This window comes from Rissa tridactyla, chromosome Z (assembly GCF_028500815.1).
Source record: "Rissa tridactyla isolate bRisTri1 chromosome Z, bRisTri1.patW.cur.20221130, whole genome shotgun sequence".
In the NCBI taxonomy this organism is placed as follows: domain Eukaryota; kingdom Metazoa; phylum Chordata; class Aves; order Charadriiformes; family Laridae; genus Rissa; species Rissa tridactyla.
Window position 1 is genome coordinate 60,486,088 of NC_071497.1, and position 288,358 is coordinate 60,774,445.

A 288,358-nucleotide genomic window follows, 5' to 3' on the forward strand; every position below is an offset into this window, starting at 1 on the left:
TGCACCTTCAAGATTTCTTTCTTGAAGAATGTCCAGTCTCCCTAGACTCCTTTGCCCTTCAGGACTGCCTCCCAAGGGACTCTGTCAACCAGGTTACTAAACATGCCAAAGTCTGCCCTCTGGAAGTCCAAGGCATCAGTTCTCTGACCCCACTCCTTACTTCTCCAAGATTTGAAAACTCTGTCATTTTGTGATTGCTATGGACAAGACGGCCTACAACCATCACATCACCTACAAGTCCTTCTCTATTCACAAACAACAGGTCCAGTGGGTTGCCTTCCCTAGTTGGCTCCCTCACCAGCTGTGTTACGAAGTTATCTTCCATACAGTCCAGGAACCTCCTGGACTGTTTCTTCTCAGCTGTATTGTATTTCCAGCAGACATTGGATAAGTTGAAGTCTGCCAGGAGAACAAGGGCTAGTGATCATGAGACTTCTCCCAGCTGGTTATAGAATATTTTGCCTACCTCTTCATCCTGGTTGGGTGGTCGATAACAGACTCCCACAATGATATCTGCCTTGTTGGCCTTACCCATGATTCTCACCCATAAACACTCAACCTTATCCTCACCATCATTAAGCTTTAGACAATTAAAACGCTCCCTAACATACAGGGCTGCCCCACAATCTCTCCTTCCTTGCCTATCGCTTTTGAAGAGTTTATACCCACCCATTGCAGCACTCCAGTTGTATGTGTCATGCCACCATGTTTCCGTGATGGCAACTACATCATATTTTTCCTGTTGCACAGTGGCTTCCTGGTCTCTAGTTTGTTGCCCATCCTGTGTGTATCGGTGTAGATGCACTTCATCCAGGCTATTGATCCCACCACTTTTTTTGGGAGATAAGCCCTAATTCCTTCATGACAATTCTCAGGTGCTTCCATGGTTTCTAACTCACTAATAACCCTTGTGTCTTTGACGCTGCATGGATCTCCATCCCCTACCTCCACTAAGATGGCAGACCAAAGGACCTCATTAGCAAACTGTCCCACAAACAGTAGTGTTTCACCCACAGGCTTATCTCTAGCGAATGTGACTTTTTCCTTAAAGCTCTTTCAATGAGCCCAGCCAACTCTGGTGCAAAGATTCTTTACCCCTTTGACACAGGTGTATCCCACCTGTTGCTAGCAAGCCTGGTGTCATGTAAACTGACCCATTATCAAAAAACCCAAAATTTTGTCATTGACACCAGGCTTGGAGCGAGGTATTGGTCTGTTGGCTCCTCCTGTTTCTTCGCTGTAACTGGATGGATGGGAGAACACTACTTGTGCTCCTGATCCCTTAACGAGTTGTCCCAAGGATCTGAAGTCTCTCTTGATTGCCCTTGGACTTCTTGTTGCCACTTCTTCACTGCCTACCTTAAAAATCAATAATGGGTAATAATCTGAGGGCCATACCAGGATAGGAAGCTTTTGCTTCACATCTTTAACATGGGCCCCAGGGAGGCAGCAGACATGCCTAAGAGGTGGGTCCAATCTGCATATTGGGCCTTCTGTTCCCTTCAGAAGGGTGTCTCCTATGACAATGACCTGACTTTTTCTTTATGGAAGCAGTTTTGACACGGGGTGTAGGCCAAATTAACCTCGGTGACACCTCCAAGCGAGAAGATCCGTCATCCTCATCGTGGTTTGGTTCCACTTGCAGAGCCTCGTACCTATTATGCGAGGGGACCTGGGAAGGTTGGGTAGTCTCAGAGGAGACATGCCTGCCTCACCGGGCACAGACTGCAGCCTGGCACCCAGGCGGCAGTGTATTCCCACTGGAGCTCCGTCTGGGAAGCTGCCTCAGTTGTGCTGTGTGCAGAGCTTAGGGAGGTCATGGCTTTTTGCTGCGTGGATACCATTGCTGCCTGGTTGAGCCAGCAGAGCTTCAGCGCTTTTCCTGCATGCCCTGCTGCTCCTGGCCGCTCTCTTGGCTCCTCTGAGGTTCCCCTGGTTTGGAAAACCCCTCTCTGTGCCACAGTAGGGTGCTCTGCTGTGGATCGTGCTGTCACCAGAGCTGCTTACCTCAGAGACCGTTTATATACTGTTTATATAACAGTATACACACACACACACCACACACACATATAAACACTCTGTGTTTATATATGTTATATAAACATGTATATGTTAATATGTGTTATATAAGCACCTGTTTATATAGCAGGTACTGCCAATTTCAAAAAGCAAATAGAATGCAAAATGTTGATTTTTAGTTATATCTAGAAATGTATTCTCTAATAAAAAAGATAAAGTTGGAGAAAAAAGATGTTTTATTACAAGGAATTATTCAAACCATTTCAGTATTCATAGTTAGACATAGGGTCTATGCAGTATATACTCTAAACTGTTGGCAGTAAGACAATTTGGAATTAATTCCTTTTGCATTTTTACAGCACTTGAATAGCTTGTGAAATAGCACTGAGAAGATTAAATGTTTTCACCAAGTAAACTCTATCTATTTACATTTATCATTGCTTTTTTCATTACTGAGCATCTATATAAAGAAGCAACCGAGTAAAGGCATAATGGAGTTAATTTCAACCTTGCTTTGTGCATGCCCTTTCTGAAAACCACACTGAAAAATTCAATTTAGATATTTTATTATACTTTTTCCTAAAAAATCCAGTGGTAGGGCAACATTAGTAAAGTATAAGGTATCCTTCATTGCGCTTTTATAGTTTTTTTCCAACTCTGCTGTTTTGATATTATCAATAGCACATCCAAAGCCATGGCGAAGAGGTAAATCATAATGATGTACTTCAGTATGTAATTGGGATGGCCTTTGGTGCAATTCCCAACTTCCAGGTCTACACCCAGCTGCCTTCTGGTAGAATGCTGGGATGGGACCTGGGTGGGAAGTGCTCCGTGCGTGCATGATGCTTTACACAGAAAGCCACAGACAAAGAAGTATTCTATGCCCTGACAGTATCTTCATGGTCTACTTGGGGACCAATAATGCTAAACATAGTCGCCTTTAAATTTACACTCAACTTTAGTGCTCTAGTGTTTCATTAACAATAACCAATGCAGCAGACAGGTGGACACCTTTGCTATCATCATTATTACTAAATACTTATATTGCCTGGCAACTTTAGTCAAGGATTGAGCATATATTAGTAATTATTTTGAGTATCTTTCTTAGACGTGGGGGATGTGGAGGTTGATATGTAAAGTGTGGACTTGTTTTGTTTGGAAGTCCAGACTAATCTGATAAAGAAAAAAAGCTAAATAGGTGAACATCTTAAATAAATGAATAAATACAAATAGAGGTTACGGTGAAAAATGGAGGAAGGGGTGTGTGTCATTTTTTTCAGCAGCATGAGAAGTTTCAAAGAGAATATTATGGTGCAGGGAAATTTTGTGTAAAGACAGGTATGATGACATTATGAGCAAGGAAAGATTTAAAATATGAGTGAGAAAGTAATGCTGTTTCCGGGTGTCAGAATATGGGTGACAGTCCTGCTGCATAGACCCCAAAACATGACACACACCAGTGCTGCTTTATATGGCCACCACAAGACTGAGTCCCTTTTTTTTTTTCCAAAAGCATTTGGACAGATTTAGGAAAGAAACATCCACCCAAGTAACCATCCACAAAGTGGCAACTCTTAACTCCAAAGATTCGCAAGCTTGGAGTAAGAAAAATGTATTGAAAGAAAAATGTACATTTGCCTGTTGTATCCTTCTGCACACAATCACAGAATGGTTGAGGTCGGAAGGGATCTCTGGGGGTCATCTACTCCAACCACCCTGCTCAAGCAGGGTCACATAGAGCCCAGGACTGTGTCCAGACAGCTTTTGAATATGTCCCAGGATGGAGACTCCACAACATCTCTGGGCAACCTCTGCCAGTGCTTAGTTACTCTCAGCATTTTTGCTTAAAAAAGTTAACTTCAAAAAAACCATTTTAAATTCCCTAAGCATCCACTTCTGAGCACTGCCCAAATTAGTGGGCTAGATGGACCTTCGGTCTGACAACAATGCAGTGTGTATGTTTTATTGCAGAGGTATTCTTTGCAGGGTAAGGAAAAGGCAAGTTGTTAACCAACAAAAGAGATCTCCTCTACAGAATCTTTCAATCGAAGTACTCCAGAACTCTAGAATTCATCCTCCATTTCTCATCCATTAAGCTGCCCCATAACCTTGAACATCTCTGTGATTTACAATGTCAACCTTTTCTCTCTTGCATCTGATTTGCAGATCAAATACAGAGCTGTTTATCTTTAGCTTTTATTTTTTTCAAGCTCACTATTAGCTTATCAGGAATCACATTTTAGAGCAGCCTTTTGGAACAATACCAAACTGTGTTTAATACTGCAATAATCAGATACTGAGGGAAAAAATGGTCTAGACTAACAAGCTGAAGCTTCCATACATAAATTGTACATACAGCTATACATACATGGAATATTGAGTTACTGTATCTTTGATAATTATGTAATATAATTTCACCAATTACAACTCATAAAAGAGACTAAAATTTCCACTAGCCTCCTAGAATCTGTTTTTTTTTTCCCCATAAATTATTGTCACTGCAAACAAACCCCTCAAATGTATGAATATAAATTCAGTATAATACTTCAGTAAGTTACGGTTCTAATAGTCTTTCAGTAACACAAATGATAATTTTTCAGTCAGCATGTAGCGAGTTTGGCAGATCTCTTAAATTACCGACAGTTTAGAGTTCAGAAATGAACTTTTCCTCCTCGTGTGTTCTGCCCCAACCCTCCCCATTTTGACAGTAAAAGATTGTTAGCAAACCACAACTTTAAAGCATTTGTCTTTGTAGAAGCCCACCAAAATTCTGTTTTTCATTACTCTAATCACTACTTAAGGTTTAATAGCAACCAGATGCAGCACTCTGTGATAGATAGCAGCCCCATTTAATCATTGCTCTTGTAATACTTTGGGTTAATGCATTGTGATTGTACTGCTGTTGCCTAACACTTGAAAGTATGAAATCCAATTGAAGGGTGACTATATAGAGTTGGCAGCTTCTTAGCTCATTTAATCTGCCTTTTCTGTATATTCTGGGTTACAACTTTTGGCTTTATATACTAGGATGTGTTTCTTTCCCCTTTTTTTTTTTTAACTCATTGAAAATAATATAAATAGCGTTGTGTTATGCATGGATTTAGGTCTATACAGAGTGTGAATGGAGGGCGGAAGGAGAGCAACTATTTTATGTGGCCTTGAATATTTCTGCTGCTGACAGTACTGGTGGGAAGACTACAGTCTCCTTCAGCTTTTCAATTTTTCTATAGTTGACTTTGCTTATATATTATCATAGGTCTTGCTTGATTCAAAGACTCTTTCTTAAGGGTTATTAGAGGGGCACAAGGATGACCCATTTGATTCTTGAATTTTGCACTGCTTTTGAAGGCCTGGCAGATTTTGAATAGACTGGGATATTATTGCAGTTTAAACATAGAGCCCAGCAACGCTGTTTGTACTCTAATTCAGAAGTCCGGTGTCAGTGGCATCTAGTGATCTCCCTGGAGTGTTTCACAGTACATCAGATTTCGTTATATGGAAGTTTAAAAAGACCAGGTTAAGCTTTCTTTTCTAAATTCTATCTCATTGACATAATTATCAAGCAGCTGCTTATACATTACAATACACTATTTTTATTTTACTTTAGGATTATTTGTTCTTCCAATATTGCAGTCTGGTATGGTGTTGGAGGTGAGTAAATTTTCACAATCTCATAAAATACTTCTAAAGCTGAATTAAGTGCTGCTAAGTTAAAACTCTTTTTGTATTTGCTTCTGCAAGTGTTAGAGCAAGTAAGCTTGCTGTCTGAAATGTTCATGAAAGCAGCAAATATTAAGTAAATATTAGAGATTACTGGCAAAAAGTAAATTCTGATTGTATGAATTCAAATAACCTTCACAGAAACGTGAGCCTGAGCACCTCCAGTCAGTAAGGAAACAGAGAGTGGCTGTAATGTAATGCTTCCTTCATGCACTTTGACTTGCATTTTAAATAGCAGCAGTGGAAAAATATATGTGAAAAATCTCAAGCTATAGAAAACACATACAACATCAACAAATTATATACAATTAAAACTGACGTAGTTACATTAAAAGATGTGATTCTGTAGCTGTCACCTCATTTGTTCTCAGTTTTCCTTTAAATTATATTCACCTTATCTTCTTTTTTTCTTCTTTGTGGCATGATTTACGGTTTAATGGTAGGATAGCAAAGCCCTCCAGTAGTTTGTGTGGAGGACATGGAGTCTCAGTCACTGTTGGTGTTAGGTTTATATGCATATTTCACTAATGAGATAGATATAACTGATCCTGAAGAAAATAAAGAACTAAATAAAGTGTGATGAAAATTTATTCTTTTAATGTTCCTTAGTGTACAGTAACTGTGTATCAAAGAAAGTACCAGTGAATCTGGGATATGGGAGAACATGATGTTTACTTCACTCTCAGTCTGCTCTAGCAGTTCTATCTATTAACCAAATGAAAAGAGTGTGACCTTGCTTGTCTCTGTGTTTAAGCTCCCGGAATACTTCCCATGACTCTGCCCATTGTGAAATTAAAAAAAGGTGACGTTTTATTTTTAGATTCATATTAAGTAATGATATTACGTTGGTGTCTTTCCGCTGTTCAGTGCTTGCCTTGAAATAAGCATACTTACCAAAGTTCCTACTAAAGTAACTTCTGTTTCCAAGCATATAGGTCAAGGTCCTTTGAAATGTTTAATGATTTGGCGTGGTCAATATTTTAGCATTCAGCACTTTCTGAACACTGGCCCTCTTCGTGGTATTTCATTTCACCAATATTTATATGCAATACATGGTGATTATTTTTTGAATGCTGTTTTGATTGATAAAGATGTTTTGTGACTGGACAGAAAGTCTGTGGTTATATATAGTTGTGTAAACATAAGCAGATTACATTTAGTGAGGACTGGGAAACACACCTGCCATATGTGTGCTTGGTGCTTAAAAAGGCTAATTTTCATAGGCTGAGGAGGACTATATTAATGATTTTGGAAAGTTGAGAAAGAAATATGCTGGTTTGCTGCTACGACAATTTGAAAATATGATCTGTATTTTCAATTTTCATAGCATTATTTTTATCCAGATAGTCTGCAAATTATATATTGGCATTTAAAATGTATGGCATTATTTTTAATTGCATTATGCTGTTTATAAATTTATGCTATTCAAAACTCTTTAGAAGAAGCTCAAGTCGGTCAAGGTTAGTTAAGTCATTTTTGATTTTCAAGAGTATAAAGTCTCACTGCTTACTCTACAGACATCCTTTGGATGTTGTCTTGCTACATTTTAGCCCACTCTTTTTTTCCAGGAGCATGAATGCTTCTAATATTTTGGGACCCAAATTCTTCACCTCAACATGGCACATGAGACTAGCAGAGTTTCTATAGGGCATGAAGTTTAGAAATTAGTGAAGTGTGACAGTGCTTTGATATGAAAAATACTGTGCAAAAGATAGGTATTGGTCATGGAAGGAATACCATTATGTTAAAGTGGAGTATATTATTGTATATTAATTTATTCTCAGTGTTGTCTCAGATATCTTTCAGTTTCTTAGACTGACCTGCGTAATAAGTTGTTCATGTCTTTAGGGAAAAAAGAGCCTTTGGGACAAGCTTAATAAATTATGAACAGCTATTATGCTTGTAATTAGAGTCATGTTACCCAAGACCTGACCGGTCCCTAATGAACACAGCTGTTTTGACCTAATTAGCTAGTGACACAACATTTTAACTACAGTTAGACAAAATGGAGACACCATAACCTTGAATATCCAATGATGCTTAGGCTGCGTAAGTAATCTCACAACAAATATTTTAAAATACCATCTGCCTGGTCATAGATAAACTTGATGGTTTATGGTAGAATTAAATTCACTTTCTATCCTGTTTTTTGAATGGAATCACAAATAGTCTGTTATCCAAACTTAAATATATTTGACACATAGTATCTTCCATTTGTATAGGTATTTGTCTGCCCATTCTTCCTTAGAACATTTATTTCATATCCAGAAACTGTAGCTTTGCTTTAAGGATTTTACTAAATTGCTCTTATTGCAATGGATTTTTTCTACAACTGTGTAAACGTCTTTGTAATCCCATTCAGCAACTCACCCTGTACTGCAGCGTTAACGTTTGTTCAAAGAGTACCTGTGGATGATATGTGGCAACTATTGAAACTGGGTAGAATTTGAAAAAACTGTATATTATGCCAGCAAAAGTGTAAATTGGAAGCTGAGTTCATTACTCTGCTGTGGACTGTACATGATCTTAAACAAAAAGAGGAAAAGTAAGAATGATCTATGATCTACATTTAACTTTAATTTTTTCCCAAGTTCTTTGTGATATTGTTTGTTGATAAATGCAACACATATGAGAAAGGCAGTCTTCAGAATTACATAACAACAAATACCAAAGCTGTCAATGCTATAAAAAGTAAGACTGAATTTTCATTGGATATGTGCATAGTATGTTGTCTCTAAATATTCTGAAGTGAGAACAGTGGCCTTTCATAATCCATCAAACCTTACCATGGTGCTATATCATTAGTAATCTCTGACGAAGGAATGTTGTACTTATGTCCAAGGCTAGTAGAGCTTGCATAAACTCTGCAAAACAATCAGAATTTGACCTCAAATCTTCTCTTGTATACATCCCATTCTTTATGGTATATGGATGTCTCAGTCAGTACTGTACCTATGATTCCTTAACCTGCTCAAGGGAAGTACTATAGTCTCCATTTTTGCGATACAAAGCAGATGATGAAGCAGATTGAGATTATTACTTGTCAGGCGCCACAGAGAAATTTGTGGGCAGGCTAATTTGTAACATGGTACTGTAAACTGGATGATAGATGTCAGTTTTGTAATGAAGTCTCCTGCAGCCTACCCTGTCCAGGTAACATCAGCTCCTCCTTTCCCTCGTGCAGAAATACTGCTTAAAGAGACATTGCACCACGCTTGGTGTTTGGGATTCTCAGGGGTTTGAGTGTATCCTTTCCAGTAATCTGCAATGCTCAGTTTAAGGACTGCAAATGTTAAAATCAGAGCTAGTGGAAAGAAGTCTCCTTTGGCTGTCATAACCATTGCCTCTTTCACAAGCAATAGGCAGCAGAGAGACAGCTGCCACCAAGGCTGGGGAAACACAATATAAAAAGGCATCCAAAAACACGAGAGATTAATGTAGTTTACACACATGAGACCCCAGTGACAGCTGTCCATGAAACTGGATGTGTTAGAAATTGGTGTTCTGAGTGGAAGTCCAGTTGGCTGTGTTTTTTTCTAAATTCTTCAAGACATACTTTAAAAAAATATTTTAGTCCAGAAAACATGCCTCATGCTTTTCATTATGAAAAAGATATTTCATGGCTGTTTCCAAGTCTTCCCCTTTGGCTCTTTTTCCTTCAATTCAACTTTACTCCAAAAAGTGCAGAAGAAGTGCAACCAAAATTAGATTTTTAATAATAGATTTAATTAGATTCATTTTAATGACACATATTTCTGTCTGTTATGCTTTTGAATTCTATAGTATTTTGAAAGCCATTAGTGATCCTTTTTTCTGTTTTTGTTTCTCCTCTCCAGTTTCTAAATAGGGTATGTTTAGCAAAAAAAGATCACTTTCACAAAACAAACAGTTGGGTTATTTTCGTCATTATTGAGCTAATGTTGTACTTACCATTTTATCATTCCCACTACTTTACAATGCCTTACTAATTACACTTAAAGCATAGCTTTTCCCTTTTGTGTTAGTATATTGATTGTTTCTACACAACTCCGTAGTTTTCTGCCAGTACTGCCAGCTGCTCCTTTACACTTTTACTATGCAAAGAACTCATATTTTCTGTGAAATGTCGAGAAATGCAATTAACCTTGCTTTGACCTTTTCTCTTCCTTAAGTGTACTGCTTTGGATTCCGTGTATAACAAAAGGTTGTCTTTCATGCTGTGCAAATAAACTGAAATACTGAGAATAATTGTCAACACAGATAGGATATATGTCAGGTTATCTATTGGCACATGTGTGTGTGTGTATGTGTGTGTACGTTCGTGTAATATATATAAATATATATGTGTATGTATACGTATGAATGTGTAGGTAATATAATCAACAAAAGGTGATGTGTATCACATCCATAAAAGCTGCAAATATATTAATAGTGTACCTGTTATTAGAGGGAAGCATGATTTGGAAATTTGTCCCCAAATGCTCCATGTCTATTACTGTGCAAATCTTTTTTTCACTCAAACATGTATCCTAAACAAACAAAGTAGATCATAAGTAAGCGATACATTACAAAAGACAAGGGTACGCATAGTGTGCGGTAGGTCAGCAGAAACCCCACTATCCTGCTAGGGAGGGATGGGAATTAGGTACCAAGGACCCGAATGCATCCTCCCCCCTGGTGGAGCTGGCTGCTTGGGCTCAGGGCCAGCCTTGGTGGTGTAGGTGCCCAGTCTTGCACCACGGAAACCGCTGTGTGAGAAAAACCTGTGAGAAGTGAAAGCCTGTCCCCCTTTGCTTGGGAACTGCTTATAAGCTCAGGCCCTTGCCCTCAGTTTCCACTGTAGCTATCCTGCCCGTGCTCCGCCGTGTCCCTCCCTGCCTCCAGCCCTGACCTGCTGACCTGCCTTCATCCCAGACCTGCCTTATCTCTGTGGACTTGTCTGGCTGTCACTGGACTGCGGCTGGTCTTGTTTACTGTCTCCAGACCTGATCCTGTCACTGACTTGCTGACTCAACTTCCTGCCTTGACCTTGGACCTGCCCCATGGCTGTGGATTTGTCTGAGGATTGGGATTCTTAGCTGAACCTTGCTACTGTCACTGGACCTGTCCTGCTTGCCTTGTTAGGGTGCTGTGAGCCTGTGCTCCTTGTCACTGTCCCTGCCTGCCTTACTGTCATATTTAGCTCCCAGTTTCCCTTGCCGAGCTGCCTGCTTCTGCTACTCCTTGACATTAGGCATATAATATTTTTTTTTTAAATCCAGACCCAATCACAGACATAATTTACATTCATTTGGATTTGTGGGTGCTCAACTTGATCATCAGATTCCTAGAAGCATTTCAAGTTGAGCATCCAAACATGGGAAATCACATTTAGACTAAGCTAACACATCTGAAGCTCCTTATGTACCTAAACTTTACTAATAAATTCATGGCAGGGCATAAATCAGGTAGCTAGAGGCAGAATTTATCAGATTTACACCGATTTTGCAAGTACAAAACATATAGGTGAAGATTGTTTTACCTATCAGTGATTTCATCTCCAGAAGGTTCAGTGATCCCCATTTTCTTACAGTGTTGTCTCTACATACTCAGGCAACGAGCTCGTGAATGTGTACTCATTCATCACCTGTCTGCCAACATACTCAATGTTGGTCAAAAGCTCCTTCACCTTAGAATCAGAGGATTTCAAATAGAAGCATAGAGGTGCTATTTTTAGTGCCCTGGAAAACCACATTTGGCATTAACTAAACTCCGGTATTTTCTTCCCTCTCTCTTCTGTGACATCACCCCATTTCAGATACACTACAGGAACAAAACGACCATTTTCATTATTTTCTCTGTGGGCTTTCTGTAAGAAATGGTTGACTTGGGAGATTATGAGAATGAAATTAGTAGTGAGTACATTACGTGTAGATAATACATGTGATGATAAGGAGATGGAGCTGTAGTAACTGAGGCAGCTGGGAGAATACTTTTTATGGTGTTGCTCCTAGCAACAAAAGTCTTAGTTTGGACATTGTGGTCATTATGTGTATTCAGAAAAATATCATTAGACAAAGAAAACGGAATCCTCTCTTCCTGTTGTCTCCCTCCTTGTGTAGTACCATATCTTATGTATGTGATCTAAGGCAAAAGTGAAATTACCTCAATAATTTATAGCTTGATAAGTAGTAGATAAAACCAACTGCAGCTGTAGATCTCTGTAATAACAATGATTGCTTTAAATAAAATCCGTGACTTGTTTATGAAACAGCAAAAGTCAAAAATCTTTCAGGAGAATATTTCCTATACAGTGCTTTTTGTCCAAATTTTTACTATTTTGCATTAGCATTTTGATGTTCTTTAAAAAGTAGAGACCTCTGTAAAATTCTAATGCTCCATGGCAACTTCATCAGTTTTGGTTCTAAAAGCCATGCTGCTGTAAAGGTAAAAAAATTTTACTTCAGGTGGGTTTTTTTGTACAAGGTTTTCCCATTCTGTGAACTAAGCATTCTTAATATTAAAAATAATATCAAAGAAAGAAAACGAATTGAAGAGCTGCAATGGACAATTGGAAAAATTATTCAAAGCAAACGTTAAATAAATGATATTGCCCAGAAATAGAATAATCTTAATAAAATTATTGTGAACATTATGATAAAGTTAATTATCTGACATTGGAAAACGCTTACTCAGCATTTTAAGATTTGTTTTGCAAATTATTTGACTGGACATAGTTTTATAATTTAGATATGACAGGACATCATTAGGGCAGGAGGAGTGAAAAAATAAATCTCCTTCAGAAACCCCAGTGAGAAGTATCTAGTGAGGTGTTAGTCATGTGAATATTTACTTAGACCCCTCCCTCATGTGAATAACTATAACTATAAATAAGGTATTTCAAGTCTGTCTTTCAAAGATTACACGATAATTGTGGGCTTGTGAGTATTTATAAATCACCTCTTTGTGTTTAGGTGTTTGATATAGCCGATTCATATCATTTTAGAATGGAGGGGGAAAAAGTCAGAGTACAGACTTACAATTTCTCCAGCTCTGACAACATTTGCTTCATACCAGAGCATATCTGAACGTTTTGGATTTATGTTGGTGACTCAGCTAGAATATTAGATAAACCATTAGAAGCCTCCTCATTCTTTGAATCAGAAGCAGCTTAATGGATGGACTCTACAGGCACTCATAACTTCACTCTAGTTTTGAAATGTTTAATAAGATTATATTTGAAATGACACAGTCTCTTGGAATATGTTATTTGCACACAGCTCCGTGTACTCTTCAGCAGATTTGCAGCTCAATTCTAGTCCTGCCAAAACGCAAAATCTCTGCTAGTTTAAGTGACATCAAGTTTTGGCTCCCGATCCTTAAGTATAGAGAAGCTCAAGGGCTGCTCTCCATTACACCACTCAGAGCCTGCTCATAACTCACTGCAAACTGAGGTGCCCATCTCCTGGCATGCTGTAAAGTAGTTGGATCCAGGAATCATGACTGCACTTCGGATACTTGCAACCTGGATGGAGCTTACAAAGCAAGGAGGACAGCGTGAAATCTCCCATTAGGAAGGATGAAAATAGGATGTGATGACCCTTATTCACAGTTTCACTGTAATTTCAGCTTTTGCTTATATGCATGAACACTCAATGCTAATTTGACTGATAGAATTTATGTATAAATTACACTACAATGTACATTATTTACCATATTTTCCAGCAGCATGTGGAAACCAGTCACCTCAGAACATCATTGTCTGGATGTTGTACAAGAATATAAAAACCCAGGAAATCTAACACAGGGATTTTGTATCTTGCCACAGAATTTAGTAATGATTTTATCCCATTTGCTCCAGGTCTGTGTTTTTACTTCCCTTTGTACTAAGAAAAGAAGAATGATGAGTTAGTTGCAACACAGGGTTAAAGGCCTGTTTCAAGGATTCACTTTACTCTTATTGATGGAAATCCCAAACCAAATATTATCTTCTTTTCTGTATCTTTTGACTACCACAGTTTGTCAGAGTGCTTCCCTTCAAAGTGAACAGCCATAAGGTCTTTGCTTTTATGCTGGAGAAATTGCCTCCAATGCCAGGGGATGAGTAATCTAAAGAGAGCGAGATTTGACCCATATGTTTATCCCTTTGAACAGAATTGCCTCTTATGAAAGTAGCATTCAACAAATTTGTATACTACAGCAGATACACTGATCCTAGTTGTCCTTTTGTGCACCAGTGCGAGACAGCTATTCCACTGGTGTTAATGGAGATACTCCAGTTAAAAGCAATAGCAAGAGGGAATCTGGCCTTCACTTTTAGGAGCAAATTAAGTTACGTGCTCCATAGGGCGGCTAGATAGCACAATCACAACATGCTTACTCACTAACTTCATGAACTCTTTTGCTTCTTTGTTTCACAGAGCATTTTATATTTTCAGTGGTGATGTTTTTAAGCTTATTAACAAGTAGAATGTGTTCTCTTTCTAAATACAGTTTCTGACATTTAAAATCACTGCAATCCAATATATTATTTCTTAGTGATTCAGAACTGTTAGTGTTTGGTAAGAAGGAGAGGAGAGGAGAGGAGAGGAGAGGAGAGGAGAGGAGAGGAGAGGAACTGATGAGGTCCTGAAATAACCATCAAATAATTTGCCTTCTGATACAGGATAGGCTGCCCAAATGAAAATAGTTCCAGAAATGCAATCCCCAAAGAGACTTTTAGATATAGATTTATAAAAGGTTCAAAATCTGTCTAGATGGTTCAGAAGATATGATAGAAAAGAAGCTGGTCCAGGTTCAAAACCTGGACCTTTATGCTCAGAGTGTTAAAAAATTACGGAAAGACTCCTAGAGTGGCTGAGCTGATAAGAACAATTCCAGGAAAATCAGATTATTTCCATTAACTTAATCAAGAAAGAGCAATGCCTGTGCAAAGCACACTTGATGTGTTTAATGATATTTGTTTTCTTCCACTTCTTACAAAATAATTCATTGTAGTCCACAGTAAATCATCCGTTGCACTGCTGCGTATTTTCTATAGACCTACTTCTTAACTACCGTTTTATCTTCAGAATTTCTTATGGCTTGATTCTGGTCTCTGATCGGATTATACATGCCTTCAAAGAATGGAGCATTACATGTAATGAAAAGATCCCCAAAGTCTTCTGTGGAATTTCTACCAATCTCAGAATTAATTTGTTTTCTCTTAGAAATTCAATAGGACAGATATGCTTGTTTCACTTGCTTATTTGGAAAAAATTCAGAAAGGAAAAAATGAATAAATAACACTGTTCAAATGTAGCTCATTAAACTTGACATTTTTCCACATTCTTTGTGAAACTAGCATATCAACTCACATTTCAGCTGTGTGACAGGTTCCAGCTTCATACTATACACAGTTGCTTGCAGGTCTCTTCAGATGCTCATAGAGGCTATAGGGAAGCTTCAGTCAAGTTGCGATTTACATAGCTTTTCATTACTCCATAAATATATATGCAAGATTCAAAACTCTGGGGCATCATATGCATGATTGAGATACCTGCAGGAAGACTGTGAATTCATGACTGAATGATCAGATTATTTACCTGGTTTGTTTACAGAGTTTCAATTATAATTGATGCTCTTGAGGATATTCTTCATTTAAAAGGTAATCCTGGCATAATTTCATTATATCTTCATGCCATTTTTCTAGTCCAGAGAATATACCTTAGAGAATGCAGGTGCAAATACGTAGCTATGAAAATATGGGTTCATTGCACCGTGTCCAGAAAATTCAACAATGGCTATCAGGAACATGAAAAGGCAAGTTATCATTTTTATTTAGATGGAAACATGGCATAATCTATAGATGAAAAAGCTTTAAAACGGACTTGCACCAGTCAGTCATGCCACGATGGAAATAGCTGTTTATTTGTTTGTTTTTAAAAAGCAGGTAGTTTTTAGGAAACAAATCTGAAGATATTCAGTATCACATACTTAATGTAACATACTAACAAGCATGTTAGATTTTAGCAGATTCTGCTATTCTGGATCATATCACTGTGCACATAGAAGACATTGGTTTTGCAATGCAAATTTAATTGTATTTATCAATTTTAAATTAATCTGCTGTTTTATCAGTCAATAACTGAAGGTCATGAGATATTTTGTATTTGTTGCAGCCCTCTCACTTTTATGGATTTGAATAACTCGCCCTTCTCTGGGTTAAGTTCATGTTTGAATTCTTTGGTCAGTGACTTTTCTTCCTTGTATGTGCATGCCGTCCCCAGTACTGGGGACGCTACATACCAGTACAGACTGTGCTCTAGTATGATACATGCTCTAGTACTGTCAAACCTAAAGCAATAAGCCTCTCCAAATGATACAGGACAGTATCAGAAACCACTTTAACAAGAGTGATCAAACACAGAAGCAAAATGATGTTTGAAAGAAAAGCAAATTTCAAATTGCATACTTAATATGATTCAGAACTAATCTCAAGTTCAGTGTACTAGTATATGTACATTAATATATACATAAAAAAAATCTAAACAGTTAGTAAAAAATTGTTTCAGTTAAACTTTCATTGCCATGAAGAAAAAACCAGGATTTATCTTGTTGCAAATTTAGGCCTCAGTACAGCAAAGGTTTACAGCACTGAGTAGGACTGCTCTGTACAAGTATTCCCGAGGAGTTCAACTGAAAATAGTACTTAGTTAAGATCATGCAGTGGCCATTGCAGAAATAAGGCCTACGTCTTTTATTATACTTAGAGACAGTGGTGTATGAATTGCAAATGAATTATAATACTAATTATGACAACAGTTCTACATACAGTGCAACTGTATGATTCCTCATGTTGAAGGTTACAACACCTTAAATAAACAAGACCAGCAAAGAACAAGAAAGGAAGCAGTGGCTTGAGATGGTCTGTCTGAGGTCCGTGCAGCAGGTCCGCAGAAGACCCTAAACCAGGATTTAGGAGATACGTGTTTAATGTTTCTTCTTTTCCAGGCAGCCGCTCATTCCTGCCAATCAGATTCTGAAATTTAGACAGCAGTGAGACAGAAGCAAAAAATGCTATGTCAAGAAGGAGAAAGATCTGTTTTTTCCTATCTATCTGTATCATGACCAAAAGGACTCAGGTATTGATAGTCCTGTTGGTAGAGTACTTAGTAAGCGGATAGTGTTGCTCCTGGTTACATTATGTGAAGATTTATTTAGTGATCCTTCACCTTTAATTTTAGAAGAGGCAGAGGATCTTTTGATCAATGGCAGCCTTTACCTGTCATGGTTTTCTGTTTGTTTGTTTTATGAGGCCATAGGAAAACATAGTCTGATGTATATTATGTGTATGAATCAGTACCATATAGGCTGATTTAAACAGTGATTTTCATTTGACAGCAAAGAAATATCAGATTTTCCCCTTTCACTGTAGTACTCTTTATATGTGTCTAATATTTCCAGTTAGGTGTGGCTAAACAGGATACACCATCTTTAGGGTCAAATTCAGACAAGTATCTCATGTATAATAAAGAAAACTTAATTCTTCTTTTTCTTTAAGACAAACTGTAGAAATTTTTTTCAGTCTCTGACACCTGAAGCCATAATGAATTCCTTCTGTACATTTAAGTGGCCTTTTCCTGCTGTTACTTATTTAAAATGAAAAGGTGCCCAAATGTCTCCTTCAGGACTGGATCCTGTTCTATTGGGTCACTGTGCACAGACGTAGTCTGGAATGTTTCTACATTGCATGCAATAAAACACTGAAATGCTTCAGTCTCCGAGGTAGGCTGTTTACTGCAGCAGCTCAGAGGATCCCTGTGGATCACTGACCCCTTGCTGAGGATTAACCCTAAATGTTTCTGTGTATTTTACATCTATATTCTATTCATTTCCCATTGCCTCATTTAAATGAAGGAAAGTACTTGCAGGATTGAATCTGTGATAAAGGTGGAGCTTGTACAAAAGCAACATATAGTATGGTCTAAGACTCTGGTTCTATGAAGCATTTAACTTTGGTTTCAAGGGAAATGCTATAAATCTTTGCTGGTTGCTATTTTCAGTCATGGTTCTGTAGACTGATATTACCGCATTTACATCCTGAAAAGGAAATAGTCGAGAAACAAGCTGATGACTCACAGACAAATATTTAAGGTGCAAGTTAAAATTAATAACAACAGTAACAAAACCAACACAGATGCAATCCTCCAGTATTTAATCACAGACATTTATTTGCCATGTACTTTTAAAACCAGTATGGGATGAATAATTGGGAAGGATCACAGGGTCTGCATTTTTCAATTCCTTTACAAAAATAATGATACTATGGTTTTGTTGGTTTTCCACCTACATATAAACAATGTCTTTGGTTTTTTCCTGTTGGTAGAGGAATGCAGTGTGTACATGGTCATATTCCAGGATCATTCACTAGCAAAAAAACCTTGTGTTATTTGGTCTGTGATAGCTGTAAATGAATACGTCCAGATGTGTCACATAGTCTCTACAGAAAACTGACAGAGCAGCAGATGTCATGAGCTTAATTGAATGCATACAAAGATTAAATTTTATGTCTGATACAAAAGAGTACCCCTGAGGGCAAATTTCGGGAATGTCTAACCCATCAGATTCAGGAGCAGGGAAAACAGAGGTAGTCTGTGTAAAATTCTCAAACTTGAGAGGAATTATTTCCATCAGAGTTGTCTGTGTGCAGGCAATCCACCTCAGGATGTGTTTCTTGGTGGTAGGAATGAGACCTGCTCCCTGCCCACCTGCAGTGGGGACGTTTTGGGGAAAGGAATTTTCTCCTATCGTACAAATACTCCTCATGGATGGAAAATAAAGCAAGGAAACACTATGCAGTTTTACTTAAATGATGCTTCACAATCCCACAACAACTTTTCTGAGCTGGCCCAATCGCTCCTATATGCATGCTACAGCGTCAGAGTTGGCTTAACTCAGCCTAACTGAGACAAGTGAGTCAGTCACTGGTATGACTGAAAACCCACCAAGCTCTGGCATACTTTCCTTTGGCTTCCAGGCTTTATCTGCAGTCAGATCTACTCACCAACTCATTTTACCCTGAAACCACGCAAACAATAAAGCTAATGCTAAGATAAGCGGCAGGGTGTGCAGACAAGTGCAAGAACCATTCTCTGCAGTAGCAACCCAGTGTTACTTCAGCTTAACCTGTCCATGAAACTGCACACTTTTTACTTCTGTGGATAAAATTCTTGGGTTTATCCTTCAGTCTATCTGCCTGTTATCTACAAAATGTCTAGAAACCTATCCTGTGAACCTCCCTCTCTCTAATGCTGTAGGTGAGGAGGAAGGTGGCTGCTGTACTCGGCCCTTTCTCTGTGGATTCTTAAGGTAAGGTTAAAAAAAGGCTTGAGTCTGTCCATTGTGCTTTTATCACACTGATTTATTTTAATTAGCATTTTAGTCCTATATATTCAAAACCTAAATGTGGTGGTGGTTTTCCTTTCAGAGTAAGCTGCTATATTTGCCCAAGAACTCACAAGGAGCATGTCTTCTGTCCTAATCAATTTATTTCATTAAAATACAGTGGGGTTAAGTTGCATTTCATATACAGAAATATTCCTATTGGATAGTCAACGGTAAATGGATGCAAACAACATTTTACCATCGTTCTTATTTGTGTAGCACAAACAGCCTTTTCTTTTGTTGCCATAGGAAAATTTTGGAATCTTTGTTTATCTTGTATATTGTACGTGGCAAGTTTAGTGTATTAGCAAGGAGGTGCTGTTTTCTAACACCAGGTGCAATTTTCAAATGCCAGGATTAATGAAAGGGACTGAAAAGTAGTAGGTATTTCTTTTCTGTCTCTCTGCTTGTGCTTCACACTTGACAGCACTCCACGCATAGTTCATTCAGCTTTTCCCCTGGGTAGCCAATCAATAAGCCGGTTTCCTTTGCTGTTTGAGTCTTTTGCTCAACAACAGAGGAAAAGAAAAGCATTTCAGAGCATAGGAAAACATGCATATAAACTCACAAATATTGACAGGAAGACTCAAAGGCAGATGAGCTATCAGAAATTACCAGTCTGTAGAAGCCACACACGAGGCATGTGCAGACCACAAAGCAGGGGTGAGTGGTGGTATCTATGCATTACCCTGCCTGCTACAGGTATAATTCATGGTTTAACACATTTTTGGGAAGTGAATCCAAGTCCCACATTTGTTAATAAAACTGGTGGCCTATTTGCTGATTTTTCAAAGTAGTTTGAATATGGAGTCCTACCTGCTCTCTTCACTTTCTCTTATGTCTTCACTTTGGCAATACCACTGAGTTCATCACATGACACACTTTGCCAGTGCAATTGCAGGCAAATGTGTATAATCATAAAGAAGGAACTGTCTTCATGTTCTTTGTTCTACAGTGGCTATTAACACCTAGTGTAACAAAGTTATGAAATCATTTTCAGTCCTTTATGCCACTGCATTAAAAATACCGTTGATACTACTGTTCATAGAACCTGAGTCCAAAAGACCTTACAAGATAATCTAGTTTCCCCATTTGTCCCAAGACAACTCAATCATCTTTAAATATATGTTTTTCTGATGTTTTCTTAAAAGCCATGGATGATGGGGATTCCACCATCGCTCAAGGCAATCCGTTCTAACGCTTCAGTCTTCTAGTCAGGAACTTCTCCACTCAGGAAAGCAAAATCTCTCTTTTGGGGTTTCCCACACCGACTTCACTTCTTGTCACCCTGATCTTCACTTGCAGTTCTTTGCCCGTGAAGTGCAGGCAGCTTTGCCCTGTTGCTGCAGGCAGGACCGTAAGGAGGAGGAAGGATGCGGTGGTCTTTGGGTGGTCACAGGGCCTGTTGCAACCCGTTCCGAAACAAGCCATTTCATGCGCTCTCCCCTGTCGCTACCTCTCTTAAAACACTCTTTTCTGAAATAAAGTGCGCGCGTGGGTGTCACTATTTTTATTTTCCCTTTCTACCGGGAAAAAAGGGTCTTGTTTTCGCAGAGGCTTCCCAGCCGTGCCCGCAGGGGTTGGGGGTGTGTGTGTGTTGGGGGGAAGGCGGTTCTGTGCCTCCCCCTAGCCGTCTCCGGCCGCTGCCTGCGGCGGGGATCGCCCTCCCCGCACTCCCACGCCTCCAGTTATTGATGGTGGCGGCCGCCGCCCGCGCCGTGCCCCCCTCCGCGCCGCGCCGCGCCGCGCCTCCGCGCCTCGCCCGCTCCCCCTCTCTCTCCCCGGCACTGCAGCAGAGGCTCCACCGCAACGCGAAGCCCACACAAGCCACTCCGGTCCGCCCCTCCTCTGGTCTGTCACGCTCGGCGGCTCCTCCGGGAGCTTCCTCGCTCCCTCCCGCAGCCCCACGCCGGGAGCAGGCGGCAGCGGCAGCGCAGGGAGCCGGGAACGCCCCGCAGCCCGGCCGCGCCGGTAAGTGATGCTCCGGGCAGACAGGCGGCCGCTGCTGCTCCCGGGCAACTTTTCTCTTTTTTTTATATATATTTTTTTTAAAATTATCATTATTATTTTTGCATGCTTGCGGCGGAGAAGAACTTCAACTTTTCCATGGGACTTATAGGGGGTTTGCTTGCCGGGGAGGCTGGGGGGGAGAGGTCTCTTCGGGGCAGGTGGAGCGTTAGAGGGAGCGCGGGGTTCCCGCGCATCTCGGCGGTGAGCGGGAGCAGTCTTTGCTCGGCTGCTTCTCACTCCAGCTCTACCCAGAGCTCGCTCGCTGTCTTGCACACAGAGAGCAGGTTGCACAGATCCCAGGCGGTGTGAGCGTCTGGTCTCTGCTTTTGAAGCTGACTGGCATGTTAAAGCTGGCAGAACTTTTTCACGCTAGGGGAGCAAAAAACAGGGGTGTTGAGGTTCGCAGACTCCAGATGTTTGAAGAAAACAAGCCTGCAGATGTACTAGAAGTAAGGATGGTGAGGAAAATCAAAGATGAGGGAAGGGTGCTGAGATCCCAGCTCCTTAGGGAACTGACACTTTCTAAGATGTGTTTAGAAGAGAGCAGGCAGGGTTTCAGACCCGGCAACAAAAAAGAAAAAAGAAAAAAGAAAAAAAAAGAAAGAAAAACAATTTCAGTGGTTTTGAAAACTATGTTGCTTTTCTCATTGTAGGTTGACTTCAAGGATTGTAACTCACGTTGACTACGTTGAGGGAATAGTTTAGTATTCATAGCCCATAAAGGGGAGGAAGGAGTCCCTTCCTTGCAGCTTCTGGAAAGGACTTTTCCAAAACACATTAAGTTACTGCCTTCCTGGTGCTTTGGGGATTTAGGTCCCAAGATGCTTCTGGCAGTATGTCAGGAGGGGAGCCTGGAGAAGTCATAGTAGGGAAAAATTATAGTCCAAGTCCTGGGGTTAGGAAGAGCCATGGGATAGTGAGGTTTTTTTGAGGAGACCCCCATGTAATTTAAAGAGGATTGCAGGGCAGAAGAGTCTGAGGGATGCAGAGAGCCAGAGGAGATGGTCTGGCAGTCGTGAGTGGAGGGAGGACACCCCAGGGACCTGAGGGCTGGGTGACACGAGGGTAATTGAGCTTGGAGGTCACTGATGAGCTCTTGTGAGCCTAAGCCTGCAAAGCACTGTGGGTGCAGTGCGAGTCAGGGGCGAGGGTGGGAGCTGAGTCATGCTGGCTGGGGCGGCCACGGCACATCTGTACAGAAAGAGGGGGCCGAGGAGAGGAGGAAGACATGAGGAAGAAGCATATAAAGATAGGCGGGGAGGAGGGAGATCGCCTCATCGAAAGATGCTGAGATCATCCAGAGGCTCCTCCATGATTGATGGTATCCTGCTCTCCTTCCCGTAAAGGGTTAGGAGGCTGATGAGTGTATCTCTGATGGAGGGGGGGGGGCGGGACGCAGATTGCAGAGGTTAGTACAACACAAGGGAAACCTACTCAGACAAACACAATTGGTACTGCTGGTACTTGGGCTGCATTGCGCTGCAGTGCAGGGAGCTCGCAGCAACTTCTGCCTTAGGAGAGAGAGAGGGAGATGCTGAATTGATCTGTAGAGGTGGCACAAACTATGCCAAAAATTACTGTTTTGTGAGGGAATTGCAGAAAGAACTGGAAGTAGACCCGTAAGGGATTTTTGGAAGGAACTTCCCGATGAATTTATAATTAACCACACGGGATTTTAGGAAAAGGAATAAACACCCAAACCAAATAAACTTCTTGGATTAGAATAACAGTAAATGATATACTTCTGTTGGGTGTTGTTTTCTTCTGAGTTCTCTGTGGGAAAGAGCCCTGTTTTAACTATGACATGTGTCCTCCTGAATTATTGAAGTTTTACAATGGACCTTCTTTTCATGGATTGAAGTCCCTGCGGGAATGAAAACTACCATTGCACTGTTTTGTGCAATATTTGTAGCTTTCCCTAGCATTTTCATAGAGAATAAGGCACTGTGGCAAACTGGAGACCGTATTCCTTCCCTCTCACCTAGCCATTTTCTGTAATTTTACTGAATGATAGCATGCATTAAATCTTACTATTTGTGTGCTTTTTTTTTTAAATCCGTTTCCATAAAGTGAGAGTGAGAAACGCTGCTTTTCTGTATTCCAAAGAAACACAGAATTCACTAAAATATAGTCACAGTAAGTTCCAAGTGGACTTTTATTTATATTTGGAGGAAAGATTTGCATAGGCCGAATATTGACAAAAAGACAATCTGTCAATTGAAATTATTGACACACATTGAGCCTCCAAACATCTTCAAATGATACACGATGAAAAAGAAGAAACAATCTTTTAATGTCTATATTTCTGAAGCCATATTCCTACTGCTTATTCAGTAAAGATGACCCTGAATATCAGTGGTACAGACTAGACATAGGCTTCCTCTGATGGCAACTTGATGTAACATTGCATGTTATTGCATTCTGGAAAAAGAGATTTGTATGTGGCCAAATGAGATCAAAGCAAGTGTTTTCTGATTCTATATTTGAGATATCTAATTAATTTTAATAATAGTTAAGCAAAGGTGATATGTTTTTTCTCGGTTCTGAGCAACATGCAAGAAAGATGTTTGCAACAAAAGAAAATCACATGAAGCATTCAGTTGTGTTTGGAAAACATGATGCTACCTCAGGTAACACTGTGAAACCTATAATCGAGTTTATATGTGCCTGAGTGTATACGTTGCTCTCAGTAATGGTGGATTTCAAATTAATTTTTTAAATTACGTGTTCCAAAGCACGGAGGACAAACGTTTATCCACAGTGGTCTCAATTGTCCTGTTAAAATCAGTGTGAATTGTATTCTAGATTTCAGTGGGAAACAGAATTAATCTAGCTATATAATTATCCAGGGTTTTTTGCATGAAAATAGTATTAATGGAGGTATTTCACATTCTTAGTCATATAAAAGTTGTTTCACCGTCACAGGCAGATCACTTGGGCTGTATGTTGCTGTGAATCTTTGCAACCCAGGTGCATCACAGGATGCATATCAATGCTTGTTTAAACAAAAGCTCATCAATTAGATTAAATGTGTTTGCAAACCTGTGATAGGGAACCCACAGCTGCTGCCACCGCCTTCGTATTACGCAGTGCATAACATTTTCCTATTAAAACAGAATGGACTCCTTTTTAAAACGATTCAGAGCACTGGATTTAGAGCTTGTTTTCTTTTAAGTGTTTGTCAAGCAGTAAAATAGAAAAAATAATTGAAAGTGTGCTCAAAGTATTGACATCGGAAAGAAAAAGGTAGTTAAATTTTTCTTTTAAATTAGCAAACTGTTTCAGTTTTAAATTATATTCTATGAATTATAAATGATATATTCTCTAATAACTATGTTACAAAATGTGGTAGGCCTTTTTTTTTCTTGATAAAACACTGGTTGATAGCTTCATAGGCTTTTAATTTGCCTTTGATTTTGTGCATTGCTACATATTTCTTCTAGAGACATTCTAAATACGCAGAGTACCTATTCTGTAAATATATATGTTGTCGGTCTGTGACATGTCAGTCAGGTTTGGTTTCAAATTACCATTTTTATGTCAGTGAGCGTGCATTAAATGTAATGAAATTCAAATTTCTTTAGCGTGATTATTATTGAAGCTGTTGTCCTCTTATTAAAAAATCAGAGGGAGTAAAGCAACACCCAGCATGTCCTTTCATTCTCTGTGGCTCAAACTCTCAGTCACTTTCCCACCCAGAGAAGCTAATAAAACTTTAAATGCTGCAGGCACAACAATGAAATTGCTTCTTAAGGTGTAATACAGTGTTAATACAATTAAGGTATTGCAACATCCCTTCATTTATAAGACTGAGTTCTTAGCTCCATTTGTCTACATTTCCGCTGACCGGTTGCTGAGAGTAAAGACTCGCCATGCATCATCAAAACATCAGACTTTCATGGTTAGGTGGGCATTCCATCCAAATATTTCTAATTCAACTAAAAATGCACCATAATGAAAATATGAATGACACCTACCATATAATGTAGGTGTTTCATCACACAAGGCATATAGCTGTATATTGATCTGAGACTCACGAAAAATATTCATGTTTTCTTGCCAGCAGCAAGATTATTTTTTTTTTTAAGATAAAGCAGCATCCGCGTAGCTGGCCCTCTTCTTCTCAGCAGATTATTTTTGTGGTCGTGGTTGTGTGGGTCTAGTTAAGTGCTTTGTTCTAGGATGGTAGTTTGTGTCTCACAAGCACGTCTAGATTTTTGACTGAAAATCTACATTACAATGAATGCAGTCAGTAGCAGCATTAAAGGATCCTGTGGGATTTTTTTCCCTTTAATGATTATATGAGTTTTTATATTGGGAAAAACGTCGTGAAATACATCATGGAAACTAATTATTTAGAAATACAGGTAACTGTGGAACTGAGAGGTGACTTTGCTCATAACATCTCGTCAGGCCTCTGGGTCTTTAAGTGGCACCATTTTCATGCCATATAAAGCTGGAGGATAAACTTCCCATTCTGTAAGAGTAACAATGCTAATCCCAAGAAGCTGGTTTAGCCAAATGGATACCACCCTTTCCCCCACCTCCCCTGCCCTGATCATGACAGGTTTTGCTATTATCCAGGAATCCCAGCCATTGCTGCAACCTTACAAATGAAGTGGCCCTCTAAATGGCTCCTAAGGCTGAGAAATGAGTGATTCCTTGCAGCAGAACTTCCAGCTGGAAGTTATTCTCTAACAAGTAGCTTTTTGTTGTTTCACTTTTACTCGTGTGGATTCTTGAAATCCTGCCTCTTGGACAGCTGATGGTCCACCTCACAATCTTGCTGTCCATAAAAATGGAACAAAATGCTTGTTTATTTTGGTTAAAAAGGAATGCACTTGAAAATTCCATCACAAAATATATCCAGGCGCCAAACAATAAAGATAAGATCAACAGTGTATTTTTCCATTTCCTGATCATGTTGAAAGCTCTCTACAGCGCACTTGTGATAACTTTCTTGTACAGATATGAAATCACCAGTTACTGTTTGGCATTTTCCTTTTTAACTCTCAAGCCAACAAAGTAAATTGCTTAGTACAGATTATAGAAGATCCTATAGTGGTGGCTTGTTAGCACTTTTTGAGGGGATTTATGGATCTGTGAAGGACTGGGGCGCTTCTTCATATGTCATACAAGGCTGGTTCTGAAAGGAAAGGTGAGACCAAGTGCTACCATGGTCTTCTATGAGTCTACAAAATGCATATTGATTTTACAGAGCAAAATTCTCCTCAGTTTTTACTGAGCTGCATTTGAGCTGGTTTTAATCAACAAGTTAAGAGAAGATAATTCTAAATGCAGTAGGTGAAGGTACCAAATATTAACGCTTCATGTGTCTTGGCCTCCTACTTTTCATATCAGCAGGTAGCTGTGCAGTTGATGATGCCTCTTGCTTTTGGACAGTATTCTTCTTGGTATCTAGACGTCACCTCTCATGAGCAGCACTCACTGCCTCTCTTCATGTGTAGCTGGTGCACAGACGGCCACTAACGCCAGATTCACTTATGCTTTTAATATTCTTGCTCAGCATGTGAGCAGCACCTTTTTTTTTCAAATAACTGTTATTTCCTCTCAGCTTTGTTAAACAAATCAAGTTCTGGAAATACGGTGAGTATGAGAGAAAAATGCACTTAATGATGTACGATGTATAACTAACAAACTCATTATTGTGCCTGGAAATCTTGTAAGGGTTATCTGTTCAGAAAAAAAGAAAAAAAAAAAAAGGAGTATTGAGGCTTGTGGGAGTCTCTGCGATGCAGATGGAGTCTGTCTTTCCCTCAGTATGCCATCTCATTGCTGTCTGCAGTATACTGTAGACATAATGAAGATGTTTAAAATAGCTAGTTTCTGTTGCAGTCTGGTATACCAGTATGATGCTCTGAACAAACCGCAGATATGCTTGAGGTTATCCTACAGTGCAGACCGTGGTGCAGATAGATTGCCCTCCATTCAAACCTAACTAGTTTAAAACTTGCAAGAAGGTTTCTGCACAACACTGCTGCAATGCAATAGAATAATGGAATAATGTACATTTGAAGGGACTCCTTGAAGTAATTTCATCCAACCCCCTTGTAAAAGCAGGGCCAACTTTTATAGTTAGATTGGGTTGCTCAGGGCCTCGCCCAGTCAAAGTTTGAATATCTCAAGAAATGGAGACCTCACAGCTTCTCTGTGCAGCCATTCCTGTGCTTCACCAGCTTCATCATGAAGAATTTGTTTCTTATAACTAGGTGTTAGTAAGGGGGGGAAAATTGGACCTAGTAATTTAGGTGCAGCTTCATAAGCAGAGCAGAATAATTACTGCAGGTAAAACTTTTGCTAATGCAACCCAGGATGCGGTTATCCTTTATTACCACAGGGTACACTGTGGTGTATAGCAGCATAAGTTAAAATGGTGTCCCTTTTCCATAATACTGGCATTGGTACAGAGGCCTTGATTTTTCTTGTAGAAGACATTTCCCATTATCTCTTAGAAAGATGTAACTGTGCATGGTTTTTGAAGTGTCATAATCCATGAAAAATATTTTGAGACATGACTGCCTATAAACAGCATGAAGATAAGTGTGCCACTGAGCTATCAGGTATTATGCAGGGGCTCCAGTGTCAGTTAACAAAGATGTCCTCCACAGGTTGCTTCACCTCAGTTGTGAGAGGAGGGACACCACAGATTATCACAGATCCACATACATACATATATTGACCGGTATAGCCCTCTGCAATTCAAACGAAGTGAATGCAATTGCATTCAGTGGGAATTTGGCTCAGAACCTGTTGGTCCAGAGGTTTTGTTGGAGAAAAAGGGCTACATAGGTCATTGATCTTTTTTCTCAGATAACTATTTTCTCTTTGATTTTAAATAGTCTCAACTACATTGATAAATAAATAAGCAGAGACCAGAAAATATATATCCTTCTAAGATCCCACATATACAGAGATATCTAAAACTTGTATTTAAATAGCATCTACATGGTTAGCCTTGGCAGATATTGTCACGTTAATTAGCATGGGAAAATTCAGATGGATGTGTTGTCAGTACCTTAAATAAAAAAAAAATCATGTCTTCTTTGTGGGTGTATACCTACCTTATAAAACCTTATTAAGGTTATAAAGGCAAATCTTCAGCTTTAAAGAGAAAAACCTATCTTTTCTGTACATACCTCTTAATCCTTTTGTAGTCATTTATTACACCTAAAAGGACTAAAGTTGAAAATGAGCAGAAGAAAAAAAGACTTTTAAGGAATTCGCATCCTGGGCTGCATCAAAAGAACCATGGCCAGCAGATCAAGAGAGGTGACTCTCCCCCTCTACTCTGCTCTCATGAGACCCCACCTGGAGTACTGTGTCCAACTCTGGAACCCTCAGCACAAGAAGGACATGGACCTGTTGGAGCAAGTCCAGAGGAGGGCCATGAAGACGACCAAAGGGCTGGAGCACCTCTCCTATGAAGGCTGAGAGACTTGGGGTTGTCCAGCCTGGAGAAGAGAACGCTCCAGGGAGACCTTATAGTGACCTTCCAGTACCTGAAGGGGGCCTACAGGAAAGCTGGGGAGGGGTTGTTTGCAAGGGCAGGTAGCGATAGGATGGGGGGCAATGGTTTTAAACTAGAGCAGGGTAGGTTTAGATCAGACATTAGGAAGAAGTTCTTTACAATGAGGGTGGTGAGACACTGGAACAGGTTGCCCAGAGAGGTGGTGGAGGCCCCATCCCCGGAGACATTCAAGGCCAGGCTTGATGAGGCTCTGAGCAACCTGATCTAAAGATGTCCCTGCTTACTGCAGGGGGGTTGAACTAGATGACCTTTAAAGATCCCTTCCAACCCAACACATTCTATGATTCTATGATTCTATGAATTAAAAGCCTTTTCCAATATATTTTATGCATTGCACAGTATTTCCTACATACCTGCTCTCACAGATTTCCCTCACATGTTGTGTAACTTAGAAGGGTTGTGCACTCGCATAGATCTGAAGTAAAAACTGGAGAGAGGAGAGTATGAAAAAACAAAGCTACATATATTGTGGTAGTTATGTCATAAAAACTGGTAGGAAAATCAGTGGTATATCTGCAATCACTTTCAAATACTTTTTAAAACAAGGCGCTGTTCTACTTGATGGTATCCCTTTAGTTCCATTTATCACCATGGTCACTTCTAGACTCATTAGGATTTATGAAGTGTTACTCCTATCAGTTGCATAATTTGACTATTTACTTGTGAAATTTGGAACAAAGCTTTCCTTAATCTCTATATGGAGTGAGTAGTCAGAAGAACAAAAGGTTTTGTAGTATTCCAGTTTTTAAATGTTAGTATACACAATGTAAGTGTGGAATATTATTTGATTTTGTAAATGTATATATGAACTTATTATGTAAAGAACAGAAAAATATCAAACCAAATCACAGTCCGACTGAAAAAATATACATCTCCTGTAAGTGTACAATGTTCAGATTTCTAAATTAATTTAGGTCACTACATTTGCCTATTGAGGGTATAGTCCCTACGGGTAACAGCAAGTGTACACTTAAAGTGCATTCTTTGGTGTTCTAAACTATCAAACAGATTCCTAAGTTTAATATGTTTCATAGGGCTTTCCAAGCTGTGTAGGCCAAGACTGATGCAGCAAAAATTCAGCCCACTTACTGTGAAAAATGGAAAAGCCTTATATGTTAGTCTGGTAATTTCTTTGGTCCGTTTAGCTGGACACCTTTCCAGTCGTCTTCTTGCCTTCCAATGAAGTCCTGAAAAGAAAATAAGAAATACCATATAGGAACATCTAGCATTTGTCTGCTGAAATGAATTCAATTTTTTTAAATTTTTATTTCTTCAAATAGAATTCCATGTTCTGTTCAGATCTGAACTTGGGAAAGTCCAAGCACATTACTCTAAAGCTCTTAAAAGTTTTGTTCAGTACATGCTGCTAAGGATCTGAGCCATCTTCTATTCCATAGATGCACTCCTTAAACTTTTAATGTCTAACCACAAATATTTAGGTCTGTATTGATAATTATAAATATGATGACCTGACTTTCAGAGACTCTGGCAATTCTCTCACAAGAATATATATTCCAGTTGAATGCAGTAGATATCTGTACTAAAAGATAATTAAGATATCACTCCTTGTACACCTTGAATAACCAAACAATAGGAAACTCCCAGAGATTAAAAGATAATGCCAAAGATAATACCATCAGGGTCGTTCTGTGTATTTGCTCAAAAAACTACAAGGCAGGGGAAAAAAAAAAAACAACCTGCTAAACAATTGTCCAAATGCATTTTAGCAAATAGATGCTTAGAAAATGGGTGTTAATTGACTAAAACAAGTTCTTGTCAAAGACCACTATTTATTAGGTCCTATATGGAACAGAGCAAAACTTGCTCCTACCTTAAGACCCTTAACAGCTAAAATCAAAATGAACATATTGTTTGGAATTACGGCTTGGTTCTCCATTGTCTGTCAATGACCATGTCTGTCCATGGAGAAAGTAGCCATCGAAGATGTGGCACTACTCATCAGCAGCCTAGAAGAAACCCTAATCCTTTAATACTGGATGCTTTACCTCCTCAAGGCAGTTTTGTCTGGAGTGGTGCTTGTTTTGGACTAGCTTCCTTGATAGAAATAGGCTCCTGGAAATTCTCTTTTGGTTCATGTTTATTCAATGGTTAAAACAGTGAGCTTTTTTTTTCTGTTGTAAAACAAACATTACAGTTTTAATTACAAAACTGGAACAGTCAGTAAAAGTGAAGCATTAAAAAGAAATATACTGAGAATTTCTCTGAGACATCTTTTGACTGAAGTGACCAAGGATCAACTCAAGAGTAACCCATTCAAGGTGCTTGCCTTTATTGTTTCAAAGCCATTCTTTGGCTTATCAATCACTTTAGAAAATATTAGTGTACGTCGATTTATGACAATTTGGGAAATGTTTCTCAAATACTTGTCTGTGATTGAAATTCATAAAACCTTTGAGTAATGTTTATTTCTCATATCTGGCTCACCCTCTTGCCTAGGAAGATGAGTGAATTGCCTCCTGTGTGATGTTTGCTCTCCCACATAGCATAAGAAACTTTCTATGACTTAATAATAACCTAAAAATGTTAAGTACCATCCTCCTTCCCAATGTTAAAATTTGTTTCATTGCAGCTACAGTTTTATGTGAGAAAACTATGAAAAATCACAGAATTAATTTCAGGGTGGTTTTTTTTTTCCCAATATTTAGTCAATGTTTATCATTCATGTGGTCTTGGAGCACAATATAGAATATTCCTTGCTGTGACCAGCGGTACAAAATGATTAAGTAGAAAGGCACTCTGTTGCCATTCTACTTAATCATTTAGTAGATGGGAATTTTTTTTTTCCTGAGAAAATAGGTATCTCTGAGAAGAATAAATTTTTACTACAGAAATTGCTTGCTAATTTCTGTATTATAGTAGCAAATGAGTATGGTGACTATCTGCTCTGTAGTCCAAAGGAAGAAAATCTGTCTCCCACTATTTGAGAAACTATTGCAAACCACCCCATGCAACGCCACAGGCTTGGGGAAGAGTGGCTGGAAAACTGTCCAGAGGAAAAGGACCTGGGAATTTTGGTCAACAGCCAGCTGAATATGAGCCGGCATTGTGCCCAGGTGGCCAAGAAGGCCAACAGCATCCTGGCTTGTATCAGAAATAGCGTGGCCAGCAGGACTAGGGAAAAGATCATCCCCCTGTACTCGGCACTGGTGAGGCCGCACCTCGATTACTGCGTTCAGTTTTGGGCCCCTCACTACAAGAAAGACATTGAGGTTCTGAAGCAAGTCCAGAGAAGAGCAACGAAGCTGGTGAAGGGTCTAGAGCACAAGTTTTATGAGGAGCGGTTGAGGGAGCTGCGGTTGTTTAGCCTGGAGAAAAGGAGGCTGAGGGGAGACCTGAAAGGAGGGTGTAGCAAGGTGGGGGTCAGTCTCTTCTCCCAAGGCAGAAGCGATAGGATGAGAGGAAACAGCCTCAAGTTGTGCCAGGGAAGGTTTAGACTGGGTATTGGGAAAAGTGTCTTCACCAAAAGGGTTATCAAGCATTGGAACAGGCTGCCCGGGGAAATGCTCGAGTCACCATCCCTGGAGGCATTTAAAAGCCGTGTAGATGTGGCACTTAGGGCCATGGTTTAGTGGTGGACTTGGCAGTGCTAGGTTAACGTTTGGACTTGCTCTTGAAGGTCTTTTCCAACCTAAACAATTCTATGAGTCTATGACACTACTGAAAGTTAATAAATCATCTAATTCAGTCTCCCTCTTCTGTGAGCCCTTTTACTCACGTCAGAACAGTATCTGGTCAAGATCAGGGCCTCTTTTTACAGTTGCTTACAAATTCAGAAGGTGTACACCTAGGAGTGATGAATTTACAATTTGAGAGGGAATAGATTACTAACAGCAAAATTCTCAATCCTGTTAAACTGTATTCTGTAAAATCTCTCTTTTTTGGCTATAAATTCTTGTACTGGCACAGACTGAGAGGCAAAATCAAGATAATTGCTTTAATCAAAAAATTGGTTTAGCTGTTAAATGAGGTTATTTTTTCTAATATTAAAGGGCCAAACTGTAGAACAGCTGAATCATTTCATTCTCTGTTTATTTGCAGAGATGCAGTAGCTCATAGTGTCAGCTCATAGTTGGCCATGATTTGACTTTCCAGCCACTTTTCTCTTCCTAGGGAACTGTACATTGGAGTACATAGAGAGGACTTGAGTAAAAGTTACTGCATTTTATGGTTAAATGTAGTTAGATGGGGCTGAAATAATAAAATATGCTGAATAAATCTCCTCGCATGGGATCAAAAAACATGGAGACTGTAGGGCTTTTTTTATCAGTCTAAGCTGCTTTGTGCTAGTGCTTGCTCATGAGATACAAAGTTTACCTGCCATATCCAAGTTCACATCTGACAGGCATGGTTAAGTCTTTCCTTTTCTTGGAAATGCATAAGGGTTTTTGCACACTGGACTGCTGAGTTTTTCCTGACTTGTAGGGGCACAAGAGCTTTGGCGTATTTTCCTTGAGATTTTCTTCATATGATTTATCTTAAAAATAATGTAATCGGATGCATGATTTCATTTTCACCAGTATTCCCTTTTACTAGCTCTATGGCCAATCTTGTACAAAAGCAGATTGTGAGAATTCAAAATAGAGAAATGTCATTCCTAAAAAACATCTTGTGGAGGCTGATCCCTGCCCAGTGCCCTCTCCTGAGGCTGGGTGATTTACAGGAGTGCTTTCTTGTGGTTGTGTACTTAGCTCCTATCCCAGAGGAGGATAGAGGAATACACTGCTCTTCTTCCAAATATTTTTATAAGTATATAATCTAATTTACCGCAATAGGTTTGTTTATATGAATTATTTTACTCAAGGGCATAAGTTCATGCAGAATAAGACCAGTTGGTTGATAAAGTCAAAATCTGTTGGCAGTAAGTGTTGACAGTGTAAGTCGCTGCCAGGAGACAGGTAGGAAATGGAACTGAATTACCAATTAAAACTTTTTCAGTCAAATGTTGATGATTCTTTATTAAATATGTAATGTGCTTTTTGACTCTATTTTATTTCTGGTTATTGCTTAAGAATGCATTTTTTTCCTAGTTGGGAGAAACTGTTTTACATTGTACCTCTTATACATTAAATAAATGGAAGCCGTTGTGTATTTCAATATCTAGGGACAGGAGTGAACTACAGGTTCCAATAAATTGCCTTTCCCCACTGGGGGAAGCTTGTGTTAGCTGAAGTCTGTGCCACCAATTTTCTTTAAACTATGGCTTTTGTGAAAATATTAAATTCAATTTTACTTAATATTCTAAAACAGCGGAAGTAATAGTTCTGTGATGCCATTGGTCTTCAATATTCCAGTAATGTGCATTCTTAATTAGGAAGTAGTTTTAATTCAATAAAACTTTCTGAGAAAGTGTATGACACTGGAATAGGCTTGATTCAAAGGGAACTGTTGGTGTACTTCATAAGGCAAACATGTAAAGGCTTTCAAAAAGAACCAAGTGTTAAAAATACAATTAAGAAAACCTGTTGCCTTCTGTTTTAACAGTGCTGTAACAGCATAGAATGCAAGAGTTATATACTGTGTGTGTCACCTGTACCACTGAAAGCTGTGGAGGCGTCAGGAGAGGAAAAGCACACGCAGTGGACAGAAAAGATATACTGATTCAAATTCCTGTGACATTTTGGATTAAATTAAAAACTGCCTTTCCTTAATAGGAGTGTCCCTTGCTCTAGGGGTGCAAGCACTGAACATTACATCAGCTATATAACCTGCAAGAGTATTTTCAATAAAAGCTGATGCACGTACATTCAAGGAACTAAGCACTTAATCAATATGATGTATATCCTGAGGCCAGTACAATGTGATGCTTTTAAAAAGCTAATTGGAAACTATAATCGAGAACTAATTGGCTGATGAAGCAAGGATTTCTTTTCTAAAATTGCTCTGCTTATTAAATTTAAACATTTATGACATCTGATTTTTTTTCTCTCTTTTTTCTCTTTTTTTTTTTTTTTTTTTGCTAGGAAAGGAAATTTACTTTTAGAGCTTGGCTGCTGTGTTTTACTGGGACTTAATTTGTTGTTCATTTTGTCTGCCTTTGACCTATGCCTCTACACACACGAGTGAGTTGTTTCTTCTTACACTCACTTCAGACTCCCCCAGCCACAGAGTACGCAAGAGAGATGCTTGGAATGTAATGCAGATTTCCTTCATTAGTCATCTGGCACTGGTGGCCTACAGGTAATTTTCTGTCCTTGAACAAAAAATTATCTGATATGAGTCATCCAGGGCCCGCCTTCTGGGTGGGTAAGAGGAGTCTTAATGTTTCTTTTGAATAAGAAAAGTGATACTGATAGGCCAAGTCTGAGGAGAAAAAAATGGAAATGCTGATAAACACCCGTTAGTGATGTGGAACATTTAAATAGTTTGCCGCCCAAGCATGAGGGTAAATGAGAACACACTGGAGGACCCTGCCAAGTGTGAATAGTGGTCCTTCACTGTGCTTTGTGAATGTGTGTAATTGAGGTGCCGATAAGGGGTTGGCCCACCTTATCTGTGGTGTTCAGGGGACATTATTGGTGTGGCATTGCTCCCTTGATTCACTAATACTAACAGTATCTTCAGTTACACAAAAAGCACATGTGAACAGGGTACCACTATGCAGGCTTTTGTACTCAGTCACCTGCAGAAGAGCCATGATTGGTTTTGTTCAAGGGCAATATCAGTAAGGAGACAGGGTGCAAAACAGGGATAACGATTAATCAGGTTGAAGATGGAAATTCAAGGGGAATTACTTCAGGCCACAGCCAGGCCAGCATGGCACGTTACTGACCTTTGCAGTGTCAGAGAGCAAGAACATTGTTGCTATAAATCCAGCAAAGATATAACTAAGCTGGTGAAAAACTTAAGTAATTATTACCTCTTGGGGAATGTATGGTTATTAGGGATTGAGCCAGCCTGAGGTTAGACTTCAGGAAATTACCAGATACTTAGATACTTTTGTAACATGTATTCTTGACATGTTTTTTCTTTCCTCACTGTCACATTAAGTGTTCTAAATATCACTGATATTCTATCTTTTAAAACATGCAGGTAACATGAAAAATTAAATAAGGCTGCTGTGTATTCTCTCTCTTAATGGTTTGATTTATCAAATTGCATTGAACCTTGGGGGTTAGAAGAAAACCAGCTGTGTAGCTCCTACGTGCTATACTCCACGTTGCTATAATAAACAATCGCTTCTTTTAGCAATTTAAGCAATTATTACTCATTTTTCAATCTGTAAAGAATAATTTTGACTTCTTTTGCATGTTTTTACTCCAGTCCTTTTCAGGAAGACCCTTTTAAGGTGAATTAAGAAAGGAGATGAATTCATACATTCAATCTCAGCAATTGGCAGTGGTAGTATGTTGTCCCCCCTTCAGAACTGTGAGGTTAACAGTTTTTCTCAGTATGCTCCAAACCTAAGACTCAACCAACTTAAGACTTTTGACACTGCCCCCTCCAGAAAATATCTAATTACTCCTACTTCTGTCTTTATATATGATAGAATAGATCCTGCTTTGATAATATTTCTGATATACTATTTGTGTGGCAGCACGGGAAATCAAGCCCATGGCCCCTGAGCACTGCAGTGCCACAAAGATCCTGTTCTTTCAGCCTTACAAGGATTTCTTTCTATGACGTTTTTCTCCTTGCATATTCACTCACGATGTAATAAATGATGAATTTCTACAAACTCATAATCCCTGAAAATGTTAAAAGTTGTGCAGAATTTTGGGTTGTTTTTTGTGTGTTTTTAGCATGCAGTCCTAGTCAACTGCTGAAGATAACCCTTCCATAAAAGGTAGCATGTGTTTATTCCAAATCCCACTGGCTTCAGTGTGAGCATTTTAATTAATTCTAATCCAGTCCCAAATGATCATCCTTAATGTTCCTTGCAAACAGCCTCTTCAGACTTGAAGAGTGTGTTGCTGCTTCATGTGGCAGAACAGAAAAATGAGATCACAGACAGATAACAGAGGCTTGATGCCAAAACTGGCAGTTCAGCAGCTGAAGTGCAGTTTATGTTCCCCAGGTCTTGCCAGAAAAGAGAACTAAGCCAACGTCTGTTTGTAGACTAGACTTGCTACATATGCCAAAAGTGAGCTTTCTACTAACTGTTCCAAAAACAGCTACAATGAGTGATTGGTAATGAAAAATACTGCTAATGAAAAATATTGCCACATTTCCCAGTGTGTGTCATTCTCTGGCTGCTACCGGTGCTCTTCCAGATCATCGTTTCGGTCACAACAGGCTTCATAGTTTTGGTTATACTGTTCTGTATGCATAAAGCAGTTTTCAACCTTCTGGAGTTTAGAAATACCTTCAGGTTTTCCAGCGTAGAGAATTTCAGCCGGCTGGCAGCAGTCTCACTGTCTGTTTTGAGTGAGCTTTTGCAGTCCTAAGGGTAGTCTGCAAGTCAGGCACATACCGTCAGCCTCTGTGAGAATGCTGAGTGCCCTAAAAGACCTTTCTTGCCCTGATGAGCGTCTCCTGGACCTCTCACTCAACGACCTTCTGCCTGCTGGTCCAGGAGCTCTATTTCAGCTCAGGCTTCAGCCCTTGCCAGAGCTGTCAGGAAGCGGCAACCCTGAGACTGCTACAGGGGGGAAAAGAAGTCAGGAGCTGAGGGGGACCACAGTGGAGGCAGGGCAGTGCATCTCCCATAGAGATGGGGAGAGCAACAGCTTTCCATCAACAGTCTGGTGCTCATCAGAAAAGGTAGGGAAGTGTTATGTGCAAGATCAGTCAGGGAAATACACTCTGAGATTCACAAACAGCAGGGGACAGGAGGCAGGTACCCCGTGGCCCTATGGTGTAGCTCAGGCAGAGCTGCAGTGCCCAGGTCTGAGCTTAAAGGGAACTCAAGTCCATGGCCAAGGATGCCTGGGGTCCCAGGTGAGGCTGGTCAGGGTGATTAAGGCCTACTGAGGCATTTGGGGGCCTGACAGTCAACTAAAACTCTCCAAGAGAAGAAGAAGAAACAATTTCAAAGCAGACAACTGCAGGAAGATGGTCAACTTCAGTTGGATGTCAAGCATTTTAAAAACCAGACTAAGAATTTGGCTAAGAATAAGCAGGAAGACTGAGGATCTCAGTGAATTGGAGAGTTGTGCATTTCCGTAAAGTACACACTGAGAAAAAAGGCTGTCGTGTGTCATTCTGCTTTAAAAAAAAATAGAAATGGTTTCATATGGCAGAATTTATTTCTGAGATGTTTCAGCTCACTGCACCTTGTTGCTGTGCAGAGTCAAACATGGGGAACAGAACATTTTTTTCAAGCTGCCAAGTAGGTTGTTTTCAAAATATGCTGCAGGAAGCTTTCTGAAAAAAAAACGTTCAGCAGATCTTCTGTCTTCATTTTGGCTCCTGTTCTGTGCTTTCGATGTCAGAGCATTGTGTTTGTCCAGTTGTGCTATCCACCTTTATATACTCTAACCAAGGGAATAAAGCCACACTGAGGTAGTGCTCAGGTTGCATAACGCACTCTGAGATGTGGATAAATCCCATTTTGTCAGAGGCCTAAGTGGCAGAATCTGAAAAGCTAGGGACTGCTGCATTTTCAGTACAGATTCTGTTCATCAGTCCATTATTTTAGTCTCTTTCTGGGCTCCCTTCTCAACTATGTTATCAAATCTACAAAATAAAGGCTCATGAAGTTTAGTGAACCAGTAGAGATATAAAATATAAGCTGCTAAAATATTAAATTTGTGATTTAATGGAAGGCATGCACCTGCAGCCACTTGGATTTATTTACTTTAGGGCTGAAGCTTTCTTACACTTGCTGAAAAACTGCATGTGCTAATGCACATGTGCGCTGTGCAACTTGCAATAATAATGCGATTCAGGTCAACAAACTGAAGAGACCTAATTGTACACGTTGTCAGCAAATGACACAGTTTGAATATGGCTAAAACCTAAGTTTATGGGAATCTTTAAGAAGTCTTTTTTTTTCCAGTGTGGAATAAAATTATGTAAAGAATTTGTACAATTGTAATTCACTGCAGCCTTTAAAAAATGTGATTGGATTTTTGGCAGCAGCATTTATATTTGGGGAGGTTAGAGTACTCATTAATTCCTTTCTTACCCATTTGAGGCCTGGAAGACAATGAGTCAGCCTTAATTGTGAAAAAAGTAATTTCTACCTGAAACTGTTAAATTTTCCCCCAGGGAGAGTTAAGACTTTATGAGTGTGCAGAATAACTTTTTTTAATGAGCTCTATTTGGATATCATGTTCCATAATCTTTAATAGCCAAGGTACGTCTGAAGCAGAGGGATACGTTACTGCTTCCAGTAAAAACACTGTATCTGGCATGGTGCAGAAAACAGTCCTAGGAAAACCCTAAAGGAACAGGATGAAATAGAAATGATTGGTGTACATTATCTGGAATATACACAGTACAGATTTTTCAGCCAAATAACTTAGAAAGTACCTCATTCTTTAAGAATGACAGAGGAAAACTCAGGTGGATGTAAAATCAAATCACTTTGCAAGAAGGAACCTAGCAGTCTTGCTTGTACTCATACAAAAATGTCTGAGAAGAAATTAGGTTTGCAGGCTACTTTTAAAATACAGTAATCTGTTCATTAACCTCTTTCCTCTTTTACATGAGATGCCAAGATGTTTTAAGACAGATCATCAACTTTCAATTATTTCAGAATTAAAAATAAAGTAAAACTATATAAATCTTTTAAATTTAATTCCTACTTAAATATGGAAGAATTTTTTTTTGTTATTTATAAATCTATTTTGAAAGCACTGAAAATACATTTTGCCAAGGTCCCTGTTATCTGCATATTATCAGACTGTTTTTATTACATCTCTCTATCAATGTTCTTCTTGTCATTCTTTATTATAGCTGAGTTCCCATATTGATGAATTTCCATGTCACAGACTCTGAAAGTCATTGTTACTTATGTGCAAGTACACTTCTTATCAACAATTTTATTGCCTTATTCTGCACAATGATCTGTACCTGTGGTGTATAGCTTTTACTTCTGTAGTCAGGCAGATTTCCATTTTGAGTTTGGGGTTTTTTTAGTTGTTTTCTCTCAGAGGTAGCAAGTTTATGGAAAGCATAAGGAAGATGTTTTCTTCCACATAAGGAAGAAGTAATCTATAATTCAAAGAGCTATGTGTTGAAATTAGCAAATATTAATTTTAAGACCTATTTTGATACATACCTATGTCAAGTTGGGCAAATGACCTAAATTTTCTTTGCTTCAATTGCCACTAGTTTGAAGCAGGAAAAAGAAAATTATTAAATACCCAGCCTGTGCAGTTTTTCTAAGGTACTTGTCTAAAAGAAAATTCTTGTGCTTTTTAGCATTTATAATCTAAAGCATTTGTTATATATTTCCTGTATATGCTAATTCATTTGCAATAAGAAACATAAAGGCTATATGCCATCTACTTTTGCTTTTCAAAACAGAGTAAAAATAGCAGGCACATTCACCACAGTGACACTTTTTTGTGTTTCAAAATCACTGGAGATCAGACCTTTTGAACAAGAGCAAAATCATGAAAATGTTGGCATTTTTATGGCACGTGACAGGGACTTCACAAATACCTGATCCATATTTAATTCCTGTTCGGATCTGACATCTTTGCCAAATGCTCCTCCAAGATCAAATTTGTAGAAAACAGAAGACTATTTTCCTTTTCTTACATGGGCAACGGTTGTTTAACCAGATTTAGCTAACCATTTAGGCTTTGTGACCTTTGGTATGTGCCACCTGTCCTCCAGAGTCCACTGAGGTGTCCCTTACTGTCTCTCTAGTTTTCCAGACTGGATTCTGAAGCTTTTCTGTTATTCTGTGAGAGATTTTTACACTGCCATATTCAGCACTTGACAATTTTCATTTATAAAAATGAGGTCTTCATTTAATACTGGACAATTAAATTTTTTTTTTAAAATATGTATTAGGATGATAGAATAATTTAGGTGGGGGAGGACCTCTGCAGGGCATCTAGTCTCAAACCTGGACTTAGGGTCTTGTCCAGTTGAGTTTTGAATAGCTCCAAGGCTGAGGACCCCAGAGCTCCTCTGTGCAGCCATTCCAGCCTCACTGTGAAGAATTTCTTCTGTATAACGGGCTGGAATTTCCCTTGCTGCAGCTTGCAGCTGTTTCTTCTTTTCTTTTTATTCTTTACCTCTGAGAAGAGCCTGACCCCATTGTCTTTATAATCACAGAATCACAGAATCACAGTATGGTAGGGGTTGGAAGAGACCTTCGGAGATCATCTAGTCCAACCCCACCAGGACTTCCAGGTCCCTCTCTGCAGAGCTGCTCTCCAGCAGGTCAGCCCCTAACCTATACTGGTTCATGGGGTTATTCCTCCCTAGGTGCAGGACCCCACACTTGCCCTTGTTGAACTTCATAAGGTTCCTCTCTGCACAACTCTCCAGCCTGTCCAGGTCTTGCTGAATGGCGGCACAGCCATCTGGCCATATTAGTTGGTGGAAGGTAGTGATTATATTCTTCCTTAAGCCTTCTCCTTTGGAGGCTGAGCGAACACAGCTCCTTCTTGTTGTTGCAATTGTTGTTGCAATGCTGTCATGCATTGCAGACCTCTAACCACTCTGGTGATCCTTTCCCTCTCCAGTTTGTCATTGGGTTTTTTATGATTGTGGTGTTGGTGACAAAGTTGAAATAGGACATGGTAGTCTAGGTATGGCTACACAGGTAGAAGGCAAAAACTCCCTCAGCCAGCAGGCAACACACCTGCTAATGCAACCTAGGATGTGACCCATCTGTCATGGCAGAAAGGGATCTCCGCATGTTCATGTTCAGCCTGTTATTTACCTAGACCCTCAGGTCCATTTGCAGCCTTGATGCATGGGCTTAAATCTAACCTATGTAAATGTTGATTTAACCCAGGGGATACATTCCCCACCTTAAATTTGCATTTTGGTGTATCCAGTTCAATGAGATATAGCAATGATACACCTCTCTATTAAAATACTTATCAGAGAATGCTTTGTTTGTTCATTTCCTTCATTGCTTTCTAACATTAGTGGGATAACAAACTCCGAAAAAACCCGTCTATGCCACTGTGGTGGGTTGACCATGTCTGTACGCCAGGTGCCCACCAAAGCCACTCTATCACTCCCCCTCCTCAGCTGGACAGGGAGAGAAAATATAGTAAAAGGATTGTGGGTTGAGATAGAGAGATCACTCAGCAATTACCATCATGGGCAAACCAGACACAACTTGGGTAAAATTAATGTAATTTATTATGGATTAAATCACAGTAAGGTAATGAGAAATAAAAACTAAATCTTAAAATGCCTTCCTCTCATCCCTCCCTTCTTCTTAGGCTCAACTTCACTCCCAATTTTCTCTACCTCCTCCCAGTGGCTCAGGGGATGGAGAATGGGCATTGTGGTCAGTTCATAACACATTATCTCTGCTGCTCCTTCCTCCTCACATTCTTCCCCTGCTCCAGTGTGGGGTCCCTCCCACGGGAGACAGTCCTCCATGAACTTTTCCAACATGAGTTCTTCCTACAGGATGCAGTTCTTCACAAACTTCTCCAGTGTGGGTTCTTTCCACAGGGTGCAGTCCGTCAGGAACAGACTGCTCCGGCGTGGCTACCCATGAGGTCACAAGTCCTGCCAGCAAACCTGCTCCTGCATGGGCTCCTCTCTCCACGGGTTCACAGGTCTTCCTAGGAGCCTGCTCCAGCATGGGCTTCCCATGGCGTCACAGCCTCCTTGGGGCACATCCATCTGCTCTGGCATGCGGTCCTCCGTGGACTGCAGGTGGCTATCTGCGCCACCATGGACGTCCACGGACTACAGGGGGACAACCTGCCTCACCATGGTCTTCACCATGGGCTGCAGGGCAATTTCTGCTCTGGCATCTGGAGCACCTCCTCCCCCTCCTTCTTCAATGACCTTGGTGTCTACAATGTTGTTTCACCCACATATTCTCATTCTTCTCTTCTGACTGCTGTTCCACAGAAGTGGTTTTTTTCCCCTTCTTAAATATGTTATCCCAAAGGTGTTGCCACCATTGCTGATGGGCTCAGCTTTGGCCAGTGGCGGGTCCATCTCGGAGTTGGCTGGCATTGTCTCTGTTGGACATGGGGGAAGCTTCTGGCATCTTCTCACAGAAGCCACCCTTGTAGACCCTCTGGTAGCAAAAACTTGCCACACAAACCCAATACAGCCACCAAGCACAAATGTTTCTTTTTTGAGTGAACTTGTGAATTCTTCCCATCCAAAGTTATTTGTTACTAATGATTTGTTTATGGTGAAGCATTTCATTGTATATATGCATATGTATACACAATATATTAATATATAGTAATTATATGCATATATTAATAGATACACAAATCTACACATATACACATAAATTATTAATTTTTAGCTAGACTCACTGACGTATTTCCTGTTCTCCACCCAGACCCTTTTCATTTTACTATACACCTGGAATTATTCCTTTTTTCCCACTTGCTATTTAGGTCAAATAGATGAATGCACAGTTTCTCAGACTCCCACAGCTGAAGCAGTCCCTCGCTAGAAAAGCTCGGTATGTCATTCTTGTTTTTATTATTTATCTATTTTCATAAAATAGTTAAGCAAGGGTGCTGGCTGAATGCCAATGAGGAAACAGGCTGTCAGTCACAGAAAGCACTACATATAGTTTGTTACTTTTTTGGCTTGGGAGAGACAATGCAAACATCTTTCACTGAATGAGGAACAGCTTAAGAGGAGTGCTTGGGATTCTCAGAGCTAGCATCATTCTGATGTTGAGCTTGTGAAACAGAGAAATAAAATTGAAGTAGCGAGTTCAGCTGTTAACCATGCTGAAAATGTAGCAAAATAAAATATTTAGGAAATGAGAACTATGGAATTGTAAAAAAGGATTTTGTTTTCCAACTTTTCATTTCCTGTTACAAACAATAAAAAGTACTAGGTGTTAAAGATAAAAAAGAATGAATATGTGCTTTGAGTGAATAGCAAAATGCCTGGAAGGCAGTGTGGGTTAAAAAACAGGGTGTTAAAGTGTCTTTTAACATCACACCAAGAAACCACTACTCACTTACCAAGGTTTATTGGCTGCAACAGCTGATTCCCCACGAGGAGGCGGATATAAACCAGCAGCAGAAAAGGAGGGAGCTGGCAGGCCGTATTAGCTCAGAACTGAGAAGAGTCTTGGGACTCTAATTCTGCAGGCGCAGGGATGACATGCCCGGCAGAAAGCCAGCAGCACGTAAAGCTGATTCTTTTCAGAAAGTTTTTCCCGGTGGATGCTGACCCCGTATTTCCTCCTGAAACGTAAAGAAAGCTTGCCTGTTTTATTCTGGGAAGAAAGGAAAGGCGCTTAATTCCAGCTTGTAATACAGCTTGCCCTACAAGATGCCCTTCAACCTTCCCATGTTTTCCCTAAGCTTCAGTGCTGTTCTCTGTCATCTGTCAGTCTGGTGTTTGTACAGTTGCTGTTTTGTAGTACCTGTGCATCACAGATTTGTGCAGAGTAATCGGTATTGTGGCACTGTCCTTCAGGATATTATTTGAAAGATATTTAAAGCATAGAAGTAATGCAGGGAGGAGTAATACAATGCAAGTATAAAGTGAAGAATGGCCCACCTCCTAACTTTGCACCTATTATTTTCTACTCTGGCTACCTTGCTTAAAGGAGAATTGATTTTTACAATGTTATTGAATTTTTATCACAGATGATTCAGTTAAGATTTCCTGATTTTCACTGGTTGGTTTTTTATTTTTGGTGGCAAATACACATGTATTTGCTCTGATTTCATTGTACCATTAGCTTTTTGGGTTTGTACTGCTTTAAGCAGAGCTTTTGCAGATCCTGTTTCTGTGCTTACATACCCAGATGTAAGTGAGGAAGAATTAGCCCTGTGATCAAAAGCACTGCAAGATAAGAATTAGTAGAGTTATTTGGTTTTGGTGATACTTTAAAGTCCTAAGAGGCAGTTAAAGATAGTATTTGTTGTTCTGTTACACAGAAGAAATGAACACAGTTTCAGGCAAAAATTTTCTTTTTTTTTTTTTTTTTACAAAGATTATCAAATTTGAAGAAAAAACAACTTAAAAGTGATTCGTCTGGTTTTATTCTAATTAGGTAAATTAGCTAAATAGTTTAAAGGAACCTGGGCAGGTAGATCATACAGCGCAGAGAGAGAAACAGTTATCTCTGCTGGTTTAATGAGGAAGGAAAGGAATAAAACAGGAAGGGAGAGACTGCAGTGTACCATGAAACCCTTGCCCCTGCTGGCCTCAGGATCTGTGATGTGTACTAGATTAATGAATTCCCAGGCTCATCTTGTGTACATGCTTTGTGGCTGCACTGAGGATGAATAGTGAAAAGTGCTGGTAGAGGACAAGTGGTGAGAATGCCATCCCAACTGGGAGAGGTCTGGGGATCGCCACTGTTGGTGGCACTGCAGCCTTGCAGCGATTTTCATGTTTTTGGCAACTGCAGCCTGAGAAAGAAGAGTTGCGTCCTTTGTGTTTGACTCCTAACATGAGAGAAAGAAAATTTACCTAGCTTATCTTTTAACCTGCTAAAATTACCCGAAAAGAGTCACACTCACCAGCTTTGGTGCCAGGTCTTATTTATTATAAATAAATAACTACCTCTATAAATAAATATGTATAGTACTTCTATAAATAAATACCTTTTATTGAGTTACCTAGTCTTTATTGGGGCATACTGAAGCAAGTACTACCTTGGAACAATAAAAGAACAGCTCTTCTAGAACAGTTTTGTGCCTAAAGAGATGGGGAGGAAGTTTGCAGGTTTCCCAGCAAATTCAATGATGTATCTCTGCATATGGCTCAGGTCTGTAGGATTGCATCCTTTGTGTTTTTTGAACTGTACCATGTAAAAATTGTTGTAGAACTTTAGTAAAAACTGAATACCATTGTTCTTGGTCATGGCACAGCAATGGGCAATATTTTTCTATTTTTTTCTTACCTTTTTTTTTTTTATAACTGAGAGCATATTCAAGAAAAAAACATCTTCTGTTTGTGAGTTTATATAGTTCAGGTGCCTGGAAATAAAGCCATTTGACACATCAGAGTAGTATAATTGTAAGTAGTTATGATCTAACAGAAGATTATACCTTCAGATGAAGACTAACTTGGAACAACAGGTAAACTCAGAAGAAATAAAACACTTGTATCCATGCAAAGGTCGTTGATAAAAAATGAAGGTAGTAAAACAGAAATCAAACCAGAATCAAAATATTGGGTAAAATGTGCACTTAAAAAGGCATTAACTCGAATAAGAAATGTTTTTTAGTATTTTCTTTTTCTTTGAAAAGGAACTACAGATTGAAAAAAAAAGCAGGAAAGATGCTATACTAGGTCCCCAAGTGTATCTGAAATGCTATAGCTCCATTTGGTTGTGACTTCTAGGTCTATTCTGAAAAATTTATTATCTGAAGATATGCATATAGTTAATATCAAGTGTTATTAGTCTTCAGTGTGTCTTCTCATGGCTTATGTTAAGCATAGATATAAGTCTTCGGGGAGTGGGTTTTCTGACATCTCATAGATTTGCATCTTCATGGGACCTCACTGATTTATTTTGCAATGTCTGACCTTTCTTTGAGATATGTACAAAGTGGTAACTATACTGAATTTTGTGAATATAATAAAATGGAAAAGAATAAAGATTAGAGCAAACAAATAATTTGGGTTTTTTTGGTGCATGAAACTTTGAATGGTTTGGAAAAAAATTTTTGTAGATACTTCTTGAAATAGTATTTCAGGTGAAATCACCATTTTCCTGGGATTTTTTTTTTTTTTAATTGAAGGAATTGAATAGGAATATGGTGTTAAATTTAGTGAAAGTGAGCAGGCTTGATGGGTAAGACAGTAAGACAGTTGAGTATATGGCTAGACTCTCATCTGTGCTTTTGCTGCTTTATGCTACTCAGGTAGTCAGCAATCCTCACTCTTTCAGACTTTCCAGTTACTTACTTGTAGTCAATCAGTCCAACATAATTAAAAGGGTGGGGAGCTATCATGCATGGGCTGTAAATAATTCCTCTTTGTACTTACCACCCTTAAGGCAGGGATTTCAGTTCATTGAGAAAGCAAAGCTGTTTAAAAGAACAGTGTACAAATTAGGTGTGCTGCTTGGAAACTTTGGCAAGATAAAGAGAAATTTCTCATTTTGTACTCAGCACATCTTTCTGTCTGCCCAGGCAGAAATTGGACTTAGTCTAAGTGCAGATTTTTTCTGGCAGAATTATGCTGTTAGTGAGTTTGAACAGGTGTAATTCCTTATTGACATACCTGGTGTATCATAACCTACAGGGTAAGCTCAGTTGCTTTTGCAAATTTGTGTTTTTAGAGTCAGCTGAACTCATGAGGTAGGTGTGCTATAGGAATGCAAAGCACGGTTTTGACAGTGTTGGCAAACCGTTTAAACTTTATGTTCATCCAGTATTCCTAAACTGCTGCTGTCTTCCCTCCATAAACAGACCCTACAGTAAAATGGAATCAGACAACTAAAAATCCTTAAAAGGCAACTGTACTCACTGGGAAAAAAAAAAACAAACAACCAAACAGTAATCTAAGAATTAGAGGAATTCAGAGTCTAAATCGGGTGCATACACACTCTAAAATAATCTAAAACATTCAGAGTCCAGGAACACTTTGTAATCAGTTACCCTAGAAGAGTACCTGTTAGGAGTCCATGAAATACTTGAAAGTGTTTGTTGAAGGCTACAGCAGACCCTGTGAATGTTTTTATGCATTGCGTGTTCAATAACAGCTAGCAGATACTGTAGTCACACACAGGTAACAGTAAGGACCAGACGTCTAACTCAGTAGACAAAGAGTAACTTCTAAGGAGTGCCTTGAAAACTGAAAAGCTGTAATTAGGGAAACTGCCTTAGCATAAAAGATTCACCAGGATGACCTACTTAGAAGGATCATCGTGTACCTAAAATCAGGCTAGAGTTTTCAGTCATAAATATTACATTCTGGGTTTTTTTAAGGCTGCATTTCTCTTCCAGTAAATGCTTCCGTTTGCATTAAATAGTTGAATAGTGCCATCACATCTGATTTCTTTGAGAAACATCCAGAGTGTATGAAATCACTCTAGAGGAAGGGACTAAAAATAAAGACATTTTCCACTATAGCTGAATTTCTATAGTCATTATAAGGTAAGCCAGGGAAATACCTTTTAGCTTCTTAAGTTGCAGTACCTGCATGTCTGTGTGATTTTAGGGTTGGTTTTCTTTTATCAGAAGTACACCATGACCTTAGTTTATCTAATGCAGTCTGTAATTCTTCCTGTCCCTCAGCACAGTATCAGTCTTAATGTCTGGAATATACTTCTGGGGCCAGTGTTTGCATTGAATGAGTAAAGGGCAGCTTCTCAAAGCACTACACTGGTCTTCTCCCCGCCTTCTTTTGGGGGGTTAGTTCGCACCACTTTAGCCAGGGGAATAGGATTTTCTTCAGAAATTTCCAGCCATTGATTCTTACTTCTGCATTACATCTCACTGCCTCCTTAGTTGTCCTACTGCAGCTTTTTCTGTGGTTATGCTGGAAAATAGATCATTAAAGCGATCATAGTTAAAAATAACCGTTTCCCCTAGCTGGAAGCAGGTAGTGTTTTCTTGGATGCACTACTATATAAAATCTATCCTGCATTCTCCTGGAGGTGAGGCTTCTGCAATCCTTTTGCAGTGCCCAGATTCACCTCCCCTTAACTTCAGACACATGAGTAATGGTGCAGTTTTGTAATTGATTTCAGCTGTTCTAACTATGGACTGTTGCCAAAGAAGGATCCTGCATTTCTTCCCTCCCTCTGCTTGCACGCTGCTGCCATTTCTTTCTACTACCCCTAGTGACTGTGTAGATGTGTGATGAGCAAATTGCCTTGCTGATATGCCTGAAAACTGCCCAGAATAGAAGGGAATGGTTAGTCTTTGGTCAAATAAGCAAGCTGCTCTCGACACATTGTGCTGCATTTGTGATCCTGGGGCTGCACAAAAAAAGAGATGTAAAGGTACAGCAGGGGAACAGGGAGAGGGACAGGGACAAAATGCTTTCATGCGGTTAGATTGGGGTGAGCTCATGCCAGACTAACACGCTCTGGGATGAATTAGCTGATGATATACAGTTGCTCCAGGCTGCCTCTACTGTCACTTATGGACAGCAGAGAGAGGGATGTGTCTGTCCATGATTTAGGTATTGGAAATCTCCAAAGCCCAAAAGTCACACCACTTCCATACGCTCAGCTCCCTGTGCTGATTTTCTAGGGTGGGACTACGTATTGCTAAGGCTTAGTGTGAATGCACTGTGAATGCATTGGCCAAGTTCAGTCAGCTTTGAGATACTGCAAGATTTGTGCAAGTGGGAGGCGGGGCAGAGAACAGGTATTTCATGTTAACTCACTGAGAGAAAAGCTAATATTTGTAGCCTTTTATCACATAGTAGGGAGTCCAAATGAGGAAGGACACTGCAGACAGAGTCGATATGATGTATGGTCCATGGAATTGCTTGTTTTCTTTCAGAATAAAACCTGATATCCATTGAAAGATTGGAGTGTAATAAATTTCATTCTGAAAAGCAGTAGAGATATTAGATTTCTCTTCAGAGTATTTTGCTTGTTATCTGGGATATTTCCATCTCTGAAGAAAATCCAGGTTTGTATATTTGAAGCCCAGAACTGTGGTGTCCAGTGCTTAAATAAAGGATTGGTATGGTACCGTTTCAGTGTGAAGAGGCAACTAAGAAGGAGCAAAGTATAAACTTTTTTCTCTGATATTTTGCAGGTTGAATATCAGGGTGTCACGTCTACTTGGACTTTTTCGACTGATGTCCAACACGCAATAGATATTCTAAACGGTATTCAGCAGGTCCATCTGCAGCATAACAACAACCCTTCTTTGATAGAAGATGGAGGAAACATACAAAGATAGGACTTCATTAGTGAAAGGGGCAAAAGATATTGCCAAAGAAGTGAAGAGGCAAGCAGTGAAAAAAGTCAATAAAGCTGTTGACAAAGCTCAGGATGGCTACACACAGAGGTCCTACAACCGGTTCCAAGATGAGGAAGATGATGATGATTACTACGTCCAAGGAGGAAATTATGGTGTAGAAGCTAATGATGATGAAGGCTCAAGTGAAGCAACCGAAGGGCATGATGAAGATGATGAAATTTATGAAGGGGAGTATCAGGGAATCCCCAACATGGGGCAGGGCAAGGATGGCATGGTGGCCTTAGGTCAGCCTATGCGTGACGAATATAAGGATCGTCATGAACTGGAAACAGAGAGGAAGGCTGATGAAGAAGAGCTAGCACAGCAGTACGAACTGATAATACAAGAATGTGGCCATGGTCGTTTCCAGTGGGCCCTCTTCTTTGTGTTGGGAATGGCCCTAATGGCTGATGGGGTTGAAGTTTTTGTAGTTGGATTTGTTTTGCCCAGTGCTGAAACAGATATGTGTATACCCAATTCTGGATCAGGATGGCTTGGTGAGTAAAGTCTTTGCTCTGTCTTGATGCTATTACAGGGGTTGCTTAGAGTATGCCTAAATATGTATTTGTCAACACCAATGCTTATGTAAGAATATGTTTGTATTGAATATAAATAAGCAATCCACAAAGTGCATTAACAGCTAATATGGATTTAATGAGGATTATAAGGGGTTTTTTTAGATAATAGTTTTCATTTTCAGTAAGTATAAATAAATCAATAAGTGGAAGACTACATGGTAGCAATTAAGAGGAGAGGGATACATTTTGTTCTCATATACAAGAGTATATATCCAGATGAACTAATGAAAAAAAAAATTACACAGGATTTATACAGGCATAATAAAGAGTAGATGATACAACTGTCCAGCAACATTGTCATCTTATGTGGGAGGCTTCCCAAGGGCAACATGGAATGCAATCAGGGAAACGCAGGAAATCCAGGGAAAAAGCTGTCTAGCCTTTTCCCTCCTTTTGTTTTTTACTCCTCTTATCCCAATGACACTTCTCTAGCCATCCAAAAAGTACAATGTTTATTTTGAGTCGTGGTGGAGGGGACACACAGAAGTCAGCAGGACAAATGGCTGAAGATGAGCCTGGGGTTATGCTTTTTTGTGTCTGTTCAGGTGATGGGGATGGGCTGTGTCTCACCCTGTTGCCTCTCACCTCCTGTGGTGTGGTGTGGCGTGGCATGGCAACCAGGCAGGCTGAGCCAGCCCTGTGTGACTCGGTGAGAGCAGCAGCCCTGCGAGCAGGTCCATGCTTGCCCACCCTGGTCATGCCCGGGCTCAGCAGATAAAGCAAGGCTCTCATGGGGCAGAGCTGTGGAGAGAGGGTGTAGAAATGCTTCCCTGAGGAAGAGGGGAGACAGGAGTATGGGGGCTTGGGACGTAGCAGCAAATTGAATACATGTATGTAGATAAGCAGCTTGGGCCTGAAGGACCCAGGCTATTACAGAAAAGGAAGCCTTCTTATAAAATATTTAGGAACCGTTGTCTTCTAGCAGATGTACTGTTTGTTCCCTGCTTCTTTACAGCGCACGGTTGTGTTGCAACAGTCTCATTTTAACTTAGCTCATTTTCCTGATTTTATTCCTTTGCTCACCATCAATTAGAAGGACTCTAAGATACCAACTGCATCAAAATTAGATTCAGAATTTTAAATAGCACAAGGCTATTTGTGCTATTTGAATAACACAGATGCTTTCTTGGTAGACCATTAAGCCTATGACAGGTTGGATTCCTGACATATCAATACTAGCAGTTTGGCTCTATAGGTTTCAATAAAGTGGACTGTAGTCACCCTTGTTTATATCTCCTTCCGTGTCAGCGGATCATGAGTGTAAACGAGAGCTGAGTTCTCAGATGGCTGAGTCCTTTGAGGCATTCCTTGCCATTTGATCATTTGTTGTTAGAAATAAACTACGCTGCCTATTTGTACAGTGCAGTGATTAAACTTTTAATAAAAGAAATTAAATTATCTAAGTTTTTATGGTTAAAGAGGCTGCATACAAATAAACTATTTGGTACTGCTTGTTTACACAATTTTACAAACATCGCATTTGTCATGCTTGGACATGTGAGTGTTCAGATCTACTTCTTAGAGAAAGAAAGTGGATAAACATGTCTATTTATAGCCACTTTGGAGCACTGTAAGTAATTCAAAGAGTAGAGAGAAAGAAGAGGAACGAAAACAACCCAAAAAGTTATCTCCAGGTAAATGTTACTGTGTTAATGCAGGCAACAACACAGAATACATTTTATAAAAGCAGTGTACCCCCAACTTGCTTTTAATGTGATTTTGTTACCCATTATGTAGCAGTTGAGGACTTAGTTTAAACTCTACTAATTGATTTTTATCAGTCCTCTCTATTGCAGGAAAAAAAATGACTGATCTCAACCCCATTTTTAATTACTGATAACACTGTTTTACCACAGGCACCATCCCAACAAACCAGATGATCAAAGTTGCCTGTTCTCCAGGATTATGACAATGTAAGGGTAGCCACCAAATCTCTCTGCAATTAGTTCATATGGGGTTAAGGAAAAGAACAAGGTTATGCAACATAATAGAGGGAGCTTCATGATGCTTACACATTCATGAGCTAGCTGATCCACAAATGCAGTTCATTCCACTCACACTAAATGTTAAACTGGGAAGTGGATCCTTTCATAATTAAGACATTCTGAACACTTTAGTACTCCTGGCTTCTCTGATTGTCAAGTTATGAGTGTGGAGAACATGGCCATAATGCTTTTTCTTTGTTACGCCTTCTACATAGAATTGAAATTTTGGGGAAAATACATTATATTTTCTAAAAATAGCATTTCATTTAAACAGTCGCAGTAAGCATTATGGAGGTGTGTGGAATTGTGCGTGGGAAGTACTGTCCCCACAGTAGCAAATTCACAGCCACCTGTTAAAGTCTGACCCATATCAAGACGAGGGTTGAGGAATTCCCTGTTACTAGACTTCTTATCGTGCTGTCTTGAGATAAATTGAAATGACTTTGTCAATACTTAACTAAAATTCAGTATAGAAGCTATTAAATACCTCATAGGTAGAGTATATATATGTGTGTGTGTGTAAACGATGCTTGCTGACAAAATTAAGGAAACAATTCTGGAAGGCTTAGGTGTGCCCTAAGTACGCCCCTTCTTTCTTTCCCGCCCCCCCTACCCCCTCCCCTACCTCCCATGACCGCCGCACAAACTTCCAACTTCCATGTGGTTTATTACATTAAACTATATCCCCCATTATACATACCAATCCATGTTCAATAGTCATTAACATCCAAGCGGGCATACCCCTTCCCCAGCCCATCCTCTCCCCCAGAGGGCCTCCCACCCAATGGATACTGAAATCCATTACAATATCAGTACTAAAACAGAATCACAGAATCACAGAATCACAGAATCACAGAATCTTAGTGGTTGGAAGGGACCTCCGAGATCATCGAGTCCAACCACAAAAAAAAAAAAAAAAAAAGCACCCACCTACTAAACTCCACACCCACAACCCCACACACAACACCCCACCACAAACCAATAATCTTGGGCACTAGAGCATGCCCTGAAGAGCCATATCTACACGTTTCTTAAATACCTCCAGGGATGGTGACTCCACCACCTCCCTGGGCAGGCTGTTCCACTGCCTGACCACTCTTTCAGTAAAGTAATTCTTCCTAATATCTAATCTAAGTCTCCCTTGCCGCAGCTTCATACCATTTCCTCTGGTCCTGTCATTATTCCCTTGGGAGAAGAGGCCAACCCCTGCCTCTCTACAGCCTCCTTTCAGGTAGTTGTAGAGGGCAATGAGGTCTCCCCTCAGCCTCCTCTTCTCCAAACTAAACATGCCCAGCTCCCTCAGCCTCTCCTCACAGGACTTGTTCTCCAGACCCCTCACCAGCTTGGTGGCTCTCCTCTGGACATGCTCCAGCACTTCAATGTCTTTCCTGTAGTGAGGGGCCCAAAACTGAACACAGTACTCAAGGTGAGGCCTCACCAGTGCCGAGTACAGAGGCACGATCACTTCCCTGCTCCTGCTGGCCACGCTATTCCTGAGACAAGCCAGAATGCTGTTGTCCCTCTTGGCCACCTGGGCACACTGCTGGCTCATGTTAAGCCGGCTGTCCACTAACACTCCCAGGTCCTTTTCTGCTGGGCAGCTTTCGAGCCACTCTTCCCCAAGCCTGTAGCGTTGCCAGGAGTTGTTGTGACCAAAATGCAGGACCCGGCACTTGGCCTTATTAAACCTCATCCCATTGGCCTTGGCCCATTGATCCAACCTGTCTAGATCCCTCTGTAAAGCCTTCCGACCCTCAAGCAGATCAACACTCCCACCTAGTTTGGTGTCATCCGCAAACTTACTGAGGGTGCATTCAATCCCCTTGTCTAGATCATCAATAAAGATATTGAACAAGACTGGCCCCAAAACTGAGCCCTGAGGGACACCACTGATGACCGGCCGCCAACCAGATTTTGCTCCATTAATCACAACTCGCTGGGCATGGCCATCCAGCCAGTTTTTTATCCAGCGGAGGGTACACTTGTCTATGCCATGATTCTCCAGTTTCTCCAGGAGAATGCCGTGGGGGACGGTGTGGAAGGCCTTACCAAAGTCCAGGTAGACAACATCCACAGCCTTCCCCTCATCGAGAAAGCGGGTCACATGGTCATAGAAAGAGATCAAGTTGGTCAGGCAGGACCTGCCCTTCATAAACCCATGCTGGCTGTCCCTGATCCCTTGGCTGCCCTGCACTTGCCTTGAGAGCTCACTCAGGATGATCCTCTCCATGATCTTTCCCGGTACAGAGGTCAGGCTGACAGGCCTGTAGTTTCCAGGATCCTCCTTCCGGCCCTTCTTGTAGATGGGCGTCACATTAGCCACCCTCCAGTCATCCGGCACCTTTCCTGTTGACCAGGATTGTTGATAGATAATGGAGAGAGGCTTGGTGAGCTCTCCTGCCAGCTCCCTGAGAACTTTTGGGTGAATCCCGTCCGGCCCCATAGACTTATGCGTGTCCAGGTGCATAAGCAAATCATTAACTACTTCCTCCTGGATTACAGGGGAGTTGTCCTGTTCTCCATTCTTATCTTCCAGCCCAAGAAGCTGAACACCCTGGGGGTAGCTGGTCTGACTATTAAAGACAGAGGCAAAGAAGGCATTAAGTATCTCAGCCTTCTCCTCGTCCTTGGTTGCAAGGTTTCCCCCCGCATCCAGTAAGGGATGGACATTCTCTGTCACTCTCTTTTTGTTGATGTATTTATAGAAACTTTTTTTGTTGTCCCTTATGTTAATTGCCAGGTTGAGTTCCAGCCGGGCTTTTGCCTTCCTGATTTTTTCTCTGTATGACCTAACACGATCTCTGTACTCCTCCTGAGTTGCCTGTCCCCTCTTCCAAAGGTGGTAAACCTTCCTTTTTTCCTTAAGTCCCATCAAGAGCTCTTTGTTCATCCAGGCCGGCCATTTTCCCCGCCCTTTAATTTTGCGCCTCATGGGGACAGCCTGCTCCTGGGCCTTTAGGATTTCCCTCTTGAAGATCGTCCAGCCTTCCTGGGCTCCTTTGTCTCTCAGGACTACCTCCCACGGGACTCTCCCAACCAGGGTTCTGAACAGGCTAAAGTCTGCCCACCGGAAGTCCAAGATGGAGGTTTTGTTAACCCCCTTCCTTACCTCACTATGGATGGAAAACTTAACCATTTCATGGTCACTAAGCCCAAGATGGCCTCCGACCTCCACGTCCCCCACTAGCCCTTCTTTGTTTGTGAACAGTAGGTCTAGCAAGGCACCTCCCCTGGTAGGCTCACCTACCATTTGTGTCAGGAAGCTATCCTCCATACACTCGAGGAACCTCCTAGCCTGCCTGCTCTCTGCTGTGTTATATTTCCAGCAGATGTCTGGTAAGTTGAAGTCCCCAACTAGAACAAGGGCTGGCGTTTGCGAGACTGCAGCCAGCCGCTTATAGAATACCTCATCAACCTGCTCATCCTGGTTGGGTGGTCTATAGCAGACTCCCAGCACAAAATCACCTTTGTTAGCCTTCCCTTTCACCCTTACCCATAAACACTCAACTTCTTCATCACTGGAGTCTATCTCTATAGAGTCAAACAACTCCCTAATGTACAGAGCCACACCCCCCCCCTCCTTCCTTGCCTATTCCTTCTGAAGAGCTTATAGCCACTCATTGCAGCATTCCAGTCATGACCATCATCCCACCACGTTTCCGTGATGGCGATTATGTTGTAGTTGTCCTGCCGCAACAAAAACCATCTACTCGTTAGGTTATACATACCAACCCCCCTGCATACGGCAGTGCTCGCCTGCCCCTTTGAATGAAATTCAAGGCATGGCCATCCAAAATCTCTCGGAATGCACAAAGCTTCGTACCAGGTGATTTATTAGTCGGGCTCCTCATGTGAAATCAGCAACCCGGTGTAGGAAAGATCCTACGCTACTAGCTTCAGGACCATTCTTTCCCCCTACACGCCCAGCCCATCTTGCTCTTTTGCGCCTCTGGTCCCTATGTCAGGGCCATGTCTGGGTTAGTCCTCTCAACTTGTACTTCACCGATACATCTGGTTGGCTATTCATCAACATCTCACCCATGATCGCGACATCCGACCATTTTGGCACTTTTGGTTCCCTTTTTTTTCTGGTCATCTTCAGGCAGCCCCTCCAGTGCACCAAGGTAAATACAACCTAAGCCCTGGCCTTTCCATGGTATCCGCATGGAACTTGGCCCTCAGGAATACCTCAATGATACAGTTGAAGGGTATGGGGAATCATCTTTACACTGATGCACTTTGTCTTGCAACTGGTTATGGTGTGTCCACAGACTATTATCCATGTTGTTATTTAGTGAATGCTTGTTGGACATGATTTTTTACTTTTCATTTCCTCTAATTTTCTAAACAACACTAGGAGGTTCTAACTGAAAAATTTAACCTTGTTTTTATCACGTATTTTATCATCATCTTATCATCATCTTTTTCACATGTCAACGACAGTGAAATTCCATAAAAAAAGAACATATACAATTCTACGTTCGTATACTTGAACAACACACCACACATTATAAAAGAAACCCCCCTGAAAACAACAAACAACAAACCACAAACCACAAACCACAAACAACAAACAACAAACAACAAACGAAACGCCCCCGTCTTCGTAGCTTATTAACCAAAGCATGGCACTGAAGATGCCAAGATGGCTGCCACATGCGCCTGAAGACAAAAGACTTAGTCCTAACCTTACCGTTAATTCTTGCTAGACATATACATGCAAGTATCCGCGCCCCAGTGTAAATGCCCTCGAGCCCCTTGCTAAGGGAAGAGGGGCAGGTATCAGGCACACTCACAGCAAGCAATGTATTCTCATGGCTCAAATATAGAAATTGTAATGTATATCCCCATATCTTCCTTTTGTAATAATGTAACACTAGCCTCTGTGTTGTGGTATTAACAAATAAATAATTCTATGCTAAAAGATTAACATACAGAAGCAGGAAAGAACAGAGATAAGCAGTTTTTTTCCAAGTGTGTATTGAAGGCATTGCAACATGTAGTGGTTATACCAATTATTTCATAAAAATGATATTACTTGCCCATTGCTAATAGAAATATATTGTAGGCTGCAGTACACTGGTGTACGTATTGCTTATAACCAGTATAGATGTACAGTCTTTGCAGACAGCATAGTCTTAATTCCAGTGATACAAAATACTCATCATGGCAGTGAATGCTTAGTGAAAGCATTTTTATATGATCATAACTAGGCTCTTGCAGCCATGCATTTCAATTATTTTGCTGTTGTGATTTCACATCATAATTACATCCTAGCTGGGGTCTTCCAGACAGGCATAATTTTTTTTCATTATTATAATTCCGTAATCCAGAGGGCTTTAATGTTGTTAGAATACTAAAGTCATGGGACCAGTGCTAGGAGTTATAAAGTAGAATTGGTACACGTACACTATTTATTTTCCAGGCAATTTTCTAGACTGTTAAGAAACACACTAAGAACATGTTAATTTGCCACTGGAAAAGGAATCATTGATTCAGTTATAAAAACTGATTTCTCATACATTATGCCATGATAGTTTGCTAGGGAACATGAGCTAATTAAAAGCATGTGATGATATTCATAGGGCCTCCGTGTTGCATTTTTTTTTATATACTTGCACCAGGGCAATTCCCCAAATTCCCTCACTATTAACCCTTGTGTGAGCTTGAGGTCACTGTTGATTGATCACCAGCAGCATTTCAGAGCCCATAAAGTGCTGATCAGGATCATGAACTGGTTTCTCAATGCCTTTTGAGTTAAATAATAAAAATTATGTTTTTTCATCTCCAAGCATTGTTTTATTAAAAATAGGGAAGTTGACTTTCTTAAACTCTTCTAAGATTATAATGACATGTCACTAAGTGTGAGGGAAAAGATTCCTTTCCCTGCTTTATAACCTGGCTGTACTTGTCATCTCCTGCATGTATGTGAATCCACGTTGACCTCTTGGGTTCTGGCAGTGATGAGTCAGGACTGTACCTTCATGAGACAGGTTGTATGCTCAGGTCTAAAGATGTTGTTTTAACTCTTTTCCTGCTTGCGTCTTATCCCTTTGGTTTTACATGCAGCTCAGAGCTGGACTGCTTTTAGATTAATTCTCTGGGCTCTGATTTGTGTGTACTTTTCTATGTAACTTTGTTTCTATGTATTCACATGCAGATTGTTCTTAAGTTTTATAGATTTTTTTTCTATAAAATTTAAATTATGAAGTAATGAAACATTCTTTTCTCTAAGCTAGGCAAAGCTAGCCTTTCCCAGCTATATCTGTTCAGGATACCATGCTACTGCTGACAGTCTTCTTTCTGGTACTCCCATGGGACCTGTAAGTTCTCACCTTCCCGTGCAAGACTCTTGACAGCTGCCCTGCTGTCGCCATTGCTAGCAGTAGATACAGGTTGACTCCTGCTTGACTGGCCCACAATGCCCGTCTTCGTGGCATCAGCTGGCACATTTTTCAGACAGGTACCTCCATCCCTTTTTTGTACTTTATCACCTCAACACTAGAAAAAAAAAATCATACGAAAGTCCCAAGATAAGGTGATTCTTTATTTTTTATTCTTTTTTTTTGCATTCATGACAACAAAACCTGAGAACTGGTTAGCCACTGGTATGCTCTCACTGCCATCCTCAATGGTTCCTCATTGCTTCCTGATAGTCTCCCAGGTCTGTTTTGAATCGATATATCATCCTCTCTATGAAGTTTAGACTGAATGATCTCCTGAGCATGAACAGTCTTTTTTTGTTCTCATTTGTGTTAAGCAATGTGTTATCCAAGTCCTTGGTAATGCCTCATAAATAGTACAGTAACAAAACCAGAAATAATCTTTATATGTAAAATATATTCTTAGTTGATGAACTATACAGACAGTTTCTTCCATCTAAAAAAATCAAGTATTGTGGTAAATCACTGGGCTGATAATGCAGGTATTGTGAATATGAACAGCAACAAACAGCTTACTTTGGAAACCAAAGAATTTTCTGAAACCCCATATTTAGTGTCAAATAAAGCCTTGATGTAGGAGTTTTCTGTGATATGATCAGAATTTAATAATCACATTTTGTATAATATTTGTAGTAAGAAGAGTATCAGAGGCATTAACTAGGTCTTTTGGGCTGAGTATTTTGCAGTCTGGGACAACAGACACGTGCCTATCACTTCTGCATTCATTGCTGATTTGCATATTAGCTGGTTTAATGCAATGCTTCTTATGTCTACTCTGTCTTAAAACCTCCTAAACATAACCTGGTTTAATTCTAATCCAGACAGTCCTTCCTTTTACGTGTGAGAAAGCTCTCCAGAGGCTTAGTAGTTGATCAGAAGTGCTTATAAACTCTGGTAAGAACACCAGATGGTTACTGATGGCAACTCTCCCTCACCCCAGTTTAAAAAACTACTGGCTTGCCAGATCTTTGCTACTTAATTTCATTCTGGTTTTGCACTGATTTTTTGCAACAACTTTATATTGAACAAATACCTTCCGTGAAATTTATCAATGACAAATATAAGTCCTTCACCTGGGACAAAACAACGCAAAAAAGGCATTCTGGGCTGCATTGGCAAGAGAGGCCAGTAAGTAGAAGGAAGTGATGAGTTTCCTTTCTCAACACAATAAGGCCATACGTGGGATTCTCTGTTTTGTTGTGCAGCAACCTGAAAGAAGAGATTAACAAATTAGGGCAAATCCAGTAAAGGACCAGTAAGGTGGTAAGAGGCTAGAATATATTTTTTACTTTGGAGAAAAAAGTTCTAAGAGGGGATGTATCTGTACTGTTTGGTGACGTAATTGAGGAGGGCTATAGAGAAGGGGGAGTCAAATTTTCCTTAGAGGAGCACAGGAGGTCTGAAGTTGCTACCAGGAAACTTCTGCTGTAATGAAGAAAGTTCACAGTAAGGTGGTCAACCACTGAGAGACATTGCACAGAGAAGCTGTGGGGTAGACTGAAGAAGGCCTGTAGCTTTTAGCAAGAGTTCAGACTAGAGCTCTCCAAAGGTCCCTCCCAACCTAAGTTTTTATGATTTCATAAATTTCATAAATTAAGAAATAACTGCCTGTAAATGTACAACACTTGCAGCTTCCTGTAACTAAAAGACATATTGCAGTTGCTACACTTGACTAAACTTTTAAAGGAAAGAGTGTTCTGAACTCGTGGTTTGTACACAGGCTTGCTGGTAACACAGACTAGGGTCTAAATTAGTTTGGGCAAGATCATATAGCTTGAGTTACTTGTTCTTCTCCTGAGCCTATACAGATTGTCTCTGGATCTGACATCTGACAGCATGGAAAAAAATGTCAATGAATAAAGGACTGAAGGATGTGTGTCTGACTGGACCATTTTCTACATATTTAGGCATCTACATGCCCAGTGGAATTCTCCAACGTGTCTAGGCACGTCACTACATCACTAGACACCTTGCACACATCCTTGGAGACATAAATATATAGACAAATCTGGAATCAAATTGTCATTCTCAGACTCTTATTTCTCTTTTGCATGCTTGGATAGGTTTCCTTAACTTGTTGCTGATGCGACAAACTTCCCTTTTAGAGAGATTTCTCTTGTTGTGGATGTTCAAACTAAAATTATCTTAAGCAAAATTTTATGTTGAGTTTTCTTTGATGTTCAGTGCTTGTGATATTCCTTTGTTTTCCCATCTACTAAGTAGCTACAAATTCTCTGTGTAGGCCAGATACTTTGAGACATCGGAGGGGAGGAGGAGCTTTCTTGGGGTTGCTAAACTTTTTTGAGGACTATGATTTAATATGAAAGCTAAAGATTTTGTCTTTGCTAATTGACAGTTAAGCAAACATTTTATCACAAGCTTTTTCTTTTTGCCAATTGTAAATTAATGTACTTCTAAAGCTTGAAAACAGGCCATGAAAACTAAATGTATTGATCTTAATGATCAATTAAGATTACTTCTGGTTTTGAACTCATTAAAACTGTTTTAAACCAGCCTCATTTATGCTAGGTTATGTTACACTTGTGGCTTAACTGAAATTCTATCTTCAGGTCAAAGTCCAGAATCCAAAGACTGAAAACTGGGGAAGTATAATACCCAGCAGCACATTTTCTGTTTTGCATTTCTTCTTAAAATCCAGACATTTAATAATTTATCCAAAACAAAATCTACTTCAGGCGTTACGGTTTTCACTTACCTAGTCAATTCCAGTGATACTTAGTTTTGACAGCATGGCTCCTCCATATACTCTCATGCAGAAGAAGCGAACAGTTAACCATATATTTGACACTTCTTTACTTATTAAAAGGTCTGAATTTTAATGGATTGTCACAAAACTGTCCTTACACACAGTAAGTAAAATTCCTTCTGCTGATGTAAGTAGGCATCTGTGTATAGCACTGTTCTCTTTTATTGTTAAATATTACTACAAGTCATCAGATACAGCTGAGGTTTATTGCGTCTTCCAGTATAGAATAGGATAGGAGAAAGCGAGTGTCTTCTGCCTATGTGCTAGATCTAAGCAGGGTACCAGATCTGTGATGGCATAATAGACCACATGTGTGTAAACTAAAGGAAAACCAGGCTCTGCTACTCTGTATTTTACTGTTGTGTGCAGCTAGTAGGTGTGGTCCTACAGAGTTGAAACTTCCAGGGGAAGATCTGTATTTTTATTATGGAAAGCATGTCGAAGTTCTTTTTTTAAAATTATTTTAGACTTTGGGAATAGGGGGAGACATTCAGAATTAATTTTTTAAATGTGTACTATTGGTCATGGTATAAATTTTATTGAAGAGAGCACAGATGTCAAAATGTTAGGTACTTATATACAGGTCTGAGAATTACTGTATTCACAAGAAATGCATCTAGGTTAAGAATGCTTACTGAAACCATAGCAGACCTTTGAGTGTGAGGAATCTCATTGAAATAACAGTAAGAGTCCACTGCACTTACAGTTAATAGTAGTAATAAATCTTCAGTAGCGATAGAAGGATTTAGAAATAGAACTGCAGTCATTGAAATGTGTGCTAAATATTCCGGAGCAAGGTGAAACCTGGTCTGTAGGATTAATATCTTATTTCTTAAGAAGGAGATGCCAGAAATACAAATGCTATCATGCATGCTGTTCACCTTTGGTACACTTCAGTTCCCTTGCAATGACACTATTAAGGTACTCCTGCTGCAGTGCTTTTTCTGCTTGCCTTCCAGACACAATTATTTGAGGGAAAAAAATTAAGAGACAGATCCTTATCTGTTCTAATTGGCTACATTATGTGGAGATGGTGGTTATGTTTATTTTCCTTTTCTGAGGGGAAAAATGGGACAGTGGAGAGAGTATGCAATGCAATTTTTGTTTGTTATTAACAGGACTAAACCCGTGTCACACAGAATATCATGGGCTTGTCAGAAAACAGGAACTGGGAGCACAGATTTGAACCACTAATGAAAGGCATTGTAGTAAGTCCTCTGTGCTGTTGCATGCTCCCATTATAAGCCAGTATTTAAGGTGGGTCACAGCTGCCCTCCTTTTCTGAGGACGATGTTCCCAAACCACCTTATTGAAGCCAGTGCTAACAGGGAGAACAGTACCACCACGTCAAATGTTTTTCCTCTTTCACAGTGTTCCTGCATACAGCCTTACTGAGGAATACAAGCTACCAGACACCGTTAACTTACACATTCACTCTTGGCTTTTAAGAGTTTAACCATTTAGCCTGGGGTAAAATGTAGTATTTCCCTGACTGAATACCCAGTTTCAGTCATGCAGCGTTAACCTGAGTAACACACTCAAAACAAGAAAGCATGAAACGACTGCATTGCGGTTCATAGCCGAGAGCCTTGGTGTTTGTACATGTCTTCAGCGCAGCCAAACGCTGTTTTAACCAACTCACCTTTTAAGAGCTCTATAAGTAATGTGATACTTACTTATCACTAGTTAGGTCCAGTTAAATGGACGTAACTACACTTGTGTACTTGGAATAATGTCAGAGATCAATCAGTGTCCATTCAGCTAGTAAAGTAGTGTCCTGGTTTCAGCTAGGAAAGAGTTAATTTTCTTTCTAGTGGTTGCTGTGAAAGGAATGTCAATAGTACCTATTGTTTTTAGTTGTTCCTAAGTGATGTTTACACTATTCAACTACTTTTTTCAGCTTGCCATAGAAGCATAGACAGAATGATGGAATGGCTAATGAAATATTCTGTATGATAGATGCCACGCTTAGTATATAAAAGGGGGTTAGCCAGGGGGTGGGAATCCATGATCACTGGTTGGGACAGGCCAATTTACTAGGTGGTGAGAGTGACCTGTGTCATTGTTATTATTGTTGCTATTTTTCCTTTTCTGTTACTGTTTCTATTAAACTTTCTTTATCTCAACTCACAAGGATTTTTTATCCCTTCCCCTCCTTTTTTTCCCTCTTCTTTTCACCCTTCTTGGGGGAGAAAAGGCAGGGAGGGTGAGCAAGCGACTGTGTGGTTCTAGTTGCCGGCTCTGGTTAAACCACAAGTAGTAGGTCACTTTTTGAGCAAGACATTTGTTGCCAGAATATAACATTTCTTCAAGCTATGCCTGCTTCAGCAATGAGTATAGTGGATATTGGAAAACTTGCTTTTATTTAAATGATGAAAAAATACAGCCTGCAATTGGGATAACGTGTGTACTTGCAAAGATTGTATGAGTAGCCGGTAAGATACTTGTACATTTAAACACTTATAAACACCCATTACCACCATGTACAAATATGCCTGTACCGTTTATTTGCACACACACAAAAAGCTAAATAATTATGCTTTCCCAGTTATCTCCAAATCTCTGCCTTGGAGATTTATTGTGTCTAAAACAGTTAAAAATCACTGGGTTGCTTTTTTTATGTGCTGCAGGTTATTTTCTGGCTCTGCCTAGCCCATCACAGATCAGTGATTTTACCATTTATATCACACAAATTTATAACCTTACAAAAGTGGCCTAAAGAAGGAAATGCCTCCCAAAGGAAAAGCCTGAGGGCCATTGTGCTTTCACACATTTAATCTGTCTGTCGCCTCCACTTTTTCTTCCCTCTCAACTGCTATGGGATCTCTGGATAATGACACATCACTTCTTAAATCAATGTGTCAAATTGAGTTTTTTAACCAAACTGAACATTTTAAATATGATGGTGCGCTCTCTTCAAAGTCCCTGTTTGGTTAATTCTGCAACATACTTGAGTTATGATCTGCAAGCTTTCATTTATAGAAATGTTGATCTTCATTATTTGTGTATTTGTAGATCTGAATTTTGCATTTTGCATCAAATGTTGAGCTATGAAATGAAAGAGAGGACGTATGAGCTCCTCAGCAAGAAGAAGAAATATTTTCACAGAGGAAGTGTTAATGACTTTCATTAAGACACGGAACAAACGTAATTTAATGGCTCTTTGTTACAGCTGAGTAAATTTTTTCTTCCTGAGCTTTTTATCCATGGATTTAATCAATCAAGGATTTTAGAACCTTTCAAACTTTGACTTTTCTTTTTATCTTATACTATCAGTATTTCAAAGAGCTGGAAGCAAATTGTATATTGTGATAGACACGGTTAGAAGTAGCTACTTATGGCCAATCCATAATCCAGACCTTTGGATTGTTTAAGGGAATGTTCAGTGCTGAAAAGTGTGGAACACAATTAATTCTTTAATCTACTCTCACTGCCTTTTACTGCAGGTGTAATTCTTTCCTTGCGATGGGTACATCTATTCTCACTGTACACACCTACTTCCCTTTTTTGAAATACCAGTTTGGTATTGTTTAAAATGTATGGAATACCAGTACTTTCATAGCTGATGCAGAATCAAACTCACTATACTATACAAATGTAAATACTTAAATGAAGGAATAATACTGAGTTACTGCTCAAGTAGATACATGAATATAACATATGTTAATTTTTTAAAACCAGTCAAGGAAAAATTTGTTTAACAACAGCTGTAGTGATAGTAAACAGTTTTTCCAGGACACTATTGTTTACTGACATTTATAAAAAAGTTTATTTTTTCATTTTACCCATTTTTTCAACACTTTGTCAGCCCTATACAGAATGGGAAGGCTTGACAGGAGGGAATGATATAAATGTAAGGTTTTGCAGTTTCACATACTACAACAATCTAAAAGGCTACGGGAGTTCAGGAGGAATTACTCACAGATTTATTGTGTGACTGGAACTGTGGGTGACTTCAGGAAGTTCTGTACTTTTTTATTTTTGTTTTCATTGTAGAATCTCAGATTTTACACCCAGGCCAACTCTGCTTACTACTCAGACTTCCAGATTGGCACTTCCCTGCCACCAACTGTAAAATGTTGTTCCCTGGCTCTCTTAAACCAATGATCCTTTTACCCAACATCTAGCAGTCTTAGTTTCAGCTAGTGGAAACAAAAGCAAGAGTTTTTGATGACACATTACATATGTCAAGTTATTCTAGCTTTTCTTAACAAGTAAGCTTTTCTCAGGGCAAATATGTGATAAACAAAATATCTTCAAAGCCTCACAGAAACTTGTTTATCACGCAGACAGATGTTTTTATCTGACTTTTGGAGGGGACTGCAGAAATTTGAGAGAGTAATGTAAAGTAGGAAAATTAACAAAATGGTGTAAACTGACACTGGCTTTACATCCATAGTATCAAAAAAGATCTGCGTTCTCAAGGATAGGCAAAGATAGCCCATTTGCAAATTTCTTCATGTCGTGTTAGCCGGACTGAAATTATTTGCTGTATACTGGTTAGCAGTGGAGGGCCTCATGTGAAGTTGAGGGAGTATGCAATGTGTGAATATTGTGCTGTGTATTGCTTTCGTCTGGCTTTTTGTCTGCTTTTGTCAGACCTGCTCATTTTCACAGACCGCAAGTATTTTCCTAATCCACTAGAATTCAGGGCGATTTTCAAGGTTGGTTCTGAAGTTGCCACTAGCAAGTCTTGTTAAACGGAGATCATGAACTGATAGATACAGTCATCTAAACAATTTTCCATTTAGACATTATAACAGTGCCTCCTGGCACTATTGTAAGTACGTAATTAAAAAGCCTGTTTAGCATCACCAGCACCTGCAGGTGTATTGGCACCATACAGAGGATTGTTCTGATCTGTTATTCTTCATTCTGACATTGGATTAGCTAATCTATTTCATTGACTCTAAATGGGAAAGAAGCAAGAAGATGTGGGACCATTAGCAATGGAAGTTCCATTTTTCACTCGCAAGGTGTTGTGTGCTAGGTGAGGTAGACCAGGTCTCCTGTTAGGCATTTTGGGAGATGTGTGAGTTTCAGACCTTTATTAATTTTGATAGCCTGTTCCTGATGAGGTTAGGCCTAATTCGGTGTCTTTTGCTGAAATCAGAGGAAGATCTTTGTTTCAGGTTTTAATTATTTTTTTTAATTTAATATAATTTCTCTTACCTTTTCACTTCATCGCAACAAAGGTGGTAACAGCTACTGTATAGATGTAGCAAAATAAAAAAAAAAGTAATTTCCTTCCATTTACTAGGAAAGAAGTATACACAGTACTGGAATATAGTTACAGTAAGGAAGGTTAATGACTGATTAAACATTGAAAAAATAATTAACAGTTAGCTTTAATATTGTACAGATACCTTCACTAGGAACATAGTTTTATTAATTAGTTCTTAGCATTATGTGGTTTAACTTGCTGACTTGGATGTGTCTTTTATTAATGTAGGTGTATGTACTTTGGGCTTTTTTTTTTAATTCATCACTAATTAAAAGTTAGTGATATTCATGGACTCCGCTCTGTTTTGAGTCAGAAGTAGGACTAGGCAAATAACAAATTAATATTCAGGCAATAAAACATGTAGCCAAAATGAACAGTTTTGATATGAAATGAGATGATTAATGTAGATCACTGCGTGGGCAATTTAGAGCTTTAGTGAAATATATTTTTTTGCTTTGAAATTTAATTAATCCTAGCACATTGCACAGTGCTATGCACTGTTCAATCATATGCAGCATTTATAATCATTCTGATTCTCAAGATTGCCATGGAAGTGCATTTCAAATTGCAAAGTCACAGCAATTTCTAGCATGACAGGGTCAATTCAGAGATGGGCAAAGAGTGCATTGAATTTAGCATCTAATCCTGAGAGCAGAAAAATCCAGAGGAACCTCCGCAGTTGCAGTGGAAGAAAACAGGAATTAGGGGTATTAGGACAGCTTAACTAGGTGTGGTTTATCTGCGGCTTGTCTGTTAGGATTTTCTCGCTAATGCCAGAGGGAACTGTTGGATCAAAGCAGAAGATATTGTGAAAATAGGATGTTCGGTGATAGCACCTAGGGAATCTGTCAACAGCTTCATGTCATCACCTGGGTTTACCTGAGTTTTTCATAAATTCTGTGCTCTATATATTGTATATTGGCCACTACCACCTTGTAAAAATATTGTTTATATAGGAAGAAAAATACCACATATTGACTAGCTCTTACAGCCCCGTGTCGCTAAATTTGAATACTGATTGATTATTTCTGTTGTATCAAGGAGGCAGTGCTTTGTTCTTTTTTCTCTGTAATGCATTGTTGACTTAGCTAGCCAAGCAACAGCAGCGTGAAATAGCAGTGGGCTGCTGTTTGCTGCCGTAATCACTACCAGTATTCAGTTTGTAAATGATTCTAATGAAGAAAATGGAATAACTCTGATAAATTTTTTTATTCCAAGATGTCTTTTGTAAAATAAAGAAAAATGATGCTAGCATCTGGTAGTAGATGTCACTTTTTTCAAAGGCTTAGTTATTGACATGTGTGGAATAAATACTAAAATTGGCTAAAAAATACAAAAGTACAGCATTGTTCACACATTAAGGAAAAGTATAAAATCAAGAGGCTTCTGAGGTAGAAAATAGCCGCAGCTGGCATGAAGGACACAACATCTGTGGTTCCCTGATAAGCTACATGAGGTACGGGACGGGATGCAATTATTCCGTGGCTTTACCTTATGATGTATAGCGGATACAGGAATGGGATGATACCATGAAACAGATAAGCTGCCAATTAGCTGCCCGCTAGATGCTCAGAGCCAACATTTTGTCAAATTTTGATGAAATGCTGTCCTTTGTGCGAACTTTGCTCATTATAATGTCATTATAATACCAAAACACACCTCCATCCCGAAGGCTACCCGCCTCCAAGGTGCGACCACTCCTTCTTGAGTCTGCGCCCTGAATTTCTCGTAAACTATACCTTTAATTGTGAAGCGAGAGAAATTTACACCAATCATGATAAAAGTATGTATGACTAAAGTCACTCAAACTCCACCTTGAAGATAACAAATAGTATAAAAATAGCCCAAGAGAGGGGGGATACCCAGGGAAGACACCATCATAAAGAATTACATCACTGACTTCTGGGATCAGTCGACGGGCTAAGCCTCTCTTCCCCCCCATAGGGACGCCTTTGGGTAAGACTTAGATTATACCGAGTGCTTCCTCGGGAAACTTAGAAATTTCTCTAGAGACTCTCTTTTTCTACATTTAAAGCCAGGCTGTATCGTTTATAACTTTGTCGCGCGTTTTGTATATGTAACAATACTTTCATTTGCACGTGCTTTGCAGACAGTGTATTTATCACCGGCAATCCTAAGAACCTATATATCTGTTGTTTAAATAAACTGCACTTTTTTAAGTAGCTAGTCGTTTCGCTTTCTCACTGAACGCGACCAAAAACTCAAGAGTGGCCGTGCTAGTTCAGGAGCACGACTAGACTGAAGGTGCAGTCCACTATTAGTGTATCCAAATCGTAATAGTTTAATATATATTAAACGCGATTGGACTGATAGTGCTGAATTGGGCATCACTCAGAATTTAAACCTAGCCGCACCTAGCCTCCCACCTCGGTGAGGAGTGTTAGAACGCAAGGGGGTTTATCTTCTGCTAAAACCGCTTTGCCCCTTTTCACGCAACAACATGATAATATTCTTAAAGCAGAAATGATGATGAAAATGTACTGCAAAGGTACTGGTTTACCATATTGTCTATTTTGCTGCCTTATCAGAAAATACAGCTGTGAAGAAAATTCCCCATCCTAGCACGTAATCTACTACCTGTCACAATCCCTGCAGTTGCTGACCTTCTTCTATGCATTTATTAATTTATCTAATTTGGATCTGAGGAAAAGCAGGAGCAGTTATTCCTTTTGTTATTACAGTGTTTCAATTAAACTAATATCTGAGTACACAACAAAGTCATCTGTTAAGACAGAGTATTATTTCATTAGTAAAAACGCATGTATCAGCACACCTGCTTGTGTAAATTTTAGATATAAGGTGAACGTCCCTAGAATTGTGAGGCGAGTCAATAGCATACAGACTCTTAAAGCAAGAAAATATTATGGTTTTCAAAATTAACAAATAATATAGAGATCCAGAGCTAAATCACCTTGTGCTGAACTTAGTACATAAACCATAATTAGTCTTATTAGCCCAATGGGAGGAAACATGGAGGCAAAATGCCAACTTTTTTCCTGTTGGAATTAAATTAAGCCTTACACTATAAACACTTCAGGTTGTAAATCCCACACCTAACATACAAGAAAAAAATCAAAAGTAGACATATTAAGCACGTAAATTTAATACAATCATGTCAGAGGAAACAAAAAAATTAACTCATACCTGAATGAAATTTGTGCAAATAATTGTTGTGGGACCCTTTGACTTTCATGTGGATGGTATTTCTGTTATAACACTGGAAAAGCTTTGATCGAACCTTTCCAGATAGCTATTAGTTTTCATCTCTGGAATTTCCCTCAGGTTGGACACACACTGGAGTAGATTAATGATTTGGAAATATATGCAAATTCTTCTGGAAAAAACTGTGGGTCAGGGGTTTTTTTTTTTATTTGTGGAGAGGACAGAACTGTTCCCACTTCTCCTTTCCTCCCAAGAAAAAAAAACTTGTCTTCCTGGCTCGTCTTTGACCTTTGTAAGAGCACAGCTGGGTGGTGCGTGTGGGGAGCCATGTTCTGAGACCATTTGCACTTCAGTCTCAAGGTTAAATCAAGGCAAATATATTGTAGGTTTTTGTTGATCTAAAATTTGGTTGACCTAAAATTTTGTATTGTCAAATTTTGCCTTGCATTAGGTGCTTTCTGCTTTCTGAGTATGCTGTAAGTCCCATTTACTTAGTTTCACTGTCTTCCAACTACCTTGGAGGTTCCATAGTAGGCTTCTACATCTACTTCCCTTTTTGAGTTCAGTTCTCTGGAAAATTTGGACTTGATCCTTTTGAAAGGGAAAAAAATATGGAAAAAATGTGGTATTTGGGTTTGTTTATCGTTATTTTGTTTGCTTGTTTGTTTGTTTTTTTAATTTCCATTTAATATTTTGTACTTTTTTCTAGGCTCTGTCTTCATTTTGTATTTATGAGGCTTCTCTTTCAAAGTACAGTGCTTAGTTACCTCACAACAGTTTTCCTTAGATAAATCAATCATCATATTATGCCTGTCATACTGTTGCAAAACTGTGTGGAGTTACTTGTGTTGCTGATGATATTTTTTCCCCTATTACCTTAAACAGGTTTGCACATAGAACTGTTGAGTTACTTGCTCTTTCATTTTCCTATCTATCTAATACGCTGGTCAAGTGAGTATGATCTTGCTTTTGCTCAGCTCTGCTTTCAGTTTGGTTTTCCTGACTTTCATGGTTGAGTTCCTCTACTGCAGTTCACCGGGATTGTCTGAGAACAGGATTATTTTGTCTGAGAACCAGATACAGTTCAGTTGATTTCTATTTATGTTAAATTTCTGGATTGGTATTAGATTGAACGTCATCAGATGGTTTCTAGGTATGTTTGAAAGTGGTAAAGGGAGGTGCATGTCTTCTTTCTTCTGTTGATGGAGCAGAGGGACTATTTATTGCATTGGTTTAATTTGATTGATTTGAGCTATGAATTTTATGCTATGTATTTGTGGTAGCCTTTACATCAGAGCATTTCCCTGAGTTGTTTTCTGATGTAAATACTAGAGAAACAGACATTTAGAAATTAATAAACATTTTTTAAAACTTATTTTGTATTGAAACAATATTTTTTAGTTTTCTTCCCTTCATGAAAACATTGATATTTCTGTATTGCTCATCATGTTTCAGAAGAGGAGACAAGATTGTCTGGTTTTTTCACTGATCCCACTAGGATTCAGTATCTTCTTTCATCTCAATTAGTGTGAATTTATACCTTTCTTTAGTTATTATAGAGATAAAGTTGCCTTTTTTTACTGACCGTGAAGGATGTCTTGTGCACTAAGCAGCTAAAAAAATATGCAAAAGCTTAGTGGTCTGTCACGCAAAGACTTGTCACTTTGGAATTACTACTATTAGAAAGCTAACCGTACAGGTTACTTAGCTGCAAGTCACACTCGAAGGTCTAAGAATCCCTGCAGTGTGATAGACACTGTACGAACTTTTATATTGAGACTGAAGAGCTTCAGCATTCATTTTAAAATAGCTTTATACTTTTCATGCATTTAAAGAGATAAACCCTATCGCTGTGATTGCTAAAAATAATTCTAACAATGTAATAGTAAGTAAAACTTGGCTGTTTGTAAATATATACTAAGCAGAAGAGCAAAAAGCTTCAAAACAAATGTGAAATTAAGCATCTGCACTAGAGAGTATCAAATTGCAGACTGAAGCCTGTCTGCAGCTGTCCTGAAAGGGAAAGCAGGAGGAGTAGATTAGTCTGAAGAGTAGCATTAGAAAAAGAGCCTGATACGCTGTGGCATTTGGGGATTTGCATTTATTGCATATTATTAGGTAAGAGCAATCATTTAACATCTGAAGTTAAGACAGAAAATGACTGTTGGGGGAAACAGCTAGCATTTAGATAAAGGAAATCCATGGCTTGAGAAGTCTTGAACTTGCAAAGACTCATGCAAAATTTTAATTTTAGTTAATATGATGGCTGGCTAACACATTTGGTGGAATACAGTACCCATCAATTTTTTTCAGATGGCTGAACAATTGATGTTTTACTCCTTTAACCACTTAGATCTACACCTTAAAAATTTACCATTCCATAAATATAGAGCTTGTTGTTCCACCACTCCAAGCACTGGTTAGAGAAAAGAAGAAATAGTTGTTAGGGAGGAATACTAGTTTGTGGCAGTTCTTTATGTTGGAGTGTTAGCACCTCTGAGGAGGTGAATGGCATAATATAACAAGTAAGAAGTGAAGAACCAATATTCTGACTACATAGACGGTTTTAGACATCCAAAGACAGTGGCTTTAGAAAATGGAGTTGTTGTGTCAATTCTTGAGTTATTACAGTTTTCTTATATTTGTTGTCTTAATGTAAAAGTGTTTGCTTTACTTCCTGTTCTGAACAGTTAATTAGATGTTATGTTGACTGAAGTTAGTGGCTGCATGGGTTGCGATTCTTCTCAAAGTATTTTCTCATCAAAGAAACTAATAACAGATTATAATTAAGTATAGTTCTGAAAGATTATCGTCTTTAAACTCTGAATATGCTGTTCATCAGGGTTAAACAAAGAGAAATCTGCATATTTTTACCCATTATGTTACTTATAGGCATTGGAGTTATTAATTATGAATTGTAGTATTCTAAACAATAGCATATTGCGAGATCCCAGTACAAGTATATAAAGCACTGATAAAGTACAGTATAATTCTTATGAAAGGAGTTTTTTTCCTCTTGGACGTGTTTTAGGACTACATTTATCTCATTTTCCAAAATATAAATAATATTTTAATCTTATTTTTAGAGTCTTTTTTTAATATGAGAGGGCTTTTCCCAGTTGCATGAAATGCATTCCTCACTCAGACAAATGACCTAAACAAAACAATGGGAAAAAAGCAACTTCAGGCTAGTTTTATATCTACTTTATAATAGCGTGTTAAAGCAAAAGACCATCGGTGAGTCCCGTAACCTGGGTCTCTCTGATGCAAGGAAGTCTAACTTTATTTTCATTGCGTTATTTTCTCCCAGTGAAGTGTATACTTACGAACTGATTTCTCAGAAGGGTTTGGCTGTCATTTAAATACCAGACTACAAATGGCAACAGACAGTGCAAGCAATGAAGTTATGGCAGCACAAGGAGTAAAATACTGTTTAACTGAACCTCAGTGACTGATCATGCATGTATTCTTATCCCACTGCTTAAATTGCCCATAACTGACATTTGGATCCTTGGTGATAACTGTGGTCCTTGCCCATAACTAGCATTTGAGTCCTTGGTCTTCTGCTATGAAAGGTTAAGCTGCTGCTAGCAACCTGAAAGATGCTGTGTGCACACCCGTTCAAAAAATATCTGTGTACCTGATAGTCAAAGTGCGTACATGGTGTAGACCAATTCCAGACTCAGGTTCCATTATACGAACAGGATTCAAGCGTGTATTTTGTACATTTGTACAATGGGGAAAATCATTGAAGTATGTAGAATTTCTACTGTGGAAAGAAAATACAAGTTGTTAAAACTTGGTAAAAGAGCAATATGAGATAATAGTAATTTTAGCATGGTGTGAGTTTCTTTTCAGCTGCCACTTGCCTTTTCTCAGTGCCTTTCCACCAAATAAGAGAGTTTGAGATTACATGTTACTTTGTGGGGAAAATCAAAGACTCGCGTTACAGGCTTTGTGTTTTAAAATAAACTTTGATTTTTGGAAATATGTTTCTAGGATCATGCTGGATGTCAAATCAGTGTGTGCCTTGTGCTCAGTAAGCTAACTTCTTTAGAGGCACAAGTGTGCTGTACCAGAAAGAAAAAGGAAAGCAGTCAGTTTTGTGATGAGTAGTAGCTGCTCAAAAAGGGATTACCACCCTCAGGATGACATGCTAGATTAAAATCTATGTACATATGTGTACACCAATACAATTATTGTTTTGATGACCAGTGTTTAGAGGTAATGGGAAAAGGGAGCAATGTCTGACCAACAACAGAATATTTAATTTTTACATATATAAATTTATGCAAAATGTAATACGTGATTTATGAAAGGTGTACAAAAAAATTATGGTATTTTCCTCATGAGATTTATATTCTGACCAGTGGCATGACATAATAAACAAGAGCCACAAAGGTTGGAAAGAAAGGGATGATGAAGGGTAAAATGATAATCTGATGTCATTCATTACTTGCATTCGTTCAGCTATTTTAATTATTTATAGTTAGGGTTCTCCTTTGCCATTTGTCACTTGTATGGCTTATTATGAATATTACTGCAGAGGGGGAAAGCTCTTTAGGAATGATTTGAAAGTTGAGATGAAGGGGACTTCCTTTATGGGCTGCAGGCAGGGTTATGTTCTGTATAAAGAGAGACAGAAAATATGAAAAAGAAAGACAGGAAAATATACTGAAATGGGTATCATTGGTAGCTGCAGGCGGTTCAGGATGGGAGGGATACAGATCTTCTAGTGGGGGATTGTGGAGGGTCTGCAAAGCAATTAGGAAAAAATTCAAAGCGAATATAGTGGGAAAGAATAAGCTAACGGTGCAGCTCAGAAAGCAGTTTATTAATAGGAGGAGAATATTATTTTTAGCAGCATCTTCCGAATGCTCTTCAGGAGAATTACACGGGTATAAGAGAGGCCAAACCACGGTACAATGACCAAAGGACTTGTTATCAAAAAGAAAGGTTATGTTTTTAAACTCTGAAGACTTGGAAACTTTTTTCTTTCATTATTGATAGTATTTTGAAATTTCTGTGCATCAGAAGGAAAGTAGTTACTTACTTGGTAAAATTAAGATTATTTGCAAAAATATTTCAAAGTTATTTTCAAAGAAATACAAAACTATTTGATTTGCCTTCTCTGAGTATTTCTAATATTAGAGTGTTGACTGGGAAAGCCCAACAATGTATATGTATGAAAGAATGTAAGGAATTTCATTTTAAAAGTAAAAATTGCCATTTTATTTGCCTTTTTGAAATCGGTCTGCTGGCAATGCAACTATTGAACTATTTTTGCTAAGTTCTTCCAACTAATATTGACAAGCAAGCACCAGCTCTGCTGGATGAAGTTTCCAAGCTGCGTGTGAGTACTAGCCTACCTGCAGCGTGGTACAGTAACCTTGCCCACAGGAAACATCTTAAAGCAGTTGAGTAAATATGCTAAGTAAGTCACTCGCCAAGCTTTTTCTCTTTAGGACCAGAAAATGTATGAGTGGTGTGTGCATTCTCAGGAAAATCTCAATTATTGGAATAAAAATTTCTGATCAGAATGAAGGAGCTAGCTGAAAAAGGCCTGTTGTTAAACACCTCTAAATCAAAAAGAATATTGTGGTGTCTATGTCCTTTCTGAGCTAAGAGGAAAGAGAACAAAGATAATTTAGTAATTTTGCAAATTATGCATTTACCTACCTTCTCATCAATATCCTTTGATGAAAGACTAAGGCCCCAGTAATAACTAGAAAATGCCCATTGACGAAAGTTGTTTTGAGAAGACATTTAACTGTTTTTCTTAAGGAGCCTTTTGGTCTTGCTTAGGTAAAGAGATAGTTAATGCTTCTGTCATGAGCAGCAATGGATCTGTCATCCTGTTCTGAGAGACTCATGGAGAAGACAGTCAGTCTAGAAATATCCTGTTATTATATTATGTTCCCTAAAAAGGCAGATGCAGAAAAGACTGATTTGCTAGTGTTGGTCACAATCAATGGCAAAGGGCATTGATAAAAACAGCATACTCATCTAAGGAAAATATAACTCTATCTTGCTAATATACATTTAGCACAATGTGTGTTCTATCAAATGTTTTAAAATTGTGTCTCCTAAGCAAGCAGCAGTGGAAACTACTTGTACAAAACGTGAGAGTAAAGAGGGACAGGTGCATGAGACCCTGCAGATGTCAGGACTTCAGATGTTAGCATCTGGAATTCTAAGCATGGAAATACTGATGAGTGACCTCTACGTTAATACGCAGTTAACTAAGCTCAGGTGTTCAAGTGTTTTCAGCTTTCTTTCCCTTCCAGCTACCTTCTGCAGGGCAGAGGTAATTCTCTTGGAGGAGAGAATTTTACACAACAGGAGAGTTTTTGGGGAATTTGTCCATTCCTGTGGCTAATCGAAAAGAGATAATATTTTAGCTTCTTCCAGCTACTTTATGTTTAATTCCGGCTCCTACAGTAGACAGATGGTAGCAACTGCTAGGAGGATAAAACCCAATTTGTGAAGTTCAGTAAGAACGTAGGTGGAAAAAGAATTACAACTATCAAATAAAATACAAATCTGGCTGGTTCTGTCCAAAGCTTGGGAACTACTTTTCTTTGGACAGTCTGCTCAATGTGTTGTGCATCTTTGCCAAACATCCCACAGGAGGTTTGTCCCCAGAAAGGAAATAATGTACAATACACTAAGACGTGAATGTTCAAAGTGTTAAATATTTAAACTTATCTTTCTGTGGGAAAGTACTTCATATTGAAAACATCATTAACACTTAAAAAAATCACCCCAAAATAATTTTTCACTATCTCATTTAATGTATGTAGCTAAATTGCAGTGTATCTTTTAAAATTCTTTGGGGAGAAAAAAAAACAACCCTGAAACATTCCAGTGCTTTTCTGTATACAGGGCAGTGCCTTTTTAAATAAAGCAGTACACTGAAATAGGATGGAGGAAAAAAACCACCAGTCAAGCTGGACATCTTTGGTTCTGTAGAGTGTCTGTTTCATAATCATCTTCCTTTACGCTGAGCACATCTTACTTCCAGTGATTAATCCCCTACAGGACTGCTTATATTCTAGAAATGTTCAGACTATTTGTTTCTGTAGGGGAATTTAAAATTTTTGCAGTATTTAACATGAATGTAGTTTATTACTGAAGAAATTGTGGCATTCTTTCTCCCATTCAGTCTTACTTGCCTGTATTTCAATTGTTTTAGCTAGAGGCACCTTGTTTAATAATTCTATTAAGCTTCAGTGTACCTGGTAACAGACAACAAAGACACAGTAGGAAATCCGTTCTCCCTAGAAACATTTGCAAAGCTATGCATACAATTTCTGTTCACTGAGAAAGGAGAAATTAATCTATATACTGTTTGCTTTGTAAATATAGAAGATCAACTAATTTTGATGTGGTCAATTGTGGTCAGTTATGTAGCTCACAAAACAACATTATTTTTTTTTTGTGTATTGCAGGTAGCATAGTGTACCTTGGGATGATGGTGGGGGCATTCTTCTGGGGAGGCTTGGCAGACAAGGTGGGAAGGAGACAGTCACTCCTGATATGCATGTCTGTCAATGGATTCTTTGCCTTCCTTTCATCATTTGTCCAGGGCTATGGCTTCTTCCTCTTCTGTCGCTTGTTTTCTGGATTTGGGTAAGCTCCTCTGGTTTTGTTCCTTTCCACAATTCTGTGTGTTAATAAAACTTTCCTGTTTGCAAAAGTGTATAATTTTATATAGAAATATAGTCTGTGTCAGGGGCGAGAGAAGTACCTTAAACAAGGGGAAAAATAAGGGGTTTAGGGGAAAGACAAAGACTGCAAATCATGAGATTGTGTTCTTTTCTTATTTTGCAACAGACTTGCTTTGTGTACTTGATCAACTTATTTTTTTATGCCTCAACTTCTCTATGTATTGCTTGTTCAGTCAGCAAGATAACACCCGCCTCACAGGTGTACTATAAGATTTCAGTAATATATGTAAAGTTTGTAAAATATTTGTAGAGTAATCTCTTTGTGTGCATAATATTGTTTACAATACCACTGCAGTCAAGACTGTCAAATTTAAAATGAGGCCCTACAGTGTGCCAAATGTTATTGCTCTCTCCAGAAGAATGGTGTTTATGGCCGTGCGTTTGCTTTACTTTTAATTTAAATAACTTCTCAGTTGTTGGAAAAGTTTAAGCTATTGGTAATGGTCAATTCAGTGTATAATTTTAAACTTACATGAGCAGAGATCGAGATACATGAGTAAATTTCTATGAGAAAGCCTCTGCCTTTACTGCACCCTTGAATAATGAAGAGTTTTGTTCTGCAGAGCAGTTAGTTTAGCGCTTCTGGTAATTGCTTGATTCAGATCAAAACTCTCAATTACAATTCTGTTACAGGCCACTATCAATCTTTAGGTTGCTGAACAGGCAGGAGCTGGTGAGAGCACAGTATGCTGTGTGGTGAAGCTATGCAGATGAAGTCCATGCTTGTATGGTTTGTTGGCTGCAGTTTATGTAGCTGTAGTGCCCTAATACTCTTGTGTGTTGTTTGCGGTTTTAGAAACCCCTTGAACCGATCTGAAACAAGGTAGGGTTGGACACCCATACCAAAGAGAAATTACCATAACACAAAGTACCATTAAACTGATCTAGGAAGGGGGATGGAAGGCCAAGGAGAGGGAGGAAGAAGATAGGAGTCCTCTTTCTAGAAGAATCTCCTTAGTCTGCCACCAGATTGTCAGATATGACTTAAAGAGATCAAGAGGAAATGGCAACTGTTCTAATTCTTAAAAAAACTTAGAAAAACAAAACAAAAAAATCCCATCGAGTTTCTTTACGTGGTTTTCATATCAGAGGTCACTGGTTCCAGGTGCTGTGTTTTGTTTCTCCATAGAGAAACATTGGTCATGTTGCATGACACTTTCACTCCTCCATGATCCTGTAAAAGTCCAGAAGCTTGTATTCCTGCTTAGCCTACCCAATTCATGAGGGCTGTAACGGACCCTCGTGCCACAAAGGTTTGTCTTTTGGCAGACAGGTTTGTGACACTGTTGGTGTTCACCCAGATTGCCCCTTTTGGGATATATGGCAAAATATGTATTTGTCATGCCTCATGCCAAACTTGCCTGCAGGGTGCCCTCCTCACATGTAGCAGTAGCTTTTCCAGTAACATACACTGCCTGGAGCTTTACTTGTGATAGATGTATGTCCTGGATTGGAAAGCATGTTCTTTGTGGACCCAGTTTATGATGAATGGTCTTTGAAGGAGCAGGCCCTTCAAAGCTGTATCTTATACATCTGTGTGGGTCCCCACCATGTCCGAAGTCCTCCTACCTCATCTTTGAGAGCTGCAAGAACAGATCATAGATAATTTGCCACCATGTACTACATTTTAAATGACACACAAATACACACAGAGAAAAAAAATCACCCAAGCAAACAACACAACAACAAAAACCCAGGACAGCATGAGCTGCAGAGTCATTCCTCATAGCAATTACTGCAGACAAAGATTAATGGCTGGCTCGCATTTGCTATTTTCTTCAAAGACTGGATTTCTCTCCAGAATAACCTCCTTCAGCTGCTATCACAATTGCAATGTAAAAGCCACAAGATTTCTAGAACTGAATGTGTGCTTCATACCCTCAAGATGAGGGAAAGCTCGTCCTTTTTCTGTTCTCACTGTTTGCCTGTGATGATGCAGTTTTTTCACCAGGCTTTGCATGTTAGGAGCCCTTCTTTTTCATCTTCTCACTCGCTCTCAGAGGTGGTTTACTTTTCACTTAAGAGCCGTATTCAGGATGGTATTTGTGTCACATCTGCCTTTCCTCTGTTTTTTGATCCTGTTTTGGATATGATGTTATGTTGAGAGCAGCTGTAACAGCAACAGACACAACATAACGCCAAGCACCAAGAAAGAAGGGAGCGGCTGGAACGTTCCAGCTGTAGAGGTAGCACAAATAGACTAACTGTTAGAGCATGCATCTTACAGGCCTCTGTTTCCAGATACTTGGCGTCAGGTGCTGTGCAAGAAGGAATACTTTTTGGTATCACTCAGTGAAGAACTCCCAGATGTTTGTGCCAGCTTTGAAGACATATCTTTTTGCAGTTCGACAGGAAATTTGCTTAGAGGGTTTGAGTTAAATCTTGAACATGTATTGCATTCTTTTCTACATCCCACATCTTGCTTTAATGAAAGAGAAGCTGTGTCAGTTGAATGGGAATCGAAATTCAACTTAATTTCTCTTTATAACCTCTCCTCATTTTAGAGGTCCTGTCTTGGGACAGTAGATGTCAGTTCCCCTTTCTTAGCGAAAGACACTGAATATATATCTATGTTGCCAAGGGAGAAGGCTTTGTTCCAGTAATTTTGCGAGAATCACAGAGCCCAAATATGAAATAGGAATAATTTTAAGCAAAGAATTGCGTTATATATTTTAAAGGCAAAATAGTATTGTTACTCATTTTGGAGAAGAGCTTTTTGAAGGGGCAGAGAGTTATCTGGACAACTTCATATAATTAAAAGTCAATAACATTTTAAGAAGTATTCAAAAGATATACAATAATTTATTTGCATAGAGTTTAAACTGGTCTGTTATCTTCTACATAATACAAAAATAGATTAAGAAGCATGAAAAATAAAACTAGTATCTGATAGAAGTTTTTATTTATAAAAAATACTATAAAATAGATTCATCTCAGATTCTCTTGCAGTCGAAATGTGTTTATAGAGGTAAACTGCTCAGGGAAAAAACCCCTTCAAATATTTTTTCTTGCATCTGAAAAACCCAAAATTAGTAAAAATTATGCATGCAAAAAATTGATTTGGAATACAAAACAGTACAAATAATATTAAGATATTGCTGAGTAAAGGGCAGTGAGAGATATGAAAGTCTGAAAAGTGAACTTAAGCTATTGAAAAGAATAAAGAAATGTTGGACAGTCTGCAAAATAATTTCCTTTTATGGAAAATAATATCGTAACTGTTATTCTTCTATTGATTAATTCAAAATCAAAACTCAAAAGGAAATTGAATCCAAAAGCCTGATAAAGGCCTAGGCGCACTTTAGACATGGTTTCCCGCAAAGTAAAAAGACCTAGACAAGTAACTGTGAGCTGCATTCATCATTAGCCACTGGGGGAATGTGCACAGATTTATCATCAAAAAGCACCTTGTTAGATCTGTCTTTAAAATTGTCAAAGGAGAGTTTCTTTAGTACCAGAGTATGACTCATAACATCGCTGATAACTTTAACGGAACTGGAGCTGTTGCCTATTCAGCACCACCACGGTGAAGTATTATTCTCAGCCTAGAGAATTTTATCTAACCTCTGTTACAAAAAAATTGTAGGTGTGTAATCTAAGCTATTAGTTTACTATTTTTTGATACTTTTAGATAATTTTAGATGCAGTTTTTTCTAAGTACAACAATGCAATTCAGAATAAAGTGCTTAGAAGTGCACTATGAGTTTGTATTATCCCAGCAAACTTCATTTTGGTTGCTTTGAAATAACCAAAGATGATATAATTTGAGAAAGTGTATCATGCTTATCCAGACCAAATGTTACTTCTAAAAGTAACCAAAGTTTTCATGCAGTAAAAAGCTAGCTGAAATAAATATTCTGAGATAAACTACAGTTTAGAAATTCTTCAAACAAGCTCATATGTTTGCTCCTGGGTGAAACTGACTCTTTCATGAGCAAAGTAAAAAACACTACATAATTTTACAAACTAGGAATTACAGCCACCCTACAGAGATTTCTTTTAATTTGCCAAAATTGTGAGTTTGGCTAAATTTCTTTTCCAAACACATAGAAATATTCGGAAATACAGCTTAGATGTGGTTAACTTACATAACTAAAAGCTATTAAGAAGCATTTTCTCTGTCCATTGCTCCTTGTGAATAAAAGACTCTCCCAAAATGTACTATCATGTAGTGTTTGTTTTCCAGAAGACTTTAGACTATATTTCATTAAATCTGAGACTGACCTTCAAACAGCTTTCTTAACCCTTCCTCAGAAAATATCTGTAAAGCTACATGCAGTACTCCATCCACATTACTGGGATCTACCAAAGAGTGCTGGTGCCAACGTAGTAGCACTAAACTCATCTTTATATCTTTCCTTAAATTCTTCATGCTCTTGTAAGGAATCAAAAGTCAGCAAAAATCCAAAACTGTGGATTAAGTTTTTTATAACTGTCAGTTTTGAAGTGATTGCCTGTGCAAATCCACCCATGCAGACTCTTAACACCACTATTGTATATTATGTGTAGTGGCAAGAAACTCTTAGTGTTGTATACGTCCGTTCTCTTAACAGCCAAGACAGGAAGGACGTGCATGCAGTCCATGTGCAGAACAACTGTAAAAATGTTCCAGCAGAGATATGGACTATATGTGGACACAGCACAAGATGATTGACCTACATAAGCAGTTGCCTTCAGGAACTTCAGATCTAGACCAAGAGGCTGCTTTTATAATTGTGTGTCATCAGTATTTAGTATCACGTTGTATTTATCTTTTACTTCTTCACACCCCCTTGCTCCGCTTCCTTCTCATGAAAAAACTTGTGTCTTCCCACTCTCAAAGGGCTGTAAATCTGCCGCTTCTAATTCCTTTCTAGCTCCCAGCTGTCTCCCATCCATGGCTATCTGTGTTTTTACACTGTGAGCTAATGAATAGCTCTGCAGGTGACTGGCTTCAAAGGTGAGAGAGTATGCCAAAAGCATAGATATGCTTCTCAGTCAAGCCAAGGAAGCAGCTGGCAAGGTCTGAGCTTTCCAAATAGCTGTGATCCAGCCCTTGCAGCTTCAGCTGTGGGTACCAGTTGAGTAATGTAAACATGGGATAGCTTGGAGAGAAGAGGTCTTTCCTAAGGCTGTTAGGAGAAGAGGACACTATTCTTACAAAGACAGACAGACTATACAAAAGGGAGAGAAAGACTAGAGAAGGGAAATACGCAAAGAAGGGAGAGAGCCTACATGATAGAAAACAATCAAAAGAAAAATTATACAGTCATAGAATCATGTAGCTTAGAAAAGACCTTTAAGATCGTCAAGTCCAACCGTTAACCTAACACTGCCAAGTCCACTGCTAAACCATGGCCCTAAGCACAGGGATGTGTCTAGATGTCTTTTAACTAACTCCAGGGATGGTGACTGAGCCACTTCCCTGTGCAGCCTGTTCCAATGCTTAATAACCCTTTTGTTGGACATTTTTCCTAATACCCAGTCTAAACCTTCGCTGGCACAACTTGAGACAGTTTCCTCTCATCCTATGACTTGTGACTTGTGAGAAGAGACCGACCCCGACCTCGCTACAACCTCCTTTCAGGTAACTGTAGAGAGGATAAGGTCTCCCCTCAGCCTCCTGAGGCTAAACAACCCCCGTTCCCTCAGCTGCTCCCATAAAATGTGTGCTCTGGACCCTTTACCAGCTTTATTGCCCTTCTTTGGACCAGCACCTCAACATCTTTCTTGTAGTGAGGGTCCCAAAACTGAACAAAGTATTTGAGGTGGGGCCTCACCAGTCCTGAGTATAGAGGGACAATCACTTCCATAGTCCTGCTACCCACACTGTTTCTGATACAAGCCATGATGCTGTTGGCCTTCTTGGCCACCTGGGCATACTGCTGGATCATATTCCGCTGGCTTTCGGCCAACTCTCCCAGGTCCTTTTCCTCTGGACAGCTTTCCAGCCACTTTTCCCCAAGCCTATAGCACTGCATGGGGTTGTTGTGTCCCAAGTGCAGGACCCGGCACTTGTCTTTTTGAATCTCATACAGTTGGCCTTGGCCCATGGATCCTAGCCTGTCCAGGTCTCTCTGTAGAGCCTTCCTACCATCAAGCAGATCAACGCTCCCACCCAACCTGGTGTCATCTGCAAACTTACTGAAGGTGCACTCGATCTCCTCATCCAGATCACTGATAAAGATATTAAACAGAACTGGCCCCAATACAAAGCCCTGAGGAGCACCAGTTGTGACTGGCTGCCAACTGTACTTAAATCCATTCACCACAATTCTTTGGGTCTGGCCATCCAACCATTTTTTTTACACAGCGAAGCATACGCCCATCAGAGTCATGAGCAGCTGGTTTCTCCAGGAGAATGCTGTGGGAAACGGTATCAAAGACTTTCCAAAAGTCTAGGTAGACAACATCCACAGCCTTTGCTTCATCCTTCATCCACTAAGTGGGTCGCCTTGTCATAGAAGGAGATCAGGTTAGTCAAGCAGGACCTGCCTTTCATAAACCCATGCTGACTGGGCTTGATCACCTGGTTGTCCTGTACATCCACATGGTGGCACTCAAGATGATCTGCTCCATAACCTTCCCCAGCACCGAGGTCAGACTGACAGGCCTGTAGTTCCCTGGATCCCGCTTCTGGCCCTTCTTGTAGATGGGCAGCATGTTTTCTAACCTCCAGTCAACCGGGACCTTCCCAGTTAGCCAGGACTGCTGATAAATTACTGAAGGCAGCTTGGTGAGCACTTTGGCAGCTCCCTCAGTACCCTTGGGTGGATCCCATCTGGCCCCACAAACTTGTGTGTGTCTACGTGGTGTAGCAGGTCACTAACTGTTTCCCCTTGGATTATGGGGGCTTCATTCTGCTCCCCATCCCTGTCTTCCAGCTCAGTGGCCTGGGTGCCTGGAGAACAGCTGGTCGTACTATCAAGGAGTGAGGCAAAGAAGGCAGAAGTACCTCAGCCTTTTCCTTAGCCTTCATCACTATGTTTCAACCCACATCCAATAAAGGATGGAGACTCTCCTTAGCCCTCCTTTTGTTATTAATGTATTTATAGAAACATTTTTATTGCCTTTTACTGCAGGAGCCAGATTAAGTTCTAGTTGGGTTTTGGCCCTTCTAATTTTCTCCCTGCATAACTTCGTGACATCTTTGTAGTCCTCCTGAGTTGCCTGCCCCTTCTTCCAATGGTCATAAACTCCCCTTTTTTTGCCTGAGTTTAGTGCTCTGTTCAGCCAGGCCAGTCTACTTCCCTGCCAGCTCATCTTCAGCACATGGGGACGGGCTGCTCCTGCACCTTCAAGATTTCTTTCTTGAAGAATGTCCAGTCTTCCTAGACTCCTTTGCCCTTCAGGATTGCCTCCCAACACGCCAAAGTCTGCCCTCTGGAAGTCCAAGGCATCAGTTCTCTGACCCCACTCCTTACTTCTCCAAGATTTGAAAACTCTGTCATTTTGTGATTGCTATGCACAAGACGGCCTACAACCATCACATCACCTACAAGTCCTTCTCTATTCACAAACAACAGGTCCAGTGGGTTGCCTTCCCTAGTTGGCTCCCTCACCAGCTGTGTTACGAAGTTATCTTCCATACAATCCAGGAACCTCCTGGACTGTTTCTTCTCTGCTGTATTGTATTTCCAGCAGACATTGGATAAGTTGAAGTCTGCCAGGAGAACAAGGGCTAGTGATCATGAGACTTCTCCCAGCTGGTTATAGAATATTTTGCCTACCTCTTCATCCTGGTTGAGTGGTTGATAACAGACTTCCATCATGGTATCTGCCTTTCAAGTGAAAACTTGAAAGAACAATGAAAAACTTGAAAGAGCAATGAAAGGGAAGAAGAAGAAGAAGAAGAAGAAGAAGAAGAGGAAGAAGAAGAAGAAGAAGAAGAAGAAGAAGAAGAAGAAGAAGAAGAAGAAGAAGAAAATCTGCAAAAGAAAGCGTTCATAAACAATGATTTTGTGATTACCAATGCTAACAGATCTGAAAACAACTTATCTGACATACGTAGCTGAACCAGTACTGCAGGCAAATTCATTGCAATTATATACTTGAATTTGACATCAAATTTGACTTGATCTTTTAAAATAGTGTTGGGTAAATTTGGGGAATGAATTATTTACTCATGAGTTCAGCTTCCATCAGAACTGACAGTACTGTAGAGTTCAGTAAATAATCACGTGAATCTTTATCAGAAGGATTCTTTTGCTGTTAATAGCATATAGGCCACGTGTGTACCTGAAAGACAACTTCTCTAGTATATGTAGTCCAAAGAGGCACTTGTATTTAAACATGGGTAGAATGATCATCAAAGCTTAGTCTACACCATGCTGAAATTTTGTAGGGCTTTATCCAGCAGTCCTGAAGCAGAACCGGTCAATCTGACTGCTCGCTCTTAGATACTTTGTCAGTGTAATGGCAGTTCTGAAAGGCAAACAACAGAGATGTTTTTTAATGAGACTTGTGGTACTGGGGGTTAGAGAACTGTTAATAAGAAGAGGGAAGGTGCAATTGGACAGAAAGGCAAAGCGTGATTGATTATTTTCAAATCTCAGGAGTGTAACAGTAAATCTGTGTTTTGAGCTCTATCACTTTTTAACATATTGCAAATAACAAGGCGACAACTTGCAAATGCCATCTCACACAGACACTATCTTTGTTTTCCGTCTGGATGTTGTCCAAGTTTGAAAGAGAAGAAGACAAGGTATTTCAGAAGAACACCATCCTACATTGTGCATTTAGTATTCTGTAAGGTTTTTTTTTTCCTGATTATCTCTACTCTTTGTATGCTTTTGCATTTCAAGTCCCTTTGGCTAGTGAATCTGCAAATAAACGAAGGCTTCTATCTGAAGCCAGAGGTTTCTAAATGCCTAGCGGAAGTGTTTTCATCCCAGCTGTCACACTGTGCATCTGCCAAAATCTGTTGTGACAAATCATAGCTCTGAAGGTAGATTAGCAGACATTTATCATCTTTGTTTGTTGACAAAGAAAACGCAAATGTACCTTAGCTTGTTGTTTATTTCACTGAATCCTACTCTCCTGGGGTGCATCACTTAAATCTACTTTTGGTTTCCCCTTCCCCTTAATTTCACAGAACAAACATGAATGGGGAGTGTAGAGAAATAACATTGTAAAAGCATAGCTTTCAGTTTGGATGATTTTGTGAGGTTGGAAATTGAACCTGAAAAGTTTCTCTTCTTTTTAGTCTCCCTGAATAACTGTTGTTGTTTTTGAATCTAAAACAAATAATAATAAAATAATAATAATTTAAAATTGCATCAAAATATACCTTTCTTTATGAATAAATAGAAGAAACAATACGACTTTTTTTTTGAAGTAGCAAATTGAGCAAATGTGTTGTGCCACCCAAATCACGTGCCATATGCGTGCTGAGTGAAAGCTGAACTATGTAGGGGACGTCTTTCACTAGAGACTAAATGCAGCTGCAGGACATAGGTACCAGACAGTGGAGGACTCTGTGTGTATGAGTCTTTATATAAGCAAAAGCAGAGAGAAAGAAGTAGCCAAAACCTAAAAATGAAAACTTAGAAAGATATTAAGAACATAACCCTGAAAAAAGCAGGGTGAGAAGTAAGAGTAAAATAAGAATTTTAGGGCAGAATATATACATTCTCTATAAGCAGGATGGTATCAAATACCATGTTCAGTCATTAATTTTTTATCCAAACAGCACTAACCCATAACGTTCCCAAACTGGCTCATCAAAAAGGGTAAGAATATGCTGATTAGTTGTTATTTCCTTCCAATTGAATTACACGTTTCTGAGAAAATAACCAAAAATTCTGCATTCTGCTCTTGCTTTGCCTACTTCAGACGGGCTTTATTACAGAAGATGATAAATAACTGAAAAAGGTAATGACTGATATTTGCCATTCTTTTGACTGATATTTATGCCATTCTCTCCACATATGGAGCAATAAGTGCAGTAGAAAAAGGCTCCTGCTGTTTATTAAATGCTGTTCTTGCATATATTCCTACATACTTATTAGAAAAGACAAAGCTGAAGGAATGCATCCTGATGTTTTAGGTGCAGAGACTGATCGTTATAGAGTGAGAGAGTTTATTTATTGTCTTGAGCCACGCTCAACAAAGTTTTGTCTCCTGCTGGTATTAGACTGATCCTCATTACTGAATTTTTTATTCTGGAGGCAGTTATCACTCATGATCGTCAACCCAGAGGTTTAGACCAGTGGGGTTTTAGTCTTCCAAAAAAATGTTCAGACTCTACACAGTTTTCCAGCAGAGGTGTAAAACCACTGTATAGTTAATTTGTACATACAACATATTTGCACCTCATAGATACTTTTTTTGACCCCTTGGGAAGTAATGCACAGACTCCTTTCCATGATCTGTGCATAACAAGTTTATGTCCACTGCTTTGGCTATGATGACTGAAGAAATAACATACGTGAATAACAGATACAATGTAAAAACTTCAGTTTGCTTGAATCATTTGTATTTAAGAAAGTAAAAATCCTTCCCGTCTTTTAGAATAAACATTCTTCTCAAGTCAGCACAGTTTTCATAGGCTTTTCATCTGCACGTGCAGACATGTGAAGAAAAAAAATGTAGTTTCATGTATCAAATTCTTCTACAAATGAGGATAAGCCCTATAATTTATAAACACAATAAGAGCAAACAGCCCACTGTATCAAACCAATTAATTGCCAGAAATAGACTTAACACTGTATCCTGTGGGAAAATAGTGTTGGCATTTTCTGTACAACAGAAGATGAAATCTTCCTACTTTAAAATGAGTGGCAACTCTGCCTTTGATTTTATTTGGAATTCCCTCCTGTGCATTCCACAGTCCATTCCACACAATGCTGGTGGGATAACAAAAAGGCAGTCTGCTTTCAAACTCGTAACACAAAAATGTTGAGGACCAAACTCTGTTCCTTCCATGTAAATATAGAAGGGCTCAACTGGAGCCACTGAACTATTAAGAGCTTATATGAGTGTAAGACAAGGTGGGATCTATCATAGGCTTTTTTTGACTATAGAAAGTGCATTATTCCTTGCAGCTGTTGGGTGATATGGTGGGGTTTTTTAATATGAACATTTGATTAATTAATTTATAATGTGCAATAGCTGCTGAATTATATGAAAGAACCTCACAAGAGAGTGATGGAAGAAGTCAGAGTTGTTCTCATCTTCTCTTTCCCAAGTCTTTGAGAGGTAGTTTATGCTTCTGCTAGCAATGTTCAGTATACCAGATACCACATTTGTTCTGTAAGAGTAAATGGCTGTGGTACCAAGCACACGTTAAAAACTTCTCCAAGAGTCAGGCAGAAATGCCTTTGCTCCTTAAAAATATTTTCTCGGTCCACACAGTTTTTAAGGATTTTCCTTGTTGCTGTTTGGTGTGATAACAGCCCTAGCTCTTCCTGCTCTGCCTTTCTGCTGTCGCTTGCTTTCCATTTGGGACCAAATTTTAGGGAGGGGAGGCATGGCTGCTGCCACCCTGAGATTGTCCAGCATAAGAGCAAAAGAACAGTTTTCTGCAGCAGGATGCATCCTCTCCGTTTCCCTCCTCTCCTCCAATTCAGCTGTTAATCAGCCTCTGTAAGATTTTCATAACACCCTTCTAATTATTGTGATAGGTTTGTGACATAGGAAGAGCTTTTTAGGTACCAATATCCTAAAAGCTTCTAGTAGTATCAGTCTGCACTTAGATGAGGCCAGAAGGAAGAATCTAACCAGCTAAGTAAGTTTTCCATTCACACATTTAAGGTGCAAAGAGGTGCACTATGCACTTTACTACACAGTTGCTATGAAACAGAGACCTACAACTGTAAATAACAGCTGTTGTCTGTATGACGAAAATACATCCTTTATTTCTCCTTCAGACAGCAGACAAGTTATTTTCACCATTTAATCAATATGAACATAGTATTTGGACTTTTAAGCTTTTCTTAGCCTGTTGGTGTTCTCACTGGAAATGTCAACTGAATCAGATCAGATGAAAAAGAAAAACTGGTGTTTTTTCAAAGCTGGTTAACTTTTTTGCTGTTTATTTGCGTATCCTAAACAAACCTTTTTAGTTTGCTGGCTCCAAAATTCCTATTACATGTCTAAAAGGTCTCTTTGTTAGAAAAGTTGCCCTATTACATTTGTCAGTACAGACAATGCCACTTCTGTAGCCTTGGAGGACCTTTAGGGCATAGCGTATGAGTCAACCCCCCTGAATCAACCCCAATGCAAAAGCAGCATCAACCTCCCATCTTCCATGGTACAGTTGGTTCATGCTGACAGGTAGGAGATGCCTTTTTTCTGCCTTTGGTCTGGATCTCTGTACATTTTATGACATTAAGATAGGGTATTTCCCTATCTCAAGTTCCTTCCACTTGAAGCATCCACCCATTTCCTAAACCACCATCCCACAAACGTTTGTATGACCTATGGATGCATGACTTAGTCCACCCATTGGAAACCCTGCACAAGCCCTGCTTCATCAGAATTCCAGCCTTGGAGATTTAAGGGAGATTTCAAGAAGATTATATGTTGTCTTGAATTTCATAAGCATAAGAACTGTATTTGCCGGAAATGAAGCCTCCATAGAGAACGTTTTCAAGCACTTTGCAAGGGGAAAACTATTAAAGTGTTAAATGTGATTTATTATTAATTGTGCTATATAGCACAGATGGTTTCAGGCTATATTTACTGCCGTAGTAACTGCATTATAAAATAAAGAGAAGATTCTGTACTTCATGAAAAAACATATAAAATGAAGAAAATAGTAAATTTGGAAGAACAGATTGGATAATAGAACAGGAAAATTACCAAATATATATTTACTTAATGCTCTCTATGCTTTTCTTAATGAGCAGAAGCAATCAGAGAAAAAAGCACTGACTTACCAAAAATTATTCTCTTTAGGCATGGTGTTATTGCATGAATGATACTGTCCTACATGCCATGAGCAGTCTATTAATTTAGATCTTCTGGAAAGTGGGCACCGGTAATTCCTCATCAGCACTTTCAAGCTTAGGCAGGAAAGAAGACCTTGTTTCTAGTTCTGCTAATTTTCAACATTAGAAAAAGAACTCTAATTAGATCCATGAGTACTGTATTTGGGCAGTATTGAGGGAGTGCAGTTCAAAGCTGTGCTTGAGCATTGTGGGGTAAGAAGTCATAGCTGTAGTCCGCTTATACTTTGAGAACTGTAGAGCCCCGAGTCCATAGCACCATTGCGATAGCAGGGCTTCCCCAACACAATAAAATGAGCTGTGATTCCACCCTTGGTCATGCATCTTCCACCGTTCCTCACCCTAGGCTTCCAGGAGAACCTTTGAGGACAACGTCTCCTGTGACACGGCAGTTTGATAGCGAAGGCTTTTAGTGTTTTCATCTATGAGAAGAAATGAGATACAGCCCTTGTTAGCTGTATTTCTAACAAGAATTCGTGGAGGTATACAACTTTGCAGAAAGTATGTATACATACAACTGCAGAGAGTATGAGAGCTTAGCAGGCGCAACTGTGGGAAACGTTCATTGTGAAGCTGAGAGTCGACCAGCAACACTTCATGAAGAGCTATCCAGAAGGAACTGACAAAACAGCAGACCCCTGAACAAGTATAACAGCTCAATCCAGTATTTCATCGCTGTACCTGAAAATGTCTTAAAATAACCTGTATTGCCATGGCACTGGCTTTTCTTAGGAGTGAAATACCATTTCTGTATTCATGTTTTCCTTTTTAATGTTTGTTTTAATTGCTTTTAAGGTTCCTTCTTTTTGCTCCTAGTTTGGCAGCTCCCAGATGATAGTATAAATAGACATTTATCTTTAAAATTCAGTTAAAAATTAAAATCATGCAAGATACTGCTTTAATATATGTAGTCTGGTATGTAAGAATATCTCTCAAAGCTTCACAGTTATTTTCTTCATCAGTAAAAGTAAAATCCACAAGGCTTGTCCTGTTGTGGAATATTTGACAGCTTGCATTGGTAGTGAAGAGGTAAAGAAGGTAAAAGATGAACCAGAAGCTGGTACTGAAAATGACAGATAATTTGAGTTATTTTAAGTTGTGCAAAACCAAGTTGAACTTTTTTTTTGTCCAACTAACTTTCAGACAGTGTTTATTTTTACCATGTGAAAAAATAAATATCATATGAATGCATAGGCTTTTCATAAAAAACTTCAGTAAAAAAACAGCATGGGCTTAGCGAATCATGTAGTGCAACAGAATGGAACATCTTTTTAAATATGCATGAAATGAAATGTATTAGTAACATAGTTGGCATTTAGTCATTTCTTGATTACTTAAAGTGCGGAGGTAAGACTTAGAGAAATATCTATTATTCTTTGGAAAATGACTAATATTTTCAGTTAAAACCAATGTATTTTGACACTCATCAGTAGACTGTCATGATGTCAGGATTTTTGTAATGGTGAAAGTCAACGCTTTGTGCTGATTTCTGTTCCAGCAGCTGGCACATTGACAATCCCCATGAAACACTGAATGCAACTAATTGCTTACAGAATTTTCAAGGAAATATTTCACAAAAATTGTGTCCAAACTGGTGAAAGTTTCCTCAAGAGCTCCCCAATACGTGGTGCAATTTCAGAAAAAAGACTCTTGCCAGAAAAACTGATTGTAGTTTGGGTTTTCAATGACTGCAGCTATGGGCTTGTTCAAACGTCAGCTAGCTGTTACTCCCTCTCTTAATCCATATCTTTATCTCCTTTTAGCATCGGTGGAGCTGTGCCGACAGTCTTCTCCTATTTTTCGGAAGTGCTTGCTCGGGAGAAACGAGGCGAACACCTGAGTTGGCTCTGTATGTTTTGGATGATTGGCGGCATCTACGCTTCTGCAATGGCTTGGGCAATAATTCCTCATTATGGTAAGAAAAACATGTCCCTTGTGATTTGTAGCTCTTCTAGTATGAAAGTAAAGCTCTTGCAGTATAGTCTAAAGATGGGACTTCATGTCTGTTCTCAAAATACGGACCCTGCTGTTAAGAAAAAAATTGATTCCTTTTGGTGGAAATATTGAGACTAGGTTGTACCCTAAATAACAAACAATATATTAAAAGGCGCAAAAATTAGCCAATACCCATGTTTAGTCAGATTCTTTAAATTACCGAAAACCTGAACACATGAAAATATAACTGGCGTTATTGTTGAATCTGGAGAAAACAGGTGCTGTGGAGAGTTACATGAGAGAAAATAAATTTTAAATTTCTGGATGTCAAATTTGTGCTCACTTTGTTTGATACAGAGAAATGTCAGTTATACATTCTTGAGAAAGAAGAGTAAGGACTATATTAATGTTTGCAGTGCTCTTTCTGAATATAAAGCTGTGCTGAATGTTTCATTCTTAGTAGATATTTTTGGTGGCATAGAAATAACTGAATGGTGTAGAAAAAACTGAACGGAGTGCACTTAAATGATGTAGGGGTGAAAGGGGGCAAATAAGACAGAAGACTTGCAATGGCTGAAGTTATACACACATGCAATATCAGCCACTTTGTGAAAGAGCTCTTTACTACCCTGACATATTTAAACATTTTGTGGAGGTACAGATTCAATTCTTAGTCTCTTGGGCTTGCCCTTTTGAAGACTTAAGTGCTCACGGGTCTCCAGGGTTGCTGACACTGCTCAGGCGTTCTTAAAAATCAGCCTCTGCAAGCACTTCTCCCTGGCACTGCTCAGGATAAGTGAAGCAGCGCTGTGAGTTAGCTGGCATCCAAAGCAGCTTTCTTTAGCCAAGCAATGAGGTATATGGCAGTGGGCTGTGAAAGAGAAGACAACTTCATAAGGTTTGCCCAAAGTGATTGGAACATTTAGCAAGCAGTAATGTCCAGAAATAAATTATAATCATGCAGACTAATCAAATATCTAGACTGTTGCAACAAAATTAATTTTAGAGTCCAGTACACGCAACCTGAATCTACATCTCCAACCTTGCCTTTTGGCTTTGAATTGCTGGAATCAAAGAGAGGAATTTTTGCTGACAAGGCACAATGTGGGTAATTTATCTTTATTCCAATTAGTAAATTGTTCTGGATGCCAAGTAATTTTTGCTTTCCTATGGATTTTTATTTTCTTCATCTTTCAGTGGAAAATGTGAACATTATGACAGACTGATTTACATAGGTTTTCTAATTTCATTGTAGATTTTATAAATAACTCAATAACCTTTACCGAGGTGCTTTTAAAACATCACATGGCAGTATATCTCAATGAATAATAATGCACTTACTTATACCAAAGTAGTGTCACTAGAGGGAAAAATTTTCTTCTTTCTTTAGCAGCGGAGGAATATCAGCAACAAAAAGCCATGCCTCACTGATTTGTGTGTGTGTGTGTGCCTTTCTGCAAAAATATTTATGAAATTACTTAAGACAAAAGAATGTAAAAACCAGTCGTAAAAGACAGTATTCTTTGGTGTTACTCATATCACTCTCCTCAGTATCACTCAGTATCACTGAGTATCACTCAATCACTCTCCTTGAAGTATATTAAGGAAAGTTCTTATAGCCAAAAGCTATAAATGACGGAAACAATCCTTTCTCACAAGAAAAGAAGTAGGTTTACACACCATTTTGGCAAAATAAAACAGCATACATTTATGGGGTTTGATGGGGTCTTAAAATTGTCTTCACTTTAAGTCAGTCTTTTTCTCTACGTTGTGAAGTTTAAAACCTTGTCTTAGTTCCTACTTCAGAGGTGGAATCCCACCCTAGCTCAGGATCAGGGAGAAACTGCTTTGTTGCCACAATGCTGTGCCGAGCTCTCAGGCATTGCCAGGGGCTGCCAGGGCAAACCCTGTTCCGGCACTCAGGAGACCGCGGTCACGCATTGCCGTACCCTCCTGGGAACACACCAGGTCAGGCGAATACCAGTGCAGATGTCTGCACCGTTTGTATCACCTGCATGCTTGAGGAGGCTCTTGTGGTGGTATTTTGTCTTTTACAATTTCTCCATGGTTTCCATGGAATTATTTTGCCAGAATTAAGCAAAGATACAGATTTTTCTCCAAATCACTTCCAGTCCTTCTCATCATTCACATCTCCACTGACCAGCAAGCAAAATGTAAGTATAAACAAAGCAACCCACCCACTTCGAAGCCGCATTTCTATACTGTGTAGGAATATCTGAGCTTTCTGCTTCTCACGTGAGGAGTAAACAGAGGGATTTTTCCCGTCTGAACTCAGAAATTACTCAACAGCAGTGAATGAAGTTGCATCAGTTGAAAAGCAATAAGCAGCCATTGAGCATCATAGACTTATTCTTAATTGAATAGAAAAATACTAGGCCAACAGGAGTAGAATGATTTTGTAGATTTTTTTTTTTCTTCTACAAATGTATTTCCTTAATTTGTACTGCCTCTTACATAAGCCACTTTAAAAAGTCCTAGATTCCTGCTGGTATACATTATCTAGCCCAAGGCAGCCAGTGAAGCTATTTATACAAGTTGAACATTTAGCTTTATTTTCTGTGAGAAAACAAAGATTACATTCTCTATATGTAACAGTTTATCTCTGTTTCTGTTCAAGCAACACAGGAGTGTCTGAAACCTGAGTAACGCTCTGAAACACAAAATAAAGGGAAGCTAACAGTTGCCTTGGCATCAGCATGTTGTTAAGAGAGGAATCAGAGTGATGCAGTACTGCAGTGACCACATACGGAAAAGCTAATGTTATCTGGAAGGCAAGCGTCTCTGTCTCAGGGCTTCTTGAATTCTATAGCTGTTGGCTTTTTAAAAAAACCTGAAAATAGATGCAGACTTGTCCAGGGTCTCTGAAACAGGAGTTCAGGTCATGGGCAAGCTCTTAGAAGAAACATCTGCAAAGGAATGCTCCTAATTGCTGCCAATTAACAAACCCAGATTAGGCTGCTACAAAGATTGCTTTACGAGCTACTTAGATCGGGCTAGATGGGAAGGATAATTACTGTTTTATAAATCATTTTGCAAGTGCAACTTTAAATTTGGTACCATGTTTCAAGGTAGATTAGTTAAAAAACTGTCAAACGCATCAAATGTGTATTACAATATTCTTTAAAAGCTTCATTTTTCAAATAACAAAGAATCTTAAGAGAGAGAAATTACATTTATAAATCATTTTGCAAGTGCAACTTTAAATTTGGTACCATGTTTCAAGGTAGATTAGTTAAAAAACTGTCAAATGCATCAAATGTGTATCACAATATTCTTTAAAAGGTTCATTTTTTCAAATAATGAAGAATCTTAAGAGAGAGAAATTACATATCAGTTTAAAATCCAGATAGTGATATATTACCTTTTGTTAACACCAAGATTTTCTGTTAGTCTGACAACAGGAATCAAAAAGAATTGGGCAACATGCTCTAGCTATTTTATCCCTTTAATACAAAATTAAAGAAAAAAAAAAGTAAGTTATAAAATTATCAGTTCTATGAAAAATTTAAGTTGCCTGCCATACACATGTATTATTTTAAAAACCAGTCTCTATTTTTATTATACCATATCTCCAAACTAAATATCAGGGGAAGCTGGACAAGTATTTCAGTGTATTAAACCTCTCAGTTTTGGTATTTCGTTTTATATTAGTTTTTATTAGGTATTAGTTTTATTATTTAATATTATTTAATTATTATATTAATTATTAATTATATTATTAATTATATTATATATATAATTATATTATAATTATTAATTATATTATTTAATTATTATTAGGTATTAGTTTTATATTTTGCATATGTGAAGTATGCAAGCCTTTTCTGGCTTCATAAACTGCAAGAAAAAACCCCCAACTTTTCAAATTTGAAACATTCCCTATAGTATTTTGCTTGGTGACAAACAAATATTGGCTTCCTTGATTTGTAAATCTTACTCCTGAACAAGAAGGGGAATACAAGGCTGAAAAGAAATTGCATTGCAAGGTAGAGAACAGTTTGGTGCAGGTGTCCAGGCTGCTACAGCATAAGCTGCACTTGAAATCTCAAGCTTTCCCCACACTCTAACACCCCACTTCTGGCACTTACCAGGGGAGAGAGGAGACAACCGAGTCAAACGGCTTTAGTGAACGAATCTTCTTGGTATGACCAGAGGCAGAGACATTACTTCCATGTATATCAATCAAATTCCAATTAAATTAGGCTAGATTATTCACTAAAAGCCTGCAAAATTAATAACACAGAATCAAGGAAATAGGAAACATACCGCTTTCTAACACAAGGCAAAAAGCAGACTGAAGTCTTTAGTCTTAACATTTTATTTAGACCACTGTAATCAGTTGCATAACAGATCTTCATCTAAACTATTCATTTTTCATCAGTAGTCTTTTTTCCACTTAATTGAGGACCAGCTACTTGTGTTCATAAGAGAGGTATTTAGCATCATTCAGAGAACACAAATTCGGAGGACAAAGAAGTGGAATAAGAAAATTAAGAAAAAAGCATTCAATTTCAGGATTGAAGATTTCTTGCCTAGCTGTAATGTGTCTCTCTCTATGTGTTAAGTAGTAAAGTATTAACTTGTTTGCTATTTAATCAGATTTTTCCATTGCATCTGCAAACAACTAGTATTTGTCCTATGACTGAAAAAGGACACGTTACAAATGTTATTTCTACTCCCGTGATTAGAATTTACTGAATTAAAGAAAGTCATTTTTTTGTGAATAATTTTTATTTAAAAAGAATATTTTATAGTAACACAGAACTTAAAAATGCAGACATACAAGTGTCCAAACAATGGACTCACACTTAACTTGCAAAACATTGTATTTAAGAGATTAATGGTAACTTCTATTTTTAAAATGTTTAAATATGTCTCCTACTGGAAATTTTGTATTCTTTTCCTGGTTTGTTAGATACATTTGTTCCTACTTTTCTCTGAAGATCTTTTCCTTTTACTTTTTTCTTGCCAATATCCTTAAATGAGTTTATATGGCAGAAACCGGGATTTAGTTTAGATAGGGAAGAAGTTAAGTTTTAAATACAGATGTAATAAAGTACTAACATAAACTGTCAAAAACAGTTAGAAAATCTCCATCCCTGGAGGTTTTTAAGGGCACATCAAACCACAGCCTGTCCTCAATAGCTTAGGACCACACTAAATTCCCCGAACCTACTACTGGAGACCCGTTGCCTGTTCTTAATTCTGCTTTCCATAAGTAGATAAGTCTTTTCACAGGCACAGGAGTCCCTAAATCGCTTCTCTTTCTAATGGATTGTAATTGTGATTGGAGTGTACCGATCTGTTTTAATTTTAAGTGGCTTGCAAAGTCGCCTGAAAAGCATTTCTCAGTTTGTAGCAGAAGATTGTTGAGGTGAAGCAGATCAAATTACCAAAGGAAATTTACTTTACTGGCAATCAAAAAGATCTTTTTATCACCTTTTTGCTAGGTGGCTCAAGAGTAGTTTCTGTAGTATTATTTATTGTCATGTTTGCTTTGTTCTTGTGCCATCCAGATGGAGATAAAAAAGGTAAACATATCTTCAAAACTGCAACAAAATCCCCTGCTATATTAAACCATTATGAACTATGCTGTAATAAAATAGGCAAGAAGGTAAGCAGAGCTGCATGCAGCTGCTATGCAGATGAGGAGAGGGAGAGCTACTGGCTCACTGTGCAATGCAGAGCATGTACAGCACCAGGCAGCATTAACGGAGGAGTTAATATCTCAGCCTGCAGCAGACTAAACTGAGAACATGGTGGACTAAAACTGTCCCGTGTCAATGAAACCAGAAAACCTTTTAACTCCCTTATTCTGGCTTTTTTCATTGGGCTAAAGGGCTTCTCAGTGGCACCAGGCAGCAGCAGTATTGGGATAAAAAATGCCATGCCAATGCTAGGTATTATCAGCGGGGTTATAGGGCATGGCGAGTACTTGATTAGCAATAAAAGCAGAAGGATCTTAGGAGCCATCCATCTTTCAGCACTTCTGATGAGCAGAACTGGATCATTCTGAGTGGTGGGAGCTGCAAATGTGGACCTCCAGAGATTTCAGCCTAGCTTGCTGTTCTCCTCCCATTGCAAGGGGACAAGAGTTTGTTACATTAGCAAAGTGGAGCCAAAAGTTTGCACTCTTCTGTGGTGATGATTATTCCAAGATGAATGTTGTGAAACACTTGTTCCACAGTGAATAAATGTTACATGGTATATGTTTTAGATAACTTAAGGAAAAAGTGGAGCTTTTTCTGTTTGTCAGCATTCATTTTTGTAGAAATTAAAAGGCTGATGAATGGCTTTGTTGCTAAGATGAAGCACTAGAAGCCATATTTTTTACTAGCTGCTTGTATAGGCTACATTTTCTTTCAACAGTAACCTGTAAATTTGGGTATCTCAAGGTCCAGGTCAGGATTGTACCTGGATGAGTACAGAAAGTTCTTGACTATTTTGAAAAATTAGGGACTTAACCTCATTAGCATTTGTCTATAAAACCCCCCACTATTATTACTTAGTTGACATTGCACAGATTAGTATCTGTAAAGCATCTTTAGACACAATTTGTCTGCTCAAATCTATAAGCTTTGAAGTGTCAAAGTTGACAGTGATGCTTTAAAAAGTGGCTGTTACTTTTACAGATATTGCTGCATTTCAGATATTTCTTGTAGCGCTTCTAAATTCTGAAATGTGTCTTAGAGGTGCGTCTGAGCGTCAGAGGAACAGCTTGATTTCACTCATGGCTGTTTCATCAGCTGCTCCCAGCATTTCCTCAGCAGCAAGGTGCCCAGCAGCTTATAAATGTGTTATAAATCGTGGTTTCATCTTAGGGAAAATCCTTCTTCCACCCTTCCTTTGCTGTAGTCCCCAAAGGGGAATTTGACTATCTCTGATGCAGTGCACCCATCCAATCAAAAGACTGGGATGCGCTTACATGATTTATAATAAAAAGAGCCACACTTGACTGATTTCATACCGCTGCATCACTGCAGTGACTGTGCCCAAAACAACTGGGGAAAGAAACTATACCCAGTAGTCATATCTACAAAGACGATTTACTGCAGTTCCTTGCACATCAACACCTGATTAATGTGAGTTGGAAATAGGAAAAACAGTTATGTGACGGCTGCTTGGTTTCCTTGTTCAAAGTTGGAACATGCAGAAATACGATGCCATCAATGATTTAGACAAGCAAGAGATGCATCAGTGATGTCTTCTTTAATCTTGCAGAAGGCAAATAGGAGAAAAGCACGATTAGCTGCAAAAGGAAAAGAAATAAACCGCTTACTGATGATAAGACAAAAAGTAATGAGCTGAAATTTCTGTCAAAAGGAGGTAGCCCAGATAATGAGAAAGACTTTCTAATGGTGTGTTAGTTATGCATCTGAATAAAACTGCTATGGAAGAAGTGAAATCTCAGTCGCTGCGGTTCTTTAAGAACATATTTTCAGAATATTGTAGGGGCCATTGTTGATTCTGAATTGAACTGAACGCCCTCTAAAGGTCCCATCCACCCCTGTTCTCAGGGAACTATTAGATACTGTTGCATGCTGGGGTGGGCCAGAAAATGAAGGAAACAAAGACAAAAGGAGGAGAGAACTTCAGAAATCAGAAGAAAACAACAAAAGAAAAGGGAGCAGCATTGGGCATTCCCAGCTTGTGTAGGAAAATGCCTGCCTATCAGACTATTCTAGCTGTTAGGTCCAAAAGGAAGACAGAAGGGTTCTCTGCTGAATAACCGTGCACTGGTAGAAAGAGAAATGAAAAAGTCAGTCCTCCTCTAATCTTGAAAATTCTGGACTCTTAATTTAAAAACCTTTATTTTTCTTATTTTTCTCAAACCTTCCCCTAATAGTCTGCCTTTTCGTGATGGTTTAGAACAAATCCAAGCCATGGCAGCAGCTGTTTTGGAAAAAGCTGAGCCCAAGGCTCCATTTTCTATTACACAGTAGCTTCTGTTCTCTGCAGAAGATCTCTGAATTTTATTAGTCATCCAGAACAAAGAGAGATGCCAAACAAGATGGCCTGGGGAAGAGCTGCATGTCTTTTCTCAGTTGTAAAAAGCCCACTAATAAATCTGCAGAATTTTAAATCAATATAGTCTTTCTTTTTTCAAAAAAACCTGGAGGAAACATTTGATCCAAACTTTAAAACCAAGAGCAGCTTTTCAATTTTGCCTTCTCCATACAATTGCCTTTCTGATACATCTTCTGTCTTCAGAATCCCTGAATCTATGGATACCTTAACCAAGGAAAACTATTGTTTGAGATGTAGAAGACAAAGCTAGAGCTTTGTTAAGGCTGAATCTGCATTTGCTATGAGATTGTGTCAGGCTGAACAAATGGAATAGATCAGACATAAAGGCATCTACTACATAATGCAACATCTGTTGGTTTGTTTTGCATTCCACTAAGAGGCAAAATGGTCCCCAATGTGCTATGGTTCCCCCCATACTTAGTACACTTCCATTAATCTGGTATTCTGCAGGCTGAAGCTATATCTATACTTTTTAAATCCGAGTTAATTAAAGTGGGTATGAAGGAGTTTTAATGTTGACTTGAGTTATCAACTCCTACTTGTGAATTGCTCTTCATTTGAAATAATCCTATGAAATTAGATTATACTGAATGTGTATATACTTTAAAAAAATCTTCGTCTTCAGGAACAAGAAGAATGACAGAACACAGCAGAATTTAGAACAGCTGCTTATGCAAATCCAGCTGGGAAAGCAAAACAAATCACTTTGTTTATCAGTTTGCTATTTTCTGTGCCCTAATGCAGAGTTTGATATGGTCATTTAAATGTTTATATTTGCAAGCTTTAGAAGCTTAAGTAGCTTTTAGCACATCTACTTAATGAGCACTAAAGATGCTCATTAGTGTGCTTCAAATATAACCTTCTTCTGGGCTCTTTAGGTTGACTGTGAAAGAGAAAGTTTGTTTATTGAGTGATTCAGTAAAAAAACTAGCAAATTGTTTTGTGAGCAGAGAAGTTATGAGGCCCAGATTCCTAGGGGTTTCTGTCAACATCCATGTCATCCTGGCTAACCCCTTTCTCTCCTCTCTTCCCCTATATCCCTTACAAGGCACCACAGCAGCACTTTAAGTTCCTCCTTGCTTTTTCCAGATCCCTTTCTGCTATGGTCTCTACAGTTGCCCTTTCTCGTCCCCAGCACTGTGCAATAAGAACCACTCAGCCTCCCACACCCCCACCATGCTCCCTGCTGTGTTACAGCCCTGCTCCGGTGTAGCTGCTGACAGGGAGGAGGCAACACATCTCGGCTTGGGTCAGCTGGGTGCCAGAGCCAGTTGATGGCACAGCCATGGTGTGGTCCCAGACCCAGGCTGGCTGCAGCATCTCTGAAGAATCACTGACTTCTCCTGCCTTTTTCTCTTCCCTCTGATGGGGTATCTCCCCTCTGCCTGGGCAGTGCATTTCACAACACTTTGGGGAATGTGATTATCTTTGAGACTCTTTTTTCCTGTCAGATTTGATTGAAGTAGGTCAATAGCTTTAAATGATGCTGGTGGAGGAACTGACAGACAGGTGAACAGGCTGTTGCCATAAACATCACTGTCTAATGCCAGAAATATAATTTTCCACAAAAACCATAGCAAAAGTCAGTCATTCTCACGACAATAAAACAACAGCGATTTGTCAGCCTTAGTTTTGAAGAAAACTCAGTTTCACACAATGAATTGGCCTTGAGTATAAATTAAGAAAAATTACATCCAAGTTAATGAAGCTTCCTTAGGAATCTGGCCAACAGAAATGTCTGCATTTTCAGGCAAAACCCTTACTTTTCACTTCCAGAAACAAATAAGATGCTAATCTGATGAGATTTCTTCTTTGTTTAAATGTTAGAAAGACAAAAAATCTTTCAGTTTTGTGGTCGGTCTATAACAGATGAAAAATTCAGGTCATTTGTACAGAAGAAAGAAGAAGAAGAAGCAGAGGCCACTGTTCTTACTCTGTGATTATTCAGATACATAAATACATTAATTTTCTCTGGAACACAGTATGACCGTACAAATTTGTCAACCATACTTCCATATTTTCTGTCTGGTTTATAAAACTGTCTGCTCTGAAGCAGTTAGTGATTGTCCTTTTAGTAACAGTTTCTTTTCACTTGAATAATATAGTCTGTTTAGGGACTGGATATACAACTGGAATATCATTTTTCAATTTGCAGTGCAGTTGCCTTTAAAATAAAATTAGCATAAACTTATATATCAGTCATGGAGATGTGGTGGGGTGGTTCCTATGACTGGAGTGCTGGAATGGAATACAGGATCTTCAGGAAGGGCAGGCAGGGGAGACGAGGAGGAGGTGTCGCCCTCTATGTCAGTGACCAGATGGAGTGCTTGGAGCTCTGCCTGGGAATGGATGAGGACCTGACCTAGATTTTATGGGTCAGGATTAAAGGGAGGGCAGGGACAGGTGACTTTACAGTGGGAGTCTGCTACAGGCCACCCAACCAGGAAGACTGAGCAGATGAGGCCCTCCATAAACAGATAGAAGCTGTGTCCCGTTCACAAGCCCTGGTCCTCATGGGGTACTTCAACCACCCTGATGTCTGTTGGAGGCACAATACAGCAGAGAATAAGCCACCCAAGAGGTTCCTGGAAAGCATCAATGGCAACATCCTTCTCCAAGTGGTAGAGGAGCCAATGAGGAGAGGTGCCATGCTGGACCTTGTTCTCACCAACAAGGAGGGACTGGTGGGGAATGTGAAGCTCAAGGGCAGCCTTGGCTGCAGTGACCATGAGATGGTGGAGTTCAAGATTGTTAGGGAGGTGAGGAGGGTCACTACTATGGACTTCAGGAGAGCAGACTTTGGCCTCTTCGGGGATCTGCTTGCTATAGCAGTCTTTCAGTACCTAGAGGGAACCTACAGGAAAGATGGAGAGGGACACTTTATAAGGGTCCCTAGCAGTAGGACGAGAGGTAACGATTTTAAACAGAAACAGAGTGGATTTAGGTTAGATATTAGGAAGAAATTATTTACTATAAGGGTGGTGAGACACTGGAAGAGGTTTCCCAGTGAAGATGCGGATGCCCCATCCCTGGAAGTGTTCATGGCCAGGCTGGACGGGGCTTTTAGCAACCTGGGCAGAAAGCATCTCTGCCCATGACAGGGAGGTTGGAACTAGATGATCTTTAATGTCCCTTCCAACTCTAAGCATTCTATGATTCTATGAATTGCAGAATGGCATTGGATTTCTTTTTCAGGAATTTTGTTTTAAATTCAGGAAAAATTTCAGGAAATTTGTTTTAAATTAAATGTTAATGTTTAAATTAAATGTATTGAATGTTACTTTTGAAAATCATACATAATTCAGTGAAAATAATTGAAAGTTTTGGCCCCTCTCCTAGTTGTTTCCTGAAGGTGGCATTGTCATATAATAAAATAGTGAGGAATCACAGCTAAAGAGATCAAGGTAATGCTTTTAGATTGTCTTATTTTTCCCACAGGAATCTTATGTATTTCAATCTGATATAAGCTTCTGATTCCTTCATAATATCTGGATATTCTAGACTCTGTAAGGAAGAAGTCATGAAGCTTTATAAAAGGAAAAATATAATATAACACTGTTTGTTTAATACACTTTATTTTCTTTGTTCCCTTTGATAATTACGTTTCAAACACTGTGAATGCCTGTCTGTAGGCAAAATCCACACACACCCCCTGCCACCCCTTGGATAGCTATGATACATTGTAACTGAGGATCATTAGTATATGATTTGTGAGTGCAACTAATATTTGAGTTGGGAGTGTTTGACTAAAGTTTGAATTCAAGACTTCGGACCCACGGTTCACAGTATGTACAGAAAAGCTCCACGTATTTAACCAGGTTTGTTTAATTCACTGCTGTTAGATTAGAAGATAATTCTTAGAGTGGTCTCATTATAAGATCACATGAACTGCCCGTTCAATCTATCTTTCTCTTTCTTAGTGATAGAATATTGCTCCTTTTTGTTCAAAATAATAAAAAAAAGAATAAGAGGTAAATGAAATAGCAAAAAAGAAAATGAGACAAATCACAGCACTGAAATGTTCATAAAAAAAGATTTTTCTTGCAACAACTTTCAAACAAATAAAATACAGTAGATTTTGAAAGGGTTTATTTAATTGCATAGATGTTCTGCTGTTACGCTGCAGCAGCATGTAAAAGGTAAAATGCGTATCACTGGTAAAAGACACGTCCTCTCTGCATTCTTCAGAAAATGTTCCAGCATTTCAGTGATTGTTTTGTTTGTAAGTTAGGCTAGATAAGAAGGCCCCATTTTCTTTTCATAAACTGCAGTGTTTTATTGTGCCTTTTTCTGATTGTCTTTTTTGATTAATTGCTTCTCTTTTCTTCTTCGCCATGAACCCATCATTTAAATATCCTTAGTCCAGATGTACATAAATCACTTGCAAGTCCTGGACCAGGACAGGAACACTTAAATTTTCAATTAGCTTCCACATTTAATAGCTGCTGTTAGTAGTGTCTACAACAACTTGTCACGCCAAATATAATGCAATTTGTGAGCTCAGAGCTATGGGTAGGCAGTGGAGGGCACCACACAAAAATATGTAGATATTGTCGTGTCTGTGTTTTGCACATTGCTAGAACATCAATATGATCAGATTTTGTTGCAGACAAGTGTTTTCTTTCAGAGTTGGTTCATAATGACGTCTGCACAGGGCATTTGGCAATTTTACATTGTCTACTTATAAAAGCAGGTTTTGTCTGGTGTTGATGATTTTACTCTTTAGCATTGTCCAAACAGGTGTTTTGAACTTTTTACACAAACCATTTTTCAGTTCTTAATTAGGCGTAATAAAATAAAAGTAGTGGAAACCATTAAGTACTTGTAGGAGACCAGAGGTAGCAATCTTAAAAAGAAAACAAAAAAAAGATCATACAAACAAAATTTGAAGCATGTTTTAGTGATGTTTGATTGCAGTCTCAATGTCGACACTGACCATGATATTTTTAAGCTCTGACAGCAGCATGTTTTAACATGTGTTCTCCCCCACTTTTTTTGACATTAGTTGCATGTGCTTGATCCGTCATCTCTGGAAAGAATGATAGGGCCTTTTCTTCTTTAACGAGTCTGTAAGTTATGATGTTGTCAGAGTCATGGCCGGCAGAGCTTACCACTTTGTTTTGCAGATTGTGAAGTGTCTTCACTGAACAGCTGCACAGAGCCAGACCCAAGTGAGGACTTTACAGAACTGCATGAATACATAGATCTCTGAGGCCACTGACTCAATCAGCCAAACAGTCAGATCAATTATGTGCCACAGTGCTTGTAATGAGATTTTCAATGGTATCAGCTAAATATTAACCCTTGGTGGCCTATTCTGGGTTGTGGGTTTTTTATATGTGAGTAATTAGAACATCATCTTCAGTCTCCAATCCGCTTCGGACTATAATGTAAACTCAGTGTAATTAGTGAATAGATCTGGCTTGTATTGAAAAAATACATTCTATTTTTTATGCTCATCTTTTATCTGGTTGTTAAGCTAAGAAAATTTTTAGCCCATTCTATGCTTCAGTTTTCTTTCCAGATGCTGCCAGCTACTGCTATGGTTTTCAATGCTTCTAGGCTATATGCCTATAAAAATAATTAAGACAAATAAATCTTTCATCCATAGGCCTTAGTTAGCCATGTAGGACTCAACACATCCATTTGAAAAATGCCTAGTGGTCATTAAATTCAGGAAGGTTGCAAAACACTGACCTATTGCATCCCAGTGTTGCTTTTCATTTTTTTTTCTTACTCCATAGTATTACAAGGGCATTGGGAAGATTGCAAATGTATGTATAACACATACATCCAGGCACTTAGAGCAAGCATTGGTTTCCACAGGAGTGAGGAGGGTGTCATATGAGCCCTAACATCTCTGCTTACATGTAGAAGTGGATATCTATCAGATATAACTGAAAGGAGAAAATTTACCAAATCCAATTTAGATGCAGAAATATGACAACAGCAGTCAATTTATAGGGAAATAAAACATTTGAAGCTTTTGATTACAAATCACAGGTCTTTTCAAGTTTTGTATCTAAATCCTGGAGAAAATTTGACTTGTGTCCATCTACACTGATTTCTAGTAGTCTTGGACAGTTTTCTCTGAATAAGGGTCATGAGTGCATATAAGGAACGAGCAGAACATGCAACATGGTGTTTCTCATTTTAAATTTCAGAAATACACAATTAACGTAAGTTTTAAGAGAGTTTTTGCATTGATTTGGATTTTACAAAGTATGAGGTAAACAGGGAGAAAGCTATTTTGAGGATGCACAAGTACAATGTTTTAGAAACACTGATTTAAGATCTAAGCAAAAAATTAGAGGTTTGCCCTGGAAAATTTTCAAAATCTATGCTCGTTATCCAGGGACACTAATAAGTGAGGATTTACCCACTTCCCAATGAGTATAATAATATTTGCATTAAGAATGAAGCCACAAAGAAGTTATTCCAGTTTGATTCCTGGTAATAGGTGTCTGAAGTGGACATTGGCTGTCCATTGTGGACATTGGCATGTCCCCAGTCCATTGGCTGTGGACATTGTCTACCTAGACTTTTCGAAAAGCATTTGACACTGTCCCCCATAGAATTCTCATGGAAAAACTGGTGGCTCATGGCCTGGATGAGCATACGATCTGCTGGATCAAGCACTGGCTGGCTGGACGGTCCCAGAGAGTGGTGGTCAATGGAGTTAAATCCAGCTGGCGGCCGGTCACAAGTGGTGTCCCTCAGGGCTCAGTGTTGGGACCATTTCTGTTTAACATCTTTATTGATGACCTTGATAAGGACATAGAGTATATCATCAGCAAGTTTGCAGATGACACAAAGCTAAGTGGGAGTGTTGATCTACATGAGGATAGGGAGGGTCTACAGAGAGACTTGGATAGATTGGACCGATAGGCCAATGCAAACGGTATGAGCTTCAACAAGGCCAAGTGCCGGGTCCTGCACTTGGGCCACACAACCCCATGCATCGCTACAGGCTTGGGGAAGTGTGGCTGGAGAGCTGCCTGGCAGAAAAGAACCCGGGGGTTCTAATTGACAAGTGGCTGACCATGAGCCAGCAGTGTGCCCAGGTGGCCAAGAGGGCCAATGCCATCCTGGCTTGTATTAGAAATAGTGTGACCAGCAGAAGGAGGGAGGTGATTGTCCCCCTGTACTCAGCACTGGTGAGGCCACACCTTGAGTATTGTGTCCAGTTCTGGGCACCTCAATATGAGAGAGAGATCGAGGTGCTGGAGCAAGTGCAGAGCATGGCAATGAAGCTGGTGAAGGGCCTGCAGAATAAATCTTATGAGGCGCGATTGAAGGAGCTGGGACTGTTTAGTTTAAGGAAGAGGAGGCTGAGGGGAGACCTCATCGCTCTCTACAACTACTTGAAAGGCCATTGTAGAGAGGTTGGTGCTGGTCTCTTCTCACACGTAATTAGCGATAGAACAAGAGGGAATGGGTTCAAGATGCAGCAGGGTAGGTTTAGGCTGGACATTAGGAAAAAATTCTTCATAGGAAGAGTGGTTAGACACTGGAATAGGCTTCCCAACGAGGTGGTGGAGTCACCATCCCTGGATGTGTTTAAGACTTGTTTAGATGTGGTGTTAAGGGATATGGTGTAAGGGAGAACTTTGTAGAGTGGAGATGATGGTTGGACTCGATGATCCCAAGGGTCTTTTCCAACCTAAATGATTCTATGATTCTAAGTCTGGCACAGTGACTCAGGATGGAGACAAAACTCTTAATGGTTACCAAAGTCAAGACATTGCAATTGTGCGTTGAAGTGCTTTGAGATTTGGTAGGTTGACAGCCCAATAGGGTAGTTGCATTGCCTTTGTATTCAGAATTGCTAAGGTGCAAAATTGCATCTTGTGTGGTGGTGGCCAGGTGGAGACATCTACATCAGCATGATATCTTAGCAAAATGCATTTCTATTATTTCTCCCTAGTTTGAGAAAGGAAAATTCTAAGTGGCCAAAGTTAAACAAACAGAAGTAGAGTACTGCAGGGTTGTCTCCACTCCTTAGAAGTGACATTCTTTGTTCCTTTCCTTTAGCTGGAACACTTTGCTCTTAGCCCTTATTTTCATGCAGTATCATATTGATGGGTGAAATGAATAGTTTAAGTCAGGGGGTCATAGAATCATAGAATCACAGAATGGTTCAAGTTGGAAGGGACCTTAAAGATCACCTAGTTCCAACTCCCCTGCCGTGGGCAGGGACACCTCCCACTAGACCAGGGTGTTCAAAGCCTCATCCAGCCTGGCCTTGAACAGTTCCAGGGACAGGGCATCCACAACCTCCCTGGGCAACCTGTTCCAGTGCCTCACCACCCTTACCGTAAAGAATTTCTTCCTGGTATCCAATCTAAATCTACCTTTTTCCAGTTTGAAGCCATTACCATGTGTACTATCATTACACTCCCTGATCAAGAGTCCCTCCCCATCTCTCCTGTAGGCCCCCTTCAGGTACTGTAAGGCTGCTATAAGGTCTCCCCAGAGCCTTCTCTTCTCCAGGCTGAACAGCCCCAGCTCTCTCAGTCTGTTCTTATAGCAGAGGTGCTCCAGCCCTCTGATCATCTTCGTGGCCCTCCTCCCGAACCATTCCAACAGGTTCTAGACCAATCTAGGAAAGACTCGTAAAGCTCTGTGCGATGATCCCAAATCAGATAAACATCTCTCCAGGGCCAAGCAAGTATTGGAGAACAACCTTAATTCTCTCAGGAATCAGATGCAGGTATGTCAAGAAACCATGTAGAGCGTTTTGTAAAAATTTGATATTTATCTTTTCCCTCTCCCCTCATGGGGTGGTGGCTCTGCATTTCATGTCAATGTCTTTCTTTATGGATTTGGACAGTCTTCTCCCAAGCTCTGCTTATTTTGGCTCTGATTTCTCTCTTATTTTTGTGCCTCTTCAGTGCTGCTGAGATCTTCCAGCACTAAGTTAAAATTTAACCTGTGTAAGTGTTACTGTTCCTGCTTTACAGGTAGGAAGGCAGCATATAAATACATAGAAAAGCACAATAAAACACTGCAGATTGCCAATAACTCACCATGTAATTGGATGATGTTAGGGAGAGTGGCAGCTTGGAGACTAACTTAAGTGAATAAACAAACATGCATACCTCTGTGTAGGCTAGAAAATTTAAGAGGGAGAGAGCCGTAGATGTCATCTACCTTGACCTTAGCAAGGCTTTTGACACTGTCTCCCATAACATCCTCATTAGGAAGCTGAGGAAGTATGGGCTAGACGAGGTGACAGTGAGGTGGATCGAGAGCTGGCTGAGTGACAGAACCCAGAGGGTTGTGATCAGCGGCACAGAGTCCAGTTGGAGGCCTGTAACGAGTGGTGTCCCTCAGGGGTCAATACTTGGACCAATTTTGTTCAATACTTGGACCAATTTTGTTCAATATATTCATTAATGACCTAGATGAGGGGACAGAGTGTATCCTCAGCAAGTTTGCTGATGATACCAAGCTGGGAGGGGCGGCCGACACTCCAGAGGGCTGTGCTGCCATCCAGCGTGACCTGGACAGGCTGGAGAGCTGGGCAGAGAAGAACCTAATGAGGTTCAACAAAAGCAAGTGTAGGGTCCTGCACCTGGGAAGGAAGAATGCCAAACACCAGTATAGGTTAGGGGCGGACATGCTGGGAAGCAGCTCTGAGGAGAAGGACCTGGGGGTCCTGGTAGACAGCAAATTATCCATGAGCCAGCAGTGTGCCCTTGTCGCCAAGAAGGCCAATGGCATCCTGGGCTGCATAGGGAAGACTGTGGCCAGTAGGTCGAGGGAGGTCATTCTTCCCCTCTACTCTGCACTGGTGAGGCCACAACTGGAGTACTGTGTCCAGTTCTGGGCTCCCCAGTTCAAGAGGGACAGGGAACTACTGGAGCGAGTCCAGCGTAGGGCAACCAAGATGATTGTGGGACTGGAGCACCTCCCTTATGAGGAAAGGCTGAAAGAGCTGGGACTCTTTAGCCTGGAGAAGAGAAGAGAAGGTTGAGGGGGGACCTGATTAATGTTTACAAGTACCTAAAGGGTGGGTTGAAGGAGGACGGAGCCAGGCTCTTTTCAATGGTTCCCAGCGACAGGACAAGGGGCAATGGGCACAAGCTAGAACATAGGAAGTTCCGATCAAATACACGGAAAAACTTCTTTACAGTGAGGGTGACAGAGCACTGGAACAGGCTGCCCAGGGAGGTTGTGGAGTCCCCTTCTCTGGAGATTTTCAAGACCCGCGTGGATGCAGCCCTGAGGGATGTGCTTTAGGCAACCCTGCTCTAGCAGGGGAGTTGGACTAGATGATCTCTAGAGGTCCCTTCCAACTCTGAAGATTCCGTGATTCCGTGATTCTGTGATTCCGAGAGGTATCTTTATCTTCTGTCAGCTGGTTTGCTGTCAGATGACTCTTACAGCTGCCATTCAAACCAGAATGTTTCTTGCAAAGTGCACTTACCCAATACCTTTTTTCTTTCTTTCTTTTTAACATGCTTTCTGTATATATGGGTCATCATTAAAATTTATTTGTTTCAGCACTGCTTTACATGAGTAAAAAGGTAATTTGTCCAGCTCTTTGAAGTGTACAGGGATCCTCTTGTTATCATACCTTTCTCAGTCATATAGTAAATGCAAAAGAGGCCAAACCAATTCTGAAAATGCCATAAGCTGCCTTCTGTGAAAGCTCTTCCACTCTTTTGCCACAGTTTATTATAACTAGTGCATCTTTGGAATAGTTCACTGAAGGAGGCAATATGGGGTGAATACGTAGAAAATTTATGATGGTCAATTTAGTTTGCAAGTCCTTTCTCTCTGGTTCTGTATAGCTTCTCTTCTGCCCTGTAAGACTTCATAAAATGTGAACTGCTAATGGGTGATTTTGCCTTATTCCTGTCTGTGCTTTACTTAGTTGGCCCAGTATCCTTCCCACTAAAGAAAATTGAAGTGCAAGAATAGCTTCCTGTTGAAGTCAAGATACAGACATGCCATTCCTATTAAGCTCCGTACCGACAGCAGCTTACGTCACGTTCCTACACGTATTCATGTTTACCTTGCTAGGAAGGCAAGTGAGATCCGGACTTCCTAATCATAAATAGACCACTAATAAAACATCCTTTGCCATCTCTAGCATCTGCCAAGATTAAACAGATGACATGAGCAAGATGTTGGGTACCTGCAGTTCTCTTATTAGGAATTGCTGCTGTAATTCTCTTATATGATTACCTCTATTCATCTCTTCTGCCATTTTAAAGATTACCTTCTTGCCTGTATTGGCTACTATGAGTCACAGCATCTTAATACAGCCATAGTTTAGGGCCAAATGAAAGTCAAATTTGAGACAGACCTTTGCAATCTACACACACAATGACTTACAAGCTTCCCTTGTCTTTTTTTCCCCCCAGCATTGCTAGGTATTCTAATTCTAAGCTACTTTTATGGTTTTTCTATGAGACCTGTCACAGATACATTAGCATTTCCATAGCAAGGAAATGTTAATAGCTCTATATTCTGAGCAGTGTATATATAAGGTTAAGTGAAAGGCTGACATATCGTTACTAAACCTTGCATTTTGGGCACGTATCATACCTTATCATTGTCTGAAGCATGAGGGTATACAAACTTCCTCCTCAATGAAGAGTAAAACGGGGTAGTACTACAGCAGGTACTAGAAACATTTAAAAAGTGGATTATTGATGTCACTGTTCGGAGATACTACGGCTGGAGATGTCACCCGGACTGCAGTGCAGTGCCATGCACTGGATAGAGGAGTCGTGTCTGATGGTATTTGAGAGCAAATTATTTTCTATACGAGGTCCGCCCTGCTTGCAGCTGTCCCAGGGCTTGTCTGAATGGCAGATAATGCTACTGGAGTGATCAGAGACCTGATAATCTCAGGTCTTCAGATGAAGATCAATGCCAGCACAGGGAAGCGATGAGTGTCAGTGGTTCACACCCCCCCTCCCCTGCGGGAGAGGAAATGTGTCTTTAGAAAATGCCTTGTTCCTTTTAATCACAATTATAAGTGTCAGCAGACCAAGTCCGAGTTTAATGTATTTGTAAAATGTATCTGTTTAACAGTATTACTTCTTTCATTGAACTGTTGATCCTTGTGGCTCCCAGGGACTAATAGCATCAGCTAGAGAGCCAGGCAGATGCAGATGACAGTCAGAGAGTCTTCTACAGGCACCTTTGTTAAGGTCCCTCCATCATGGCCTGCCACACTTCAGCTATTTTATTTCCAATTCCTTCTGCAGAAATTACCAGCAGCTGACTTGCTGAGCTAGTGGGTTTGTAGAGTGTCTAACTATCTATATAGGCTAAAAATGTCAGTGCCTTTTCCATGTAATATTAATAATCTAATCACAGGAAAGACAAGCTTTCGACTTTCTGTTGCTGCAATTTCACATTAATACAATTAAATAATTCTGAAAACATTATTTCTGCATTTGTTAGAAACCATGTATTTCACTCAGTCTTGTAAAAATGTCTAACTGAGCTTCCTCAGCTACATAACTTACCTGAACTATTTTTTTTTCAGTTTCAGAGATGTTTTAACATTATTCTAATCAGTACCAGTAAAATATATGGGCTCAAGCACTAGACGTCACTCACATTTAAACTTCGTAGTGCCAGGACAGACTAAATATAAATGCAATGATAATGCATTTCAGTGCTGCCAGCTGCCAAATACTTCCAGTCTTCCTTATAATTTTTATTTAGCTTAGATTTGGGATACACTCAACAAAACAGCAACATTTAGTAGTAAAAGGCTCTCTGCAGAACTTTTAAATTTATTTGTATGATGTGCAGCAACAGTGCCCCCACGTGGCAATTTGAAGCAATCACACATCTCAGTTACTGCTCATTTTTCAAATTTGAAGCATTAAAGATTGAGACTAGAAAGTTCTCATGAAAGATTGTGTGGTGAAACAGAAATAAGAAAAGTTGTAAAATCATAGAAAGGATTCTGCAGAAGAATCTATCTAGTCTATGAATTCCTATAAATGCCTTGGCTGTCTTTCTCCTCCGCCCCTAATTTTAGGAATATTCTTGCGTCTGCTCCCTCCTTTGATCTACCAAAAGACACAAGTTTATGCAAACTTGGCTTTTGACAATTCCTGACACTGCCATGAATCCAGTTCCTTTGATTCCTACTGACTGACTAACAAAAATTGTGATCAAGAATGGTCAGTCTTTAGCTAACCATACCATAAAATCCCTATATTTGCTTACGCTATTTTGCCCACATGAGTCTCTTAGAAAGGTATTTCACAGCTTTATTCCTCTATTTAGAAACCTGCCCCTTGCCAGACAATATTTATACAGAGCCTGTAGGCACCCAGTATTTTTCATTGCCCACACTGCATTTTAGTGTAACACTGGAGAGCTATCACATTGCCTTTCAACCCTCATTTTGGAACGATAAGCAGATCACCCCCATTAGACTGCTCTGTAGTAACCTAGACAGTATAAAAGATGATTCTTGTACTTCAAGATACCTGCTGTTTATGAGGTAATACACATTTGTACAATTCAGCATGATATGGACAGGTTTTCCTCTATGTTTATTCAAAAAGACTATGACAGAAATGCTCTTTTCGCTCCTTTAGAGCAAGAACTTGTTTATATCTTTTTAATTTATTAATGTCATGGAGCAGATAAAATGCTGTGTTGGCAGGGAAGATTTTGTTGACATTGAATGCAACATATAAATTGGTGATTAGATATAGATTAGCATCTTCTATATTTTGGGTTTGCTCTGCTGTGTGCTGCTGTTTCTGTAATCAGTAGTTGTGATGTCTGTGATTCACTTGGCCTTTCCCAGCAGTCAGTAAGTTGGGAGGGTGGTATTCAGCACAAAGGTTGCTGCAGCAGCTTCAGATTCAGTCATTGCAGGTTTTACATTGCTCTACAGCACACCATTGCCAGGATGCATTTTGGGGCAAGTGTTTTTCAATTCATAAAACACAGGGACTTGCCACCATTTTCAAGATTAATGGCTCTGGAATACAGCATAGCCGGGGAGCAGTGGTGGAGTTTAGCTCTAGGTTGCTGTGCAGTGCTCTGAACACAACTGTGTAGAGCTGCTCTGTCTCTGCTATTGTGTCATAAATCAGGGAAAGGAGAAGTAAACTGAGTTATAGCCAAGAACACACTTGATTTGGTTTCAAGACTCACATACAATAGAAATGAAAGCCACTTTGTGAGCCAAATTCAGAGCTACTGTAATGGCTCCATTTTCCAGATTAGCTCATGACCTAGGAAAATGGGATCTGTTAAACATAAGAATAAATCTAAACTTGCTCTGCATTTAAAATACATGTTTGTTTTGCTGATGTAGTGCTAGTGCAGGAATAGACAGAAAAGAAGCCCCAAGATAGATGGGTTGCAGCTGGCTTTTTTTCTACCAATTACTTCTTATACTCCTGACATTCACTATTATCATTAATTCAGCAGATATGTTAAATCACAAGATAAATTGCAGCAATTAATACACTGCATAGAGACAAAGATGGAATAAAAGCAATAAAAACCAAAATGAACATTTCACTTGATGTAGACCTCAGATATTTTGAGAAGTAAAAAAGATGTTTTGTAGGTTGTCAGGATGACAGCAGGATGGAGGGTGCACTCATTGCTTTTAATTTACAGTAGTATGGTTCACTTACATTAATAAATGGCACCTTAGAATAAATTATCGCTAGTGTTTTCCAGGACTGGCTACAAAGCAGAAGATGTTGCTGTTGTTTTACAACAGGTATAAAGCCAAGTTGATTTCATTTACCACAGAAGTGCCCTTTGTGCAGCTCAATCTCATAAAACACAAACCACAGCAGTGAAAAGCAGATTGTCTAAATATACCAGTGGTTCTGTGTATTTCTGGGACAGTTTCTAGTGATAACAAGAGACAGCACCTTGACTGCGCTGTCCTGAAAGATGAAAACCCCGTCCTGTGCCGCTTTCCCCATGGCACTGGCAGTTGCACGGCTGCCCAGAGAGTCAGATCAGTCGTCGCTCTGACCGAAAACTAACTTAATCAAAAGGAAATAATTTTGTGACTTCTATATCAGATGATTTAATACTGTATTTTAAAATATTTAACAAAGAATACGATTCTACTGATTACAATGGGATGTGTACACAATACCCAAAACACAGGTATGATTTCTGATTGCCTCATTAACTCACTGTAAAGCTTTATTTCCTTCCCTTCCCAACTGAGATGTAAAATATGCCCCTATTGTTTAAGATTTGAAATTCCATAAGATCAAAAGTTGACATTTTCCAAGAATCAGTAAAAAGTAAATTTTAATACACTTTTACATCCTTTTCTGTTTGCATTCTTTAATCTTAAATTTTCATTCCCAGTTCTATTTTGGAATAAAATTTAGCATTAAATTTTGGACAGCTTCTTTTTGTTGGAGGGAACTTTGCAGGGGGAAGATATGTTTATCTGTAGCCTTACTTAAAAAAAGTAAAAGGGCATTCCAAGATCATTGACAACTCTGTCACTGATTTCACCTCTGTCTTCCAGGGGTAAAGATAGCAGGGCTAAATGAGGCTGTGGGGCAAGCCGATATAATTTCAGAAACACAGAAATTTTGTAGGAGACCAGAAAAATCAGGTTCCCAAGTCTGCAGGTCAAAATGATTCACTGAGCTGTTGATAAAGGGTAAATGTAAGTCATGGGTTGACTGTATTTTTCATCTGGTACCGCGTAAGTACTTTAATATGAAAAGGGATTCTTTTTCCAAGAATGTATTTATGATCCACAGCAGGAAATCTTTAGATTCCAAAATCCACTATACATTTAACAGGTAAATACCACCTTTGAAGAGCTATTTAATAGGCCATTTGGTACCGTGCTGTACCAGTTGTTTACCGACATCCAGACAGATTTAATTAACAATGTCTTTTGTCTGGAAAAATCAGTTAGCAAAGAAATATATCAGATTAATCCAGCGTCAGCTTTTTCATTAGCCAGGATACCATTTTCTTCCAGTAACCTCTTTTGTCGTTTATCATTATTCTTATCTTCCATTCATCTTTTAATAAGCTATCGTTGAAAATTTTACTTGAAAATTTCTGCTGTATTGAAGCCAGACTAAAAGGCCAGGTAGTTGCCCAAATAATATTTTTGTCTGTCTTAAGAGAAATTCTTAGGTTTCTTACAATTCTATCATTTCAATAGTCTGGTCATAACATACCAAACAATCAGGTGTTTTATTAAAAAACTGAACTGGTTTTACCGGTTTTCCAGTATTTCCTTTTGTTTTCTTCTCAGTGTATTTTAACAATGTTATTACCATGTCAGCACTCAGATGTACTCAAGATCATTTTCTCAGATGACGAATGTTTTTTCCTGTTGTTCTTTTTTCTTAGTCTCTTTCTATAATCATAAATTCTCTCTCTACTTCAGTGCTAAGGTTACTCACCTCAGACAGAAGTTTAAATACTGAGTATTTTTTCCCGTACATCTAGTTATGAGGCAAGGAAGATGAGTGTCAGTTTACATTTAACAGAAGTTAAGGATTGGTATAGTGCTCTGGAACAAGATGAAATTAGAAGCTGGGTACTGTAAAGGCTTTATGTATTGCACTGTATTATATTAGGAGACTTTTATTAAGAGTATTGAAATTAACTTGTAGAAAAAGTTAGTAATAATAAGGAAGGCTATAAAATTCCTTAAAATACATATTCTGAGTGTAGATTTTTAATTCTACCTTCCTAGAGTATTCATAGAAAACTATTTCTTTGTATATCTAATCTTCTGTATGGTGATGGTGTCCCTGTTTGGTTCACATAACTACCTTCATGAAGTTTTTGCAAAGATACTTGAAATAGGCTTCTTCATCCCTATGTAAGAAAGTCTTACACCCTGCAAATATGGCCATTTTCCAGCATAACTAGTCACATGCAAGAGGCTGGAATTCATAGTGTAAGATTATTTATGAAATCATTTATGTTTGTGAAAATATAAGACATCAATCAGGCTTAATTTAAATACGGGTATCATTTTGCATCTCCGAGAAGCTGCAGACTCCCACGTACAATACTTCTTATTTCTCTACATTTTATGACTTTTTCTTTCATAGGATGGAGTTTCAGCATGGGCTCTGCCTACCAGTTCCACAGCTGGCGAGTATTTGTGATCGTCTGTGCATTGCCCTGTGTGTCTTCTGTGGTAGCCCTCACTTTTATGCCAGAAAGCCCGCGGTTCCTGCTGGAGGTAAAACTTTCCAAACGGTTTTTAGATTCCGGTCAAAATTATTGCTGTGTTAACCTCTATATAACAGGCATTAAGATTGGTCAGTAACTATCGTGAGTATCTTAATCTGTACCTATGTTTTGTTTAAATGTTTTGATCAAATGTTTAGGTTGGAAAACATGATGAAGCTTGGATGATACTCAAGCAAATTCATGACACAAACATGCGAGCTCGTGGTCAGCCTGAGAAAGTCTTCACAGTAAGTATTGGTTTTAAAGCTAATCGCGTAGCGCATCAGCAAGCTTGCTGACTGGCAAGGTCTGGAGGGCTTAAGCAATCAATATTAATACTCCGCATGACAAAGCCAATCATTTGCACTCTAAATACCTAAATATAAGAACATAATTCCTACTGCAATTGTTATATATAAAGCAGATGTTAAGATATCAGCCTTTGGCCAGCATATTCTTGAGCGTATGAACGCACAGTGTGATCATTTTCTCTGGTGTACCAAGATACTTGATAGTCTCAATCTGTATTTTATTTATTAAGTTTACTTCACCCTTAATAATAACAGTAGGCACATAGAAGTCCAAATTAGTTGGCTAATGTGTCTTTAAAGCTTTTGAATTTTTTTTTTTCATTTTTATCAGTTAAAAAAATTTTTTTTTGAAACTCATTTTCACTCCTGTGAAATAGTAATTTCAGGCATTTAATTTTCTCAAAATATCTTAGAAGCTCAACTGTATCTTGTTGACTTGCAGATCTAACGATAAGGCTATATTCAAAGTGTTGATGTGTTGTTTCTATTTGAAGGAGAAATTGGCAATTCAGATGTGGGAATTTTCTATGGCATCTTCCTTATTTATGAAGAATACACACAACAATTTTGGCTTCCTGGATACAGTAGGACCAAACAGCAGAAGGCATTGTCTTACTTTGAAATCCAGTCTGCCTTTACAGCTTGTGCTGTGCCATGGGACTGCTGGCACTCTGCTCCCTCTCAGAGACATGTGTGGGATGATTTTCCTCTTCCAGAGGCTTTCTTCTTGCTTTAATGCACATAACTCAATTACAAAATCCTCTTAAAGGTTCTGCATTTGCAGGCAGTCTTGAGGAATGACCATCTGACCATATAACTTTATTCCACTGAGACTTGCAGTTTATTGCCTTGGATGTAGTTTCCGTTGCCTCCATTTATGTTTTTTCCACAAAGAAGCTCAAGAGCTTCTATATTTAGCCTGAAAGAAGGCTGGTTAGCACATGTATCCTGTTAAATCCACATTTATTGATACACTGGTGACCCGTCCCTAATCCTGTCTAACTTAATATTTTATTTTCTGATTTCATTTACAAGTTAAGGGATTTGCCTCACACCATACAGCTAGGGTGTAATTTCACAACTGGTTCTTGCTGATCTGAGCTGCTTTCAGACAGAGTATGCCTGCCTCTGGTCACTTTTTGTTTTACTTCTGCCAGTGTTGATATTCATTGGCCAATTGTACAGTCAGCCATAGCACAGACCCTGTCTATGCCATAGCACAACCCTTACAGTGTTGGTTTAGGCACAAGGAAGAAGACAGAAATGTGCTGGGTTAAAAGGTGGGAGGAAGGATCGGCCACAGCCTCACATCATTTTGACGTAATCATAATCACATCCTAAAGCAACCATGGAGAAGAGAACAAAGCACATGCTTGTTGTTTCCGGTTCTTGTGATCTAACAAGTCTTTCTCTCTACGGTGATTAAAATGTGACACTGAACTGTGTTGAACTCAGCACTTTATTTACAGCTAATTTTGTTAATTGGTCAGCCATGAATAGGCCATGAATAATGAAAAAACACCACTTTCTTGGGATTTTTGGCAGTTTCTGCCATGAACATTGGGAAAACTCAACTCCAGATATTGAGGAGTTGAAGGATTAGAAATTCTGTACTGTATGCCAAGGTTACACATGTAAGTCCCTATTTTGAGCTTGCATTAATGTGATTAGAAAATACACCAATGTCTCCTCATTGGCCAATATCAGCACTTCATTATATAAAACCCAGAAAGCAAAGAACTTAGGCATAATTTGTTTGGAACATGCTTTTAGTCTCTCTTTTTTATATATAAGTTAAGTTAGTCCTGGATATTGGGACATTTTGTCTGAGTAATTTATTCACATAACTCTCCTAAACCCTGTTGCTTCATTCATTCTATCACTTAGTTACTATTTTCCTCCACTTCATGTCACTAGTTACATCAGATACACTCTGATAGCATGTTTTCTAACACTACAGCTGATGTAACATTTTCTCCATTACTGCTGTAGTTTTAGTGTGCTTTCCTTTTATATGTTTTCCTAATTATATTGATGTCATCTTTTCCTAGAAGCTTTTTCCACAAGTCGTGTTTATTTTTGTTACTCATATTACTGAAGATTTGGTCTTCAAACCTTTAGAAGACAGAACGCATCAGATGAGGAACAGTTTGTTTTAGAGTTAGGAAGTCCAAAAAAGGGTTGTATTCTAGTTATTGACTGCAGACGTGATGGCTCTTAATACTTTTGAAAACCTTTCCTGAAAGCAGTGACACTAACAGAGATGGTAGTAAGTCAATAGTATTTTCTGTTACGTGACTACCGAAGTTAAATATTTAGGTACATTCTTAATTACCTTCCTAGGTCCTTAAAATATACATTCATTAGATCTGTTGGTTTAAATGTTTAAGTAAAAAAAAAGAACCTTTGTATCGTTAAAACCAAAATTCTCTCCACTCTTTCATTGCCATGTATTAAATAATCTTTTTTTCTGCAAACGTTTTTCCTTTGCAGCGTGTCTTGATTTTGTAAAATTTAAAGCATTGCATATTTCTAGCCATTGCTTTTAAACAGAAGTTCTATTTTCATTAAAATAGGTATTCTTTATTGTTTTTTCTTTCATTCTTCATATACTGACAGCTGAATTTGCATGGTCCAGATGGACCATTGTGCTGATTCAATAGGACTTTTCTTATGTTAAAGAACCATCAAGGCCAGGGGCTTTTTGTCCCCAGTCACATGCAGTGGTCCTAGGATATATACATGTTTCCCCTAACCTCCACTGCTCCAAACCAGTCAGGTGGCCAGGACAGTGAAAAGGCTGCTCCTGAGCCTACAAGAGAGCCTCCTGAGCCTCCTGGTTTCTACAGCATGATTCAAAAAGCATGCCCTTTCTGCCCGGAGGTGTGGCATGTGAAGATGCCTGTATGTATGAGGTTTTGCATAATCTTGGAGGACTCAACTCAGTCTTTTGTATAACATGTTTCATAAAAGGAGCTTAAGTAAAGCTTAAAATCAATGGAATGATGCAGACAGGATTATTGCTATTGGGAAGGCTAAGACGCGAAGGGTACAGGGTTTTGATATAGTCATGATTTGGCAAGACAGTGAGCTGCAAAATGAGTGTTGTTACAGGTAAAACTGTCTATAACAAAAATGGACTTTTTGTTCTTGTTTGCGGGATGAGGCTACTGGTGCATCTTAAACAGCATACATCTGTAAAAGCAGTGGGCCAAAAACTAGAGCTTTACTATCAATACTGCTATTCCCTGGTGCCCTGTAATCCACTATGATACATCAGTGGGTGGTGGTGTCCTCATTCTGTTAAGAAGTAACACAAGCTATTGCTAGCTTCAGAAACTGTGGCTAAACACTGAACACACATTCTCTTGCTCTCTCTCTCCTTGTGTGTCTCTCCCTTTCCCCATTTTATTTATTTTCTTTCCATTCTCTATTTGTCTTCTTTTTAAATAAACTGTGGATGAATACACTGCCTTTTGTGATACTCCTGTAAATGTGGGACCAGAGTGGAAGCCAAAACCAAAACCATACAATGGTACAAGTTTGTCAGGTCTTGTGTCTGGAAAGACCATATAACACATTCTTGTTCTGCTACACAGGAGAGTGCAAGTGAAAATGATCGTTGTAGGCAACATCACATTCTCTGTCACTGGTAATTCTGTATTTTTGCCAATGTCTGTTTGTCTCATTTCACTTTAGATGAAGTAGATGATTGCTCCTAACAGCAATAACATGCGTGGTTCCAGATCATTTCACCTAACTTTTTCTCTGTTCATTAAAAAGGATAGTTACAGTCAACATCCAAAAGACAAAGAGAGTTCCCTGTCTAACACTACAGGAAATAAGAACAAAGAAAAATGTTATCCAACTATTAATTCTTGACATTTCAAGTATACTTCTGTTTTCATTACTGTATCTTTAATCAATAGAATTTCAACAATGTTGTGATAGCAAGTCAGAAACAACTTGATAGCAAACTCTGGGCATGGTTAACTGAAGGTTTAAATTATGTTTTATCCTTGTGGCATTAGCGGTATGTACAGCAACACTCTAGCAGAACCTGACAGTAACAGCTTGTTTCAGTCAGAGCAGATGGATTTCCTGCATGCTTTGAAAGTAGAGCTTTTCCAATGCAGTTCCATCCATAATGAACTTTGGCATTATAGTGTGCTACTATTCCTTTATATTTCTAAAGCATTTCTAGTGTAGACACAGGTTTAATATCTGCTCATTTTTAGTTTATAGGATTTATGAAAACCTTCCAATAGTCCTTGACAGGCATTTAATGATTCAAGAAAATGCCAATGTTTGCTGTTCTGTTTTTATTTCCAGGTTAACAGAATCAAAACTCCAAAGCAGATAGATGAGCTCATAGAAATAGAGAGCGATACAGGAACTTGGTACAGGAGGTGTTTTGTTAGAATTCGCACAGAGCTATATGGTGTAAGTAACAGCATCCCTGTTCATTCTGTAATTACCTTTCTTCTTTTTAATTAGCCTGCAAAAATGGGATGGATTGATTGAGCTCATGCTGGTAATAGCTGCAGTGCTACATTTTCCATGCAACTGGGAGATTCAGGAACCAGTGTAAGGTTCTGGTTTCCTGACCCAGAAGAGGTGCAGGTGAACCACAGAGGTTCGTCCCAGCATCTGAGGAGGAAAATGCTGCATTGGTCTCCACACAAGTGATGGCTAATAGTTCCATAGCCATATTCCCAAGCACCACAGTATACTATGTACTGGGGATGCGTATCAATATATATACCTGTGGGAAGAGGTGACATATGATGAGATGAAAAATTATCATCAGGAACTTGAGGAGGCCTCATTACTTACAAATGGTGAAGTTGTGAATAAATTGTATAAATGAATGTCAATAAAACCTTTATAAAGCCTTGTATCTGCATGTAGTTTTAGGCATGTCAAGTATTTTACCAGAAAACTACATTAGCGCTGTTTCAGAGAGTTTTATACAAGCTCACTGGGCCGTTGCTCTGTATCTTTTTTCCTTTTTTGCAAAACCAAAATCATGCAGTGTCTTTGAACCTTGTAAAGAAAATTGAGAAAAGTTTCATTAATTAAAAAATTTTTTTAAAAAGTCAAAAATAGCTTTTCACAGCTGTTAAAATTCTGGCATCTTAAAGCTCTCCACAGCTATAATGAAGTATTGAAAACCAAGGTTTGTCACAAAATTGCTTTGCTTGGAAAAATGGCATTTTCCCTATGAAAAAAAAAATAATCGAGAAAGTGTCTACTTTTTAAGTGATTTGTCCAAAATTGGTGTAGTTGAAGACTGAAATGTTATGATTTGGCCTTGTTACTAAACCAGCTTTAAAGAAGTTTGGTTCTCTTATATTCTTGTTATCTCACTGGACTAGCCCCTGGCTCAGAGCGCCTTCCTTGTTGTGTGATGTGTGCTGAAACCTCCTAGGACAGACTGCCTCTTCTCTTCAAAAGCAGGAGATCATCTTGAGATAAAAGAGAAAGGAGAACATTATTCTCAGTCAGCTCTGCTGTAGCATGTCTGACCTGAGGGTAGTCTCAGCTTTTCCTGATATAGTATAGTACTTTACTAATGCCTAGCTGTGGTAGATTATGGTAGATCAAACTCTGAGTGAGTCCCTCTTGTATTATGGAATATACTCTGTCTAAACTTAAGCAGTGTAGTACTGGGAAGTGAGAAGAAAACATTTCTGACAAGATCTCTGATTTATTTGAGATAGTGAAATGAAGCTGCCTAGAGATTAGAAAAGTTTGAGGTGATCAGAGCAAGGATGAATTAACAGACACAGTCCACACCAGTGTATAAAAAATTTCATATGAACTGGCAATGTGTGCTTGCAGCCCAGATAGCCAATCATATCCTGGTCTGCATTAAAAGAAGTGTGGCCAGCGGATCAAGGGAGGTGATTCTGCCCCTCTACTCTACTCTGGTGAGACCCCATCTGGAGTACTGTGTCCAGCTCTGGAGCCCTCAGCACAGGAAAGACATGGACCTGTTGGAGTGGGTCCGGAGGACGGTCACAAAAATGATCAGAGGGCTGGAGCACTTATGCTATGATGACGGGCTGAGAGAGTTGGGGTTGTTCAGCCTGGAGAAGAGAAGGCTTCAGGGAGACTTTATTGTGGCCTTTAAATACTTACAGGAGGCTTATAAGAAAGCTGGAGAGAGACTTTTTACCAAGGCCTGTATTGACAGAAGAAGGGGTAAAAGTTTTAAACTGAAAGAGGGTAGATTTAGATTAGATATCAGGAAGAAATTCTTTACTGTGAGGGTGGTGAGACACTGGAACAGGTTGCCCAGGGAAGCTGTGGTTGCCCCATCCCTGGAAGTGTTCAAGACCAGGCTGGATGAGGCTTTGAGTGACCTGGTCTAGAGGAAGATGTACCTGCTCATCACAGAGGGATTTTACTAGGTGATCTTTAAAGGTCCTTTCCAATCCAAATCATTCTATGATTCTATGAAAAGAAGACGAAAAGTCACAGAACACACACAACCTGGCAATAGCTGGAGATTAACATACTTATATGAGAAGTACAGCAATGATCAGTATCAAACAGTTGATCTGCTCTCTCTGATGCCCTGAAGAAGCAAGCTAATCAGAATCAAAAATTTTCTATAATTTAACAAAATTATTCAAAACACAATTTAAAATAAATGTTTTTCCTAATGATTTACAGATTTGGCTGACATTTATGAGATGCTTCAACTACCCGGTGAAGGATAACACTATCAAACTTACAGCTGTATGGTTCACCCTGTCTTTTGGGTAAGAATGGTTGAGATCTTAAAACGATTTTTGCTAGGCTTGACAGACAGAAGAATCACCTGCATGAAAATTTCTGTCACTATAATTATCCTTTTTATTTGGAAAGGTTTTATTCAATATCTTTCCACAAAACGTTACATTTATCAGTTAGTCTGTTCTTGGTTGCAAGCCTGAATCATCAAGAATATCTGCTTCTGAAAACTGGCATCTTCTGGTGTCAGCATCTTTCAATATTTTTATTTTATGGAGGATTTTGTTATGACGGAGCAACTGCTCCATCACATAACCAGCCGAGGGAGCTGCTCATCCTCACCTTGCACAGATTTCCGAACAAGTGAGATTGGCAACTGAGCTGTTTCTGTTTTTCACAGCTACTACGGCTTATCTGTCTGGTTTCCCGATGTCATTAAACATCTGCAGTCAGACGAGTATGCATCCCGAGTGAAACATTTCCGCAATGAGGAGGTTTCCCATTTCGTCTTCAACTTCACACTGGAAAATCAGATTCACAGCAATGGAGAATACATCAATGACAGGTTTAGAGATTTCCTAGTATCCCAACTCTGCTGAAATAAACAAATACGTGTTTTAAAGCATGTCCTAATAATCTAATGTTTTTCTCCATTGGCTAATGATAAATGCATTTGTTTCTTTTTAATGGGAATTTATTTCTGTTCCTCAGTTCTTATAACTCGTGTAGCATGAGGAGAAGTGGACCTGTACATACCCTGGTGGTTCCTTAGTGAGGATCCCTCATGCAAACCCAGCTTCCTTGTCATCCTGAAAATCAGACCAAAAAGCCTAAGTTAACGATACTTCCTTTCACAGTGGGATTCAAAGGTTTTCAGACCCAACATATGCCACATACTGTAGGGGGCTGGGGAAGGACATACTTTCATCTCCGTTGCCGTTTTTATTCCTGTCGATGAAAGACGCTCCTGTGAAAATGCTGAACACTGAGAGTTTAGGATCTTATCACAGAAAAATAAAAGCTAAACGTTACTCTAAGTCAATAAAAAGTATGAACAGCTCTGAAATGTGAAACAACACGTTGGCAATGCCTTTTGTGTTTTTTAACTGAATCCAAATATATTAAGGCTCTATCTGGACTTTACAGATAACTAGATAACTTAGTGGAAAATTAAACACAGCTGGTTTAGGTATCTGCTTTCTCTTAAGAAATATATAGAACAACCATGTGAATGGTCTCCTGGAAGTCATGGTACTAAGTAATTAATATTTCCATAGGAAAATCTGTATCTAAGTGAATAAAAGTAATGATTTTTGTAATATGGGGCTTTTAAAATTATTTTTATAAGAACTTGAGTTTTGACACAGTTAAATGTTTATGCATTGCAGACAAAAATAGCAGTTATCTCATTTTTAAACTAGCCATAGCTAGTTTAAAGAACTATTTACTGTCAGTAACTGACAGCACTCTGTCAATCAAGATCTTACCAATTTGAACTGAAAATTCTTGTAAAACACAAAATCTAACATTAATCTACACTAAAACACTAATTTACTCTTTCAGATGTGCAAATTTAATAGGCCTCTGGCAGTTACTTGAGATTCACAAAACATTTTCTCCGGAAGTATGAACTCGTTTGATATTCTTCCTTCACAAATGTTTCAATGCTCCGCTTACCCTCAATCTCAGTGTTTCCTTCATATTCTGTTTTAACTAGAAGATCCATAAATGCTTGACCTTTTACATAATTACATTTCTGTTGGGTTTTAATTCAAATCATTGCAACACCAATTTTAATATAGTCACAACATGTTTCCTGTCCAAAGATAAAAAGTGCATCAGAAGAATGTATGACATGTAGTCTGTCATTTCTGTTCCAACTGACTAATCTAATTGCTAAATTTTCTTTGTTCTCCTCTGGAATTAGGCTACATTTTAAAATGGAAAGTGCTATATGAAAAATGATAATGAGTTGACACTGAATGCCAGCCTGATTTTAATCAGAGTCTGTCACAAATGAGAAATGATATAGTAAATAAAACTAATGGGCTGAAAACACCATTCTTCTGACCAATACACAAACAGAATTAATTAGCTAGTAAGTCTTCTCCTGTGATAAAAACAATTACCTTTTGCTTTCCTTTCTCATAAAGATCTGATTCCAACAACTTTATTGGCATGAGAGTTTAATTTCTACAATTTCGTAGGCAGAGTATTTTGTGTGTTCCTATTCCTGCTATCAGGCTTGTAATAAGAGAAATACTTCGCTAGTCACACCAGGTTTAATTAGAGCAGAGCCAGATCTGTGTTCAGAAGGCTTTGCCATTTTAACAGTTCTTACTGCCATATAATAATTAAAGCACTGCTTTCAAACTGTTACCAGTTCGGGTGAAGTCTGCCAACAAAACTGCCCTTTTTTAGTTGTAGCTTTTTACTCGTGTTCATGGGAAATAAAAGACATCGTAAAAATAATGATATATTCGTACATCTGTCATTTTTTTGTTAGCATAATGAAGTTGTTTGGTAGAATTATACTAAAAAAAGTTTACAACATTGTTTTAGTCTGGTAACATTGAGGTAGAAGGTTAGTGCTAGTAATACACTTTGTTATTGACTTTGTCTGTGAATGGCTTGATTGACAGTCATGATCAAAGACCTGGCAGTTAAAAAAGAGAGTCAGTACAAAGAAGAATGTTCAGAAATAAGAAAAGCTACTGGCAAGTTGTTTATACCTGTTTTATGTGTGCAGTAGTTGCAATTACATCCACAGACACAGGAGTAACAAACATATACTTCCAGTTAGATATCTAGCTGTATAACTAGCAGTGTAATTGTTGTGTTCATGTTAAACCACTTTGCAAAACTATTTTTAACACTTGGACCAGTATGCTTTGCATTTGAGCCCGACATGGTGCCCAGTGTGTTCCTCTAGAGAAATGAAGGTTCTTAAAAAACTATTTCTTTCCAGCTTGTTGTTACTAGCAGGTGTTTTTTTGTTTTAAGAGACTGAGTTTATGGAGCATAATGTCCCATTTTCCAACAATATTGTCAAATTAGAAGTAATAGTGATTTTACAAGACTATTGAAACTCTATTACAAGTTGTGGCTGGTAGCTATGTGAAGCTTTGTCTTATTAATCCTTTTTCTGAATGATAGTATTCTAGAATTAACTAATCATTATTTACATCTCCAGAATGCCTTCAAGGAATCATTATTACTGGAGTTGAGATTTTTTTAGACCTGTATAGCTGCATCAGCTTGACCTGTTGCTCTTTCTAGCCTATGAAGGCAGACTGACAAAAATTATTTATATCGTGCAGGTTTATTATGATGAAGTTTAAATCAGTAACCTTCGAAGATTCACTTTTTAAGAACTGTGTGTTTGAAGACATTACTTCACTGAACACATACTTCAGGAACTGTACTTTCGTGAATACCACCTTCTACAACACAGGTATTGCAAGAAAAAGCCCTGAACATCCATTATTCAGATGCGTGTTCTCATCTTCTATTTATAATTTCTGGATTTCTAATAAGACATACAAGAAGTCCTCTTGTCGGGAATAAGAAGCTATAAAAAGCAACAGGCCTCCATAATGTTATAATATAAAAGTCAAAGGATCACACCCACACTAGAGATATAACAGGCCTAATATTGTCTCAGATAATAATCTATTTTATTTTAATAATCTCTAAAGAGATTGGGTCTGGAGAGGAGACAATATATTTACTGTTTTACTGGTAGCTTTAGTGTATTTTTATTTAGTCTAAATGGCACTGGTGAAATACGTTGTCCATTGTGCTTGCTGTGGCATGGAAATCTGAGTTCAGGATTCAAACTACCTAATCTATAATCATTCCCACTCTCCTACGTATTGTAACAAAAATAGGAATGCATATTTTCATATGTTTAAAAAGAGGTCTCTTTTTTTTTTCCAGTTTAATAAAACATAACTGAAAGTAGAACATGACCAACTAAGCTTGTCGGAAAGATGGGGCACTTCCTACCACTTTCCTGTAACTCCAGCAGTCATAATACTAACAGAGTTAGGTTTCAGAGCAAGCAACGCCCAGCTTGCTTTGTGTGGAAGGAAGGTACTCTTGATTCAGGGTTATAAGGCTGACAGGAGGAACAGAAAGAAAGAGTAAGTATAGGGAGAGATCTCTTTAATGGTATTGGAAGAAGAATGCCCTGAACAGGTTGCGTGTAGCAACTTATCCACGTTCAAGCTGAAGATCACAAGACCTTGTCAGAAATGAAAATTAGTTTAATATGAATTCTGTAGGAATTTTTCACTCTAAAGGAAGTCAAACCAAACTAGAGCATGATTGCCAGTCTCATCTGAAAATCTGTCTGGTATGCAAATAGAACATCTGATACCAAGCAAGACCTAGTGATAGAAACTTGCAGATACCCAGTGCTTTTTATGCAAGGCCAGATGGTGCTGAAAGGCCTTAACCAAATACAGCCCAATCAGAGCTGATATACAGTAATATAACTTGCCTAATTCCAGGCCTTAGTCGCTCTTTTTCATGAGCTTTGCATATTTTTCTATTAAGATAAAAAGGTATCAAAATTAACAGCAATAACTAGTCCCATTTTACAAAGCAGTGAAAGCTCCAAGTTATTAAAGTTGCCTAAACTTGGAATGTTTTTAATCAAAAGCTGCACATGGAATCGGCTGTTAGCTGAAATGTTTCTTTTTCTTCTTTCCACAGATCTCGAGCAATATAAATTTGTTGACAGTGAATTGATAAATTGCACATTTTTCCACATCAGGACAGGATGCCAGATTTCTTTCGATGATGACTACAGTGCCTACTGGATTTACTTTGTTAATTTCCTGGGAACTTTGGCAGTGTTGCCAGGGAATATTGTGTCTGCTCTTCTGATGGATAGAATTGGACGGTTAACAATGCTAGGTAGGGTCTTCACTTTGAAAGTGGACCAATACAAAAACCTAAAGCTCTGCTGATAAAGTGGCATGTTCACTTTTTAAAGAATTTGGTTCAGAGAGATCAAAACATGCCTTCTGCAGATACTTCTTTTATGCGGCATCATAACTGTTGTTTTAAAAAGCCCCCAATTTAGAAACTCTAAGAACAAAGGGTTCTGTAACCAGTTCGTCATTGCTCTTCCATTCTGATATTACAAGACGCTTATTTAGGCATTTGGGATGAGATTTTGGAGGGTGCTGACCATTGGCTTGTCTTTGCTTCAGCCGAAAGGAAAGCGAGATGTCCTCAGCTAGTGGAGCAGCTCCTCAGAAGAGTCAGCAGTCCTTTGCCTGTTACCTGTTTTGCAAAGTAGCATAGTTGAAAGAGATCTCCTGTGGCTTACCTGCAATGACAAATCTGTTTTCAGTTTACTTATATAACTGTGTGGTGGTTCATTGTACTAATTTTCTAGGAGAATATATCTGTATAAATGTAATTCCCACTTGGTGTTTTTATTGCAACAATATATGAATGAGTGTCATGTAGGTGCAGAAGAAGATGAACAAGGAAGAATGTGATTGGTTTTCCCCAGGCAGCTTGCTTTGGGAGTTCAGAGGGGGTTCCAGCTTAATACTTTATGATATATCCTAATATTTGAGGAGTTATGGGGTTTTTTTCTATGAGACCCTTAAAATGTTTGTTTGCCTGATTGCTCTTACCGGCAGAGGAGGTCTCTTTAGTTTTTAATGCAAATATATGGGTCGATTATTTAGTTACACTGTGTGTATAGAAACATTAGACAGAACAAAGAAAGGTCATTCTTTAAATACAGCTCCACTTCATGTTCATTTCACCCATCTCGTACTTAGGTGGTTCCATGGTTCTCTCTGGTATCAGCTGTTTTTTCCTGTGGTTTGGGACCAGCGAATCTATGATGATAGGTATGCTGTGCCTCTACAACGGCCTCACCATCTCGGCATGGAACTCTCTAGACGTTATTACTGTGGAGCTGTACCCTACAGACAGAAGGTATGTGCAGAGACACCTCCCCTAACCTCACTGACACTATCTCTGTGTACCAGCAGAAATGGTAAATAGAAAAGGTTACGTATGAGCTTCACAGAGGTAGGGATGTTTTGAGTGGGCTGAATGAATAGTTAGTCTTATGAATAGTGAGGGGACAAAAGAGATTTTTTTGAGCTATTTGGTATGCATTTTGCATCAAATATCACCTAGTCAGGACAATACCATAAATGTGGTTTCATATGAAAAAAGAAGGTCTGACTGCTACTCTCATTTAAAACACAGCTAATGAGTAATATTTTTGAAAACGGTAATGGACTATTTCAGGTTTCCCCTAGTGCAACTCGCTATGAAGGCCGTAGTTGGTCCAAAACAGCAATATAGCTGCATTTGTCTTTTGGCTGTGAAATGGTGGGGACGATATTAAAAATCACTGTCTGGAGCTGAACATCATCTTCTGGGAGAGATTGTGGGCTTGAACCATGCTGAGCTCTTAATCAGTCTGCTACAAATTTGTATGCGGGGTCACTAGGAGTGTACATGCTCAACATTCAGTGAATACAAAAATGGCTCGGGCACTGCATCTGACTCTTCAGGGCTCTTGCAAGAAAGCTCAGGACAATTCTTCATGTCCTGCAAGCATTTCTGCTAGATGACACAGGGTGGGTTTTTTTTCCTATACCAGGTACTTTTTAATGCTGATTTTATGTCACTTAATGCACAGAAAGAACAGTTGAGTCATATGCTGTTGTATGTTGAGTGTAAAAATGTAAAAGCCCCATTTTCTTGAATAGATTGGGATATTTCTTCCCCCTCTCCTCCTTAAACAAATTTTATCTAAAATTGCCCAGATTCCTGCCAAGGGACAGTGTGTCCTTTCTTCTGTCACAGTGCTTTTCCTTATGTCATTCACTAGAAGCTTCAAATATGCTGAAACACATTTCCAGTTTATAAATGTATGATGCCTTGCTGGCAAGTTGAAGTTTTTGGGCAGAGGTGCAATTGGCTTTAGTATTGTCCATCAGGAGAGGAAGACTGTAGGCTGGCTTCTCTGTTTTCTTTTCATTGGCATTTTAAAATTATATGCTTCTTCACACAAGAAATTGATGTCCGTTGCTGTGGTTGTATTGAATAACCATACTAGCCCACTTATGAATCCAAAGCACTAAGCTTTAATATTAAGCACTACTGTTTTTATTACACCTCAGGAAATTGCTCTTCTGGCAAGAATTATTCCATCATCCAAAATATCCTTTAGAAATAGCTATGTTTTTGACATTCCTGAATGTAGCAGCCACAAATATTTTCTTAAAATGAAGTAAAGAAAAACAATTGGAAAAGCCATTGATGTTAATGGAAGCAAAAATAATCATCATTATTAGGAATGATAGAAAGAATGTAACTGATACCTATTCTAGGGCATCTGTAGTTGTAGCTAATAGTTGTTTTTTAATAGTTTCTGATAACTTTGGGATTCTAGCAAATTCTTCCCCATTTTTCTTTTCTAAAAATCTTATGTGTGCAATAATAGCTGTCTGGAACTCCACCTCAGAAATTTACTTGCAGCTGAGTTGCTGGGGATCTTTGCAACAACTCACACAGAAAACTTGTCACTTTGTATTATTGATATTAAAAGCCTACCAGGAACGACACCGCTGATATATACTGTAGATGACTTTTTTTTTTAAAAGTTTCAAAAGTGGTGGAACCATCACTGCCAGTTTTTGCCATCTGGGTTATAAGGAAACAAGAAATTCTAGAAGTTACTTCCTATGCATGTTTTTTTTAGACTGGAGCAAAGCTTCTTCGTGTTTCACAGAACTATTTGAAAATTAATACCATTGGGGACTCAAATAACTTGATTCCCAGAATTTTTCTCTGATTTTTTTTTTTTTGAAATCCAGACCAGCTACAGTTCAACAGCCACCATTGCCCACCACCGCTGGTCCTGTCTTTCCTTCTAAGACTCCTCCGTTATCCATAGCCAGGCATGACTTGCCTGGAATTTCCAGCTTCTGCAAGTAGCTGTATGGCTGAACAGCCTTTCCAAGCATACATGGTACACGAAGCTGCCTGATCTGTTGTTGCATATGAGGTCCTTCATACTTGAGATGATGCCCTCTTTCACTTCAAAGCTGCATCCAGAGTGAATCTGGTCCTCAAACTGGCTTCCAGTTTCCCCTCAAAAGGCAATCCAGGCACAACAACTTTGCTCACTCTGTCACTGTTTTACTGTTCCAGCACGTACTGTTTTCTTTCTCCCGATCAGTGAAATGACCACAAACCAGCAGCAAAGCACAGCTCCGGGTTGGGCTGAAAGAAAAGCGTGTGGAAGGAGGCCAGTTCACACTACCATGCACAAGAGACCAGGATGGGCAGCCCCTCCTTTTCCTCCTCCACAACTCTTCTTGGAGACCAGCCAGTTGCCAAACTGCTGGGGCTTTGCCGGTGTCGTACAGTGTAATACAAAAGGTGTTTCATAAATCGTACTCCAGGTTATGTAGGGATCATACTGGCTTTTTGCCAGAGAGGGGCGTGGTGACTAATTTGGAAATGTGTGATGTGTATGATACACAGCACACATTTCAGTTTCCTTATCATCAGCTGCCCACAGGGCAGAGTTTAGGTTGCTTCAAAATCTTAACAGATTTGGCTTCTGTATGCATTCACATTCATCTACCTATTTACATTTTAATTTACTAATGCCTGAATTTGAGGTAATTAAGTAGTTTGCCCTATATTTTTGATGAGTACTTTCAAATTTTATGACATTTTAGCATAGATTTTGCTTGAATGTTCTTTATAAAATCTCAGTTGATTTGCACAACTGCTAAAATAAGAGATATTGGAGACTGTATAGGTTTCAAATGGTTCTCTGTTGGAGGGCAAAGTTGTGTTAAAGGGTGAAGATGTGTTACTAATTCTAGTCAAAGGTTTCTGTCTTCCAGATGATACACATGGTGGTAATGAATAATCATTTGATAATATTTTTTTTTAACTTTTCAGTACACAAATTTTAAAGGACAGTCATGATCACTAGCTATAAACTAGATGATTTCCAATAAGCAAGTAAATTAACCCAGCTCCACAATGTAAAGAACTTGTATTAACTCATATTTTGTGTCACCTTTTCTTTTGTCTTTTGCCTTATCTTTTTAATGGCCTGTGCTGTTCTGTACTAGTCAGCAGGTTCTGAAAGGTCTTTGGTTGGTCGTGACTCTCTTAAAGGCCAAACCAAACTATTCCATAGCCCTGGAAGCTCTGCTCCAAAGGAGAGTTATTAAATGTCTTGCAAACATTTTTGGGTGCACCTAGAATGTTTTCCTACTCTTTCATGAACTTTCCATATTTTCCAAGCACTACTTTGAAAGGAGGTGATGTAGAAATTGAGGCACAGAGGAAAAAGAAATTGTTAAAAATTACTTTAGGTTCTCAATTTGACATGTGTGGTACCAACAGTCCCAGTCACTGCACGTTTTAGAAGAGGGAATGGGCTGAGTGTAACTTCCACTGCAGCTGTAAGTACTCAGCACTTCAGCAATACAATCCTGAAGGTGCTGAGCTGAGCACCCAGAAAATGTGAAGACCATACTTAATGACTATTTAGTTAGCTTTAAGAGACTTGCTTGCATCGTATACAAAATCTGCAGCAGGGCAGGGATTGTATGCTTTCTCCTGACAGCACTCCTGATACCTTAACCACAAGACTGCTTTCTCATCTTGCAGTCACCAGCCTTATTCACAGTGCACCTTCCAACTTCTGCAGAAGATGGGGGAAACCAAGTTTTCTTCACTACCTTTATGTTTTAACCTCAAGCTCTCTTTGTTCTGTGCATTGGCAGAGTGATGCGGAAAAAAAATATTCTGTGATGAGGTAATTATGGCCTGCATTGTAATGTGTGTGCCCAAGGGTCTTGGAATAACATTGCACAGTTTCCTAGCTCTGCCTGTAATATAAATGTGAATGGAAGAGAATTAAAATTCTCTGAAGAAGTAACATTTAGGATATTTTTATGACTTGAAAATGCATTCTTTACTTGCACATAAATGATACATATCTTCTTATGAACTAACTTGGAAGCATCAGATTTATAAGCCAAGAGTCTTGTCAAGCAGTGGGTACAACAAATAACCCAAACCTAAACAGAAAGTGGAACAGAAATAGGTCATCTCCCACAGAGTAAATCAAGGTCAGATTGCATCAGATAACCAACAATTCATCAGTTTTACTACAGCTGCCAGGCATTTGGGTTTGAATCTTGGCCAGGAATATTTAGAATTCAAGGTGTGCTATAAAATGAAGTCATCCTGTTTTGCCTTTTTTTATTACCTCTGAAATAAGTTCTTAAGGGTTTGGTCATAATTAAGAAGTAAGTCGCCTATCTTCAGTTCATTATATTTATCTTATTTTCTTTTTCTTTAGCCCTGAGAAGCTATCCCCAGAGTAATAAACATTATTCACAGGTTATCTTAAGTCCAACTTCATATTGTTGTGGCTGTCGGAAGAGTTGTTTTCTATTCTTTTGAGTCATAACAGCAGTCATCATCTTAGGGTAGACTTCCTGACAGCTATTTTCTACTGCCATCCTGTGGATGCGGTTCAACTGCATTTTGCTGAAATTTCATGTTAATGTTTTTAAGGCATGACAGGCTGAACCTATGCAATGCCTTGGGCAGTAGTCCAAGGCAGAAAGGCAAATTCCACGGTTTTACTTTCACACTGAATGCTGTAATTGGCCAGGATATGATATGTATCTTGGTACAAATTTTTAAAAAGATCTTGAAATGTTTGGACATTAGAAAATTGTCCATAGCACATTCAGAAACTTGGTTTTAATAGCCTTTGCATATTATCAACACCCACAAAAGTGATATTCAGAGTTTTTTGTAGCTTGCTGGATAGACTCAGCACTAGCTCTGGCAAGAAAGTTATCAAATATCTGTGCTACACATTCAGTAGCACTTCAGTGCAGGAAAATTAAGTTTTTAGGTGCTATCCACTGACTATCAGCAGTGGAAAAGTGGGCCTGAAGTATTTTATGTAGGAATATAGGCACCTGGTCTAAGAAGGAGCATATGTAGCAACCAGGAAACAAGATCTTTTAATCTGAAGGCTTGGATAATCTCTCTATTTTTAACTGTTTGGACTCATGCCATTTTTATGTGGGGCTTGGGTGAAAGGAAGCTAAGCATTTTTCTTTGTCACAGCTTTCCTAGCAACAGAAATAAAATACATTGGGGAAAATTCCTTTTGCCTAATATCCAGCTTTATTTCAGACCTGACACTTTTATAGTCAGTACTAAAATCTGTACCTTTTTTTTTTAAGGCAGTCCCAAATTGATTCACCAGCATTATCTTACTGATGTGCCTGAAGGATTTAATGACATTCTCTACCTGGACAGGGGATTCTTGCTACTGAACTCCCTTGACCAGTAATAAGAATTGCTCATGGAGTCAAAAAAAAAACATTTTTGTGGCAGCACTTTGCCCAGTAACTGATCAACATAATGGAAATTGGTGTATATAGTAATGACCCTATGCCTTTGGATTTTTTCACTTAGTTCATTCATGATGCTGAGATGACACATCACATATCTTTGATCATTTGCAGACTTTCTGTACACTCTAGAACTTTCCTGAAACACTGCAGCAGAGATTATACTAGTGCTGCAAGACAAGATTATGTTTTTGTATGTATGTTAATTGCAGAATATTTATTGCCTGGCTATTTTTACTCCCCTGGATTCAGTAGAGTTAATTATGAAGGCATGAATTAATATAGATTTTAGATTATTTGAATCACAAACACTGTTCTAAGAAAGATGTTTAAAAACCAACAAGCCTGAATTTGCTCTCTCTAGAGCTCAACAGTTTGCTTAATGACTTTGTTCTGACTATTAGTAAAGAACAAATTCACATTCAAGCACAATAGTAAAATTGAAGGACATGAAGGCAGAAGTTTGAACAGTGACAATGCTTTTCAGGTATAGGATGCAACAACATTTTACTTAAGCCTGTAAAAATCTTATTGTTCCTGCCAATGATGTGCGTATTTTAGGCAAAAGGACATGCCTGAAAACTGCTTAAGGGTCAAAAGATTGAACTTCTGCTGCGTTGTTCATTTTGTATCATCAGGACAGCCAAGGGCAATAAAAATGAGCTGACTTTGTCTTACTCTTTTTTGTTTATAATTTGATAACATTAATGGGATTAGACTAATAATAACCCTTACAATTGGAAAAATTGAATAAGTCCATTTAGAAAGCAGAACTGTTTTTTCAGTGCCAACAAATTACATTAATTTTGCTCAGATATAAGAGATATTGTATTACAAAATTACTTTAAGCCTTAATAACGTAATCTTGGGTATATAATTCATAAGAGATCTAAATCACAGTGGCAGCCATGAATGTACTATCTGTAGAGCCCAGCATATGAAAAAAAAATGGTCCAAATTGCTCAGAAAATTATATTCAGAACCCTGTTATAACTAGTGGATATAAGCAAATTGCATCTGTGAAACAGCTTACCTTTATAAAACCGCATAAAACGACACTGAATATAAGTAAAGCATCCCCATATGTTTTGTGCTGTTGTCTTTCCAAAGATTTCCTGCCTGTATCTGTCCAAATTTGTGTTAGCTGGATCTATGTATTCTTTGGGGAGTTCTGGTATCTCTCTGAATACACTGAAGCTGTTGATGACTAAATGTCTACTTTTCCTATGTGAACAGGTTTTTTCCTGTTGCTGTTCTTTGAGGGCAAGTTTGGTTTTACATCAGTACCTGGCAGCTGAAGAAATTGTATTTACATGTGCAGATACTGATCACAACCAGTCACCACATAATTTTAGAAATGCCTTCTGTCCATAAATGAGGCCAAAATTAGAACAGTTCTAACTCCTTTCCTCTCCTTCTTCCCCTGACTTCTTCAAAATAGCTGCGGCCTGTTATTATCCTATCACATAAGCTCTGTTTTCCAGGTTGGCTGTGCTGTCTCTAACGTCTTCCTACCTGCTTGTGATAAAGTCTCTTTTACCACAGCCTTTCCTCTTCATGCTCCTCCTTACTATCCGCACTCTCATTCACCCTAGAAGATGCATCAGTCTGGAGCTCCTTCCCTCAGGATCTTCTCCCCATTCTGGTCAGCTTCCTCCAGATATTCTTCTGATGCTCCCCTTTATCTGCCCTTGTAGTACACATGTTTCTGTGGTAGAGATTTGATCTTCTTCTCATAGACTTTGAAAGATGCAGGGTGGCTGTTTGCTGCTTCCTTCAGTACACCACCCACTCCTTCTTTGGACTCATTCCTCCAAAAGCCTTCCTTAAAAGGGGCAAGTTTTAACTTTCTCATTTCTCTTCTGAGGAAGGCATTTTCAAGGAGCTGCTGCAAACATTTCTCTCTCAGAAAACTTCACAAGCAACACTTGCAAAATTTCCTTATCTGCTCTCAGCATTGTGCTCTCAGGCAACCCTAATTCGTCTGCACTGTCGGACAGCAGAGCCCATCACTTTGTAGATGATTATTTCCAGGGTGTGCATGTTTAGCTTTTCTTGCCAATAAGTATTATGTAAAAGTACTGCAGGTTTAATCAAGTTTACAAAAAAAAACAAAAAAACCCCACCCCAAGTAAGGACTTTGAACATAGAGAAGGCATATCTGAGTCTTCTACTTTTTTTTTTCGCAGTGTTTCTAGTAAGTTTTTGCTCTGCCATCAGAATGACCTGTCCCTCCTTCCTTAGGTATTGCTGATACTTATTGTCATGCAATAGCTGGATGGGTGCCACGTTTTGCACAAAGAGGAACTGTGGTTACTTCAGGCAAAATAATTACTTTGCTAAATCCCAGGTATTTTAAAGAGTCTGAAACACTGCTGTCAATTGCAGGAGACATATAGCCAAATAAAAAATTTATTATGATTATAAACACCCACCAAAAGAGACTAAGTTGTGTCTTCTGGGGTCAGAAAAGGCATGTGTTACACAGAGCTAACACTGGAAAAGGAAGTTCCAGTGTTCCAACTCTTCTGATTTTACTTCCATAATGTTTTAGGCAAAGAGGTTTGACTTTGGTCTGCAACCACAGACAAACAAATATTTAACAGAAAAAAAAAATCTTTTTGAAAGTATATTAACTAGTCTGTTCCATGTCTTAATTCTGTTCTGCAAACATCCTTTTAACTGATTTTAGAATTTGACAGCCAAAGTACCATTACTTCAAGTTAGCACATTTCTGAATCTTGTTCGGATTCTGGAGTTGACTCTGTGGGTTAACTAGAGTTCTGCTTCTTAGAGCAAACTAGACTGATTTAGAAATATACTGGAAGAATCTAGACCTACCTTCAGCACTCTGCTGGTGCAGGTCCTCAAATATACCAGGACTAGTATAATTCTGAAGTGCAGCATGTCAGATAGTCAGGGCATGGAAAGTAATGAAACCCCCTATGTCCTGGCCAACTGTACTAGACAGGAGCTTTTACATCTCCCCCAGTATAAGACTTGGATGTAGGAAACCAAAGGGCTGGGCAGATCAACACTATTGAGATCCAGCGGCCAGATTTGCAGAAGAGCAGGAGATGAACTAGTGACACTCCGGGCTGTGGCCATGTCCATCATTGCTTGAGGGAGAGGATCTCTTCTCCCTTGATACCATGATTTGCTGTTATCAAAATAAAAAAATAGTTCTGTGAAGAACATTGAGAATTTATATCCTTGCTCTCAGTGGGGATCAAATCTGTTTACTTTAAGTTGGTTCGCTGGGCTGCTCTTTAGGAGCTCCAGTGGAAGTTTCTCAAAATCACTTCCCTAGGAATTCAGGCTGTATCTGAGCACAAGTCTTCTTCCTTTCCTTCACATACAGCTCTGTACAATAACTAGGGCTCTTATTAGTCACTCAGACCATTAGAATTTCTGTTAATCCCTGCTGTTTAGACTGGAGGCTTTTTCCTTCCAATGGCAGTATTTCACATTAACAAGAAAGAAACATTTTGTTCTGAAAAGAAGTTTCTATCCTCCTGATTCTTCTTATTTTATTCCAGTGAGCACAGCGTGAGCTGAGAACAGTCCTTCTCTCTTTCACTTCTAAGAGATCTGAGAAATGTTAGAAATTCTACCGTTTTACAGATATTTTTGTTAAGACACTTTTGGAAGGACAAGGTTATCCCTGCAACTATGAATCATACAGTCATGTCAAAACACAATTTATTAAAATGGTCACAGTTTGCATAGTACATCTATACATGGGTTACCGGGCATCTAAAATATTTAATCTAGACTACTAAAATGACAGCACTGCAATGCAAAAGACCCTCTGAGGTGCCCGAGTCATACTTTCTATTGGCAATTATTTCCTTTCCCTTTTTTCCAAAGTTTCTCAGATATCTTTTCTGCACCAAGCAGGGATTTTTTAATGCCCTATTCTCTTTAGCTCTAAGAGACGAACATTCATTATTATTGGAGGTCTCATTTGCCTTTTGAGAAAGCACTGATTGAACAGGTATACCACCTGCAAGAAATCCATTTCTATTCAGTACCCCAAGATGATTATCCTTTGATTCTGGTGACTTCTTTCTCAAATTACCAAGTAGCTCTCAAAAGTTTTCCCACCTCCCACCTCCCAGTCCAGCATTTTAAGTGTTACTGAATTTCCACTTGCAATTCCTTTATTTCACTACAGAGGTGTAAAGTTACGTATTTAGCCATTCATTTCACATTTTGGTCCCTGAGGCAGCAGAATGAATTCGCCTCAATAAAGTGGTGTAGCAGCTGACTTTGATTTTGTAGCACAGAATCCTTGTTGGCATAAACTCTGCTTAAGATATTGGGGTTATTCTGATTTATTCCCACCGAGGATTTGTCTTAAAGACTTTACTCTTTCACCCGTTTTTTAACTTACTTCTGTTTTCTCTTCTAGGGCAACAGGCTTCGGCTTTTTGAATGCACTATGCAAAGCAGCAGCTGTACTTGGAAACTTAATATTCGGTTCCCTTGTTGGTATCACCAAAGCAATCCCTATCCTCCTTGCTTCTACTGTTCTAGTATGTGGAGGTCTGGTAGGACTTCGGCTTCCTGACACAAGAACCCAGGTGTTGATGTAACTGGAAAAAGCCATTTACTATGTATTTCCTTTTTCGTACAAATGTCAACTCTCCTGACTGATGGTGCAAAGGCTTCAGATTCTCAACGCTTTATTAGAGTGTTCAGATGTCAGACATCAAACTCAAAAGATGCTTTGGAGTGGCAGAGATTTAGAAATCTCTGTAGGAAAGTTCTAAATTTCCCTTTTGTTTGCTTGCATACATTGCTATTCGAAACCACTTAACTTCAAACTGCAAAGCTACCTCTTAAAACACTTTCAGTGACATGTCCAGGAAGGTAAAAACCATACTGATAATTAGATATTTAAAATGCAAGAAGTCATATTATTTAAAAATATTGTGAGCTTTTGTAATAGTACAGACATGCAAGTCAATTACTTAGTAGTATTGTTTCAGAGAATGTTAGTATTACATATATCAATGCATGCAGCATTAATCATGAAACCCTACAGACCGCATCAGTATTGAGAATACTGACCTTCTGCGGCTATGCTTAGGTGGAAAAATCTTGTGGCAATGCCTCTTTCTTGGGAAACCTTTTTTGCGTAGATTCAATATCTAAAGTAAAGATTACCAACTACACCCCATATTTGCTGAGGAGAAGGCAACGGCTACCACAAGGAGATGAAAAGCCCTTGTGGATAAGTGGCAAAGAGAATAACAAGCACTTGCACTCTTTGCTGCTGATCCTCCAGAAAAAAAATTGTTTTCTTCTCATTTGTGACATCTGGTATATTTTGCCATTTTAAAACAGTGAATTTGTCACTCTTCCAGGAGTGAATCAATGCAAATATTTATGTTGTTGTAAGTATGAATAAAGGAAGATTCAGGCCAGTGAACTATGTGAAAAGTAAGATGCTTTCAAAAAAGTTTCTTTGGTATTTACATTTCTAACACATTTTTCTTTGTCACAGAATAGTTATAAAAATTCGTGGCTGTAGAAGGCCACCTAGTAATTTAGTCTGGTCATAACTTCAATACAAAGTGTAATGTAATTAAAACATCTCAAATGATTTTTTAAAAAAATAATACCAAAACAAAGAAAAGCAATAAAAACAACCTTCATTATTTTCACGGTTTATACACTTCTTTATATAAGCTTTTTCTCAGCTGATATTTAGTAGTTCTAGAGATATCTCACCATTTAACACTTTCAAATGTCTCTCTGAAAGGCCGTTAAGAAAGAAGCAATGCCAAGGCTGCAGGGAGTGGTAATGTCTTTATTAGACGAAGTGCAAGGATAGAGAGTAAATGGTAGTAAATATATTCCTTCTAAGCCATATTCTGTGGACTGTTGTGGATTACAGTAAAGAGTTCCTCACCAGTCCTACTGCTATGAAAAAGGCTATGGGAAGTCTTTAAAATGTTAGCATTAAAAATTAAATAGAAATGTATCCATATAATTAGCAGACAGAAGGGGCAGATCCTTTGTTGAGAGAAACTGGCATTGCTTTCAGTGGAACTAAGACAATTTGTATCAGCTGATGAACTATCTGCAGTTTCAAGTTTCAAAGAACAAATTTGCTGTAAAATGTAAGGGAAAATGTATCGGTATTTTTTCTAATTATGTCTGACAACATTTATTAGGTGGTTGAATCATTGCCAAAGAAATTAGCCTTTCAGATAAAGTCATCGTGTCATGTAGTAGGATAGATTACCTTAGATGACCATCTTAGTCATATTGAGACAGTCAGTAAAAGCCCAAATAAGATCATTCATTACATTTAAAATTCACTGTTTAATTGACTGATTCTAGAAGCTGCATTTTTCAGTTATTAACAAATGCCGGTGCTACACATTGTACCACCAAAATGTTAGCACAAGATGTGGTTTTCTGCTATTAAGAAATGAGAAAAGTGGCTGAATTAAATAAAGCATGAGTATGGAAAACCAGTGGGCATTTTTTTGATGTTGATAATTTAAATGTGATATGGTAAGAAACAAAGTTTATGAATCATGTTTATTTTACAATGTAAACAGTCAAGATATTTGAGATCAAATATTTTACATTTAATTTAAGACTTTTAATTTATATTTAAGACTTAAACATGTCTTTTAAATTTATAAACTCTGTTAAAAAAAAGGAGGAAGAATTTTTTTTCACCAAATTCCAGGTTAAGAACAAAATGCTAGCCTTAGTTTTGCATCTGTGGCTTTTGTCCACTAGTCATAGTCTTAATATTATTTCAAGGCTGGTTTTTCCAATGAGAATTATATTTGAGCCCTGTTTCTCTGTGCCATTTATTAATAGCATGTGTCCAACTCCTTGTACTTACTGCAAAAATTTTGAAATCTGAAGCCTCTGTACAGGTTTGGAGTAAACATCAACAGCAATGTTAAAATATTACATTGTCTTGCTATGCACTGTCCACTAAAAACTAGTACATTCTGTCTGTATGTAATTTCGAAAACATCCAGATCCAACGCTTCATGCCACCCGACCAGTGTGGAGGAAATGAGCCACAACAAATAAGGTTCAACTTTTGAGGGCTACGGTTCAAGGCTAACACACTAAAATCTCATTACATGTAAACTTATGCTGGTTTCAATGCTGATTCTTATCCTAAATCCTGACTACATCATAAGCATATATTAAGTTTGGATGAAATGGAATAGAGCAACAACAGGAATTAGTAAACATGAACAAAATTCCCAACTACACAGACCTTGTGTGGTCTGGGGTTAGAGTGAAAGTTCTAAGGTAGGGAAAGGAAAAAAGAATAGTGGGTAGGAAAGGGGAGAAAAAGCAAATGGAAGAGATAAACAATGAAAAAAATCTACAAAAACATTTCCAACATATTAACCAAAACATAAAGCTAGAATCTCCCTAGCTGGTGAGCCAGTTGGCTCAACAGTTTTGAACTAGTGCACAAGCCAGCATCAAAGCTGTTTGAACAATAAATTGTTTGGCTTGAGTGCACTAAAGATTTATCTCATAAAGACGAAATAAGTGAATGCAATTTCAAGCTATAAATACTTCGTTAGATAGATGCAATCCACAGGCTGGAACAGATACGCTTAACCTATGGGGATCTGGACACAAATGTTACTTAGGTTATAAGCAAAAGTGATTCAGCTGGTCTTTAGCGAATCTGTCTTTTTTTGCACCTTCTAAAGCAATCTCAGGTAATGAATACTGGAAAGTAGGAATTGCACTTCCTTTCTCTGTCTGTTCACTTATATCTCACACAAAGAGTCATTTTGTGGCCTGTTTAGATCCCTGATACACCACAGAGAACCAAACTTGATAACAATTGTGTATCAGAGCTATCAAACACATGTAATCAAAACTGCTTATTTGTCTGTTTTGGTCACTGAACTGACTGACTGCTAATTGGAAACTCCTTTCAGTCTGAATTGAAGTAGGATATAAGGTCTAGTGCTCTTCTCCTGTGGAGCTGAAAGGCTCATCCCAACGAGAGCACTGACAAAAAGTACAATGACCCTCTGAAGACAGAGAAGACTGACAGCATTTAGAATAGTATTAACCATGACGGTCAACTACTTGAAAATTTGAAAATTGTCTGCAGAAGAGACCATGTGTTTTCATTTTTGGCAAAGAAATTTTATTTTATTAGTTTTGTCCCTTACAGGTTGTCTGATAGTAGAGCTTCACTTAGCGGACTCTAACTTCTTGAAAGCATCTTATTCATTGTGTTTGTACATTTTAACCAGACTGGCTATATTCTTGTTAGCACCGGGTTGGGTGGAAGCATGCAGTACTGCATTTGGTATGCATTGCATTGATTGCTGAGTACAGACTCCTAGCAAGGGAACCAGGACTAGGTGTTCATGGTTTCTGGAGTGCTGACGGGGATTGCTAATTAATGATAAATTGGGAAGCCTTCTTCCTCTCTGCTCGATTTTAGCCAGTGCCCTTCCAGAGGTGTATACTACAAAACTTTTGACAGAGGTGAAAAAGTGTTAGCCCTCCTTCCTGATGGCTCCAGTAATCTACGCTTTGTTCGTCATCTTAGAAAAGTGCGGCGAAGTAAGACTGCTAATTCAAGCTCTGCTCTCTTTCTCTTCATGCCATTCCATTCATTCCATGCCATATTGCTTTTCTTACCAGAGGGCCAATCTTAAAGAAAGTCAAAACTCACTGCTCCTGCCCTCACTTTCTTATGACTTCATAGCAACATTCAGTTAGAAAGTTTACCACATATCTTTTGCACTTTGGCCATCCCTTTTTAAAGCAAGATGGAAAGCAAACTCAAAAATCCTTCAGACAATCTTACCTTCTGAAGGCAGCCAGACTCCGCATTTCCCTGTACATCCAGAAGGGACTAATACAAGGAGGGGTCTCCTTTCAGAATGGCCCATGTTGGTCTCCTTCAGCTGTGGGTGCAGATATGGAGGAATCTTCTCATCTGTGCACTTAGCTCATCTCCATTTGGAGGAAATGTTATTCTCTGTTGTTTTCTTTTTCTACCACTATAGAGCCTTATCTTCATGTAATTGCTCCTAAAGCACAACTGCTGATTTCAGTTCTTAGCAATAGAACGTTGTCCTCAGTCCCTCATATGGACAGCTTCTGTGTGCTGGGCTTTAGCTCTCTTCCCCATTGTGAGTTTTAAAACTATCTTAATTAGTCAGAGAAAGATGTTTACATCCAGTCACACCTCTTTACCTAAACAAGATGATATCATGCTAATCCAACCTACAAGCCATGTTTCCTGTTTAATAACCTGGAAATGCAATTGAAATTTCAATCACAATGTTAAAAAATGAATCCTTGCACTCGGGGGGTCAAAGACACAAGAAGTGAAAACAGAAATGCTCCACTTCCTCTGGAGTCTTGAAAGAAAACATATGTTCGGTAATCATATTCCAGAAGAAAACATGTCTGAGAGACTGCTTTTCCTCTGCATTTCCTGCCTTCTTGTTCATTAAACTCACTGTAAAATATTAGGTATTTGCCTGAATTAGTACTTTCCAATGCTGCTAGTTCAGGAAACGCAGCATGAAAAGACAGACTTTTACTTGCGGTTTGGAGGTGAGACAGGGATCAGACAGTAATGTGGAATTAGCAGAGACATGTTAGCCAGAAAATCTGAAACTCAGTTCAGAACCTGAATTAAATACAAAGCACCAATTTATAATGCTACTTACAGATCTCCCTAATCTTCAGTTACCCTCACCCACTCTACAACCAGTCCCTATGCTGAAATCAGTCTCATTTGCTTTCTTCTAATGTTGATAACTTCAACCAAGTGATGCAAAGTATTTTTTGATCCATTATGGTTATCTGCATTCTTTATTTTTTTTTCAGTGGTGAATACCCCACTTCTTTCTGCAAAGGGAGGATCCTTCAATATTTAGTCCTACTCTAGATGTATAAGATTATTATATGGAACCTCATTCACATTCGTGGCCTTTCTTTGATAAAGTGACTTAGCATGTCAGAAACAGGAAAAAGACAAAATGGGCTTGATTGATTTAGTCTTCTTATTTGATAGTAGGTTGAATTATCTTCAAAGATGCTGGCCTGTAATATGTAGCCACGCTTTCTAGCCCTTGGAGTACACCCTGTCTAACTGAAAATTAATAAAGTGGCCATTATTGGCGGTCTCCTCCCACAACATACACACAAGCTACGCTTACTAGGACCAAAATACTTTGGAAAAAAATGGGGATAAATACAGGAGTAATTGCTTTCTGGGGTAAACAATTCTCCCTGCTTGACAAAGATCTAGAACATGTTGCTCGCTTCTGACTACACAGTCCAATAACCAAAGACTGAAGATTACTTAAAAACAAAGGTATTTGAATGAGGATGACTTGACACAAAAGTATTGTCCTTTCCACCCAGGGTATTCATGAACATACATTTTAATGCCACATAACCAAGAAGATTTGTAGAGATCTTGCCCCTACTCTGGCCATCAACACTTCTGAGCTGTAGCCAGACACATCAGTCTGCAAGTGAGAGAGAGAAATTGCTGGCAGGCTGGCTTTCATCACTCTCTCCACAGCTAGCTACCTAAGCTCATTTTGCCTGGATCCTAAGGATCTGCTTTTTTGCTCAGCCTCCTGCTTTCTAATTTTGGACATCTACCACCTGCCACTCAGTTTTCACCAGTAGTTCTGACCAAGCAAGTTGAAGCTACTTGCTGCTAATGGACAGCACTCATAACTCATCGCAAGCACAGTCTTCTGCGAGTGTCCAATGTCTTATGTGTTCCAGTTTCATCTGTTGACTAGAGTTGTCACATAGCATTTATCTCTGATAATAATGCATGTGTTCTAACCTAAAATACATGTCTTCTATCCTCTTAATGTCTGCCTTGTAAATGTATGCCTGTCCCCCACTGGCTATGTGATCAAAGTCATTTGTGAGTCTCACGTAGGCCTATCTTACCCAGTTAAAAGTTGATCCTTCAAAAGAAGAGCATCAGGAAAAAATAATTAAATGGAATAAAATTAAATGCAAACCAGGAAGAGTAAGATCTCAAGGCCTAGGTTTCAATTACTTTTATTTTTGTCAGCTGTTTTCCTTAAATCCTAGCCTGCAGCTATATAATACTGTATATTGTAAAGAAGTATAACACAGTTAGAGGTGAATGTATATACAGACACATGTGTGGGTGAGTATACACACATATATACACACAAACCTCCCTATAACACAGGCAGACATAAGACTTACAAACCATATTCTCATCTCATTCTCAATGATGCTACTTTCTGCATTGTGCATTATGCTTTGAACACATATAACATTCCGCTCCGTTCTTTGTGCAGAGACCTTTACTTGTTCACGTGCAAAATTGTTGGGGTGCCAAGATTCATCTTAGCTGGCCATTAGCTTTTGATCATTGGAAGGGAACTCCTGAGATGGTCTGAAAAATGAGCTCTGACTTAGCTGTAGCCTTTCCCCACGCCACACTGTGCCAAACAGCAAAACAGCACATCCTGCAAAGGCACTGGTCATGTTACAGTGAGTAGGAGACACAGCACTCTCAGATACATAAAATCCTAAAAGCTATGAATTTTGTTGTATTCAACTAGCAGTCCTTCAAAATGTTCCAGGTGGATTTCAACATGTTATCTTCTGTGTAACGTGTGAGAAAACGTCTGTGTCTTCCTGTGTTGTATGTTTTCCATTGTTTCTGCATACATAGCTGCTGTTGTCCTTGTAATGTGGCTAAACAATTGTTTGCTACTGTTGTTATCAGCAATCTTTGACCAGCCTGAAACAGAACCATTGCCAGGGTGTCTTTAAATTAATGATTAACATCCACAAAGATCTTCTACTGTAATTAGTGCTGTATAAAGAAATTGCGGCTATAATTTGAGCAAATCCAGGGTGAAAACAGCAGCACATGCATACTGAGCGGTGAGGGTGGAGAGAGCTCTTTCAAAAGAAACTCTGGCATCTGCTACATTTTACCTTCCCTCTTTGCAGGACGTCCACTCTTTCCAGTGTGCCTCCTCTGGCAGGGGACATACACGCATGCTACAGAACTAAGAAGTCAGCAGAAGAAAGGGGCGCATTCCTTCCACAGAACTTAACAATGTACATTTGCTATAGGAAAGCCAACTCTATACTGGCATTAAAAGAAACAAACAAACGAACAAACAAGCAAACAAACCCACGCAGCCTGCAATTCCTTTTTTTCCCCATGTGTTCTACGAGTTGATAAACTGAATACCAGTCTGTATGAAACCTCTGGGAGGACACTATAAAAGGGTAGCAATGCCCATGCAATAGTACTTTTGGAAAGCAGTGGGTCTTTCCAAAAGGGAAACATACTCACTGAGTGAGACTGTAGCATATAGTTTCTAATTCTGATCATGAATAGACGATTTAAAGGAGAAAATTTCAGTTCAGCTTCAAAGTAGCAGTAGATAATTCTATCTTCTATTTGGAAGTTTTTAAACAGAGATTAAAATCAATAGTTTAGAAGGAAAAAGAGAATATTAAAATTTGGAGAGTGATCTTACAAAACACAACCTCCCATCATCTTGATGGACAAACCTTACAGTTCTTTCCTGTTTCTTCTTGCAACAGATCCCTTCTGATATGGTGACTTCGTTAGTGCTTCAATAGTGAAATGAAAGTTTTTACTGACGTTTGCAACAAAAATGAGAGCAGGCATGAAATTAGCGCTGAGGGAAAGCTAGCTCATTTATAAAGAGTTAAAAAAATGCCCCAAGATGCTAGTGACTTCATTTATTGTCTTCCCAGTGGTTTAGGATCGTACAAAGTGCTACACGAAACTAGTATTGTGTGTGTAAACTGATGCCTATTTAAATCAATGAACCAATTCGCAGGATCAGAATCTTAGCTTTCTCTTTCAAAAATATTAAATACATGGTTGTGTATACTGTCATGCTGGAATTGCTATTGTGAGAGAAATGTGTTCATTTAACCCTTATTTTTAACATTAACGATTTTAGCTTGGCTTTTTGCTATGAATGTAATGTTTCCCAAGCAGTAAAAGGATTTTTAATAGCATCTCATGCTGCAAGCCTAATGAATCAACTGACAGCTTATTTTAGCCATTTGCTAAATGTATTAAAATTGTATTAAAAGTTCCGATTAAAACTTTAAAAAAAAATTCTGTATTACCCTCAGCTGCATAACATTGTGCCAACTAAATTGTATCTCATACTTGGCCTCAAATATGCGTGACAATGAACGATACATAATTAGGTGGGGTTTTTTTAAGTGGGCAGTTTCCTTTGCAGTGTAACGACATATCTGCAGAAGTCAGGCAGCAAGGATGAGGTACTGAAAGTAGAGCTCTTTGCCTTCACTGTAATTTATTGGCATTGTCAGGTTACTGATTTTCTTAAAAACTTGTTAGCATTTCCTAATGCTGAGCAACAAATGGAAAACATGTATTCTTTGATAGTTTTTTGTGAGCTATTTTCTGCTCCTGGTTTCTCCTACTAAGCTTCCACTCAAATTGCCAATTTCTCTAAGCCAACTAGGAGTACAATTTTTCAAACTGTCTTTAGTGTACAAAAGCACAGGTGTGCTAGCATGCGTATGTTGTCAAGAAAATCATAACCATTTCTGACAGTCTCCATTTCTTAATGTGAGGAAACATGTACATATTGTATATACAGTAATGAGCTACTTTGAAGTCAAATTCCCATTTATACATGTTTACTTCCAGATCTGCTGATCTGCAACAAGATCTTGGCAATGGTCCTGACCTCTCTGTTTCTTTCTTTGTTTCTTTACTGCTGTGTTGATCTTCTGTAAAGCAGGTTACAGTCATCACTATTGTATATATGTTTGCATGTGTGTGCCTTGATGAATTCTCTCTTTTGGAGTTCTGAATTTTTCATTTCAAGTCCAGCTGGTACAATTGTGAACTCATCTTTACAGTATGCTCCTCTGTGTCAGATTGCCAACTTCCAAAATGTTTGACCAAGTGTTTTGATTAAGTACCCTGAGGAAAGCTGTCTGTATACTTGTGAAAGGGCATGCTCTGTGTAGGATGACTGTGTACAGTATAAATCTATAAAATGTGGAAGTGTTTATAAATTTATCTGCCAAATATTTATCATTCCATGTAACAAATGCAAAGTTATTTAGTGTACATCAAATTAACGAAGGGGGATATTTTGCTTCACTATATTCAAATAAAGATTTGTTCTCTGCAATGAATATGTATCAAGTGTGATGATAGCCAGAACATCATTCTTCACTACCCACAAAATACTGAAAACCATTGTTTTACCTTAATTTGTTCTTTTACAAAGGCTCTCTATGTATCTCATCTTTAGTGCCTGTAATAGAGGTTGAGCACGTATTAAAAGAAAACATGGAACAAGTTAGTAAAGTTAAACAAATGCAAATGACCACAAAAAAAGACAGTGGTAGTTCCTATAGTTGCAAGAGACAAAGTTCTTTAGTTAACCATTTAGTTAACCATTTGGGATTCATATTTTTGTGGTACATAATAGCACAAAATAGACATCTGGCCTTTCACTACACAACTGCACTGCAGGGGTATGTTATCACCCAAAGGGCCTAATCTAACTCTGTGTGAAAAGCATACTGCTGCAACGTATGATGATCCATGCATCTGAAAGGCCAATGGTAATTTATATAATAAACTATGGTTCCATGGTATTCACCAAAAAAACCCAAACCAACGCAATAACCAAACATAAAAAGCTGAAGCACCACTGCAACAACTTTAATTCTTCATTGCATTTGTGCACTAAGGGCCTCTGAAAAGCTTCAACAGATCAAATGTGGTAGCTTTAAAATAACAGAACACTGCTGCGTTATTTATATTCTGCCATCTCCGTGGTTGGATCGGAAATACATTTCCAAATATAGGTTATTCCAAACAGATGATGAACTAAACAAAACACATGAGCCTCTTCAGCTGTGTCACCAACAGGGAAAAGTTAAGCTACATATGAGTTGAAGAGTATCTCAGCTCGCGCAAAAGCTCTGTCTGAAAAACCCAACAACCAAGGACTTGTATGATTTTGTGACTGTCCTTTGGCAACTGGAGTTTTTTTGTGGTCCAGTACAGAAAAAACTTTGTCCATTTATTAAGTACAATCAATAGAAGAACTAATCCATATTTTAAGTCTCCTATGTGTACACTCTCATCTACCTGCATTTGAAGGGGATTGGTAGTAAACTACACTGCTCTCATCCTCTGGTGGAGATTAAGCTTTTATGCTTGTGTCTCCTAGTCTCATTCTGGGAAGAAATCAACCTCTTTTGTTCAGATAAGGTAACAATCCAAAAGGGAGTGTGGGAGAAGATTTGCACATATTCTTCTTAGCTACCTTTCAGAAATTTCACCTAATCTCTAGAAAACGTTCATCAGGAGGGAATCTTGTGTTGGAGCACATCACCCTGCAAAAAGGACACTATGGCTTGTGGGACTGCATTTTGCCAAAGAATTGTGCAAGCATACATGCATATGCTCCCGGCTGACACACTTCTACTAGCAAAAAGGTGATGCGTAATTCAGAGCAGCGTGTGTGTGTGTGTGTGTGTGTGTCTATGTATTGTGTGAGACAAGACAAGTACATAGAGACTGTGGATGCAAATGTAAGAGGAGGAGGCATTTTGTGATGTCTGGCACAGTGCATACCTGAGACCATATGTTAAAATAGATCCTGGGCATCCTCCATATGTTCTGCTTTCCACCAGTATGCCAATTAGGCTATGATTATTATTTAATCCATTGCAATTGTAAAGTTACATGTGTGATACAATAGGCTGATGTGAGATCAGTATCTAACCTGAATGGCTCCCCGTCCCGTTCAGTCATTTCTGGAACTTTTTTTATAGTACTTTATGTTGACAGCAGAGAAAAGAAACATTGGCTTAAAGTTCCTTATAGACTTTCCTAAAAATATTAAGCTGAACTGAAAATCGTGCCATTCGATATGTTTTCTGGTGGCACTATATGGAACCTTTCACAGAATAGAGGTGAATTCACTCTTTCTGCAGAGACCATACAGATGCATTTCACATCATGTTACTTCTGGCTCTCAGAGAGGACCTAACTGGTCTGATTAAGACTGCAATAATGGTTTTGTGTTATATAGCAGGCTAAAATTGAATGTGCAAAATAGCTTGAGAAGATATCAAAAGCCATATTATGGAGAGACTTCCCAGGAGAGGAGAATAGATCAGATCTTGAAGTAAGGGCCTGACCACATCAGTTGCTGAATTATGCAAATGCAAAAGTCTGTCAGCTGTGATCTGTGAACCACTATTGACTGCACTAGGGTACACTGCCATCTTCAAAGTGCTTTATACCTGACAAATTTGGTGGCCTTCTATGACAGGGTTACAACATTGGTAGACAAGGGGAAAGCAACAGACATCATTTACCTAGAATTGTGCAGTGTTTGACGCTGTCCCGCATGACATTCTGGTCTCTAAATTAGAGATGTGGATTTGATGGACAGACCACTCAGTGGATAAGGAATTGGCTGGATGGCCACGCTCAAAGGGTTGTGGTCAACAGCTCCATGTCCAAGTGGAAACCAGTGATGAGTGTTGCTGCTCAGGGGTCGGTGCTGGGACCAGTGCTGTTTAACATCTTTATCAGCGACCTGGGCAGTGGGACTGAATGAACCCTCAGCAAGTTTGCTGATGACACCAAGCTATGCGTTGTGTTTGGCACACTGGAGGGAAGGGATACCATCCAAAGGGACCTGGACAGGCTTGAGAGGTGGACCCATGAAAACCTCATGAAGTTCAACCAGGCCAAGTGCAAGATCCTGCACCTGGTTCACAGCAATCCCAAGCACAAATACAGGTTGGGTGGAGAATGGATTGAGAGCAGCCCATTGAGAGGAGGAGGACTTGGGGGTGTTGGTTAATGAGAAGCTCAACATGAGCTGGCGATGTGCACTTGGAGCCCAGAAATCCAAATGCGTCCTGGGGTGCAACAAAAGAAGTGTGACCAGCAGGTCAAGGGATGTGATTATCCCCCTCTGCTCTTGTGAGATCCCACTTGGAGTCCTGTGTCCAGTTCTGGAGTCCTCAGTACAGGAAAGACATGAACCTGTTGGAGTGGGTCCAGAGGACAGCCACAAAGATGATCAGAGAGCCGGAGCACCTCTGCTATGAGGACAGGCTGAGAGAGTTGGGGTTGTTCCGCCTGGAGAAGAGAAGGCTCCGGGGAGACCTTGTAATGGCCTTCCAGTACCTGAAGGGGGCCTACAGGAAAGATGGGGAGGGACTCTTTATCAGACACTGTAGAAAGAGGACAAGGGGTAATGGTTTTAAACTGAAAGGGGATAGATTTAGATGAGATATTGGGAAGAAATTCTGTACTGTGAGAGTGGTGAGACACAGGAAGAGGTTTGCCCAGGGAAGTTGTGGATGCCCCTTCACTGGAGGTGTTTAAGACCAGACTGGATGGGGCTTTGAGCGACCTGACCTAGTGAAAGGTGTCCCTGCCCATGACAGGAGGGTTGATCCCTTTGAACTCCAGCCATTCTATGATTCTATGACTTCTGCTCAGAAAGCCAAATGTTGTCCCGATGTTTAGGCCTAGAAGCTGCCATCAGTGGTAGTACCTGCACAAACTAGTTCTGGAAATGCGTACACTGATCAATCCAGCTTTGAAAATGAGAAGACCAACCAGTGTCAGCCTTATCAGTCCTTCAGTAACTTCTATTATCCTTCAGAAAAGCCAGACTGTGTCACTTAGAGCTGCAGAATGGGAAATTGTCACAGTATTCCTCAAACACACTGTCCAATGGTGAAAAAAAAATTGGTACTTAAGAACTGTTAGTTACAAGAATGAAGTGTGAAATGCCTGCGGTGACCGACTTAAGATGTTGGTTGGATATCCAGATAGTTTGGCTGAATTCAGATCAGACACAGCCTAGGCTACAGATCTAATCTCCAGTCTCCTACAGACAAATGGCACTTTAATTAAAAAAGTTTCATAATGATGCACCGAGTTGGATTACTGCAGAACAACAGTGGTTTTGTCAATGACTACAATAGCTCTGAATTGTGCACTTTACAATAGGTTGTGTCATAACATTTAATTGTGTTGTGTGCCTATACGGACTGCAAACTGCTTAATCCCCAGACTCTCAGGGGGTTCCTGATTTAAAATAAAAACATCCTTTACTTCGCAGTTAACTGGACTTTACAGAGACTAGGAATGAGAAACCCAATAAAACTAAGAGTAATCCACTTTCTTCAGCACCCTGGAGGTGAAGCCATTAATGAACTCTTGTATTTGCTGCATCATTTAGCTTTGAGCTTTGAGTCCTTGCACACAGTCCCCTAAGGACTACCTTGCAAACTCCAGATTATGCCTACAAACAGCATTGCAACGTTGGTGGTAGAGCTAGACTATACGAAAGGCAATCCTCCTGATATATAGGATTACATAGCAGTTGGGACCTTTTTTTTCGCAGGTTTATTTCCCATCCAGCAGATCTATGGCCTAGGTAAACTGCTGTCTATGAATATGTTCCCCACTCGCTCCCATTCTGTCCATAAGGAGTTACAGAAATGATTGTTTTGTTACTGTCCAGTAAAATTATACGGAAAATAAGGTCAAGCTCCTTGAGAACAATTACTCAGCAGCCAAATTCTCAATAAGCAGAAAGAGTTTGACTTCATCCTTTCAGTCTGTAACTAAAATCAGAGCTTTTAAAATTTGAATAAAATGGTGAATCTGTTCAGAAAAATAGAGATCACTAGCTTTTAATAAAATGTTGGAGTAGGACCAAGGAACAGCGAGATATTGCTGTACTTTTGAGTTACAGCAATATCAGTATTACACTGCTAGTGTGAACTCTAGTTCACACTGGTCTTTGGTAAGGCTGTCATACTGCGGTTTGTGAGCTAAAATGCACATAAAATACGTAATAGCGAAAGACCAGAATACATAGGCATAAGGAACCCAGTTCCCAGGGAAAAACTCTGGACTTTGCCTGGCAAAAGCATATCAGAACTATTGACAGATCATAAACTGAAAGGGAAAAAAAAGGTGGATAAGAGCACACATCTGTTAAAGAAGTCATATGTAATTAAATGTTACTTTGCATTGTTATCATTACAAGAATGTTGAAAATAAGGAAAAATTAACTGTTCACTATGACACATGACCCTCCCTATGTGGAAACATTAACGCTGGCCATGTCAGGGGAGCGTCTTTTATTGCCAGTAACCTTGTTGTAGAAAATAAACAGGTCTACGTCGAAACAGTGCAATTACCAACCTGACCTACAGGTGGAGTCGGAAAAATAGCTAATGGAAAGAATCAGGCAAGACCTCATTAATATAAAGCCCTCATAGAGTTTCAGCTATCGTTGCCCGGCAGCAGGCTGAGAGCCTTCGCGTGCGGGTAAACCCACTGCCTGGGTACCACACACCTCGTGAGACGGGTGAGCAGTGTCCTGAACTGGGGACTGGGTCACCTCTGCCGTGTGTTTTGGGGGGACAAGCCTCGAATGGAGGGCGGCTCCGGGCCTCTCCGCAAGCGGCGCTGCTATAAGCCAATGAACCGGTGTCAGGATCCCAGCGCTCCCCAACCTACACAGGCTTCTGGTTCATTTCTACATGGAATTTCACATGCTGATTTTAATGCTACAGCCGCAACAGATTTGGGATTTGGTTATCTGAGGAATACCCTTTTTCCCTTAGAAATACCACAGAGTCACTTCCAGAAACGTAATCAAACTGAAGCCATTTTGATTTAAACAAGAGGAGGCTGCTGACACTGTGTTCCCTATGAAGGATCCTGGGTGCTGGAATTAGCTCTCCTTGCCAAGCCTCCCAGAGCCTGAATTTGTCAGTCTTTTAGACACGTTCTTCATTTTTTTACACTAATGTGAATAATGAGGAGCTTTTCAAAAGGCTGGAGCTGTGCCAGAGGAAAAGTAGTGGAAATAAGAAGACCAGAATTAGTCTAGTGGAAATCCATGGGAGTTCAGTCTGTGCTTTATCTGTGGGGCAACCCTTGGCAGGCAAGAAATAGTTGCAGGGTTGCCTTAGCTGTCACTCAATATGCTCTAAATGTAAAGCTCCTAGCGCTCTGCCTCGAGAGTAATAAATAAATAATACATTAATGAGTGAATAATGCATAGACTTTTAGTGGAGTGGAAACATTGCTAAGCTCATGCAGTCACAAGGAAGCACATAGATGCCATATTACAAAACAAAACAAAACAAAATCCACCCCAAAATGCCCCAAAATCCTTCCAAGAAAGAAACACGGCCACAAAGCAGACCACTTATAGTTTGTGGATAGCATGTGAGGAAACAATCTAGATTTTACTTTTGCTACATCCAACCCAATGCTTTTTTGCTGAATCTGTGAGCTGCATCCAGGCACAGCTGTTCCCTGCTTGCAAACAGTTCTGAATTCATTTTTATGGTCATTCATTATGTCTAGACAAGGAGGGTCTCTCCACTCCGAAGTACTCTCTCAAATGAATAAATATTTATTCCAACAGACAAATGGAAAAAGCTCTTTTCTGGCAGAGCTCTTGCAGAAAGACTTCCACCTCTGTCTCACTAAACTCTTGCCACTTTTGCAGGAACCAGGGCATTTTTCCAAACATTTTGAACAAATACTTCTTTTTTTTTTTTTTTTTTTTAAAACCTGTTCAAGCAGAGAAACTGGTTTCTTAGGTACCTTGGCAGGCAGGATTTAACTAAGTCTTGCCAGGATGGTAAAAGCAGAGGGACCCCTCACCCGATAGGAAAGGACATATAAAAGTATGCCTTAGAAATGCAACTTAGGTAAGGATAGGATGCATAACATGAAGCAATTAGAGGTAGGTGCAGAAAGGTATAGTATAACTTGGTATTCACACCCCACCACTGCTTCTCACTTTCTGCACAGCACACATCATTCCCCCTCTTTTATACTTAAGCAGCTCTTTGGGAGCTGAGCTGGCTTCTGAAAAAAAAATCACAGCTTTTGGGCAGGGAAGAGGAACATTAAGTCAGATCAGTCCCATGACTGAGATATTGGTGTGACCCTATAGATAGCCCCACGAGAACAACAGCTTTTCTCTCAAAACACAAGGTCTAGAAAGGCTGTTTTCCTCTGAACAACTTAAGTGCAGGTGCTTAAGCACCTTCTTATGTTGGTAGCTGCAACTTTAAGGCAAAAACCATGAGATTTGCAAGTGGTGGAAAGATGACAGGTTTCTGACACTGAAGTAATTTCTCTAATCCTGTTCTTTTTCAGGTGTCAGTGCTATAATACAAAAACTCTTTTGCGCACATTTTAATACACGTCTTCTGATTTCTTTCTCTAAAAGTTTGGCTCGAAGTTACCCACATGTATGTTTTCCCTCCATCCCACGAACTATTTCTTTTGCTTTTAAAAACTGGGGTTTCAGTTTCAAGATAAATAACAAAATAATTGTTACTTTTTATTTAAATTGATGCCCAGCAGAGTTCATTTAGGCGTATTTCCAATTACATTGGTGTATTCTAGCAGCTGTTATAAAATCTGAGTAACGTGTTCCTCTATACGTTGAGTTTTGGTATTCAGTGTTGCCTTGACTGTACCCCAGGACAGTTCAGAAGTTAAAATCACTTCCTCAATGGGAAGGAACCGTTGCTTCTGAGAGATAAAAGCACCTCAGCAGTTCTGTTCCGGGTCTCCATCTTACCCGTCCCTTCAGTTTCCCACAGTATTTTGAAAATGTGAAACCTCACATTTCTTTAGGGTGTTTTGACTGACATACCTCCACTTTAGCTTGAGCCTAATATACTTTTTTAATTATGGTTTCTGCTGTGACAACAGGCCCTCCCTCATTGGAAGGGAAGAGCTGAGAGGGGAATTGGGGAAGGGGAGTGCTGGGTTGCACCATCACCTCTCCCCTCTGGGAGCACAAGGCAGGGAGCAGAGGCAAGTGATGTCCCTCGCTTGCTTTTCCTGAGCAGGGGAGTTACAGCCTCCCCACTGAAGCTAGCCGTGCTTTTTCAGGGACCCCTGTGGCCAATTACATGATGACATATTTGTTTACTTACCTCACAACAATAAATAATGCATAACAGGAATACCGTGCTGAGGGGGAGCCTGTAACCCAGCCCTGTTCCCAGTGCTTATCCCCACAGCTGATCCCCTTCCCCACGGAGGCAGCTGCTTGCGAGACCCACAGCGGACCATAAAGGCAGCTGCACTGGGGCAGGAGTGGGGAGGGGCACTTCCCGATTTTGTGGTCCCTGACATTGTTTTGAGCACCTCTTGACCTTTGGGGTGGATTCATAAACACAGCAGTCATGAGCTTTTTCACTGGAATGTATGCAAAATTATTAATCTGCGTTCAACTGGCATTCCTCCTGAAATCTTCGTCATCGTCCCAGGGGACCAGCTCTGCCACCGCTGCCCCCATGAGTCACCATCCCTTTGGGCACCTCTGATGTCCAGCAGGGCTGAGGAAGCCCTCCCACCATGCTGAGGCACCCGCGGTCCATCCCACCACTCAGGGAAAGTCCTGCTGGCCGTACAGGGAATGTAAAGAGCGGCAGGATGTTTTTGGTTACAACATGCTGTTATTGGGTCTCCACAAGTGCCAATGTGGCAAGTCCAGCTTGAGCTTGTCAGCCTTTAATTAGCTGTGCGAAGGAAACAATCAAAAACGTTCTTCTGGTAACTGGGAGCCTGCCTGGAGCTAATCTCCTTCCGTATTGCGCTGCAAAGATTCAGGCTGACCCACCCAAGGAGCAGCTCCCCGCTCCAGCGTACTGGTGCGACCTCTCCAGCCCAGCATTTCTCTCCTGTGAAAATAAAAAGGACATGGCCTTTCTTTGCAATACCTAATAAAACAAAACAAAACAAAACAAACCAACCTAAACCACCTTCTTTTAAATTAGCAAATGCAGTTTTCCTTTCTGTGGGACAAATGCATCCAGTCAAGGCCTATGATTTACCAAAAAAATAAAGGTATTGTCACAGAAAAAGTGACAGTAAAGCTGCTGTTTCCAACAAAAAGCCTAGTGTCTCTAATTACCTGCATGTACTTGCGTCACTGCTACATAAGCCACCCAAGAATTTCAAATATCAATATCCTTCGCCATATAAAATCCCTTTGTACACAACAGGACTGTCAGGAAACATGAAGTAGCAGAGGTCTCTGCAGATTTTTTGATCCAAGTGCAGGCAGCAAGGTGGAGGAAGGGTACATTTTCATCCCTCCTTCCTCTCAGATTTCTGTCAGTTTTTTTCCCTGTTAGATCTGGAGCAGTCCATAGCTGCCTCTGAAAATACAGTCAGTGTGTTTAAATACATACTGTTCACCCTGAGCTTGCTCCTATGTTCACTCCCCATGGGCGCAAGTTTCTTCGCTCACAGGCAGGTGTGGAGGCTGGATCTGGACTGTTGAGCAAGAACTCAGTGGGAAACGTTATCCACAGCGCGATGTCCTTGATAATACGGTGAGGACATTGATTGCAAGCTCCATTAAAGGACCCAGAGCGCGAACAGGAAATGTTCACATTCAAACATTTACTCTAGATAACTGGCTACACTGATTTCTTAAGCGCATGCTTCTTAGTAACTATAAAAGCAGAGGGCTTGAGTACTTAAAAGAGACTGTGGCCCATAGCCTTAGATCTGGTGTAGGCTGACTAAAAGTCTGTGGTTGATTTTACATCATCTACTGCAATTCAGGTTCCTGTAAGACGGCGGGAGAATGCAGTGTGCTGCCTTTCTTGCAGCGAAACTTTCCACCCAGCCAAGTGGGCGCTGGGCAAAGCTGCCGTGGCACTTCGTGAGGGGAAGAAGGAGGAAGGGGAGGAGGGAGGTGCAGAGGGGCTGCTCCCTGGACCGATGTGCAGCACCGGGCAGCTTGCGGGGGCAGGCTGCCACCCCTTCGCCTGGCTCCTGCCAGAGGTGTCTAAACCTTCATGCCACCAGCAGCTGATGGAGCTTGCCGTTCGAGTCAGAAAACCAGGGATTAAAAAACCTAATGCAAAAGGTCGTGAGCAGACCTACATGGCTGCTGCTTGTTACTCCAATATTCTTTTACCTGTCTGATCTCCCACTGAGAGCATTTGGTTCCTGTTGCGCCTGTTGTTCTGTGAGCACTACAGAGGTTACTGCTGCCAAAAAAACACTCTCACTTCTCCCTACCCTGGCCTTTCATTTCTCCCCTCGGGCTGCTCCCTGCTCTGTGCTGGCACTCGCATTCGAGAGGTGGCTGGGTGAAAGTGACAGAGGAACTGCTGGCCTAATAAATAAGCCTACCAAAAGGAAAAAGTTAGTTTCTCATCTGGATCAATTAGCTGAGTCCCTGTGAGGTGACAAAAACGCAAGTGCCAGACCAGGGCAAGGGGAGCCATGAGGCAGAGGATGAAGAGGACAAGTTGCAGGTACAGAGGCTGAGAGACAAGGATGAACATTTTCTCAGCAGCAGCGTGAACGTGTGTGCACGTGGTGCCATGGCTGCACACACCCTCATCTCTCTAACCACAGCCAGTGAGGGAGCAAGAAAACACTCCAGAGACTGGCATCATCTCACAGAGACCCTCCAGGGCTTTGCCAGATGCTTCTTCCAGGAGACACCCTGCTGCCACAGTGTCACACCATGCCTACATGCCCTGCAGACCAGGTTGAGTGCTCAAGAGAGAAGTGTTGTCATTTAAAACATGATGCAGCTCTGCCAAAAACAAGCTTTTCAGGGTGACAAGGCCACTTGATTTTAGTCAGAAAAAATATTTTAAATAAAACTTTGCAGCGTCTGATTTTGACTAAAGAATAAAAGAAATGGAGGAAGAAAAGGTTCTTCAGTATTTTCTTGACTTGGCTGAAGTATAACAGTGTAAAAGGCAGTAAAAATAATCATTTAAAGCAAATGTAATGTTTATGGTCAGCTCAATGCACTTCAAACTGTGAAAGCCAATTTCTTAATTTCCATGTTGGGTTTGGTCACCCATTTTCTTTCTTTTATAAGAGGAGAAGCAAGTAAATGGGTAATTGTTTAAAATTCAAGAAAATATTTATAAAGCCAAGTGTGGATGCTGGCTCTACCAGTGCCTGTATCACACACTGTTACAGCAAGTCATCGTCCCCAGGCTGCTGGGGTGGAGGAAAAGGGAGCAGAGAAAATAAAAATGACCTCAAGAAAAGTAACAGTGTTTCCTGTTGGGTGCCATTTTTTCTCCTGTACCCTTTTCAGTCCCTTCCTCCTGAATAATCCATGTTTTAATTACTGTCAGGAATGTCTTCCCTCCCCAGCATGTTTTCAACCTGTGAACAAAGACAGGGAATGAGCAAAATGAAGGCCTTGCAAACAACCTACTGATATCCTTAAACCTGTGGAAAACCACAGAGAAGACTCTATAGATGCAGTGCTGGGTTTTTTTATTACTATTTTGAAACAGAGAAACAATCTGCAAACACCTATCAAGAGTCACCTGGCACCTGGCTATGCATTAAATCCCAAGCATGCTCAGGTGTGTCGTGTCTCATGGGCTCTGCGGGGCAGGCTGTGGCTGTGCACAGATGCTGTTTCACTCAACATCTTCCAGTGAACTTCATGTCAGGGGCCTAGAGACTGACAGGAAGACACAGTGCTGCCCTATAACACATCTTCATTTGAGAAACCCCTGCCCACCTCCAGGTACATTTCAGCTGTCACCTGGGAGCCTGTGGCCACACAAGAACCTTCGTCCCACAAATTTGTTGCTCTACTGTCCGAAATCAAGCCCTCTGTGAGGATACCAGGGACACCTTGCAGGGAAGCCATGAATGCAGACACATGCCCTGCTCCCTCACAAAACCCCTCGGAAAGAGGCACCAACACGGGACGGGCCTGTGCAGGCACACCTCACTCCAAAAGTGCCCTGCAGATTGCAGCGGTGGCTTCCCAGCTTGCCAAAAACACTGTGTGTGGAGGGGGAGAGTTTTTCAAAGGAGCAAAATCGCAAGTGGGACTTCTGGGCTTGTTTTTTCACTCGTCTTAACAACCTTGCACTGCCAAAATGCCAAAGGGTAGGTGTCTTGTCCTTTTCCATTGTGGGGCTGGGGTTTTTTTTGTTGCTTTTTTGGGGGGGTGGTCAGTGGGGTAGGTAGGCTGCCTTTTTTTTTTTTCCTTTATCTTTTTTTGGTTTTAGGGTTTTGGCTTTTTTGGATTTTTTTCTTTTTTTTTCTTTTTTTTTTGCATTTCTTTGCTATTATAATTTTTTCTTTTTTACTTTTTGGGTTTAGGGGTTTTGTTTTGTGGATTTTTTTTTTCTCCTTTTTTTGCTTTCCTTTGCTGCTATAACATTTTTTTTTTCTTTTGAGTTTTTTTTTTGCTCATTTTTGCCCCCTTTCTTTTTTCCTCTTTTTTTTTTTCCGCTTTTTTGCCCCTTCTCCCCCCCTCCCACCCCGCCCCTCCATTTCTTTTCTTTCTTTTCTTTCTTTTCTTTCTTTTCTTTCTTTTCTCTTTGTTGTTTTATTTCCCCCCCCCCCTTCCTCCTGTTGTTGCTGCCAGCCCTGCCCGGCCCCCGGCAGAAGCGCGTCCCCCGGCCGGCGGCGCCCCACGGCCCGTGGCGGAGCCGCCCCGGGTGGCCGCGTCCCCGCGCGGGGCGGTGGCGGCGGCGGGCGGCAGCAAATCAGCGGGCCCCGGGCCGCGCATAAGAAGGCCGGGCGGCAGCCGGCGCCTCCCGTCCCTCCCGGCGGCGGCGGCGGCGGCAGGATGCACCATGAGGAGCTGGCGCCCCTACAGCGGCCCCGCTATGGCTGTGAGTGGGGTCGGGGGGGGGGGGCTTCTGTTTTTTTTTTTCCCTTTTTTTTTTCTTTTTTTTTTTTTTGTCCCCCTCCCTCGCCGCCTTTCTCGGTTTAATAGCAAAACAGGGGCTCGAGAGAAGGTAAAACCCTCCCAGCGCACTCTGTTGCAGCGCTCCGGCTTGTTTTAGGTTACCTCGCAGAGAGCTCCGCCTGGGTTTTGAACAGGTTTTCTCGGGGCTGCGTTTTTGTTCTGAAAGTTTCTGAATGGGTTGTAGCCGTAATTCCGCATTGCAGCTTGGGAGTTTTAGGTTGGAGCTGGAGCTTTGGAGTTTAGCTTTATAACTTGGTGTTACAGGGATCGCTTCGGGTTGGAACTTTATAACTGGAGATTGTGACTATAACTTTGCATTGTAACTTTGTAACCTTTGGATTATTACTTCAGAATTTCGGATTATAAAATTAAAAATTTGCTTTCTAATTTTATAACCTTGGCTTAGAACTTTGTAACTTTAAATAATAACTAGGGTGAGGCGAGGAGCAGTGCAGGTACCAGGCGTCTCTTTTCAGAGGAGGTGTGTTTGCTTCCCAAGCCTGTGTTTAAGAAAAGCCCTGGAGCACCTTCCCTCCTCCTGCTGCGGGGCTCTCTCAGCATTGCTCTGCCGTGCCGTGCCGGGACCCTGCGCCGGGGTCTGCTTTCTCCCGGCTCCTGTGGGCAGAGCAGTGCAAGTCCTCGGCTTTGCCATCCCTATAAGAAATGCCTCTGGTATGTCAGACATCACAAAATGTGAGCATGCAAATTATGTGCAAAGCTCACAACAACGCCTAGCATCCTGTGGTCTGATGAGCAGCTTCCGAGGTCTTGGCATAGTAGCTTTGTTTAAAACCGGTTCTGAAACCTCCTTTTTGAAAGAAGCACAAAACCCCTTGACAATGTTAGAGGTCACCTCACTTTTGCCCAGGGCGGATAGAAAAGGTGCTGCTTGGCTGCAAGACCTTCAGCTTGGAGGATGGTGGGACCTCCTGAGGATTTTCCTCTACTGATGCCTGCCACTTGGGGCAGTCGATGGACCTTCTCTGTAGGTTTTGTTTTTCATTTGCACTACCTAGTAGGTGAGTGAGAGACTTCTGAAGGTGTGTTCACAGTTGTCAGCACTGAAAACATTTTTGGTCACTAGAGATGTAGGCTGGGTGCCCATGCTGGCATGTTAGCAAAGGTGAAGCCAGTCATCTCAGCTTGCTGTGCCATTGCGCATGTGGTAGGGCAACATCTGGGTGGTGTGCCACATGTCGCTTTAGCCCCAGTTTGGTGTTTTATCCACTTGCCTGACATGCAGAAACTCCTCAAATGTATGTGGTGTGCCCATCAGGCCCCCAGCAACAGGGGCTTTCCTGTGCAGAGCTGGTCTGGCTGGTACATGTGAGCCTGGACAAGCAGCACATCCTAGTCTGCCATAAAGTCCAGTATGACCAAAGATGAGGCTTTGACATAAAGCACCTTTGTGTCTTGGTTCCTGCCTGGGTGCTGAGGATGATTTATCTTATTGCCAGTGCTGCTCAGAGTATTTTAAGAATCTCAGGCCTTATTTACTGTGGGGAAAGAATGACCACGTTAAGAATGCTGAATATAGTTTTGAAGATACGGTCTGTCTCCTCAGTATCTATGCTTTGCTATAGTAGTTCAGAGCTTTTTGCTGCAGTGAACAGGGAGAATTTGGTGTATTGTGTTGTAGCCACTCTCCTGGTGTTTGATCTCCTGTCCCAGGGGCAGGAGCAGATGAGGGCATCCTTCCTGGCTTTTCTGATGCCACCTCCTTTCTAACCAACACTGCCTGCTTGCTCAGGCTCCAGTGGCTATTCTGTCTTCCCCTGGGTGAAAGGTTGTGGCTGATGTACTGCACTTTTATGTTTTTAGAATGGGTTCTTTTTCTGCAGGAACCTTTGAGATAACATTCCTTTCAAGGGACTGGGAAAAGTCTCCTCAAATATGCCAGGCTGATGCCTATATTTAAAAAAAAAAAAAAACAAACAAAACAAACACTAAAAAACTCCAGAGAGAACTCCATACACTAAAGAACAAACCATAGTGTTGTCTGTAGTGCTGTCACAAGTATGGGTGTACATTTGGGTTTTTAGCTTGGGTATAGAAAACCAAATATGCTTTATCTACACTGTATTTGCCTGCTGTTTTGGGAAGAGGAGAGAAGCATCATCTTAAAAAAAAAAAAAAAAAAAGGCTCCCTAACGACTAAACTTATACTAGCATTATCTGAGCTCTTATGAAGCCCATTATAAGTTGTAGATTCTCTGTATAACTAAAACTGCACTTTGGATGACTGGCAAACAGTTCCCTTTGTTGAACGCCACATCTATGCTGGATTTCCTGGAAGAGTTAATAAGTTGTCCAAGTTAAGCTATCAAATTGCTAAGACTCCTTGCTTTAGGAACCTAGTACTGTTTTAAACATTTAACTTGGACTTTTGACTTTGGCTTCAGGCTCCTGGCAGAGATTGTGTGTTGCTCTGAAGAAGATTAGCATTTTACCATGGTAATTGTCTGCTAGGAAATATATGAACTGGTGCATGGTTATTAGTAGCATTTCGTTTTGATAACTAGAGAGGAAGACATATGCAAACCTCAGGTATCTTTTGCAGCCTGATGGATACCACTGGGGGAAAGAGTGTCTGTGGGCATAAGACCTTGTAGTACAAAGTGAGTAACTAGGAAGACTTATCTCTAACTTGTAATGCAAAGCTATTTTTTTTTTTTAAGTTTTGCTAATGTAGTAACACAGAGATATGTATCTAGAAAAAATTCTTAGAACTGATCATTTTCATCTTTAACATCAGGCTGACTGAAACCAAACAAGGCAATGCCTTTCTGGGTGGGTGCTAGTTCAGGATGAATGTGGTTCATGGGAGAAACAGGAGCTCAGAACAAAGTCTTTGAGCCTTCCCTTAGCCTGTTAGGGCCAAAGGCTGGTGGCTTCCTGGACTGCTTGTTGAAACGCGCCTCCAACTCTCTACATGCTGTCAATAGCTTAAAAAAGGATGCAGAAGAGATTTCTGTTGGTGAGTCTATGAGTCTTTCAGATATTCATGTCCAGCACCAACTCATGTGAGATCATACAAGTACAAGGAAGCAGCTTATACAGCTGAAACCATGTTAACAGGCACACTGCAACTGAATTTATGTAGCTGGCTTCCAGTCTGGCTACAGCTGTTGCCTGGTTTATTTCTCAATCACAGCACAATCAGATGCAGAAGTTCACAGAATTGCAGAGAACTGTGACTTGTAATGCAAGTTGAGGCATGAGCCACTTTTACAACACAAATACTTGGTGCTGTTGAAGATTATGAGGAGAAAAACTACAAATCTAGGATGTGCCTCGGATTAAATGTGAAGTTTTGAATGTAGGAAGATGGCAAAACAGGCAGTGGTGTATCTTTGAGAATGCCTTTTCGCAAACACTCTCAGGTCCTGTATAGCCAGGTCTCCCTGTAACCTATGTGCAGAAACGAATACTTAAGTTTTGTAAGAAATGCCTGAATGATTTCACTACACTTCCAGGAATGTAATAAAGCTACAGTGAGTGAGGCCATGAGTGTCTGGATTTGCAAAGGATTTCAGGCATTTCCATGCTCAGAGTAGCTGAATTAACATATGCCCCAAGTCCCTGTATACAGAGTCAGAGAGAAACGAGATGCTTCAGCATCATCAGACACATCGCATGGACACAAGCAGCTAAAGAAATCTTTGTCTTTCCTGTTGAAGCTGGAAAGCCAGCTTCACTGGGAATAGGTGGGTAAATATGGGGGAAGCTTGACTACCAAAATCTGGTGATGAGGGCATTGCTTGTGCTTCTGGTTCTGGCTCCCAGGACTGCTTCTGTTTGGCACTAGGAGTTAGGAGATGAGACAAATACGCAGCATGAAACTTTGTGAGGGAGACCTGCCCTGCCCACAGAGACAGACAGGGCAAACCTAAAGTGAAACACAGCCTATGCCTCTCTTTGAAATTGTACCTAGCTTCTTACTTCAGCAGGATGTGAAAGCTTGCAAACCAGTGGCTTTTCGAAAAGTGCTTTACTTCAGAAGCTATAAATTTTTCTGCATGTCTGTTAAGTGCAGGGGAAAAAATGGCTATTTTTCAATTGAAGGAGGGAAAAAAAATCTTTTGGTAAAGGTTCCATAGGATTTTTCTAAGTGAAAACAGATGGGGTTTTTAAAGCTAAAAAAAAAAGCTTAACTGTATCCTATGCATATATATTCTTTTGGGTGTATACTTTTTTGCAGTACTTGTGGTTTATGAGAACACTTTTCTTCTGGTCTTTTTTTTATTGATGGGTGTAATTTGGCAACCAAATACACTGTTTATCTCTTCCACCCTTTTGTAGGTTGCTAATAATTAAACTGCTGAATGAGAACTTGAAAAGTTTAACTGCTTTGTTTAACCAAGTGCACATAATTCATTTGGTAGGAGTGGTTCTCCGTTCTGTGTGCTTTTTGTACAGAGCAGGCTCATCTCCCCTGAAGTCTCTTGGTTAAGAAAGAACAGAGCTATGTTACAGCATGCTTAAAGCTACTTGAATGTTGCTGAAACAAGGAAATGTTAATATTGTGCTGGAAATAGGATTTATAGCGCATATAAGCATGCTAGATCTAGTCCAATAGTTGAGGCAGGGAATAGGAGGTATGCAGATTTGCAGTTCGCCTCTTCTGTTAAGTGGTGTTTCCTTAATGTAATTGTTGATTTGCTTGATACTGTTGCTGATTCAAGCTGACTATGATTTACTAGCAACAATCTTACATGTAAGATGGAAAAAAAAATAATGCTTGGCAGTGATAGGCAGGAGTGGTGGGTCATATTTCAGTGGGATGATAAGCGAGTGCGCTCTCCTGTGCTCTGATTCGTGCAGGAAATGATTAACCTGCGGTGTTTGCTTCATTTGTTCAGGCTGTTTTGGTGGTTTTTTTGGAACTGGTATCCTTGAACTGCTGCATGTTGTGGAATGAAAGCACAGGTGCTGGACCTGGGAGAAACGACGCCTACCCTGTCCTGGGGAATACAATTAGGGAGGGCAGGGACTGGGTCCCCAGACTCTGGGGAGGGGGGACAAGCCAGGAGGAGTTCCTGCTGTGGTCACCTTGTTTGCCAATCCTTGATGAGATGGGCTGGGACATGCGCTGGGATGCAAGCTGCGTCCTGCACAGTTCATTCATGCATGAGGACTTCCTGCGCCTCAATGCTTGCCTTCACCTTCAGAAAAACACCAATGTCCTCTTCAGCCTGGTGACAGCTGGGCTTTGAAGAGGGTTGTCTGCAGGATACGTACTGCCTTATCTTCACTGCTAGGAGGAGAAGGGGCCTGCTGAGCGCCTGGCACATGGGCAGGTTTGTGCTGGTGGCCAGCACCTTGTCCATGGCACTGGTCCAGTTGTGTTTTGCCAGCTGCTATGGCACCAGCCAAGTGTACCCTGGTCCATGGTGGTGATGGGCTGGTGGGACAGGTAGTGCCTGAAGGCTGCTGTCTGGTGGCTGAGGGCCTTGGTAGGGCATTGGGGTGTGCCATGTGGCAGAGAGGGAGGGGATGGGGCCATGGTCCTCACATGGATGTCTTTGGAGCTGAGAAAAGGGATGCTTTCATTTGGAGATCAACTTCATGCTACCCATCAAGCGAGGTACTGAATCAGGTAGTGTTGTGTTCATACAAACTCTGCACGGCTGCTAAAAACCTTTTGAAATGCCTAAGCAAATAAACAGCCATTAAGAACCTGTGCTGGTGGCTGATTTCAGTCTTAAATTACTGTTTTGTTCAAATGAGTATGCGCTAGCAAGGAACACTTACCTGGAGGAATTATGTCAGTTCTTTGTTATCACTTATCGCCCAAGTTAAGAGGTCAGCCAGGTATAAATTCTTCAGGAGTCAGATTCAAGGAGCACCTTGCAGCTCTGACTCACAATTGCTGGCAAACCACTGCAAGCCCCTAAGGACCTGTTGCCTCAAGGTGTGGTGCCTGCCCTGACTCCAAGCCCAGCTCTAAAGCTGGCAGAAACCACTGTCCTCATCCCAGGTGCTTCTCTTGGCTTGGGTGTATCAGGCTAAGCAGTCTGTGGCTTCAGCTAAAGTGGGTGATGAAGGATGTGGTCTCTGCCAGTCCTCCCCTGTGGACTCTGACTTGCTTCTTTCAAAGTGCAATAAAAGCTCTTGTGGCATCTAGAAAGTATTTAAACTGATTCTTACCAGGCTCCAAAGTCTGCTGGGAAATATGTAGTCATTCATGCTATCCATCCTCTACTGGCTGTTCTTCCTGAAAATTAAGGGTATCCTCCTGCATTTGTGCTTGATTTGTAAAGCTGCTCAGTACACAGGTTATATTTGCAGAATCAGAGCCTCGCAGCTTCTAGGAGCATAGCACAGATCAATCCAGGGGCAGCTGGAATGGGAAATGCCCAAACTCTGTACAGAAATGTGTTTCATTAAGGGAACCGCTCTTTCACAGGGTTGTAACGTCAAACTATAGACCAGTAATTGTTTTACTTTGGTTTTAAAGGCATTTTGAGAAAGTTTAGATAAGTACAGGAGGTATCTCTGTCTAAAAGTCTGGTTGAAGTGATTAAAAGCAAGGTAAAAAGCTTGAAAACTAAACAAGCACACAGGTTTGGTTTGCTGAAAACATGATCCTGTATCTAGGGTCATCTTCTTTCATGAGAGAAGCTGGTATTTTTAACTGGTGTTAATTACATCAAGATCCTACCTCCCACCTTGCTGCAGGCTGTTGCAACTGGTGAGGTTTCAGCAGCCTGGACTTGCTATGGTGCCTCAGCTGCTCTGTCAGGCTGCTGTGGTCTTCACCTCTCACCAACACACATACGATGGCACAGAGACTTAATCTTCCACGAAGCTAATCCCTATTTGCAGAGCTGATTTGCATTCCTGGATTTGCCGTCACTTCAGGCCTCTGCAGGGGCTGGCTGCAGATCTCGCAGCTGTGCCTGCTGTCCTGAGGCGGAGGGGACTTTCTGGCCAGGTGGGACTGTGGCAGCCAGAATTTAAATGCATTTAAATTGCTTTGGAACCGCACCCTGAAGCTGTGGTTTTGCATGTGCTTTCAGTCAGCTCTGCTGGTGGAAGAAGCAACCTCGACTCCTCCCATGGGATTATTTTTGGCTGGACTAGGTCCTTGGTCTGGCTCATAGCAGGAAGCCGCAGGCAGGTCTGCCAGCATGATGTAGTAGCTGGAGCAGGGATGAGCACAAGCGGTTGGGGGAACAGCAGGTTGAGTTGATTTAAGTTGCTTTACTGCTGCACATATAGATCTGGAAAGCGTGTGTGTGGTGGGGCAGCAAAATATGCAGGCAGCACATGGGTGTGGACAGGGGCACATAGGAAGGAGCAGTGTGTGTCTCCATGGTGTCCCCCAGGTGCCTCTGCTGCAGTGCTGCTGCCACCCTGGTGCTCTGCTGCCTGCCAGGGCTGGGGCTGCTCTCAGCTCTCCTGCAGCCCAGGGAGTTTTAAGTTACAGAGTTGTTTTTGAGGGAATTTTGTCTCTAGCACTGTAGTTTCATAGAGCTCTAAGTGTCAGTAAAAGCTCTGCAGTGTTCGCCAGGCAATGCCACAGCGGTAAGAAAATTTTAAGAAACTGTCTAAATACTAGACTACTTGAACAAGAAAGAAACATAAATGCTTTTTTGTAAACAAAGTAAGATTCAAGATACTTTTCCAACCCTTTTCTGCTGGTAAAATTACTCTTGACTGGCAGGGCCTCAAAACTGTAGGGATGAGATGTGACTTGTGGTATGTGCTGCTTATTTCTGGGACTCTTAGTTTTTCAAGCCCAACTGATTTACCCAATCAATAGCTGGCTGGCCTCTTTTCAGTGGTAAACAAGTCTTAAATTCCATATGTTCTAAATACAGTATAGCAGAATAAATAATGCATTGAAATATCAGCATGGATATGTGGTAGTATAACTGAAAAGGAACACGGAGGAGTCCTGGGGAGAGCAGGATTATGTTTAGATGAATCTGGGACAGAGCTTTTACCAAGGAAAAATTACCAAGCTGCTTTTACAAAACCAGGATCACAGTAAATGTGACTTCACTACATCTGACCTCAGAAGTTGTTTCGGATACTGCTTTTCAGACCCCAGCAGAGCACAGACTTCACAGTGATTTAGCAGAGGGTAGGAGATGAACCAGCCTTGGTCTGGCTTTTGAAGTTGCACGGCAGCTGACTACTGAAGGTGGGTAGACAGCTTACCTGCAAGGATTGGATGTGACCGCCTGCCACTTTGAATTTACATCACCTCTGACTATGGTAATGAAGTTTTACAGATGGGTTAGGATGGTCCAGAAAGTATACGGATTTTATCACATGTAAAGTAAGCCCGTTGCTTGTGCTCCAATTTCTATCTTCATACAGATCACGAGAAGTAAGACCACATGGTTTTCCTGAAGATTTCACTGACATGAGTTACTTTAAAACAAAATGAATCAAATTTCTTGTATTGTGGGTAGTAACAGGCAAAACAAAGGCTGGTGTTTCCTATAACACTGAAACATGGCAATAACAGTCAACAGTTTCCCCTTTTTTTTTTTTTTTTGCCACACTTGAACAGAATTTAGTAGCTCCATAAATGTTTACAGAGGTTTCTGAAAAAAGTAGAGATGGATTTCTGCAATGTTCATCTGCATCCTTTTTTCCTAAAACTATGGTGAGAGGGTGCTGACTGGTAGGCTGCTTCAGTCCACGCTGCAAGTGCTGCCCATTGGCAGGCCTATCTGGACTCCCCAAAACGATGAAGGAATGAGCAGCCAAGACTTTTGGGCTCCTATAGCAGTAGCACAATTGGTCTGCACTAGCTTCTTGGTCACACTTGAGATGCAAATTTACATCTAATCAAGTTATTTCAGTTTAATTTCCTCAAGTTATAAAGTATAGACTTTTTTGGAAGCTGGTCATTTGCATGAAAACTGATACCAATTAGGTAGAAGTATTTTACTTATGCTCACTCTTGACAGCCTTTAGTGTGCAGGCCAGGAGAAGCAGAAATAATGCTGGTGAACAAGTCTTGCCGTGATGCTGGGTCTCTACAGAAATATTTCCCATATAGAACAGGAGTGGCAGAGACTCATCTGGGCAAGATATTGCTGATGGAGTAGCTATTTTTTCAGACCGCGTTTCTCCTTGTAGCAGCTGTAAATGTGTTATAAGAAGGCTGACCATAGAGCATGAGCTGGAGAACAGGGCAAAGCTTGGGTGAAGAACCATTACAAGTCCTAGCAAAAGTCTTGATTTTTGAAGTAATGCTGAAAAAAAGGAAGCCGACCGCAGCTATGCAAAAGATGAAAAAAGTCAGTGCTCAGCCCTGAGGATGTGAATTTCCTTGTTAGGTAGAGACTTCAAAACTTGCAAACACAGCTTAATTTGATTTTAAGTTTATGTGTGTTTCTTGTACTATAGTTGCCATAACAGTCATTGAAAGCTAGTTAAGTTTCCTTTATTTTAATGGTTTTGGTATTGCTATTTCAAGCAGAATGCTTTTTTTTAATATGCTCCTGATATTTTATTCACAACTGATATTTAGTGTTGTCACCGTGGTGCTTTTGTTAGTGGAAATGTATTCAAGGCAGCGAGGAGGCTGTCCTGTGGTCAGTGCTTGCTGCATTAACCCACACTTTACTTTTTGGAGTGGGTTATAGAGTAGACACAAGCAAGTAACCTGAAAAAGTAAGTTCTTCAAGATGAGATGGACAAGGTTTTGTGTCAGTTTAGAGGAAATATGAACTTAGTGGAACTAAAACATTTATACTTAAACTCGTGAGTGTGTGATTTGCATGAAAACTTGTAAGGGCAGCTGTCACAGAATCACGGTATGGTATGGGTTGAAAGGGACCTTCAGGGATCATCTAGTCCAACCCCCGTGCCAAAGCAGGTTCATCTAGAGCAGGCTGGACAGGAACATGTCCAGGCAGGTCTTGAATGTCTCCAGAGAAAGACTCCACAACCTCTCTGGGCAGCCTGTTCCAGTGCCCTGTCACCCTCAAAGTAAAGTCTTTCCTCATGTTGAGATGGAATTTCCTGTGTCCTAGCTTGTGTCTGCTGACCCGTGTCCTGTCACTGGGCACCACTGAGGAGAGTTTGATCCCATCCTCTTGACACCCGGCCTTTAGATATTTATAAGCATTGTTGAGATCCCATCTGTCTTCTCTTCTCTTCTCCAGGCTAAACAGACCCAGGTCTCTCAGCCTCTCCTCATAAAAGAGGTGATCCAGTCCCTTGATCATCTCTGCAGCCCTAAAGTGACTGTCAGCCTGTCAGTGACTTGTTCTGGAAATGGAAGTACTTGGTTTATTGATAAGTTAGGAGGAACATCTGGGTCTGAATCTAATGATTTTGCAGTGATATGTACAATGGTAGGTGTGTCATTGTCACTCAGAGTAGTTTTGAATCTCAATATTTAGGTGCTGGACGTACTGAGAGAAAGGGTGGGGTTTTGTCTGCTCTTTTCAAACCTTGTTCAAAGGTCTGTGGTTGGAGACTTAAATCTTTTGTCCTTTTGTTCTCTCCTATGCTTCTAACTCCCGATAATGAAGGAAAAATTAATTCTTATTACTGGGTATGTATATAAATGAGAAATAAGGGCTGGAGTTGTCAAAAAGCAGTGTGGGCAATTGCCCTGCAAGTGATGTCTGCCTACCTTGTGTGGTGTGCTCCTGAGGTGACCTAGCCAGGGAGTAGTGGGAGGAGGTTTCTCTGGAGCCAGTGATGCCAGCTCCAACAACTCTGCAAGCACTTGCTTGCCTACTGTGGAGTGGAGGCAGCCAAGCAGGCTTCAGGTGATAACTGAGGTCATTGCTGACATGGGACTGCCTCTAAACTGATTACCTGCATGGATACACTGAGTTTGCCTTCTTCCTGCAAGAATATAGCATCTCACCCATGAAGCGGGAACAAAGAAGGTACATCTTCACCCCCTTTGCCTTTCTGCACCTGTGTGGACCAGCACAGTGGGCTGCACAGGGTGAGATCCTAGCTTGTGAGCCTGATGCTGCACCTCCATCCTTTTTTCTTTTTTTTTTTTTGTGGTTCCTCCTTGTGCTGGGCCATCTCAGCTGCAGAAACAGCTGCTGAGTGCATAGCGGTTTTGGGAATTGTTTCACAAGCAGCTCAGCTGCCTTCCCAGGGGAGCTGTGAATGTCAGATGGAGGGCAGGAATCACCATGGCTCTGTTCAGTCTCTGTCTCTCTGTGCCCAGAGTCCTGCTCATCACCTAAACTTACCATACCTATACATTGATGTTCTGCATCATATAGCATTTCTTTAAATTTTTGTGAATTTTAAGACATTTTTTTGTATTAAAATTTTTCAATTTCATTCTATGGGTCTGTAAGTGCAAACTAAGTTTTCAGATGTATTATCCCTAATACTTAAGTTTTTTCTCCCCACTAAGATTAAGAAAAAAGCCATTGAGCCTGTAAATCAAAGAATTTGAATTGCAAACTTCAAAGATATTGTGACTGTAATAATTATTCGGGAACGAAAAGCAAGGCAGTTAGAAGGAAATGTGTTCTCCAAGTTTAAGGCTGCAAACCTTATGGGCATGCATACTTTTTTATTCACATGCTTGTGTTTATATCTTGAAGAAAAAATGTACTGCAACATTTCAGGTGTGTTCTGGAGCTTTTTTCAGAGTATGGAGTGAGTGAAGCGGATGATTTGTTCAGACCTTGGGAGAAGAAGGACTCTGTAACGGACTGGCTGGGGAAGGAGTAGGGGATGATGAATTATCAAAGGAAGAATTAAGACCAGATGTCAGGGCTGAGGGTTTCTGCGCTGCAGTCTTTCTCGTGATGATTTCAAATTTACTCAGCGCTTAAGTGATGTCTGCTTATGGCTTTTCCTATATAGGTGTTTCAATCCTTCTGAGTATTATGGTTCAGACCCTGAGGCTCATGTAGCTCTTTTCTGAGCTCAGTGACACCCAGACACAGCTTTCTCCTCAGGTTCTCTTTGTCTTACACTGCAGTGTTCCTACTTGTCATCCTACTCTTCTGTTCTTTAAGCTACACCTTACCACATTTCTTTCAGCTGGTCGCTGTACTGTGAGTTTGCTGGTAGGAAGCTTTTTGATGTTAGCCTTCCAGCAATCTGAATATTGAATCCGTTTGGCAGACCTTCCCTCCCAAACAGAATATTGTACTGCACTTTTTTCAGTTGGTGTGAAGGGCTCTTCTCTTAACCTCTCTCTCACTCCCCCTGTCTTTATTCTTGTCTTTCTCCTTTCTCACAGCCAAGAGTAGCCTCCAGGTAGTAGGAATTCACTACAAGTGTATCTATAACTCAGTGTTCTAGTCTCAGACTGTAATGCAGATGAGCTTTTGACACACACAATTAAAAAATAAATGGGACAAGGTCCTGATTTAGACAGAAGTCCTGGGCAGCATTTCCAGGGCATTATCTTAATTGATTACTGTTACAATGTCCATCACTCTTTTGAATTTCTACCAAAGAATAACAAGAGCGACCAAAAACCTTTCTGTTATGCTCTTCTTTGTGGACTTCCACTAGTTTGCCTTTTGGTGAAGCATCAGTGGTTCTTGTCAGACATGCTTAGCTTCTTCAGTCCCTAGGGTCCCCTTTTGCCACAGTAAGCCTTGTACTTTATTCTGGTCCTGCATGTTGGCTAAGATGTCTCAAAAAATTAATGAGGGTCACCTTAGCTGCTGTTTGCACAGCAGAGTATCTAAACTGACAGCAGCAGGAGTGTGATAGAGACGTGGGTCAACATCAACGTGTGCAACCAGATGAGGGGTGGACAAACCTGAATTTGGGTTTCCTGCCACCACCGTGGTGAGTTCAGTCTGTGCCCTGCCCTTTCTCCTGATCGTCTCGAGCCCCTCTTTCCTGTTCTTCCACTCTGCTTCTGCAGTGGCTTTCTGCCCTGTACTTGATTCACAAATGTTTATGGGTGGGGTTGTGGCCACAGGTGGCAGTGGTGGTGTGGCTACACATAATGAAATTTGCCTTTGGCGTTCAACAGAAGGCTGCAGGCACTACTCCTTTTGCTGTTACCTTTTTGTACCTCTGTTTCCAGCTCCTTGCATAGGGATGAATGCCTTTCGGATGAGCTTTTCACCCTTTCTGGGTATCTTCAAAGTATTTTACTATCCACAAGTCACTCCTCCTTTTATGTAGGACTTTGACTTATTGATATACCTGCAATTCTTTTCAGAGAAAAATGAAATATAAACTTTCTAATGCTAGAAATTAATTTGATGGCATTTGTAGGCATGAGACTTCACATTTTTCTTCTGACGAAACCCAGTTACAAGGTTGATACTGAGACATGCTGTAGACACTTAACATTTTTCTGTGTCTTTCATAGTTGAGTGGTGTATTTTACTAGCCTGGCAATATTAAACTGTCCTTTTCATTATTTCATTTACATTCTGCTTGTGTTAAGTTGAACTGAGGTCACAGTAGGTAAAACGTAAGGAAATGGAATCCATATGGTAAAAATTTTGGCTCTTATTGAAGATTGTTAATGTATATTGCTAATAAAAAGCCAACAGGTTAAAGTAATTCCAGTGAAATGAATGGAGCAAATGGTAAATGTGCCAAAATACATGGAATTCAAATCAAAAGCTCTTTATTTAAGAAAGCGGTGAACGTATAAAGTTGACAGAGGAACCTTTCACGCTTTACTACTTGTTTCCTCATGAATTAACCTCTGGAGAAGGAAAGTTTGTTGGAAATTCCTGCTGGAATGTGCAATATTATTTTGAATGCCTTGAGCCTCCAGTGATGTGCTGATCTGACCAACCAGCCCTTTCAAAAAATTGCCTTTTTTAAAGCCTACATGAAAAATGTCATTCTTGCTGTAAGCATGTGGAAACTAAGCAAACTTTGCAACCAGGCTGGCTTCTTACCAGTGTAGCCTTTTCCAAGCTGCCTTCAAGCTTGTTGGTGCTCATGGCTTTTGGACTAAGCAAGTGGAGATAGGATGGCCTGTAAGGGAAAGAAATAACTTTTGATTGGTGTTCATTGCCTCTGCAGGATCCATCAGTGCTTCCTTAGGCTTGCAACTATTTCATGGTCAACTGTGTAGTTCATGGAAAGGAGCTAGAATTTTAAAGGTGTTCTTTGAGAACCTGAATCTTGGGGGAAATCTGTTGTCCCTTGAGAAGACCAGCTAGCAAAGCATGCAAAGATAAGCAGTTGCAATTTTATTAGGGAGTTACGTGAGTATTGCTGGAAATAGTGAGACTGCCAGTTATATGTAAGTGAAAGTGGTTGGGCCATAGGCTGATAAATTGCATTTCATGTTTGTAATTGTAGATAGCAATGCTTGAAACTAACTGAAATTGTTTGAAGTTGGATTTTTCATATACTTCCTTCAGCTCCATTACTTTGTCTCCTTGTTCTTCCAAATATACATGAACCATGTTATTTTTCTGCACAAGGTTAAAGGACTTTACTACTAAAGAGATGGCCATGTGCTGGTATCATTATACAACAAGATATTGTCAGAACTATTGAATGTCTTTTAGCATATTGCCTCTACTAAAATATCACTTGAAGATATTGTAGAAAGCCTGAGGTTTAAAAGTAGAGGATGTGTATACCTATAAGTAGAAAAATTAACGTTAAACATCCTGTTAGGACATGTGGTTACTTGCTGAATGCCAAGGCTATCTTGTGTCTGTGTGGTTGAATGAGACTTTTTCTAAACTCTGTGGGAATTCAAGTATCTTAAAACACATCTGAGGAGTCCTACAGACTTCTACCAGTGTCATCACTTGACAGACTGAAATCAAACAGTTTTGACATCTGGCTCCAGGAGCACGGGCTGTGGTTGCTGTTGCTTCACCATCCCTTGGCATGATAGTCCTAAGGTTCATGTATTGTAATAGTGCTTACTGTCTGTAAATGGATGTTGTTGAACTTGTGGTGGCAGATAAGACTGAAATAAAACCTTTTTCAAGGAAATCGAGGGAGGAGGACTTGGGAGAGTGAATGCACAGAAATGAGGCTTTATCAGAAAGCTCAAGGGAAAGACTGGTTTAGCAAACACTTTTAATTTTACATCAGGATGCCTTTTTACTGTACTTCTGTTGTCAACATTCCCGTGCTAATGGTGTTTGTTTTTTTTTTTTTTTTCCCCTGTTTGTGCAGTGTCTGTTAGGAAGATCTGACCCAGAACTGTGGTCCTGTTCATCCTGTGTGATCTTTTTGAGAGCAGATAATGTCTGTCTGCTGGCCAGAAGATGTGTGTGTATTTCTGTATGAAAATCTGAGCCTGCATGCTTTGGACAATGTAATAACTAGATTAACAGAGACATAGTCATTTTTAAGGTAGGGGGAGAGTAGTTCAATGTTGGAAAGATTTGAAAAATGCCATATTGAAGAGCCTCATAATTTAGTAAAGTGTATTAGCCTAAGTGAATCTGCCCTCCAAATCAACAGCTGTGGTAGGTTTTTGAGTGCTTGCAGTGTTTGCCTTTGTCCAGAGCCTTTTCTTGGAGCTAATGTTCAAGGAAGGGACTAAATTCCCTTAACTGGAGCCATAGAAAAAGGCTCAGGCCATCTGGCTTTATTGCTGTGGGGCATGTGCTAGCTGCTCGTGACTGTGCTCTTTGACAGAGGAAGTCTATAGAAAGCTCTTTTGATTGAATCCCTAAATTTTTCATCTGAAGATAAATGTCTCCCAGCATAACAATAGACCTATAGGTACTAAATACCTTAATAGCAGAATATCTTTAGCAGGTATTTGGTGCTGTAAAGCCATTTTTAGTTAGTAGCCTATTGAATAATCTCTGCTCACATAGTTAGAGTTGGCTTATTTTCTTCTGCATATTAAATAAACTGTTGCATTAGGTGCCTGTGGGTCAATATTGGGGATGCAGGTTTGGGAGGGAACTCCTTCCTTTGAGAGGTGTTTTTCTCATATCTGTACATGTAATCCTGTCCATGTATTTTTGCTGTCTGCCAGTGCTTTGAACTTCTGCCCCACTGCAGTCAGGGCAGCTCAGGTAACAGCGAGCTGGGCCTGGAACATCACCTGTTCAGACCTGCTCCGGTTATGGAGGTTGGCTGGTGTGGAATTGATGCAGTAGCAGCACCTGAATTGCCAACCTAGGAGTGACCACAGAGGTGAAGTGCTCTGGGCAGGCACTGCTGGTGTGCTGAGTATCTGAAAGTAGAAATTTTACTAGGAATAAAATGTGGCACTGAATTTATTGGCCTCTTTCACGTTAGGATGAAATAGTTGTATACTCTCATATAACCTAAGGTTTTAAGTGACCTTGGCCTTCTAATATGCAACTAGCTTTTTCTTGAAACTACGGCACTGAAGTGTGATGGCAAATGCTTCATGTTGGCAGCTTGTCCTCGTGGTACAGGCAGACATAAATGGGATGCTGCCTAAAGCCTGTTGTACCAGGCTCAGCTCTCACTGGGCCTGGCTATGGCCAGAAAAGTGTCAGTTGGGAGTTTTTGTGCAAGAGGGGCTCAGCTTTTTTGTTTTCAGCTGTTACAGTATGGCTCTTCTAAATGCTTTTCTGTGTGCTAATACTGGGGATGTGGGGATGAGCTTGGGTGGAGGAGGCAGGAATGTGTAGAGGGGGGTAATACACAGAATTTACAGAATTTCTCACCAGTAGACTGGAGCACTGCCTTGCCTTGTCTACTGCATGGCCAGGATAGCAAACAACTTGGGCTGCCAAATGTGGTTTAGCTAATGTTTAATTCAAATACTCCAGTGAAAAACTCTTACTCCAACATTTTACAGTATTCACTCATGTATCTCTTTTCTTCTCCCTCAATCCTGACTTTACAAATTCTTTTTTGTCACTGTGAGAGGATTTTGTTCTCTCTGTGCTCTGTTGTGTCCTGTGTATTGAGCTTCCCTGTTGTGGTGCCAAAAGAGCCACCCTCCTCCTCGCTCACGTCTCACTTTCCATGGGAAAAAGTCTCTGGTGGCAGGAAATTGAGGGGGATTGTCACTGGAAAATAAAAGCCTCTATTCCTTTCTTTGCCTTCTTCAGTATAGGAAGTCTTTTGGTATGTCTGTGGCAAACGCCTTATTAATGGGTCTGCCTGCTAGAAACAGCCACGTGCTGTTCTTGAGCTGTTGTGGATAGTCATATTTCTGAGTGCAAATGAATGACAATGACGCCTTAAATGCCACTATAGGTTTTGCAAATTTTTTTCCCAGCCTTGTTTTTTTAAGATAACAAAAACTTTCTGTTATCCTTGAATTGTTATCCTTGAATAACTTAGAATTATGCCTTGTAAAGTGTTCCATAAATTTGCATTCAGGAATTAAAACAAATGTTACTTTTTCTTGCATGCTCTTTGGTTACGTATTGGTATAGAAGTTTCAAGTTTAGCTTCATTTAAAAATACAATCCATGGATCCATGGGCTCATTTGAAAACTACTGCAAATTAGACCTGTAAAACACATCTTATTTAATGACATCTCAAATATAAACATACTAATGGGAGAGATGTGGTCAGCTCAGCGTTGATGTGGATTATCTCCGTGACCCTGGGACCTCCAAAATCCTTGCCATGGTTGTGATAAGAGGGTTAACTCTGAACTTGGGCAACATTTACACAGCCAGCACTTTTTCTCAAAATTCTTGTGCAAACTGAGTATATCTTATGTGAACCTGAAGTTTTGAATCTCTTTCCAGACATTGGAAGGTTAGTGAGGTCATGGCTCCAGTGGGTCTTGCACACTTGGGCTGATTACTAGTTTCAGTAATTATATTGCAGCTTCAGAAGTTGTGGCCCTATTTCTGAAAACTTACTCATATCCAGAAGATTGAAATGTTTTTCTTGTCTACTAGTGTTGAGTCAGACTCAGTAAATGCTGCCTGTGCCATGTTGACTGTAGGCACATGGAGCACCTTGGGTTCTGTTGGCAGCCCTGTGGTTGGCAGCAGACAGAGCGCCAAGTATTTGCCAACAACTGGAGTGGCTGTCTTGGACCATGGAACATCAGAAATTTTTTGCAATCCATAACCAAACCCCAAACATCCACTAGTTCTAGCTGCCTCTTTGCCGGTGGTTCTGCTTCTTCTGTGATGGTGGTACACGGGACAAATATTTCAGACAAAGATGAGGGTGGATGTAAGTGTGATATGTCAGCTGATGGAAGATACTCAAGTCTCTCAATTTATGAACACTCCCCAGTAAACAGGCTTATTTTTGTGAGAAGTATGTGGAATGAGAATATGTAAAAAGTTGCTAGCAGAATGTGACTTTATTTCCGTTGAATCAATTGTGTGAAGAATATACTTAGACAATTGTTACATCATACTGAGTGCCAGAGTAAGCCTTTTCTCATGTTTGTTCAAAATTAGGTGTGGCAATTTAAGGAGTGTTTCCTACAGACTCTTCCTTTAGTGTTTTTCCATGAAGGAGTATCTATAATGAGGGAACTTGGTGTCTTAGCACACATGCTTTGTAAGTGTTGACAGCTGGCTAACAGGGTACCAAAATCTAAAATGAATTGAAATGGAGAGCTTTTAGGCTAGCTACACTGGCATTTTTATTAGTTTTCGTCAATAGTCCAGATATACTTTTAACATTCCTTCTTTGAGGGAATACGTGATATTTTTCCTCTTAATTCCAAATCAAAAGTCACAGAACTGAACAACTGAATCATAAGACTTTTTTTTTTTCTCCTGTATAGCTTCTGTGTAGTTTGCAAGTACCTTGTTCTGTGGATCTTTTCAGTTGCAACATTTTGTCTGCCTGGATCCTGCTTTGCCTTGGCTGGATGTCTTCAGGTGAAGCCCAGTTCTGCTCACTCTGCCTCGTAACATCCTTGATTGCAGCACTCTTCCACTGTGAGTTGAGCACTCTCAAGAAGTTATTGATAGAGCAGAGATGTGTATGTTCTTTCATCAGTCTCCCAGTCTTCTGACTAACACTTCCCCTGTTAGGCCGAAAGACTGAGCTTTCTGTCTTCAAACAAAGCTTGGTTTTGCATTGAATTTGGTGTGGCTGGATTGGTGGATGCATGGATAGGGTGTTTATCTGAAGTTGTGGAAAGCTATATGCAGGGCTCTAGACAAAGACTGAAGCCTTTGCCAAAATATATTACAGAAGGCTAGATTTTTAGGGACCCAAGTCTTCAAAGTAGCTTCCTCTGCAGCTCAGTCCTGAGGCTACCTCTATCCTGCAGGTTGTCATTGTTGTTTCTAAAAGTGTCTGTAAATGCTTATTTGATGTGATAGCGCTGTAGCTTTGAAGCCAGTATGTGCTGGAGGGGGAGAGCATGTAATCAGCCTTACCAGAAGCTGGTGTTGCAAGAGAATCCTCCCAGCATAAGCACTGTAAATGTTGGCCCTCCCTGTGCTCTACCTGTTCTGTGCTTGGATATTCAGCCCAGAAACAGCTGTTTTGGCCATGGCAGAAAAGAAACCTAATTTCCTACCTCTGGTCTGCTGATACAGTATCTCTTCTAGAAAGGATCTGGGTTTTCTACTTTTCAGTGTCTAAAAGTTATTTCTTGCCTCTTGCCCTTTTCCCTCCTTATTGGAGGGTTTCCTAAGCAGAACAACTATTACAATCCCATGACATCTGTCAGTGCCTTCATCCGCCCTCTGAATCAATCTTTGCAAATAATTTTAATGATGGAGTTGAGGCTAGCCAGGGCTGCTCAATCTGGGATGTCCTTGTTGAGGATGGGAGGAGCCTGTGGATTTCCAGATCGAAGACTAGATTGTAAAGCATTAGTCTTATTCAGGTAAATTCCTAGACTGATACTTATCAAAAGGGTTGTGTGGTTTTCTTACTCTGACTTTCAGACAAGCCGCCTTTTTTGCTGCTTTGCTTATGACTGTGGTGAGTTCTGTTTGGAGGACAGGAGTAAATGAGTTAAGAGGAGCAGGGCATGGGAGCTGTGTCGTGGAGGATGAAGGCTTGGTCTGGTATTGGCTATCCCATTCTGGCTCACAGGACCATAGCCCACTAGAATGGTCACAGGGACTCCTCTGATGGCACTTGTCTTCATATGTGGTGCCCTCATAGCTGAGGGAGTGATGTGATGTTTGAAAAGTGGCCCTAGAGCTCAGTCTCACAAGTAATAGTGATATATTAAATTTCAGCATGGTGGCTCATCAATACTTCACCCTCACACTAAGGAGCCAGGCCCTCTCCCGGGAGGAGGAGAGGAGCAGTGTCAGGGAGTGGGAGCAGCCTGTCCTGGATGTGCTGATGGTGGCATGGGCAAGAGCAGCAGTAGAGCAGCCTCCATGGCCAGTTTGCCAGCCTGAGTATTTTACCATCTGTATATCATGTTTGCCTCCAAACCGATGTTTTGGTTCACAGCAAGTGATGGCCTGATTACAGTATCTGAGAGCTCATTTCAGAGTGAGTCACACCTATTGGAGCTACCAGACTTAAAAGGACTCGGAGCAAGACAGGTATTTGTTTTATCAGTGCATGAAACTTCTGAGTAATTAGGAAGAGCCATCTTAAAAGCAAAGGAAGATGAGAGATATCAATGCTTGTGGTGATTAAAACTGAAACTACAAAGCTTAAAGCAGCTATATGATACGTTAACAAATGTGTGGTAGCATCAGTCCAAAACGCGGGTGAGTAGTGTCACTTCTTTTGTGTCCTTAGTAAATGCATGTGGGATCATTTCTGTGTTGGGGTGGGGTTTGGTGGGTTTTTTTAAGGTATAGCCTTCAAAGTATGCATGTACTTGTAAAGTCCAGCGTCTTGTTTATTATAGTGCCTTTTACTTGAGTTGCCCGTCAGCTACAGGAAGGTGTTGACCCATTACATGAGGCAGCTGTGTCAGGGAAATGCTGAAAACTTGCTTGTGGCATGTGTAATCTGTGTGGCAGTTCAACTCAAAAAGGACCTCACAGTGCATTTGAGGTGGAGAGGGGCCCTTTTTCTTTTCTACTGAGGGTGCATCTTGATGTTCTCAGCTAACCAGCTCGTGGGCTGCCACAGAAAGTGTCTGGCCCAGCCCTGTGTTTCCGTCCCCTCCCTTGTGCCTGCACCAGCGTGCCCACAGGTGCACAGTGGCTCAGATCAGGGACTTGATCTTCCTAGAAGTAGGTTTCTTCATAGCCATCACTCTTTGGCGAGGGCTGCCCCTTAGTCTGATTCACTGATGCAGCCACAGGATTGCTGGCGCTGACACAAGAGGTGATGGGAGTATGCGGCTGGGAAATAGGAGGGAGGGCAGGGACGGTTCTTTTGACAGCCGCTAGCACAAATACGGTGTCAACTTGGTTACTGGTTTATGCTGAAGACTGTTTCCAAAAGCCTCACATGCCGTGATTGAAACTCAGCCAGAAGTCAGCAATCCTAGATGGTCCTTCAGATTCATTGCGAGAAACATTTGGAAGAATTGTAGATTTGCTCACAGAGCCCCTCTGTACCCTACAAAGAGAAGAAAACCAGTCATGGGGTAGTAGTTGTTAATAATCAAGGTTGTTTGCAGTTGGAGATGTGCACAGAGTCATCCTTGACAGGCTGGGAGAGTGCTTTTATGGGAGGTGATGTGGTTGCAACAGTAAGTAGGGTGTGAATACCACAGCTTATTCATTTGATTACAGCCCTCATCGGCCCCACCAGTGGGAAGCAGCTCAGTCTGTTGCAGTTGCACTGGTTGCTAAAGCTGCATCTGGTTCCCAAGCTGCCCTTGAGACATGTTTACAGTGCGTTGTTGTCTTCATCTCTGCTGCTGAGGCTCTGCTTAACACGGGGTTGCTCCATCCGCTGTTTGCTTTGAGCTTCCACATGGGAGTCCTCAAACTCCTCTGAGGATATGTAAGCTGGAACTCTGCTGGGTCCCTGCCTCAGCCCCATGTGTTTGAGTGCTCCATCCTGCCTCCAAACCAGGCGATGGACAAAGAGCAATACACACTCAGTTTGGAACAAATGAAACTCAAGGAATTCACCATACAGAGAACAGCAGCATATTGGTGATCTAGATATTTGTGCACCATGCTATCAAAGGCCCTTTCTGGGGAGAAGGGATGACTATTTTAACTTCTCTTCTGCAGTAATTTGCCTAGGTTCTCAGTAAAATTGCTCTAAGAATCACCCCTGACTTGTGTGTAACTTGGTATGGGTTTCTGTTTGCAGCTATTGTGGATGATGAAAGGCTTTCAGCAGAGGAAATGGATGAGAGGAGGCGTCAGAACATTGCTTATGAGTATCTGTGCCACTTAGAAGAAGCAAAAAGGTAAGTAAATGAAAGCACACCTCTATCTGGCCTTTAAATACGGAAGTCCAGGCCTGTTGTGGTCTTGAACATTCTTCTAATATTCTAATGTAACTTCTAATTCGATTTCTTGAATTACTTGGATTAACTTAATGTTGGAATTTTATAGCATTCAGTATGAGAAACTAATGTCCAATGTGGAAGTTTAATTCAAAGAAGGGTTTAGAGATAATCAAGACAATCTCCTCAGGGTTGCTCCGGTGACCATCTTCAACGAAAGTAGGGTCTGGGTACTAAAACCAGAGCTTGTGGTTTAGTAAGAAGCTGAGTCAGGCCTATGTGACTAACTGGGGAAAGTCTTTTGTTCCTGGCTGTGTGGTCGTGCTCCCTCCTTGGCGCTAGTGCTTGTGCAATGACCCAGATTGCTAAGATGGCAGAAAATCACCTGGGCTCTTACTGGGTTAATGATCCATATCATCTCAGTGTTTCAATGGTAAGTGCAGGCAGGGCAATATGATAACCTGGACTCTGCTCTTTCTTCAGTTCCTCTAACCCATTGGTCAGGAGTAGTAATCTCTTGAAGCAACAGCCTGTGATGCATCACGGATCTGCAAGTGCACAGGGCTTTTATCACCTTTGTGCAAATGTACTAAGTTATATACACTTCGTTCTCAAAACAAATATTCAACAACATTTTTATAATTACTGAGCAAGGAAACAAGATCCTTGTGCTTTTGGAGTAGCTTGAAGTGCTGCTATTATTGTATGTAAAAAGCATATTTTACATTCAGTCTGTTCAGAATTTTTCAAAGATGCCTACTGTACTCAATTTATTCCTCTGGCCTCCACTGGTAAGTGTCTTGCTTCTGCTCTGTATTGTTGATGATGGTGTTTTCAGTCCTAAACTTTAGCTGGGTGACTTCCCTAGGAATTTCTGTAGAGAAAAGGAAACTGATTCGTAGAGCAAGCTGGGAAACCTCAGTGCTATGACAAACCATAGGATCTTTGGAACAGAGCAACCCAATGTACTTCACTCAGGAATCAACCATAAAATAGTACCCTGGGCTTTGTTTCTGCACCATTCCCCTCGCCAACACTGCATGGCACTGATGTCTACCTACTTAGCAGTTGCGGGGCAGCTAGCTGCCGATGATCTTGTCCTAGGGGCGTTGATATAAAAACCAGCCATTCTTACTTCATATTCACTATGCTGCCCCGTTTTCTGTAACAAACTTTGCCTCCTTTGCTCTTTCTTCCCCTTTCCACTGCAGAGCGATTCCCCATTCACATATTTGAGAGGGCAAGTGTCTTATTGCTGCCAGAGAGTGCTGTCCCGCTCCACATGTTCCTGTTGCCTTCATTGTGCAGTTGCAAGAGATTGCCCTTGGTCAGCTGAGTCAGCTCACTATGCTGGCAGGAAATTTGTAGCTCTTTTGCTGAGTTAGTTTTCTAGTGGTTTAGTGAGCTGACTAGTCTGATCAAGGGGTCAGAGGAGAATTGGTGCTGGCAAGGGGAAAGGGATGGGGTGCAGATGCACACTTGAGAGAGGGGAGAGAGCAAGTCTCCAGCCTCTCTTGCTAAGGGGTTAGTTCAGCTCCACCATCTCAGAAAACCTCAGTGAGTCAGGCTTTGATTTTACTCAAGGTTCCTCCTTGGTTTGTTGCAACTCATTACATGCTGGCTTCTGGCAAGATAGGAATAACACTTAGTCTCCAAATCCAGCCTTTTCTCTTCTATTACTACTATTACTAATTTATCTTCCTGGCTTTTTTCACCCTCCCTCCTTCCCAGGGCTACTTATCACTTTGAAATCAAGTCCTCTAGTTCATTTGAAGCATTTCCCTCTATATTTCACAAGGAAATGTGAAGTTATTTTTACCATTAATTACTTAAATTAGAATCTGCTATGATTAAGCCCCTCCTCTTCCCTGTATTTATTTTCATATGGGTTCATGCCTTTAGCAGTTTTCTCAAAGAAACACTCCTTTATCTCTGCCAGCAGGTGATGGGACTTTGCAGCCAGAACAGTCACTCCCAAGGCTGTTAGGTACCTGGAAGCATTTCTGGATCTCAATTTGGGAAATAGGAGTTTACTGGTAATGTTCATGGCTGATGCCTGCTACTGCATGTGGTGGGGATGAGTGCTGCAGTGCAGGGAGCCTTGTGCTTCCCCCATCAAGATGTTGGTTGGGTTGTCTCGGGTGGAGCTGATGCAGCAGCCTGATACTGCTGAACATCCTCCTCCTGTGTATGGGCCCCAGCGCTTGTCAGGGAGGAGAAGGTGGTGATTCTGGGGGTGCTCTTGGGTGGCAAGAGCTGCCGTGGGGGAACAGGCAGAGCAAGGGGAACCTCTTCCTTCACCGTGAGCTGTTGGGATAATTTAGTTGCCTCATGAGACTTTGCCCTGAGACAGACCCTTACTAATGCGAAAACAACCCAGCAATGAACATGTACAAAAAAAAAAAAAAAAAAAAACCAAACAAAAAACCCCAAACAAACAAAAAAACCCAACCAAACAAAAAACCCAAAAAAACCTTGCAGAAACAAGCAGAAATGCCTGTGTAGCTCCTAGCTCTGCTTCCTCAGGAGGCAAGTAATGCCATCTGAGGGGCCATGCTGGTGGCAGGGACAGGCTGGGGTGGCAAAGGTGCACAGTGGTGTTCTCCCCTTCTCTGACCTGGTGAAACAGCAGCATGCGAAAATGTCATATCTCTTCTCACTGCACAGTTATCACCCTCTCTGTGTACTTGATTAGGGGTTAAACACGTTAGCGTGCGGTCTCTATTCTGTACTTGTATGGTTTTAGCATTTTCTTTGTCACAACAGAGCCTGACAAAACTAGGGGCTCTGGAAAGTGAGATCACAGCCTCGGAGGGAGCAAGGTGGTCGTAATTCCAACTGTGGCAAAACGAGACCAGCACAGCTTGGGATTCTTGGGCGCTGGGCATGGGCTACCTCAGCAGCACACACCAGGTCCTGCCCTTCAGCCGTGCTGGGGTGCAGCTTTGCAGGAGGCACCAGCTTATGGATCGTCTTTTGCTGCTGTTGAATGGAAGGGTCCCAGCTGGGTGCTAGTCCCTGCTCCCCGGCAGTGGGGCTGCCCCCTGTGGGATGCCCGGAACCCTCTCCCTGGCTGTGGGGCTGGGTGGGTGGAAGCAGGACGGTGTCCTTGGCCCCAGGTGTGGCAGCTATTTGTGAAACTGCCCTGAGCTGTGTCTGCTGCCTGCTTGTTCCCAGCAGTGCCTTCCTGGGTGAAACGTGGGAGCGAGAACCTCCTCTCTGACATATTTGATTTCTGTTTACAGTTGCAAGCTTTTTTTTTCTTTTTGCTTCTATGAAACCTGAATGCACAAAGAGGACTTTTTGGTATTCAGCAGGCTGTGGATAGCAGTGACAATAAATAGACTGAAATGGGTAAAGCAAGGTGAGTTTTTCCATTCAGTTGTCAGCTGCTGAAATGACAGCAAATACTGTTGCAACTAATCAGCAGTGTGCAAACACAATGTGTTTTGGCCCATATTGAAGAGTAATAAATACTGAAATAAGCAATAAGTAGCAAAAGATTGGAGCAGACCGTGGCTGAGACAGTACTATGGTAGGAGTTATGTTTTTTCTCTGCATTTTGAAATGCCAGACTTAATTAAATGGGTGAAGAATGTGTACTTTCAGCTGCTTTTCAGACTGCTGTTTGCACACTTGCTTCCTGTAGCCCAGCTTTAATAAAAACTTTCCAAGTTTAACATGAAAGGAGAATCTTGTTGCTTATAGCTGATGCTTCTGCAAATACCTTCTGTACTAGGCACAGGATCTGTTGTATGTATACGGCATAGGAAATTGTTTTTTAAACACAATGAGGAAGCTTGTAATATCTGCAGAGGTCAATAATGTTTGAATAGGGTGTTATATTTGATATTGGAGAAAAAAACACATTTTGTTCTATTAGATTGCTGGCCCCTGTCTCCCCAGAATCACACAACCAATAAATCAAATTGTTGGTTGCTCATATATGTAGTTTGATTTATTACTTTTGTCTTTAAGGAAAAGTTATTGCATATTTAAAAAAAAAAAGTAGAGAAAAATGGATGGTATCCAGTATCCTTGAACTCCTGAGAAGAATAAAATCAAGAATAGGCAATTAGGAGTAGGGATTTTTTCACTTCAAGCAATGTAGCCATGGGTGCCTCTAACAGAAGCTCTCCAGACGTTATACCAATACACTTCCACTATCACTTGGGAAATTCTTCTGCTAAATAACAAAGGCTTAAGGTGGGTATGAACAGCAGTGTCACTAGCGCTAATGCCATATTAGATTAGGTTAATTTTAATAGGTAAAATTTACCACAACATCCTCCTTTCCAAAGATTACCTTTGTAATATCCAGAGAGTCAGATTCAGTCTTGAGTTTGGCTTTTACTGTTGCTTGTTTCTTTGCAGATGTGCAATTACCATGCTGTAAATGATAATAGAGATTTGAGGGGTTTTGAATCGTGATTGAAGCTTTGGCATATAATTCAAGTCAAGTTCACAGTAAATCTGTTGTGGCTGGCTGGGGTTATAATCATCCATAATTAAGCGGACACTATTTCTCTTGGCTTCTTGGAAATTATACCTTCTTACGTTAAGCTTGAGTTTGAACCATCATTTTACTAACCTTGTCTCTCTCTGCGTGAAATGGAATACACTTTGTTTCACAAAGTATATGCTGCAATTTCATAACCAGAACTGGCAGCATTTGTCTTACTTGTTTTTACTTTTCTTACTCAGCCATTCAACAGGACAGGAACCTTGTGAAACACTGAAGCTTTAGCTTCAATGTTAGGACAATGAAATCACAGTGAAGAAAAACTATCCAGGAAAATTTTTTTTTGAGAAGTCATTTTTTATTTTGAAAATGTAAACCCTCATTGTTTTCCAGTATCTTTAAAATAGAAAATCAAATAATCCATTTTACATTCCAAAACCTGCATGCTTCATTGTATTGGTTTTTATTAAATTGTTTTGCAATGGCTAGTTGCGGTATTGGTCACGGATGAGATCACAGTTGGAAGCTGCTGTGTAAAAATGCACATACGGTTTAACATGCTTAAAAGGTCAAGCCCTGAAGTGCTTAATTGGCTTCAGTTAAGGTTAACAGTTTTGCAGTACCATAGCACCATAGAAAGCTCAAGTTGCTCCAGTTGTCAGGACCGTGGGACCATGGAGGGTTGCTTTGGAGCCCACCCCATTCCTGGGCAGGTACCGGAGTCCTACGAGGGCTTGGGTGCTACAAGTGAATTCTGACAGGTTTAATGCTGCAGTTTCTCCATGAGTGAAGTTGTGGCAACTGTGCAGCTATGGCAGCTCATGAATTAATTAATGCTACTCACATGCTCTATTTTAAGTCCATTCCTTTCAGACTACTGGAAATCTTTAAAGCTTTGCTTTTAAGAGGTAAATGCATAAAATTGTAATATAGTTGTAAAACTAGCTGGCAGAAAACGTCAAGATACTTCTTGGTAACCTATTTTGTATGGGTTCATAAAAAAAGGCATTCTTCTGGGAGTCATATTCTGCTGACACATTGTAGATTATGAACTTTGGCTTATCTCCCTCTCTGTCTGCCTTAAACCTGATAAAGCACCAGTCAACACGGCTGGCAGCAGCTCTGTAAAGGCCAAATGTTTAAAATTAGGCTATTTCTTGAGATGAAATTCTTGGAAGAATCATACTTAGCCAGGATATACCACTCCCTGAAGTAGCTCAATGTGTACAGAGGCATTGATCAGCCAGTATACTTGCTGTTTCATGTCTTGATCCTCAAGGATACTCACCTAGCAGACAGACTGCCAGCTATTGAGTTGAACAGGGTGGTTTTTTGTTCCAGATGGTTGTATGATTGTACAGATATGCCGGAGTTCTCATATGCAAGTGTCAGTGACATCAATCAATCCAATAATTGCTTGGAGAGTCATATTTGCATATGAAAAGTCTTAATAGTAAGATCTGAAGGAGAGAGAAACCTTTGTGCTAGTTTCTGTACAGGATGCATTGACCTGCTCACTGGGATGTTGAGGTAATTTGTGCACATGGTATGGGTCATTGCTCACTGTGTATAGTTGCGGAATAATGCTGCTGAGTAATGATGGATGTGACTTTGTTTTTTGGAGACTAAACCATATGGCACTTATCCCATAGCATGCACTGAAGCTAACAGTACAGCCATTTCTGGGCCAGTTCGCTTTCCCAAAGTTTTCCACTTTTATTTTTGGCACCACTCTCTTGTAAAATGAATTGTGATTTTTTTTTTTAATAGAAGAGCAACAAATTTGAAGTTAGTTCATGCTCTGATGCCCTCATATTTGTGTAGTTTGTAGGTTCAGCTTCAGCAAGAGGGCACGCAGCACTTTCCTTTCTCCTTCACTCTCCCCGTTGCAACTTGGATTATCTTGAAAGTCTGTTTGACTTTATACTCCACTCAAAAGACTAGCTGCTTGTCAGGTCAAACTGGTGGCTTCATTCTGCACCCTGAGTAGCTCCCAGTGAATATTAACTGTAACCTGAGGTGGCCTCATCAAGGTATCAGTAACTGAGTCGTTATGGTACTGTATGGAGCAAAGCAAGGAGTAGGGGAGCAGGCTACCAGGGGAGTCTGGCAGGGATTCTTGCACATCACTGACCAAAACTTAAACATCTGGAAAGATGGCAAAGGAAAGCTTGAGGCTGAGTTGTGCAGGGAGGAGCACAGCTGTGGGTATTAGAGGTACCAGAGGGACTTGAGGTATGCACCTTCCAAAGGGATTTATATAAAGTTACTGTTGGGAAGAACCTCTGACAGTAACTGTGGGATGGAAGGGCACTGTTTTATCCTTTGCTTAATGTTAAAGGGCTTAAGTGTTTCTCTTAACATTTGGGTAGGTCCTTTTGCACTCTTTGGACTCTGCTCGGTAGGTCAGAGTGTAGTTCCTATTCATCTGAGAGCAGCCAAGGCCTTTGCTTCCCTGTGTGTTAATGATGGAATAAATCACGGAATGTGTGCCAGGGAATATGCGCTGTGTGCCCATGCCACCATACTGGACCGTGAGCTGTGGCGGTTGCATGTCACACTGCTGGTGTAGCTGACCAGCAAGTGGTGTGTTCTGCCTGGCACATATCCCATTGTGCTATAACTATAGTGTAGCACTCGGAAAGTTTTGTTATGTTGTCATGTGTCTGTGTGCTGTGGACTGGAGGAGGAAATTACCTGGGCCAATGGAATCTGCTTTTTAACAGCTCCCTTGCAGGAGTGTACTTTTCACGTGCTGAGCTCCTCCTTTCCCAGCTGCCACGTCCTGGAGAGCTGTTGATCTTTGGGAGAAGGGTTTATTCAGGCTCTTGCAGAAACTGCTGTGGGGACATGTGAATGGCTCTTCACAGATCAGAAGAGCTGAGGCAGCAACTTTGCTTGGTGACCCTTATAACACTACTTTGTGTAGACCACTGCTGTTGGTGAGGAGCCCATAGGTATGTCCTGGTGGGATCTCACTGCATGGGAAACGAGAAATTGACTGTTCACAAGAAATATGCTTGTAGAGCAGGAGACTTTTGCAATAGCTTTGTTGATGATAGAAATCCAGGTCCCTACGACTTGTTTAGCTGCTGTTTTTTTTAGCGACTTGTTTTGTCTGGAGATCCCAGAATTGGTCCAGTAACTGTTGAGATTTGCAAAATAATCAATGTGCCACTATATCTCCAGTTCTGGATTGGAAAAACAACCCAGGGAATGGAAGGGTCAGTGCTCACTGAACGTGTAGATGTGACCTTGCACCTGGCTTTTGCCTGCCAGCTACTGCAGGCAAGCACTTTATGAGATAAGGCAGTTGCTGAGGGATATAAGACTGTGCTCCCTTAAAAATCACTTTTGGTGCAAATATCTCAACATTCATTGACTGGGGAAGAACACTGCCACAGTTTGTACCTCGTATCTTTGGGTATGGAGTAATTTTAGAAAGTGCTTTGGCCGTTGATGTTGCTCACTACAGACCACATGAATCCTGTGTTAGAAGATACAGCTATTGCAAAACCACAGTGTTCCCCACCACGAGATGACGGGCAGCCCTCTGTGAGGGACTCAGTTGCTGACAGAAATTTGGAAGATGCTTTTTAAAGCAACACGTGGTCAGACTCATAACCAAGCTGGTTAAGTAGTGGCGGTGTGTGTTTCAGTGTGTGTACTGTATGGTGCTTTTGATTGTTGTCAGTCGCAGTGTTTCACGTGCTTTAAGAAATATGGCTTTCTACTCACATGCATTTAAATGCAAGGATTTTTAAAGAGGTAGAGTACAGCAGCGTCCCAGAGTTGCGCATATGCACCATGCAGGAGCTCAGATATTTGTGAGATCACCTCTTCTTAGTGTTCTGGAGCCACTACCATTTGAAGCTGACAGTGTGACAGCCTCCCATAACTGCTTTTGCTACTTTTGTGGATAGATGTAGAAATAGGCATGTGCAGGCATCTGTAGGAGGGGCAAGTAAAACCCTCAAATTCTCTCCACCTCACCCAAGGTAGGGAGGGCTGTGAAAATGACTCTCAGTGCTTTACTGTTTGCTTGTTTTCCAGCCCATGTTTCTTCCAATTGCTTATGTACTTTCTGTAGTGGACAGGAAGAGAGATTTCAGGGTAATCTCTTCAATCCCAGGTTTAACACTGACAGGGAAAAAGGTTCTTCAAGCTATTTTTTTGAAAATTTAAATGATGTATCTGTTTTTCAGCTGAGTTCAGGAACTGGCTTGCATTCTTGAATTAGTACAACCTAAACTAATTCAGTCGCATGTGTGAAGGAATGTTTTCTCTAAAACCCAAACAAAAAGTATTCCTTGCCAAGGTTTTGATTTTGGAGTTCCAAATCATATTAGGTAGTCAGACAACCTCTTAATACCAGTGCATGTGCAGATGAAAAAACAATCCATGGAGTTTACCTGTTTGTAAAAAGAGAAATGGTAGCCCAAAATATCCTTGCTGTAATTGCCCACAGTGTATGCATTCAGAATTATTTTCGTGTTAGCTGCAAAATAAAGAGGTGAGATAGTGTTTGTCTGTTTCTGCAGTGGCAGCAGTACATGGCCTCTGAACACTTAATGTATTCCACTGTTTCTACTGCACACTAGCACCATTCTTGACAACTAAGGCCTTGAAATTGGTTTCAGAAGTAGAGACTGAGAGCTGTGAATGGGTTTTGAGCCTGACAAATTTGAGTCTGGGGGAAGGGCTGTGAATGAATCCTCTCAATTGAATGAATGGAGCTGCTCTTGAGCTTGAAGTGCTAGGAAGGATTTCACATGGCTTACAGCAACTATAAATGGTATGCAGGTTCTGGCTTGGAAGCAGAGATCTCCACTAGTTGCAAGTGTAACAGCTCTACCAGCTTGAAAGGGAGAGAATCTTGCAGGTTTTTGCTTTTATTCAAGTTGAATTGAGAAATGTTGACAAGTGAGTTGTTATGGCATTGGGTATAGATTTATTCTGGTAGGATGACGGTTAACTGCATGAATAATTTTCCAGCTACCCAGAGGACAAACAGCTAGCCTGCCCTGGGATGGGAGCTCACAGGCTTGCAATTGTAAAGGTGTGCCATAAATGTCTGTGGTGCAGAAGTATCCTACTCTGTGAGGCAGCGAAGATGAGAGCCTGTATTGTAATCCTGGGTCTTCTTACTCCCACATGGGTTGTTAAAGCTCTTGGGTTATCAGTGGTACGTTCACCCTGCAAGGGAAGTGATAAAGCTAGTCTGACAACTCAAGCTCTTCTGCCATCTATAGGGTGCTAACTATTTCTAAAAGTTGGTTGCCATCAAAGTGGAGACGGGAGCATTATAAAATTTGGTGCAGTAAGTGAGAGTGTAAAAGGAACTCTTGTAAAAAATGAAATTGCCTTAAAACCAATGTTTTTCATTACTGTTAGACTGCTCCCTAACAGTCTGCCTGTTGTAGGGCCAAAGGCAGAATTTGCACATGAAGGCAATAAAAGCTGCAGTGGTTGCTGCAGCCAAGCATCCATCACTGCACTGGAATTGCCCTGCCATGGCCTAGTTGAGCTTCAGGAACTGCTGTGTTTGTTTCCCAGTGGGTGGAATAGGGAGAAGCAATGGGAGAAAGGAGAGAACGGGAAATAGTTCACTGCAGTTGTGCAAAAAGTACACCCCACCTGGAGGCTTAAATGTGGGAGGAATTTGTAGAGGGCCACTGGATGCAGGGTACGGACCCTGGCGGCTGCTCCTGGGCTGTGAGGCTGGTTGGGTGCATGGAGGATGCCACTGCATGCCAGCCACACTTACCCAAGGGGCACCCTGTCACTGGTCTTACAGAAGGCATCAGAGCATCAAATGCATCATAAGTCACTCTGTGGCAGGAGTTTCTTTAAAGGCTTACTGTCAACCAGGCTACTTTAAGACAGTTAAATAGCATGATTTACATCAAACATCTATCTACACATTGTGCCAAACCTCTTTTTCCACTGTTAAATAAACAAAGCGATGAAATAACACGCCATCGGTGGATGTTAAAAGCTGGAACATCTTCCTTTCCTGACAACTTCCAAGCTGTGGATTGCATCACCTCCCTTGCCATGGCCCATGGAAAGCACAGTGCGCTTTACTCGAGCATGTCTGCATTTACGTGATGTACAGGCTTGGTCATGTGGGGTTTGCTTTGCAGCATGTTTGGAGGAGTGCCAGGCCTTGGTCTCAGCTGCTCTCTCTTTGCTGGAACAGAGTTCAATGGGATTCGTGACTGAAGACGGGTTTCAGGGCTTCCCGTTTTTCTGATTAACATCTACAGAATAGGGAAGAGTCAACTTGATACAGCCAGTAACTTTTGAGATGCACTCTCTTTGACTGCTTTCAAAAACAGAAATCAAAACTCTTCACTTCTTTGTTGCACGTGAGCTGTTGGGGGTGGGGGGGAAAGTGGTGGTCTTTCTTTTATAAAGTATTGATGGCACTAAACGAGCTGTATGTTTGCACTTTTTTATTTTTAATAGCATGCTTTTACAGTATTTTCACATGTCCTCTTCGTGTCCCCTTCCCCTTGTTTTCCGCCCCAAGAACACTGATCTAACCTTATGATTCGCTTAATACTTACTAGTGGGATGACTGCTATCTTTTTTTGGGAGAGCTTATATTTTAGTTGAAGTTTTGGTAAATGCAAGAGTAAAGTATGGAATGCTATTAGGATATTTCTGTGTTTGGTTTATAAAGCTGGCAGATGCTTTTTAATATTTCTGCTGTTTTCAGTCCCCACAGAGAGAGACCTTGATCTGCTGCTGCTAAATAAATATAATTCTGTTGTGATTCCAATTTCAACATTTTCTCCACTTCCTCAAGGTCAAAGTGGTATCACATGATGGTTAGTAGCAAATATTTTTTTCCTTAGTGAGAAGTAATAGGAGAGAACATACTTTTAAACAGGAACTTATTCCAGAAGGGATTATTTACTCATGGGCTTATGCACTCTTATTATGTTACAGAGAAACTAGGAGTACATGGAGACTTCTCAAAATTTTTCTGGCATCTTGTGTTCCTTTTAAAAGCTGTTTGTTGTCAGAGAAGACTGTAAGTAAGAAAGATGGTGTCTACTTGAGTTTTCAGTGCCTGAAACTGGCAGGGACTAACCCATTTGCTGTGGTGGTTACTGGCAGAGATTGCAATGGTATTTTCAATGTCAACAGTAATTATTGTGCTTCTTAGGAAAACATGTTAAACAGCATTTTCAGACATTTGTAAAGATGTCTAACAAAAGATTGAACTTGTCCATGGCAGTGAAAAAAAAAAAAGGCTAGGAACGCAGGGGTAACTGGAGGATTTAACAAGATTGACCTTTAATAACCTGAGATGCCAAGGAAGAGGCACTAGACTGCAGCTGCTCCTCTGAAATCTGTAAAGGGCTCCTGATACACTTAGCATCCGCTGGAGTCAGTAGAGCTGTTACTTGTATTTGTTCCGCTTTCTGAAAGCGAGGCCAAAACCTGTATGTTGGTAAAAGGTTGTATTTGATGCAGTTTTTCTTTTGGATTCTGCTTTAATGCAGAAAGAATTGGATCTGTCCATCTTTAAGGACTTTTCCTTTCTTGTGTCTTGTCATTAGATTTAAAAATGTAGGGTTGAACTCTGCTGTTGCTTCCTAAAAACATTGATACCTACATTTCAGTGCAGAATTTTTATCAGTCCCTTGGTTTCCAGCAAGTTCAAAGATGCATGCATGCAGTGCTTCTGACTTACAATGTCAAGATCCATGTGTTGCAAAAGAAACCGCTTTCTCAGGGCAGAGTTTGCAGGGCTCTGGCTATTCTGTTTCTGTGCTGTCTGTGAACTGGGTGTCACTAGAGAAATTGTATCTTCTGTGAAGATCCTGTTTAGCTGGTACTTTGATAACATGATTAGATTAATAATTAATGCTGAGTGTGCTGTGTGGCCTTTCATGTAACCCAGGATGCAAACAAGCAGGTGACTGTTATTAAAAATTGTCTCTGCCTGCAGCATACCAAAGGCTTATGGTTCATCAGCAACAAAAAAAGCAGAACAAGACATTTGTAGAATGTTTTGTTTTTATCTGTGTCTTAACTTTCTCTTGCTTACAGGAACGTCAGGGAGGAAGACTGAGATAAAGTGTGAGAACCACTTGGCAGTTTTCAAGGAAGAGCAAATTCCTTTTGGCACTTCCTCCCCACCCCTGTTGCCCTGCAATTGATGAACTGGTATGAAAATGGCTTTCTGGCCTTCCACAGGGCTTTAAAAACAGTACACCAAAATAGACCGCTTTTTTTTTTTTTAATTAAGAGAGTGAGAGGATAAGATGAAACAAATGATTTTTGTAAACTAAGTGCTATGACAGCTGCTTGTGCTTCTGGCAGGCATGAAAACCAGTCCAGTTCTTCAAAGAAAAAAAACTTTGAGCTCTTGACTGCTGTGTGTGCTAAGAAGGTACTGAGGGAATTACTTACTCGTGTAAGGCTTTAGGTCTCCCACTTCTCAGTTTCATTTTAAGAGGCAGATGAACAAAGCTCCTGACCTTTCTCTGCTGGTCAGTTTCTTTTTTTTTCTAGCCATATGTTTCAGGATGCAGAATTGTGCTGGGACGTGCAGCAGTACGACAGAGCAGGCACCTTGCAGATGTAGCATGGGTTTTCTTGAGCATCTGTAGCAGAACAGTGGAAGCAGATATAGCAGAAGAAGCTGCAGCTGGGGTTTTCCTCCTCCTGCCACAGAAGAGGAACATCTGCTCTTCTCAAGACTGGCCAAGCAAGGATTTGGGAAAAGGATGTGCAAATTTTTTAGCCGAACTACACGTCCAATTATTTGATATGAGGCGTTCAGCTTTTTGAGTGCTTCTATCAAAATTAGCATGTGTCTAGTGTGAAATGGCTATCACCTTGAAGCAGTGAATCCTTTCACATGTCTGCCTACTAGTAAAAATGCTGTCTGGGGAGCATTAGAGCATGCAAGTAAAACAAGAAAACTGCTTTGTTTAGAAGTACAGCTTTGGTAATGTCTGATAAAGCACTTTCTAAAATAACAGTTGTTAGAGCTTTTGCACAATACCGCTTTCATCCACTTCTGACATTTAAATGTTGAAATACTATTGAGTCAGTGTTGCAGAATGTTTCCATGATGACCATATTACTCTAAGGAGACTGATCAAGGAGCCAAAAAACTGAATAACCTCAGGCATTTTTTCTCCTGCTGCATCATCTATTGGAAAGTTTCACTCAAGGCACACATTCAGAAATTGTGATGAAGTACCCTGACATAGTATGTCCTAGAAAGTGGCTTAATGAGTTTAAAGTGCAATCCTAACTTGAATAGAAGTCATGATTTAAAGGTCAAAAGTGCTTGAGCTAGTGATAAAAATGAGCCTTTGTTGTAATTCACTTCTGTTAGCTATGCTGGCTTGTGGTGCTGCAAGCGAGCTCTACTGGATTTTCCTAGAGGTAAGACTTCAACTAGAATTTATTAATTGATGCAAACCTGGCAAAACAGATTAAAAACTTATTACTTGATCTGCAGAAGTGCTTTTTTTTAACAGCTGCAAATAGTAGGTGAAATAGCTGGAGTCCCATAGTGGAATTTCAAGGTTGGAGACTGGAAGAAGTGTTTTAAATTATAAACTTGGCATACCTGCACAGGAGTTGAAAATGGACTCCTGCCACTTTTCTGAGTGAAACTGTGTGAGAAACACGCAGTGGGTGCTTTGTAGTGCACCCGACCTGTTCTTCCTCCCACCCTGGGAAAGCATCAGGATACTTGAGAGGGGACCGATAGCTTTGTTCTGTTTGACTTGTTCATGTATTCAGCAGGCTTGACAGTTTTCCATGATGTGAATGGTAAAGAAACACACACCTAAGTCACTAAGGAGCCCGCTAATAGCTTTTTTCTAAAACTTAAAAAACGCAATTTCTTAGGCTTAACTGTTTACATGTTCATCTCTGTGTCTGCCCTGTTAAAGTGAGCAGCAGCTCTGTTCTTCTGGCATGTAGGAATTATGTCTGGCAAGTCTTTACCCCTGATCACATGTGTTAGAGGGACTAAAATATTTTTTTTATTCAGACCTGATGCTAGCTGCTGAAATATTTCACCATCTCTTTGTCTGCCACTTCTTTTCTTCCACTCCGGTTAGGTCTCATTAGAAAAGTGCTTCACTAACATGGTGTTACAACTGAAGATATAGATCTACAGATCAGGAGGGCAAAAGGTTCAGGCTTTGACATAGTTATTGCATTGATTAAGTCTACTTTTTTTTATAGTCACATTGATTGAGATCTACCTTTGTCGTGCGTTTTCTGAGCACTCGAGAAAATACTGTATTGCAGATACCCTGTCTGGCAGTGGTGTGTGCAACTTTGAACTTTGAGTGACCTATTTGAATAGATTAGGGATGAATACAGTGAATATCCTGTCTCAGTATCTACAAAAGACATTGCACAGTAAGTATGGCACTACTGTAACACACATGGCTTTCTGCTAGGCAGGGGGAGAATGAAAACTTTTGAACACGGTGCAGTGCAGATGGTTTACTGCTGTCATTGTGTGTGTCAAAGCAAGAGATTTGGAGAAGGAAATAGCAATACTTAGACTGGATGTGCATTGGTAAACGAAACAGGTGAAAGATGTTTAGATGTTCCCTCTGATGATATTGCAACTAAATGGTTTTGTCAACAGTGAAGGAGGGAAGAGAAAGATCTGTGCCGGCTGTGAGGCTTGATTGAGTGCTTCTGCCCCATTAGCTGGGTCTGAGGGTTGGGGACAGAGTCAGGGGTTGCAATTCCCTAGCCACTGCTGATAAAGCCTGTTCCTGCTTTTGGGGAAAGCTTATCTCACTGTTCATCTGCTTTAGCCTCGGAGTACGTCCTGGGAAAATCAGCTGGCAAAGTTGTGAATGGTCTTTATGGCAGAAATTAGACCAGGATAATGTCAGACAAACTGAAGTGTGAGCTTGGAGGTGAGGAAAGAGATGAAGAGCAGAGGCAAACATGTGGGCTGATGGCCTGTGGGGGAAGGGGTGGCCCATGCAGGGAACAGAGGAACAGATCCAGCAAACTCTGCAAGCCTGTCTCAACAGGATCACAGACAAGCAGTCCAAGAAGCTGGAAAAGCAATGAAAGGGAGGATGGGGACCGGAGGACGGCTCTTTGGATGAGGAAAGAAGCTTCCTCAGAAGATGAAAATATGTTGTTCCTTCCCTGCTGTAAAAAGGCAGGAGGAGGAGTGGAGGGCTGTGCTGTTGAGGAGTGGGAAGAAAGGGTTGATGTTTAGTGTGATGAGATTTGACATCTTTCTCCACCTGGTCTGGCTGGAGCTGCCATGAAAGGGATGGATAAAGACTCTGGGGGTAACGTGGTGTGCAGGGAGATGGCAACCTGCAGGACTGCCCAGTGAAGCACACTTGCCACACAGTAGCCTTCTGGTGGCTGCCAAAACATAATTTTACTGGAACCCTCTCTCAGTTTAGCAGATGGGGTGGAATATTTTATGTAATACTATGAACAGCGATATTAGTCTTGATTACTTTTATTTTTTTTCATTCTTTGTGATTCTGGAAACTCTGAATTGGTATGGTTCAAATATTGCTCCTCCCTCAGAACCAGTACTAATCAGTGTTCGCTTCTGTAGGGATAAGATCCTTGTTCTGCTCCATCCAAGTGTTGAGCTGTAAACTTTGTCTACTCATGCTGTAAACAATGACTTTCATCTAATAATGAATTGCTAAAGCACAGTGTGTTCCTTGCTCTTTTAAAGTAGCTTAGATGTGTTTTAACTATCAACACATTTATGCTAGCTATGTGATTGTTAAGGGATAATAGTTATGTACTTGTTAAGGGACTTAGCTACTGAGAGGGGAACAAGGTCTGCCTATCCTTGGCAGTGGGTCCGTAGTTTGCCTTTCTTGAAGTACATAAGACCTGATAGTCACTGATCCCTAGATTAGCAGCTTCTGTTCTTCTGTGCATGTCAGATTAAACAGTTTCCATAACCAAGATACCTGACAACCAAATGGTAATTTGCTACAGTAATTTTGACAGCTAAAAATACAGTGCTAATATACTTAATGTAAATGTGTTTTCTGGCAGTGTTGTTTGGTTGGAAGATGTGTATGATACTTAAAGTCCAGGGGTTGAATAACCAAGACACTTAAAGTGAACAAAACAAGACATTTACCAAAATAGCACTTGGGAGATGGAGACTTGCGCCATTTATAGAAGCACAGTTAAAAAGCCATCAAACCAATTAAGTAGTCTGGGAATGGGAGAGATGACAAAACCTAAGGAGTCATCAAAACTTGGAATGAGGATCATTTTTGGGTTGAATGGAGTCTTCGCGGCCAGTATTTTGTACTGTCCTGGTAAAATCTGTGACCTGTGAATTGTCTAAAAAAAGAAAACTCAGCCAAACAAAGCCTCATGTGATGTGTTCCATGGGTCAGCTGCTCAGGATCACTCATAGCCTCCTCCTTAACTTTGAATCAGCTCCTGATTTGCTATTCGTCATCTCTGAGAAGTGAATGTGAAACTTATGTTCCAATTCTTGTGCTGTGGTTTTTGTCTTCTCTTAATTTGATTTTGCATGGGAGGAAAACTTCAAGCATTTGGCTTCCTGTAGAAATATCTTGTGCAAACTCAAGCAATGTTTCCTGAGTAAAACATAGGATTATACAAGTTATTCTAATTATACTGGTTATTCTTAACACTGAGAAGAGGAAATAGAACCTGTGGAAGAATATTGAGCATTTCTTTATGCTGTTTCTATTTTTCTATGCTTTTATTTTTAAAGAAATACTAAAATGCAAGAGCTTTTTCTCAATTGCCATTTACTTACTTAAGCAGTTTTACTCCTCTGTAAGTACAACATTGCCTCATGTATCCCTGCTTCAAAGGCTTTCCCTTGATGCTGTCTTTCCCATCTGCCTCAAATTGGTATGCCTGATCTAAAGCAAGCTGAAAATCCTTGAGTATTTGGGTAGCAATACCTGAGCAATATTTAAAAAGCTGCTTGCTAGCCACTGCCAAGCATGAAAGTTAGTGTGCTTGGGGTTGCATATTTTAAGAAGAATGCCTCACCATGGGGAAGGAAGGTGCCTGTGGGGGTGACATCTTGTATTTTTCAACAGGTCTTCTTCCCAACCTAGATGAAGTTTACCTCATGTCTTTATATTTTTTTGGAGGGGGAAAGAAAAACCCAAAACCCGATCCAAAACACTCAAACCTCTTGAGGTTTTTGAACACCTCTTCTGCCTCCTCATTTTGGTTTAAGAAAGAGGAGTTTTTCTCCTGGCTCCCTTCCCACTATTTCCCTTACAGTGAAACCCAGTTCTTCCCACTATTGCATCTTCATCAGCCTTTGCTTTTGGGAGGGTTAAGAGACTTGTTACCTGTTTATAACTGACAATTATAAATTATTAAAGGTCTTCCACCTTTTACTGGTGTTCCCTGCTTTGCCTCAAACAGGTATGGGTCTGTCTTCATCCTGAACATCAGGAGCAACAGTGTACAGAATCAATACCATCTCCCTAATTTTGCAAAGGCAGTAAATAATGACTAAAGCACTGTAGCAGTCTGCATTTTCAGAAACTTGGTGATACTTTTAAGTTATGTTGCCTTCACATTTTAAACTTTTTGCTGTAATAAGAAACAGTAACGATATATTTTAACAAGATCTTAAATTCTAGGGAAGTTCATTCCCCCAGGTCAAACTTCTTGTTTGCAAGGGATGGAGGTTTGCCAACACGCTGTGCTTGAAAGGAATCATTGTGCAATATTTGTCCTTTTAAACCATCCTACCCCATAACTGCATGCTATCAACTCAAGTATGCCACTTTTCACATGAGAACAAGTTTAATGGCATGGAAAACAGATCTGCATCTGTTGCCTCTCACTTGATGTTCAGTCTGTGGCTTAATAGGTGCAAAATTTGTCAAAATAAGTCATCTAGACATTTGGTTTACTTATTAATAAGCATGTGTCTACACCTTTGTGTAGTCTGTTTACATGAGGCTTCTTTTTCATGCAAATCATGCTTGCTACTGCCTAAGCCACCCTGGCCTGAATAGCTTTCCTCCTCTTTCAGAGTCGAACCCCAGCAGCTGTGATGCAGCCTGGGAGAGAAGCAGTTATGATGCAACATGGGAGAGGTATTCTCCTCCTGGTTCCAGCCACTGGGTCCTGGGGAAGGAAGTGGCTGTCATGGCATGGCTGCGGCTCCTGCTGGCTGACACTTTCTGTCCCTGGAAAAGAGAATCAATTTGGATTTAGTACAGTGATTCTTTATTTTATGCAGGGCAGATACTACTGCTGAGGTGGTAGCAATACATTCTGGTAAGGGAAACCCTTGCTAAAGTGGAGTTGTAAGCCATATGTAGTCAACCTTACAATAGACGGAGATGCATGCTAGGTTCACTTCTGTTTGCACAATTCCTGTTTCCCTCATTCCTGCTGCAGGCAGCCTTGTCAAGGAGGGATAAGAGGTCTGTTGCCAGTTACCTGGAATTCCTTTTTAGCTGGGAAGTCCTCCTGCAATGGAAATCCAGAGCCAAATTACATCTGCTTTTTGCTTTTTGTTGCTCCAATGCTCATTTATATCTGTCCTGTGAATTATTCATCCCTGCGACACCTTTTGGCTCTACCATGGAAAGCAGAAAGGAAGTTTTATTGATGACTGATTTTTCCAATTGCTGTGCTTGAAGGTATAAACACTAGATACTTTTGGTTCAGCTAATGCTCTCCTCTGATCCTCAAAGGGTGATTTGATGGTAGACAGATGTTAGTCATTGTTAATCTTCATCCCACAAGTTCCAGGCATTAAAACAATGATTGCCTTTATCCTTGAATTTGGAAACTATTGCAATTCACTTGGTATTTCAGTTTAGCATTTGATGTAGGAAGGGTGAGCAGTGTGATACAGTCAGTGTGCTGGGCGGTGAAGAAAAATAGCGCTGGCTGTGGCTATCATTGCATCTAGAAATCAAATTAGCCTTCAGTATTTCTAGGTTGTTGTCCCATCTGATTCTCCCTATGAGTGCACATATGCTTAAGTCCACATACCCATCACTGACTTACTGGTAAAACATTGTAACAATTAAGTAGGAAGTGTGTGAATACATCCCAGTATTTATGGCCTAACTATTCCTACTCATAAGTTTTATCTCAAATAGTAAAAGGAGATGTTTGGCTTCCCTTTTTCTGGGGGAACTCTCTGTTACAGTGGAGATCAGTACTAGAAATGACAGTAGTGAGTCAAAGGTTAGTTATAATATGTGGGAAAGCAATAATGAAACTTTCTGCTGGACACCAAAGTTGCTCCCTAGGTACTAATGACTTGTTTGAGGTTATTGCTCCTTCTGTCAGGGTACTTGTGAAGATATGAAGGAATCTTAGCAGTTGTAGTAGCCAGTTCTGGATCAGAACGGGTTAGGCTTAGTTGCTTTAGTTTGGTTCAGTAACCACACTTGGTTAGAGACAGTTGCCAAGTTCCTTTCTGTCCAAGATTCATTTCCTCTGATGAAAGGGATATATTAGAGAAGACCTCTGTGCAAGCACTATCGAGCAGATGAAAATTTATCATGAAGGGGTTGTGTCAGGGCTTTGAAAGGAAGCAAAAAGCCCACCCATATTCTCCTTTTTAGTCTTAAATGATTGCAACCCATCAGCTTTGCGTTCTTAAGAAAATAATTCTTGTTGTTTTAAAATTATTCCCATCCAGGATGCAATTAAATACCACTTATTTACCAAAAAAATGTTTAAATACAGGGTAAGCATAAAAAAAGCAATATATCTGGTGTGTTCAGTGATAGTACTGAGCCAGTTTATTGGAAATCAGCCTTTGCGGGTCAGCGTGCTCATTGCTTGAAGGAGTAATGACGGGGACACACAGCCTTTCTGTACTTGTTCTCACTGTTAAAGGTGGATGGGTTACACAGCTGTAGCATCTAACTTGCTGTGTCCAGATGGTCAGCTTCAGATGCTGTATATGTGGTTCCACTTTTTTGTTAATAATCCAGATACGGCCCATAAATCCCAGGGTAAGAATTTAGGCAAGAATGTAAACTTACTTTAAGCTGCACAACAGCTTAGCTGTCTCTGGCGGTTTGTGCCTTCAAAGTAAAGGATTGTCAGAAGATTATCAGTACCACTGTCCTCAGACTCATGGCAGTTCCTAGGTTTGAAAAGGAGATGTTGATAGCAAGTGTACACAGAACAAATACTCAAATCAGGTAAACCAGCTGACTTGTGGATATATCTCCTAATGAAGCACACTGACCTCTTCAACAAAGAGTAGGCACATAAATCTTCTTTAAGATATTGGGGTGATGACCTATAATTTGCTGACAGACTTCATTTTCCACAGAGCTGAGGAGTTCTAATCTGGTGAACTAGCTAAAGAAATTGAGCAGCAGTCCAAATCTCGTAAGGATAATTAGACTAGTCCCTCTTAGTCATTTGTACATTCCATGTAAATGCATAGAAAAAATGTCTAGACACATTTATTAAAAAAAAAAAAATATTGAATTTCTGCCTGACGTGGCTCTAAGTGCTGTGTTTCAATGCCTTTGGAAGCAACCGAGTAACTCTGAGGCTTCAGTCCTTGGGAATGCTGCTTTTCTTGAGCACCATCTGCACACACCTGTGTGTTCTCAGAGTGCAACTGCTGGAATAAATGACTGCACTCTCTAACAGCTATTTGAATAGTGTCCAATAGTCTTTTTGTGCAAAGAAGCCTGAGTTGTTGTACCTTAAATTTAGGGCTAATGGTACTCAGAACTGAAGCTAGTTACAAACCTGCTGCATTTCTTTAAGCTCTGGTTATGCCCGCATCCACAAGTTGTGAATAGGTTTTATGAGTTGATCCTCTGAAGTAGGTACTTCAGAGCAATGACGTTTTTAAAAAAAAAAAAAAAAAAAAAGCCGATAAATTGAGACTCAAAGGGTTTTGAGATTAATTAGTAAAAATATTCGTACATCTCTGTGTTGAACGTGCTGGGGATCTGTTGTCTAGCCTGTGTAACTGTCACTCCAATTTATATTCTCCGGCATACTTCTGAGATTCAGGTTGTTCTTCATAATGAAGTTTGAAATTAAAACAAACATATCCCATTCAGAAATGAACCTCTCAGATACAGGACTGGAATTGTCTTAAACTATTTCCTTTGAGTCTTCTGGTGGTGTACCTGCCTTGTCCTGATCGCAGGAGGAAACTGCATTGCATTGGACTCGCTGTGTAAAATGTGCAGTTAAACTTCATCTTGGATACCAAGGGCACAATGCACTTAGTCATGGTGACAAACCCTTCTCTGAGAGTGGCTAAAGAGGAATAGGGAATTAAGATACTTGCTCACAGAAGTAGATGAGAACCTGGTCCTAAAAGTAACAATTTCAGATGTACTCAGACAAAAAGTGCTTTTATAAGTGGAGAGGATTTAACAAAGTAGGCAACAGATCTGGCTAGTCTAGCGGTTTGATTTGAGTATGCCTTTGAGCATAAGGATAAACAGCACATACAAAACTATGCAACATTTTATTCTGGTTGACAAAACCCAAAATTGTACTGCTGACCAGCTTTTCTAGATCTCCAGTTTTTAATCAGAAATACAGTGATTTCCTCACGTGGTTTTAACTTGCACGCAGGTAGGATGGATTTGACTGATTAGATTCCACTTACGCAGGTGGGCATTGGTTACTGCTCCTTCTCTGTCAGCAAGTGACTTGTGGGGAAATTGCTCTTTGATTAAAGACCTGATCTGCAGACTAAGAGCATGAGGGATTGCTGCACCCAAATTCAGTGAGCACAGGAATCAGACCAAGCCTTCCCTACGCTCTTTTTGAAAGCCACGCTCCCCTCTCATCTTCTACCACCATCACAGGTGTGGAGAAGACTGATTTTCCACCCTTTTGAGAAGGTAAGGTCTATCTTACTGCTTTTTAGCTCACCATGCAATTTTAGTGCGTTAGGGTGTAACCACAAGCAGTGGTCTTCCATTTTAGAAAAGCAGATAGAAAACAAATGCTGAATTTGTCTGTCTTGAAGTATTTTGCTTTGAATAATTTGATATAAAATACAGGCACCAGTAGGGTTTCCTGGCTTTAAAATGATTAATGTCCAGAAATCCTCATTTATATTTTTGTTAAAAGGCAAACTGGACACTGGTAAGCCTGTTCTGCCTCTGCATGAAAACACACGACTATAGTTTGGTGGAAAAAAAAAACACCCACAAACAAACATTCAAAAACAGAGCTTTAAAAGCATCTAAATGTAGAGCAGCTTAGCCCAGGGAGCCTTCCTTATAAATATTTCTTTAAAAAAATGTACTGTTAGTGCAGCATTCCATGAGGGTAGCAAAAATGAAGAGGTGGAACTGAGGGGGTTTTTTGGTTACTGAACATGATACAAACACCAAAACGTGACAAAGGCCTCTGTGCGTTCAGTAACTAAATGTGAAGTGGTAACTGGTAACCACTGGGGGACACTGGGCTGCTGGTCTGGTTGTGACATGGCAGCTTTGCACTTCTGCAGAGTGATGCTGTGGTTGATGTGACAGCTTAGCACATTTGAGTTTTCTCTTCTATATGGGTCTAATAATGAAGCTCCTCTGCTCTCTGCTGCCAGAAGCGCAGCTGCAGCGGAGGGGAGAGGTTGAGACCGTCTGGGTGATGTCTCAGTGAATGGTGTGGACTGATGCACGGTTAGGGTGGAGATGGGATGGGGAAGAGCTGGCTTAGCCCCAGCTTTGCTCTGTATCCTTCTGCTGAGGACTTCTTGGACCATGGATGAGATCTGATACATGTGTCTGAATACTGATCCAGAGCTGCCTGTCTGGGAGAAATCAGTGTGCTCCATGACTGGAGCCCAAAATACGTCAGGATGGTGTGCTCTCTGCTAGAGTCAAAAGAATATAGCCTAGCTTTGGCGTCTTCTTGAGGCCAAAGGTCAGAAAGGTGAAGTAGCACATGACTTAGAGTGCACCATATGATACTGCAGCATGGGGGTGTCTTTTTTTTTTTTTTAAAGGTAATTGTGTTGGTTTGTTAACATCATGAAGAGTAGAACCACATGCAAAGCACATAAGTTGGATATAAAATTGTCAAAAATGCGGTTAATCTTAAGCAGTTGTTATTACGTTAGTGATTGGAGGTAGCAACTTCTGGAAAAAGTCTGAGTTTTTGATATCACATGAAGGAGATGTACACCTGCAGCAAACTCAGTCACAGCATTTCTGGTGGTTTTGGGTGTCCCCATCTGAGTCCGAAGCAGGGAGACATCAGTACAGCAAATCTGTATCTTGCTCCTTTATGCACCATGGCCTTCAATGAGCAGTGCTTGTTCTTTCATGGAGTAGCTGTCTCCTAAACTTCCCAAACTTAAAGCAATTAATAAATCCATCATTTGCATAACTTAGCATTTGAAGTGACTGATTGAGGGTGCAGTTACACTTTCCAGTTAGTAAATACTTTAAGTGAGACTCTGCAGTTGTGCAAGATAAACGCTTCCAGTATACCTCAAAGACAGTTAGTGTCAGATCTTACCCAAGCTACAAAATAAAAGCAAAAAGGAAAATATCATATGTTAATGTGCCCCATCCTTTTATGTATGGACAATGTTTCTAGTGTCTTTCTCAGCTGTGGAGAGGCATTTTAATCTTCTGCCCCCATAGTACCCTGGTTCCCAAACTGTGTCAGACTTTGAAACAAAGATTGGCTTTACAAACAAGATCCAATTAGTGACTAAAGAGGAAACATTCTTCTCAGGGTGGATAAGTGTCTGGATATGGTGAAGAACTGGAAACACTTCTGTGATAATTAGCATTATTCCTCAAGACAGTCTGTAATGAGAAATTGTTTCCATAGTCTATTGGGTCTATTTCTCAGATTGATTAGTTGAAGGGTTGGACAGGGTTGAGTAGAGAAGGATTCTTGTAATCCTGTGGCCCTGCCTTGTGCAAGGAGTTGGTCAAACTGCTGCCTACAGCTGTGGAAATGCTCAGCTGGCAAATGCAGCTCAATGTGTGCTCACATACCTGCTGTGCATTGACCATTGATAAACCAAAACATGCAAGCACATGATCCTGTAGCTCCAGTTTTTGGGACTGCACAATTGTATCTGCCTGTTCGCTTCTCTAAGATGCACATTTTCATTTAAATTGATAGTGAGATTTTTAGCTGCTCTTCTGTACTGAACAGTGGCTGAACTTGCGTGGACCCCATGGTCCACTAGAACAATAGAAACCTTTGAATCGTGCATTCTTCCCTAGTGTGGCTCTCCCCTCGTTTTGGAAAGTGACTCACAGGCTAGGCCTGCCATAGTTGCCAGAAAATGATGTAATTTGGATAAAGTAATATCCCACGTACAAACCAAAGACTATTTAGAAATTGGGCTGACAAGAACAAAAAGGAAATAGCTGCATATCAGATGCATATCTCAATTTTTAAATCAGTATAATTGTGTGTGTGCTTATTAAATACAGAGGTAGTGCAAAAGGCATAAAGAAAAGCTGCAGTGTTCCTTGAACCGTGTTTTCAGATTACCGTGGGGTGGGTGATCCTGTTCTCCTGCTGTCTGCCTTGTGCCAGCAGTAGTTCATACAGCCAGGCTGTGTCACATCAGGGAATTGATCTGGTCAAGCACTAACATATATATATTGTGGTCTTTTATTAGTTCTCTGCAGGACCACTTCCCTGGTCCCACTTTCCCCACAGCCACTGGGGCACTGGTGTGGACAGAAAATGGAGGGAAAATGCAGGTGAGAACGAGCAGCGGAGGTTGGAAGAGGAAGGGGGGAAGCATCTTAACTTGTCCAGTGGCTATCTGTCTGTCCCTTAAAGCAACCCTTAAATGATGGCTTTAGACTCACTAGAGTAGCTTGACGCAATTTCAGATGCAAATGCCTAATGTATTGACATGAGATGTTTCCTTGTGTCCCCTTCCCCACCCTGCCACCTATGTTTCCTGATGGCTCTCGTGCTGATGGCAGTAACCTGCCACTCCCAGGGGTCCTTTGCCGCAGTGGCTCAGGGTGGTCTAACTCTGACATAGAGCGGATGGGGGTCCTGGCCAGTGCCCGGCACAGGCGGGTGAGATGCTGTGAACCTGAATCAAATAAGATTGGGGCCAAAGTCTTTTCCCTTATAAAATGGCAAAGGCAAAAGAGGCCAACAGGTAAGATTTGGTGGGAAAATAAGCAGTCTTATAAGCTCTATTTTTTCCTGCTGCTTTTGTTCCTCTCATGTTGCTGGCAGATATATCAACTTGAATTCTGCTGCTTTGGGAATGTGCGTGGAATTTCATATGCTACTAACCATCACGCTTTCAGATGTCTGACCCTGGCCTGGAAATATAGGATACAGTGTATCCCCAAGATAAATGGACTAAGCAGCATGTTTCTTATTACTTCATCGCTGTCTCTGTGTTCTGTATTAAAAACTAAACAGTGAATAAAAACTGGCATGTAAACTGACCCACCTGTATTAAGCACAGCACTAAGAAAGGTAGGTCTACATGTTCAGCCTGTGCACTTCATTTCCCTGTGTGATATAGTGCTGGCTCTGACTCTTAGAGCCATGTGCTTTGCTGCTCCTGCTGCTCCTGATTATTGCAACCAGAATACAAACAGATGTTCCTGGTAAGATCGTTAAATATAGCGTTGAACTCAAATTCATCATAATTTAAAACTCTTTCTGAAAGAGGTCTTCGCCCTTTGACTGTCCCTAACCCAGATCATGTCTTGGACCTGTAACTTAAAAGGAGTTAGAAGGGTCATTATTTGACTGCCTTCCCCTTGTGGAGCGGGATTTCCCATTTACACACTGACGTGACAGGTAGTATCAGAAAAGGCTACTCTTCCACCACCCTGTAACTAAAGAGCATTGAACATCGCATGCTGTTCATCCGATGCAGATCATTGTTCTTCAGAGGTCAGAAATGCGTTGCCCAAGAGATGTCCGCAGTGCACGGTTTTAAATAGGTGTAAAGAAACTCGAACAAACAAACAAATCAAATGTGTAAGGCATTAGGAGAGCAAAGCACTGAACTAAATTTCAGCAAAACTAAAATGGGTTGCAATGCATTCCTTTCTCAGTCGTTTATTTCAAGCCCTGACCCTGAGTTGCATCCACATTACTTCAATATTTCTATATGCTTTTGAGTGTCAGTAAACACTCTGCTTTCCCCTGACATGTATAGTCTCCTCTCTGAAAACTCTGGCAATACAAACTCACACGTGTTGAACAGAGCTGAAATGATTCCAACACTTAAACTGGAGGTTCGCTGTGACAAGATTTGTGGATCTGAAACTGGGTAACTGCAGGGCTTTCGGGCAGCCTTATGCATGTGCTTGTAAGCATATGTACTACTAATGGAAGTTCCTACAATAATATAAATTTATTTTTAGTCTTGGTAAAATAGCAATAGACTGAGTCAAAAATTCTGTAAAAAAACAAAACAAAAACAAAACAAAAAAACCCAACAAAAACCCAAACCAGCTCCCTCAACTTTTCTAGCTTTTTGAGAAGAAGCAAGATGAAGGCAGTGGCAATTGCTAAAAACTAAGAAAACAAGTAGGGTTAAGGTTTGTTGTGCAGGTATTTTGTTATAGAAAATTAAGTCACTTTGACAGAAGACTAAGGAGACACTGAAAAAGATATATATTTTTTTTTTTAAACCAAAGAACTACAATTCTTCACAGGTTAGTTTTTGTTCTTATGTACAATGGCAGCATTTAAGTTCTGGCCACTGTTGAATGGTGGTAATTGGCTATATATAAATACAGTGTCTCAGTTTTGCTTACTGTCATTTTCTAATAAAACTCCTCAAAGTAAAGGCAAATGTGTGGTTACTGCTATATAGCAATTACTCTAATGTATGGTGCTGCCCCTTAAGTGCTTAATCTTGCCCCTTAAATGCACAAGCTTCATTTTAAATAAAAAAAAGTGTGCATGTAAAGTTTTTTTGACTAGGAGTCCCATAGAAATGCTGCAAAAATTTGCATATAGGAAGGTCTAATTAACCATAACACCCAATATAAGAGAGATTGGGAGTAGATATTTGCCGGTAAGCATTGCTAGTCGTAGAATACACATCTACTGCATTTAGTTTAAAAAAGTGATGCATGACAAGACACTTGAAAACTTTCTGAAAAATCTAAGTTTAGTTTCCCTCTAAATGTAGAGTTCCCTTGCCTCCATCTTGCTGCACGCAGTTGGTGTTTCTCTATCCAGTTTTTGTAAATACTTTAGCCTGAGATGTGGTATGCTTGTTGTACAGTGCTGCGGTGGCAGGAGCGTGTTTTTTCAAAGCAAGCCAGAGTGGAGCAGAGAGGCAGTGTTTATGTAAAATAAGCTGTGTGAGAGGAGTGTGCTATAACTCAAGAATAACATATATATTTATAAATGTAGAATTAAGTTACTTGGGATTTTGCTAACAAGCTGTTTATATTTAAAGACTACATCTGTCACCAGAGTGGTATTGAAAAGAAGAGCTTATCTTTCATTTAACATGTTTGTAAAGGAATCAATTGGCAAAAGAAAAAAAAAAACCCTTATTTCTGAAGGATAAATGCTTATGCTCTTTCCCTGGCCAGACACACTGAATACAAAGCACTTTTGTGCAGATATCTAGAAAAGAATAATTTCCATCTCTTTGTCTGAGAAAGGGCGATATCTTTGAGTTAGGACACTATGCTGTGTGTATGCTGGGCACATTCTGCTATTTTTCAGTAGAGCTAAGAGAAGTAAAGACTACGTACTTGCAGCAATCGATGGACAAAAGAATTAGTCTGGGATTTCTCTCAGTGCCAGGTTCACTCTCTGTTACTGTGCATAAACATAACAGGCTTGTTGAATAACAACATAAGCTATAAGAGTATTAGTGGAAATACAGTGGCTATTACTTTGGTTCCCAGTAGCTATCAAGTGAGCTCATCAAACTTGCTGCTGCAGCAGGAGCTGTGCATATCTCATCATACCTACCTACTTCCCATCCCTGTTTGGCTTCTTAGGTTGAATGTATGTTTTGCTTTACTTTCATATGCTTCCCCTGCCCCCCACCTTAAACTGTCACCTTGATGTGCTTGCAGACTGCCTGCTCCTCGCAGCAGTGCCCAGCAGAGGTATGGTACAAGTGGCAGATACTGAGTCGCTGGGTGGGCAATACTTGGGGCTTCCTTGGTTCTTGATTGTCCTTTGCCCAGCCACTTCTTTGCTTGACTGCCATGCCTGAGATACTTGTCTTGTATGCTGGCTTCAGAATTCCTCAAATGTCTATATGTGTATGTCTATAAACAACATTCCCACCTAGATACTGGATTTTCAAATTACCTTTAAAAATTCATTATTGCTGATTTTGATTTCTTCTGTATGAATGCTTATTAGTTTCCTTCATGAGAAGCCTACTTCTGACAGATCGATAACAGCTGAAATGTGGGTTTGATTTTTATTTTTTATTTTTTTTTTAAATGAAGCTTTTAGCATGCTACTTCATAGTCTCAGTAGAGGTTAATCTATGTGTGATGTTGGGGCAGGAGGGTACAAGGAAGGACACATGCAGCTATCTTCAGAACACAGTTTTTGAATTTCAAGGGACTGGACTTTTGACACTAGGATAAACCTACAGTCCTCTGATAGCAAATATGTTTAAAGTAGCTGAATGCTTAGTTATAAGTTTGGATTCTGTTGCAAAGCTTTGGTTTGTTTGAGAACTTGATGCCATGGGAGAAGGGGTCACTTTGCCTTTGGTGGAGATAGGACTTGGCAATCAGATGGAGATCTGCTTTTCCACTTTGGCGAAACTTACCTTACTGTAGTGTGGTGGTGAAAACGCACCACTGATTCAGGCAACTTGGAAATGGCTGTCTCCAGAAATTTCTTCTGCTTGTAAACTGGTACTAGAAGCAGTTGACGTTTTAGTGGCTGACTCTGTTATGAGGGAGCAAGAATGGCAAGAGGACTATGCTCATTCTCTTTTTTCCATTTGAAGTAGAAGAAAGTTGTTGTGAGTCTTTAGGTGCTTTTGCAGCCTAGTGAGGAAAAAATGACTTGCATCTCTGCACAGGAAAAAATCTGCATCTGTGGACATGAAACTTCAGCTGGGCTTTTCATTTCATTGCAAGAACATTTGCCTTCCTGAAATGCAGTCTTAGAGTGTAACCCTCATGTTCAAAATTAGGAGCAACGGGGCTGTTAAGTTCCTTTGAGTATACATATTTAGTTTTCTTGAGGAGGAAGAAAAAAGCATAGAGACATTTTGATTATGTTGCATCTTCATATGGAAAGCTGAAGTAAAACATGCTGTTTAAGGATTTGGCTGGGTATCAAAGGAAGTGTGCAGAAGTTCTGCAAGACATACTTTTTAAATCTTAGATGAAGGCAAATGTCTAAGGATGAAGGCACTCTGTCAGTTAGAACTGTGTGTTCCTTAGTTGCAAGTTGTATCTGTTAGTGTAATTGTGCACATACTCCTACTTTCTTTTTCAGGCTCTTCCCTCTTTTTTTCGTAAGAATTTCTTGAGCAATTTTAGATTCAATATTTCAGCAAAATTGACTGTGACCACAGGCAACTCCCTTATTCTTGACCTGGGCTAAGGCACACCACCCCTCCATACCCCCATTCAGACCTCTGTCAGCATTGTCTACCAGTCTTTCTCTTCCCCACTGTAAATCTTGCCATCCTGACATCCATCCTGCTGGTCCCTCTTATCTGGCTGCTGTTGTGGTTGTCTCTTCCTGTCCATTTTCTCTTGTTGACAGGAACCGTGTGGCATGGTGGCGGTTGCACTCCTCTTCCTCTCCCCCATGGCAGTTGCTTTCCCAGCACTGGGTGGATGACTAGCGTTTCCAAGCTCTTCATTGCCACCTTGCCTGCCACTGTGCGGTGTGGTTGATTTGGTTTTTGTATTGTTGGGGTTTTTTTAATGTTCTCGGCTAAGCTTTCAGCATGTTGCAGGAGAGATTGCTGTGAAAGCTAGTAGCATCTCTGTGGTGTTCTTTTATAGGAACATTTGTAGTGCCTGCGGTGGTCATGCTCTGCAGGCTGCAACTAGCAGTAGCTTAAAATATGCAAGCCCTTCTAAAATCATACAAAAACTTGCCCTAAAAACGGTAGGGGGAAGTGGGGATCCAGTTTTAGAGTTGTGTGGCTTCTGGTTGTAAATCCATCAGCATCTGCCCAGCCTCTGTGACCAGCACTGTGCAGGTGCTGTACTTGCTTGGGATAAAGTGCGGAGAAATGAGAAGAGAAAAAAGGAGGAGCAAATTTGCAGGTCAAAATAGCAACCTAAGTCACTTAGGCCTCGGTGTAGGGCTGAGTGTTAACAAGCTGTGATGGTTTCCTGATTAACTTGATTGAAGTATCTAGGTCATTAATAGGCTTGGCAGTAAGGTAAATTGACTTAAAATATTTTTTGGTTCAAGTTCATGAGGGTAAGGGATTTTCTTTTTCTGTGTTAAATTGTTGGCTGACTGTGGATCAGAAACCCTGAGTTAACAGCTGTTTATTAAGAAAATCAAGAAAGTGCTCCTGTAAAGCATTTTAATGTTTGTTCTCTCTTGTCCTATTAATTTCCACTTCAGTGGAAAATTCCACTTGTACTAAGTACCTTTGGAGGAGTCTCAGTATAATAGTGATGTGTCATCTTTTTAATGTGAAATTGCATGGTAGTCTCTTATGCCTATTTAATATGGAGCAATCTTTTTGTGGCAATAGTAAAGTGAGTTTTACCAGGCTAAAAATTAGTTTCATAATGAAAGGGGGCTGATTAGGATGCCTGGGTGCCTGTTCTATGTTTCACTTTGGTGATTTCAAAATAAAAATGACTGGCCCTACTTCCATTTTCTAATACAGATGTCTTTACACTAATTCCTGTGCTGAAAGCACTTGGAGATCTTGGGGGAGGTGGTATAGGAGTACTTCCAAATAGAGCACTGTGTTGGTTGAAGTAGTTCACACCAACTTTGTTTCCATTGAGCTTTTCTGCAGTTCTTGTTTTTCACAGAAACAGCTGCTCAAGAAATCAATGAGCAAACCATTCTCCAGGGTTCATGCACCAAAAGACTTGCTAGAGGGTTAGAGCAAGCTGGAATCTCCCTGGAAACACCGATGTTGTAGTACATAAGCTCCATAACTAGTTCGAAATAGTCTCTAAAACTAGTCAAGCTTTTCCTTTTGATTTTAAATTGCTTCCATATTTATTTCCTCTTCATGCAAGAAGAAGGAAACAAAGGAGCACTTTGTTTTACATTTGCCACTTTGCATAAACCACCAAGGTTTCCCATAAGTAGACTTAAACATCCAAAAGTGGGTTCAAAGAGACTTTTCATCCATATGGCATCTCGTGTTTAAATGGGGTGACCAGTAATGCCTATAACATTCTAGCTGGGCTTCTGCAGCTGCTGCATGCAACACTGTTGGCTTGGGGTACCACTGGCAAGAAGTCGCCTGCCCTTTTGCTCTTCTACTGGTGGTTGATGTGATGGCACTGAATATCCAGAGGCATTCACGGCTTGCCCTGGGAGCGGCAGCTGCAGTGGGAATGGTGTTAGAGTGCAGCAGGGCCTGGGTCAGCTGTGGACAAGCAGTGGTTGTTTTACAGGGTGTTAACCAGAGCACGTGGGTTGGTTGGGGTTAGTCAGCCAATATTGTAGATTCTGATAGCTGGTTTGCCCATTCAAATTACTGAAAAGCTTTTTTTTTTTGGGCAGGATTGAAGAAAATATTTTTATGCACTGGCAGTTTAAGTCATGTGGCGGTGGGGTTCTTCGTTGGTGCTATGTGCCATAAGCCAGACTTGATATACCGTTGACCTGTTTGTTGCTTCTGAATCAAGTGTTGTCCCTGGTAGCTCACTTTTGCCAATGCCTAATGTCTTGTCTGGTGACTGGCAGGGTCTTACCTGATTAAATATTTCTTGAACCTCTCTTACTGTCTTGAGTAACTTGAATACTCACGCATGGATGGTAGATATTTATCACTTGGTGATTACACAGATTCACGGTTTGTTCTTGGAGACAAGATTGTCTTGTGTGTGCAAATGTTGGGAATGGTGATCTCAAAACCCCTTAAACTGAAGTGCTGTCACCAAACACTGGGTATTTGTTGCATGAGATACTCTTAATTACACTGTTAAATTTTTACCACACTGATCGCAATCATTTCTTTTTTTATTCCTAGCCTAGTCTTCAAACTACATCTTCGCTTTCACTCTGTCCTATTGCTGCCTTAGTGCATTAATATAAGCTGTTCCGAGGGAATATTTCAGAGTTCTGCAGCTAAATCAGCTTGTTCTAATGCTTATTTTCTCAGGTCCGTTTTATATTAAGGAAAGGTTTTGTTGCTGACTCCTAAATACCATCTATAAAGATGTGTTTGAGATGCCCGTGACTATTTTAGGCAGCTTTTAGTCATATGTCCTCAATAAAAATTCCAATTTGCACTGTCAAAATTGTAGACAGGTCTTTACCAAGAGCTCCTATCTGCATATCATACAGAAATTTGACATATTGCCCTTAGTGCAAATTGGTGTTAACTGGCTGCCTCAACTCTCTGTGGAAAACACTATGTAGTTTTGAAACTGGGATAATAATATGGTACTGGAGGATTCAAAGCTTTATTCAACAATACTTGGTTTATTTTCAAATGCTAAAGGTGAAGCTGCAGAGCACCTGTGAATTTTTTTTGTGTTCCCTTATAGAAAAGCTGCTTATCTCCACCAGTATAAAGCAATACCATGAATTTCTTGGGCTTAAATTTTTTTTGTGGATTATTAAATGCTGTTATACTGCTGCCTGCATTTTTCTCAGCTACTGTAGACCTGATTTGTACGCATACACTTCTCAAGATTTTATAGATTGTTATTGAGTAGGTAGGGGAGTACTGTCTTCCCAGGCACCGAAAGTAAAAATGGGGGAGAACATTACTTGCATAACCACGGGAAGAAGAAAACATAAAAAAGTAACTGTAGGTGCTGTGCATGGAGTTTCTCACTTAAATGCCTTGGTTTTACCTTTTGTTCCTCTGTCTTGTGTTTCTTTTTGACATGGGACAAAGTTTAAACTTTGCAAACTCCCTCTTGCTGCTGTTTTGCAGTGTTTACATAACTCTAAATGCTTTTAACAACAGTTCAGCCTTTCACAAGCTGGCTTTTTCAGTCTTTTCACTTCTCTAACATCTCGTTCTCTCATCCATGTCTTTTAATTCTTTCTTGGCTGCTGTCCTGCACCTTTCCTTAAGAGTCCCAGCTGCCTGTCTAGTAGATGTAGTTCTTGGGTCATTTTTGTGGTTTCTGTACCTGCATACTTGCTGCTAGTTGCTTTCACAAAAGTAACCTTTCACAGATGTTACACAGTGAAATATAAATACTCAAATCTGATTTAGTGGACTTGAACTGGTCAAGGAGTCAGAACAACACCTTGCATCCTGCCATGCTTGATTTTGATTTCTTGCTCCGCCACAGGTATCCTGTGAGGCCTCAACACACTCTCTAGTCTTCACATTCCTTTTAGGGTTTCTGCTGACCCAGCTGCATCAGTTGCCAAGTAAATACACAGGCTGCAGGTAGAGATGTGTCTTTCTGTTGCTGGTCTTGAATCATGGACTTGACTTTAACACCTGTACAATGTACAAGCTTTTATGGTGAATCTACACTGGAGGTGCTTCCGGGGGTTACTTTTCTGCCCTAGAAAAGTGTGTTGATTATAGACATGGTCTATGCCTGTCATCTTACCTGCAAAGATAGGTAACAGCATATGCCTCTGGGCAGCTGAGGAGTAATACTTGCATGGAAGGCACTGTGCAGTGGTAACGGGCAAACACATAGAATAACAGACCTTGATGAAAAAAACGACTGTGTTGTTTTGATGTTTCTTTAGCTGTCCTTCCATGTATGGTTAGCTTGACAGCTGCTAGAAACAGTATATTTGGTGATGCACTGGAGTTTGGGAGAGGGTGACCAAAGGATGCAAGTTTCCCCAATAGACAGGTTTGATATAGTTTTAGCAGTAGCTTAATCAAAGTCACAGTTGGCTAGATCACTTTGTAGAGACTACGGCTCTGTTTTCCATAGATTTGGATAGTAACTATGGCCATGGCAGGGAGAATACTTTGGGTAAAGACTTACTGCAACTGTGACTTAAGATAAGTAGGGCTATTGTGTGACAAAAGTGTGAAGGTTATCTGAAGGACCCATTATTGGCTATTTGACTGCAAAATTTTTGTTGCTTGACAAGGGCACATATCTTCTGTTACTCTTCCCCTCAAGTGGGTTGCTTGGAGGACTACTAGATAATGCCAGGCCAGAACCCCTTGAACTGGTAAGTCTGAAATATTCTGGGTTCTTTGAAAGGGTACCCTAAACTGCATTACCATACTGCGGCTGTAGATGCCATAACAAAGCAAAGCAAACTGCAGTAGCATGTAGCAAGGCAGTAAAATGTGCAACTTAAACTATGGTCTTGGAGTCTGCAATCACAGTGCTTTTCTGAAGCAAACATTCTGTGTTCGGGGGAATAACTCTTTTTGCAATATTTCCACAACAACAAATGTTATACTGTATAAAAATCCTTTTATTGCTGTATCTTCTTCTGTTTATCAAATTGTTTTCTATACAGACTGCTGAAATACTAAGTTCAGATAAATTCACATGCCAAATTGAGCTTCCCTCCTTTTCAGGTAAAAGCATTATTTGATCTGTAGGGTTGGAGGGATATGCTTTGTGTTTGCATGTGGGACTTGCTATGGAGCTTGTGTCTGCACTACCTGAAACTTCATTGGTGGTTTGAGTCTGTCATCTGTCTAAAATTAAGCTTTCCAGGAGCCACTGAGCCACCACTGCCAAACTAACACAGGAAAGATTTGTATTTCTGTCGTCATGGTCTCTGCTGCCTGTTGGAGAGGGGGCTGTTAAAATAGGTCTATATTCTGCAGCTGGGTGATGCACGTCAATTTGAATTGTGTTAACTTAGTCGCACAGAGTTAACAGTGTTTTCAGGAGACTGCTCTGTTCAATCACCCAAATGAAAAACCAATTCCTCCTGTAAAAAAGGATACTTCAGACCCCGCCTTCCCCAGACAATTTTTGCCCCCTGACACATTTGAACACTGACTTAATATTTCCACCTCATTTGCTCAGGCAACCTGTTGGGTACTGTTATTTTTGCTGAGAAGAATTAAGTGAAGTTTCTCAGGGAGGAACACTTGCTGTGGCCATTCAGCCTCCACGAGGGTGGCGAGATCCCTTCCCTAAAACGCTTTCTCTCCTGTCTCTTCAGCATTTGTCCCCACGCCTTGGCAGCTTGGAGCCAGGCCAAGAGCAGGGGGATAAGATGAGGCATCCCTGTGACCGTCAGCCTGGGTTGTGTTAGCATTGGCCTCCACTCAGCACGTTATCTCACGGAGCAGTTGTTGCGTTTGTGGTTGATAGCCGGTGCTAAATCTTGATGTATCTGCAAACAGAGAAGACAGCAAAAGAAAGCTTTTCTGATTGCAAAGCTTGGGGGCTGTCACGAAACGCAGGCATGTGTGCTGCTGTTGCCTGTTGGGGTGTTGCTGGAGAGTCTCTAACTTTTTTCCCAATTGTAGAAGTGTTGAGGAAACAGGACTTGGCTGCTGGTGAGTGCCCAGCAGCCTGTGATGGTTGTGGGGCTGTGACAGGGCTCCAGAGAGGGTTTCCTGAGCAGCACCTTGCCTTGTGGACTCTAATCACTGATTAACCCACATAAGGGAAGGCTGGAATAAAACAGATTAAAACAACAAATAGTATCTGTGCTGCCATCTTGTGAACCAGAGTTTTATAACACCTTTGAGGTTATTTTGTAAATATGGCAGTGTTGCCATGGCAGCAGAAATCTGGTGTGGAACAATGTTGCTGAAATGATTTATTGCTGGTTTAGTGCCCTGTACAGGGCACGTAAGTCATCACTGCTGCTCACTTCTATTCATCTAAGTTGAATATGAAGTGCGTCAGAAGGGCTTTGATCAGGGAAATGCATGCTGCAACAAACTTCACACAAGTGTGCACAACTCAACTAAATCATAAAATCATGGAATGGTTTGGGCTGGGAGGGACCTTAAAGATCATCTAGTTCTAACATGCCTGCCATGACTAGACCAGGTTGCTCGAAGCCCCATCCAGCCTGGCCTTCAACACTTCCAGGGATGGGGCATCTACAACTTCTCTGGGCAACCTGTTCCAGTGCCTCACCACCCTCACAGTGAAGAAATTCTTCCTAATATCTGATCTAAATCTCCACTCTTTCAGTTTAAAACCATTACCCCTCATTCTATCACTACATTCCCTCATAAAGAGTCCCTCCCCATCTCTCCTTCAGGTACTGGAAGGCTGCTATAAGGTCTCCCTGGAGCCTTCTCTTCTCCAGGCTGAACAACCCCAACTCTCTCAGCCTGTCTTCATAGCAGAGGTGCTCCAGCCCTCTGAGCATCTTCATGGCCCTCCTCTGGACCCCTTCCAACAGGTCTATGCCCTTCCTGTGCTGAGGACTCCAAAGCTGGACACAGTATTCCAGGTGGGGTCTCACAGTAATGTCTTTGCACTAATATGCAGTGAGATACATATTATTTTAGTACTTATGCACAAAGAATCCATACATGAATGTTTCATGGTTTTCAGTGTAGTTCTTACTGAAAGTCAGTATTCTCCTTGGTGAAATTGTAATCATAAAAATAAGTTGAGATGCTGCTAAAACTAAGGCTAGCTGGAGACCCAGAGATATGCAACCTAAAATTTGAACTGACTTATGGAAGGGTAAAAAATTACAGCATTACAAGTTAATCTAAATTTTGTCTATAAATGTCTCTTGCTAAAGGATTTGATGATCATTTTACAAGCTGAAGGTCTGAGACCTTGTGTAACCAAGTGACTCACAATGTCATTGACGATGCTATCTTCATCTTACTTCTTGTATGCAACATAAGAGAAGTGGTGACTGAAATGACCTGCATCACGCCTGCCTTCCCCGCACTTCTCTGGTGACCCACAATCACAAAAAAATTGAGTTCTTCCAGACAAAGTATGTTTTTAGGATGGGTAAAACTTAAGATTCAGTAGAGCCTGCCACTGGATTATGAATCTAGACCCTCAAATTTAGAAGGTGATATTTCCAGGGTGTCTGGCTCCAGGAGTAAGTTGGCAGCAGCGGCTATAGCACTGACTTGAGCCAAGGCTCCCAATTGATTTGGGGCTGAATGCACCAGCATGTGAGGGCGAAAAAAGGTCTGAAGAAAGTAGTTTTCTCAGCTGCCTGCTCTGTCACTGTGCTCCAGAGCCTTTTAGTGAAGTCTCCAAGCTTGAGCATTTTTTTTTTATACAACTCTTACTTTTTGCTGTGATGGTATTCAAATTGTCTGTATCTATTTTCATGGAACGGCTGGAAGCTTTGCCTGCATTTGTTCTGGAAATAGCCTGTGACTGTTTGTGAAACAACCTTTTCCTAAGGTTTCTGGTTTAGGAGATACATCATGCTAAACTTGCAGTCTAAAGAGAACAAATTCCAAAGTTAATACAGTCTTTCTTTATAAACAAATCAGTGCTGCCACTACCACTCCTGCTCAGCCAAGAAACACACCTAGCTTGCTTCTGATGCTCTTGCCCTCCTTTTTAAAGCAATATTTATGGGACTGCTGGTGGGGGAAAAAAATATCTTTTTTGGCATTAAAAAACAAAAGCAAATGAAGAGGTAAGAGCTGAGATTTCTTAACGGATCTTTAGATTCAAAAAACATAAACATAATAATGTGGAACTCTAAATGGTGAGTTCTCATGCTTCAGACTATTGTATGTTTCTCTATATCTTCATATAAAAGTTTTGACTTAAAAATAATACCACTACTTCACAGACGTTTAAAGTTAGAATATAACATTTTGCTTTGGGACTGATTGTTGTTACTCTTGTTTTCTAGTAACAAGATTTTTTTTTTTCACCCTTTGTTTGGAAAGAGATGGCTGTATTGTAATCTCTAGGTCAACAGCCTGTTTCACTTCCCCACAGTACTTGTGTGCTGAACCAGGCTGAGAGGTTGTGGTTGTGAGCCAGGGGAGGCAGTAAAAGGACGGTAACTTAACTTTAGCTCATCTTCACTCTACCTTTTCATAGCAGCATCCACTGTTCTGAGCTTTGGCTCTGGAGTCCCTTCTTTGCGTCTCCAAAGGTCTGCTTCCCAGGAGGTAAAAACCTGGTGCCCTTGGGTCTACATGTCACAGCATAAATCTGAAAGGGCAGGGCAGAGAAAGTATAAATTTTGCTGCAATATCCAGTGTGTGCCAAATGTGATGGGCTTTGGGTGGGTTATACAATGTATTCTCTCTTCTCTGCTGAACACTGGCTCCAGCATTTTCAGTCCCTTAGCCAGCCGTGTGTGTGCTTTGCTGACCACACAGACTGTCCACGACAACTTTGTAACTGGTAAAGTTCATAGTGCAGTGCTGGTGCTTCCAGTTCCCTTGACCCCTGCCTTGAATGAGATTCAGGGGTTTGCACTTTTAAAGTGCAAGCCTGAGCTCATCATACTGCTGCTGTTTCATGTCGTCAAATGTGGAAACTGGAATCTCTTGGTGGGCAGCGTGCTGTTTACTGCTTGTCCATCTGGCACAGAAGTTGTCATTGTTATTTTGCCAGAAATTCACTGCTGAACTGCCCTGCCTCGGATTGCCAAGAGTCAAACCAGAACCAGGCAAAGCAAAAGCGAATTGTGCCTCAATACTTGCTCCTGGCAGGTTTTCCAGTACTATGTATTGGAATTAAAGTTTTGGACATACATTTCCATTGATCAGGTGTGGGTTTGGGGGTTTTGTCTAACGCAAATCCTTTGTTTCTGTGCTGGTAAGTACTGCAGCATTATGAAAGTAAAAGCAGGTTGTATTTATGCATACTGCTGTATGATTCCAAGTATGTCCCATTAGGAAAACATCTGTTTACGCATGTTTGAACCAAAAAGACAAGACTAAAACTGGCATGGGTAGCTCTGGGGCTGTTCTAATGATAGCTAATTTTTGATAGTGCTACCCAGGACTTCATGGACGTTGCATTTTTTGGTCTGCTTCCTGAAATTGCCTTTTGTCCCTCTGCCATGGAGTGGGGTTTGGTTTTAGCTGTAATGAGTGACCAAGTCTCCACCACGGTGGCAGTTTTTCATGGCATACATCTGTCAGTAACAGAGGATTGTTAAAACACAATATTAGTTGTGGGATTGCACTGTAGAACAAGAACTGGTGGAAATGCATGTGTACATTTGATAGCTATAATAGTCTTATTCCATAAACTCCATACTGAAGAAAAACATACCATCTAACATTGAGTTATAGGCCCTTCCTCTTGCATAGCCATGGTATTAACTAGTTTTTGCGGGGAAAAGTTTCTGCAACAGACTTAAATCTGATGCTGATGCTGCAGTACTGTGTGCTCAGGAAAACAGTGGGTGAGCCAAAGGCAATGCTGCTTTTTTAGCCCTGAAGAAAGATAAATTGCTCTAAAGGTACCTATAAATCCTTATTGTCAGGTGGATAGTCTCTGTTTCACTTAAAGAAACAGAAGTAGAAAGGATTTCTGTTTTTCTCAGCCCAGTCTGCTCCTGCTGTTGGCACCATGTCGTATAATAACTCTCATAAAATCACCAAACTGTGTCTAAAAAAGCAGAACCTCACAACGTTAAAGTAATGCTTCTTTCTGTTTCAAACCACAATTCTCTTTTAACTGAATTACTCTAAAGGGAACAAAACTACTGTAACTTCAATCATTGGGGAGAAAAGTGCTACAGATATCTTAATAAATACTAAGAGAGAGAGTAACAGAGTTGGGTAGCTGTTTGCATAACTAAAACTGACAACAGTGTCTGTATATTTGCAGGATTTTATGCAAATCCTGAGGCTTTTCCTTCCTCTGATTAAACATGTGCAAAATGGAGTAAATCCTTTCACAGAAGCTTGTTGTAGCTAAGTTCTGCAACTTCCGGACATCGGTAAAACCTATCATATATGTAATACAGCCGTAGTTATGTTCTCAGTCTTGGAGACTGATTCCCAAAAGCTGAAAGTTACAGTTGCCCTAATTCAGACTTGTGAGTTTTTCTAGAATGGATATCACTTATAGATTTTTAGCTGTAAATGGAAAGAAACTCTTTGTATCTTCCAGGTCTGCTCCATATACATCTATCTACTTTTTTTTTTAACTTTTTTTTCTTTTTTCCCAGCTGAGTTGCTAATATTCTCCTTCTAAAAAGATACTTGTTTGCTTATATGTTTATCTGGACTTGTTGGATTGACAATTGTATTTTTCATTACCCCCCCCCCCCCTTCTTTTTTCTGGTTTCTTAGCTTCCTCATACTGTTTCCTGTTTGTTCCTCAGTGTATTGCAGTTACCCACTAGGCAGTTTAGCCTCCCTATCCATAACAGGATGGTTCCAGATTAATCTTAAAGGCTCCATGCTGGAAACAAATCCAAAACAGTTTTGCTGCTGTTGAATAACAGGAGGTTTGAAAAGCTGATGAGTAGCTTTCATCTTGGATTAGCATCTCATTTAGAGCTTGGGGAATGACTGGGTTTTGTATGGACCCTTTTATGGAACCACACCCAACCTACCCAAATGCATCCTTTCCTCTGCCTCCCCAAACCAGCAGCAGGTAAGCCCTTTGTGTCCCCAGAACAGGAATTTGGAGGGTTATAAATTATAACCTAGACCTGCTCTGAAGGCTGCCATTCTGTCCTGCTGTCGTGCCCAGGTTGCTACTAGCCCTTCCTTCTTAGCACTCAGCAATGCCTTGCTAATGGACCTATAAGGCTGTTAAATGTAATACCTGTACCAGTGCTGACGCATGGAGCTTGTTCTGCTGGTGAACCTCAGTTGTATGGTGAAGGAAAGCCTGAGGAAGAGCTGCTTGTGATGGAAGGGCAAATAGCAGGGCATGGCTGGCTTTCAGGGGGAGCTCCTGCATCAGCTGATCCCGGGTCAGAGGAAAGTAGCAAAATTCTGTATCAGGAGGGGAAAAAAAGCAATTTTGGGGGACATGTGCATATCTTCAAAGTTAGTTCCAATGTAATCTTTTTTGGTGCTCTGGACTGAAGATCTCAGAAAAAGGTTTTCATAAGAAAACTGAGAATCAGAAGTGTAAAGGATCCAGTGCAAAGTACCCAACGCTGCTCTTGGGGGCATACAGTTCATCTCACTGTGGGGGGTCCATTGAACAACAGGGTCATCTTCAGCTCATGGTGAATACCTCCTGTGGCTCAGCAAGCTCCTTCTGCTATCCATACGACTCTTTCTTTAGAAGACACATTTTAGGAAATAAATTCTATAGAAAGAGCTGGCTGGCTCAGGTGAAATCCACATTTGCTGGGAGAACGCATTCTTTGTGTATTCTTCCTTCTTCACTGTTCTGGAGAAGACAAATGTTGTGACATTCTGCCTTAGTGTGTATATCTGTTGAGTCTATAAAATGTCATCAATAAGGATGACTTTGTGACCCTTGGCATGGACCCGTAACACATGAACATGCAAAGCAGCGTGGAGCAGGGAAACTTGTCAGGGATACAATTCTCCTCACTGAACCAGCTTTTATACTGCAAACTACAGTTCTCCTAATGACACTCACTGAGTGCAGTTGTGTGCGATATTGTCCCAGATTTATGGCTGATGGTTTCCTGAAGGGCTGTTTGGGTAGTCTGTGCTTCAGTGAAACAACTTTCATATGCCCTGTAACAAATCCAAAAGTGTAATGGAGTAGGTCATTTGTCTTGAGTTTTAACATGAAACAAAATGATGTAGTGAACTTTTTTTCTTCTCCGTGGTGGGGGAAAAACTGGCTTAATTTCAACTTGGGTCCCAGCTTTCTGGTTTCTGAAGCCACCCCTGTGGAGGTGATGTTAGATTTGTAATGCTGTCTCACGCAGCATACAGCAACACTGCCTTAGTGACAGTAAGTAAAGTGAACTAATGTCTTCAGCTTTGTTCTAGTCCATTTGTAATAGTATTAATGTCCTTCTAAGAACAGCAGAGACTGCCTAAGCGGGGGAAAAAAAAATAATTGGGAAAGAACTAACCAGATTTATAGCTCTTGTAACGTGATTTAGCTGCTAGAAATAAGAGTAATATCACAGGACCAAAACGCTTAGACCACCAATGCAAGGAACTTCTGGTCCAGTGATTAGGATAGTAACCTTTTTCAGGAGAGCTTTGGGTAGCAGTTTCGCTTGGCTACTCGACATAAACATACTGGATAATATGGTTTTATGTCCTTTACTGGCCTTCTGAACTGGTTATATATTTAACAATTATTTTTTTTTATCTAGTACCATATCTATCACATCTAAGTCTCAAAAACATAACTAGTTTACCACTTTGAAGGATTTAGTCACTGTTGGACAAGAAGCTGCCTCACCTGATGGACAGAGGGAATGTTTCAGCCAGCTCACTGCCAGGCAGACCTCAAATGAATAAAGTACCTTGGGCAGTTTCAACAAAAAGCGTCATTCCTTCCGCCAGCACCATGTGTTTCATGGGTGAATGTGGAGAGCTGCCACGTGTTGTGGGAGGAGGATGAGCTCAGTGTTCATACCGAGATGAACGCTGCTGTGATCTTGGTTTGCAGAGCACATCAGCTGCAGGAACCACCCTCGCCCAGCACATTGCTGGCCCTGATGCTCTTGAGGTTCAGCCCTGGCATATTTATCGCATAATTTTTTGAATGCAAACACCAATAATACACAGCACTTCGTGTTTCCTTCTGGTTTCAACCTAAATTACTGTCTATGTAAAAGCCGAGTGCTGTTCAAAAGATCTGAGTTAGACCCCTTAGGCGTTGTATACTTCAAAGCATGTTGTCTGGTTATTGATGGGTCACAACCACACAGCACAGACATGGTCTGCCATGTGAATGAATATAAGAACTTTCTTCTTAGCCAGCACCCTTTTCTCTTACGATTATGTTGTGGTAGTGACATTAAAAGTACGATGGTTGTGGGTGAAAGGTGGCACTTCTCTTAAAATCACAAATAACAATGTTTTGCAAATGATGTCTCTGTAGATGGATGGAGGTCTGCTTGGACGAAGAGCTGCCCCCAACTACGGAGCTGGAGGAAGGTTTAAGAAATGGTGTTTACCTTGCCAAGCTGGCAAAATTCTTTGCCCCTAATGTGGTGTCAGACAAAAAGATCTACGATGTGAAGCAGGAACGCTATAAGGTAATAACTTTTTCTGTTCTCTCATCAACTAGACAAAAAAAATGTAATGTCTGTCTTTCAACTCTTAAAGGTACCCCAGCATGGTTAGTTAACTTTCTGCATCTCTTTCATAAGATTGTTGGGACTAGACGAAAGATCACACAGCACTAAAGCCAACATGATTAGTTAGAAATGTCTTACCCTTAGAAAAACTATGTTAGTGTCACCTAATATTTTTAAAGCTAAACAAATTACATTTCTGGCTCCAGGGAGAACATGGGCTTTACCATTTATACAATTATTTCTCATTAGGAACAGGAGCCAAAAGCAATTTAGTAATTAAACTTGATAACTATTACAAACTTTCCTCATCTTGTATGGGAGCACATTCACTTCATTAGATCTGTGTGTTTATTTAACCAAACTTCATACTGAGAAGCAAAAAAAAAAAAAAAAAAGCTACAGGTAATTAAACTTTACGCGCTAACTTTACTTGCTACCTGTGCGAGCTGTTCATTAACTCCAAGATACTCAATAATACAGAAATATGTACATGCATTCACTATGGAATATATAATCTCAACATGTAGAGGGGGTAGAAAAAAATTTAAATGGGCATTTTTAAGTTGTAAGCACTGTCTGTTTTTTGAGATCTGAGGAACTAAGCTGTTCTAGGTCCCATATGGTTAATGGAACCATGGTTAAGAATGGTTACATTTAAATGCTTCTTTTGAAAACCTCCAAAACTTGAGTTCAGGCTTCTTTTCGCCCTTTATCCTGACTCTTTAAAAAATTAAAAAAAAAAAAAAAATGATCAAATACTTTCCCACTTTGCTGTTCTAACTGCTGCTTGTATAGGCTGTAGGGAAGATTGGGTATTCTGGTAGATCTGAAGAGCTCCTGTTCTCCTTCACAGTAGTGCTGAACAGTGTTACCGCTTATGTATTTTGGAGATAGTGGTTCCTGGTATCTGACAGCCAGCCTTTACTCCCAAAGACTACTGAAGGGCTGTAGAAATGACCATTTCAGTCACAGTCAACCCAGATGGGTACAAATGTGGCTTACGTTACTTAAAAGAATGAGCTGGACAGCATGGGACTGCTAACGTGTTAGGATGCTTCACTAGCAGGATTGCGGCTGTCATGCTTAGGTTTCCAGGTTCAAACAATGGAAATTTCCTAAACTCAACTTCAGGATACAAAACTTGGAAGCAACAGGAGGATCAATAATTAGAGACTTTGCTTCATGTGATTTTTATAATCTTTTTCCTCTGTTTCCAATAGAGATCTGGCCTTCATTTTCGGCACACTGACAACACCGTGCAGTGGTTAAGAGCAATGGAGTCCATTGGTCTGCCTAAGGTAAGACTCTTTAAATTTTAGCAAATAAACTGGCTTAAGGCAGTAAGTCACTGAGATTCCCTTTCATCTGCTTGAGCATAAATGGTTTCGTAGGGTAGATTTACAGGGAAGGGGTAATTCAGGAAACAAATCTGAAGAGAAGGCAATGCTGAAAGCAGTGGGAGTGTCAGTTATGTGCTGCTGCTGCTGCCGCCAGTGTGATTGGGCTGAGGCTGCTGTGGACGAGTGCTGTGGGTGGAAATGCTCTGAGTGATTCTCCTATGGGAAGACAAATAAGGATGCCAGCAGTGTTTTAGCTATATCTTATTGGTAGTACCGTCTCTGCGGGGGCCTGAAAGGAATATGGTTTAAAACAGAAAACTTAAACATTTGCTTCCTTTAGGTTACTACCTCTCATCGTGTATCTTGCTCCTCTTCCTCTTAATGTATGTCCTAGTTCCTCTGCTGTGTTTCCAGTTTGTCCTTGCACGCTCCAGTGCACCTGCGTGGCTGTGCTGCTGCTCCTCTTTATCTTCCTCCTTGTGGGTCTTCACTTGTCATCTCCCCCCTCTGCTGCTGTTTCTGGGTACCAGTGAGTCTTTTTCAGATGAAAATCCTCTAAGAAAGGGCTGTGTGGAAACACCTACTCTGCTTGTTTGGACATTTCGGCACCCACGCACAGCCTGGGACAGCATGTGTGTGCAGGGGGGCTGGCACTGCCCCATGCGATGTGGTCAGACACAGCAGAGATGCTCAGATGGCTGGCTGAAGGGCTGCAGGGACTACTGACCAGTCACTGTGGGCAAACTTGCTACAGGTGCCCATAAGCAGAAAAGGGTACCCATGACTGCCATGAGAAATGCCATAGAGATGGGGAGGGTTCTGCCTTTCTCAGGTCAGGCTGGCTTTTTTGTCTGACTTGAGTCCTCTGTTCAGCTGGCTAATTTCCATCCTACCATCCCTACTCTGAAAAATTTCACTTCTGTTGTGGAGGATGATTGTGGCCAAAATCCTTTCTGAGTCTCCTTCCCAAAGCTGCTGTGAACGATGAAGAGGGCACTGTGCTCCTGACTTAGTCTTGTCCTATTAACCGTGGAATGGTGCAGCCCCAAAGGCCCAGCCTGGGCTAGATGCGCACTGCCAACTCTCACAGTTAGCTAAGTCTTTTATTTTATTTTTGTGGAGAAACAGTGTTTTGTGACTGGGATGAAGGCCAGGAACAAATTAGTGGCAGAACCAGAATTGGAACTTATGATGTGACTCTTTGGCAAAATTGCTTAATACGTCTCTCTCTGAATATCTTTCTCTGTAAATGATGTATTCATGAAGTTGGGGGTGCTGGCAATTAGAATTTTGCATTTTTAAACCACACTTGATAGGTTTGGTTGGCAATGAGGTTTTGCAAATTGTAACTGCATCCCAGGCTTTGGGCATCTGTAGGAGGACAACGCCTACTAACTGAGCTTATGCCGAAGGAACTTTTCTTAAAATCTTGCTGAAATGCTGTCTGCTTATCTTCCTTTTTTTTTTTCCTCTTTATTAAGTAACTTTTAAGCTTTATTAAATTATTTGTTAAGAAAACTACTGATAAAGCTAAAATAACATCCAAAGAGACTTGATTCATAACTGTATAGAAGTAACAGCTGAAATTCTGTAAGTTTAAGGTATGGTTCTGCAGAGAGATCATTTTAGCTATTTTTCTGCTCAGTAATATGTCTTCTCCTTTAACTGTGTGCTCTTTGTTTTTTAGATCTTTTATCCAGAGACTACAGATGTCTACGATAGGAAAAACATCCCTAGGATGATATATTGCATTCACGCTCTAAGGTAACTGGTGACGGGAGTAAAACATTAAAGTAACTGCCAAATCTAGGAATGTAAGTCTTGAAATGGCTTTAGGGTAAACAGTATATCAAAATCTGTCAGAATTTACAAGTTCATTAATTTAAAGTTAAAGAAAAAAGTCCAACTTTGTCAGGACTATTGGACAAATTATTTTCAAAATAGAAACGAAGGACTATTGAATTCAGTGCGGACGTCCCCTTCTCAATAAGTATACCCCCTCACAAAGTGCACATACCATTTCAAAAGACATACTGCAACAGGGACCAAATAAATGAAGAAAAACTTGGCAAAATATCAGTATAACCATGGGGCAAATGTGCTGATCAGAATGAAAATGATGAACTGACATCTTTCTGTCCCAAATGAGAAGCAAATAATTGCTGTATTCTGAGGCCATTCATATAAAAATTAACATTTGCTAAGATTTTAAAGTTCTGAGCAAATTTATTTTTGAATGTAAATTCAGGAAGGCTTTTTATTTCCTACCTTAAGGATTTTCTTGATGTTTAGCGCTAAAAGTAACTAACATCTGCTCATGCTGTCCCTGGTGTGAGGGACAGTGGTGGTGTCAGACAGCTCCTCCTTCTTGTGGGTCTCCTAGCTCACTGCCTGCACGTGGAGACCTATTCCTTTCATTTCTTTCTAGGCTGGCAGAGAACATAATTAACTTATGCCCTAAAACTCTCTTCTGTGTTCCTAATGGTTTTCAAAGGCACATCCACTGCTCCAGCTCTATAGGTCTAGGAACTGTTCAATACATGCTGTAATTGAAATTTTTTTAAGATCTAATCCTTGAAATGATGTGCCCACCTTTGCAGTCTACGTGCATTTACTGACAGGAAATAGGGCAAACCACCAAAATTCATCATATTTCTTTAAAATGCTAGATCTTCAGAGTTGACAGCCTGGGTATATTTTTGTCACCTTTCGCAAGTTTTGCCACTGGAAATTATTATGCCTGGTGTAATAACTGGACAGTACTACCAGGACTGTTTAAGGGTAGCTGTCACCTAAAGCTTGGTAATGTAATCTGTTCTGTCAGCGAGTGTCTTGCTTAAGCTTGAGGTGATTTCCTGAAGTGCAAGCATGGGGCTGTGATGTTAACCAGCTCAGGCTGACATGGTGGGCTGTGTGCCCCTCTGGATACATTATGGGCCAGCTCAGATGTTTTGCAGTAGGTGGAAGAACACAATGAGGTTTTTCTGTATTTGCTTGCTTGTGTATGGAGGAGGACTTTATCAACTGCGGATTTGAATGCTACATGAACAATAAGCCCATCAGTTAGATATCTTTTTAAGATCTGTGTAATCTTTGCAATGGCAGTAAGTCTTTTCATCTTAAACTGAATTTTGCCATGGTTTGACCTTTGGTAGAAGTTTTCCTTTGTCCATCTTGACATGCCCCAGCATTTATGCCTGTATCAGAATTAGTCTGTGTTGTCTCAGCTTCCACTTCCAACTTTGTCTTGTTTAAATTACTTTTTCTTGCTGCGTATCAGCACAAAGCTATAACTTTGTACTTACAAGCTATTATTTTAAAAATGGACTTCATATCAAATGTGTCATATCATACTGAAGGGGAATAGGTCTGCAATGCTTTCACTAATGATGCTTTCCTGTGAAAGTGTAGGGCCCTGCACCTGCATCCCATGACGGATGTAAGAATCGAAGAACAATTGTTGAGCTTCATTTATTTCCATTCCTTTTCCTAAAATGCGTGCCATAAGTCCTTCGTTGGAGTCTTTCAAATCAAACCCCAGTGTCAGTATTGAATGGCACACAGCCTACGTTGAAAGCAGTCTGGGGAACAAAAGAATTAAGGACAGGGTACTTGCTTGGCCAGCAGCATTCCCAGTTGGGTTGACGTCAAAGGAACACTGAGCTGCAGGAGTCCAGTTCTGTTCCCCTTTTGCTGCTGTTGTAGCTCCTGACCCGCTGGCATCTGTCCCTGCGGCTCCACGCTGTGCATCGCACCCGCTCCACTCTCTGGGTTTGTCAGAGCATCCTCTCCAGGGAATCAGTACAGGGTTCACTGACCCTGGAGAAGTCCATGTCCCTGTTCTCAGGGTCCAGCAGCACAGCATCTAGAAACAGCAATTACAAGCAGGCTTTTCACCTTTGCAGCTGTAGCTTATGCACCTGACCGCTATATGAAGAATCACCATTGGGTTTAAATGCTAAACTCTAATGCATCTTGGAGCATATTCTCAAATTTCAAAGGCTTATAACTTGGGAAAATTGAGCACTTTCTCATAGAGGTTAGGGGTTGGCCTGCGTCCCATTCTTTTTTAGTTGTTACGAAGTCATTGCGTCAAAGCAACATGATTACTGAGCTTTCCAACAAAACTACTTTCAACAAAAATTTTTTCTTATTCTCATTCTTGGAAATCCTGAAGCCACCTTTAGTTGAGATTTTTTCCTATATGAATTCATTTATGCACACTCAGTGTGCATAATTTAAGTGCTTAAAAGTTTTAAGATTATTTTTAATTGCCCCTTTAAGGAGCATAAAATATCCTTAACTGTAGCTAATAAGAGCAATACACTCTCTCTATCCAAAGGATCATTTGAAATCTGAAATGTTAACATTTCATAGGGCAAGTCCTTGGTTATTCGGGGTTTTACTGCTCTTTGAGTTGCTAGAGGGCCTGAAGATAGACAATGACTCTAAGCAAAATGGTTTAAATATATTTTTAGTGTACGTCCTGTCTCAAGTCTGAAATGAAGACCATTGCACTTACAGTAGGTGGAACAACTTGCCCTGTCAAATTCAGCACTGCTCTGGCCACAAAGGAGTGACTTAGCAAACAATTTCTAGACTCCTGTTGAATGTAATCATTATAGTATGCTTTTCTCCTGTTGAAACAGCAATACTTAAAGCCTGACTTGAAAAATACAAAGACATAGGTCTCATTTCTTGCACCATTTTTCTTGTGAAAGCAGATTTGGATATTTTCCTGGACTAAGTGAGGTCCAGGTCCATTTAAATTAAGATGTTAACAATTATTCTTGTTCATAAATAGTAGTGCTTATGAGACTTTTATTTTCCCTGAAAAATTTAGTTTTCACATGATCTTTGCAAGCAGATCACTGCTACATCCTGGACAAACCGTCCCTCTGAAGCTGGACAGCTTCAAAACATTGTTTTCCTGGGAAAGAGTAGAATAACAATCACATCTTTAAAAAAAAAAACAAAAACAAAAAACAAACCACCACACTATTTTCAGATCGGTTTCTCACAGCATGTTATACACGAGCTAAGCATACAACAAGGCCCAGGAACCTCAGCCTGACATGAACTGCAGCTCTGTGCAGGTGATGGAAAGGGAACTTCACCTGGGAACTGCCTTTTCCGCTTTGTTTCTGCCCTGCTCCTGATGCCTCATACACAGCCTTCTTAACCCCAAGGCTACTTGCTTTCGATTTTATGCGGGTTCTCTGAGGTTCAAGTTACGCTATAAAAGCACTAAGCAAGCTGTTTCAAGTGAAATTATACCTAAATACAAAGTAGAAGTGTCTCTGCAACACTCGAAGCACATTTTCAGCACCACCTGGTGGTTAATAAGTTTATCCAAACAAAGGAGCATTGAAAGTAAGGCACATGGCTCAACATCCTCCTGGAAATGCTGAACAGCAAAAATATGAGTCTCTAATGTTCATACCACTTTTTCTTCCTCTGTCTTTTTATTGTGGTGACGCCCTGAAAAGCCAGCATAGGCCCATGATGCTGCTGATCTCCATAACTATTTGTTTGACACCCAGCACTTGAGCCAGGACTGTGTTCCTGTCTCAAATTTAGAGCAAAATCTCTTTAAAAGCCCACAAGGAAAGACTGTTAGGCAAATCAGGGTAATAGTCATGTGGATTTTTTCTTGCTACAGGAACATGTGTTTAAGACTGCTTTAAAAGGCAAGAATGGCAGCAGCAATGACTTTGAGGGGCTGCAGCAGTCAAAACAGGGTCAACTTACATGAGATGTGCTGGTGTCTCCTTTCAGCTTGTGACAGGGCAGAGGAGAGTGGCTGTGGTAGCATGGAAGGTGAAACACTGATTCTGTGAATCAGTGATTTCTCTGAAATAAATGTGACAGCTACATATACTTGCTTTGAAATCTCATCCTATAATTCACTAATGATTAAAAAAGAAAAACAAAACCCAAACAAAGAAAAAAATCCACAAAACAAAAAAAAAACCCTAAACCTACACAAAAGGGAAATGTGCCCCTCTAGAAACAAAAAGAAAAACAAACCACAATACACATTTGCACTGCATGAAGTTGGGGTGAATTAATTTAAAAAAGAGGTGCAAAATAATACTTTTGGGCAAATGCTTTTTTTGAGTCTTGTTTTAAAAATCTTTTTGATCCCTGCTTGCAAAACTCACTAGTTTATTGAATTTCAGTGATAAATTATAGAAACACCAGTATTTTGTAGATAAATACAGGCATTGTGTTTGGAAGATGTTGAGAAAATATGGATGTACTCCAGTGTCTAGTAACAATGAGTATAGATATTTTTCATGCCATATTGAAACAAAAATATCAGTTCCTGGGTACCATTTTAAATTGAGCTTTCTTCATTTTCCAAAAGCTAAATAGTTAATGACACAAATATATTTGAGACAGGCTTGGATGGACTTACAGGTCCTTGCTCCTTTACACCTAGGAAGAAGGGTGTCAGTGATTTGTGCATCTTCAGCTATTAATTACAGGGAGGTCATAACGCAAGGCAAAACAGTAAATAGATCCAAAGATACAAGCTGTACTAAAGTGCATTCACAATACTAGCTTTTGAATTTCTTTACGTGTCTTATATTAAGGCTTGCTACTTGTTTGCACATCCCCTGTGGTCTGAGATACACCGACAGTGCCTCCCTCTTAGAGATGCTTCTTTGAAACATCAAGTCAAAAAAGACTTCTCTTTCCGCAAGACTTAAAAATACAGCATAAAAAAACCCCTGTAGGGTTAATTTATTCTGCATCAGCTCATGAAAGTCAAGGGTTAAAGGACAAAGCTTAATTTCTTTTCTCTTCTACAGAAAGCGAACACCTCAACTACATGCAAGACCTTAAATTCTAATTTTCTTCTTTACAGTTTATATCTCTTCAAACTAGGATTAGCACCACAGATCCAGGACCTACTGGGAAAAGTAGACTTCACAGGTAATAAACTGCTTATCTAATCATATGTTAGATGGTTTCTTCACCCAGTAAATCTGCTAGCATTGTACATATTTTCTATTATGGTCTTTCTCCTCCTGCAAGGTTGCTCTGAGCACATCCTAATTAAATAGGTGGGAGGCTGCTATTTTTAATGAATGTCAGTCCCTGAAGGACAGGAGGGAGTGAATTTGCATGAATACTTTTCGTATCTTAGATTCCTTCAAAATGAGGAGGAAAAACTGCTAAGAAGCCCTGGCTTACAGGGTGGTTTCAAAAACACTGCACTCCTATTTGTAGGTATGGTGATTCATAATAAAATTCTTATGCTTTTGTTCTGATAATATTTCTTTTTTTTTATATGAACAGAGGAAGAAATCAGCAACATGCGAAAGGAGCTAGAGAAGTACGGTATACAAATGCCATCTTTTAGTAAAATTGGTGGGATTCTGGCCAGTGAATTATCAGTGGATGAAGCTGCATGTAAGTGTGGCTCTTGTTCTGTTTTCTACTAGATAATTTGATAGAATGCTAATAAAATACCTTCTGTGTTTTAATTCACCTAGTTTGCCACCTCTTAATAAATAAGGGGAAAAGCGAGCAAGTTTTCACTAGCTATCACACTGCGTCATTGGTACAAGGCCTCTTGTAATTTTTCAGTCTGCATTTTTGAGCATCCCCATTGGGGATAGCACTTCCCATAGGACGTGCTACTAGAAACAAAGATTTCTTACAATCTTTTTAATGGGTTTAATGTTTTGGTAGCTAGTGCTCCTCTAGAATGGCAAATTGAGCTCTGCATGTGCCTCTGCACACATAGGGGTTACAATGGAGATGGCCATGGGAACAAGGTGTCTTCGCTGAGCCACCTTCCTCTTTTGGGCTCCTGCAGTTTTCCTCAAACACCCACTCAGGTTCCTGTGAGGACAAGGCACTGGTCCAGATTGACAACTTTCTCATGTATGGTGGTGCAACCACCTCCGTGGGCAGCTTTCGATCTGTCTGACCGCTGGTGTGACCCACAGCATGGTAGAACCCTGCTTGAAGGGCACATCCTGCTGGTGCACCTGAAATAAGCTTTTCTTCTATGGGGATTGATGCACAGTTATGGTTCTTTTGAGGCTGTCTTGAGCAGCTTCCACTCAAAACCAAAATTAAATGCTTTTTTGCTGCCTGAGCCTATCCATCTGTAAATCTGGGGTTTTTTTTCTCTGATTCAGTTTGTTTGTTTGTTGTGGAATGAAGAGATGTATTTTAAAAATAAACAATAATAAAAATAATTTTAAAAAATAAAAAAAAACTTTAACTTAAATGACATTAAATGAAGTTTGTCCACTTAAATCCACACTTGAGCTCTAGCTATTTTGTTCAAAATCCTAGCCTTTTTCAGAAGGGCAAACCAAAAATCAGAAGGGCTGGTTTGAGCATGTTCAATGGCACAGTAGGTCATTGACACAAACCAGTAATACTACTGCAGACGGTACACCGGGAGGTGGGAGGAATAAAGGCTGCATTATAATGAAATTCCATTGCAACTTTGTTAAACCTTGCAAAGTAGCATAATTGAAACAAGCTGATTCACTATGTTACTTAGCACGCTGAAATTTCCAGACCTTGACTTAAACACTTCCTCATGTTGTTTTGCCATTTCTGTGTTGTATTTTTTTTTTTGAGCCTGCTATAGCTTAGTACATGCACGCTTCTGCAAAGCTAGCTCTTAAAATACTGCCTTTGGAAGTGGAGTTAGTTAGTCTCCTTTTTTTAGCAAGTTTTCAGAGATTTAGTGACTACCAAGTACTTTTCCAGGGAGCTTCCTTCCTTCCCTGAGGATGAAAGGGCTGCAGCTTCCTTCTCTGAAAGCTGTTTATAGTGTGTGTAGGTTTTCCTTTAACTTCTGAAGTTTTTTCAGTCTTCCATAGAAAAGCAGGGTTTCCTGATGCTAGTTCTGTCCCTTTGGGCAAGGAGTGTGCTGTAGATAACATGCCCTGCCCCAGAACAGGAAACATCTGCTATGGGAACCCTCACACACTAGTGAGGCTGGACGTGGAGATCCTGCCAGAGGAAAGGGTCTACCACCCTGCTTGCGAAACGGAATAAGCAAAAGGAGATATGAAGTAAAACAACTGCTGATGACTCCTGCTGTGCTGTCAGCAATAGTAGGAATCGGCGTGCAAAGAGCAAGCTTAAGTGCTTTCAAAGAGAGCTTATTTGGCAAGTAACCCTTGCTGTTTTTCCATGCCTCTAGACTACTCTTTCAAGTCCAGTCAGGCTTCTCGCTGATTCTCATGGTAGATGAGTTCACAACATTCACCCAATACCTGTTCACATCCCTTCTAACCTGGAACCTATGTTTTAACTACTTTTTTTGCTAGCTCTGCTTATGTCAGTGAGGCCTCTTCCACAACTGTGGAAGAGATTACATCCTTCCTATGTATTTTGTTATATGAGGATGTGGGGGTGGTATGTGTGTCTAAGAATGGCAGTCTTTTCTTAGGCCACTCACGTTGATCTGGATCTTCATAGGATTGTAGAATGTCAAGTTAGAAGGGACCCATAAGGATCACTGAGTCCTACTCCCCTGCTCCTCACAGGGTGACCTAAAACTAAACCATAGGACTAAGAGTGTCGTCCAGACACTCCTTGAACTGACAGGCTTGATGCTGTGACCACTTCCCTGGGGAGCTTGTTCCAGTGACTGAACATCCTGTCTGTGAAGAACTTTTTCCTAATGTCCAATCTGAACTTTCCCAGTTCATAAAGTTCAATGTCAAAAGAACCAGTGTTCCTCTCTGCTTGCTTCTCCTCCACCATGCCAGCTGCCTGTGTTTCCCATCTGATGCTGTGCTGAAGCTAGAGTGAAACCATTTCAGAACAACTTTCTAGCATGAATTTAATGCTAAGCAATGGATTATTCATCAATGGCTAAACAAGTTGTTTCAGTAACTTCCCTCTCTGAGAATGTATAGTGACACTTCATGCTCTATTTGGCCATGTTTTGCCTGCTCTTCTATTCCACTTTCCTATTTTGTATATCCCTTTGTTTTTCTAAAAACTCAAATTTCCTAACCGTTGACAACCATCTTTCATTTCCTTCGTATACTGAAAGAAAACGAAGGCTCTAAACTCAGACACATAGACCCTCAGTTAATCCAAAAAAGGGCTTTTTACTGAATGCTTTTCTCCAGTTTAGCAACGCCATGCAGCAAGTAAATACTGACAGAATAAGGAAAGATGGCATTTGTGTCTTGCCTCACACATTTCATTGGTGGCATGAAAGCAGATCCTAGACAAGCTGCTATGGTAATAAATGGGGAGGTGCTGTGTTCCTCCTTTGGCGTAAGATCTAGATAAACTTTTATACGGAATCACATTTTACATAGTAATATCTGTAAAATCTTTGAGATGAATATGCCACCAGACAATCATTGGGGTCTCTGTGGCATGAAGGTCCAGATAAACTGTAGCTCTAGTGAAAGTCCTTCATCTAGACTGATCTTGGGGCCAAATGTGTGCAGGGAATACCTGGGATGGGTGTTAGCCATTACTTTATACCTAATTCAGCTGCAAGTGGTTTTGATTTTGTCTATTCATGTAAATTTGCTGAGTGGAAAAAGAAGAGCATTTCTGACTCTTAAAGTCAAGCATTTGTTTAGTAGTTGAAGTTTTCTTATTTTCTCAAAGGAAAGGTTTAACGCTTCAGCTGGTCAATTACTGTAGTCCTATGGTACTTTTCCCCCTTTTCCTGTGCAATAACATTTTGGGAATGCTGCAAGGCTCTTTCGGTGTTCTTCTCCCCCGCTTTGAAGTTTGCTGTCCTGTGGCTTTGCAGATGACAGAAGTAAGGACCATTACATCACTGGCTCTGTAGTTCCCCAGCTGCTCATGGAGATCCTCAGTTAGGAAAGGAGCCATTTCATCCCAGGCAGGCTTAGATGTGGTGTGCAGGGCTGCACCCTGCTTGGGGAGTCTTAACTATGGTTTCTGGGGGACAGGTTTCATGGAGTTTGAATTTCCGTATTCTTGTGTTGCATCTTCCAGATACAGTTAGTTTAGACAATACGTTCATGTGTCTCCTATCTTTATGGACACAAAAGCAGCTTTAAGAGAAAAACTACCAAAAATTCTTTCAGTTCCTGCATATAATTGCCTTCTAAATGACATAGGACTTGAACAATAAAATGCAACTCATGCTTTATTTTCTGTCAGTAAAATAGTAAGCCCCAGGTGGGAGAAAGGCGAACATGGAAGAGACAGCAATGTGCCACTTTCGAGCAAACATTGAGGGCTTTTGTTGCTGCAGTCTAGGGGAAACGTTAGGAGGGGGATATTTGAAAGGGAGCATTTTAATTGTTCTACATATATCAAACACTCATTTCAATTAAATCAGAAGAAACAGTGACAGTTTTGAATATGTTTTGCTTCCTGAAATTTAGGATTGTGCTTTTAATTTTAGTGCATGCGGCAGTAATAGCAATTAACGAAGCTATTGAGAAGGGAATAGCTGAGCAAACCATTGCAACTCTGAGGAACCCAAATGCAATGTTGCTAAACGTGGATGAGGAACTTGCACAGGACTATCAGAATGAACTCTTTGAAGCTAAACGGAGAAAAGAATCAAATGCAAGACTTAAGGTAGTGGTATTTTACTAGCACTCCTAATGTACGTGTTCCTTCATGTTGTTTTTCATGCTGCAGTATTACTGTTTTAAAAATTAACTTAAATTCATTTTAAAAATTAGTGCAATTAGGAAGAAAAACACTTTTAAGATACATAAGATAAATAATGGTAATGCAACAAGCTGACAGCCAATTTTATAAGAATGTGATTACTATGAGTATGATGTAGCTTAACTTTGACCAAAGGATAAAATAACGGAAAAGAATAAAAAAGAATAAATATTGGGTTTCCTCTATCAACTGCTTTAGAAAAAACAAATTTTCTGTTTAAAAAGTTGCAAAAAGAGTGATACCTTATTTGAGTATTAAGTATAAGCAGCCACAGATCTTTAATGTGAACTTATTTGCTTTGTTTTTTACATGACAGATAATGCTTTTCGTAGTTGAAAAATGCTATGGTATATTTACATGACTATTCTACAGGAAGCAGAAAATGCTTTAAATATCACTCAGGCAGTTGCCACAAAGTACTAATATCTTTAGTTCATGTGGTCAACAAATTACTTTACAAATACATCCAGCAAGTATTTCAGCTGATGAAGTTTTAATGACTCCCACTAACAGTTTTTCTCTCTGTAAAGTTTTTGTGTGTACTAGCAATAATTTTGTTTTCCTAGAATGGCACAATCTCTGAAGAAGAGAGAGATGTCTACGAGGAGCTGCTGACACAAGCTGAGATTCAAGGCAATATCAATAAGATAAACAGTAAGCCATTCTGGATCTTTATGGCAGTGTCTACATAAGATGTGATGTCCCAGATTCCAGCTGAACGAAACAAATATTTCCGTGAAAACTTATACAAAAATAGCTAATGTTTGTCTACAACGTTTTTTTTCTTGCTACTCCTTCTCTACTAATCTTTTGTGGGGCTAATGTCTGTGTTCGTGGTTTTTGCTGTAAGGGTTCCTCAGTTCAGAATCAAATCATTTATTGCCTGCTCTGTTTCCTTATGTTTGAGTTTCTTTTGTGTGCAGAATACTGTAAATTTTGACCCCCTCTTCTATATAGACCCAAAATTCATTCATAATCTTCCAGTTAGCTGTGGTTGAACTGCTCCCACTCGCGCTGGCTTGGAGCCAGAGACTCCCTTTGTAGGTTTTGGTCTTGAAATAGGTAATCCTCTTCTGGATAACGATTGCCACCCTAGCTGGCTTTTACAAAAAGTGAGGTGCTGACAGCAATGGACTTTTTTTCACGAAAGCGTATTTGCTGTTCATAAGCATTGTTTTCATTTCAGTTCACATAGCTTTAGTCCAAGTGAATGAGGCTATTGACCGGCAAGATGAAGTGGCACTGATGGCAGGTTTGAACCGTCCTGCTCTGAGCCTACTTGAAGTTCTGCCGCAAAATTCCTCATGGTACCTATTGCAATTGTGTGATTCTAAAGAACAGAAAATGCAGGTAATTGAATGGAACAGGTACTATGCATCAGTTTGCATTTTTTTTTTTTTAGCTGAATTTAATCCAGAGAGAAATTGCCTTTACTCTGCTTTCAGCATCACTTACAGAACAGTTTTATAAAAGTTTTAGAATAATTGATGTATTAATTGACACCAAAGTAGCTGCATTTGCTCTAAAAGGAATGATGCTCTTGTAAGTGGTTACTAAGATCCAAGAAGAAAATTTGAGTTATAGCATGCAGCTCCTAATACTATGTTTGCTTTGCAAATTAACTATAACTTGAGTATAACAAAATGTAATACTGAATCATTAACAGCAAATGAAAGAATCAATTGGGATTTAAGGAGAAAATCCATCATTTCAAGTAAAATGAAGATCACAGGGAAAGATTAATGCTGTGTTTACTGTGACATTGTATTTGATGCACAGGGGATAGCACAATCAAATCCTAGCATCCCATCAAGGGGTTTTATCCCTTATCTCCCATCAAACTTAAAAGCATAATTAAATCTTTTTTTCTGATCTGTTAGATAGCAGGGGTTCCAAATATGCTCGACAAAAGTGAAATACAGAAAGAAGTTAGTGTTGCCAATGCGGAAGCTGAGGCTCACAAGCTTAGTGAGTAACTGTTTTAATACTCATTTTTTTACCACCACCGTTTAATTATGTTAAGCTGATCAATTGAATACACCATTACTTGTATGTAAACAAGGTTTCTCAAATGGAAACCATATGCATTGCATTTTATTTTGGTAACTGTTCTTCTCATCGTCACAATTGCCAAGTCATCAATCTGTGCTGCATTGGATATACTCTTATCTGAGGTATATTTTTTTTCATTTAATAGCTTGAGGCACAGGTAAACGCGCTGGCTAAAACTGAAGACAATGCATGGCTTGGTGGCTTGAACAAATATTTATCAGCGCAGTATTAATCCTCACTTGGGAGCGATGACCATCCTTGTAGAATTAAAATTTAATGATCACATGGAAGAATATTTTGCAGTCCCACCACAGAGGAAAATTACTCTTACTTTTAGACACACATATCTAAATCTAACCTGTTCTTAGTCTGCCAAGAAGGTCACAAGACACATTATAGAAAATATAGTTAAGGGGGATCTAAATTTGCAGTGCATGTATTGCTGCTTTTGACTGGAATCTTCTTTGCGAGGAAGTTCAGCTTTTGTTAAACTGCTGCCATTTCATGCTACATCTGGGCATGGCTTAGTGGCTGTCTTGTCTCTGGTATTATTTCCAGTGCTTTGAACCCAGGCTGTCTGCTTTTGGATTGTGACTTAAAGGCTGTACTGTGAGGTGAGCTGAAGTCCGAAGATAAGTTCGACTTGCCTCAAATATTAGCCTATTTTAGATTGGTTAGGCATGGTGAGCAGTACTTTCTCTGAAAGAGTTTCTCCTTGGTAAAGGAAATGAGGAGGAAAGATGTGATGTATGAAAAGCAGTAACAACAATCTGGAGAGCAACTTATTTCTTGTGTTTAGTTTGAAAAGTTAAAAATAGTGGGTTTTGTTATTGGAATGTGAACAAAGTAGAGTGTGTTTTGCAAGTTGCATGCTCAGTTCCTAAATTAGAAACCAGTAGCTTGGTTATTGACTACAGAGCTAGTCTAGTCCATTTGTGGGCCCTTTTTCTCTTCGCTCTTTTCTTTGAAAAAGCATGCATGCCACAGCTTTGAGAGCCTTTCCTTTTTCTAACCTCAGGAATAGCTAATAGAGAGAACCCTCAAGAGCAACGTGGCCCCATATGACCACGCTTCAGAGCAATTGAAATGAGAGGTGATGGGGTTATTTAGGTGGGCCTGGTTACTTAGAAAGGTTTTCAAAGTCTATGTGTTGTACAGTAAGATGTGAGTGTTTCTGCATACAGGAACTGTGGATGGTATCTGCTGTACAAGCAGTTTTGTACAGATTTGAGCAGTTAGTGGTGACTGAAAATATTCCCTGGATAATTGTATACAGAAAAGCTATAAGATAAGGTGGAGGAGACAGGGGTTATTTTGCTGATGGAAGTTACATTTATGTAATTGTCATTCTTTACTCTGCCACATGCTCTCTAACCTTCAAGGTTGTTTCCCTTTGCGCAAGACCAGAGCGGTCCCTTGTACAACGTGTTCCTGGGTGCGTCCTGGCCTGGGTTTCTTCAGAGTTGGCTCTTCCAGGTGTGCAATTACAGTGGCTGTGACTAAGCTAAGGGGTGTTGTAAGGTTTCTGCAGCTGCCCAAGTGGGAAGTGTTTTTCAGCACTTTTCTGCTGGGTTCAAACCTCTGCTGAAGTCTGTTCAGCAAAAAGCAAAACAAGCAAGTTGTTTACAAAGGGTTTACATGCATACTCCTCAGTGGTGGAGGAGTGTTATTTTATTTGAATTTAATGTGAAATTTGAGCTGTAGAGAAGCTGACATTTCTAAATGGCAGTGCTTGTGAGGACTGTTCTCCCACACTGTTAGACAAACCAACAGGTAGCATGCAGAAGAGGCCGTAGAAGCTGTAGCATGTGGTTTTCCACCAGCTCAGCTACTGAAAATCCCAACCCCCCCAACATATTTCGGGAATTTCTACCAGGCCTCCTGAAACAGACAATAAAAACATCATTAGTGTTTCAGGACAGGCTTGTTTCTAGTTAGCTGAGTTAAGTCCTGCCAAAAGGAGGAGGAGAGGAAGGAAACATGGTGCAGAAGGAAAGGAGTGTTTGGGGTGAAGCAAGACTGAGGCACTGGATCTGACAATACCCAGCAGTATGTGCTGCAAGCAAACCCCAGAGGGATGTTAGGTTCTTCTCTGTGCTAGGATGAGGTCAGCTCCATGATTTGGGTTATAGGTACAATAAGCAGTCTCTAATATCTAAAAGTCCAGAAAATTATTTTCTGCATACCTTTGAACAGACACTGGTTTTGCAACATTCATCAGTTGTGTCTTGAAAAATCTCACCCAAATGTTTTTTTCTTTAATGACAGCAAATTATATTCTTTGGAATAACCTAATTGTCATCTACGTGGCATAAAGAGCAAATGGCATACGAAAATTAATAGGATTTTCTTTCCCTGCTGTTCTCCAGAACTTATAGCAGTTGACAATATCAATACTGCAATTCGTAACTGTGACCCTAGTAAAACACTGGTTGCACTGATGAAACCGGAGGCGCAGCTGCCTGTTGTTCACTCATTTGCTGCTGCTGTCTATCAGACTGAGCTGTTCAACCTCCAACAACAGAATGCTGTGGTAAGAGTGAAAAGCTTACAACTTCCTCACTGATGTTTCGCAGTCGAACCACGGAAGAGCACAAACATAGCATGTTGTTGTGTTAAATCAGACTTAATTCCCTTGCCATAGCGTTACCTATTGCATGAACGGTTTTGGTTGAATAGGCAATATTGAATCACAGAACTTGTTCCTTGACACACTTTGCTCTGGCTGAGCTCTTGTGTTACAACAAACCAACTGACGTTTTTTAATTGTTGCATGCTCTCAATGAGGACTAACTCTGTTCTATGTATTGTGTAGAAAAGGAATCCCCTGCTTTGAGGGTAAAAAAAGAATAGATGGGACTGTGGGGCAAAAGAAGGAAAAGCTGAAGGGATATCTGGTAGCAAACTGGTAGCAAACCCAGTAATCGCTACCACCGGTGTTGTGTTAATCTGATATGCCTGTGACTAGGAAATTTGCCAGGCTTTTTAAATCAAGTCCATCTCCTTGATAGTATCTATACTGTGTAACTCAAAATCGTTACACTGCTTATTTAGTTTCCTGACTGCGGTACGTTATTGTCCTACAGAACTACCTGGCACATGATGAACTGTCTATTGCAGTAGAAATGTTGTCAGCTGTTGTGTTGCTAAACCAGACCTTGGAAAATAAGGACATCCTAATGATAAAGAATCATCTCAGTAACCCATGCATTGGCTTCAATAATCTGGAAGAAGAAAGCTTTCAACGGTAAAGGTTCCTTTGTCTTGTCTGGATGAGACTTGGCAACTTCTGCTAAAGGATAAGTAGGCATTTTATTAGGTGGGCTGTCCTGTGTTGTGGCTATGAAGTTGAAAGCATTGGAAGATAAACATCTGTGTTACAAGTTAATAAGGGATAATGTGACAATTGCTGAACTAGTTGTGTATCTAAGTATAAGCAATCACACAGCATCAGACGTTTCAGGGCAGAGGACGTGTGAGGTGCAGGGAAAATAACCTCGTAAAGCAAACATTAAGATCTGACAAGAATTTTTGCAGACACTAAAGCATGAACCAACTGTAGCTGGAAGCTGTTAATCAGTAACCTCTCTGCAACACTGAAAGAAGAACTTTGGAATGAGGTAGTGTTTAATGCCTTAAGGTCCAGGAGGCCCCTTAAACCACGACTGACCCCTTTTTAGCTTGAGAATTGCAAAGGTCTGAAGGATATAGCACAGCCCTTCTTGCTAAAAAGCTGAGTACAATGCTGTGGCGCATGTGCAACACTAAATTATAGCCTTCATTCAGCTGCCAGCTGCTTGCACAGCCACGTGCCTGACTTGTAGCAGCACATGGCTGTGACCTCTGCGCTTTTCTGTGTACCTGCAAAAAATATCAGGCAACACTACGATTTGTGAGAGACCTGACCCCCAGCATGGTGGGGGAGAGCGTGGGGGCATGGGCTGGTTCTTGCCTGTGAATCGTGGTTGGTGGAAACCTTCATGTGCTGCTGGAAGGCGTTACTAGGCAAAAGGGACAGCAGTGGCTGAAGATCTTCACCAGGCTGCCAGGGCACACGAATTTGAGAGCGACCCTTGCTATAAGTGTCTCAAAGCTGGAAGGAGGGTGGTCAGATAGGAATAAGAGGCCAGTGTTTTGGTTAGAGGGAACAGAATGCCATTATGTAAATTGGTGCTGCTACCCATATGTTGAATATTGCAGGAACCTTTGATTGCACAATACCCGAAGCAATACAGTAGAGCTAGAAAAAGTTCACTGAAGGAGATGGTGTTCAATGGCTTTCTATCAGAAGAGATGAACATGTTAAGAATGTGTTTCTTAGAAGATAAAATTTAGGGGAAATATGACATAGGTCTGCAAAAGTGTGTATGTTGTGGGGAAGGAATTTGCTAGCTTTTCTTATAACTTTAGTTTTTATTTTCTTATGAGAATTGGAGCAAGAAAAGATTAGACACTACAAAATATCAAGTTTAAAATTTATGTGAGGAGCTGCCATCTCACAAAACAGTTAAATAGGTGGGATTCATTCCTCAAGAATATAAGATTTCAAATTAGAGTGGATTTGTGGATAGAGCCCAGCATTGTTTGCAACTATTAGTGATACGCAGCCTCGAGGTCAGGAAGCCCTTAAATACAGGCTGCTGGTTCCTGGAAGGGCAAATCAGAGCAGGAAATTATGATTCTCTGCAACATTTTTTTTTCTGGCAACCATTAATTTCTCAGGTTTCTGCTGGAAATAGAAGACAGGTGTTTTATCTGACATATTGCAGCAGTTGTATCCTTGATTCAGGAATATGAGAATTATTTAACTTATATATACGTGAGTTTTCACTGCTGTGAAGGTTTCCAACTTAACTTGATCTGCCATCCTTCTAAGAAGGGTTGACACAGGCTACAAAGCCTGTGCTTAGAGGACTTTGAGTTGTGGGGAGAGGAGCATCATCTGCCCATGGGCCAACATCCTCTGCATGGAGGTAGCAGGAGGTGCTGCTACCTGGTGCTAGGGCAGAATTTCTGGTCCTTGAATTAGTGTAGCAAGAAGCTGACCATAGTTTCTCCCAAACTTATCTGTAGTGCCATACAGAAAAGTGTATGTCCAGTATATGTACTGCCATAAGCCTGAATTGCCAAGAAAAGTGCTCTGAATTAGTGTACAGGGTCATTCTTTTCAGATCCTGGAATGCATGCATAGAACCAGCAAGGCAGCTTGCATGTCGCTCTAATTTTTGGCAAGACATAAGTTTGTCTGAAGTTAATTAACTGAAAAAAATACTAGGCACTAAATGATGGATGATACATCTGACTAATTCTTTGTGTCAGTTTATCTTGTATATGAAATACACTTATGTATTTTATATCTTCTTATAGTTATGCTGATACACTATTGTCTATTAAGTCAGAGGCTTCATCTCAAGGCCAAGATTATTTAAGCTGGAATGATATCCAGAACTGCATTGACATGGTTAATATGCAAATTCAAGAAGAAAATGAAAGTAAGTAATTCTTCCTCTACATCGCCCACAGAGATGGTAGTCTAGTCCTTAGTACGTAAATTTCTGTGCTGAATGGCCTTGTACAGACACTCTTCAAGAGAGAAGAGCATTAAATAATTTCAAACACCTGTTGATCTTTAAATATCCTTGAAGTATTCCTGGTTATGTTTTCACTGGATGAAAGCTATCATAGGGTGCCTGCCTTCTGCAGTGTTACAAATGTCATGGGTCTGCCCACTTGGCAGTGGCTTTCCGTATTTGCACCGGATGGTCTTGCTTTGGGGATTTTGCGGAAATTGTAAGCAGAGCGTGTTGCGGGATAGGGGAAAAAATTACAGGTAGTGTCCTGTGGAAAAGTGTTTTGTGGTTTGTTTACTTGTTTTTTTTTTTTTAATGTTAAATGATTTCTGAGACCCTGTTTTTCACAAGGGAGTTGGTAAGTAGTTATGCACTGCAGTTGTCTGTCCAGCTCTCCTTTTAGGTAACTTGATTTCCTATCTGAGAGTAGCTTCTTATGCCCAATTTTTCTAATGTAAATGGATTGCCCTAAAAGGGTGTTGTTATATTAAATGTGGTAGCTGGTCATTTGGGCTTCAAAAATGCTAAAGAATGGAGGTTTTCCACTGGATATAAAAGTATGACTTTTATTATTTTTATTACTTATTTTTTTACTAAAATTTGAGGCTACCAAGTTATGTTATGCCTGATTTGCTGGAGCCAGGGAAAGAGAGGGCAGCTTTCAGACTGCTGGCCATTTGGGAAGCAGTCTGGAGTGTAGTTTGAGAACCTTTGTATAGGGCGCAGGCTGTTTCCAGGGTGGCACTGATGCATGGTGCGTGTGCCCTTCCCACACTGCCATCAGTGTCATCGTGCATGCTGCTGTTTTATACTGGTTAGAGAAAGTTTATGTTACAGAAATACTAAAACTCACTGGATTATTGCTTCCTAAATCTAGCCAAGTGGCTGCCATGGACCCTCGTGGCTTGCTGGCAAAGCATGCCCTGAGGCAGGGTGGGATGCTGAGCAGCTCATTTGACTGACATCATCACCTTTTTGTCTGAATCTCTGCAGTCACTGGGACTTGAAACGGGCCTTAAGAAAGGTTGTCTAACACTAGGAGTGTCAGTCTTTAGTACTGAAATAGCTGCACTTGGTTTCAGTGGCACAGACCTCTGCCCAGGGATGGCTATTTGGAACAGAGAGGAGAGGATGAAGGGTGGCCCCTGTTTCCATAAGTAAGCCTGTATGTCTGCATGGTTCCTCTTTGGTAGCACCCCAGGAAAAAATGCTCATTCACAAAGCCTTATGAGGGCATGGATCTGTGACCCTGCCAGCTAGGCTGTGGTGGGTCTGGGAGAGACTTGGTGAGAGAGGATTCGTTGCCAGCAGGGATGCCATCCCTCACAGGTGATAGGGAAGCCCTTCTAGGCTGGCTTTAGGTAGAAAGTACTCCAAGTGGTGCATTTCACCACTGTTTGAGGCTGGAAAGAAATTGATTTTTAAAATGTTGGGACCAATCTGAAGAAAATGAGTTAGTTTTATTAGATACACTAGGCCATGTTACTTGCTGACTGAAGTCCTGAGTGCCATTGGTCTGAAAAATCAAGTGATTTTTCTTAAGGTCAACATTATCAGATTGGTTTATTTAAGGTGAAATTTAAAGAAATGAAGTTAAGTTACTATGTAATGCTGTTTGTGAGAGGTCAGTATATAACTAGTTGTCCAAATCAAGGTTTCAAGTACTATGGTCTGAAATCACCTGAAAATATGTCTTTCAGAACTGTGAGCCAAGATGAAGGTGAACATATTTAGATGTGACACCCAAACTTCCCATAAGCTTCATGTAGATACACCTGCCCTGAAAGTAGGGAAGTCTGTTTTCCCTTTTTCAGCAATGACAAATTTGATTTTTTTATGAACAGGTAGATTCCAATATATCAATAACTGTGGCAGAAAGGAAAACTGTATAACTTAATAGCTTCACATGAATATTTGAGCAAAAATAATTTTAAATCAGCTCCTGTTGCTGCCTCTGCTTCTTGTTACTTGATTTTTCTGTTCTTCATGTTACTGCTTTGTTTGTACCTCATATTGGATAGGTTGCATATTTCTTTGATAACTACATCTTTAACTTTTCCGTTTCATAGGAATCATTGCAATTGGCCACATTAACGAAGCAATTGACCAAGGAAATCCTGAGAAAACTCTAGAAACCCTACTGTTGCCTACAGCCAAGCTGCAAGATGTGAGACCAGTGAATGCAAGGCATTATCAGGATGTTCTGCACCACGCCAAAGCACAGAAATGCAAGGTTAGACCTTTGACTGTTGCTGTTTGTCAGAACCTAAATGCCGATTCTTTTTACTTACCCAAGTCCCTATCCTGTTCCCCCAATGTTTGGATTAGCTGTGCCAATGGGATGGTAAATAAGCCAATGGCAACAAACTGGCACTAATAATTTTTCCACTACAACTTAGTCTGACTGGCAGAAGGGATTAATGCTCAGTGTATTAATAATAAGCCATATTCTGCATGCGTGTCACTAACGACTTGATGTAACCTTGCTTATTTTTAATTCTATTAGGTTACTGCAGCTATTACAAAACATGGGCAGCAGCAGTCCTGACAAAGTGACGAATTTCTGCAAGGATCTAGTTACTAGTCTGTGTCAGGCAGGCAGTTACAATATAGGCAGGAACTGAGGTTTTTGCCAGAAGGAAGTCATAGTCATGCTGAAGGAGTCATGGTGCTCCTTAGCAAACCTTTGGGAAGTACTTTGAGGAGTCTCAGTCGCTGAAGTCTGGTGTGTTGTAATAGTGGAGTTGTGTACGTATTTCTGTTATGACTTTATCATGCAACAACATACTGGCCGTCTTGTATGTGCCTTCAGTTTAAATCTGTCTCAGCAGGATATTGCTATCTGCTTCCCCAAAAGCAGTGCTGTGGTTACCATCACAGCTCAGGGAAGCATAAACAAAGATGAGCCTAACAGCTTGCAGGGTGTGACTGAACACAAGATTAGCTAAAGCTACCAGCATAGCACTTAAAACGTCCAGTGTTTGGAAAAGATGCTTAAAATTCACATAACGTGTTCCTAAAACAATATGGTCAGCTGGAGAAAGTCCCTGAACTTTGGCTTGTAGAAACATCTTCCAGCTAGCTACCTTTCCACCTCACCCGTGGTACCTGCTGTGAAACAGTGTGTTTCCACAATCCACTGTCAGAGGCTTCGAAAGGCGTTTGTACATCTGGATTTCTTGCTTGGTAAAAGGGCTTGTTTCACTGAGCCCTGGATACTGAAAAGCATCCTTCCTTGCCATGTGTGCCTGGGGGGGGGGTTAGTGCATGCTGTGACTACTTTACCTGCCCTGGAAGGGCCGGGCTTGTTATCTGCATGCAAAGGGTGTCTGTGCAGGTGGTGGCCACACAGTGCTGGCCCAGAACATGCCAGACACTTTGCGCATGTGTAGCGAGCCGGGATGTCCCCAAGGCAGAGACCGACATCTTACAGGTGCCCACCTGCCTGCAGACAGCAGCCCTGTCCTGGCCCACTCCTGCTGGCTGCCACCGTGATCCCCAGGCACAAACCTAGTGCCTACTCCTGTCCCCGTGTGAATGCACTAATAGGAAACAAATGGGTGTCTCCAAGTTTTGGAACAAAGATCATGCAATCTCTTTGAAATCTTCTTGTTCAAGAACTTGTGATGTTCCTAGCGACTTCCGCTGGCTTTTCTCTCCTGAGGTATTTTGTTTATGCAGTCCTTTGACAACAACTTATAACATCTCCTCTGTAAACAGGAGCATTGTTCCTGTTTAGGAGGAGAGCAAGACACTGTACTGTATGTGCTCCTAAAAGAAATTCGCAGATGCATTAATCTGACTTAATCTCTATGCTGGTCAATAGCCCAGACATCACCATTCTTTAGTAAGGATATGATTTAGATTGAAATTTCCTATAAAAAAAAAAAAACAAACTGAATTGAAAAGATAGTGCAATGTCTAAAGTCTGTCTATTCCCTACTCTTTTTGAGCCCTGTTTATAAAGCAGATCTGCCTTTAATTGTACTTAGCATGTTTTAAGAGTGAGGCGTAGTAAAAGGAAGTATTTGATTTACAAGGATCAGATAGGTCTGCCTGTGAACTTCCTGTGCTCCCCAGCGTCTGGAAAAACATATGGGTCAAACCTGCTCGCTTGTTCTAACCAGCCTGCTGTCACGTCCCTGTAGCCACAGCGGCTTTGGGGAAGCAGTCTGCACCCGAATCTCCCAGTACCCGTTACAGGTCTTAATCTCAGATCACACCTACTTGTTGCTTGCTTGAAATTGAAAATGCAAACCTGGAATTTATTTATTCTGGTAATCTTAAACCACAGCTTCTAACAATTCTCAAGGCCATTTCAAACCAAGTGTGTTCAGGTTCCAGTGAAGAGAAACCCTGTGTTCAGGGAGTGCTTGTTCATACCTGAAAGGTTAAACAGATGTGCCAAACTCTGAAATTGTTCCTGTGTTATTTTATTTTTTGAGTGATAGGCACACAGGCTTTAGAGTTAGTTTCACGATTTTTATATTTACAATAGCTGTATAACATCTGGATTACTTTAAAGTTATCTTTGAAATCTGTTCTTGTGCATGCTGAGGGAATGGCATGATCAAAACTAACTTAAATTCCTTGAAGACGTTTTCCAGTGCAAATGATTTTATTTAAGTAAAGTTTTTTTACAATACTATTATCAAACTGATGTAATACATTTTTTCTCATTGCTGTCTTACATGCTGCAGTTACAAATACAAGCGCCAACCACTGAGCTAATTTTGTAGCAACTTATACTCAGTACATACGTAGCTTTTGAGTTTCTGTAAACATAAAAGCTGACCCTTTGCTTTATTAACATGGACAATCCATCATAACTAGCTTCAGTATTTGTAACACTGTGTAGGTATTTCCTGTAAGGATGTGGAAATAGAGAATACTACAAAATAGCTTCCCTGTTTTGCTTACCAAGCAAGAATAATACATGCCTGGATTCACACTGATAAGGGTTACCTCCCAGCAATCCTCATGGGCTAGAGGAGTGCAGGCGCTGACAAAGTGGAAGAACAAGTCCCTAGTGCAAAGCTGGTTAAGCAGCCTCACAGGAGATGCTGCCTTGGAAGTGTCAGGCTCCGTGTCTCCGGCTGTAGATTTACTGCCCCTTGAATCTATGGGGACTCAGGCTCTTTATTCCCAACATCCAGGGCAGTATTTGCTCTTGCCTATATGACAGGGAACTTCTGCAAAGCTCGACAGCTCCTGAGCATGTAGAAAGTGCTTTTAGTTGATCCCCATTTCCACTCGACCAAAAACTTGTTTTCACATCACTGTTCCTGCAGTGATTGTGGGCTGCGAGCTAATTTGAAGTATTTGGAAATCATGAATGGGCCTAAAAGTGCTGTTCTGATATTGATTCCTCTTCTGATGTTCAGAGGCTGTAGTGACTGATATTTCGGTTTCTTCTCCATGGCCATGAAAGTGATCTTCTCAGAAGGAAATGGAGGTGCAGAGCCACTTCCCTGAATCGAGTACACCAGATGTTGCAATATGCATGATAAAATTATAGAGCTGGAGAAGTGTATTTCTGAAGACGTTCCTTGTGTGGTGTGTAGAAGAAAGTAAATTTTACTGAGATTGTGTTTTTTAACACTTTTTAATTTTTTAAGTTTAATTGTGGCATCTGAGTTTTGTTGCTGCCTGGGTTAATACTATACAAAATCATAATTCAAATAATATAAATACAGAACTAAATTCATTTTTCCCTGGATATTTTAACCATTGTTAGATAAATATTGGATTGGCTTCTAATTTTCGACATCAGAAAATAAAGAAAAGGATCAAGACAACTGTTTAAGCTACTAAGGCATAAAGCAATTAGATAAAAAGAATACAACCCATCAGTGTTGTAATAGTAGTAGTTGATGTGATGGATAATAAGGATAATATTGCTTGGCACAAAGCAAATAGCAAAGATGGTAAGAATCAAAAGACTGACTTTAACGTACCAGAACCATTCATGAGTCTTGAGTGTTCGTATAATTGAGACATAGCAGAAAACAATAGTTGCAAGAGGTATTAAAAACCCAAAGACGGCTAAAGAGACATAGTAGTAGAACTGGAAGGAAGATATCGTTTCACAGGCGTTATGCACATCATGGCAGGTATAAATGTCCAGCTGTTTTACGTAATAGCTTTGCTGCATTATGCAAAGCGGGAGCATGTACAAGAAGACGATGGTCCACACCGTAGCGCAGACCGCAATGGCATAGGCACGTTTTGGCAGGCTCTTGTAGGTGAAGGGGTGAACGATGGCCACGTACCGGCTTACACTGATGCACATGAGCAGCAGAATGGAGCAGTACATGTTGCCGTAAAAGACTGCAGTGGTAGTTCGGCACATCATTTCCCCAAAAATCCAGTTGTTCCCGTTCATGTGGTATGCTATTTTGAAGGGCAGCATGATGCAGAAGAGCAGATCTGAAACTGCCAAGTTTGTGTAGAGGATAGCAGTGCACACAGACCGGATCCTGAAGAGCAGCATCCACAAAATGATGGCATTAGACGGTACACCCAATAAAACAGCACTGAGGTAGACGGCGGGTATTAGCTTGGAGCTCAGAGAACTGGTCAGGTACTTCAGCGTGGTGTTGTTCACTTCCGTTAAAGTGGAGTCATTCGACTTTTTTGAAGAGCATTTGTGTTCTCTGATGTGGATGGTCGTTGTCTCCCCTTCGATAGCATAAGGGGGGATGTAATCATAATCTCTTGCTGAAATTCCACGGAAAGTCTTGATAAGAGACACGGTTTTAATTGCAGATCCATTCAGTGAAAATTCTGAAGCTTAAAAAAAAATTAAAAAAATTTAATTGTTAAAAAGGGCAAACTACTGGATTAGCAATATAACTCGCCTTCAAGTATGGAGAAAGGTAAACATCTCCATGTGAAAAGAAATATATGCTTAAAAGATTTGGTGGCATTCTCCTTTGCTTTGGGTGTTCATATCGAAGGTACTCCCACTTTATTTGTCATCTCACACACAACCTTGAAAATATAGCATGAACTTAGTGTTAAGCTGATCTTTCTGCATTTTGAATGTTTTCAGTAATCATTTGCAAAAAATATCAGACACTGGTGTAACGTTTATCACCTGTAGAGGGCTTTTCCCTGTAGCAGCAATGTTGGCAATGGCAATTCACTTTATAAGCAGCAGCCTTGGTCTAGGCTTGATCAAAATTTCCAAAGCAAACAGAAGTTCTATCCTTGTCACTTCATGGATGAAATGCATGACTGTAAAAGATGCAAAAGGTGCTGTCTTGCCTAACACAGGCTGAAACTTTCAAATCACAAAATTGAAATAACTCTCAACTTTTTGGTGTCATATATCAAATTAGTGTTATTCTTCAGCTTCTGACTAAAGCAAAACAGATCTTTTCAGCTTCTCGTACATGAAGAAGCGCAGTTATTGAGAATTGAAAACAAATGCTTGGGCTGATATTAGATCAAATTTATTGCTAGGTGAATAAAACTTTTGATGCAGAAGGAAACTTTACAGTGAGTAAATACTGTTAGCATTCAGGCAAAGCCAATGATGCTACTTTTATTAATGCCTTTTCCTCAGTCTTTAGTAGAGAATGTAGAGATTTCCAGATGAAGCACAAATGTGTTCAAAATACTTTCTAAAATCTGTGTAACTAACTTTGTCATTTAAAAATTTTCTAAGCTTTCTTTAATGCAAAAAGACTTAGACTAAAGCTTAGAGCATGAATCCTGAAGCTGGAATCCAGAGGCAAACTGAAATTCAGATGAAAACCTGTGGGGTTTTCTTTTACCCTTCCAAACTGGAATTAAATACGGAAAACAGTTTTGTCAGTGCTCACTGCCAGATTTATGGTGGAATGTTTTGAAATCCCTTTTAGTAATTTTCTGGGTGGTTAATCCAGATAATGAATTTTAGTCACTCTTTTAAAGACATATATGTGCATGCATGTGCATATATGTATTGTGTATATGTAAAATAGCTTCTGGAAACGAGTTTGGTTTGAAAACAACTTTAATTCTAGTGAGGGGGAAAACATGGCCTTATTTGATCATCTCCTTTGGTTATTTTTGTCACAATAGTTATCTGAGCATTTCCTTCTAATAGCACCATCTGTGAAGTAATTCTGTTGAACGTTTTAAAGCAGAAAAAACAAGACTCTACAGGTTTAAGATTATCATATTGTTACAGAAATACTAGAGAGAAGATTCATCTTCAGTAAACACAGAAAGATCCCGTAAATAAAATTCTTCATAGAAAGTGACTGGGGATGGGTAAGGTGTCACTGAAATGGAAGAATAAAAATCTGCCTTAAGTGAGACTTCCTGGAGTATAGTTTTCTGTAATGATGCATGTACAACTCAATTAAGGCTGGCAAAGCTCCAACATTATCAAAAAGACTATGTTATTTACTAAAATATGGAGTAAATACATAAAGGAGGACTCACCTGTTGTGAAAAGACTGGAGGTAAGAGAGAGGAGTCCAGTGAAAACCAGTATCTTCATTGTAGTACGTGAAATCCAGCTAGCCAAAAAAAATGACGCTGTTCTAGTTCATCTCAAGAGGTGTTTTGTGGGTGTTTTTTTTCCCCTCTGTAAGGGACTAAAGAATGATTGATCTGTCCTCCAGAAGCATCCTGTAGGCATGAGGTTTATGGTAAGGAGCTAGTTTGTTCTTTGTCTACTACAGCAAGAGGGTGTGACGTATCCAAATATGCACACATGACTCAGTTTCAGCCTCTGCCCAACACAGAGATAAAATTGCTTTACAGCAGCAGTTTAACTCCTAATTTACCATGAGCCTGAAGACGATGTAGGGGGTTCTACTGGAATTTGTACCTACAGATATTTGGGGTAAAAAGGTGTTTTCTGGAAAAATCAAAGCCTGTGTTTAGTAAATCCTCAAGGGTCTCATCCACAGCCCAAAATGCCAAGTTGGTGAACTCTGTCCCCTTCTCAAGGGTGAAGCCAGGCTTGGAGATGAGTGTGGTGATCTGGGTTTAGCAAATGCAAAGGTGAAAGCAAGCCACGGATACAAACATGCCTTAAGAAAACCGTGCTCTGCTTTGCCTTCTACTTCCCTATGCGCTGTTAGCCGTCTGTGCTCCTTCGATCCGGCTGCTGGCTCTGCTCAGACAGTTCCCACCCCTCCACAGCCTGCAGCCTCTAAAACCTTTCCCCTATTTTCATCTGCTGTTTTGTTGATCCCTTCCTTTTTCTCTGCCTGCCTTTTTTTTTTTTTTTTTCTTTTTTTTCCTCCCTTGAATGCCAAATAACAATGGCTTGCTTCAGCAGACAAAACTAGCCCCAAGTATTGGTCTGCCTTCCAAGCTAGCAGCAAGGCTCAGCATAAGCTGTACTTGGCTCCAGAGCGGTATTTGCATCTGTTCTTGTAGTTAGTGTCTAAAAGCTGGACACCAGATAAGGAATTCTTTTCAGTTTCTCAATCCTCTTCTCAAGATTGTCAGCTGTAGTTTGAGAATTTAGTGTACACTCTTTCAAGTGTTAACTCTAACTTCCGTGTTAGAAAAGCTTGTGGTGTGTGTTCACTGTCCTGTGATTGCCTGACACTACTTGATTTTATTTAGATATTCTGCTACCTTGTTTACGTATATGATGCAAACTGAAGAGTCTGTCTTGAGGGGTTTTTTACCCTGTTTTCTCTCTGCAATTTCTGTGGATAACAGATTTATTGGATTTTTGGCCCAGATTTGGGTGCAAAACCAGGGCTATTCATTGCGAAGCTGGTTCTTTGTCTGTACTGTTTTAGCTTGAGCGAGTTTCTGTGTTGAGTTTTTTTTGTGCTGTAATATTTGTGTGTATATACTCCTAGATCTTTATCACATCACTACATTCCAGTTTCTCTCATCATTAGTCTGTTATAGACCTGGCACTCCTATTTCCTCTTCAGAATGAATTTTGTTCCCCCACCTACTGGATTAGATTTTGAAATTCTGTTTTCTCTGAATAGAAGAGTTGGTTCACCTGTGAATTTGGGCAGCCAGAGAAGGGTTCGTTAATGGGGATGCTGAGCCCACTTCCCTTCACCTTCTATTTTAACTTGGGTTTAATGCCATGCACTGTTAACCTGTAGGAAGAGTGAGACCTGCTCTGCTACTTAATTCCTGAAACGTTTGCCACCTGAGCAAAGTCACGATTACTAAACCTGAGCTGTATTTCTATGTCAGTATTCGTTGCTATTTTCTGAGTAATGTGTACCCAGGTGTACATGTGGATCCCTTCCAAATAAGGGATTCTGAAAGAAAGCCAACTTCCTGAAGTCTTCCTCTTTGTGGTCTTTATGCATTATCACAGAGCTGCCTGATAACGTGTGATTTTATTTGACACTCAGATTACTTCATGGAAACGAAAATGTTTCTAGGTTAGCTCAAAATTTTTATTGATCTTTAGCAGGATGGTGTCTTCCATACATGAAAACTTTCAGAACTTTGTATTTGAACAGGTGTTTAGTCAAGTCATTAAATAGAATATGGACATGTTTTATTGCTGATTTTAATCAGCCAAATTCTTTTCAGTGTCCAAGGGCTTCGTGACAGGAGATTGTATGTTGTAGTTCTGACGGTATGTTCAGACAACTTTTGTTATAATTCAATTTTTTCAAGGCTTTTCTCTATCCTTTTTCCAGGAATCCCAAGATGAATCAGCGCTTCTGTGGCTGGATGAAATACAACAAGGAATCAGTGATGCCAATAACAACATAAAAGAAGCGGCGATCTGTAAGCATTAACCTGCATCTGCATTGCTCTTGTTTTTCTCAGTCTTGAAAAACTGAAATTGGTGATTTGTTTTTTCCACTTCAGGAAAGAAATAAATGCATGTTCTTTGCCCTACTGAAATTCGGGTGGCTTAGATCTCCAGGTGTGGTGTTGGTTTTATCTAAAGTGGTAATCCTTAAGGCTTGACTAATAATTTAGTGGATTTGGTTATATAAGGTTAGCATCACGACCAAGATTTCTGGTGTCAGTGTATCTTGACACAGCTGGTGAAACAGAAAGATATGTGAATGAGAAGGGATATACTCTTTAGGAGCTTATTTTGCTTACAGAAGACTAAAATCTTGATGCATGTTGTAAGAGAAAATTCTTATACGTTTACAGTTTTGTCTATTCCTATTTCATTATAATGCCTTCTATTGAGTGCTAACAAAGAAAAATTAGGAACATATTAACTTTAAAAGTAGTGTAAAAAAGAACACTCCAGCTTTTTGGAGAAGTGCGTGGAAGACGAGGAAATCTGTAGGAAAAATGCTGAGGCTTACCCTGTCAGAGCATTGTGTACCAAATGCACTCAACACCTTCTGTCAAAACTCGGATTGAATACAATAATTTTAGAGAAATATCTGTAACACACAATGAACTTTGGCAAGGAATGTAGAAGCAAGTGTGGCTGGGTGTATGGGGCGCACTGGAGAAGCATGGTGGCGTCCCTACCTGGTCCTGCCTGGGGCCAGCACAGACCAGCCAAGGGTGTTAGCTTGGCACTGGGTAGTAGTTCACCTTCTGCTTGACTTGGCTTTGGGTGAGTCAGTGTCGCCTCCTTTTGCACCCTAAGAACTTGTGAATACAACTGCTGAAGTCGGTGGATTCCTGCAGCGCTGCATTCAGTGTTGGTTAGTGCAGTGCAGCAGCCTGTTTGCTTATAGGCAGCCTGTGTCAGTAGCTAGTGCTTGGGAAGTTGTGGGTGGAGGAAAACAAACACAGCTAGCTTTTACAAAATTGCCTTATCCTGCTACAGAAATACTGCATTTAGCGTCACTGTTACTTTAGAACTTATTTAATCAATTAATATAGTCTTAATGTCACCAGTCAGACACACTGAAGACACTTGAAGTGTGTAAGTTGTGCATCTATAGTGAAAAGCACCTGGCTTATGTTTTCTGAGATGGGGGTCAGACACATCCACATTGTCCTAGCTGAGCTCTTGTACTTAGGGGTGCTGATACCTTCTTTTGTGGATAAAAGCAGCTTCCCATTGATGACACCCAGAGGCATGAGGAAACATCTGAGCACAGAGAAGGGAAGTAAATGCATAGCTTATAAACAGATGTAAGTTAAAGCTAAAAAGTGACTTGAAAAAAATCCTCATTTGTGTTCACTGGTGTAAAAGCATTAAGAATATATCTCATAAATGGTCTGCAGAAAACAGCACAGCATTATCCATATACCAGTACCATACAATGTTGCTAATGATAGGCCACTGCTCCATCTACTATCTAGTTGTTGTAGCAAGATCTTTTCATATAAACTGTGTTTGTAGTAAATGCGGAGCTTTTCACAATCAAATATGATCAGTAGAACTGTTTGAACAAGTCACTTGCGGAAATAACTACTAATCTCCTGTACTTTGCCCTCTGGGTTGAAAGGAAGCAGTGTCAGCACAACACATTCTTCAGAATAGCTCTAAGGTTTTGCAGCTAAAAACTGACGTTTAAAATTTCCCCACAGCACAGAACCTGATATTTCCTAAAACAAACACTTCCTGCCTCAGGAAGTTAGCATGTTGTGTTCACGTAGTCTAAACTTAAAGTTCAGCTTGATCACAACTTGGAAATTAACTTTCATTTTGATCTATCTCAGAGATGCAATTTTTGCAAAGCAAACAAATCCCCATGTCCCACTCCAAAACTTCTGCAAGACAGTGAAATATTTATTTTTCTGTCAGAACAAAATGTATTTTTGAGATAGCTACAGCAATGGTAATAAAATAATCAGTAAAATAAGAGAAAGTACTGACAACTGTACTGAAACAGCTAATCCCTTCTAAACTAATTTTTATGCCTTATATACATACTAAATACTACAGTATTAAAATTTTAGAAGACTTTTACAAATATTCTTCCTTGTCAGTAAAGGACTCGGTATCTTGTATCTTCATTTAGGAAGACATGTTCAGTAAATGCTGGTGAGCTTTCTAATTCTTTGTGGTGTTTGCTGTGTTGTTTGCATCACCTTGCTTCACTTCTTGAATCAGCTCAACCATTGTACTCCTTATCTAAGTGGAAGACAAAATGAGATTGGCCGAATATCAGCTGTACAGCCTTTGGGAATAGACACCAATACCGAACTTCGTCTTGCACAGGAAGAGTCTGTCTGTCTGTCTGTCTAAGCCGGATTTGTCATGAGAGAGTCCATGGTGTAGGAAAAAGCTGATCTTTGGCCCTGTTGAGAGTTCAGGCTTATCACACCGGACAGCTGCATCTTTGTATATGATAGCTGTTTGAAGGGAGGATGGGTGCGGAAAAGAGCCCTCCACAGTGTTGATCTGGTCCTGGCATCCCAACTGCTGCAGGAGCAGACTGGAGCCCACAGCTCTCCTGCAGCTGGGAATGGCTAAGCTTCATTTAGCTTGTAATTTTACAGGGTCCACATGGCCTTTCTTTAGAGCAACAGTCACAGTGTTAATTGCTAGCACTCCAATGGAAAGGAATAATTTCTGTTGAATTGTTGGGTTTTTTCCCTACTGAACATTTTTTTTTTTTACATTTTCCTTCAAAAGTAAGTAAATGCATAATTAATTGAAAAATGAGGAAAAAGCTAAGCAGCAGGGGTTGGCTACAGAAATATCTCTTAGCTAGGTTGTATGGTCTTTTGTCTTTATAACAATGGCTTCCAGCACCTGTAACTATAGGATGAAAAGGAGGAAGAAGAGCATTCAAATACTGGTCACCAGAGTTGACAAGGCACTTGAGACTGTGTATGAGTAGGGCTGAGCCCTCAGAGCCAGCAGTAGCAAGCTGGTAATATGTGGTGTCACAGTTTTTTCCTGCTTCCTCGCTGCTGAGGCTGGATTATCTGGGCATCGCGGTACCACAGCTGTGGTACAAAGTCATCTCCAGTATCATGGTGAGCACGTTGCATGCTTGGCAGACGTCTGTTTCAAAGCAGAGAAAAGTAGCAGGATGGTCTCTGGTAGAAATCCAGGTGGTGGTGGTGTGGTGGTATGCGTTCACTTTGCTTCTCAGCTAGCTGCCAATGTATTTGGAGATTAATCTGTTGTTGTCCAGCCAAAGCTACCCATTCCACTTTAGTCAAACTAACCACAGAGGAAAAGAGTTTCTCTTGCTGAAATGCTCTCCTGCTAGCTCAGTCTCACGCAGCGTCTCCTGCAGGTAGGCTACTGATACCGAGTACCTTTTGGGCCAGCTTTGTGTAGGCAGAGCACTGAGTGTGGGGAGGGGCCTTTTCTGTGTTGATCTGAATATACCTAAGATAAGGAAAAGTGTTTGCTGTTGCAGTGTGAGGCGCAGCTGTGGGATGCAAAGGCTCGCTTAAGCCAGTACATAGCACATATGTTCTAGCCATATGTCTATTCACTTGTTCCTCTGTGCGTTTTGAATTTAGATGTGAAGGAACACCATTAAAGACCACAGCAGCAGTCTCTAAAGTAGCACATATCTCTAGTGTGTGATGCACTTAAGTGGTGTGTGCTGCTACATGCCATCAGGTGTGGTGGTGTCAGCTCCTCCGGTGATGATGGGAACTGCACAAAGCAAAGGACGCTTAGGAAGTCCTGAATCAGAGTATGGGCAATGTTGTATAACCTCAAAGTTTGAACGTGCTTCATAGCATCACCTCCCGGGGCACTTTTATGTGCCCTGGAAGCAAAAGCTTCATCTCTGGCAAACTCAAGAGCATGAATTTGTTAAAGCATCAGCTTTAAACAAGTCCCCAGGGAGTGAGGACAAGAAAGGGTCGCTTCAGGATCCTGACTAGGATGCTGTTAGTGTTGCAAGACTTTGCTCTAGGCAATCAGCTTTTATTCCCATTTTGTACAGTAAAAGTGAATGTTAAGGTTTACAGCTTGTAATCTGACAACTTCATGCACCTCTAGAAGGCTCCCGCGTGATCAGCAGATGATGGCATGTCTGTTAGGGAACGCTGAGGAGGGGCGAGTACCTGCCATCCTCAGCCTCTGCCCTGGTGTCACCTGGTGTGTCACTTGACCGAGGAGCAGCTGTGCCCTCGGACCACTCTCAGTTGTGCTGCGGCTGCATCCCCGCCTGGGCGGAGTGCATGCTTTCTATCTAACAAGCTTGCTGTTTGCTGAAATACTTGTTCTTACAAGCACGAAGGAGGCCGCAAATGCGTGAAGCACTGAATTGCTGTGTATGTCATGCTGTCTGTGTGTGCCAGCCTTAGAAGTCCATTATCAGAGTTGCTGGAGGCTAGAGTTCTGGGTACATAGAGTATAAACCGCTTAATTTTCTATGTCATTATTTCATCCTAGTGGCTGCTGGAATATCAATGATTAACAAGATCTTGGAGAAGGGTGATTCACAGCCAATTCTGATGATACTGCAGTCCAAGTTTGGATTACGAGTCATTCCTGAGTGTGCTGAAACCTACTTCAGGAACCTTTCTGAAGCCAAGAACCTGAAAACTACAGAAGGTAAAAGCCTTCCTGAATAGGACAGTGTTCGTATCACGAGGCAACTGGAAAACTAACACAGAAGGCTTACCTAAAATCACTGTAAACTGAGGAAGACAGTCGCTGGTTTTAAATCTTTTGAGAAATGTTATACTTGCCCAAGTGCTTTCTACATGATGCTGAACTGTTGCACACATCATCCAGACTATACTTGCTGAGAAAAGACTCTAGCTATTTCCAGAGTCTAGCTAAGACTTTCTAGAGTCTCAAACTAGCCTCTGAGTGAATTTACAGCAGCTTCTCTGTGACTATCAATAGAGACTAGTACACCCTCTCAGAAAACCGTGTTACCCTGATTTGTATTTGTTTTCTGTTAGCAGATGCAGAGAAGGGTTAGGCTGCACACTTCAGCCGTATGGGTTACTGTCAATGATCAAGCCAGGCGCTGCCAGGGTGTCCATGGCCCATTTAAGGTCCCTGTACGCTGCCAGAGCAGCAGGTATCAGGAAAAGCTGGGGGTGGAATCTGCCCATAGCAAGAGGATGGGATGTTTTGTCATGTTAGACCTGCAAGCTGGTCATAGCTAAAGCAGCCAAGATTAGCTAACAACTACGCAAAAGCAGTTACCGTCAATGTAGTACACTCTTTTACAGTACATGTGCATGTTTCATCCTGCAACATGAATTTTAACAGGACATTTTGCACAACTGACCTTATCAGCTTCGCCTTGGGGCCTTTCGTCCATGAGGAAATGAGGCCTTTCCTGCCTGTCAGGATACAGCCTTGTTTACCAAAGCACTAAACGAGACAATGATGTGGATATAGGAAATATCCCATGTGACCTAAGTGTCAATAAGGTCAACATTTGGCCAGAAGACAAGAACATTTTTTTACAAACACAGTCTCAGTTCCAATTATGTGAGTGATGGTGGAAGACGTAGCACACACACTTCTTCAGGAGCAAGCACTAACTTGGCACGTTGGGGTCTGGAGAAGCTGGCAGTGGATCTGTACTAACCTCATTGCTGCTTTGTTCTAGAACAATGATCCATCCTGATCCATCTAACAGGATATTTTAAAAAAATCCTTACTACAAACTGGACCAAGATGTATAGTGACTTTGCGTGTAAAATTGATTTGTGGAAAATGTAGAGATGGGAAATGGGTAGGGAGAGCTGCAATTTACCAGTGTAACAGGGCACAAATGCGTACTAATGGTATGTATTGCTTTTAGATTCTAATGAAAGTCCATGGATTAAACTTGTAATGAAAAACATGTATGATTACTATTACAATGTGGACACTGAGGATGGTACCTGTGTTGCCCCTGAAGGAGTTGCACCAAAAACTTCATGGTTAACTGGTGAAGAAATCCAGGTATGTGGCTGAAATGTTTGCTTTCATTGCAAATGCAGCATAAATATTTGAGAGAAAGAGACAGCAAGACATGGGAACGTCAGAGGAAGAGTCTGTGCTGGGTGAGACTGAATAACACTTAGTTCAGTATGTGCTTCAGACAACAGCAGCAGTTTATGTCTAAGCAGACAGTGATAGCACAGCCTCCGGTCTGATGTCTGACAATGATTTAGGGACTTCCTAACTGGAAGCTACAGCATTCCTTTTAATGGCCACCAGCAGATACCGATGGAGGAAAGTCTGATTGCTTTCATATCCTTTCATATTTTTAGGACTTCACGTTGGCCTATGACAAGGAATTTCATTATATATTTGGTGGAAGCACCGTTTTATGTTTACATCTAACCATCCGACAGCATTCTTGTATCTCCAAGTTCAATAGGATGTGTGTGATACTTAAACTCCCTTACTGTGAAATATGGAAATATATGGAAATATTTATATGAAATATAACCCAGAACAAAGTAGATCACACAAGCTAATGCACAATTTGGTTTTTTTTTATTCTGATGCAGCCCACCTAGGTTACAGGTATACTCTGCACAAACAGCTCAAGTCACGGTGCAGGTCCTTCTGAAATTCTGCCTGAAGCAATAGTTAAGTGTGCTTCTCTAGAGAGAGCTCCCTGATTCAGTTAGTATTTCTAGAAGTCTGACTTTTACAAAAAACTTGTAAGTATTAGGAAAGCAAACTTTCCTGAAGTGTAAAAGGAACTCTCAAAATAGTATATCCATCTGAATAACTGAGGCTTGAAAGGAGTTCAGTTACCTTTCATATAAAATTCAGTGGTAGCAAAGTAGCTCTTCCTTCATACTGATTAAAATCTAGGGATAAATCAGAGGGGCTTGGATAGGATGAACATAAGCTGTACAGATGATGGAGAGAACACAGACAGAATTCCAGGATGTTTTCGGTTTGAGGCTTTTTGCCTTTAAATGACCTTTTTCCATGATCTCTTAACAGAACATTGTTGGGCAAGTTACAGCAGATTACAATCGAGAGCAGCTGTGGCTTGCTAATGAAAAACTGATTGTTCAGCTGCAAGCCCAAGCAAGGGGATTCTTAGTCAGAAAAAATTATAAGGAGAGAAAAGCATACCTTCAAAACCAGGAACCATCTGCCATCAAAATACAGGTATTGTTCTAGAAGAAGAAGGTAACATGGTTTGGGCAACTTTCTGCATGTGGCAGGTGATGTGGCTGATTACTACCACTGACAAAGCTCTCAAATAGGTCTGTCTCACTGTTTTCATTAGCAGCAGTTCCAAATCCTACATCTGCAAATACGTTCTTGTGCTCATTGAAGTAATTGTGCTTTTAAATAGCAAATTTTTAAGTTTTAAAAGAATGGATCATATCCACCTCTAGCCCAAGTTACTTTGGGGGGGAGCTCAGAAATGCAGGGCCCTGTCTTTATTCTGAGGTGCTCAGGTTTTGCATGGTGCACCTAACTATGCACAGCACAAGATCAGAAGATATTTCTTGAGTTTGAAGGAAAAATTCCTTGGCAAAACATAACTTAATAAATACATTCCTTTCTAGACTCTCCCCACTTGGAAGTGGTTTGCTTCTGCTCCATGAAGTCATAGCTGGGTAGGGAGTGGCAGCTGCCCTGGTGTTCTCGGGCTCAGGCAGTGTTTTTTGGATGTCTTCAGTGTGTTGAACTCCAAAAGGAGAATAAAGGAAACTTTCTGCTGAGAGCGTGAACACTGACAAATGCATGCACACTGGTTTTAAATGGTGAAATAGCCATCTCCTGTCAGAAGCAATTTATGCCGGTCTTGAAAAATGATCAATCAACTTGCGTCCCCTTCCCCCACCAAAAAAAAAAAAGAAAAGAAAAATGTACAACTAATTTGTTTAATCTATCATAACTTAATTTAACAATTCATGATGATAAATACCTTTACCTCTAGCAGCTGTCATCGGGATCAGCTTTTCATTTTCTGGCATGGTGTCTGAGCCCACTGAAGGACTGTACTGTTCTTTGAGAAACTCAGGGTCTGGAAACAGGTTCAAAAATATGGAGAAATGTAGGCAAATAAAGTTTTTCTCTGATTGTTTTCTATGGGCATTAAAATAGAAATGACTTGAGAAAAGACAAGTAGAGGTTGGTGTCCCAAGTGTGTCCCCTTGGTGACCCAAGGCTGGTGTCATTGGCTGGATAGAGATGAAAGGCAAAATATGGTAATGGCAGTGAGAGTACCTGTGTTATCCCTGTCGTTGGGTTCCTTGCCAAGAGTTTGCTTCTGAGCTACCAAAGTGAGGGAATTGGGAGGTCGTTATCTGTGGTACAAGATGATCCTGAGTGACTCTGGAGGACCAGAGACTTTAGAAAGCACCAGGCCAAGAACAGTGAATGTTCAGCTAGGTAGGGGACAGCTTTTGGATGTAATGGGCAAGAGCTGGTAGACTCTTCCCTGTGTGGGATGAAGTCAGACAGTGACTGGGATGCTAAAGGATGTGGGTATACTGCTGATAAGAGTAAGGATGGCTTCAAGGAAGGGAAGGAGATGGCATTGGGCAGCAAAGTGTTTGTGCTGAGATTGGCCAAAACTAACATGGAATGTATCAGGGCACCTCAAAAATATAGAGGCAAGCTAACTTACACCTTGCTTATCTTTTTACCACAATGGTAATTTTTCCTCTGCAAAATAAACACTGTAATTTATTTTAGTGTATATATGTAGATTTTAATAAATACTAGTTTCTTATTAGTAATAATGGTCTCCTGTCTTTCATAAAATAGGCCTACTGGAAAGGATTCAAACAAAGGAAAAGCTATGTTAACAGATTAAAGGTGCTTCAATGCAATGTTGCTGCTGTTGTTAAGGTAAGATCTCATTGTGTTTTGGGGTCTGAGTGTGCTTTATCCCTTGGCTTGGTCCTCCACCACCTGGAAATCAGAGATTACGAACACAAACTGGAGGGACTTGTGCTACAGAAATTTGCACGGTGTTGAAAGTTGTTTAATTGACAGCTTAAGTAAATTGCTTCTTGAAAGCTCTGTTTGACTTCCTTCAGGCTTTGCTGAACTTGAGTGGCTCATAATAGAGATTTCCTTATACTTCCCTTTCCATAAATGAATTAGAAAATATTTGAGCTGACATTCTATTATAATTTCATTAAAAGCTGTCAAATCTGTCTGGAAACTGTTCACTTTTCTGAGATGCTAGTGGGATACTATGTCATGAGTAGATCGTAGACATGGTATTGATCTCCTGTCTCTGAAGGAGACTGGTTTACAACTGCGAGCTGAGACTTGAAGGTAGAAAAGACTTCCAAAGATAACGCTACACATGGGTGGTAGAGCCTTGAACTTATCTTGCTATTTCAGTCGAAGCCCATTAATCTGGTGACTGGACTGTAGGAGCCCAGGGTCACAGTCATCTATGGCCCCGAGCATGTGAGGACAGCATGCCTGCAGAAGACGACTGTCAGAAGAGAGTTTAAAACAAATGCACACAAAACAATTTCTGCAGTGTCTGTTAAGTTTTTTTTCAATTTATTTAATTTTCAGATTCAGTCATGGGTCAAAATGTGGCTAGCAAAGAGAGCTTACAGGAAACGGCTACAGTACTTCAAGGATCACGTAAGTGCTTTTTCTCCATTTTGAACACAAAGCATTAAAATAGGGTACTGTGACTGCATAGGCATTTTTGGGAATCTCAGGAAAGAGGGTACAGGTTCTGCATTGTGTTTCTGAGCAGAAATGTGTCTTCTTTTGCCTAATTTTCATCCCTTCCAGAACGACGAAATTGTGAAGATACAAGCATTTCTCAGAGCAAACAAAGCCAGGGAGGACTACAGAACACTAAGTAAGTGGTAACAGCTGAATGTTGTATATTTGGGGAGAAGTATGTTACTGTGTTCAGTCACTTTTTAAAAAAAAACTTTTGCTTGGGATTTCTTAGCCTCCTATTCCCCTTCAAAAGCTGGTGAAAGTGTTTGTAAACCTATTGTTTTACAGCTGGAATGATTTTGGGTAGCTGTACTTACACAGTACGACACAAGTATTGCTCTAACTGGAATAAACTTCTCTGCAGTTCCAAAGTTTTCCTCACAGTGACTAGTTTCCTGAGGGGTTTAGGGATGTTCAGTATTATGTGAACTAACAAGCCTGTTCATTTCAACTGTAGTTGGTGCTGAAAATCCACCCTTGACTGTCCTGCGCAAATTTGCCTACCTCTTGGACCAAAGTGACCTAGATTTTCAAGAGGAACTAGAAGTTACAAGATTAAGGGAAGAAGTGGTTACAAAAATTCGATCCAATCAACAGCTGGAGAAGGACTTGAACTTAATGGATATAAAGATTGGACTGCTGGTGAAAAACAGAATCACTCTTCAGGTCAGCGGGCTCTGTTCAGGCTCCCGTGGTAGTGCGCATTGAGCAGTTCTGCGTGTTGAAGGAATTTGGGATTACACAATCACAGCACGGTTGGGGCTGGAAGGGTCCTCTGGGGGTCATCTGGGCCAAGTCTTCTGCTTAAGCAGGGCCACTTAGAGCAGGTTGCCCAGGACCATGTCCAGATGGCTTTTGAGTATCTCTAAGGGTGGAGACTCCACAACCTCTCTGAGCAACCTGTGACAGCACTTGGTCCCCCTCAATTAGTTAAAATACTCTTGGTAAATTGAGTGCTTTCTTTGTGTGTCTAAAGTAATCTAGTCAAAATACCTTGTGGTAGAGGTTTTTCTGTTGTCCTGAGAGGTATGTCAGTTGCCACCTTTGTTTTGTTACTTGTGGACAATAGTAATTGCTTGGCAGATTTTAAGCATCTTTTCTGTGGTAGAATGGAGTAGGCTTCTGATCATATTTGAGAGATTGTTCATCGTTAACTAAATGATGAATGAGTCTGTACACGAGATTGTTTCCCAGACAGTCATCGTTAGCAAGCCATACTGGTGACAAGATAAAGACGTTCAAAAGACTGGTCAGTCAATAGAGCAGCAAAATATAAAAAGTTGCTAATAAAGGCCCTTGGGGGACTATTGCATTTAACATGGTTGGGAAAATGTTAATTTTCTTAAATTTGCCTTTTTGTGAGTATATAATCTGGACTTTTGATCATCTGTCCGCAGGACGTGGTACTGCATAGTAAGAAACTTAACAAAAAGAGCAAAACTCAGCTGGAAGAGATGGTTATGGTTGACAAACAAGGTATAAAAGGTTTGAGTAAAGAGAGAAGAAAAAAACTGGAGGCTTATCAACATTTATTCTACCTTCTGCAGGTAAATCTTAATGTAAAAATTATCATGGCAGCAAATCGCTAAAGAAAAACTAGAAATATGTTGCTTGCTTTGTTTTAGTGATTGTAGTAACTATTATGAAAAGATTTTTGAAGTGGTATCCAGACTGCAGCAAATACTATGATCAACTTCTAATATTTCTTGTCATTGAAAATATCCTTACTGTCTTTAAGCTGTGCAAGGAATATAACTGTTTTTTTCTTGAGAACAACTTCAGTCTGTACTGAAGCCAAAGACAAATGTTTTCCTCCACATATCTTTTATCTCATGTAAATTACTGTCAGTATTACTGTGCATTGTGTGTGGTGGAAAGGAAGACGCCTGTTACGCATACAGTGCCTCTGTTCTGTGCCCCTTTTGTCTCACCTCACTGAAGTTTTTCTAGAATAATTTTAGATCTTCACAGTATAGACGCCCTCTAATACTTAAGTGGACATGTAGTATGCAATATCTTGTTGGTATATAGCCATTGTCATTTGGTAAATTGTCTTTGTCATAAGATGCATAGACTTGATGCACAGAGGAACTGTTCAGAGACTACAAAAAAATCTGAACTGGTGCTACTCACAGAAAACTAATTGTGCAGTATCCAGTGTTTGTTATGGATTAGGACTTGGAAAAAAGCAAAGCCAGTGTGGAAAAGTGACATATATGGGAATCAACATAAATGCTTTTGGTAGTAACAGAAATGTAGCGCTACCCCCCATGTCAGGGTAGTCTGTCCCGGACAATAGTATTTAAGTCATTTGTTTGTTTTGTAGACTAATCCCACGTATCTGGCGAAGCTCATTTTCCAGATGCCACAAAACAAATCAACCAAGTTTATGGATACGGTCATCTTCACTCTATATAACTACGCCTCCAATCAACGAGAAGAATATCTGCTTCTCAAACTCTTCAAAACTGCTCTAGAAGAGGAGATAAAGTATGTGCACTCACAAGAAGACTTCAGTTAGTCTGTGTGGCAGACAGTTCAATGAATACTTCATACCTAAAAGAATTTGATGGTTAATCTTTAAACTGCTGTAAAATTTTATATGTGTTTTTGTTACTAGAGAAATTAGTTTTCAGGGTAACTTATTCATTAACTCAAGCTACTTCCAAATCAGAAAAAAAATCTTTTTGTATGAAAAATTAAATTGCAAAAAAAATAGATGCTAGGGTTTCTTGCTACTTTTGTGCTTTAGTATTTAAGGGTAGAGAAAGTCTTTTCTTTCTATATGTAAATTTATGTTCTGTAAGTGCAGAATGGTGGCTTATCCTGAAACAATAAAATCTAATTTTATGCCCTTAATAGGTATTTGTTGAACAGGTATTTGGGCCTGAATCATGTATATATAGCTGCCAGTAACTATGCCTTTTTCCAGGGACATTATTATAGCACGTGTAAAATTCAGGTGGTAGTTTCTATAATCTAGTTTTATATGAAAGCCTAAGAAATAGTATAAACATGTTTTAACATAGAAATAGGAGAATTTAAAAAGTGTGTGTTTTGAAGACGTAGATAGCTGCACACATAAGTCAGATCTGAGAACTCTTCTCTTCTTGATATAGCTCTAAGGTAGACCAGATACAGGATATTGTTACTGGAAACCCCACCGTCATTAAGATGGTCGTCAGCTTCAATCGAGGTGCTCGTGGACAGAACACTCTGCGCCAGCTCCTGGCCCCAGTGGTGAAGGAGATCATGGAGGACAAGTCCCTCATAATAAACACTAGTCCTGTGGATGTGTACAAGTTCTGGGTAAACCAGCTAGAAATGCAGACCGGTGAGGCCAGGTGAGTGAGGAAGCTGGACTTATTGTAGCATTCAATACTTGAGGGATCCTTCAGTTCTTCTGTCCCTTTCCTTCCCTGACAAATTGTACTTGTGCCCACACATCCCTTCCTCATCTTCCTGCAGCACAACAGGGAGGTGCTTTTTGGGGAGAGGTGCTTGAGAAACAGGTACTTTAATCTGTTCTGAACAACAAACGGATCACCTTTCTGGTAATGAACTTCAAAAGTCAATTATTTAATCTTTACAAGTGTAGTAGACTATGCCATGGAAGAACTTATAGCCTTTTTCCCAGTTTTTATAACAGCATGTTAGTAGTGTCCCAGCCTTTTGAGAAGCTGTGCTGAGACTGGGAGGTGGAAATGCATGCCTTAAATTAGGATTCCCCTTTTCTAATTAAGGGAAGGTACATGATGGCATGTGCACCCCCACCCAAACAAACTGCTTCCCTCCAAAATAAAAAAAAAAAAAAGACGCTAATGCATCTGAGACTCGTTACTTAGCCAGCTTCAGCTGCATTTGTCTGATGTTTTTTTCTGTTCGCTGATGGCCCTTATGAAGAAAAAAAAATGTATTTTACTCTCAAATATGTTTAGCCTCGTTTAATTTTTGTTTGCTTTGCAGCAAATTGCCATATGATGTAACCACAGAACAAGCATTAACACACACAGAAGTGGTCAATAAACTGGAATCATCGATTCAGAGTTTGCGAGCAGTAACTGACAAAGTTCTCACGTCCATATTCTCTTCTCTCAATATGATGCCGTAAGTGCTGAGTTAGGACTCTCCAAGCTGCAGTTCATGTGCACAGTGAAGCTTCACTCGAAACTCAGCAATGGAGATCCTTTCAAATTACCTGGCTTGTGATAAGTGCTTCTCGAATGACTTCCCCAGTAGAGGGAGTGGTTTCTCCACTTGTCCTACTCTGCTTTAGCAGCTTTGTGAATGTCTCCCTGTACTTGAAACTTCTTGTATTTTCCATCATCTCACTTTGTGGCTGGGGAAAAAGTCAATAATGTGGCTGACTAGAATGATTGTTTTGTGTTTCATCTAAGCCTATCTAATATTTTCCCTTTTCATCTGTTCTACATGCAGTTATGGAATGAGATATATAGCCAAAGTTCTGAAGAGCTCACTCCATGAGAAATTCCCAGATGCAACAGAAGATGAACTGTTAAAGGTAGACTTCCAAGGGAAAACCGCCAGCAGCTTTGTTCTTTTAATGCCAAAGGGGATTTTTATTGACACTAAGCATCCTAATGAACTGAGAACTTACTGTAGGAGTTTGGCACTTCTTGGGTTGCAGAGGGGTGGTGGAAGGGGAAGAGAAGGGAACTGTGTTGCCACAACCTATCTTAATCCGGTGCTCAGCAACTCTTCTGGAAGACGGTGCTCAACCTGTTTTAGGTAGTAACTATTCTTAGAGGGTTGGAGTTTGTCTGAATCATCCTGGGTTTTGGTTTTGTACTGTGGTCCTTACCACCAGCAATCATTTAACGGAGAACGCTGTGATTTATTTCTTTTCCCCCCTCACCTGAAGTTGTTAATGCAATTTTTAAATACATTATTTTTTAATATTGTAATTTAAATAAAATGAGGAAGGGCAATTAAAAAAAAAAACAAAACAAATTGCAGGTAGAACATTACATTACACTTATTTAAGATACTTGTAAAAGTTGTAGGAATGATATTGGTACAGACCAAAAAGTAAAGTGTGAGTGATAAGCACGATTCCAGCACACTGGCCGTTGCTGACCTACCACAGCCATGGTGCCACTTTAGAGGGCTAAGGGCAATTGCTCCATGAGTCTTTCAGCCAGATGAGAGACTGACAGCTTTCTCAAATTAGGACTATTTGCACTTCAACAATGACACTTTCATTAGAGTTTAATGAAATGGTTCTAAAATTACAATAGGACTATGATTGTTCCAAAAGATACTGTTCAGCATAAAAAAAAAATAAATATATATATATAAAAATATATATATCCTAGTGCCTAGAGGACTTCAAAATCCTCATCTAAAAATTAGTTCTGCTTTTGTATGTTTTAACAATGCATTGGAAATCCTCGCAAGCAGCATTCATGGGCCACTTCTGTACATCACTCCAGCAATGCAGATTAAGGCATTGCTCAGGTTATTTAAAAAAAAAAAAGGCAAATGGAGCATAAGGCATGCCACTGAAAGCCTTTAAATGTGTAAGCTGGAAGTTCTGCAGGTGACTATACATAAGCTGAGGCAAACTGCAAAAAGAGTCCTGCCTGTTACTGAGATCGAGAATGACTGAAGCCACTATCTGCACAATACAAGTTATTATAACATCATTATAGAAATTGCAGTTTGGAAAATCTGTTCTCTAGTCTTCTAGGGCTGCATGCAGTCTTCATGAGAAACAGTGGGTCCCTTGTCAATGAATGCATTAAATGCTGGCAGTTATCTATAGCACTTCAGAAAATGAACCTCTAGAGCTGAACTTTGCAAAAATCTATGAGAGTTGTATTTGTCTTTGTGTTCAAATCTCTGCCTTGCATTAGCTGACCTAAAGCCAGCCCCAAACTGAAATGTGATTGTATAAGCCCCATAACTGGTGTTTACAAAGGTGTTGTAAGAGGCACATCTTATAAGACTACAGACTCTTCCAGTGAGCAACATAGGTAACACATATCTTTAGGGGGCTTCTAGCACCAGTTCCTATAGTCTAATTCAGAAATAATTGTTCATGTTTGTAAAATGTAATTACTGTATACAAACGGATGCTCACTTAATTTTTTTCTTTTAGATTGTCGGCAACCTCCTGTACTATCGCTACATGAACCCTGCCATTGTCGCTCCTGATGGTTTTGATATAATTGATATGACAGCCGGGGGCCAGATACACCCTGACCAGAGGAGGAACCTAGGTTGTGTGGCAAAAGTCCTTCAGCATGCTGCTTCTAACAAACTCTTTGAAGGAGAGAGTGAACATCTGTCATCTATGAACACTTACCTCTCACAGACATACCAGAAGTTCAGGTATGCAAAGCCCTCACAAACACCTACACAGTAAGAGGTCTCCTCTAGGATGAGTAAGGCAGGTGGACTCCTTGTTTATCAGAATTCCCTGCTCAGAGTCAAAAACGTTGAGAAATTCTCACTGCTGAGGAAGTTGAAGCAGGAGTAACAGGTTATATTTCTGCTTGAGCATTACTTTGAGAACTGATCACGTCTGCTGGCTTGGTTGCAGTAAGGCTTCCTTACTGCAATCACGGATTGCGAGAATAGTGTGGGGTGATTCATTATCCAGTAAAAATAATATGTTCTTTGGGACAGGAGGACAGCTGAATGTTTTCTCTGAGAAAAAAACTTATTGGTCAGGAAAAAGCTGTATATTTCATTTTTATTCTTTTGTCTTTGCCAAGAGATTCCACACATATTTTATTCTTTCATCTTGCGCAGTCATAGGAAATTGCGTGTTTTGCTACATTCCGGTACACAAATTCTTTGGGATTATTGCCCATCTTTTTGGGTCATTGCTATTGTTATCTTGAAGTGTTGTTCAGTCTTGTGACAAACTCACTTTCAGAATTTCTATCTTTAGTATCTGCCCTCCATGAAAGTAAATGCACTGTTCATATAATGAGAGATCAGTCATGAACACAAAGTCATTCTGTTTATTGAAGTATTTATGGGCATGACATAAACATAAAGAAACAATAGGGTAGAAAGTGTTACAGCAAGCATAACAAGCGCTACTGAAAGAGAGAGTGTATCCTTGTTGACCCTTTGATCACTACAAAAGGAACAATCCTTCTTCTAATTAAGCTACTTTTATACAAAATCGGGTGTCTTGGTGACTGTGCTCTGTACTTTAACTAAAACCTCCTTAGACACCACCGGTGGCTGCTCTCAGCCACATGTTCCCCTTGTACTCATCCAGCAACTGCAATTGCACTATTAGCTTTGTTAAAAGATATTAGCCCTACCCGGATCTCTTACTGTGCATTTATAAACTTGTGCAGGAATTTGTCCAAGCCCTTCTTAAACCTGTGAGATCGTCTGCCTCCACAGCCTCCTGCTGTAGCAATATTTAGAACTTTGCTGTCAGTTAAAATAGTGCTTCCTTTCATTTATTTTAAATTAGTATTTTTCTCCTAGTTTCACTGCATACCCCTTTGTCCCATTGTTGTGGGATTTGATGAATGAATTCTGCACCCATCTTATGCAACACCGCTGTGATTTTGTACAACGTGACTATATCCCTGAGCTTTTCCTCTCCGAACAGAGGAGTCGCAGGCCTCTTTTTTTTTTTTCTTTTTTTTTTTTCTCTCCCCCTAATACCAACTTCAAAGGTCCTCTGACCCTGACACGTGCATCTTCCTTAATAGCATAGGGCTGGCACAGTAAAGGCAGGATGGCGCCTGCAGCATCCCTGTAGGCCTCATCTAAAACCCTGTTTCTCCCAGCTGCTCCAATTCAGGTCCTCTAACTTTGGAAAACAAAGTGGTCCTCTTTGGACAGGAGGACCTTGCTCGCTCTTGGTTGTCTGTGCACATCCTTGAAGCTGTCACTAGCTTGGAGAGACACCAGTTGTTGTCTCGGGAAGCAGGTCTCAGCTCTTCGTGTACGTGCTAGTCCTGTCAAAGTAATGCTTCAGCCATACTTCACACTTTTTCCCCTCAAGATTCTTGCATTTATAAACAATACCACATTTTATGTCATTCTGAGCAGCTCAGTTTTCAAGTAACAGTGATTAAAACATGTGTACACCAAGTGGTAGGTTTGTGCAGCTATTTCAAATAATTTCTTCTCAGCACACTTTATACTAAAGTCCCGTCATAAAATTGGAGAATCTGTGGAAATCCTTTCATAACTTTCAGAGCATTAAACACAGGCTTCTCTAAGTGTTTAAAACTTATGAAGTAATCGCTTCTTGTTGAATAAAAAGAAAAAAGTTTACCTCTAAAACAATCTTCCATGAGATGTCCAGGAAAGATGGAACACTTTGTCATTTGTACTGATGTGTAAATGCGTTGTTTCCAAAAGGTTCCTTTCAAACACTAAGTGTAGATTGCAGATTATAAGAGAAATATAATGTATGTCAAAGATTTGATTGTGGTTTTTTTTTAATAAGGCTAACTAAAGTGAGTTTATAAGAGGCATTAATGAAGCCTTTCTCATTTTCTCTTAGGAATTTTTTTCAAGCAGCATGCGATGTTCCTGAACCAGAGGAGAAATTCAATATCGATGAATACTCTGACATGGTGACCCTTAGCAAACCCATCATATATATCTCCATTGAAGAAATTATCAATACCCATTCGGTAAGTAAATGAAAATATACTAGTCAACAGACTAAAGTGTATAGATTATGAAATACTCCCAACAAACTGTCTCTGGGGAAGGCTCATTGTTCATTCTTCCTTTTGAAATAATTTCTTCAGTTCGTCTCTGAAATGGTCTGGACTTGAGTACTAGATTTCATTTTTCCCAGAAGACTGCTTCCACGTAAAAACATCACCTTGAGTAACAATTAGAATATAACATTTTCTGATGGGAGGGATGAACATTTTTGTTCTCATCTAGTGTGACATTTCTTATTTATACTTACAAATACTTTCCTATCTCAGCTAAGAAAGTGACACCAATTTGAAGAAGCTCCTTTGACTCTGAAAATAGAGGGAGATTCAGTGTATTTCATGACTCTCGTATTCTGTCATATGTTTTGTTGGAAGCAGATGCAAAGGTCTGATTTAGAAGGACTGAAGCCGTGGCATCCTGCCAGTTCTTTATCGCGGGTAAAGAACAGACTAACTGTAGTCTGCAGTATGACTCATTAGGGTGTAAGTTAAATGTCTACCAAATGGTCCTTCTAAAGCTGGGATATTACTATCTGTTTCCTGGCTTGCAAACTGTCCCCTAACTTTCATTAACTTTCATTGCACATCTCTGTAGGATGTAACTGGAATGAGGGATCTGTTGGATTCATCAACTTTGGTTTTTGGTACTTTCCCATGTACCTCTTGCCTTCACTCCAAAGAACTTGTCCTGTGAATGTCTTTTTCATTCTGTGCTTGTATAGCACCAAGCATGGTGGAGTTTTAATCAGTACACATAGAGCTTCTCAGCAGTTCTCACAGTGTCATAGTCAGCATTACTTATCATGTGGGGTAGCTGCTGCATGTGAGAGAGAAACTTGTTTTAAACAAATTAATGGTTGTGGGATTTAATGCTAACTTCTGTCTTCTAAGTATGTCTGAAATGCCTTTCTTCACTGGACGTAGGTTTTTTTAGTTGTCAGTAAGTTTCTAGTAACAAGCAACTTTTGACTGACTATAACTTGCAGTGTTTAAAATAAAATCCTGGAATTTTCGGCTACTATCCATGCTTTGCTGTAGCTAAATTTCAGTGAAGCTTGGTGACGCTGTCTTTCCATCAGTCCTCCAAGGAGTATTGCTTCTATGGGGAATGGACTGCTGAATGTAGTGGTCACTAATGCTGCTGGCTTTATCTAACTCAGCATGCAGTTACTTTTCTCACAGATAGCGAGAGTCTGTTTTCAAGAAAACGTTACTGCCCTGTCCATGCTCTTTGTTAACTTGGCTTACCAGTATTTTTGTGGCTTAAAGTTTTGAGAATGTGCCCAGGTGCAATGGAAGTTATCATGAATATGTTCACAAATCTGCAACTTTCAAGTCTATTAGAAGTTTTGCAGCAGGTGCTGCATAGCTAGTTTCCCACTTACAAAATACAGCTATTTCCGAAAGGTATCACTGATACTATTGTAAGCTACTGGAAGGGTATACAGAAAATGGGTATCTTTCTATGGACCACCAACCCTGCCTTCATTCCTTTGTGTGCTTAGTTCAAGACACAGCACTGAAATGCTCTGCTTATGATTATTGCCCTTTAGTCGGTAATACTTCGTTAGTCCTAAAGGAAAATCTTGAACTTCTGCTCAGCTGTGATGTTCAGCACTCCGGAGATGATTGCTGGAGGAGTGTGGCAAGCTGTCTTACAGAAAGAGTGACTCTAAACTCATAGTACAGAACTGAGAGTGTTCCCACCTTGGGTCTTCTGGAATCCTGATCACACTACATCTGTGTTTTTCAGCATTTAGTCTCCAGATTTATTTTAATGTATAAAGGCACTGGGAATATTTTTTTTTGGACAGTGACTTCATTAACATTTATTTATAGCTACTATTAGAACACCAGGATGCCATTGCCACTGAGCCGAATGACCTGCTGAACGAACTGCTGGAAGGGCTGGGACCTGTTCCTGATGTGGAGTCTTTCCTGGGTATGCTGCTGTTCATCTTTATGGCTAACCTCACTCTAGGGGCAGGATTAAATGGGGGCTTGATTTAAATACTTTCGTGTCTCTCATAGTGTCAACTTCTTCATTTACTATGAAATTCTTTTCTGGACACTTTTTGTAACATCACTCCTTACAGTTGAACCTTCTTCTAACTGCAGTATTCACTCTGAAAACTAATGATGTGATTCAAAATCCAAGGATTAATAATGCTTTGAGCAGAATGATCCAGTTGTGCTTAAACTGCAGATAGAAAACAAGTGATTTTTTAATAATCTGATCTTAAGATTTGCTAGTATTAGCTAGAAACTTACAAAAAGTGAGAATTCTTAAAAGACCCATTTTTTTATTTTAACATTCAATTATCCAAATTAAAATGAAGTTTTAAAAATAACACACATTTATTAGAAAGTTATAAGAAATAGACGTAATGGATTTTTAATTTGCCTTAATTTTATTCAGATGTGAACTGTTAACAAAGTAGCTATGATGTCATGGATAATAACAGCTTCCAAGTGAATAGCCTGCTAACATAGCTGCTACTCTTTCGTTTTTCGCTATCAATGTTAAAACAAAGGACGTTAAATTGTTTGTATTCTTCTTTGAGAAGACATGTGAGTCTTTTGCACATCAGTAGCTTGTTGGTTTTGATCGTTCAATGTCAAAAAAACCCACTGCTTCTAAACGGTAGGAATGGGTGTGCTATTTAATAAACTTAATATTTCTGATGATTTACAGTGATTTATCTAGGGTATCATTTGCTTCATGCATTGAATCATGGGAAAGTTGGCAAACGTGAAGTAAAAGATGTTTCCTTACAGGGGAAGGAGCTGTTGACCCCAACGACCCCAACAGGGAAAGCACGCTGAATCAGCTTGCAAAAACAGAGATTTCACTGTCTCTAACAAGCAAATATGAGTTAAGAGAAGGTGAAGATCAGGATCTCAAAAGCCTGATGATAAAGTAAGTTTTGGTCAAAACCTATATTCTGGTAATGCTTTTTGTTTGTTTGTTTTTAAAAAAAGAAAAAAAAAAAAGATGCTTCTACCCTGCTGCCCTGCTTAAGTGCATTTTTGAGTAACTGAGTGCACTCAGTTTTCAAAACCTGGTTTGTGTTCAGTCCTACCCAAATTTTTGCAAAAATCAGAGAAACTATCGATTCTTCCAGAAAGCTTACAGAAAGATAAACGTAGTGCCACTTGTGTTTTGGACCGTGACTGGATCATTATCTAACCTAGTCAGTGCTATTCCATTCTGCTTTAAAACACCATGGCCTTGGGAAAGCAGAGAAGAAAAGCAGTCTAGCCTTGTAAGGGACAGACAGTGTCACACTGTCCCTTCCTCCCCCTCAAAGGAAAACACTTCCCTGCCATCAGGACCTTGAACAGGATGTGACTGTCACTTCAGCGGGAATAGTGCATGCTTTTATCCAGGGGAAGAAAATGATGTTTATTCTGTTTGGTGAACAAATTAAGAAACGGCTACTGGGATACGCTGGAGCATAGGCTACATTATAGTCAAAAATATTTTTTAACAAGCATTTAGTATCGAAGTATTGGCACCCCTCTTTTGAAGTTATTTCAACTCGTCCAGGATACAGATTGGCTTATTTAAATCCTGGTGCTTCCTGAACAAGGGGGAAAATAGAACACTGCTCCTCCTCTATTACTATGCTATTTTTACCCCACAAGTGTGAAGGTTAGAAGTCCACTTGAAAAGGAAATACAGCGTAAGGGTTTCATACTTTTGCAAGTAATAGGAGTGCAGATACAGGCTATGATTCAACTCTAATCTGCTAGTACTTTTTTTTTTCCAAGTCAAAAATCAGTAAACTTGAATTTACTAGGTTTTACTTCTGAAGAAAGTTCTTAGCTATAATGTCTGTAGTAAGTATTGCAATTTCTATAAAAGCCATCAATGGTTGTTTAAAGCCTGGAAAAAAATTATGATTCTGAGCAGAAGAAAACTCTTACTATTTATCCCAAAAGGAAGAGGAGTTTTTTCCACTGTGGAATTTGATCTGAATCTTAAACAAGAGTATACTGAGGTTTTCCTGTAACTTGTTATCAAATATTATTTGACATCTAAAGTAAAGGGACTGCAACGACGATGTGAAATCAAAACTGTGTCAGTCACTTGCTATTCCAGAGACCAAGGCTCTAGAGCTGTTCCCAGGCTGGTTTTGTAATAAGGATATGCCTGACACTGTTCCTTTAAAAAAAAAAAAATAAAAAAAATAATTGTGCTTCCTGTCCCTTTTTCCCTCTGTGTAGGAGTAAAATACTACCTCGTAATGAAATCTCTAAAAATATGCAAAATAAAGCCAAAAGAAATGTCTTTAATCCTCTACACTGTGCAGAAATATGTTGAAACAATAGCATGAGAAATAGCAAAAGAATTTAAGTGCTTTCAAGTAATATTTCTCATGTTTTGAGGAAATTCAGTAAATAATTTGGCAGAAGAATAATTAGCAGCCTGTGTTAAATGGCAACAATATCAAATACTTACCTTTTACACAAGAGATGTGTAAATACAGATGCCTAGCTTTCCTACTTTAGCTGCAGTGAAGTCTCTTACTGAAACTGTGAAATGTTAGGCACCTGGCCAAAATTCAAGTCACAGGTGATTCACTGAATGTTCCTGTTTTTCGCTGCAAGTGACATGTCCCTTCTATAGAAATATTGATATATTTGCTTTTTACACGGTTTTCTTAAGGCTTCTGTGAAGAACCCTAAGATTTGCCGGTACCCCTGTGTAGAGGACTCTACGCAAGGTGCCTGGTCTGCGTGGTTTTCGTGCGCAGGTGACAAGCGGCAGTGAAGGGGGAGGCATCCAGCCCCAAACTGGGTGTTTCTGGAGAATAATAGAGCTGAGCAGGTCTGGTACGCGGGGAGAGGAAGTAGAAATAAGCCTTGTGTCTTATCAGCTATGTCAGCGCCTGTTTACGCCCAGCTGTGCATAAAATGAAAACGCCATCCCACGTACGTTAATGTAGACTGTGGTGGTGACCACCAAAGACTGACACAGGTTGCGTCAGAGGAAGCCAGCAATGCGTTGATGTAGCCCAAGTGAACCAACTTTAGGAATCCTCTCTGTTTGTTTGTTTGTTTTCCTGGCAAACTGGAGAGGATTCCAGGAAAGCTTGTGAAGGAAAAATACACTTAACAGCAATCCTTCAAAAGCTGTTGAATGTTCTAGGACCGCTCAGTGCAGTTAACAGCAGCTCTGTATGAGCAAACTAGTTTCCAGGAGGTTGAGCAGGTTGCCTCCTAACACGGAAGGAGCAGGGCTTCAGGTCTGCCTGTGCTGTCAGTCATTCCTGCCTTGCTGCCCCTGCCATGGAAGCTTGGATCATATCCAAATACTTAGTGGGTCTGGATAATGTTGCCGGTATATGAGCAAATCTTTTGTCCCATTTCATTGCATTTTTATGAGACCTTCTAGTCCTGAAAACACCAACAAACGCCCCAACTGAACACAGGTAAACTATAATTTTAAACAGCTTTTAATCACAGAAGCCTTGATCATATTTAGACATTTTCCTGGGAAACTCAAGCTGCATCTTCAAGTTTCTGTTAATTTTTAAGAAAAATGAGCTATATCTCATTTGCAACAGTGTCCTCTAAATTAACAGAATTCTGTTGCAGGATGTTCTCAGAAGCATTATGTATGAAGAGGCAGCAGGAATGAGATAAATTCTTACCAAAAAAAGAACGGGTTTACATATCAGGGTGTAGCAGCTTCCCTTTTTTAGTTAGGAAATGTTCCTTGTCGATTGCCACTAGAGAAGTATTTGCCCTTAAGTGGTGTGCATAAATGCACTGAGCCGGATGTAAAATTCCTTCCGAAGTTCAGCAGTTTTGAGTGCGTTTCCCCTTTATTCAGTAAATATGACCCTTAATGGGACCATGCATATCTCAGGCTTTGCAAAGATTACGCTCCTATCTGCTGTTTTGTCATGATCATAATTTAAATCCACATGTGAGTTGTTTCTTGGATTTTTCTTATGCTAACAGTAACTTTTTTTACTGTTCTGGTTGATTAACTGCTTTCTAAAATAAAAGGGGAGGGGGAGTATGCATGCATTTCTCTATTCAGACCTGTCTAGAAGCCAGATGTTCAACATTATTAATGGAAACTCTGAAATATAAAAAGATAGGAAATACAAACATTACCAAGTATCCGTAATAAAGGGGGAGCTTGCTAGTTTTAATGTTGAAGAAATGAAATGCACCAGTGATCCAGTGACAACTGTTTTGTAATATATATATATATATACTTTTTAAAAGGACCAAAAGACTTATTGTGGATGTGATACGAACACAGCCAGGGGATACGCTCTTAGAAATATTAGAAACACCAGCCACTGCACAACAGGTAAGTGCTGTACTGTGCCGGAACAGGGAAGAAAGTACGTATTTTATTATAGATATTTGAAAGCCTTAGCAGATCTCTGATGGCTTTCTCCACTGTTTTATAACAATGAAATCATTTTTGCTGGTTTTAGAATATTCACATCTAGAGATTTCAAAATGTGAGACTTGCAAATTTACTGTGTAATTGGTGACAGCTTCAGAGGAAAAGAAAAGTTTAGTCTTGCTGTCAGCTAGCACAACTAGAATAATATTGTTTTTCTTTACATTTTTTGAAAACAGGGTCTTTTCTCTCCTGTGTTATAATACAATCGAATAGCCTGAGATGAATCCTTCTGCTAGATTTTTTTGTTGTTGTTGTTTTCTCACGAACTTGAGCATCTTAACTCAAGTTCCCTGAGGCCTAGTTTATTTGCTTAAGCACTACAAGCAAACATCTGCCTGGGGAACCACTGCTACCCTTGGTATGGGAATTGAGTGGGAACAGCTCCCAGTTGAAGACTTCCCTGTAGATACTGACAAAGCTATGTCCCAATAATGTGCACATATTAGCTTTCCTCAGTGTGTGTGTGTACGTAGGAGACACCTGTGAGATCTGGACAGTCTTGCCAAAACTACGGGAAGTCATATAGTCGTCTGGTTGATTTTAGACTTGTTTTGTGAATACTTAAGGCATGTCAAAAGGCATAGTAAATCAACTACTTTCAGACCATGTACTAAAAGGATATAAATAAGGCCTGCACCTTGATTCTTTATAATCTCCCTTGACAATTCCATGTACTTGAATACTTAACTGTTATCATGAGTCTGACAATAACTGTTCTGGATATTTCTTTTTTTTTTTTTTTTTTCTTTTACCCAGGAATCTGCTCACTTGAACCTTGTAGAAAAACGTGCCATCTTAGATTCCAAAACTCCAGAGAAAATGAAGCACAGTCAGTCTATTTTTGAAGATGGGCAGCTACCTGTAGAACAAAAGAAAAGGAAAATTCAGAGAAACCTCCGGACATTGGAACAAGCAGGACTAGTGTCTTCAGCAACTAAATACCAAGAAATTATAAATGAGATTGCTAAGGTAAATGGAGCATGCTACCTTGTATATTGATGGGTTTTAGGCATGTAGCCTAAATCCATTTCAGCTAGAGATGTACATGTATGGTGTACATGTACAGAAAAATGTACAATATATATTTTTCAGAGAACACTACACTAAATCGCTGAAGCATCCAGATAAGATCCTGACAAAATAATTGAAAAACAGGACTCTTATGCATAACTACCTGAACTGAATAACATACACCTATAGACTTTCTTATCCAGATTTGATACTGATGCTGTTTTAACTTCGCCAGTACAATGTGTTTCAATATAGTTTTTTATCTTTTAAAAAGAATCAGAATTATCCATCAGTGTTTCAATTAATTATTAATATGGTCACGGTAGAGTTTAAAAAGACTTAAAAAAAAAAAAAAAAAAAAAAAACAAAAAACAAACAACCAACAACAAAAAACAAACCCAGAACATTTGATCTGCACTGGTTCGGCAGGACACAAGGAGATGAGTGGGCCAATGCGGTGCCCATCCTGGGTTTGATAAAGCACTGGGCCTGTTGTGTGCAAATTGGGAAATCCTGTTCCAAATCCACACCCAACACTGCCTGTAAGAATCTTAGTGTATTGGATTAGCTTTAATTACTCATGAGTAATATTGGATTATCTTTAGTTACTCATGAGTAAATTACTCATAGTTCACGAGTGATTTACATATTATAAATATGTGGGGATTTTTAAGTTGCAAATATATTTGAATGTATAAATTAGTAAATTACTCATGTGAGCTAAGTCTCTAATATTATTAAATATGTCATGTTGCACCTACTCTGAAGTGCCATTTTAAAGCCCTGTTTTGTTCATGTGTCTGCATCTGCTTCTACCTGTGACAAAACCATTCTACATATGTATTCAGTGTCCCGTTCTCTTTTATTCCTTATCTATAAGCCAAGGTGCTTCAGTTTGAGCCGTGAAGGCAATCTGAAGATTGGGATGAGCCTTAGGACTGGAAGTTGCCTACCTCAACTCAACCATTACCTTCAACTCGAGCTCTAGTTTAGCAGTAACTAGTTCTTACCCACTAGAAGCCCAGGCTCTCATTTCTTAGGCCTCTCACCTAAAACTAGCTGTGAGAAAGCTTCCATTTATAGCATGAAGGTGACGTCTTCCTCATGACGTCTGTGTCTGACCTGGCCTGGACACCACAGCAGAGTTCAAGATACCACCACTTGTATACATGAATAGCAATGTGATTGTTGTCTTCCATCCAGTCACGTAAATTGTACTCACTACTGGTACTGTGCTTGTGAGAACTAACACGACAGTTCATGCTTTCTCCCAGAAATTAAGTCAGGTTGTATAATTGTAGATTGTAATGGTAATAAGCTGAGACTTTTCAAAATATCAAATTAATAAACCAATCACACTGATTTATTTAGGATATCCGGAATCAAAGAAGATACAGACATCATCGAAAAGCTGAACTGGTAAAACTCCAGCAGACTTTGAATGCACTTAACTCCAAGACAGCATTTTACGAAGAACAAATTAATTACTACAACACCTATATAAAAACTTGTTTAGACAACTTAACAAGAAAGTGAGTTGTGTCTTCTTGTCTCTTAATATTTCAGTGTGTTTTATCAGGAGGGATTGAAGGTGTCATTCTGTAGCTGAAAGTTTTGATTCTAACAGATTGACAACCCATGGATTAAAAAGTTTATGGGAGTGGCCGCTGCGACCTGAGTCAAAACCTGGAAAGTAAAGTCTAGCAATTGCTTAAGGCTCCCTTACAGAAAGAAGCCTGAGATGTATACATGTTTTCAACATATGTAATTGGTGATACTTTGCAGATCCATTTGCATGCTTTGAAGTCATGCAGCTTTGGGAAGTAATTATTGATTTTCTTCCTTCATTAAAAGGACTGGATTTTGTTTTTAGAATTGAAAAGGGGAAATAAATGCCTAAAGAATTTTACTTTTCAGGTATCACGCAGTTACTCAAGACCAAGCTCCACTGCGAATGCCACTGAAGTGTCAAAATGAAAACGTTTCACTGACATGACCAGGAGCTTTTCCAGTGCATACTTCATTGGCCCAAAAATGAACTCTAATGGCCAATCTTATTTAACACCTATGTTAGTGTATGCTTACAAATTTCTGTTTTAAAGTGGTGATGGTGCACTCTTTTGGATCAGGGTTGTATTTCTCAATGGAGTATAAACAAGTGCTAAAAAAACATTGATTCAAAATCGTTGCCAAAATGTTTAGGTGATTCACTGTGTCATAAAAATCCCTCTGATTCTTAGATTTGTTTTGAATGTTAATTCTGTTTATTAATAAGA

At 40.2% G+C, this 288,358-nt stretch overlaps 3 protein-coding genes across 7 annotated transcripts in view; 2 read left to right on the plus strand and 1 right to left on the minus strand.

Moving 5' to 3' along the window:
• The first annotated feature begins 20,965 nt into the window (after positions 1-20,965).
• SV2C (synaptic vesicle glycoprotein 2C) lies at positions 20,966-142,139 on the plus strand. Of its 2 annotated transcripts, XM_054186937.1 has the most exons (13): positions 20,966-21,093; positions 49,462-50,165; positions 77,300-77,480; positions 92,271-92,422; positions 117,561-117,694; positions 117,843-117,932; positions 122,328-122,438; positions 124,677-124,765; positions 125,137-125,301; positions 128,057-128,190; positions 129,456-129,659; positions 130,544-130,703; positions 140,610-142,139. In XM_054186937.1, the coding sequence occupies exons 2-13, from the start codon at positions 49,586-49,588 to the stop codon at positions 140,791-140,793; spliced, it is 2,184 nt and encodes a 727-aa protein (XP_054042912.1). In that variant the 5' UTR covers positions 20,966-21,093; positions 49,462-49,585; the 3' UTR covers positions 140,794-142,139. The 2 variants fall into 2 exon arrangements, with proteins under 2 accessions (XP_054042912.1, XP_054042913.1); XM_054186938.1 differs by lacking the exons at positions 20,966-21,093; positions 77,300-77,480 and having other exon boundaries at positions 50,076-50,165.
• Positions 142,140-162,866: 20,727 nt separating this feature from the next.
• IQGAP2 (IQ motif containing GTPase activating protein 2) overlaps positions 162,867-288,358 on the plus strand; it is a 128,767-nt gene continuing 3,275 nt past the window's right edge. Inside the window, exons 1-35 of one of the 4 annotated variants that reach the window (XM_054184830.1) lie at positions 162,867-162,955; positions 185,069-185,168; positions 228,657-228,813; positions 230,076-230,153; positions 231,883-231,959; positions 237,070-237,137; positions 237,504-237,617; positions 241,588-241,766; positions 242,429-242,516; positions 243,049-243,212; positions 243,743-243,830; positions 246,284-246,447; positions 247,001-247,161; positions 249,282-249,406; positions 251,554-251,717; positions 260,119-260,209; positions 264,720-264,881; positions 266,095-266,237; positions 267,240-267,410; positions 269,025-269,108; positions 269,796-269,867; positions 270,024-270,093; positions 270,415-270,623; positions 271,355-271,504; positions 272,284-272,447; positions 273,077-273,301; positions 273,924-274,064; positions 274,395-274,479; positions 276,079-276,311; positions 278,467-278,599; positions 280,475-280,577; positions 281,414-281,555; positions 284,882-284,969; positions 285,828-286,040; positions 287,454-287,614. In XM_054184830.1, coding sequence (XP_054040805.1) covers positions 162,910-162,955; positions 185,069-185,168; positions 228,657-228,813; positions 230,076-230,153; positions 231,883-231,959; positions 237,070-237,137; positions 237,504-237,617; positions 241,588-241,766; positions 242,429-242,516; positions 243,049-243,212; positions 243,743-243,830; positions 246,284-246,447; positions 247,001-247,161; positions 249,282-249,406; positions 251,554-251,717; positions 260,119-260,209; positions 264,720-264,881; positions 266,095-266,237; positions 267,240-267,410; positions 269,025-269,108; positions 269,796-269,867; positions 270,024-270,093; positions 270,415-270,623; positions 271,355-271,504; positions 272,284-272,447; positions 273,077-273,301; positions 273,924-274,064; positions 274,395-274,479; positions 276,079-276,311; positions 278,467-278,599; positions 280,475-280,577; positions 281,414-281,555; positions 284,882-284,969; positions 285,828-286,040; positions 287,454-287,614 — 4,613 coding nt within the window. In that variant the 5' untranslated portion in view covers positions 162,867-162,909. The remainder of the gene's footprint in view (positions 162,956-185,068; positions 185,169-228,656; positions 228,814-230,075; positions 230,154-231,882; positions 231,960-237,069; positions 237,138-237,503; positions 237,618-241,587; positions 241,767-242,428; positions 242,517-243,048; positions 243,213-243,742; positions 243,831-246,283; positions 246,448-247,000; positions 247,162-249,281; positions 249,407-251,553; positions 251,718-260,118; positions 260,210-264,719; positions 264,882-266,094; positions 266,238-267,239; positions 267,411-269,024; positions 269,109-269,795; positions 269,868-270,023; positions 270,094-270,414; positions 270,624-271,354; positions 271,505-272,283; positions 272,448-273,076; positions 273,302-273,923; positions 274,065-274,394; positions 274,480-276,078; positions 276,312-278,466; positions 278,600-280,474; positions 280,578-281,413; positions 281,556-284,881; positions 284,970-285,827; positions 286,041-287,453; positions 287,615-288,358) is intronic. The other 3 variants (XM_054184831.1, XM_054184832.1, XM_054184833.1) reach the window with 3 other exon arrangements.
• On the minus strand, positions 253,492-258,584 carry F2RL2 (coagulation factor II thrombin receptor like 2). The gene is made up of 2 exons (XM_054184834.1): positions 257,921-258,584; positions 253,492-256,276 (listed from the first exon to the last, which is right to left on the minus strand). Exons 1-2 carry the CDS (start codon positions 257,976-257,978, stop codon positions 255,189-255,191), a joined length of 1,146 nt encoding a protein of 381 aa, XP_054040809.1. The 5' UTR covers positions 257,979-258,584; the 3' UTR covers positions 253,492-255,188.

Coding starts and splice junctions, on each gene's coding strand:
- SV2C (XM_054186937.1), top strand. CDS start 49,586: ATGGAGGAAACATACAAAGATAGGACTTCATTAGTGAAAGGGGCAAAA. Junction 124,766..125,136: donor TGGTTCACCCTGTCTTTTGG/GTAAGAATGGTT, acceptor TGTTTTTCACAG/CTACTACGGCTTATCTGTCT. Junction 125,302..128,056: donor GGAGAATACATCAATGACAG/GTTTAGAGATTT, acceptor TATATCGTGCAG/GTTTATTATGATGAAGTTTA.
- F2RL2 (XM_054184834.1), bottom strand. CDS start 257,978: ATGAAGATACTGGTTTTCACTGGACTCCTCTCTCTTACCTCCAGTCTT. Junction 256,277..257,920: donor CTCCAGTCTTTTCACAACAG/GTGAGTCCTCCT, acceptor TTTTTTTTTAAG/CTTCAGAATTTTCACTGAAT.